Source organism: Lonchura striata, chromosome 4 (assembly GCF_046129695.1).
Source record: "Lonchura striata isolate bLonStr1 chromosome 4, bLonStr1.mat, whole genome shotgun sequence".
NCBI classification, from domain to species: domain Eukaryota; kingdom Metazoa; phylum Chordata; class Aves; order Passeriformes; family Estrildidae; genus Lonchura; species Lonchura striata.
The window spans coordinates 68,213,887-68,502,244 of NC_134606.1; the positions used below are offsets into that span (position 1 = coordinate 68,213,887).

The window sequence follows — 288,358 nt, forward strand, 5'->3', positions numbered from 1 at the left end:
AAAGAAATATAGCTACAACACTCCAATTAATTAATTTATTTTTAAATTAAAAACAAAATTAACCAATGAATTTTTACAGACAACTGAACCAAACCATGCCTGCCCAGTGTAAAATATAAAATACAAACTCATGTTTTAGCAAATTCATCTCTACACTTGCATGTATTATCTGTAGCAGATGTTGCCCGTGGGACTGACCACGCTGTTTGTATTTGGCTGGAGTGAACATTCACAAAAGTGTCTTTGTGCCACATCAGAAATGCCATACGTGCACAGAGAGTTGCAAGTTTCGAGCTCAAATTTTTGATTGTCAGAATAGACAATCAGGGTAGAAGGCAGAAAAATACCCAGCAGTAGTGACAAGGAGAATTAAAATGTGGTTCTCACTGTAGAGGCCTCCCAATCAAACATCTCAAATGTCATCAGATGATGGCTTAGAACTTGCATTGGGCTCTTGTTTGCCACCTTCCTTGGGCTGGTGGCTCATTCAGACCCCTGCCTCTTACAATGAGTGCATAACTCCTCTTCAAATGATGCCTCATTTAGTGACAACAGGCTGTGGGCTTGGTGAATAGCCAAGTGATAAGAAATCTCCTCAAAATAATGTCAGGTCAGAACTAAACTCTGGGTGATATCTGGACCAAATATCACTGACTTTGTAAAATAAAATAGCAGACAAGGAACAAAGTGTGTTGTTCTGAAGCGATGCAGTTTGCCTGTAAAATAGTTACAAGTTTTTCATTATCATGCAGTCATCATCAAAATATGTGCCTTGGCTTGGAAAAGCAGCCCACCAGCAAAATTAAAAAAAAAAAAAAAAAAAAAAAAAAAAAAAAAAAAAAGGGAAGAGAAGGGAAGAAAAAACCCCCTTTCCATTCCTCAAATTCAGTGTCTTTGTGGTTGTGTCCCTGGCTGTCAACACTTTCCTTCCCCATTGAAAGGCTATTAGGAAAACAGTGTTCTGCCAGTGCCAGTGGCCTCAAGAGCCTCATTATATCATAAGGATAACCCCAGGGTGAACAGGAAACCTAAACACAGAGTGGCCGTTGAGTCCTTCGTAGCCAGGGCATGCACACATGCTCCAGTCAAGCTTACCAGCAGATGAAGCTCATGTAGCAGCACACAGGCAGAATTAAGAAAAGAATAAGAAATTTGGCAGATTTAATCATTTTCTCTATGAAAACAAAGCCAAGCGCAGGCAGAAGAAAAGACCCAAATTCACTCCCTCTGTTCCCTTTTTCTTCTGGAGGGGGGAATCAAGACCCATGAGAGGTGAAAAAAGGGGATGAAGATGGACTCACTGGAAGCTTTCCTCATGAGATAATGAAAGGTATTGTGGTCATATCTTAACCCTGTCCCTTTGGAGAAAAAAAAGCTTAGAATGCTTTTATGGTTTTTTACTCTTGGACTAAAAGCCTGCAGCTGTTTTGAAGCTTGACATAGTTCTAGCATATAATTAATACCATTTCCATTTAACTCACCAGCTAAATCTTAAACAGAATGCACAAGCTGTGACATATTACTGAAAAGAAGCAATGCGTATTGGACAATTGACTTGGTGGTGGCCTTCAATGCTGTGCCCTGTTGGTGGGGTGTCTGTGGTTATCATTTTTCATTGGAGAAATGTCAAACAGTTCATGGGCCTGGTAAACATAACTATCACAGGCAGTCCTGCTCCTGCTGCCTTTCATCTTGCAGTTGCATTTCCTGGCAGAGTATCCATGGATTTATAGCCATACATGCAATTTACACTCTACATACATCCATATCTATTTTTTATAGAAATATACATTCGGGTATAGATCAGGTCTGGGATATGGCAGAATCATGGAATGGTTACGCTTGGAAGGGACCTTAAAGGGGATCCCATTCTCCCATTCCAACTCCTCTGCAGTAGACAGGGACATCTTCCCCTAGACCAGGTTGCTCAGAGCCCCATCCAACCTGGCCTTGGACACTTCCAGGGATTTGTAGTTTATCTCTACTAGACAGCCAAGGAAGAGGTAAATTAGTGTGCTCCAAAACCAGGTAGTTGTACCTGCCTTGGCTACCTGCATTGCAGGAAGTCACTCCTGTCACTGCAGCATTGCCACGTTCTACAAATGACAGAGTCATTCTGAGCACTGGTTCACAAATGTGCAACTTATGTCTTACATGAATCCATCTCTATTTGGCAAAATTGTTTCTGTGATCATTTCTGTCTCATGTTTTTTTTCCTTTATTAATGGCAAACAGTCATCAAAAGAAAAACACGCATAAGCAAAATGTTGAGTAAATAGTGCAACTTTTTGGGTTTGTTGTTTCCACAACTCCAGACAACCAAATTTACTGAAAATTGCCATATGTATTTGAATCACAGTTAAGGTTTCTCCAGTGAAAGCTGCTCCTTGCAGAATTCCTGGTTGGTGCAGATTAGAAATATCACTTAATGTCATTAATCAGTTCTCACTAACATCAACCAAACAGCTGGCACAGCCTGGTAGGCCAAATTTGTAACTCCTTTGCTGAAAGCAGCAGCAAACCAGAACCTCCCAGTCAAAATAAGAGGGATGAAAAATACATCAGCAATACCCTCCACCACAGGGAAGCATTAAGAAACGTACTGAAGAAAGTTTGTTGATTCCCACTGTTTCTTTTGGCACTTTTTATTGTGAGTGTACTGTTTGAGAGAACTTTTCCTCTCTCCAAACCTTTGATGGGGGTATGTCAGCGATTGGGCCTTGCCCAGAATGGAATCAGTGTGCAAGTACTGCTCTGAGCTATTGTAACCACATTATACTCCCCTTATGTTCTTTCCATCAGCCTGCTGTAATGGGGCTGCTTGCCTTTCAATTGGGATTATTGGTTTTGAAAGCCTTGAAGGTGTTGGGCCTGGCTGGGTTTTAGACACAGGGTAACACAATACCTGCTCTTTCAAGAATCTGCTATCACTTCTGAAATTGGCAGGTGATGGTATTTTTAACTGTGGGGGGCACTACAATCCCCCTAAAAGCTGATTTTACTTATTCCCTTCTTTTTAAAACCTACTTCTATGTCTTTTCTTTAATTTCCAAAGGTGTTCTCAGATTGACTACTGTTGGCTCTATATTATTACTCCCCTCTCCAGTAGTTTTTTATTATTTTTCTTACTGGATCTCATACACTGTTTTTCATGTTTCTGCCTGGAGAACCTGGCGTTATATTTTCCCTTTACTGTTTATAAGTTTATACAAATTTTGTTCTGTTGTACACTATCACAAAGACTGAGCAAATGTGGTATGATGAAAATAATGTTGGGATTAGGCAATTAGGGATTTTCCAATATTACCTTCTCTGTTGAGTTCAGTATAAATCTATATGTTATTTCATACATGAATTATTGAATTTATCCAAATATGAATCCATACGTATGGCTTGGGAATTGACCCTCTTTACCTCTGTGCTGCCACAGTCAGAAAATGCCTCCCTGAACAACCCAACCCACATAACTGCACTATTTAAAATGTTTATTGGTCTTTAGTGTGAGGCCACAAGTGAAACAATGACAAATGTCCTTCACACTGTTTATGCGTGCCTGTTGCACACAACAGAGCTGGCACTGCTGGCTTCATTTTTCAAGTGGTCTAACTCCTGAGCTCCAAATGGATGTTTTTGGTTGGTTCTGGGTACAAGCTGGAGTAGGATTTGAAACAAATGGTTTCCCACAAAGAAATGAAATGAGAAAGGCAGTGTTTGTCAAGGAAGCCCCAGCATCTGGGAAAATACACACTGGTTAGCTAGCTTTACTTGAAATGGGGAATATGCAGCTTTTGGGGCTCTTTTGCCTTTGGCAGAAGGCCCAATCACAATTTTTGTGTTGAGAAGTTTCTTATAACGTGATAAATTTTTAAATTCAGCACAAAATTAATGAATCGTAGTAATATTGCTTGGAAGGGACTTCTGGCCACCATCTACTCCAGCATTCTGTCCTAACCGGGATTAAAACCAACCTTAAGTTGTCAGTGGTGGCTTTGTCCAGAAAAGCCTTGTAAACCTCAGAGGAAGAGGTGTGTGGGAGCAGCTACAAGTGTCGACAGTAGATATCACACACACAAAAAAAACCCCAAAAAACCCAAAACCCAACTCAAAACCACCCAACAACTTATAGAACACTATAAGCAAATCAGCTCTTTGCTACAACATTGTCTTCTCCCTGCCCCAGCCTCTGGGAAATACTTTTTCTACTGAAAGCCACAGATTTTTTTCTTCTGGTGTGCCACCATTTTGCCACCAAGGAAAGAATGCAGCAGCAGCACAGAGTGGTTACTACTGTTTTATTAAATAGAGGTCTTCATAAATTCCAGCTGCTGACCATGTGCTCCATCTTTTTATGCCCAAACTCACATTCGTTTTAAGAAATTCTGAGCACTTATGTGAGTAAATGCTCTTGTAAGGCCCCAGGCTTTGTATCTGCATTGCACATAAACACTCAATGTGTGACTTTAGCCTGAAAGATCTCTTTAGATTTGTTGAATGTGCCCCTTCCACTTCATAATTGCTCTTCTTTTTTTCTCTAAAAATGAATCTGACTTTAGAAACTGATAAGATCATTAGACTATTTTACTTGAGCATTATCTAGCATAGATAATCTATGGAGATAAAATGAGGAGCTAGAGATTTACAGAGCCTGTAATCATAGCAATTTGAAGGGGAAAGGATTTTGCCCTGACATCTGTGGCAGTGCAGGATTGGAATTCAGAGGGAATGGTGGAGGGAAAGTAGGGCTTTGTTAAGAAAAGCCATCAAGCTTTTCACAGGGCTTGTGGAGTGATGGTTAAAACCCAGCAGGCATGGCATTAAACCTAATATCTAGCTAGTATTGCTTATGAATGCTAACAACTGTTATCCCTCAGGAGTCACAGAGGAATTTTTTTCCTAGTTAACTTCAGTGAAATTTGGAGGTGATATTTTGTAAGGGGATTTGATCCATTTCTTAGTTTAACATTTCTAAATCCACCTAAAGTCACAAAATCCTGTATTTGGATATTGCCTCCCTAATGAGAATAGGGGGGGAGAATTTTGGAAGTTGTGTTGTTTTGACTTCTGTATTAATATTAGGCTGTAGACAACTGTGATATCTTAAAGGCAACCTGGAGGAAGTGGCAATGAGATATAAGACCCTCCGTCTGAGGAGCTGGAGTGCAATTCACCAGAGCATCAACCACAGTCAGGGAAAGTGTTCATTGAATTCCTCCACCTATTGCTTGGAAAGGAGAGCCTGTTTCAACCTTATCCTCACACTCACTCAGTGAAGTCATGTGTGTTAGAGCACATCAAAGAAAGAAGGGAGACACTAAGACAGGGAATCGTCTGCAGGCCTCCATGTCTGGAGCAAACACAGCCACAGGCAGCTCCAGTGCCAAAATAAACTGTTGCTGTTACTACCCCAAAGAATATAGAGGGAATACGAGTGTATATAAGGAAGGGAAAACACACAGTGCAACACTTGTGTAATCCATTAAATTATTGCCTGCCAGCTTTCTAATACAGTATCAACCAACCCAGATGATCAGAACATGATTAACCAGACACTCAGTACTAGCAGGGCTTCTAAAAGGAAGGAGATAAAAGTAGACTTCTCCTGGGAGCAGACAAAAAACTGAGAAAGAAGGCTACATTCATTTAAGTGACAACCTGACAGAGAATTTGCTGTTTGTCTCATGAAAATTATTTAAAAGTAAGGGCCGTATTCTTCTTGCAAGTTTCAATACTGGCCTTGAGACAGTGTTGGTTAGTAAAATGCAGCAAATTTCTTCAGAAAGCTATTTAAAGATCTGTTTCTGTACTACTGATACCTTGTTTATATCCCAAAGACAGAGGCATTATGGTTAAATTGACCGCTACAAAATATATATTGAAATACTTCAGACTGCATAATTTTCAACAGGATTTATTTAGCATAAAGTGGAGTGTTGGTTCTTACAAGGAAAATATATTTCAAGAAGAAAAAAAGAGGCAGAGACACCCTTCTGATTAATACTGATAGAACTGAAGCTAGGCCAAAGTTCTGTCATTCTGTGATAGTAGCAGGGCTAGAGAGGATTGAAATACAATCTTTTCTGAGGAGAAAAACAAAGCATTTGTATAAATGGCTTGTTTTGGTTTTCAATCTTAGAGTGGGTTTCAAGCAAGGGCACTGTCATCCTTTGCAGCATGACCCTGTTGGGTGCTGGACCCCTAAGGGACAATGACAGTGTTGCAGGACCGAGGACATTCCTCATTTTTTGTGGAATGATGCATCCTCTAGCCCTTTTTTGACTCCTAACCGTGGTGGGACAAGGTCACAAGCACACAGGGAGTAGGAGAGCAGCACAAAAGCCTGAAGGGAGTGGGTTAGGGCACGTCCCAGCCACTCCGTGGGGACCAGCTACACTGGGGACTCACCAGTCCTGCTCAGTGTAGCCCAAAGTTCTAAGCAAACTTAGGTCTTAACACCTCTGGAGTGTTAATATTTTAATTACTATTTGAAGGAATGATACATTCCTTCTTTAATTAATTAATGTTCGAAGGAATAGGTAAGAGCCCACATACTGAGCAGTCTAGGTGATGGAAGCTTTGGATAAGGGGTAACAAAGCCCAGCCATTTAAAGCAGCTCCTTCTGCTCCATCCTGAATTATTGCTCTGCTCTGGAAAGGGAGGTGATTTTCTGGCTCTTCAGAGTGGCGAGGTCAGAAGTACACAGAGAAGAAATAATATCTAACTGCAGTGCAAACTTCTGGCATGTAAACCAGAACTGGAATAATTTAACACGGATGCGAGGCGAGGACTTTTCTTCTTCTCATTATTTGCCAGGGAGATTTGTAAAATACGTGACTCTCTGTCTGCCAGAACCATGTGCATCTGTGACAGAAATCACATTATGTTGTGTCTTTCTTTTCACATAGATTCACAAATCTAACCTTCCTCATTGCTTTTTCTATAGTAAAATATTTATGTTGGTCAGTATTTTTTAAATACCTGAGACAGCCCTGTATCTGTTTTCATATTTAAAAAAAATTGCAGACAGATTTTTTTTTTACAAATATATTTATTTATTTTTCACCAATTATGTGTGATTTTACTAATTAGCTCTTATTTTTAACAGAAGTGCAAAGGAAACCTCAGTAATTTCTACACCTTTGCTGACTTTTAGGCGTGGTTATTTCTGTCCTTTAATTTATAAGCTGAAGTAAATATTTCTGTTTAAAAAGAGGAGAATCTTAGACACTTTCCAAAATGTTAAGTGTCAATTTCCTAAAGAAATCTAGGTCTAAAAAACATGTAACTCAATGAAATAGTTATGTTTTTTTTAAAAAAACCAACCAAACAAAGAAACAAAACTACTTTGGAGGGATTCCCTTTTCTATATCTTCTCCTTTCAAATATGGTTGGACAACAAAACATTACTGTCCTACTTGGCTCATGTTAAACCAAACCAGAGTTCAGGCTTGTTATCTTTTGCTTTTATTTCTCTTAAAAACATGAAAGATTTCCACAACTTTCTTTTGAGACTGAAGTTTCCTTTGCATTTATTTTTCAATCTTGAATCCTGATCACCAGAATTGTCATTTGTTTGTCAGACTGAGCACATTTGTGCAAACTTATTTAGCCTTGAGATAGGACTGAGGAGTGCTAATTCCTTCTGCTTTCCTGATGTGCCCTGAAGAAGAGCCTGATTCATGAACAATTCTTTATGTCTCTAGAAGGGAAATCCCTCTAAAACAGGTCTTATCAGAAAACACAGTTAGAACTGCTGTTAACCCCCAGCAAATTCTCTGAGATTTGGCTGACATCCTCACATTCCAAAAATCTTTAAGAAATTTGTTCTCTCTTCCCCTGCAGGGTAATAACTTGTTTAGGAGACCCCTCATATGAACCAGATTAATAAAAACAATAGACAGATCTTTATTTATTGGAAAAACTGAAAAACACAGGAAGAGAGGTGCCAGTATAAAAGAAAGCTTAGAAAATATGAAAAAAAGTATTGAAAGAAATGTGCATCTTGTTAACCCTCCCTTGTCCTAGAATAACATTATTTCCCTTTTGTAGGAATTTTGCTGAGAAAGAAAAGGTTGTTATAGCACAACTGGGCATTGCATATGGATGTGAAGGCTCAGGACACAGGATTTTTTTAGCTGAACTTAACACAGGTAATTTCTAAGCAGTGATCAATAAATAATATTAATAAAAACATAGCTTGCATGTGTGTATTGCTACCAAGGCAGCTTCTAAAATTTTGGGGTTGTCACATATTCTGATTACTAAAGCCAACCCATTGAATCCATAGATCTTTTTGTAAGAAATGACATCTCTGTACAGGCGTGGTTTTTGATCAAAGCTGCACTTTTGTATTGCCATCAATAATGGTAGAATAGACTTCAGAGTTGCAGGAGACTTTGAAGTGAGGGTTTCTATCTTGCCTTAGAATGCAATTCTCACTCCAGTTACTGTGATTTGGTTTAAGGTTTTGAGAAGAATAGCTGGACATCCAAAAGATGCAGCAAAATTTGGCTTGACAAGAAAGAGTGAATGTGTATAAAAAAAAAATTTATACTGGGAGAGGAAATATTCCTGAAGTGCACATAAGTAATCTGATTGCATCTTCCAAACTTATTGCACTATGTTAATTTCCCAGATTCTAACTTGAAGAGACTGGGATCGGTATCATAATCTTTTGTTATTTATTACATCTTTAATTGGGAATCACTTCTCTGTTCCTTTTTAAAAATAATTTCATGCTCAAATGACAGCAGAGACTAAGTGCAGTCTTGAAGAGAAAAGTACTGACAATCAGTTGTTATTGGCATCTTTCTTCCTGCTGTACAGGAGTTTAACTAATGAATCCAGTTCTCCTGCTCTTGGAATAACAAATTCAACATGAGAAAATTGCTGGGGGAACTTAGGAGCCAGAGATACAACATACAAGGCAAAAGACTAAGAGGAATCTGAATGAAGATGGTAATCATTAAATGATCCCTTCTTTGAGGGTTTACATTGGAAAGCCTTAACTAGCTCAGATATTTGAGCCAAGCCCCTTCAGCATTAAACTCTCTGGTGGCTGTGAGGAAGCTGCTGTTTTACCCTGGAGTCCCTTGAGAGAAAGTAGAATGTAAAGGAAAGGGTTTTTTGGGTTTTTTTTTTTCAAATATTCCTGAAGTAAGTTTCATAACAGACCTGAAGAGGTAGCAAAGTTATTGTTCCCACTTGGCAGATTTGGAAACGAAACCACTAAGCAATGAGATCATCTCTGTGAGATCAGGCTGCAAGCAATAGCCTTTGCCATCTTACCGTGGAGCCCTAGCAAACAACTTCAACCCCACAATTATTCTTCAAGGCAAGATGATATCATCTTCTGCTTTATAGCCGGAGAGCTGATGCCCAAAAGACTTAACAGCTTGTTGGAGATAGTACAAAAGTTCTTTGACAGGTTTGGAAACTGAAACCAGATCTGCCAAGCCTCAGTCTGATACCTTAAACACCTGCCCATCCTGGTTCCTGTCCCTTTGTCTGTTATTTGGGCCAATTTTGCCTGATTTGACTTTAAAATATTGACATACAGAACATAGTTTGCTCCTTGCATTCATTTTAAAGTAAGGAGCAATAATGTGGCTGGTTGGATAGCAGCAGCAAAGGCTGTGACAGTCCAGGGCACAGCTGTGCATGAAGAAGCAGAATTTTGGAAGAGGCGTGTCCTGTACCATGAGACTCCACCAGAGCTTCACACTAAAGGTGGGTGCTGTATACAGGTTCTGTGATCAGACGGGCCTGGTTGCTGCTGGAAAAGTGAAAAGGACATTTGATGTCAAATCAAATCTCTGTAACACACCTTATTGATCCCATTCTACATGCAAACAAACACCAAAATCTAACAAACAAAAAGCCAGAAAGGGGTTCTTGGGTTTGGTTTGTGACTATCACAGTGAAACCAACATGCTGGAGGAAACAACCTCTTTTTCTTCCTCTGCCCGCCCTGTCCCACCCCAGTATCTCAAAGGCTTTTTGGGAACTTACCCTTATAGCCCATTCAACAAATGTAGAAAATCATCAAGATGTCTTAATTGATAAAAAAATAAATTACTCACATCCAGTCTGGGCTATCACAGTCCAAACAGCAAAGCAGTTCAGTTTATTTAGGGAAGACGGATTAGTGGAGAAAATTGTTATCAAACCACAAAATGACAAACTAGGGACATCCCTGCTAAGAGATTTACTTTCCTAAGACAATGGCCTGCATTGTTTGTTCTGGTCTTTATGCTCCCAGACCAGTGTGAGAGAGGGTGTGCAAAGTTAGGATAAGGCACTTAAATTCCTCTGGGATTCTGGTGCCAGTCAATTCATCCTTTGTGACTTGTTAGGGAGTCTCTGCATGTTCCCTGAGCCACTGCAGCACCCAGGCTGACCGAGGAGTTGGAATTCTCTAGGCATACTACCTTCTTTCCTGGTCACATTCCTGGTACTGAAACAGTGATGAAAAACATCTGCTGAGGTTGTTTCCCTAAGACCAGAAAAGACCCACTGAACCATGGCTGAGCTGGATGAATAAGCCCTGTTTGTGCAATTGTTTTATAAACTTTCAAAACTTTCAAAAGCAGAGAAGGAATTTTTTTGTCATCTTGCTTAAAAACTGGCAAAACCAAAAGAAAACAAACAAAAGGAACAAGAAGTGGGTACAACTGGTTGTAATCAGAAATCCCTCTGACTTTTTTGGTGTACACCTTCTCTTGCTTTCTGAGATCAGTGAATAGCTATTCTTCTGAAAAAAAAAGAATACAGTCCCTGGAGGGATGATTTTGGAACTCAGTTTATTCTTTTATGGTTTCTCATCTGAGATTTGGTGACCAGCATTTCTTACCAATAAATGAAATGCAACTAATCTTTTGAAATGCTGTGGAATTATCGTTTTTATTTACCGAATAGTGTCAGTAAAATACTATGAGTAACAAAATAAAATCTGGGGAAAATTATGTAATTTGAATAGAGCCTGTATTGCAATCTGTGGTAAATTCACATCAAGCTGTAATCTAACTTGCAGATTCACTACCAGTTCATCATGCAAAAATACCCCCAAACTCTACAAAGATGCACTGTCCTTTTACTGCACTTCACAAAATATGTGATGAAAAGCACAGGGTAAAAATATGTTTATGAAACTGCTCCACTTAATTCACATGAGCAACTAATACAAGTATCCATAAAAATGAAGGTCAGAAGAGAATTGTTTCCCAGAGTAATTTGTCTGGCATGAAATGATCCAGGACAACAGATGACTATTCAGTGTGCTGCTTCATGTAAAATTCAACTATTTCCCAAAACATAGGAGGAAAAAAAAACAAATAAAAACAATATGAGGAAGCAATTGATATTATCATTCTCCCATTGTTCTCTACCCTGCAAACCAAAATAACTCCAAGGACAGTATGAAATTCCCTGATAAAATATCAAGAAGACACAGACCTCCAAGAAGCATTTTGCTACAAAAAGATAAAAACTAGAAAACATCCAGAGTATCACACAGTTTATTTTCCCAGAGACAATTCTGGCACTTAGAATGTCTTTGGTGGCAAGCTTCATACATTGGCTGTATCAAAAATACACAGGCAAGAGGGAATTCTACTAAGCCCAGCTGGGCTCTGAACTTACATCAGGATGAGATTTGCCCACAAATATTTCTTCTTTGCCTGTGCCTTGCCTTCCCTGGGAAGGAAACCCAGGCATGCAGGAGGGAGGTGTGGGGCCTCCAGCATCAGGCAAGACCTTGAGCTATCAAGGGACAGGTACCCAGCACATGCTCCGAGTTTGGCACCAGCCTCTCAAAAACATTCACAGTTGACAAAAATAGAGGATTAGACCATCTTGCTGTAGCACCTCCTTTGGCCCCCCAGTTTACCCCTGGAGAAATGAACTTTTTGGTCTCTAAAGGGAAAATTAAACAGGTTCCAGGGCAGCTGGGGGAGAGCCAAACGTGAACCTTAAATAGGCACGTGTGATGCCCTCGGTGCAGTGAAGGGCGCGGATGCGCTACAGCCAAAACCACAGAGCCTGCATCCTGCCAGGGCAAGCAGGACTTCTGACAAGATTTATCATTTCTCTTGCTATGATCTAGTCCTGGAGGCATTTCATTTTAATACAAAGTAAGCACTTGTGATGATTAAGGGAAACGTAGAGTTGGATCGCTTTGTTGTTCGGTGGCCAGTCATAACACAAAATCTGCTGCTTAGTGCAGAAATTCGGTGTTCCAGGCTATGTGTGGTTACCGTCTGCTCCAGCATCTGGGCTGATGCAGGGAGCTCTTCCACACAGACCAGCAGAGCTGCTCTCTGCCTTCATCAGCTCCCTTCTTGCTGCTGCCACCAGCTCTGCACGTTTCTCTCACAGAAGGGGTTTATGTGCTTGAAAGGAACCCAGGAGTTTATTGAGAAAGTTCACATGGGTCACTCCTGTCTGTTCAGGGCACAAGCCCCTTCAGATGCTGTAGTGGGATTTCACAACCGAGCTCTCTCCAAAACCTGACCATAAAAATCCTTGCTCCTGCCCTTTTGAGGCTGGTATCCATACGTGAAGGGCTCTGTGCTGCTTGTTTACTCTTGCCCCTGGAGCCGAGGCAAGCTGCAGGACCTACAGTACAGACATCTGATTTAAATAAGTGTCCAGAAAGGAGGCTGGAAAACTGGCACAGCCATGCACTCAACAGCAAGCTCCTCCTAGGCAGGAGACAAGCAATGTCAGTGGGTTTCAGCCTCTGTGCTGCCTAATCAAAACCAGGGAACAGGGAATGTGAGCAAGAGCTGCTCTGCACATCCTCTGCTCCTTTCTGAGCTTGTTCCAATGGCATGCCCAAACCTACTTAGCCATTAACAATGCCCTAAGCAGTGACATCGCAGTGACTTTTCTCGAGAGCAAGGCACTTGGCAGATTTGTTTCACAGCCTCATAAGGACAAATAAATGGCTCCTGTAGCTATTTCCATTTGTGATGTAGCTGGCAAGAAAAGCTCAGCGCAGCACTTCAACGGGGAAGGAGATGATGAAAGGAAACATTTCCCTTTAGCAGTGTAATTAATAACTAATTGCATTCAGGGCTGTCATTTCCCTTTGAATAGATGCAAATAAATAAAAAAATAAATAAAGCAAGCTTGGGAGCATGTAGGTAGACAGAGGGGAAAAAGATTTGAGAGGTACTTAAAAAGTAACTTTTAACACTTCTGAAAATTCAAGCTGAAAAAACAATAAGAGGGATCCCTACAGCTCACAGTTGACAAATGGATTTTTTAGACTGAATTAATGCTCTGCTTTTCTATTCACTGTGTCTGCAGCCTCCAGGAAAAATACAAAAAGGACAGAACTCCAAATTCTGCTATGATAACCTCAACATGATTCTTCTGCTTTTCTCCTGCTTTCCCTTTTTTATTTTTTTAAGTGTTTTTTCATTGTTATTGCTCTGATCTTCCTGCTCTTGGTTTGGATCCCATTCCACAGTTCTTCCTCTTATTTCCCTTCCTGGCATTTTCAATGAAAACACACTCATTTCTCTGCTGCCACTTTGAAATCAGGAGAGCTGCATTGGGTTAGCCTGAAATACAGGTGCTTCAGTAAATAGAGAATGAATTCCCCCTGAGATGTTTCAGTCCTTTATTATGCTCCTACCTCTTGCTATCTTTTCCTCTCCAGGTATTCCTGGGTATGACAAAAAACTCATACAATACTTGGTAGGGATGTAATGCTAAAAGACAACTCATTCCTCGGCTGCCCTGTGTCTGGGTGAAGGTGTTAGGTGCTACCCATGTGTAATAAATGTGAAGTAGTTTGGATAGATCAAATATACACCATCTGATTTTCCTCTCTGTGGCCTGTGAAGTGATTTAAGCCTGATGTAACACCTTGTTTCATTGAAACAGGAGCTAACACTTTGAGATGGTGATAGATGATAACCTTATACATGTAAATGTACACTTAAAAGTAAAACCCCAAACTGTGTGTTTTTATACCACTTCCCCCATGGGAAGAGTTTTCTCTCAGTAAAGGCTTTTTTAATTGAAAGAAAAAAAATAAAAATTATATTTGGAAAGCGTTGGGTAAGTACTCATTTTTACTTTAGAACTACCTGGCCAGTGTAGGTGTTGATGATGCCCAGGAGTTAAGAAGTATGTGTTAATATCACTGAACTTTCAAGATCCTGCAAGTTACTTTTGTGAGTAGGAGAGGAGTTCAGATTTAGGAAGCCAGCCCCGTGTGGGCAGCACAGGAGGCATTTTGCTGAGATTCATGATGGCATGGCAGCACCTTTTTCCTTCCTAAGTGTGTCCAAATAAACTGTAGGGCTTTGGTTCTCATCTGGCACTGTTTGAGATAGATTTATTCCTTCTTCTCATTCTTGGAAGCCAGGCTAACACAGACAGGCTGAAGAGATTTCCAGGTTCACTAATGACCTCACAGGAATTGAATAATGAAATCATATCTGCCTCTTTACAGAAGAGAGACAGCCCAAGCGTACACAGATCTAATTATTGTATTTCTTGAAGATAAATTGCAGCCTTGAAGGCGTCTTGCAATCAGTTATCAGGCAGAGCTCCATGGGCACCAACTTTGATTTTTCTCCAGTAAAGTGATGTACTGCCAGTATTTAACAAGGGGCTCCCACTAAAATTTCCCTATTAATCTGTTCTATACCCTTGTGTCCCTGAGGCACACATTCTTGCAGGGAAAGAAAATAGTAATGAAGAAAATCTATTCATTTATTTTTACATTACTGTTTAAACATTTTCTGAGAGTCACAGCCAAGGAGGAAAATAAAACCACTTGGCAAACAAACCTCTATTATATGTACTTTTGCAGGAAATGTTTATACTTCACTTCATTCCTGTTTAAAAAAAAAAAAAAAAAAAGGAAAACAGGAAAAAAGAAAAAAAAGAAAAAAAAGCCGGAGATCTTATAAAGTGGTGTTTGACTTGTGATATCAGAATTGGTAGCAGGAAAGTTATGGAATTACCTTTCTGTGAAAAATTTGGGAACTCGGGAAAAGCACCCTTTTAAAAAGTCTGGAAAGCAACAAAACTGGTGTTCTCAAGTGTGGCAAGAACAGCAATTGGCTGGGTGGAGGGGAAAGGATTCTTCAGGCAGTGAAGTGCTCACCACCTGACTGTCCTGAGCAATTCCATCCATTCCAGTGGAGTGGAGCAACATGCAAGTAAGAAACAATGAAAGACTCTGGACAAGTCTGTATTTTTAAATGAAATAATTCTACTCTTGATTTCATACAAGGGCTGGTCACTAGATAATATAATTACAAGCGGATGAAGAGAAATAATGTGATTTAACAAGCACCTAAGGGGTGCCACAGCTCCAGTAGTGCTAGAAAACTGCCCCAATATTCCTTTCAGTTTGGCTGCAAAACCTTAACAAGGCTCTCCAGGAACACCAGGGATTTGCTCCAATGCTGTTCACTTTTCTCCTGTTTTGAACCAAATCTCACTGTGTTTTCAAATTGGCTAATCTTGTACTTGTATTTGCCTTAACAAGTGACTAGAGATAAGTTTTTAGGTTTTAATAGATTGATTCTAAATGTGAAAAAATTACTACTTTATTTTTATTGTTGATGTAGCTGGTAGAAGTGTTAATGTCCTTATACAGATTATAAAGGAAAAATAAATTTTAATTCTTTTATGATTTAAAAAAATACTTTTTTCTTACTCTGAAGTGAAAAAATACATATTTCACTTGAAAGTTCAGAGCTTGCATGAACTTTCTTGTTTTTGTTCATGTCTTACTTGACTTTTTCAAAGAACTGATGTGAAAAATATTGGGATGACATGATTACTCATCCCAATAATGAGCCCAGCTTCCCCACCCCAATAATTAACAAGTAGCCACCCGTTATTAAGCAGACTAAATACTTCAATAAAAGGTCCTGCTGAGTTTTGTCTGTTCTTGAAACAGATTTCACTTGAAAATTGAAATAATGAGGTTCCCAATAACTGATAAGCAGCCCAATCAAGCCCACTGCATTGGGTTCATAAATCTTAAGCAGAATTTAATTACGAGCAGAGTTTTCCTGACAGAGCCAATAATGGGGCCTTTTCCTCTCGCCTGCTGACTAGTTGTAGTTCCCATGTTTCCAGTAAATCTCTGTAGACCTGTCTGCAAGGAAAACAGTTTGAAGTTTAGACATCACTTGAAAGGGAATTTGAGGGAGCTGCGAAAACAATGCCCCGATGATGACGGCTGTTGAACATTGTGGACCGACAGCTGAAAACAAAACAACCAAGAAAGTAATTAGCAAGACCAAATCGCTTCCAATTAGGCATCTCAACACCAATTTTATGTGGTCTCAGAGGGCCATTCCCTTTGAAAGAAGAAGATCACCTCTAAAAATGTACCTTTCCCCTTACCCAGAAGAAGATTTGAGCAAGTGGAAGGATGTAGGAAGAGCAGATTGGGATAAGGCCTTTTCCAACCTTAACTATTCTATGATTTTGTGTTTCCCTGATCCCGTCTGGGGATACTAACAACAAGATTTAGTATGTGAGAGAAAAAGTCATGCTGAAATAAATGGGATTAGCCAGTATTTCTTCTTAGCAAAATCATAACTCTGACTGAGTTGGCACTTCTGTATGACTGCTCAAACACAGCAGTGTATTGGATTCAAAATTTTTGGACTGGAGATACTGGTAACTGAAGCACTTTGTGGATCAGAAAAAAGTCAGAAATCTAGAAATTCAAGTCAGAAACCACTCAATGCCGAGGTCTTTACCTTTGTCTTCTCTTTTAAGTTGGAAATAAAGTTGGATGTTGCTGAAATAAAGGTATCTAACTGAAAAATCCTACACACACCATCACAGTCAAATCATTAACTTGTCCCCATGCTCTTCAAAGGGAAAAAACCCAAAAATACAAGTTCTTCTAAAAGAATTCAGATCTAACAAGCCCTTTAAATACAATTTACAGTGAGATACAGCAGAGCTTTTGCTCTTTTCTGTACTATCACCATGGTTTTAGAGCTACCAGAGTCTGGAAAACAAAACTCAATGAAAGCAGTAGAAATACAGCTAAAGATATCTGAAGACTTTTGTAAGTTTTACTGTGTCTTAGGCTGAAGATTTAAGATTAATCTGTGCCTCTTACAAAAAAAAAATATGGCACATTCCATCTTAGCAGTCAGTGTTTTAGGTTTTAGCTGATTTATTGTTTTGCTGCACAGATTTGAGGGAAATCACTGTGCTGTGGTGTTTCACAGATCACGCAGGGCACAAGCCAAAATATTTGTTATGAAAGCAACTGCTTGCTAAATTTGCAAATCTTTATAGGCCCTTTGTTGGCAAAAAGCAAATTCAGTCCTACTGGAAGCATTCCTGCCGTACACCGAGGGGCTGGAACACAGAGGTACACATTCTAAATGATGAGTCTTGCACCACAGACCTTCAGCACTCAAAGCTGGTGCATGTCTGACACATACCAAACTCATTTAGGGAACTCATGTTTTACTGGGTGGGATTCCAGTGAGCTCAAATGAGCCATGAAAAAAAAAGCAAACATAATGGAAAAGCTTCCAGTTTCACTAGGAATGTAAATTGTTTACATCTTCCCTTTCAGATCTCCTGACTAACCTATTTGTTCAATAACCAAGTGCCCAAATTTCAGCCTCTGTTTGTAGTCTCAGAATATGAGTCTCTTTCTTCCTGAAAGTATTAGTATTATCTTGTCGATAATTTAAATATGAATGAGAACAGTGAGGATGCTGGAAAGAACTTCTCCATGTCATGTGTGTGCTGCTCGGTCTCCACTTTGTGAGTTTTACAAAGCATTTTAATTTCCACAAGCCTTTTCCAGGTTTTTGCTGACTATGAGGAAAAAGTTATTTTGTGTGTCCATTTCAGACTTTCAAAACGTCCCACGAGTGCTCACTTGAGTATGGTATGTGCTTGTGGAACCTTCCTACCTTTCATTTTCATTTTGAGAGGAATTCAAATTCCTAGAAAAATCCCCCCACCCAAAAAAAAAAAAAAAAAAATATATATATATATATATTTTCAAGATTTTTGTATGGAATAAACATGAAATATAGAAGACAGGGTTTGTCTTTATTGGTTCTTGACAGTTGGCTAAAGGGGAGGCATATGTTTAATCCATCCACTCATACACCATTCATCTCCAAAGAGCCAAACAGAAATTTTTCTAGCAACACCAAACCATATTAAGATTTCTCCAAACCTTTTGTCGATGACATAATTAAAAAAATTGGAGTTTACAGCAGTGGAAAAGTTCTGCTGTCTATGATTTCTGTGGTGGCTGTGAATCTGAAGGAATATCTTTGTGCTTCCTGAAGACTAAATCTGCCTTTGGTGTGAGGACTGTACTCAAGCCTGAAGCTCTCTGACTTTTGGTGAAAGATGAACATGTAAAGAAGTGGGACAGAACATGAAGGACCCAGCTTCTGATAGGAGGGTAAAAAAGGGTTGTGTTGGTCATGTGAAGAGAACACCCACAGTAAAACTCTCCCAACTTCATATTTAAATCCTCCTCTATGCACAGGAATGAAAGCATTAACCAATCTACCTTGCGCGATGTTTAACGTAAAAATGAACCGCAAAAAAGGACCCGAACTCATCTGAGATCACAAGCCAGAACATGAAGCAGCAGGGTCAAATTCCAGTACTCCAGAATGGCACCTCTGGCTCTGCCTTCCCCAGAAGAAGGCCACCACAGCTGCCTCAGTCTCCCCCTCTGACGGGGCCAGGGTTTGCACACACACACACTGCTGCCTCTCTGAGCCTAATGGCAGAAGACAGACTTAGCTGCTTAATGCCATCACATCATTTAGCTGCCTTCATTAGTTTGATGTGGTGTTCCAAGCTGTGAAAAGCTCATGACCACTCTCTACATCAGAAAGAAATGTATGAAGTAAAATTAATTTCAGCGCCTGAGCCAAGAAATCAAAATATTAAAACTCGGCACTAAGCTAAACTTTTTTTTCTCTTCCCCTAAACAAACGTATTTTTAGTGTAGCTGTAGGTATTACAAAAATAACTGAAAAGAACATTAAGTAATTCTGGTATGTCATTTTCCAGTTTCTTCTAGTTTTGACTGCACAATTAAAAAACTCCTCTGTCACTTGCCCCAGTACATTTGCATGATATCAGAGCCACCTTAAATCATATCTAACATCTGAATTTCCCATAAAGGATAACATATATATATGCAAAGGATTTCCTCATCTTTACTTAATTCTGGCCAGCTAGCCATGTTTTCTTCCAGGGTGAAAACGTTTAATCTGTCACAGAGTCATCCAGTTGAATTATAAATGTTTTCTTAAATGGCAGTTCTGTCTTTTTCTTGCTGCTTTGCAAACCACAAATATTTGTAATATGATTCAGAAGCTTTATTTTTTAGTCAGCTTCTGCTACAGTATTTAACTTTGCCATTTGCTTTTTAAACATTTTGCCATTATTAGCAGGTATTGGTATGTAAAGTCTCACTTTAGAGAATAAAGACTAGACAATCTGACTAATCCAGGCTAAATTTTGTGCAGATTGCAGGAAACAGTGGTGCAGTAGCTGGCACAAGTGGACATCAGTCTCAGAGGACAATCTCCCCCAGATGTGGTACACCATTTAACGAGAGGGAACCTGAGACTCAGAAGGCAGAGGAAAGCTTATACCAACATTTTCCTGACCCCTGAGCAGATGAAGGAAGACCTTGAGATGTTCACAGCACTGCTTGAGTTCACCTTATAAAGCAAACTCCTCAGGAACTGAGTCTGGAAATCGACACCCTCCTTCACAGGAGCTTTCCCAGAGCAGAGAAGAGTGGCAATAAATTAAAGATGTAACATTGTTTTAAAAGAGAGAGGGAGTTTTAGCTGACAAAGCACAGCATTTTGACCATACAGCTTTGCCTACAGTCACTTGGCATGCCACTTGAGTGGGGCAGCACAGCATTTAACTAAAAAAAAAAGGCAAGGAGAGAGAGCCACAACCACAATTCTCCATGCCTGGATGATACAAATTATTTATATGTTCTTCTGTGGAACCTGACATCCTCAGCCTGCAAAGAGAACACTCAACTGATTTGATTTGTTGAAACAGCGGAGTGTTAGTAGAGCATTACATAAATATCAAGTAAGTAGCTCTCCTAAACTTAGTGTATCTTGAAAGAGAGTATTAAACTGAGGATTGGCAATTCCCAGTTGAACTGCAAACCATTTCTCACTTCAGCTGATGAAGTTCAGTTCCATTCCTTACTGTTTCAACCCAGCAGGAAAGAAATGTAATTTCAGACAATAGGGATAAATTCACAGTTGAGGAAAATAAGTATGCAGCATCATGGATGCTCTGTTCTTCCTTTCTAAGTATCCATTAAGATTTGTAGCTTCATATACAGTGGGACAAATAAAAAGCCCTTCTTGCTTTCTGCCTTCTGAACAGTGGAAGGTCTGGCTTCCACATGTTCCTGTATCACAGTCAGCTGGGAAAAGTTGTAGGTTATTTTGTTTGTGGGACAAAAGCTGCACTCCAAAAAGAGTGTTTTAGAAACAGTTATAATCTGTCGCAAAAAAGGTCCAAAGGATGAAATAAAACTTCCACGAGGTGAGCAAGAACACTTTTTCCTTTATTGTTCTTGGCCAACTTCCAAGCCAGCTCTGTTTCCAGCAGAGCTGGTATTGCAGACCCTTCCTGAGCTGTGAGCCCTCCCAGTGAGTGTGTTCTCTGCAGCTCTCTGGAAAGGGGGAGTCCACGGAACCGAGAGGAAAAGGCTGTGCATGCTCAGCCTGGCATTTCACAGGACGTTTGCTGAGCATGTTGGAAGCAGCCCCACAGGGAGAACCCCATCCCCATTGTGCAGGTGTAATCCTTCTCATCCCCCCCTCCTCTGACTATACTTTTCCTGCCCTGTATCCCTTCTCCAACCCCAAGCCAATATTCATTACTAAAACCATTTCTCTGATCCTCAGCAAACTCTGTCGTTACCAAATCAATCTTCCTAATCCAAAATAGTTTTCCCAAGCTCATTTTGTGTATCCACAGAATGCTTCCTGATCTCTGCAAAAAGCTGATTTAAATAGTACAGAAAAAAAGCCATTTTTTAATGAGAAAATTTTGTCCATACTTCAAAACCCAACAAATTTGTTGCCTGACCTTAACCAATGCCCCCTTCCATGACTCACACAGGTATAGATTAGTTTAACAACACCCATGACTTTCTCTGTTAAGAGTATTTGATTTTGCCACAGCTGATCATAAGGAGGCCTTTGGTGCTCAGTATCATATCTTTTTGGGCTTTTGTAAGTCACCTCAGTCTTATTAAGAATTCTGAAGAAATCTGTCATCCCATACCTTTTTAGATAGCAATTTTCTTGGCCATGTTTCTTAATTTGCTTTTTTGCGCCCCTGATAACTTTATTTCAACTTCTGGACAATGATTTGAGCATTAGAACTCACCCCTAAATAAAATAAAAATGGAAATATACCAAGAAAGTAGTGCTGTACATGCTGTCTCCTAATAAAAAAAAAAAAAAAGTTTTACAAGAAATATTAATTCTTCAAATGAGATTTTGGAAGTCTTAAGATCATTTAAGAAGTGCAGGGTTCTTAACTGCAGGAAGAATAATTTCAGTTTTATCTCTCCATTCTTTCTAAAGAAAATTAAGTTGCTATTTAATTTTAGAGCCTGGGATGATGCCAAGCATTGGTGCCCATTCATTTTGCTGAACTTCCTTTTATGCAGTGTATTCTTTCAGTGGAGACTATGTCAACAGATTTCTGTTGTCCTTATTTTATCCTGCAGAACAGGAAATCCTTTTTTTCCCCTCTTTTGTGTTATATTCTGAAGGTTTCATTTTTTAAGCACAGTTTCAATATTCAGTGTGCTGAACCAGTATGACAGGAGAGATGTTAACATTTTAAATACTGCAGGTTGGGTACAGGAAGATAAAGAGGCCATCAGAGTTTGCAGTGCCTGGTGGACTGAGAATAGTGATTACAGCTACAAAAGATAAATTGGGTTCTGTCACAAATGGCCTTGAAATCTGGGGCTGTACACAACTGGTCAAAAGTAATTTCAGGGGGTTGGTGGTTTCAATGCATTAGCAGAATATTCAATGCTGGTTATTTTCTTTATAATATTTACTGTTGAGTACAGCTAATGCAAAACACTGCTAGAGTCACAGTGTGGGGATTTGGCAGCCAGAGAAACTTGGAGAGTCTAGCAATTACAGTTTAGGAATGTGACATGCACACAAAAAGAAAAAATGCTGTCCTGTATACATATACAGGAGCATGAACCCAATCAAGAATTACTATTCCATCAGCCCCATCTGCTCTGAGCCAGTGTGTTGGTTTTCTAGAGACAGCAGCACTTACTGGATAAATTGGATAGTCTGATAACATTTCCAGCTGATAACCAATACAAAACTGAACTCTACTCCCTAAACTTCCCAGGTGATTTCATTTTCCATACACCCACCTCTGCCATTCACACAGGCTTCATTTCCCATGTCAGTTGCAGACCATCCACATGTGGAGTTTGCTTGAGTAGCAGTACAAGTAATTCAGCAAAATTTTAGGAATTTACAAGCAAAGTCATGCTTGGCTAGCAAGGCTTGGGCGCAAGGTACTTCTGATATTTAGCATTTTTATGAGAAGTGCATGGAAGAAGAAGGTGCAAAATGAGAAAAACCCCACATGTTCTACTTATCGTTTGATGGGTATAAAATCAGAATGTTTGTCACAGTTTCTTTCAGGAACGGATACTTCACAAGGCGAAAAAGAACATGAATAAAATTCAAAAGGTCCTTTTCCCAGCAATGAGTGGAAGAACATAATCCAGGAAAGATATTGGCTGTTGAATATTGGCAATGACTGTGATGGTGAAATCCCTGGATATTGGTACCGGCCCAGAAAAGCATGTAGCACTCATAGCACATTTTGAAAAGAAAACAAAAGAGAAATAAATCCAGAAAGAAGTGCTGTGAAGGCATGGCCATTTGAAGGATTACCTGCTTACTATTAACTTCACAAGCTCAGTGAAACTCACAGATATGTTTTGGGAGTAGGCTCTGCTGCACTGTCCCACATTTCATCACATCAGTGATGAGAATTTGTTCCCTGGCAGCTCTGTGGTAACACCAAAAAAGATGTGAGCAATTCAGGATGACCAAGGACAGTGGTAACAGTTGGGTTGGCAAGACCTGGAGAGGTCATGACTCCCAAAGGTCCTGAGCTTTGACCTCTGGCCTTTTTTTATTTTGTATATCTATTCCATCTAGTTGGATGCAAGCACAGCTTGGAACTGCACAGACATATTTTTGGGAATTTTATATGCAGAAGTGGAGAAGCCAAAAAGAGGGAAAAGAGCCTAGAAGGCATTTTAACATTTACTAGCATCACACTTAAAAGAAAATGTCTGAGTCAATAAAATACATAGATAACCTACAGAAGGCAAATAGCTTCTCTGTGGAAGGGGACCTCATTGGCACGATCATTCACCTGTGAAAATGTACTAAGGAAAAAATAAGCTAAAATACAAAATCTCAGCTGGATTACATTAGGTGAAAGCATAATTTACAGTTTGCCAGCTGGTAACTGCATTCATGGTTTGAAGGTTGGTTTCTTATTTGGGAAGTCAGGGCTGCAGAGAATCCATATATTTATTCAATGCAGAGCCCTTCCCTTTACCTGAGCTGCAAGACATGAGACTGCTCAAAAGCAGTGCCCTTCCATCTTCCACAAAAAAACCAACCAAACAAACAAAAAAAAAAACTTCTATGAAGCAAAAATGAGAACCCGATTTCTTTTGGATATCATGTACCATTCATGTTTCCTGAGATTTACATTTGGAAATGCTCTCATACAAAAGTCACTCACCCTTGAGTGACTGCATGGTCCTGCATGGGGGTGATGCTGTAAACCCCATTCTGTGTCACAGGCAGAGGCCATACAGATAGGGGAAAGTGTTAAATAGGTGGAACACTTTGCCTAAATAGCCTGAAAAGTTTCTTTTCCCCTTTCTCATGCACAGCTTTGTCCCCAGTGCATAAGTGCTGATGATTCAATGGATTCTGCATAGTAACTTTGCCACACTCAGAGTTGTAAGCAGTAAGAAACACAAGATCAATTTTAATTCTTACTGGAAATTAACATTTCACACATTCATTGATTGAAGGGTCATTAGGTCTTACAAGGAAAAAAAAATACCAAAAACCAACTTCTGCTAGTTTTTGCTGTTTTTTGGGGGTTTTTATTGCATTCAGAAAGCCATACTTTGAGATTTCAGCTGTATCTTGAGTATTTTGGCCAAGTTTTGTGCCATTTAATCATACCTTTTACTACAGGAGTGAAGGTCTGTTGTATAATGCAATAAATAAATTGTCTATTCTCCTCAGGGAAATGGGGGATGAGCCTATTCTTGCTATTCATAAAGTAAGCACAAGATACAGATCTATCTATGAACAGCTGATTTGGCTGAGAAGGACAGAGAGGATCAAGTAATGTTTTAGACCACGCTTTCAGGCACTTTGAAAAGGTAACAGGAGGATTTATTCACTCTGAGAAATCTGTGCTTATTCAAGCAACTGAAAGCATTTAAGGCAGGAATGCCACACAAAAGAGGAACATTAATTAGGCTGATCATAGCACTGCAGATCTATTTTTACAAAGCCCAAACACATTTATACATAGCTGTTCCTTTGAAGCATTTGAAGGCACCATTCCTTTCTTCCTTATCAGTGTAATTGACGTCTTCATTCAACCCTAGCCAGCTGTTGTGCGAATTTTTAATCATTTGATTTCTTTCGGGGAAAGGCTTAGTCTTTTGAACTCTAGGAATAATTATTATTGCAAAGCAGTTTTCCCTTTCCAAAGGGACTGCTTTGGGGTCACCACTGCTTCCAGGCTCTCTGGGCAGGAGAACAATGAGGCTTTGTTGGTGCTGGAACGCTGTCCCTTCCAAGGGGGCTGGAGCTCTTTCTCTCTGTGCTCGCCTCCCCATGTTGAAGTGAATTGTGCCAAATCAAAAGGCTTCAAATTAGCACTTCATTGCTGGCAAGTGCCTGGAAGTTAATGCTAAATCCTAGGGGGCTAAGAACCTGTTCTCTACCCTTATGCCCAGGTATACCCTTCAGAGTGTAACGTGGCTTAGGAACCTGAACAACACACTTATGGTTATTTTCTCTCCTCATTAAACAAAATTTTTAAAGATAATAGTTTGCAACTTTCAGTTAATCACCAAAAAGAATATGTATTACTGCACTTTGTGACAGAAAAGCAGCTATATTTCGATTTCAGAAAAGGCTAATTTCCAGTGACAGGACTAATGATTATTATGGAAGAGGAATGGAAGCTGCAGAAAAAAAGGGAAGCACTGCTGCCTGTAGTAATATTACCAGTAAATGATCCTAGTGACTATCAGGCATGTCAATGGACTTAGCAAACCCAAACAATTATATAAGCCTGACAATTAGTATAAAAATTAGGTTTTTAATTTTGCATCTTCATTGCAGGTTCAAAAAGCATGGCATGTAATCTTGAGCTGTACAGAATCTCTCTTTATCCAATCTCTTAATAAAAATAATAATTAATTAAAACTTAGAGTTTAAAATATTCTTCTTGACTCAGTAAATAAGGAAATTTTGTTTTAAAAGTTAAAGGAATCATATCTTCATGACTTGTATTTTTGCATGACACATTTAAACAAAGCCAGGAAGAATCTGCTTGCAAGAGACCAGAGTTGAAACCTGCTTTGCTGTGCCCTTTTTGCTGTACATTGGAGAACAAACACAGATGAGTGCAGCCTTGAGGCTCATTGCTAATTTCTACCTTAGCTCTGGTGACCAGAACTGGCTCACCCAGGTGCAATAGGGCATTTCAGAGCTGAACTTCCAGGATGAGTGACCAGGATGATCTGCCAATGCCCAGATCAAAACCTGTCTCATAAGGGTCTGTGTGAAGAGTGAGTGCTGCTCACATCTCTGAAGATCTGAAGAGGTTTCCATGCCATGGACAGCTGTAGGCACACAGTTTGTGGTGATTGGGGTGGGGCTGTGGCTGAGCCTCATCCCTAGTGGGCACAGGTGTGAGAAGCAGGTGAGCAGCACTGACAGCAATGAGCCAGGGAGTGCCCAGGGGCACTGAGCAACCACCAAAGGGAGCAGAGGGCACACAGGGGCAGTGCATCAACATCAGGGGATAAAAGGTTGGGCTGAAGGACAAGTAGGGCAGATACTTGCAGCCTTCTGGAGTGGTGTGGTGTAACTCTGTGTGAGTTGAAGCTTTCTGAAACCGTGTGGTGATGCTCAGTGTATCATGGCTGTCTATACTGCAACACATGCTGCAACAGGCAGCACCAGCTAAGTCCTAGTCAGCAACACTGGAAAGGAGCCTTGTGGTTCCCTTACTGGTACAGAAGAAACAGAAGATCTTGTGAAACACATAAATCATGTTTGCATCCTAAGCTGTGCCTTTCAAGGATATGAACAATGCATGTGATAACACGATGGGGTGGAAGGAATGGCTGAGAGGCAGCATCAGAGAAAACACTGCAAGGAGCAACAAGAGGTCACAGAAACCACATGATTCCTTGTGCTCCACAGCTGTATGGAGAACACATAAGTAGGCTCCTAAAAACTAATTAAATTCAGAAGTGCAGTTGGAAGAACACTGTGCTGAGCCAGAGACGCTGCTCTCACTCATTAGCGCCCAGCACAGCCCGGTGAACATGACTTCCAGTGGGTTTATGGGCTGGGGGCTCTGCCATGTCCAGGCACAGATGTCTCTATTTTCCCCTTGGTCTGTTTACCTGACAATCACAGCTGGTGAAAGGAAGCCCAGTCAGATGCTAATTCCAGTCAGGCCCTGGGGAATATTAAGTTGGTGGGATTGCTGGATTGTTGGCTTCCCCACTCGTTTCTGCACAGAGGACAGTTATCATTCTCAGGATTCCTCTTCCATCTTGTAGCACTTTTATTTTGTTGTTTGTTTGTTTTCTGAAAAGCCTGACCCGGTCTTGTCCTCGACAGCTTCTTGGAGAATGTTATAAACCCCCAGTTACACATCTCCTCTGCACAGGAATGATAATAACTGCTGTTAAATTTTGCTACCCTGCTGCACAAAACATACCAGCCCTGATGAACTGCAGACATAAAACTAACTCTCACAATCCCAGAGCTGGACATAAGCAAAAGAACAAAATGGGGTTTCAAAGTGTGCAAGCACTCCCTTGCCTCAGGCTATGGATTTGTGGAAGGCAGAAGCCCAGGCAAAGCAGCAGAAGATGCTCTGCAATGCCTCAGCTGTAGGAGCACAACGTGTTCTTGCTTGTGTGCCTGATCAAGAATTTTGTGGCCAGGCTCCTAATTCATTAGATATTCCTAATTAAAAAACAATTTGATTCAAATAAGTATTTTCCAATGTCTGGTTTACCAAGACAAGAGGGTTAGGCTTAAAACACAAGGTAAATGCAGTTCAAAATCTTTTGAAATTTTTAGAGTATTCAAAGTTTAATGTTAGAATTAATATCTTTTTCCATTTTTTTTTAATGACAAGAATAAAGGGGAAAAATTGGGCTTTGAGCACTTTGGTCAAGTGGAAGGTGTGCCTGCACATGGCAGGAGAGTTGGAAAGAGATAATCTTTAAGGTTCCTTCCTTTAAACCATTCCATAATTCCATACCATTCCATAATTCCATACCATTCCTTTTTTTAAACCATTCAAATTTAAACCATCCCATAATTCTATGATAAAAAAGTTCAGACTACGAGTGAGATCTACTTAAAAAGAGAGACCCAAAACTTCTTCTATGTAAAAACAACAGCATATGGAGGAATATGGATTTCTCTGCACACAGGTTGAAAAGATTATATTAAACATCACAGTTATTTTGAGTCAAATAAGTCCAGGTTTGAGAGACACAAACCCAATATGACACTAGTTTATCCCTTAGGCAAGTCTCCCTGAGTGCTCTCCCTGTACTGCCAAGTCTTTCTAGCTCGGTTTCTAGGGATCTTCCCAGTAGGATGTTGGAATGGGAGCACCCAACTTTTCTTACCCATTCAGCAATGATAGGTACATGGCACAGTGTTGTGGTATTTGGTTGGTTTTGGGATGGTTTGAATCCTAGTGCAGGAGTCACTTCCCTCTCAACAAGGTTCTCAGTCTCCACCCTTGAAAGTGGGAACAGCCTGTACAATCCAAATTTTTGAGAAAAGTCCTAATTTTAAGTAGGTAGGTGAAAAGTGGAAAGGAAATGCTAAATGTCAGTGAAATCCAATACCCTGCAAACTATCTAGAGTAGCACTGATGTATATGTGACATGCTCTGAGGAAAAAAACAAAGGAGAGCAAAGAGGGTCACCCACTAAGGTTCATTTTTATAACCATTGTATAAGATTTCTGTTTGAGACTGAAAGTACATTAAACAGTCATGGTCTGTCAGTGACCTTATATTTAAGAGCAGAGAGGTAATATGGGATTATTGGTAACACATTATTTTACAGGGCATCAATAACCATGTGTAAGAAATTACCATAGAATTACAATGTTATTACACGGTTATTTGTGGCTTTGCCAAATGCAATGTTACTTGATCATCCTTGGATTAATGGGGTGTTGATCGGGTTTGGCCATTTACCTCCATCCTGGGTCATAAACCTGATGTTAGCTGAACTAAGCTCCCCATCCAGCAGTCATAGCATTTAACATTTCTTTCCCTCTGCAAAAAAAGAAGGTGCTGTTGGGAGGTCAAATCACAAAAGACTCTGGTTCTTAAATGCAGAGGCTTTCAAAAAGACTTCATCAAGGCCTTTTCAATAAATACATGTTATTTTATATTCCCCACAGTCTGTTAACAGATTCTCAAAGTTTGGAGATTCATGTTTTCCCAAACTGTTTGGATTTTTCCATCAAGAAAAAGGAGCTTGCCACCAACTTTCTCTGTGTTGTAAATGGCCTACAGACTCAGAATAGAATTGGAGAAGTTTGAAACAGCCCTGAAGATCATTGAGTCAAATGAACCCAGCACTGCCAAACCCACGACTAAAGTATGTCCCCAGCATGAGCACTTCCAGGGATGGCCACTCCACCATTTCTCTGTTCCACTGCCTGACTGCCCTTTCACTGAAGAATTTTTTTCATAATATCCAATCTAAACCTCCCCAGCACATCTTGTAGCTGTTTCCTCTCCTCCTGTCTCTTGTTACCTGAGAGCCCAACCTGGCTGCACCCTCTTTGCAGGTGGATGCAGAGAGTGAGGACATCCTCCTGAGACTCCTCTTCTCCAGGTTAAGCAGCCTCAGATCCCTCAGCTGCTCTTCAGACTTTTATTCCAGAGCCTTCATTTGCTGGTGGATGCTATAAGAAATTGGGGTGACCCAAAAATTTAGACCAGTGCACTGCCTTTGTCTGCTTAGAAGTTTTAAAAAGAAACAAGAAGCTGTGGATGTGAGGTTTTGGCAGAGAGGCTGGCTATAACCTCTGCACTTTAAACACTGACAGCCACTGACTTTTCCTCCACTACACTTTTGTTTTCCTAGTCTTCCTCCTAAGTTTAGGGCACATTGAACCCAGACCTGACACCACCTCTTTTCTTTATGTGCAGAGATTAGCTTCAGAGCCCTTTGCTGACCAAACCTGAGAGAAGACTAATAGTACCCTACAAGAGACTAGAAAGTTTACCACAGTGTGGGCTTTCTGTTCCTTATGAGTGAGAGTTTCAAGGAAATCTAAGTATTTTAGGGTAGAGGCAGAGCTAAAATTCCTATGTGCTTAGACTGGCTTTATTGGTATCTCTCACAGCAGCAATAAAAAAATAAAGCAATTTCTAAAAAAATGACTGCAATTCTAAAAGCTTGACCTTGTCTTCCACCTCTTTGAGTAATAAGAGAACATACAGTGGTCACAGTGCCTTATGCTCGGTTTGTAATCACTGCACAAAGTTGTAAATTGAATATATTGCACAGTCATGGTCATTCATAGCCCTTGTCTGCTGGTCAGCCAGGGTCACCCATGCCACACATGACCCTTACTGCAGTCTGACTTGTGAGAAAGTATTTTATTTTTAATCTGAGACATGCTGTGAAAGACTAAGAAAGGATAAGCAGCAAGGGTTCAGCAACATGGGCGCAGTCCTCAGGGCTCTGCCACTGATTCCCCTTGCCATCTTGAACAAACTAACTCCTGGGTATCTCAAACTTCCCCAAATCCCAAATGCAATAATAGTAATTCCTGTCTCCATAAGTGATGGAGGGAATTTGTTAATGTCTTCAAGCCACTTCAGCCTCTCAGCTGAAAAGTGCTATTCACACTCAGATTATTATATTTGGAGCTGGGGATAATGGGGATATTCAGCTGTATGGGCTATCTATAACTCAGGTGCCTTTTTATTCCTTGTTTGAAATGTAGAGCTCTGAGCTCACTGAACACCTCCCATCAAAGTGACTGTCACTTCTCTTATTGATGCAGCTGTAATTCATAATTATTTTCCATAATCCTATGAGGACACAGAGAGGGTAGAGGAATACCCAGAGCCTCTTTCCCTGCTTGCTGCTGTCTCCTCAGCCAGGAGGCTGCTGTGGAGGGCAGGAGCTCTGGTAGGACTGGCAGTGAAAGCTCTCATCACCAGCTTTTAATCAAGCCCACCAGCCCTCCTATAAAGGGGACTGTCTGTCAGCAGCTCTGGCAATTCTGTGCCGAAAGTGCTCCTTGCTCTGTAGCCTAATTCAGGAAACAGCTCTTCTTTAGGAGTGTTAATATTGGCATCCACTACCTCATTCCAGCTTAGACTTTAGCAAATAATTTCTCTTTCCTTTCACCAAATTCATCCACAGTGGAAATTAGAAATATATGTTGCCATACTCTTGAAAATTGCTGAATAAATCAAGGGCTGCATGATCTGAATTTATAACAGCACTATCCATCACTCCTTGAGCTGCACAACACTTATATATAAATGCCCTGTCTTTCTTCCGTCTGAAAGTAGCCTTGGGGATTAAGTACTACTGGATATAAAATCACCTCACCTTTCTTACCAAAACTATTCATAACATGACAATTTCACCTGCATAAATTTGTCATTCCAGATGCAGTGTATTTCTACCAATTATTTGCAATGTATAGATTTTGAGGCTGTAACACAAAAGAGCATATGCAGTTTCCATAACCTCTCACTCCTCCCAGAATTTCCTGTTTGATCATTTTGGTTTTGAAATTGCAAATCTCAAAATGTTAAGGCACTGATTACTGGAGTCACCTGAGTAAAAGGCACACAAATTGGAATGATTTAAACCCCAAATGCAGAAAGTGTTTGATTTTTTTATCCCAATTACAAAAACAGAAAAAAGAATTAAAGAAAGAAAATGCTAATTTTGTAGTAGACTTCTAGCTTGATAATTAACCATCAAATACAAGAATTAAAAAAGAAAGTTGCAAAAAAAGACAAAATGTCTAAAGGCTTTTTTTTTAAGATCAAATTAAAAAAAAAATTTAAAAGGTAAGTAGTAAGTTGTTAGAGCTTAACAAAGCTCCTTAAAAATAAATGTGTCCATAAACAACAAAAAAACCCTGTTATTGTCCCAGACCTCCTGTTAGGGAAGGACCACCTGCTTGTGCTCTTTGCCATGGTGTAAACTAAAATGGCCTCAAAATGGCTCAGCAGACCCTAATTTATATTTAATAATAGCCATGTATTGAGTGCAAAATTCACCAATATTAATGTCAGTAAAACTAAAACCAGAATTATATGCAGAATTAGGGCTCCAGCCTGAATGAAGTCTGTTGTAGTCTCTGCCTATGTTTTTTTCTGTTCTGGGGGAAAATATTTGTCTGGAAAAGGAATTAAAAACTGCATGTCTTGTAATGTAAAAATGGAATAAACATCAGAAGAAACAAGGAAATTGAGCAAGAGAAATGCATAGAACTTTGAGTAGTTTTTCATGGTAATTTCATATAACAACAATTATAATTAATAATTTTGTATAGTGATAAATAAATATTTTCCCCAGAAAAGGCAAATATTATTATTTCTTGAACTCTATGCAAAAGAAAGAGGGAAATATCTAAAATGAAAGCCAGACATATTTTATGTTGATTGCAGTAATAAAATCTCAACCTCTGCAACCATCGGAATCAATGTTACTGTAGGGGTCTGACCCAGAATTCACTGGAGTCTAGGGAGAGATTTGTCCTGACTTCAATGGGCTTTGGATTAGGTTCTGCAAGAACAGCCAAACCCTGCAAAAAATTTGTCCTGCCAAGTTCAAAACCAGATCTTTGAATACAAATAAAACTGAACCTCAATATCATCTCTTCTTGCAATAAATTCTTCTAAGTTCTTTGGGTAGAAGGAGCTGAGATTTCACAATACCTAAAAGCTCAGTTTCCCACATTCCAACAGAAATAAAGAAACCTGATGGGGCTTTACTGGTTCCATCTTTTCTGTCCTCCAGAGAATACTGAAGACAAGGCTCCTCACTTGTTGGTGGAACTTGCTCTCGGTTCCCACGTGAAAATGGGTAGGAACCTCTACCACAATTACAGTTCTCAGAGTAGGAGAGGGATGAAAAATGCATCCTTCTCTTATTGGTTTCCTTAGAGATTATGGATATAAATCCTATGCCCAGATGGAAGGGATGCCTTTTTTTTTTTTTTTTTTTTTTTTTTTTATCCTCTCCACAACTTCTTGGCTCCCATCTCTGACTTGGAAGTCAGTTTTATTTATTTGGGGGAAGGTGTAGGCTGGACACTTGCAGTCATATTTCATTACTTTAATTGCTCTGGGTTTTTTCCGCTCATCATTTCCCTACTGCATCCACTCGTCACTGCAAAGCTAATAAATCCTAAAATTAATCCCCTGGCTCTGTAGCATATTGAATATACTCAGAGTCCTCCAGGAGAGGACTGGCCAGCCATCACACCTCCCTGACTGCTTGCAGTCTGCTTCATGCCTTTCTGGCATCTGCAACCCTAGTGCTGTACTGACACAGCCACGGAGATGGGCTCTGGCATAGCTGTCAAGTCTTCAAAAGCAGGTTTATTTAAATATTACAGCCCTGATTAATAGTGTGGCCCAAGGGATTCCGTGGGGATGGCCCGTGTCTCTGTTGCTGCTGGTGCAAGGTTTAGGGCTGGGTTGGAAAAAGAGTTATTTTCAGCTTTTAATAGCTTTTTCATTAGTTGTAGAGTAATATATATCACTGCACCAGGTAGCTGCTTCTAAACAGTTCTTCCTGTGGTATTCCTCCACTGATAATACTTTAAATAACATCGTGAGAACTCTAATACCCAACTCACCATGATACACAAACAGTTTTATTTAACCAAAATAGGGACAATGACTTCTGTTCCATGTGCCACAGTTAACTCTGAGAATCATCTATTCTCTTATCACATATGAAAACCTCTGCAAAGTAGCAAACTGCAAGGAAACCTGCAAAATAACTTTCTGTATTCAGGAGAATGAATACTGACTTTTCTTCATCTATAACAAGACAAAGTTTTGGTTTTCTCTACAAATTTAAATATGTGAAGAAATTATGGAAAAGCACACTTGGTTTCTTTCCCCTCCTCATCATTCATTAGCCATAACTAAAACTCATAGCTCACGTTCATTCACAGTAAATTATTTTTTGGGAAAAAAAATGTGTGAGCAGGAGAAGATCTAGATAAGGTATGTGCATAATTTGGTAACAGAAATATGTCAGGAGTATGACAAGTCAGTTTTTGTGAGAAAACCCACTATTTAATAGTCATTAAATAATAATGACTATTATCTTAGTTGACTTCAGAAACATGAATTAAAAAAAATCCCACACAGGTTGTCTTAAATGTATGTATTACTGCAGGTCCATTAGCCAATATGATACTTGGATTTAGCAGCCATAATCCCTACATATTTTTCTACATAATATATGCATATAAATACATACACACACATAGTTTTGCTGTTATAAACACAGGCCATATTTAAGCTTCCTTTCTGTGTGTCAGGACAGATGGATTTAAGTCACAGCAACACTAAATATAATGTTTCTGTCTGGTTAACATGAACAAATCTCTCTGTGTGCAATGCTCATGAGTCGACTTCAATACACTCAGCAGAGCAGCTCAACAATTTTACCAGCTCTGATGTAACACAAATTTAAAATAGATGGCCACTTGCTAAAGAGCTACAGAACAGATGACTCCCCCAGCTAATGTATTCACTGTCAACTTCCTCCAGTTTAAATGCCAACTGGTTTCTCCTATCCATCAAAGATGTTTTCATTAAAAATGATTAGCTGCTGAAAACAGAGTGAAAAGGGACACCAATGATTTTTACTCTAAAATCGGCTGCTTTTTTTATTTCCACTTATGTGTCATGTGTGTGATTTCACTCACAGCTCTTGACTTCCATTTCATAAACAGTACCCAGCTATCATGTATAAGCCAAAAAAGGTGCAAATACTGGGAAAAGAAAACTGATTATGGGCATAGCTCCGTACTTTCCCAATACATCTGTAGCAAATTTCTGTTACAGCCAAATTGTAATTAAGAACTTTCTCTCCCAAGACCTACACATCTGTATTGCCAAGCATTAAACAGCACTGTAGACTTTTTATTTTTCTTTTTTTTCCTGGACAAATTACTCATGAGAAGCTATAACCAACTTTTCAGACAGTGCTCAGGACAACACAGAGGGCTGCTCCTTGCTAATGCTGCCAAAGTTCACAGCCTGAACCCCCACCTTGTTCTTCCCTCATTTACTTGCAAGTGATTCCTGCAATAGAAAGAAGATAATTCCTACAGGAAAAGCCATTTATTTGGTTAAATTATGCTGTTTGGGGGTGACTAAGAGGGAGGGAAATATTGTACTTTTCAGAAGCTCAAAACTTTTTTGTGCAAACAGCCAGAGAGGAGGATCCCCTTGACAGCAGCTTGCTGCTTCCCTGGCTGCATCAGGCTGGTGCAGAACTGGTGTGTCCTGGCTGCAGCTGCTGCTCAGCACTGGCTCTGACACATGGAAGTAGCTCCATGTAGTAATTTGCTCAGAATTAGAAAAGGGAAACTCAAAAAGGCACAGCAGACAGAGATGATGTCCAAATGTTTAGAGAAAGAGAGCTTCTTGTGGGGATTGAACTTTCTGTAGCTTGGTTTGCTGTGAAGATTGCTGATTCACTGACTTTTATTATTTTAATATGTCTCTGTAAAACTAACAATTTATTAGGAGCCAAATCCACAGCTGGAATAAATTGTCTGATTTATCAGCCTACCTTCATGATACCCTTTTTGCTCTGGTTTTAGTGTTAAATCCCACTTCAGTCTCACCAGTAAAAGCCTTTCCCAGGTTTAAGTGCTGGAGGTACAGAAAGGAAAAGCTTTTTCCTGTTGTTGCTGATACTGCTCAGAGGCTTAGCATGGATTTTTCAGGCTAAGGATTTAATTGCAATGTCTAATCTGGGTTGTCTTTAAGTCTTGGATGCTGTTCATTAGACAGATACTTTCTGCTTCTTGTTTTCCAAAACTTAAGCATCACAAAAACAAGACTGTATAAGACTGGAGCCTCGAAAACCCACTCTGGGCAGCTCAGAGGCACATGGCTGTTCCTAGAGGGGATCTTTAAAACCTGAAAACAGTGCTTCTAGGAGTCTTTGCCAAAGCAGTCTGGAACTTCTTTCTACAATTGTGACAAACAAAGGAGGACGTGACTGAAAGAGACTGAGAAACAAAAGGTTCAGGGCATGAGGTGCTTTTACCCCAAAAAGCCTGACCACTTAGCAAAGTATAAAACAGTTAAAACTGGATAAACAGTTTTGTCACTATTTCATTCATTTTTATACTTCAAATTCTTATAAAAAATGGGCCCAGTAATGCTTATAAAAAATGGGCTGCCGAACACATGAGAGGGCCAATTGCATCTTTCTTAGGGTGTATTGCGTTTTTATTAGGAATTTCCTCCATTTATTTTAATCATGATTTAATATAACAAAATGCAATAAAACATCTGTTTATTTTTTATTCTGTTTTTAATAACAAGCAAAAATTAACTTGATTAACTTATTTCTCTATCTGGACTGGGAAACTGAATATATTCAAGAATTATTTGGCAGCCAGTAAAATCATTTATTTTTCTAATTTGCTTCAGAAATCAAGTTCTTTTCATAGTTGCTTTATGCAACGGAACACATCACTAATTCCAGATGAGTCTCACAGGTATTTGGGGTATACTTTTAATCAATGGGTATGTACTGAGGTATTTGACATTTCAAATCATCCAAAACACAGGCTTTATTTCTTAACGCTTTTCCAACATAAAGCCCTACACATCTCATTTTTGGTGCTGTTTCCCTGAGATTTTTCCTGCTATTGTTTGATAACTTTTTAAAGATGGTGTGTCTCTCTGCATTTGAGAGAAAAAAAATTCTTGTGGATTTACTGTGGTATAAATGGTGGGAATATCAGGTTTAGAACATCACCATCTCTTCTCAAGCTACTATCCTTCATCCTCCCTAATACTTTGGAAATTATACTATTTTCTGTGGTTAAGTCTTATCCGTGTTCCAATTTGAGGCAGAAACAAACAAACCCCAGATATCTCTGGTGAAGCCTCACAAATTACAACCTTCCAGCCCAAAATGATAACTTAATCTTCCAGGAAACAGCACAGACAGACAGTATTTGAGCTTTGGGGGAAGAGTAGCTCGCTTGGCATGTGAAGCCAGACCTTCATCCCTTCACATGTCCTGGACCAAAAGATATGGGAAGGGATGCAGGGGCTGAATAATTTTGCTTCTGATTTTCATGCTGATTGGCACAGAGGGATCTTAATGCATCTGGCCTCAGATTTTCAGTCTTGATGATCTCTCTGCCATAAAGATGGGGTCATTTTTCCACTTCCAGTGCAATAAGGATGTCGGATTCTAGCACTGGTGAAGCAGGTGTTGGTACCAGCTCGAAGAGGCTGCAGTGGGGATCTCTTTGTCCCATAACTCAGCAGCTGCTCCTATGCTGTGGAGGAGCAGCTTTCTGTTCCTGCTACTCTGGCTGTTTAAAAATAATGCATCCCAGAACTGAGGGAGGGAAATGGCAGGCATTCAGCCGGCCCTTCCTGGCGCACAATGGCAGGAAGGCGCTGCTATGGTCACTCTGGGGCCTGCAGGACCTGATAGAATTCCGCCAAAGAAATACAGCGAGTGCACGAGGCAAATCCACGTACAACACACCAGCTCTGTGTTAAAGGACAGATAATGCTAGATACATTAGCAGCTGTGCTGTGGAAATGTCTCCTGGTACTAAGTGCTGATCAATCCTCGCCATCTTCATGCATGAAAGCCATTTACCTCTAGCAAATGACCATTAGTCTTAGGTATTCGTGGTTTTTTCTTCTATTGTGTGTCATCATACTGAACGACTCTGCCTGCTTCTGAGAGAGCACACACCATGGCTGGGAGAGCTGGGGGTGGTAATCCTGGGAGGAGAAGGCTCCAGGGAAACCTTAGAGTCCCTTCCAGTACGTGAAGGGCGACAGGAGTGCTAGAGAGGGACTCTTTCCAAGGGCCTGGAGTGTCAGGAGAAAGAGGAATGGCTTTAACCTGACAGACAGCAGGTTTAGATTGGATATTAGGAAGAAATTCTTCACAGTGACAGTGGTGAGGCACTGGCACAGGTTGCCCAGAAAAGATGCCCCATCCCTGGGAATATTCAAGGGCAGGTTAGATGGGGGTCTGAGCAACCTGCTCTAGTGGAAGGTGTCCCTGCCCATGGCAGGGGATTGGAATGAAACAATTCCTAATGTCCCTCCCAGCTCAAATCATCCCATGATTCTTGCTGTCCATTTGAGGACTCATAAGACTTCAGATAACAGGTGCAAGAGATTTTGGGGGGGGGTCAAAAAACATCACTGAAACACCCAGAACAAGACAAATTATTCAAAATCCTTTGAAGTCTCAGCCCCCTGCTCTTTCTGACACTCAGTGACAAATAGTATGTGGTCCTGTAATTAAAATTATTGCAGAGACAAATCAAACAAACCCCAGAGCAGATTAGAAACATCTCATCATGACAGAAAAATTGCACCACAGAAGCATGCTAAACAAAACACTTATTATGAATACCTTAAAAAACAATGACAAATGCAAGATTGCAAAGATCAACAATAAAAATGAAATGTAAAAAAAACCCTCAAAACAAATGTCTTCTAAATTAATGACAATATTTATAGAACAGATCTAAGCTCAGACCTAATATTTAGCTTTATTTAAAATTTGGCTCCCAAGAGATTTAAAAAACCAGCTGGTATTGTTGATCTAATAGCGCCATGTCGTCCCAAGCAGACGGTGTAAGGACTGTGTGAGGTTCAATGTCAACAAGCCATAGACTCTGAAAGATTGAGTTTACTATTTTATTTTATGTTAAAATGTTGTGCTGCAATGAGAGTGGAATTAGATGAAATTCTAGAGCAAATATACAGTTTGAACCCTAATTCATTTAGTCAGTTTAAAGAAAAGGGAGAAATAAATAGCAGCCCACACAGTGCAGCAGGCTGAACTACGCAGCTCAACATCCACAGAGAGCATCCGATGGCTGGGGAACCTTGTCCTTTGGAGTTCACTTTGGTTTTCAGGAGGGATCTGCAAATTGAAAGCAACACAAGAATCCTGATTCAGTTCTTCATTAGTCACCTACAGAGATGAAGCAGTTATTGTTTAATTTTTTGAAAACTGACAAAAATCAGGCTGTCTAGGTGTTTGTTTGTGGATTATAACATCTAACGTGTGGCAATGGAAATCTTTCTCTTCTAAATAAACATAATTCAAAGCATCAACAAAAAACAAACTCAGGAAGGCATTTTGACCTGCTGCTGTTAGCCAAAATGATGATTATCTCCAGGGTGACAGTGTGTTCTATGAAAGAGGCTGCTCAGCTACAGCTTTCCACTATCTTTGCTATACATTCATTCAGTGGTCCTGAAAAAATATCTGCCTTGTTCAGCATGAAAAGATCTGGGTGAGAGCAAACTGATCTAGCTGAAGATGTCCCTGCTCATTCCAGTGAGGCTGGACTAGATGATCTCCAGTGGTTCCTCCCAACCCAAACCATTCTGTGGTCAGTGTGAACAAATGAGGACTTTGCAATCGCCTGAGGCAGCTTCATGAACTGCCAAGATATACTTATATTTCTAAATTTACACACGTGCATGTATTAATAGATGCTGCTGACAAACTAAAACCTGTTTGTTGATGCCCAGGCTGATTCCATACTGCAGGTACAGAATTATACAAACCACTCACACGTCCAGGGGTTGTGGAATGCATAGGAAGGCAGGAGAGCAGCCAGCTCCTGCAGCCAGCCCAGCACACACATGAAGAACACCCAAGGGACTCTTTGATTTGCACATTACCCAGGCAACAAATATTGGATTAGGGTGACAAACGGGATGAGTGGGTCTGAGCTGTCCCCCCTGCTGCTCATGTTAAGAGAGCAAAGCAAAGAACAGGGAGGAAGCCTCTGCAATGCCCCAGATGCCTCCTGCCTGGAAGGATGTTTCTTCCCTCCAGCTTTTCCAGCCTGGCCCTTTTCCATCTTATGTGGAACAAATGTCAGAATAATCCTGACATGGAAATCTCTTAACCGTGCTTTAAAATCTGTCTGTACATGGGGGGAAAAGACCCAAATATCTGGTGCATGCATCAACATGGGTGTTCCCTAATTGACAGAAATCTGTGGATCAATGCTCTTCCCTGCCAGGAGTGCCTGCCCAGGTACATGCCCAACCCTTTGCTACTGATGGGACACTGCCTACTATCAAAATCTACCTAACATGCCTCTTTTTCCTCTTTATATTTATTCATGCTGAGAGCCCATAATCTTCCCCTAAGAAGAATTTTTGTAAGAAATAACAGAAAAGTGCTTCCTAAGCCCATTTTATAGGGAAACTTACTTTTTTGTTTCCAATCATTGCATATCTTTATCCCCTCTGGAATGATTTCTCGGTGATATATGGTGCTAGATGCTCTTTACCATCAGTTTCTTGGCATGGAATTGCACTCGCTTTAGTTCCTGACACATCCGGTTGAACAATAACGTTTTTGGAAAAATTTGAGCCCTGACACACAGGAGCTGTACATAAATTTCCTTTAAAGTTCCTAATGGCATCTTTTACATTCAGGAGACCATTTAATATCAACAGACTTTTTTTTTTATTTTATTTTCTCTTCTGCCTTCTCCTTTTTTAGACTGGGTCAGCAAGAGGAGCAGAAACCATGGAAAATCTCTGGGTTACATTTCCTATAAAACCCTTGAAAACTAAAAATTTAACATTTTTTGTTATGTGAATAGGGAAATGGCCTCTAAAATAGCTTAGAAACCTGGGTTTAGCCTTCCTCCTTCAGCTTAAATGTCATGTATTTAGTGCTATTTCAGGAACAGTTATGGATTCATATAACCTTGGGAATGACCTAAAATTTCACTCAAAGTCATTTTTTCAGGTCTGATAATAATTTCAGTGTACCTTTATCTAGAACCTGCCATATTTGCTGAAATATGCCAGAGAAATTAATTAAGGTAACCCTAATTCAGCCCAAGCACTTGACCTTAAAGCACAGGGCAAGCCTCTGAGCCAGATCCAGCTCCCACCTGGAAGATGTTCCCACATGGCATTTTGTTCTTTGGACAGCTGGCACCATGCCTGTCCCCTGCACACTGAATATTTTTAATATCGAAGGTCTCCTCCTCCTTGTGAGACGTTGCACCACGCAAGAGCCTACGCTTGCTACGCACACTTCTAATGCATAATTTCAAAAGGATAAGCTAGCTTGTTGCCCATGAGCTGTAATTAAATCAGTAATTCCTTGTGGAGTTCTCATTAACTAGTAACAGTAGGAACAGTTGTAGCCCGAGGTAGTCCTTCCTGCCTGAAGTTTTATTTTGTTTTTCTGCACATCTGCTTCCTATTGTGCCTTTTAGTACTAACACCTTGAGCATGAATGGTTCCCCTAGGCTTTCTGGCTGGCCACCTTGCAATTGTTTTTCTCTTTTAAAAAATAATAGTGAAAAAAAAATCCCCTGACCTAAATGATTCAGTTCTCCACAGAGCACTACTCTCTTCACTGAATCTCTTTGATAGGTCATATTTACATAGCTAATCCTTAATGATGGACTTCAGTGTTTCACTTGTGGGTATTGCTGCACATCATACAAGAAATACAACACGAGATTTTACTTTTTTTTATGTATAAACTATAAATTTTTTTGTTTAAGATCCTCAGTATGTGCAAAGGCAGGAAGGCCCAGCCATATAAGCTGATTTTCAGAGATCCAGGCTCAGTTCTCTGCCCCAGCACAGATTTTGCTGGGAGGCAGAATGGCAGATTTTGCCTTTTCATATGTTTAGGTGCGTATTCCCTGGAAAGGGCTAACCTGAGTTCTGGCACTGGTGACTCAGCAAAGAGAAGATGGAGAGTTGGGTACTTCCCAGGGCATGCACAGGATCCAGCCCTCAGAGCTGGCCAAAAAGGAGCTGATGAGCAAGGACATGCCTGAGCAGCTTCCAACACTGGTGACCGGACTGGACTGGACTGCAGGGAGATGTTCAATGTATTAAATCAATTTCTATCAGAGATTCCCAACCTACTTGATCATCCAAACTCTTCAGCAGTGGATATGATCATTCTGAATGCAGGTGGGTACATCTCAAGGCAAACCCCTCAGCAATTGCCCAGCATGGAGATCCTCTGGCTGTCCAAGCTCATATCAGGTGTCCAGATGTTTTTGCTAACACCAAGAAATCGACTGCTGGGCTTTCTTCACCTTACTATTGAGCAGTTTTGTACCCAGAAAAGAGAGTAAGACTTAATAGGGCCTCAAAGCACTAGAGAGACCAGAGTCATGAACAGTAGTTGTTACCCTGAGAAATGTTTACATTTTAACTGAGAATTTAATGGAAAAATACAATGCTGGGAAAAAATAAAGCGATGTCCTATCTTAATGTATGCCCTATCCCTTTTGCAGGCATTTCTGGCTTCCTTGTTAAGAAAAAAAAAATTAAAAGTATCTCAGGTCACTCCTCACATTTTTAACTTTGGCAGAGTCTGCACTACAGACAGACAACTTTCAGAATCTGCATATAGCATTTCTTATCAACAACCAAAGCCAAAAATGCTTTGGACTGTTCTGAAACCATTTCTATTTTACAGATATGGTTTTCACACTTACTACTTAATTACATTATAAAAGGATTCCTCTTCTGTCAGGGCTGGTTGAAAAGCAGGCAGCACCCAGATGTTCTGCTCTCTGCCAGAATGTGATGCTTATGTGAGTGAAGCAGAGAAGCACTTCACTTCCAGACAGGCACAAATTGCATCTGTCTTGTCTTTGTTTTTATGAGGCCTACTATATCAAACAGGATATGTCGGAGGCCCCAATTCAAGTACACAACTGACTTTATGCAAATGTTTATGAGCATGACTGAATAGGAATGGCTTTGCTATATTAGGAGCTAGGAAAAGGGGATAGTTCGAAAAGTATATGTCCAAAATAATGAAGATTTAACTACAGATGGCTCAGCAAAGTCTTGAAAGGAAAACAAAAGTCCAGATAGAAGCAACGTTGTTTATCGATAAAGTTCATGAACTCATTTGTCCCTTAAAGGGAGGCAAAAGGAAAAAAGAAAAGGGTCAAAATATATTTAAAAGGGGTATAAAGTCTTTTACTTTAAGATCACAGTTGTCAGATTATGTGAAGTTTAATAAACTATCCTCACAGAAAAATGTTTTTCATAAAAGGATGGAGTCTTTCTGACAAAGTGTCTCCCATAGTAGCTTGTTTCTTTTCCTGTTATAAATTCCTGGTAAATTTAAGCAGGCAAGATCTTACAGAGAGTGTGGCTGCCCAATACCAAGCCTTTCAAAATGATGCCAAACTTGCAAGGTTTTCAAGGTTCCATTTCCCCTTTGTTTGCCACTTCCTGCACCACTGTCCTCTTCCATCTCCATGAGGTGCCAGAACTTTGTGCATTCCATGCCAGCAATGGCTGTGAGGAGGTGGATAAAGCACAGACCCATGAAAGCAGCTCTCAGCTCTTTTATAACTTTTGTTTTTGTGAAATGTTACTTGGTCAAGAAAGAACTTTTCCTTGGCTAAACAGAGAAGGAAGACAGGCTATAAGACAGAATTAACAATACACTTCACTTTCTAAAAGAATATCTTCTGCTGGTCCCTCCCTCTGTCAAAGTAACAGAAAAAGTGCCAAGATTATGAAACCTTTGTTAAGAACACCTTGAGTCTGGCTGGTTTCCATTTGCAAATCACAGTAATAGAAACCTTGCAAAAAAGAAAGGGTCAAGAAGCTGAAAATTAGAGCTGGAATTTGCCAGGCAGTGAGTTCTGGTCCCAGTGGTTTGTGAGCACTGACTCAGTAGTTCTTCCTTTACTTTCTACTCCATTCCCAATTGCTTACTGCTTTCTCCTATTTTTTTAGTTTTGAAAACTAAACATCACCCATCATCTCTACCAATATAGCCCTCAACACTTTCTACCTAACATACCGTTCCTCAAATTCTCCATGCTTTTGCAAGTTCTCCAAAGTTCTTTATCTGACCAACTATTTCAGATTCTTACAAAATATCTTCCAAGAGATATTTGGCCTCTTAGATGCTGCCAAGTCTTGTTTATCGGAAGCTATTTTATTTAGTTTGATTTCCAATGCACGTTTTGAAAGCTTTTAGTTACAGAAACTTCAGAGCTTTTCCCATTATGTTTGGTATTCGAGCCCCTAGGCCTGCAAGTAAAACAATACATGAAGACATTTTCAGATTTTTCCAGACTTAAATTATTGTACAATTTCCTTCAGTTTAGAGCAAAAAATTATTTTAAATAGTTTTCTTCATTAATTTCTGGTATCAACAGCCTGGCTACTCTGTGTTTCCCAGCAGTCTAATTTGCTTCATCACTTAAACTTGGTGAGTTACTCATATAATTCCCTGTGAAATTAAGTAAAAGAAACTTACTCTGTAAATATGGCTCATAATGTGTACCTTGTTCTTCAGGAATCTCATAAGCATTAAATATTCTGCATCGACCATACCACACTGGAGAAATAACAACATTGTTCCAAGATTTTTTTTTCCCAAGGCTTTCTGATTTTTTTTGGCATCCAAAAAAAAATCATGTGACAGCTCTGAAGTCCTTCAAAGTCTCTCAAGAAGACACATCAAAAGAACTGTAAAAAGTGAGGCTTCAGAAAACATCTCATTCAATGTCTTTTCATTTCTCTCCTTATTCTTCAACTGGCCATGACATCCTTAAAGAATAAAAACTGAATAACAACCCCTTTTTCTTCCTCAGACTCTTTTCCAAAAACAGTGTTGTAGTGTAAGCAATTTGGGGATGTTGCACATGCTTTCCTTAAACTTTCTGCCAGAAAAGAAATTTAGAAGTTATAAATAGCACATGTGTATATGGAAGGGATTTTACCCTATAGGCCTAATGTTATGTACAATTTGAGTTGTTTTCTGTATTTTGTGTGTGGTAGAAAACAAGTTCCACACAGCTTATGGTTGATATTCTCAGTTCTGCTAATGTTTGAGGAAACGGCACTAAATAATTTTTATTTGCTGAAATATCAAAAGGGACATAACATAACGTGCCATAACATCAGGGAAGAAAAGCTGTGACTCTCAGCGAGCTGAAAGGTACCATTTTCATGGAAAGATGGCAGAGATGAGAAGCTCTTTGCCTCCCTCACACTGCTTTCATTTCCCTCCGCTGCCTGACAAGGCGCTTTTGTTCAGCTGGATGTGGACGGGGAAAACTCGCAGGCTTGCGGGCTTTCAGTAGGGCTCAAGCAGCAGCGAGTGCTCAGCAGCACACACGACTGGATGCTGACCTCAATCAAACTGCCTCTTCACAGGCAGCCCCCAGGATCTGGCAAGCCCCGCTTCCAGGCGCTAATTAAAAAGGAGCCGAGCCAAATGTGTTTGCACAAGTGTCACGGTCGCACTTCTGTCTTCGCGCGCGTTATGTGATCGGCATCGCAACGCCTCGTTAGACAGGCTTCTCGAAATGCTCCAGGAACCAACCCAGTTCTGGCAATTTGGGTGACAGCTTCTTCAGCTGCGTGAGCAATTAGGGGATGCACAAATGAGTAGGCGGCTGATTAATTTTCTCCATGCCTGTGAAGGCAACGTTAAGCAGGCACATAATGGATGCTGAAGGAAAGCGACACTCTCTGTTTATGTATTTCTGTCAGGATGACAGATAGCACTTCACAACTGCCATGGCAGGTCTTGTCTTGAAAATCAGGCCTTAATTATGTTCCTGATGCTACAAACAACCTCAGATTGAGGCAGAGGCAATCTGCTGTACAAGAAGAGATCTTCAAAGAAGTGTTGCTCGAACACCTACGCTGTGAAGACTTTGCAAGGGCTAAGGCCCAGCAGGAAGGGTCTTGGCTATGCTAGATATGCACACCAATAAGAGAAAATGACTCTGCATCTAGTTTAGTAGCAGAAGAGTGGAGTACCAGAAGTCTTCAGGTTGTAAGAAAGATTTCTTACGTCCTCCTGCCTGCCCCAGGTAATTTCACCTAACAGACACAGTGTGAAATAAATGCCTAAATGATAAAGGGCATTATGAAATATCACATTTTTCTAATTTTCAGAAGTGTTATGACTGGACTTGAATTTTAGTCACAGATATCATGACTTTCACTTACATTTCTTTACTAGTGTCTGCAACTGCTACCTCTTGTAGGGCATGTTGGGCAATTTCATTTGAAAAAAAGGTATTTCTGTGAATTACAAAAATCAAACTTTCATCTTTGTAGCCGGTTTGTAAAGAGCTGACATCATGCTGTGTAACAAGGCTTGAAAGAAGTTCATTTCTTGCCACTGAAAGATGAGGAAAGGTGGATTGGTCACTGGTTGTCCAGTCCCATCTGACACCTCTTACATTAAAGCATATTGCAAATAAAAACTGTCTTTGATACCAAGATTTAAAAGCTGGAGGTCAATGTGTTGTAATTTAACCTGTGAGAGATCAAGTCCCAGTTACACGCTATTTAGAGGAAGCTTGATATACAACCCAAAACTGGAAGAAATACTCATTTATGTTAGCATTAAAAAAAAAAAGAGAGAAAACTACATGAAAAATGCTTATTTTTGCTACACTAACAGTACAGACAGTTTCCTGATGGTCCTTTCAGAAGGGAAAATTCAACTTCTACAGCTCATCAATTCTAATTAAGAAATAATTAGGACACTGGCCACCAGACAGATTCAGGAAGAACACACACACCATCCATCCGTCCATCCATCCATCCATCCATGCATCCATCCATCCATCCATCCATCCATCCTTGCCTTTAGAACTGCTAATTATTACACCATTGGAGATGGACAACTCTAAAATTGGGAAATAATGGGAGAGCGTATAAGGATATGAATGATGAAAAGGCAAAACAGGTCAAGGTTTTGAATACCTTGCAGTGAATTTCGTGATTCTGTGGATCTCCTGGGCAAAAAAAAAAAATATCCTGTGATCTTTACCTGAAGCTCATACTTTTGAATAGCCAGATTTTTGAAAAGCTTTCCAGTAAGAGTTTCTGTTATCTCAAAATAACCTCGGAATGGATACTTTATGTGCCATGGAGAACAGCTTAAAAAAAAAACTTCTAGGTAGAATCTGTGAAGTTACCCTGAAGAGCAGACATCCACAAGGAGTTTGTACAAACTGGATAAAACAACTGCCAGTAAAACTGAAAGCAAATGAGATCACTGCCTTCTGTATATGGCACTTATTTTATAGAACCCTTATTTTGGATGTTCCTTAGAGACTCAAAATACATTTTATAGGCTCCTGCTCTCCATCCTTCTTTTGTGAAGTCCTGCACCACAAAACCATATGAACAGACTTCAAAAAAAAACACACAGAGCTGATGAGAACGAGCCTCCTTTCCAAGAAGTACTTAGTAATTAGGAGCACCACTGCATGGACCATTGGAACAATGGCTGAGATTGCAAAGGACAATCATGGAAAAACCCAAACTGTGTGGATGAGAACCAGGTCAGGATGTAACACATTCCTAGCACTGAAAGCAATGGCTTGTTGGATCCAAAACCTGTAATAAACCCAGCGCCAACTGTTGCAGCAGACTCCAATCTGGAGCAATACATTTATCTTAAATAAATACTTTGTGTGGGAGGGGGCAATTCATGTGTTTTGGTTATTTTTCCAAGGCAGCTGTTGTTAGACAGAGGCTCTCAGTGCCCTGAGAAGTATCCCGGTGCAAAAATATTTTGTAGGTGAGGAGGTCAAAAGTGGGTGCCCTTTAACAGAGGAGGACTCAGTTTATCAAGTGACCCTGCAATTTGTCATAGTGACATCACTACCCCACTACATCTGTTTTAAACCCTGAAGTACTGTATTTAACACACCTACATGCAGTGATTTTCCCCCCAGTATTTTGTACTGTATGTGCATGTTTATAAACTTAAAGACAGATTCACAAGGAGGACTCTGCTCTTTTCCTGTTTTATTTTCCAGAATCACTTACATCAAGCACACAACAGGCAACAGCAATGTTTGTGTATATATCCAGCTGGAACATCAAGAAATTAAGTAAATTGATTGCTATTTCACAGTATTGTTAGATTGCCTGACATCATGCATGTCTCTCCTGGTTTGTATTAGAGCATCTGTGTCCACAAGCATAACTGGAACTGAGATTCTCTGTTTGGCTCTTTGTTTCAGGCCTCCAGGACTGAGAAGCCAATTTTCTCCATAAAATATCTCAGATCATCACAGAATAACAGGATGCTCTGGGTTGAAAGGGACATTAAAGATCACCTAGCTCCAACCCCCTGCCATGGGCAGGGACACTTTCTGCTGGACCAAGCTGCTCAGAGCTCCATCCAGTTTGGCTTTAAACACTTCCAGGGATGTGTAGTTGTGGACTGATAATGTCAGCTTACCCCAGGAAATTCCAAGAGAGGGTACTTTGAAAGGAAAATGGGTGCTCCTCTTTCAGCTCTCAGTCATTTTGGTGACTTGCTGAATGTGCTTTTCCTTTACAAAGCAATTGGACAATAATGATAAAAAATTACCAGATGCCACCGAGATACATAAAACCCACTAACCTAAAGAAACATTGGAAGACATTATTTTCATTTCATCTAATTACAGGGTGAAATTCAAAATGTGATCTGCACAGAGAAAAATTTGTCACTACCCAGATGATCACAGAAAAGTGAGAATGCTTGCTTCAGAAATCTGAACCAAGCAGAGCTCTCTGAGAGGACATTTTGGCCTTTAAATAAATGCAATTTGTGGATTGATGATAACTAGGCACAGTACTGACATGAGCTCCCAGACACTGCTAGACAATAGGAAAGTGCAGGAAATCCATAAGTCGGCTCTTTCTCCTTGGGGGATACTTTGTCTGACCTGGAAACCACACACTCAGCCCTGTCCAAAAAGGAAAATATTAGTCACTGGTAGGTGGGCTCTCAACCCTACCTTCCAGGAGCCTGATGACAGGCTGTCAAGGATGGTCCTTGTCTAGAGGGACTTGGCTTCAAAACAAAATATTACAGCAAGAACATTACCATTTGATCTCCCTCATATTTTCTGTCTAAAAGCAAGACCACATACTCAGGCAGGATGCAGAATTGGCATCAGTGGAAGCAACATTCCCCCCTTTAACCATTAGTTTTTGACTGCAAGTTTGATGATCTTGAAGATCTATATCTCATCACATTCTCATTAACATTGAACCTGAGAAATCAGGAAATAATAACTGGCCACGAAATTACTGTGAATTCCTAAGTGCTATGTATTTGTAGTGTCTACTTTGTCTCTTCAAAGTTTCCTGTTAATGGAGAAGAAAAATCCATCAATACATTAACTGGTTTAGCACAGTCCCCAGATTTTTTCACTTTGACTGTGTTTGGTCAAACATCATTTGGAGTTAATAAAAATAGTTATTCAATGAATTTCTGGTTATCTCTGTATGGTGGGTACATAACACTGGCCTCAAAAACTTCCAGTATCATTGCTTCAGCTTCTCTGTATGAGGGAAGCACTCAAACTATTTTTAAGTGGTTTTTTTTTCATTACACAGGGCTTCTTTGCTCCTCACCTATATTTCCCAGCTATTCCCTCTGCTCATACACATTCTCCATCCCACAGCAGAGTAGTCCCAACTCTGCATAGCCAAGAAAACAAGCAATTTGGGTCAGAGTAATGAGCAAAAGAACAGAAAAGCTCCAGCACAAAGAAGCCCTGACAAGCAGTGCTGTCTCCTGTGACACCCCTCATTCTGAGGTCACTCACCCATGACCCAATGCCACCTGTGTGGCATCCAAAGTCACAGGATGTTAACAAAGTTAATTACTGGTCCATGTCCCGGTGCAAGTCGCTCCTTATCCAAAATTCTCTCATCGAGCAGGGTTAAGACAACTACTGAGACTTAGACACCTTAAAATGGCAACTTGGGTTTCTTCTCTGAGATGTTCATGGATTTTATAGCAGTTTTCAGCCACCACTTCTCCTTTACTGGAGCTTTCCTGTTTCTCACTTCTGGCTTTCACACTTTCTCCTGTGCTTTGGCCCATGAGCTCTTTTAAAGGGACTGAATAACATTTCCCACATGACAAATTGGCAGCACTGGATCATTATTATTCTTTAGGTTAAACAAACAGTTTGGGTAGGGAACAGGTCTAGGTTAACTGAGGTAACAAGAGGAAGGAGCAGAGCTGCTGCTGAGCCCAGACACTTGGTGGGTGGCATTTGCTTGATTCACTATTGCTGCTCCGAATTGCACAGAATTGGCAACCCAAGTATTTTGCAATCAGGAATCAGGACCAAAATTCTGTGCAGTTTTGGCACTGAGGCCACAAGTTAGAGGTTTTTTTTTTTTTTTTTTGTTTTTTTAATGACTTTCCTCCTTAGAGAGGAGATCTAGCAATTTATTGTTGCTTTCTACCTTTTTTTCTTAAGCAGATCTGCTTTTCCTAACGTTTGGCTTTGCAAATCAGGGCTTGGAATGAAACACCCAGTGCAGAAGACCTGTGATGCCACCAAATGTCTCAATCTGCTCTGAAGGGGACTTTCCCCTTGCAGCTTGGATAGATCTCCACGGAAAGATGAGGCATTGGCTTGTTTTCAGGACTTCTCTGATCTCACCATCTGCTTATTTGGGGGAATCTCACAGGATTTATCCCAGTTATTGCTTTGCACGGGGACAAGCTAATAAAAGGTACAGCTTTCATATTAAGCAAATCTTGGTGTGTGGTATGAGACCTGCTGCAGTGTCTGGACCAGAAGGCAAAATTTCACCTTAGTCAGGATTTTCTAAGAGACAGGTAAGTCCCTTGGTAACTGCAAGGAGGAATGGTTGAATTTCATTGTTTGTACAGAAGCCCATACCCATGCTTTCAAAGTAAACCAACCTAGATCCCCATAGGGTCTCTCAGACTGTTTACTTTTAAACTCCTGGAAAATTTGGGGTGGTAGTTTAATTGACTTCTTACCTTACTCTCCTGGCAGCTCCTTCAGTACCTTTGCTCACTATAGTGCTGTAAAAAATGAAAACAGGAAAGAAAAGGGGGAAAAAAAAAAGAAAAACTAAATCCCATAAAGATAACACAATACATGTTGCATCAGCAGTTTTCTGAAAGGATTTTGTTGTTATCAAAACTGGGCAGACATTAAACAGACAGTCTCAGAATAACTGATATGGGCAAGGGGGTAAGCATTTAGTCTCCCAGTAGGCCAGCCACCTGTGCAAACAGCACTTCCAACTTCTATTTCGGCTCCTGGCTCCTGAACAGTCAATTATTTAGGGCTTTCCAGAGATTTCAGTGGTAGAGAAAAAAAAATATCCAGGCCTGTGTTTGAAAGGTAGCTTTATCAGCATAGCTCAGTGGTGCAATTACAGCCTTTGTTCCTCTGTAGGTGACCGCAGGTCCCAGCCGCCTTTGTTTAACTTTTGGGGAGTAGTGATAGCACCATTCATAATGCTCCCATGTTCCTCCTGCCCTGCTTTTCTACCTGCAGGAGAACAGGATGGATTCAGTGAGACACAGAGTGTTTTACCCCTTCCTTTCCTACTGAGAAGAGATAAAACATTCCTGAATAACTTATGGGTGGTTTCAATAATGACTAAATACCACGGAAAATAAACTACTTGGAAAGACCTTTTCCTGTTGCTGTAGCTTTCCTGAGCCATCCTTCAACAATGCACAATTAAAGAGTGAAAAAAGATGAACAGGTTTATCTCACTCATCTGGATTAGATATTGGTGTACATGACAAATACTTTTAGGTAAGGCTAATAATAGCAAAAATAATAAGAAGAAACAGACTAAAAGGAGCTATATTCTCCTAGTTTGTGAAGAAGTAGAACCACTAACTGCTAAATTATACATTGGTTAACCTGGTAGATGATTTCCTAAGAGTCTGTTGTAAGGTTTCTTGTACACATGGTGAAGGAGCATATATGATTTCAGAAACCTTTGATGATCTACATCGTGCCTTGTTCTGCACTCCCATGGGGATTTCAGAAGAAACTGTGTTACTTTTATTTAATGAAATGAACCCTTTTACACAAACATAAAATAATTCATGTGGGAAAACACGTTGCTAAAGCGATGTATAAAATGTTTGGCTCTGATCTGCTCATTAACACCCAGGAACAAGGTTTAACAGTCAGTGCTGACAGCTCAGTTTTCAGTAGCGGTCAGGAGATGAAACATCAAATCATCGAATACGCTCATGCAGGCAAAAATTTTCCCTGTGTATTCTTCTCCTTCAAGGATTGTTTACAAGTCATGTATTTGTAATTCTACCTTCACTTTTTTATTTGGTGTCTCTCATAATGAACTGCTCCAAATTCTTCAAGCTGTTTAAACACTGATGCCCGGGACCCACCATTATTTGTTTCCTTCCCATTTTATTTGCCCAATAAGGTACATGCACAGCCCCTTTATGTCCTACAAAGTTAATATTTTCTTGCCAAGTTTTTGACTGCAATCCCAAGGTTGCCTTAATGAGTATTTTGGGATCAAAACTGATGCCAGTTTTGAGCAGCCAGTCTCCTATTACCTTTCCACTATATTCCTTAGCAGATTATTCACAGCTCACTTAACAAAACAGATCTATTATTTTGCCTTTCTGTTAGGCTCCATATCCTATTTCTTATTTCATCCTGATATTCCCAGTAATATTTCTGTCAAAGGGCTATGTGCCATGTTCTTCTGGCAATATGGCATTTACAAGTTTGGTCTTACAGCATCTCCAGTTTATCACCAATGAAAGAGATTGCACTGCATTATGCAAACACACAGTTTAAACAATAATGCATAGTTTAAAAACCTTTTAGCTGCCTGAAATTTGCTTGGTTTTCTTCATTGAAGTATTTTCCCCTTGAAACACTGAATCCCTCCCAGCCTAGGGATGGAAATGCACCCACAGCACCCTCGGTGCATTTCCCAGACTCCAGAACTTTGGCTCTACCCAAAGTTCTGCTGGGATGTTGTCCTCACTCCTGGAGATCTTACAGATTCCTTCTGCTCCACCTACAGAAACAGTGCACACAAACGCTGTGTGGCTCTCCAGCTTTCCAAGCTGTTCCCCTCAGCAGGGCTCTCAAGAGGTCTGTGCTTTCCAGGGTGGCTCTTCCAGGAGCCATCAGGCCCGAGTGAAGTGCGGATGGACACACAGCCACAGCTGTGGCCAGAGCTGTGAGACACCACCAGGGACTTCAGCTCTGACTTTCTGCTTAAACTCAGCACAGTTGTTTTCAATAAGCAAGGAGAGCATCAGCTGATATATCTGTTTTCTGCTAAAAGAGTAAACTAAGATAAAACCTTTCCAGCAAAACTAGCCATTATCCACAAAACTAAAGGGAGGCCAAAGTGCATCGGTTTTGTTTGCTTCATATGTCTTTTTTGGGGGGGAGGGTTGGAACATCAGGCAAATGCTAAAATATCCACAAAGCCCAGTGTTAATAGACATTTGGCATCCATCCTACATCAGCTGGACCTGTAATCACCAAAGAGATTTACATGGGCCAATCTGCCTTGCTTTGGTCATCATCAATCTTCAGACAGGGTGCTGGTTTCTACAAAGTGTCACTCATCCATAAAGTACACAGTTCTAGGGCAGACATGCAAGGAAAAATCACAGTAAGATGAAGATTGGAAATATAAGTTTTTTTTAAAATTACCACAGCAATGAAATTCAAGCTAATTTAGATTCTTCATCTCATCACTGTTATTGCCCCTTATAAAATGACAGATATTTTAATCACTTTATTGGTAACATTTCTGTGGTGCATTGGGTTTGTCTGGTGGGTAAACAAGTACTCCCCTATTCACTCTCTGATGTTTTTGTAAGGGCCTTTTTATGCATTGATGTATGTTGTAAACTTAACACAGCCTGGCCTCTTTTAAACTGTATAGTGAAAATACTGTGGGCTCATTTCAGAGGATACCAAATGGAAAGTACATTACAACAGATTTTATCTTATACTCCACCTTTTTTACTCCCTCTTAAATTTTTATCTTAATTTCTAGATTTTGTATCCCTTTATTAGAAGACATGGTGTGTCTTCACCTTCCTCTTACTGAAAACTCACTTTCATGAAGATCCAAAATAATGTTTGCCATCGTACAATTTTGTTTTCCTTTCTAGCACCAAAACAATTACAAAAGAAATTAAAACCTGATGAAACAGCTTTCCATCTGCATTGTCAATGGCAAAACTGAGAAATTCACATCAGTGATTCATGCAGCTTTCCAATTACTGGAAAATAAAATGGTCAAAAGCATGGGAAAGAAGGTTCATATATGGAAGGATTAATTTCTATATCTACCAAAGTGTTTGATTACACAAAATTGCAGATATGCTGCTCTGTATAATGTTGGCAGATGAGAAAAGCTTTGTGTTTGATGTAGTAAATGGGGCCTTCATCTCAGGTGTGCAAGACTTCCAGCCCTTTTTCCAAAAAATGGAATGGAGGACCTTAAAAGACCTTTCAGGATATTTGCTCTCAAGATTTTCATGTCTTATGTGAATGCTGACTGGGAGCTAATGTTCCAAATTCAATCAAAAAGTCCTCCTCAGAGGATTCCAAGTGCATGTGCAGAAGCCTTTGTGTCTCAAATAATTATACAGAGAGACCAGGCATTTAAATTAGACTCTGAGAATTAGGCTTCATGGAAATCCTTAGCTAGCTCCCAGATAAATGTCACAAAAGAAACAGATTTCTAGCCACCTCCCCCCACACCCCAGCTGCAAAATTTGTTAATTCATCTTCCTCCATTTATGAGGCAGGACTCACTCTTCCAGCCTTACACACATTCCTCTGCCACATCAAGAGAAAAAGACATTAGGAGCACCTTTGTCATGATTTCCTGTGAAAGATATTTTAATTGGATTTAATTGTCACTGTGTATTCCCTGTGTCCCCACTCTGAAATGGGGGGCTTAGCCCCTCCCCCAGGTAGCTAGAGTTAATAAAATAAGCAATCTTTTTCTGCATCCTTATCTGCCATCTGGGCATTGCTAGGGTCAGTAATTCCCTGTACCAGTGGAAGCACAGATGGATTTGTGGAATTAGGGCTTCACACAGATTGTGATGTAGATTCCCTCGAAATGGGAGCTTTTGTTTTTAAACAAATTAAGTGCCTCCTCCTCTGCTTGGTTACAAAGGCCCTTTTCCAATATCCAATCACATATCCCTGTAATCCTTTTGTTATTGCAGCCTCAGTAACTACCTCACAGGGAGAAATTAAAGCCAACCTCTGTCTAGAAATGGTGAGCAGCTCCACCAACTCACAGGCTGGAAGCCTTTTGTGCAGTGTCTGACTTGACATACGACTCCCAGAAGGACCACAGATGCAGTATTTGCACTATTTCTGCCTTTCTCCCATTATTTCCTTATCATTTACCCCACTTCCCTGAGATTCTGGAAAGTGCTTGAAGCTGGGAAGGGCTTTTGGAGCAAGATAACCACGACAGAAAATGAATCCTTTGCCAATCCTTCAGCTGGCAGCTGTTTGCCATCAGTCCTGCTTGGACACCAAACTAATTCCAGTGGGCTTTTCCTTCATGTCTCTTTACCACGGAGCTCCTGCATCCAGTGAAGGTCACAGGGCACTTTGTGTTTTTGAGGAGCTGACTTCAGCCAGTGTGTGATGTTTGCACAGTTTCCAGAAAACACATGGAACAGAAAATTAGCCATATTTATCCTGATGATTTAGAGTTGCTATTAAATTCTACTTCCATTGCTAATGAATGCTGAAAAAAAAATCAGCTTTTTTTTTATTTTTAATTGTTATTTATGACATCTATGGAACAGAAAGAAAGCCCACTAGACCAGAAACAATCTCATATTCTTCATTCAAGTTACAAGTTCAATAGCCAAAATGTATTAAAGTCATTAGAAAGTTCAGTAAACTGTTTTAACAGTAAGCTAAAAAAGGTTACAGTCCCCAAAGTTTGCCTTGTTTAAACTGCATTCATCACCAGTTTCGAGACAAACATGCATTTAGACACTTTGTCTGGCTGCAGAAGTATTTTCCAGCATCTATTATTTTCTGTCAGCTGACAGCACTGAATCTTCCAAGTATTGAATTTAATGCTGAAAGTAGAAACACTATTCCTGCTTTGCTTTTGCTGTCCCAGTGCAGCCTCCAGGCTCCAGCCTCGCTGCTAATCCTGGGCTGGCATTCCAGCTGGTGCCATGGGCACTGCTGGGGCCCCAGGGAAGGGAAGGTGGCCACCTCAGATGATTCCCTCCACCCTTGCTTTTCTAAATAACATTGGTCTCCTGCCCCAGCTGGTCCCTCCATTGGTGTAAAAGTAAATTTAATTTTCACCAGGCCACAGTGAGGCAGGGAAGTGAGCAAAGAGGTCATCTGTGATGTTCTGGCCTTGAACTCTGCTGACATTCAGATCAGGGTGAATATTATTATGGTGATCCAGTTGCAACTGATAAAGTTAAAGGCTGCAAATTATTTTACCCTACTGACTGATCTATTCCTAGAAATTTTGTTCAGTATTCTGGGAAGCAGGTTTTTTTTTTTTTTCCTTTTTTATGCTTTTCCATTACCTGCTGAGTAAGGGAAGGATTACAGTAATGTTAAATTCCCTGCATTCTTTCTATTGCAGGAGGCTGAGAAATAAAATTCACCATAGGTTTTTAAAAAAAAATCCTGAAGAATATCCCTAAAGCAGAACTCCAAGCTTCAGTAATGGGAGATGAAAATTTTTTTGTTGTTGCTGCTATACTTGAAATATTTTTGTATAACTAAAATCCCTTGATTGAAAATGCAAGGCTGAAATTCAGATTATCCTGGTAGAGGTGGGGAAGCATGCCTATACAGGCATTCCCAAAGAGGGCTGTTTAAGGCGGTGGTAAACTGGAAATTTCAAGGATGGTTCCCCTCTGCACATGTCTGTGCAAAAACTGTGACTGAATCTTGTTCATGAGAGTTCCCTACTGAGGCTGAGAATTATTTTTGCTCGAGGAATGAGCCTGTTTTTCCCTTCCTTCCCAGCATCATCAGCAGGAGACGAGGTGCTGGGCCTGGGGACAGGGTGCCCTGCCATCACAGAGGAATCCCCTCTCTCAGCTGAACATTCAGTGCCTCTTTCTCAGGACCCCACCTATTTGGGGACAGAAGAAACTTTCCCACCAGAGATGGGGAAAGATTTCTGGCTTTCAGGTTTCTCTAGAGCACAAGGGTGAAAGAAAACCCTGCAGAGGATCCCTGTAGCCATCCAGCCAGCCTCCCTGCAGGGTCTTTGCCTGCAGAGTCACGTTTTACACTTTGGGCACTAACACACAGGCTGACTGAAGTCTGTGGTCTTGACACAGAATATTTGACAGATGCATAATGGTGTGTTTTACAAGCCTGTGCAAGGTGATCTTTTGATATCTCCATGGCCTAAGGAGCAAATATTTAGGTATGAAAACCCACTGACTCCCAACCATCCCTCCTCCAGTGACCTACATGCTGTGAGCAGAAATACCCCAGGCACTTACCCTTTATGAGCCTTGGAGCAATTTGAAAACATCACCTACACAGTTTTTCCAATCTTTACAAAGAGTTTGAACCCAAAAAAAGAGGCAAGGGGATCGTTACTAAAAAATAGAACTGGCAGTGCTTTATGCAACCGCAAGGTATACGGCACCTCTGCTCTTCAGCTGCAGGGTAATTGCTGACTGCTCAGGCTCAGGAAAAATGCTTAAAGCCAACTTGCATGAACATCTCCTGTTTTTAAAAGGCACACATGCAGTACTTTCATTTGCTCTACAGCAACATGGGTGTTTTAGCCTGATCTCCTCTGCTCCGGTGGCAACCCCAGTGGAGAAGCGCTGCAGGTTTAAAAATAGTCTTAAATGTGGAAGGCAAATTCAGAATGAATCCATTTCAAACACTGAAATAAGATTTCCCTTACATTTATTTGTGTGTAAGGAGTTTTGATTTTAAGGGATTAGAGTGCAGCAAATATATTAATCAACTCAGCCATTTGATTGAGCTCCTCACATGATCACGAAGTGTGCTTTTTCTATGAAAAATAAGAGAAAATCACTTTTAAAGGGAGCAGTGTATCTAGTATAGACCTCAGGACATGAAGCCTGTTTCACCAGTTTTAACATGCAATGAATTTCCCTTTAATCTTTGGAAATTCTTTAATTATTTATCTTCCCCCTGTACCCCCCTCCCCCAAATTAACACTTGGTAACTTGATTTGAAAACTCCTAATATCCTCTCCTTTTTCACAAAGATGCCAAATTACAAATTACAGGACTTATTTCTACCAAATCAGTGCCCTCAAATGATTTCTGTTTGATTCCTGTGAGCAGTTTCAGCTGCAAGGTGTAGTGTGTAAATATCCACCCTTTCACTCAGAGCAAGGGGAAAACTGTGCAAGCAGAAACTATGTTTGAGGACTGTATGGTTTTCTCTATTACCTAAGGAGGAAATAGAAACAGGAACTGCAACATTTTGATGCCCATTAATTATCTAAATGCTCCAATATTTTGTTTCAGACGAGGTTCACAACATGCTGATGCAGCCTAACAATTAACTGGAAAAGGAAGGCATATTAATCATATGCCTTGTTTCAGCTTAAAACTACTAGATTTAATATGAAAAACCTACAGAGCCCCATGCTTTCAGAAACAGCATCTAATTTTAGATTTACATGGGTATAATTTAACAGATTTTAACCAGGAATTGTAGCATACAAATGCAGAGTCACAATTCAGTTACTCTATGCTCACACATGCTCTTTGTCTGCTACAAATATTCAATTTTTGACATAAGTGTACAGGCAGGATGGTGGTTAGTAGGTGAACTGATAATTTTTTCAGTCTTTTCACCCAGCTGTATCATTTCAAGATGATACAGATGACCTCTTCAGTGAACTGCAGGAAGTTTTTTTTCAGGTTAGGTTTCAGATACTGTGTGAAATGCTGGTCTGCAGCTCTTTTCTGTATCTGACATGGCTCAAGCCCATGTAGAAAGGTCAAGTAACTTGCCCTAAAGTGACAGAGTGACTGAGTGGCTCCTAGACCTCTGCTCCCGCTTCTAGACCTCCCATGCTCCTCAGCCACGTCACACAGAACTTGAACAGCCTCTACCTAAAGTGTTACTGTCAAGTCATGTCTTGCTGAAACAGTGTCTGGAGGGGGAAGGCAGTATCTAAAGGTGTAGAAAAGCATGACTTCTGCCCTCATCAACAAGCCTGCAAATGCCTGATTTCCCCCTCTTTTCCTGCTGTCCCACCTGGTCCAACATCCATCAGAGCATCTCCCCTGGCCAGCAGCCTGTCTCTGCATCAGCGCCCTTCCAAAGAGGGCAGATTGCAAACCATGCTTCTGCTGAGGGGCTTATTTATTTCTTCTCAGTCATAACCTCCTGGCTCATTTAATAGACTAAGTATCTGGGATGGAGCCCAAATCTTTTAGCTGGATTCTGTTTTCTGTCCCTTAGGGCAATTCAGTCCTCCAAGCAGTGTGAGCTTGAGACCCCTCTATAGTGTTCCCTGCTTGATCCAGGCAAGGACACTGAAAGTGAAAGAAAAAACCCAGTCTATTGAACCCCAGCTTGTGTTTCCACCAAAATATCACTGCTTTGTTTTTAAAAATGCTGTTAAAAAACCTGCACATGTAAAGTAAAGCAGTCAGCCATCCAGCCCCAGATTTGAAGTGTGTTACACACACAGGTTGGCCACAGGGCTCCCATTGACTTTAATGGGAGTTTTGATACAAGATCTATTTGCAGGGTATTGGTAATCTGAACATTCACTGCCACTAGAGAAAGCTTTAGAGAAGTAAAATGTCTTGGGGGGGTGCAAGCTAATGGAAAAGCTCTGTGATGTCACGACAGCACAACTCAGATCTTATTTTACTCTTGAGTGTCTGAGTGGATTGGTGATGCCATGATTCCAGAGCTCTGGTATGAGGTTTTACATGTTTTCTTATTTCCACATGTCTGAAGAGTCCTGAAGTTTTCCCTGCAGTATATCAAAGTCTTTGTACATATGAGGATACAAGAGAAAAGAAATCCTTTATTCTTTCTGAAGGTAAAATGCTATACTACTTTTTAAATTAAAGCTTTCTTTGAGGGGATTTTAACTTTTAATATTGGTTTTCCATGTATAGATAGAGGCTGTTATTTTTCTAACCCCTCTGAATATTTAGCATTCCACCAGAGGTATTTTTTTTATTGGCTTGTGCCATAAATCTCAGAGTCATGGCTCTTCTGTGCATACTAAAAAGTTAAAGAGGTTCACCAACTCAGCAAAACCATGCATAACTGCAAAGCTACAAAAACAGATTGTTTCTGAGATTTTAGGAAGAAAAATTAATGCCCAGAATTATGGCTTGATGGGATAAATCTGCAAGGAAACAACTGCCTTAGCAGTGAATATTTATAAGTGATTAGGTATGCCTCTTAGAATGATCCTTTGGAAGCCAAACAATATTGCAGTACATCTCTTTTTCTCTCAAAGGATTTATATCTTAATTTTGGACTTGACACTTCAGTGTGTGAATGGATCAGCTCAAAGAGCACATAATTTTCTCACTGAGAACATTTTAGCAGCACCGCTGCTCTTCCTAGTGGCCTCACTGCCTCTGATTTTGGAGATACTACAAAAGCAGAAAGTTTTTCTGCCAGTTCCCTTAAGAGAGAGGGGAATCAGTGAGTGAATTGAATTTAGAAATCATTTCAAGCAGTCTGTCACCCTCAGATGATTATGAAGAGGTTGCTGCACAAGGAAGGCAGGCAGCTATACCATCCCAGTCTAGATTGCATAAGAGACAACAGAGGCAGCTGAAATCTGATAGTGCGTGAAAAAAGAGCTGGTAGATGTATTCAAAATGTGGAGCAAAGTGGCTACACAAAAGTAGGGAGAATAATAGATAGTTCTTCAGGAAGGCTCAGAAAAGAGAAGGTCAGAAATATCAGAGTGGAGGATGCCCAGGACATAAATAGATTAAATGGAAAGAATATGGATTTTGCTGCTCTGTAGAAAAAGCAAAATGACAAAATGACAAAATATTCTATGTCATGCAGGAGGGGTGAACAAAAATAACAGATGTCAAATGGGATCGGCTGGGGAGAGCAGAGTCCATTCTAAACACTTGAGAGAAAATAAAAAAAATATATATGGTTTATATGTCCGTGTCTAAACAACTGATATAAGGAGCAGACTTCTCCAAGATTCTGTTCACTGATTATCTGGCCAAAATGTACTGCACCGAGGCTCCTTTTTGGCCAGTATTTCTGCACTTAGTTCCATGGAAAGTATGGAACGGACAGGTAGGAGGAAAAGACCTCAAGCGCACATCCCGATCCCACCGCAGCACAGATCTGGGATGTGTCCAGGACCTGCACTTGGAGCCAGGAGCCGGGAAGTGCTGCCAAATCCCCCAGTATTGGCATCGTCTTAGCAGAGCGCAGGAGGATCGTGAAACCATCAGTGTGATGCAGCTGTGAAAGAGGCAAAGTGCTCTCCTGGGATGGAGCAGGGGAGGGATTTCCAGCAGAGATAAGGAAGCATTAATGCCTTAGAAGGCCCTTGTGTGGCACAGTGTACTTAGTGTCCTCCACTTTGGAGAAAAACTGACTTGTGCAGGAAGATGTGGAATCAGGAGCTGCCTGGGGAAAGACTGACACTGAAAAAATCAGTGAAAGACAGAGCTGGGTGGTTTAGTTTCCCCATAAAGGAGAAGTAATCACTATATTTTGACACTTGGGGACATAAATGGCAGCTAATTCCCATCCACTTACTCCTCAGAGCTTTCCAGCCTTGCCTGCTTGGCCCATCTGGAGGGTGACAGCATCATCACCAGTGATGGCTGTGGCTTGCTGCTGCTTTCCCCTCCATGCCACAGCTGCTGCTAAGGTGGAGGAGAACTTTAAGATTTTCCCCAGGTGGAAGCATTTCTGTTTGTCCAACATAGCTGTGCTGTTCAGGCCCATATTGCTTGCTCTCTCCATAAATTCAGCTACTTGACCGTGGTTTTGGTTTTAATTTTTTTTCTGGCACATGGCATTTGGTCCCACAACACACCCAGTGGCTCAGGCCAAGAATGACACTTAATTTTCGAGCAGCCTTATTGATGGTATTATAGCTAATATAAATTATACTGGAATATTTAAAATAGCAGCAAGCTCATACTTTTGCCCCAAAATAGCATATGAAGGACTTTGTATTTTCTTTTAATCATTTTCATTCAACAGATAAACACTTTGCAAGCAATTGTTTCTAATGCAAAGCCAAGTCAGGTATTAGAGAGCAGGTGTTATTAAATATTTGAGTTTGGGAACACTGAAACACTAAGAAATGCTATGTTTTCGCTCAAAAAACCCCGAAGAGGCAACCTAGCCAAAACCACCCCTCTCTAATGAGCCTGACAAGAGGTAGATACGTTTTAGAAGGAGGCACATCTGGGGCAAGATCATCAACTTGGGCACCCAGCCCAGCGTCACTTGGGGGCCGCCAAATTTGCCCATCTGTTCATACGCTCTGTGAAGCATTTGCCCTGCACAGAGAGCCTTCAGCACAGAAACCACCATCCAAATTCCACTTAAATCCTCAAAACACAGCCCAAAAGCAGACTTAAGTGACACAGATCCATGTGTAAACCCTTTGTGGAGAAGTAAACTGGGTCAGTTTTCAAGCATTGACACCTGTGTGCACAGCTGATAGATTCTCACACCTGGCTAAACAGATGATTGGATTTGCACCTGGAAAAAATCCATTTTAGAAATGATTTTTGCATGTATAAACTAATGTTATAGTTGACAGCCTCCTTAGGAGTTTATGCTTAGAAAAGACCATGTACAAGGCTGGTAATGTGAGGTAAAAGTTGCCTCTCAATGCCGAGAACAAAAGAGGAAAAAAGGGGAATAGAAGAAGAATTCTTATCCTGTGCTCCTCAACTGTTATTACCAAAAAAAAAAAAAAAAAACCAAATAAAACCTGGAAGCATGTTTTCCCTCCTTAATTCCATCAATACTTGAAAACCACTTAAGGCTACAGCCTAGCACAGGAATGTATTAACCTCTCTGTCTTTTCCAGGCTTTGCCAAACTTTTTAAAGTCTTTGCACCCTACAGTTTTGTATCTCAGATTTCTCAGTCTGAGTGGAGCAGACAAAATTACAAGCACTCTGGTCCCTTGCATCCTTCCTCTGACTGAGCAGCCCCAATCCTTCCCCCCAGATCAATGAGCAAAAGTCAAATGGAGGGCTAGGCTGCAACCCTGAGGCCTGTCTTCCCTGCTGCTGCTGGCAGCAGAGGGCTGTGATGGGATACACAGGCACATCCCCAAAGTGGCTGAGCTGCTGGGATGGAAAATTAATCTCACAAACACCAATCCCAAATATTCTAACCTAATAATCATCATGATCCATATCCTGTGCCCATGGGCCACTGGTGAGGAGCCATGCCTACTGCAAACTTGGATCAGAGCAGACAGAACATCCTCCTCTTACTTTGGAGACATTCTTTTCCTCAACTTCACCATCGAATTGAATTTATATTTTCATCTGTCAACAATCCAGTGCAGATAATACCAGAGGCCTCAGAATTTGCACTGAATAACTTTGATCTTGAAAACACTACCCAAAAGCATGCTGCTGGCAGCAATGCCTGGAAACAGCCCATGCAGGAGGTCCAGATAAAGCTGGTGACATGTCAGAGGAAAGAATCGATGTGTTTCTGCCATGGCTGTTGCTGTAAGAACAGTAGGAATTAAACAGAAATGAAGCAGAGCAGTCAAAGGCTGTGGCAGACGAGGATTGCCTGGAAGGGCAGCGAGAAGCGCCGCCAAGAATAATTGGTGAGTGAGACTATGCCACACTGGAGAGCCATCACCATCCAGGACCTTGCTCAGCAAGCTAGGAAATGCCTGGGTGCAGGCATCACTTTGGAAATGCCGATGGAATTTTGCTCAAGCAAGACAAAACAGGACTGACCCGTTAGGTGTGAGAATTGGCAGCCCAGCCGCACGGAAAATGCGGAGCTGGTGGAGGCCGCGGATGAAACAGAAGTTTCTCCGCTGCGCCAATCAATCATTTCACACCTTTGTCACTTTTGCTGCCCGCAGAGCTTTGGTGGGATACTCAAGCTAAATATACATTTACAGGAAAATGTGATGCCACGTTCAGCGGTGTCTCACTCGGGTCTGAAGAGGTCCCTCATTTCTAAGCTCTTCCATCCAGCTACTTCCCAAAATATCTGTGATCATGACAAAGGATGAAAGAGTGGAGAAGCTGGAAGAAATGAAAGCACACAGAAGAAAAAGAAACATCCTTTGTCATTAGTTGGTTGCAACAACTGGATAGAGCTCCTTTGTCTACCTGTGAGCCTCCTGCCCAGATTCTAAGAGGCAGGAAGAAGTACAGTGGAAGACTTCAAGAAAGAGATGGAAAGGAGTTTGATTCCTTTCATTTCACTACATGAAATGATTGCACAGATCTGTGGTTTGAGGGAAAGCAGGAAAACAAAAGAACCACCATATCTAGACCTGATACAAAACCAAAATATATATTACTGTGAAAAATGACTGCAAATGGAGTGCCTTGGGAGTAAGCATTGCACTCAAAACTGCTCCTATCTGCCATTCATTACCGTGTCAAAATTGCTGATTTCTGGAGCAGTGCTTCCTGTCAGTCCTGAGATGCATCCAGAAATTTCAAAGTAAAGCCGAGTTTATTTTCTCTAGTGAGTGCAGCAGACTAAATTAAGTCTCCAGTGGATTTGCAGAAGAATAGCTTACTCAACATCTGTAAATAGCTTTACTGGTATTCAAAAGAATTAGAATCACCTCCTCTGCTTTTCAGCAAAATCCACAAGGCTATAGGGGAATAAATGTCACACCTCCCTCCCACAAAAGCCAACAGCTGCTTTTGAGCAAAACCCAGGACCAAATCTGCTGACAAAAATCTCAATAAAGCTCAGGATGTTTACATTTGTAACCAGATTTGTGACTGAAAACAGTAGTTACACTTCATTGAGGTGCACTCTCCATGCCCTGCCCACGGACACTGAGCCTTCCACACGAGATCTGCACCACATCTGCACCAACTCAGACCCTGACCCCCTCTGGGGCAGGGAAAATCATCAGAGTCTTGCCCAAAAAGCCCATCAAGCCTGAGTCCTCTGCAGCTCCACATCACTCAAGTCAGAAGGATTTTATGATTCCATAGCTTCAGTGCTTGCTTTATCTAAAGAGGGGAACAGCGCTGGCTTTGCCAATGACTCCAAGCAGAAGGCTGGGAATATTTTTCTCCCACCCCTTTTTCACCCTTCCCCCAAGCATCTCACTGGGTTTTGGCATCAGAGAATCAAGCTGCATCATCAGCTTATTACACCTGACCCTTTGATTTTTAAAAGTCCACAAACACAGAGGGCTGCTGAAGTTTTTCCAGCTTAGCATCTGTGCCCGTCAGCTCCTGTGTGTCTTTATAATAAAGTTATTAAAACTATGTGTTTTGGTTCTGTGGATTTATTAGTTGGATGCTTTTCAAAGCCTTAATCTTGGGTTTTTTTGAGACCTTAAAATGTTAGAGAGTTTGGGTTAATCTTTTTGCTTTTTATATTCTCGTCATTTTGGTGCACTAAAAACAATGTATAAATAACTGGCTTTACTCCTATCTGCTCTGCCTAAAGTTTTGATAGCTTAAATGCAGGCAAATTCTTTTTTGGAGCCAATTAAGCTAAAGACTTTTGTAAAGAACAGGACATGAAGTGGAAAAAAAATATCATATATAAAATAATGTAGGATTCCATTCCTTTTACCACAATAATACTCTAGAAGGGTTTGCTTTCACAAATAATTCAAATCCAGTGAAAGTGATATAAGTCAGCTGAAATCGGAGGAACAGCACTGAACTTTGATTCACTGTTTTGCTCAAGTAGTTTAAACTTTCAGCGACGTGTGATTTAATAAAGACAAAATGGAACTGTCTACCCTAGCTGCTACCAAGTAATTTAATACACCCTCTTCTCAGCTGTAGATAAACAGAAAATACCATGACAGGGCTACATCAACTATGGAAATATCCACTTGAGAGGGAGACGATCTTGGAAGTCCTTCTAAAATAAAGTGCATGAGCTCATCCTCAGCAGCTGCAGGGCCAGGAGGAGGTGTGGGATCAGCAGTGGGACCTGAGGGGGCTGCCAGGACACAGGGCTGTGTGACAGTGCTGACACGCCAGCCAGGAGTGTGCCATTAGTTCCATTGGAAGGGTCTATGGCTTAAGCATGCAGCTCAAAACACAGGAGGAGAATAAATAAAACAGTACAAGAACTGAAGGAGCCGAAATATTAATATTTAGATATTTCCAAATTATTGATATGCGGTTTATCCCTCTTTGTTTATTTGAAGCTCAGCAGACTGCTAAAGACCAAACTGACATGACTTATTCCCAGGTTTTATACCCAAGGCTGACTTACATGGGAATTGTGATGCCTCTCAGTCCTTCTGCTCAGTCAGTTCCAGGCTGGTGCAGAAAAACCTGGAATAAATACAATTTTCCTTCTTCAGTGCTGGTATGGTTTTTAAAGGTGAACAGCAATTATTTCTGTGCCTCTTCCATGGCTGCCACTTCAGAGTGTAACTGATGCAAACAAAGGGCTGGTTATAAGTTTATATTTTATATTCTAGGTATAAAACTCTGCCTTCTCGCATGCCCACTGTTAGAAATCAGACCTTAGGTGTTAATAATAAAAGAGCCAACACCTTGGGGCAAACCAGACATTAACAGGAATAAGACATGAACTTTCTAGGAATTTTCAATTTGAAAATGCCAGCAGTAACAGAGGGACTATTAAATACACCACACTTTCTCCCTTGCTGCTGCTTTTACTCAAAGAGAAATTCTAGAGGTATTAATTTGGAGAAATGAAATTTAGTTGTATGTTTTGAACATTAAATTTTCATGCTAGTTATAAGAATGTGCATACACAGGCATTTTGGTCAGCAACTCCAATAATCAGTCATTTCTTATTTCAATCAAAAGCAAACCTTTCATATCAGAAATATTAAAAGCAAGAAATAAATTATTCTTTTTATTCAGGACTCCATCAGTGAAATTAATTGATTGGTTTTGATGGACTTATGATTGGTACAGGAAACATCAGAATCACCCCTTAATTTTTTTTTTTTTCAGAATATACCTTTATTGAACATAACAGAATTTACCTTTATTGGCAAAACTGCATATCTGTAGTCATTTATTAAAAAAAATGTCAGAACTCATGAGGCAATTCCTAGGAAATGGCACAGGAGAGATAAGAGTTCTTCAAAGGGCAGCTAAAAATAACCATTAAGCAATCCCAACTGTGATAATAAAATTGTACAGAAGATTCTTCAAAGAGCAGTGTTATTAAAGGTTTCTCCTAAATGACCAGAAGCAAGACCTGGCCATTAAGATTATAGTTATTAGTGCTGAGATAATTAGCTCCTAGAAAGCTTCTTGGAGTATATGTAACTTCCTTTCTTCTAAGGAGAAATAACATTATTTCCTCTCAGAAATTAACTTCATTTGCCTTCTTTACATTAGGGCCAAAGTAAATATATAAGAAACCCTGTGGCCAAATAACATTTTATATTACAAAAGAATACAAAGGCAGAAAAGGACTCCTATACTTTAATGGGGTTTTTTTACATTTAAGACCATACCATTCATCATGTTCTTCTCATGGAGGAAGAGGTTCCAGCTAAACACAGGGGGTAGAAATTGCAGAACCATATTTTCTACTTCTTCTAGGAGACATATTCAAAGACATTCTTCAGCCCTGAAGTTAAAAGAAAACCTCCCTTTCATTAAAGGGCTGAGTCAGTAAGAAAGAAAATAAGTTTTACTTAGATATTAGGAGACTACCAGGGATAGAGAAATTGCTCCTCAGTATCAATCTCTATTTTAAGTTCAGTTTGTCCCTTTTACCCACTAAATGTGGAAGATATGTATGTACATATTTGCACACCCACTCAGGCACGATAATTTAAGGAAAAGTGGTATCAAATACTTGCAAGGTGAAATCAGAACAGGAGCTTCTAAAACCAAAGTACATCTGGATTGCAGAGATTTAAAAGACTGTTAAGCAGTCAAGTCTGCTTTTGGAAGGCTGGAATTTCAGGTTTGGCTACTAAGGCATGGTTTTATCTGGATGCACACATCTTCTGTCTACCTGGAAATGTTACTTCAGCACCTGGGTGTTAAGCTGGCACTCAAACCTGAAGAGAGCCATTTTATTTCAGAGTCCTTTATTTAATTTTCCTTGTCCTTGTGCGAGGATATTTCTGTATTTCAATCCCTCTAGGGGTGGTTCACCCAGGGTTATTTGCTCTCCAAACTGTCTGCCTGGTTGTCCAAGTCCCTGTCTCTGGCACATCCCACCTCAACCACCTCCCAGCAGTTCAGGAGGCTGAAATAAAGGAGAAAACTTTTACCTGACTGTCACCAGAGGACAAGTGAAAAATGATGTTGATGTCAAGAGGGAGGAAAGGCAAAAATACTGAAGGAAGAGAGGAGCTAAGTCAAACTGCAGGGAGGTGAGCAAGGCAATCAGCCTGGCCACTCAGCTTGTCCTATGGTGAGCCCCAGGTAGTGCTTGAAGTTCTTCAGAGCAAGAACAAGCCTCAGTTTGTTTCTCACCTCTCTCATATCCTTTAATAGCTATATTTATAATGTTTTTGTAAAGGGTGAGAGCAAGGAACAGGCAATCAATTGATCATTAATCTCCCATGTTAGTGTCAGGAAGGAAAATAGCCTTTCAACAGAGTTAATTTAATTATTTTTATGGGAGATTTAAATATTATTAAGAGCATTATTTAGTAACAGGAAATCCCCAGGAATGGAGGCACTGGAAGGCAAAACCAAGACTTTTTTACATGAGCATTCCTGACCCTCTCTGAACAGGATTTGCAGAGCCATTGCTGCTTCACTTCCAGGGACAAAAGCCACACCAGATGAAGAAAAAGAGAATGGAAAAGTGCTCGGAAATGAAGCGGCAGAAAGTGGATGTAATTTACCAGCCATGTTACAAGTTTGTCTGTCTGAAATTCAGTTAATTTACTTCAGCTGGATGAATCTATGGGCTCATTTGTGTGGGTCTTCCAGGTGCTACTCTTGTCTAAAAGCTGAGGTACGTGTTGAAGTCCAGTTATATGCAGAAGTCACAAAGAATCTGCAATTATGAGTTGCTGGGAGTCCTGGAAACACAGAAGTGATGATATCCTCTAATTTGTCCAGTCTGGACATCCATAGCTACATCCTCTGAACATTTGTGCTGTGAGGATGAAGAGTGTGGGGAAAGAACAAGGGCAGTGGGGAAGCACATCTGCATCCTGCGAGGATCTGGTGGCCAAGCACTGAGAAGCAGAGACATAAAACGAGGAGTAACGTGCATGAACAAACCTTCTGGAGGAACAAAGAAACCTCTGCCTGGAATCTGGCCCTTCTAACAAATCTTTAATCCATAATGCTTGCCTCAGCCCTGTTCCAGAGCTGGGTTTATTGACCTAAAATTCTAGGCACATGCGAGAGCGTTTAAGAGAGGCATGTGCTTCATGTCACACTTATCTTTCAGAACAGGAAAAGGAGGACAATTGGTTTTCCTCCATGTTTCAGTTTCAGCCAAAACCTGAAAGGAATAATAGGCTAGTATCGAGGTCTGCGCCTTTAGGCAGCTTTTATGCTAGATAAAATTCAAACCAGAAACTGTCCTACCATAAAAACAAATGCAGAAAGATAAAAACTTTGTAGCAGAAAATGGAAAATGAGGGTAATATACTGGATTTTCCTGTAGCTGTTTGAGTATTGGTAGGAAAGTCATGAAAAGCAAGAAATTGAGCTGTAACATTTGGACCAGGATTGACTGCACTGGAAGTTTTGATTTGGGCCTTAAAATTCTGGGTTGTTAATAAAGGATATTTTGAGACACAGAAAATCTCACACTGAAAGAATGCAAGATCAGAGCAGTGAGGGAACATTTCCTCACATGGCACAAAAGGTTGAATCTGGAGGCGTTAACCAGTTCAAACACAGAGCTGAAGTGGGGCTGCAGTTACACCAAAGCCAATCGTGTCCTCTTCAAAACCAGTTGCCCTGCTGAAGCTTTCTGTTCACTGTTTTAATATGAAGAAACTGAGCTGAAATCCAGAGCTATGATGTTTGGTTTATCAATTTACTCTGCTTTACTCGACCTCATATGTCAGGAATCTCAGAGCATCACCAGGAGTACAGATGTCAGCAGTTGGCAGCCAGTGATTTCTGGCTGCTCAGAGGTCATTTTTCTCTTGGATTCCCCCTGTGAAGGGTTTCAAATTCACCATTAAACAATATCACATTTCATGCCTGCTTGCTACTTCAGGTCCAGGAACTAAATTTCTTCTGAACAGCATAACAGTAAAAGCCAGAGAGGCTGTTCTCTTTTTGATGTTGGATGTTTCTAGGTATGACTGCAGTGCCATAAACTGTTTGTACCTGTGATCAGATCACACATTGTAAAATAGCCAACACACACTTCTATCCACAATTGCACCAGAAAAAGAAAAAAAAATGGAACAACATGGTTAATTTCTTATCAAAATAGGAGAAAATTAAAAAATATTTACTGATTTTAGATTTCATTTTACCACAGAGTTTTGTAGTGATTTTATTTTTGCTAGAAAACTCAGAGAGGATTGCTGGATATTCCCAATGAAATATTTTTCATCCCTGTATTATCACTTCATTGCATTTATGTACTTGGAGCTTAGCTTGATGGGCGGGATTGAACAGCATTGATGGTACTCTCTGCTCCACATCTCAACTTAACTATAAAGTTGGGACATTCTGCCTTTGAAGGGAGTGAATCTGGCTTATGAGGAAAAAAAAGGAAAGTTGGGACAAAAAATAGTTATTTTGCTATGACTCTGAATAATTTGCAAAAGATGAGCAGTTCATGTCACAGACATAGAGAAATCCCTCAGAAATCTGAAAGGTCTTGCTTGTGCTGCTTTACTAGCAAACAATGATCAGGCAAGAACATGCACAAAAAATTGTTAAACTTTATTTTACAAAGGAAAAGGAAAATTGTGCTGTTTCAGCAGAAGATCTACTGCCTTTCCTAAAATGCTGCTCCTGGAAAATCCAGCCTTTTGAGAAGATCACACTGCATGTCAGTACCACAAAGCCAAGAAATATAAAATAAAAATATATACATTAGGTATAATCAAGCATAAGATATAATTAGGTATAATTAAGATATATATTAGATAGATGTATGTGTCTAAATATCAAGAATGACCCTCAGCTCATGATTTAAAATTCTTTTCACTCTGAAAATCTGTTAACAAACATGCATTGTGTGTACCAGAGGTGATGTCTGTGATGTCACCCAGACAGAAACGTAGTAGACGCTTCTCATCTGTTCTGGAGGCATGTTGTAAAAGAACCGCAAAATAATATTTTTTTTTTCAAAAGGTGGGATAATCCACAGTCACTCTTCTGACTTTTAACCAATGAGCTCATCATGTAGCTGAACTTAATAGTATGGGGCTATGAGCTGATCATCTGAGTTATTATTGCTGATGAGCATAGCCTACAATCAACAGTAATTAATCAGTTTCATTAGGAGATTTAGCATACAGTTAGTTAGTATACAGTGGGTTTCACCTCCAATAAATCAAGCTGTATGAGAGCATAAACACGCAAGAGAATGTTTACAGATGGAAACTCTGACCCAAGGCTTTCAACAGGCTCAGACCACCGGAGTTTTGTCCTCTCAGGGTTCACGTGCCCGATGCAAAGAGTTGCCTGCATGGCACTTGGGACTCCTCAGAGCAAATCCCAGGCAAAGCCCCTTGTGTCAGGAATCTCTAGCAAGGAGGATGACATTCCACATGGCAATCATGTGCCTCGTGTCAGCGATGAGCAAAATTTTGGACTCCAAGGGGCATTGCTGCCCAGTAGGTGCCAGGGAAAAAGCGTTTGTTGGGTGGTTACGCAGACAATGCCCACAATTTCTCAGGAGCAGCACTTATTCCAGCAGATGTTTTAAACTGAAACAACAAAAACAACAAAAAAAGCAATGGGGCTTTTTTCCTACAGCTATCTTTTGGGCATTAGGGATGAATGCAAGAGGAAAATTAGGGTAAGGCCTGTAGCAATCAACTAAACTGAGCTGCTGAAGTCAGATTAGACATTATTAGGGGAAAGAGCTTCCATCCAAGCAACACAAAACCAGTTTGCAATTTAAATAACACAAAATGCACAAAAAACCAACAAAATGTGATGATTTACACTATTATTTGTTTTCTCAACTTCCTTTGCAGGGGGACAATTAATCCCCCTGATGAAGATGACAAGCTCAACATATTAGACCTTAAGAATTGCATTAGTGGGAAGAGAGGGGGAAGGAGAGGTGAGGCAAAACTGATGAGTCCATTTGCAACTTTACTTCAAAATGCCACCAATGCATTTTATAAAGTTATGTGTTTGCATTTCTCACTGGAGAATGGCTTATACAGCAAGTTTCAAGACACACTTCCATCAAAGCAAATCAAATATATAAATATATATAAGATAAAATATCAAATAAAATAAAATATTAAATAAAATAAAATGTTAAAATAAAACAAAATAAAATATTTAAGTATATTTATAATACTGTTATAAATAAAAGGAATGGAAATTCCACAGAAAACAGGCTATCTCAGTGCAAAATGAAAGTATTCTATATTCATTCATTCATTATGTAACGAGTGATCCTATATGATCTTGTGTTTTCTTAATGGGCCTTAAACATAATCTGTATTCTATAGTCTTTCTAATAATAATCTATATAATCATATACCCTAATAAGGTATGGGCTTTCTAATAATAATAATCACATGCATTATTAATTCATTGTAGAGCCATTCCATGATTCTATAATATGTTTTTTTCAATGGGCCTCTCAGCCTGTTAATGTAGATTTTCACATCAAGTGTCTCACCGCGCTGCCAAGTTCACAAAAACCATTCCCATCAATTTTGGCTTAGGGTGGAAGCTGACCCAGGCTTGTTGGATGAGCAGCACTCCAGGAGGGGATGGCTGCATCCAGGGGCTCTTGGAGCAGAGGGACACCAGCCATCATCTCCCTGCTGACAGCAGAGGCAGTGGGACAGGCACCTGCCCATGCACACCTGGCTGCAGTGCCAGAGGCAGTCCAAACCACCAGCTAATTTTTTCCCCATTGGCCCATTTATAGAAACATAGATAGGCGGTTACAGGGCCAGTAAAAGCTGTTTACATGGCTTTCATTACTTTGGTTTTTAATGGAAATGGTATATTCTGTCGTTTCGGACAAAAAAGCTCAAACATTTATTTTGGAATGATATCATGAAGAGCCAGAGCTGCCACTGAAATGCAACAAAGATAAACATAATTTTATGGCAATTAATTGATAAGGCAGATTTTAAAAGTTTAAAACAAAACAGAAAACAAGACTCTTGCAAGCCTGAGGTAATTTTTACTTATTTCTCTGCCATGAATTACCTCTTTCTCCTTCTCACAGAGAGAGAAAAAGTGGATTCTTTTTGGTCTCTGGCACAACACACATGTTATAAACACTACTTTTTTACAGTCTCTTTAGCTCATTAAGGTATCAAAAGTCTTCCTTCTGTGTAGGATGCTGGGTATTGTTGGACATGGGATGCTTGGCAGAGGCTTCAAGTGTTTTACTTGCCAAACCTCTAATGCCAAGTTTGCCTTTGAAGTCTTTGCCTGCTTGCCTGAGGACCACTCTGTCCCATGGTAATCCCATTTCCAACCAAAAAGCTTAACCATGAAAAGGCTCTTTGACCCATCTAAGTCTTGGAGGCAGAGTTTCGTAGCCATATGTCAAGGAAAAATAGTCCCCAACAAGTCTTTGATTAATCTGATACCTGTGTCAGGGAGTGGGTTGCTGCTCTTGCAGCAGCTGTGGAGAACAGTTCTCAGTGAGTCACTGACATTAATTCCTTTGTTCCTTCTGATCTGAAAAAGGAGAAAGGGAGAGAGCCAGGCTCAGAGCTACACCCTAGAAAAATCTAGCAAGACTTTCATCACAGGGAGGCACCTTTCTGCAGTCACGACAGCACTGAAAAGATGATCTTGGAATCATGCCCAATGGACAAATACAGATTACAATTTGGAATTTTTAACAAAATATTTTTCAAGGAAAATCTTTTCTGTTGATGACTAAGTTTCAAATATTTGTGGCCTTGAAATGAGTAGTGGTACTTCATGCTTTGCCAAAAGCTGAGAAAAGGCAGTTGCTCTTTGCATGCACTGCAAAGACATCCAGGAAGACAGGGTTTTTGGAAAGGTTTGTGCCTGAATCCCAACAAAAAACCCTTTGGTGATCTGTAGTAGGGACTAAAACACCATAATGTTGACTGAACAAAACTCACTCATGCCAGCTCATTTCAAGGAAATTCATGTCAGGTGTGTCCACTGACTTACTCTCCTTAAGAACAGTTGTTCTGTTGGATTGTGCTGGAGATCTGGGCCACTGCTCATGTCAGACCCAGGGAATTGCAGCCTAGGAAGAGTGGACTGCAGTTATGCAAGGAAAAAGAAAGAAATTGCTATCCTGTGGGACCATCTGAAAGCCCTTAAACAGCATAATTGAACTTTTAACTAAAAACTGTTAAATTTGATTTATGAACTGATTATTCCTTCTCTATTCTGGTTGGCCTTCCACAGAAATTTTACCTGTTTTCCTCTAATCATCTCTACTTATTTTTTCTGTTGACCCCCTTTCAGTTCCTTATAAAGCTATTTCATCCATTTTTTTTCCCCAATGCTTTAGATCCAATTCTTTCTGCAACATACAATCCTGATTTGATTTACTGAGTATGAATATTCACTTATTTTTATGCTTCTGGATAATCTCATGTTGAAGCTTACTGAAGATCCATCCTGTTGCTATGTGAGATTATTGCACCTATATTTATGATTTTTATTTTCACAGTATTTGAAGGACCTAGCAAAAAAATCACATTTGTAACAAATAGGAGTTATTCAGAATTACTGAACAATGGAGGATAAAGGCTCCACCGTTTTAAATCAGGAGATTTCCCTTGAATAAGCAAAAGATTTTGTGCTCTGCACCTTGAGAGAGTTTGCCATGATTTTTTTTTCCCCAGGTGTAGGTATGTAGCCTTTGGGTATTTGCTTTTTGAACATACTCTGCATATGAGGCCTCTAAAGAATTTCTTTAGAAATTCTTCTTTAGCTCCAGTTGTCCTGATCACTGTATTTCAGACCAGAGCAAGCATTAGCAAACTTCTCCTTGAAGTTTTTTGTCAGTGAAACCTGAAGAAATTGATTGAAATCATATTCATGGGAAAGACATATTACAAATGGAATTTCACCAAATTAAAGACCAAATGTTAATAAAAGTCACATGAAACTCGATGAAATGAGAACATTTTGCTCTCCCATTCAGAGATGGGATAATATAAATAATTTTTAAATAATAACAGAAAAAGAAAGATTAAAATTTTAAAAAAGTAAAATGTTTTGTTTGCTCCCAAGTTTGTGCATAGATTGATGCGCAAATTTATATGAAATCATGACTATATATACACATATCTATATATAGTGTCCTCAAAAGCTATGGGGGAACTACACTATAATAATTATGCTTCTCATGTAGCAGTTAACCTTTTTCTGTTTCACAGACAGTTAAACATGCAGTTACTTCTCAGTCATCACGTTAACATTACTGTTCCTTCAGAGCTTTTTCTCTGGCTCCATACACTTCATGCTCTAGATACTGCAGCTCCCAGTACTTACAAATGATTTACACAGATTACACACTGCCTCATTTATGTATAAAAATTATACAAATGCACTGGAGTATGAATTGGCAAAACAGAGTCAGCTTTATGCAGTACATTTTCCAGTTTCCATAGTATTTTCCTAATTCTGTCAAGTTAATTCATGTACTGCCAGACACTTGACTTTAAAACAGACTCTGATTGTTGCTTCAAGAGCATTATAATGAATGTTATTTGTTCCCCTTCATTATTATGCATTTGTAAATGCCAATTGTCATATTCCACCATGGGAAAATAGTTTCCTACCACAGGAGAACCCTGGTTCTTCCCCTCAAATCTGTGTGATTTCCTTCATGAAGGCAGGCCTCATAAAACTTAACCATAAGATGACAGCAAGACATACCATGGAATTTCTGACACTGATCCTGATGCTATTGCTGATACACATTTTTGTTCTCCAGTCATATCTTTTCTACCAATCCTTCCCTACTCTTCCATTTCACCTCCTACCAGACTGGGTTTTATATTGCTGCCAGATGGTATTTCAGTTTAAATCACTGAACTAACCAAAGATTTGACCATCCAGGTCATGCTGAAAAACACTGGAGGCTTTGGTTTGCTGGGATAAATAATCACTGTGAGCTGCACCCCAGAATGCAAAGCAACAACCAGCGAAGGTCTTGGCAGCTGCCAGCCCTGAAAAGAAAAGAAAATAAAAATTGGAAGCATATCCAAACTATTGTTAACAGAATATGAATATTTTCCAGATTTTCCTGAGCAATTATTATAAAACTGAATATTTTCCTGAGTAATTATTATAGAACTGACATGACCCTGGGTATTTCTACCCCCTCTTTCTCCTCTGGCACAGCCAGGAGCAGCAGAGTGCTCACCTGGCCACCAAAGCACCACACCTGAACAGCATCAGGACCAGAATATTCCTCTTTCTCCAAAGGTTTGGCATTTCCTGGCTGCTAAAGACCAGTGGAAGCTCAGGACTGGTGGTTTCAGCACAGCTTTTGCCCCAGCTTGTCATTAGCTCCCCCCTCCACTGGTCATTACTCCTTAACGATGTTCAGTGGTTCTGTCTGTGAAAAGCACCCTGGGAGCATTTTAAAGCATTATAGGAGTATTTAAATGAAAATATTAACAAGGACCTTTTTTTTCCCCCTCTCTAATGGGTGCTGTATGCTATTTGCACTTTTAGAGCAAAGGCTATTTCAACTTTTTTCCATTATATAATTCTCCCCCCAACCCCCTCCACCAATGGTTTATAACTGTGCAATAAAAATTCACTCAGTTTGAATCTTGGCAAACAAGGTTTTAAGTTGGAAAAAATGTCACTAAAGCCAAGTTGGAGTTTAAAGAGTGTAAAATATGAAGGGGACTGAATTTTCTTAAATAAATTTTTGTGCTTACACAAATGAAAAACAGATTAATTTTTTATATTTATTGAACTTTGATTGCCATATACAAAATAAGTTCACTGTTGAGGGTGTTTTTCTTGGTCCAAAAATACAGGCATGTTAGGTACATTATTTGTCAGGCTATGAAAAGGAGAAAGGTAGTACCTAAGAAAGAAAAATAATCATATGAATAATTAATTTAATTTTGAAATAAAGCTCATAATATGAGGGTTTCCCAAGATTGCTTAAGTAATGAGGCAAAGCATGCATTTAGATGAAATGCAAACTATGTACCAGTCTCAATAAGTCTGGGGCCCATTTTAACACACCATGGATGATGCATCATATTTTTTTATCTCATTTTTATTCATCACTAGGATGCCTTCAAGGAATCTACTGGAAGAAAATGCTCTGATACATCTCTTGGATACACTAGAAAGACTTTTGAGACTGGTGACACAGACTGAAAACATCTAACAGGTCTGGATGAGTGCAACAGAACAGTTAGAACATCACTGTAACTAAAAGGAAACCTGAAATACTACATGCTGCTCACAAAACCTTCCTTTGCTGTGACTAAACAAACCCCTTTTCAATGTCATGGTAGGCAGATTAATTATTTTATCATTTTGGTCTCAGTGAGGGAAGTTTTGTCTCTCTGTTCTTACCAGAAAAGCATCTCAGAGTGCCCAGAAGTTGTGTGAAACACGTGAATGATGTTTTCAAAGCCAAGTAGATAAAAAAAAAAGTCTCAGTTTGAGAAGGTGTTTCATTTGATGTCCTTACACAGTGTTCTATGGATTTTTCCTGTTTCAGCACAAGGAGCTATGAGCTCTGGAATAATACCTGAGAGGATTTTAGCAGCAATCATTGTAAAAAAGTGCCACACCAAGGCTTAATTAGAGATGAAAAAATTATAAAGCATTTAGCTCTATGAATAACCTTCATATATGAAAATAAAAGTGCCTGAGAAGGAAGATGAGGAGAAACAGGAGGAGAAAGCCAAGATCCAACAGTGACAGGTCCCATACTGAACAGAAGTATTTATCTTGTAAAAGATGCTCTGACCTCTCCTCTGAGTGCAACAAATTCTCCTCTGCCCAGTCAAATGCCAAAGACCTAATAATTTGCTTGTCTTTATCAACTAGTTATATATGTATCTGGTGATTATATGATTCTTTCAGTCAAAATACCTCAGACTTGGGAAGCTGAAAAATACTTCCTCAATGCAGTTTTATTATGTATTTCCTTCCCAAAACAGTGTCCTTGTAGAATTGAAAACTAGTGGTTAGAATAAAGGTCCAAGAGTCACAGTTTCTGATTTTTGTTGCTAATGATTCCACACTTGACAGCAAGTCATTTACTTAGTTTCTAGCATTACACTGATGTGAGATGTATAATAAATCCAATATATATTATGCAGCATATATTATACACTTTATAATAATAGAATAAGTAATCACACAAGGTAGACACTGTAAAGAATTCTGAAGACCTTCAGTAGAGGTGCATAAATGACATATTTAACAACTGTAATTTCAATAGCTCATACATGTATTTCAGTGCACTCTGTGCCATGGATAACAGAGAATCAAAGGAGTACAGTAAACTGTCTCAAGCGTTGTGATTTCATACAGAGATCTCATAGGTTTGGTTTAGTGTTGCATCAAGAACAAGCTGGTGGAATATAGTCTGTGCTTCTCTTCAGAGATTAGTATTCATGAGAAACTAAGAAATGTATTCCATTTTGTGCTGTTTCTCACAACAGTCTGACACAAAATATATTAGGAGAACTTTGGCAAGCGTCTGATATAATAAAATATTCGGTTTACAAAGCAGAAAGTGTGCCCTGCGCTCTTCCATAAATCTACTATAATAGGCACTTGTGGCAAAAAATACATTTCTGAACACATAGAAAACACAGATTACCGCATAATCATGATGTAATTGGTCGAAAGCCACCAGGGCTGTTTTCTGCTGCGAGCCATAGAAAAGCTTTCTGACTATTTTAAGTCCAGGGCGGAATGAAGTGAGAGGAAGCCTCCGCAGATTTGACTTTGCTGGAAGTCACATGAGCAGATGAAATGAGATCAACTTGTAAAGCAGAGGCAAGCTGTGGCTGGAAAGATTTCCTCATGGCTGCTGTGTTTGTAAGCTCAGAGGAGAGCTAAAGCCATGTAGACCACTGGTGTGGAATCAGTGAGCACATCATCCTTATTTTCTACCGTGCTGCACTCTTACCTCAAGTTAACAAGGTATGGATGGGGCTTCTTCACTCACCAGCACAGCAAAGGTAAGCCTGAAATGTCCAAAATGCACAAGTTCCCAACAAGCCCTGCACATCTGGCTCTTTCTCTGAGCAAACAAGGGGACTTTTTTCCAGGAAGAAGTATTGGAAATCACTCACAAATGTGCTGCATTGATCCAAAACATTTATAATAATTTGATTTTGGGCACATGATTCACATTTGCACTTACACACAGGCAGACAGATTCTCCCTGTCTCCCTCCCTCTCTCACACTTTCCTCTAAAAAGCAGTTGCTATTTCCTGACTGGCTTCCTTCCAAATTTGTGCACTAATTTAATTTGACACCTTTTAACTCATTCCATTATGCCCACCACAAACCTTGTCTAGGGAAAAAAAAAAAAAAAAAAAGAGAGAGAGAGAGAACCCCAAACGGCATGGTGTCAAAGAAACGAGGTGGACAGAGAAGAAAACTGAATGACCAGAGAGCCAAGAGTGTCAATGCTGGTGTATAAAACATATGGGACCACCAAAATTGGGCATCCTCTGTGCCACGTGCTTCTGCAGAGCCAAAGGTGAGCTAGGAATGATAGATGCTGCAAGTTTCCCAATCTGAGCCCAGTGTGGCACCCATGTGATACTACTGATTTAGAGCCCCTGTGGCAAGCACATTTCTCTCCCTCTCAGGACTGTCATAGAGGTGCACAGAGAGAAATGAAAGAGAAAACAATTTCTATTTCTGCTGCTTGTTTTTCCTATGTGGAAAGTGTTTGGAGAATTGTTTACCTGGAGTGAGTGCTTGATTGGATTCTGGTGAGGATTGTTTGAGGCTGATGGCCAACCCAACCCACCTGGGGCTGGACTTGAGAGAGAGGGTCACGAGTTGTGTTAGTCAGAGAAAGTAGTATGTAGTTTTAGCATCCTCCTTTTATAAAGTATATTGATGTATTTTAGCATGGTTAAAATAAAGAAATAATTCAGCCTTCTGAATTGAGTCAGACATGGTCATTTCTTCCCATTGGGTTCACCTGCATTTACAATAAGCCCCAAGTCAGCATCTGCACACAACATTCTTCAGAGCTGCCTCCAACTTCTCCAAGCACGGTAATCTGGGTGGATAAATCCCCCACAGGAGACTGTCACACTCCTGTGTAAATGGGTGGGAAATCCTGGGACTTTCCGGAGGTTTCCAGGTGCTGTGGGGAGGCAGAGGCAGCCACACCTCTCTGCCAGGTGACAGTGTCCCCCTGAGAGCAGAGAGGAAACCACGAGCAGAGTGTGACTGTCACAGCTGGGCTCGGTGTCAGCACAGCTGTGTGCTCCCCTCCCCAAGCCCAGCTGGGTGAGCGAGGTGCCCCAGCAGCACCATCAGGAAATGTGTGTGTGGCTGCACCAAACAGGCTTTGTGCTTCTTCCCCAGGAGCTCTCAGAGCAGTCCTTCAAAAGGCGTAAGACATTTGGTAACTGGTATGAACAGTACCGTTTTTTCTCCTGCTACCAGGAAGAAAAGAACTCAGCTTCTAAGTCTGGACTGCATGGAAACACCTCAGGAGAAAAATTCAAAATACCTAAATTAGATCAATCCAACTACATCCTCTCCAGCCAGTGAAGGGTCATGCAGCAGATGTGCAGTTTTTGTGGCACATCCACAGATCTATTAAACACCTCCAGGGCTGCTGACGCCAGCTCCTTCCCTGGGCAGCCTGTTCCAATGCTTGGCAATCCTTTCAGTGAAGAGATTTTTCCCAATACCCAGTCTCAACCTTCCTGGCACGGTTGGAGGCTGTTTCCTCTTGTCCTGTCACTTGCCACTTGGAAGAAGAGACTGATCCTGCCCTCCCAGAGAAGTCTGGGACCCAATTTAAAGGACAGTATTTGGTTTCTCAGAGCTACCACAGCTCTGCACTGAGTCTTCTGCACAGTTAATGATTTTGGGGTCAGGAGAGGTGTTCCTTCAGTGACAAATTCAGGATTTGCAGCTGAAGTGGCAAAAGTAACCCAGCAGAAAGTGAGGCTCACATGAAATTAATCACCAGGATGAGGCTGGGAAAGGTGTGCATGGCTGCAGAGGGGGTAGCAAGTGTTCTGGCGTCCTGCAACGAGATTATCTTGTATAAACACTCACTTGAGATTCATCTCTGCATGTTATCACTGTTAGTCTTGTCAGAAGCAGTGTCTGAACCACTGCAGTGATGTTATACAGGACTTGCACATTTTCACAGTTCCAAAAATCCCCCTCTCCCACAAGGACAACTCCCAAAGGAACTGAGATTGTTGTCACAGTAAACCAATATGAAACCTAAACAAAACTCCCCAAAGTGCCGCTGCCTTGTAACCAGAATTTCCCAGCATTGCCTATCAACATTGGGGATGGAAAAACATGATTTTTTTTTTCTTTTTCTTCTTCATATGGTGCTAAAGAAAGCTGGGAATGATCCCACCTCACCTGCTGAGCATACAGCCATCTCACCTCCCCTCTGCATCAGTCTGACAAGTGTGTTTATCCTTCTTAAAATGAGGTTCTTTTTCCATTTCTGTGAATTATTTTTATGAATTCAGACTAACAGAGTGGACAGGAAAAATGGCTCAGGAAAGACAATGCAGCCTCTCTGAGGCTTAGAATATTGGAGAGTTGGAGCATCTTGGTGACAGTAGGAGCACAGGAAAATGGTTTTCCACTCAGGAGAAAAAGAACACAGATGTCAGTCAAATACTGACACCACTATAACTGAAAGCAAAAGCTTTGCTAATTGTTGACTATATTTTTTCAAAATCTGGATTAAGCTTTATTTTCAGATCCTCATTGAATCCTAAGCCTGTGTAGGTTATCTAAGAAGGGAATTTCATACCCACTTGCAGGCAAACAAAAACAAGTGGAAATCTCATGATATCTGGACTGCCTTACTAACAATGATTTACAAATAACTTCTTTTTCATTGACTATCTGTAAATTTTAAACTCACTTAAAAGAGATCCTCTTTAGAGAGGAACTTCTAAATAATGTGTTGGTTTGAAAACCTTGGATAATTTTGCTAATTAACCTCACTAATACTTTTGTCAGAAGAGTTATCTCTTTCTTATGCTGACACCCCTCTGCTTTAGCAACACATCATACTTAAACTTGGAAAAGAAACCCCAACTCTAAAATTTCTCTTCAATAAAGCAAAACCCACATATGTCTTAGGCATCTTTTCCAGTCACCAGTTCACATTTGTCTGAGTCCACTGTAACCAACTCCTTCCATTAACCCAGTGGTCCTAGTTTAAATGTCATCATTAGGAAAAAATTGATTTTTATCCTTAGGAGGAAAATTTTAGAAACAAAATAATTACAAAAAAATATACTGTTAAAGTAATATGTTACTAGAGTGCTATCATCTAATAGTTTCAAATTATACATTGTACAACTGTGATATACAGAGGCACCTCCTGATAAATTTATTAGAGGTTATTAATAATCATAATTCAATGCCCATCTATACTTAAGTACACAAACCAGAAAACCTCCTCCTTTCCTTCCACTTGCCAATGCCTTTTCCATACCTTGTCACCTAAGGAAAGCCTCTCTACACAATATCTTCATATTGCTTTATAAGTAATAAGCCCTTTCTGCCAGTGTTCACATGTAAATAAATTTAAACTAGATTTCACACATGTATGTCTCTCCTTGAAATGAAAACTGAAATTTATTCCTCTCCACTTTATGTTGAAACTGGCTTATTTTTTTTTAATTTTTTTTACTGGGTCTAGAAACTATTCTGCTTGAAACATTGAAAGCACAAGGCTGTTTTCAATAGATTGACAGAAGCTTTGGGGGGAATTCTCTGCCTTTACTGAAGCCTAGTAGGGCTGGCAAAAGAAATTAGGAGCAGCTGCAAAAACTACTAATGCAAAAATAGACAATCCATCCTAAAATATGAAGTCCAATACCCTCTCAACTTGTTGAAGTTGGGAAGAGGCAGGAATTTACCCTCACCTCCTCCAGACCAGCTCTGAGAAAGGTGTGAGGGCATCACAGTCACACAGACCCAAGGGAGATGGGAGACAGGATGTCACAAAAGGGAATCATCACTTTTCTTTCTAGTCTGAGTACAGCCTCAAGGTGTTTGGTTACAGCAAAAAAACATGCCAAATCATCAGAGGGAACAGACTATGATGAAAGTCATAAATCTATTTAGATTAACTGAAATTTTCACCATTTGGCTTCAAGTAGAAGAGTTAAATATTTTTTCTTGCAACTAATCTGTTTTGACTCTATGAAAAACATTTTCATTGCAATGAAGTTATTAAAGTCTTAGCACTTACTGTTTTGTAGTTAATATAGGAACTTATTTCTACCTGCCTGCTAGTTTCTCTGCAATAAATTTCTTTGCACAGGTCAGCTCTTCACCCTCTTCTCTTATTACTTCATTTAAGAGAATGATTTATTTTAAACCCCAAACCAAACATAGGATCGAAGAGTAGAGGTTAAGAAATGAAATAAAAAGAAAACATACCTTCACCTTTCATTATGCTTGTCTTAAGTATCCGCTTTATTAAACTTACTCAGCGTTTAAGTCTGGTTTATTAAAAACCATCAATGTTTAGCTTATGCTATTTTTGAAGTAGTCTGCACTGCATAGTGTTTAATGGGCTCTCCAAAACCAGATTTTTTGCTGTTGTTGTTTGAAAAGCAAACATAGAATGCTCCAAGATACCATTTGCATAATGAGTTAGCAGTCACGAAAGTTTGACCACTGTCAAATCATTAATTCTATCAACCAAAACCTGAAGTGTGTTTATTACGTCTTGTAGGGCTACTCATTAAAGATATAATCTGGTTCCCTGTTGGAAATCTCAGCACAGACTGACACATCAGTGCTCTTTACCCATATGAAAATCTCTTTACACTCCCAAAAACGCACAAGGAATCACCTGTCAGCAGGAACCTGATTTTGTGTTCCACCCCTAAAATCTCAGCTGATGCATCAGGAATCACGTAGAATCAGCTGCACTTTACTATTTATAATATATATAAAATACAATTATATATATATATTGTGCCTGGTGCAATCAGTAGGAACTCTGTAAAGCATTTAGATGAGAGGAGGGTTGATGTACAGAGAATTTAGAAGCAGAATCAAGTTGCAGACACTACATTTAAAATTTTACCTCTGAGCCATTGCTCCCATGATGTCCACAGGGAATTCTGTCAAAATAAGGGATGAGATTTTGGTTATCAAGCATTATTAGCTCTGAGGTAGTGTAATTGTATCATCTTCACTGTATGGTCATTTTTAGAAACAGGGAATTTTGTATGAATCATGTGCATCTCTTTTCTGGTGGATTTTTTTCTCTATTTCTTTGTATGACACGGTTTGGAAAGCTACAGCAAGAAACATCTTCATCCCATTTTCTCTGGTCCTTTTAAAATGAGAAGACTGCTTAAAACATGATAAGAGCAGCTCTACATGGTACAAGGAGTGTCAGTCACAGCTGAAACCTGTATCCACGGAATCCAGACAGCTCCTCCTGCCCTGGACACAAGTCCCTCTTCTGCCACATGAGAGGGCCAAGAGTGTCACCAAGGACAGCATGGTCCATGTAGAGGCAGGCCATGCCCTGTCCTTTCCTGTAAAGAATGAAGCACAGCTCACTAAAAGGTCATTTCCAGCACCCTGTAAAAATATATTGGTGTTTTGCAAAAGCAAACAAAAAGCCCCAAACTTTGCTCTGTGTCAGAATGAAAAGTGGACATTTTTAAATTCCCAGTAGATAAGGCCATGTTTGAGCAAACCCAAATTGCTGGACCTCACAAGTTGCCACACAGCAGAGCTGTTGTTGCCCTTCAGTCAGCTCTAATTTTGAATTAATTGAATGAGTTTTTGCTTCAGACATTTCTGCAAACAACCTCAAACTACAGAGTCACAGCCAAACATCTTCATTTAAAAAGCTGTTCCCACCTCTAAACTCAGACATATTGCACACCCCTTTGGAATGCCCTGGAAAGCAGGTAAATAACTCAAAATTTGTGGCTCTCCAGCTTACCCCAAATCTAATGTCTAGCACATTATAGAAATAACAGTGAAGGGAAATAAATGCAAGAGAGAGAAAAGACATAAAACTAAACTCTAGGAGGTTCCCATGTAAGGTCACCAAAAGAGTTGAGGGGAATGTTTTTCTTCTCCCTAAGAGAGGAGCCTAAATTTAATTTCTCTTCTCACTTTCTACTTTGCTCCGCTCTTTTCCTCTCAATCTCCATCCCTACTCCTCCTCCTTTCTTCTCCTCCAGTCTGAAATTCCAATCCCAGCCATATGTTTCTCATTGTGATCCACCTTCCATTTTTGGTCATACAGCAGAATGTGGTTTGAAGATCCAAGAAAGTCAGAGCGTGTTGACACAAGGACGTTGGATTCTAGGTTTTGTCAACACTGAGCTGAAGAGCTTTGGGCCTTGAATCAATTTTAGCCTCCTTGACCAAGGAAACCCTGCAGAGAGTCAGACAAAGATCAACGAGAACAGAGTTCCAAGTGAACAGAGCCATATAAGTATATCTTGCATTACAGGGGAGTGGTTTTTATTTTCCCTATTATCTGCCCCTGCTCCAATATTAAATTCAAACACTACTCAATTTTGCTTGGCATGCAGCTTTTTGCAATGAGACCCTAAAGTTTTCTTGAAGGTGATATCCAGTAATGAGAGCCCAAAGACAAACTTGAATTTCAAACATCAGATGGATTTCTTCTAGAAATTGAGATAAATAATAAACCCAAAACTACTCCAAGGTCTCACTGTGATCTATTCCAAAAAACAAGTGATGGAGAGTCACAGGCTTTTCCCAGGTGACCTGGGGGATTTCCTGCTAAATTGTTGTGCTCCCAGACGTCTGGGCATGTGAAGTGGGTCCACCAGCTAAAAGTCCATTCCCGACCTTGGGCTTCAACTAAAAACACATGTATAAGGCTGGGTAATGGAAGAGAGCATAAGGGAAGGAGAATTAAACTGATGTTGACATTATTTGAAATGTGCTTTAATTCATGCTCTGCCAGATAGCTGAAGATTAATCTCAAACTGTTTATTTTAATGTATCATATTTCTGACTTGCAGCTAGCTATCAGCTGCTGTAATATAAGCTTTAATTTTGGCACCAAAGAGTCGTCATTGTGTTTACATTTTCACTCACACTTTCTTTGGTTTTATCATAAGCAATTTCATGATTTAATGGCACTTACTTTCATGAAAAAGAACTGGTGTGGCTAATTTTTGGTGATAGGAGAGAGACTTTTTATAAACCACCTATTTTCTTTGTGTAGTTGATTGTAACAACAAGGTCTTGAAAGATCCCTTAGTTACATGGCCATTTCTGAAGGAAAATGAAAATGAAACAGAGGAGACTCTGATTTTAAATTCTGGATTGAGAATCAGGCTGATCTGAATAAATTGCAAAAGTTTTAGTCATTTTTCTAGCTAACACTCCAAACTCCACATTGAAAATATCACTATTTAATTGAGCTCAAACAGAGCTATATTATAATCCAGGAATAACCAGGAAAACACTGGCAACTAGAAAAAACAACTAGGCATTTTGCTGAACAGAGTTACTTTAGTACAACCCAGTCTGGGAAAGTGCTTGGATTAATCTATTTGATACAAATATTTTTAACCATTTAAAAGTGTTTCTTCTTTAAATTAATGCAAGCTTGGACAGGAAGACACTTGCAGATCCTGATGGCCATGGACAGGAAGTGCTCACTGGATGTGTAGTCAAGAGCTGCATTCCTACCTCCCTTAGGATAGGACTGGGTTCTTGCTCCCTTTCTCCTGCCAAGGATGAGCCCAGCTCCATACTAAATTTGCAGCTGGTGCTCTGATTTTAGGATCTGTGGCAAGTTTCCAAGATGACATAGTGGGGTGCTCAGATGCCTCCAATGAGCGGCAGTGACAAGTCTGAGAGGAATTTTTATAAAACACATGGATATACAGCTCAGGGATTCATGTTTTACATGAGGCAGTGCAGCCTGAAGAGTCAGCCTTTATATCCAAGCAATGCCAAATAGTCCCAAGCTATGCTCCAAGTATTACAACTTGCAAAACACTGCAAGACCTCACAAGTGTGGAGACACACAAGCAGGAGGCAAAATACATTCATGACTTCTAGCCAGATTTCTTGGCTTGAGAAAATTTCCCAGCGACAGAAAGTTCCTCTGATTCTGGAGCACGCTAGAGAAATTTCAAACAGGAGCCATACATCTCAAAGATGCATAAAACTGTGAAAGCAAAGACAAGATTTTTGCATCTATATCTGCAGATTTTGTCCTCTTGGGATAGAATTTGCATATAGCCTCTCTGGGAGAAAATGAACTGTGGAGGGATAGAAAAAACAAAGAATGAGAAATTATAAAGAAGGCAATAAAAAGAAAAGAATAGGAGACGACTCCTAGACCTCACACAGCCTCTGTTAAACAATGGGGAGAAAATCTTCCAGGAATTCAGTAAGACCTGAGAAGAAATAGAGGGACTGCTGGAACAAATGGCTGCTGGCTCCAGTTCCACTGAATGACCTTGACTGTGCACATTAGAGCTAGTTGTTACATCAGGCACTGAAATAGAGAACAGACCATAAAAAACTCTGAACATTTCCTCCCATAAGATTCCTTTGTTATAGGACTCTTTTGTAGCATTTAGTAATAATTTCCTCTCTGACAAATGTTCTTGTGCAAATTATAATGCCATTATGTTCTGATGCGAGCTTTTCCCTTGTTTCTTAGTTAATTCATCTTTATGGAAGTCCTTCAGCTGCCAGCCAGTACTGGAAAGTTATTAATTCCAAGTGACTTTAATAATGCATGGGAGCTGAGGAGAAGTTTAGCAAACTCTCAAAATATTTCTTTACCAACATTTAACTGAATATTCTATTTTCCCTCCAATTTCTTCACCTGGATCTCTGCCATGATTCATGTTTTTTTCTGCTCTGACAAGGTGGGCTGCCAGTAGGAAGCACAGGAAAGATGGGGAGAAAATCATCTCTCTATTCCCCATTTATGGTAGGTTGATCATAGAGTTTCTGTAACACCTCACCTCTTTTCCTTTCTGCAAAAAATGTGAATTTTTTTGCACACAGAGCAGAGACAGGGAAGTCAGACAGAGCAAGTGAGAAACAGAGTTGCTCTGACTATTCCTTCCCAGACATCAAGGCAAAGGTGTTTCAAGACAGCATGGACTTATTCCTCAACCATTAATCCTCTTCTGATTGTCTACATTTTCTTCCTCTACACTCAGGTATGTCCAGAAGCTCTAGCACACCCTCTAAACTGCACTTTACTGGTGCCAAAACCTCCACAAATTATTATTCTCTCTGCTCCCCTAGGAACTTAGCTTCACTAACTTGTGTTCAGTCTGATTAAAAACTTGGCACAAGATGTAAAATGACTGATGCACCAGAAAGATTGACTTTGGGGATTCATCTAATGCTCACACAAAAAGGTGGTAAAAAGACACTTATAAAGCAATTTGTAGGAAACTCAGATTGCAGGAGGTTCCACATTTTTGCTTTTGTGACATTCAGTACCTGGCAGCCACTCAACTGAGCAAGAAGAAAGATACTTTCTTGTTCTGAACAACCTCAGAGGAACCTCACAAATGGGAGCTTACTCATCCTAAAGAATTTATTCTGGGGAAGAGAATATTTCACCCTTATGTAAGTTTCCAAAAGGATTCTTCTGACTGGCTGTGAAAATCAGCATGATCTCTCTTCTGTTTAGCTTTGTTCAAGTTTAACACAAACAGCTTAAATTCTGTGTGGTTACTGGAACAAAATATGCTGCCAAAGACTGAAACTATTAAATCTTTTCTTTTATCTGTTCCTCATGGATATCACATGCCCAGACAAATTAGATTGTTCATAACAGTCTGAGCTTAATAATATTTTCCCCATTAAAAGGGAAATCCTTGTGATAACATATGCAGAGATGAACCTCTCCACAGTGATTTTATAGGTTTTTTTCTCAATGAGGCTCATGAAACAGATTCATAAAGCTGAATACTTTCAGTGCTGCAAGACACAGGCATTTGCAGTGATGCTGTGTTTGGACACTTGCCCCGGGTCTTCAAATCATAAAATGATGTATCTTTTTTAAAAAAGCTAATTACACCATGGGACAGTTTTGGTAAAATTCAGGTGAAAGCACAGTATCTAAATGTCAGTTTTGATGAGGAAACCAGGAAAGGAGAGGGAGGAATTTGAAATGAGAAAGCTTGAAATAAAATAGGTGCAAGCCACTGAAAACTATTACGAGAAGTTCATATGGAATACCAAAAGCTCAAAGTTTGCCTCTCAGCTGAATTATAGCTCAGCCTGACTGACTAAAGACACCTCCTGCACACAATTACTCCGTGACTACTGTTTGTAAGACATTAGCACGATCTCAAAAACATAAAAGAAAAAGAATTGCCTTTAACATTTTCTCTATTAAACAAGCTAATTTTTCATGTTCTTTTTAACAGTCATCACTCCAGCCAGCCAACTTGTTTGGTTCTGCTGTGTTATTTGTGCAGACATGAAAGCCTTCATAGCCTCACAAAAAGCTATAGCCCTTGACCATCAGGCACACCACAGCTGATCTTCCCTTGCTCCAAACTGTGATAAGAAAGGACCATCTTGCTGTTTCTTGCTGTTTTTCTTTTTGTCCCAGAAAAAAATCCTGCCATCTAACCTGCTCTCTGCTGGCAACCCAAGAGTGGGACAGACATCTTCCTAGCAGGAGAGCTGTTGTTTTTAACAATGAATAATCAAAGTGTAAATCTGACTGCCCTGAACCCACAGCCCAACAGAAAGTCTGTTTATGGTATTTTCTGTGCTACGTAAGAGAATTCAGGCAAACCTCAAATGTGTTTGCAAGTACCCTGAAACCTTGTGTCACTCAAGGTTTGTCTGTCATAGTGATGCCAGCTCTTGTGCTTGGATTCCTCTGAATTTTATCATGCCATTGCAGTGCCAGAAAATCATTCCAGCATGCTGAGCTACCCCTCCATAAGGTCAGGGCAAAAAAAAAATAAAAATTGGGGTTTGGCCACCCAGAAGAGGGAGGGACGCAGAAAATCTGCTGATGAAGAAGAGATTAAACAGTCCCATCTTACCCCAAATCACACCAAGATCTGGAGCCCAGCCAGTGACCCTTGTGCTAAACAGGATATATTTTGAAAACCTGAGCTCTCCCTTTCAATGGTGAAGTTGCTGACTTGGATCATCTTAGGCTGAGCTTTAGGATATCTGGAGCAGAGAGAATACCTGCTGCCCTTGTTTCATCTTGTAGCATTTGGGTTTTTTGTATTAAAGTTTTAACTTTATAGAACTTAACATTTATAACTTGATATTTATAGGGTGTTTCTTTAGCGTTTCTTAAAGACCACCTAGATTTGCTTGCATACATTAGGATGAAATTAATTAGCCTTTACTAAAATGGTGAAAATAATCAGTTAAATGGCATCAAATAACAGTTAAGTTACTACCTATCCACAGAATTACACTTTCCTAATGAAAAGTGTGCTTACTAGAGTAAACTCTAATTACTTTTGAGAAAAACTAGTAAGAACAACAAAAGAGATTGATGTAAATATTTGAATAGTTGCAGTATTGTTGCAGCTGTAACAGTCTAAAGGCATAGGAATCACTAGTAAGAAGATGCAGTATTTTTTATTAAACTGACTGACACAGCTGTAAAACACTGGAGAATAATGGACAAAGCTGAGAAGAAAAGGAAAACCCAGAAATATAGTAAATCAAACATAGATGTCCCCATGCCTCATAAAGGACATCTTCAGACAGAGCTCCACAGAGGCTCCCAACACCGTAAGGTTTCACCCCTGCTGAGGTTCAGACATTGCACAGCTAAATACAGCTGTACCTGGGCATGCTTATCAGCTGAAAAGAAACATATTGATATGTCTCTTAGAGGAGGTTATACATCACCAGAGGCAGGACAATGAACTCCAGGGAACAGGCTAAGAGATGTCACTCAACATGATTTGTTCTCCTGGAATTTTATTTATGACTGCTGCATTTGAAAGCACACTGAAGTGCTGGCCAAAGTGAGACTTAAATTTAAATTTGGATTAACCCTGACTAAAGTTTATCCCGAAGAGGAAGAATTTGTATTTATATCCAAGGCTCAAGTAAACTGTTTTCTCTCTCATTCTCTTACAGCACTTGAGCCATGTGGAAAAAAAAAAATGCAGTTTACTCCTCTGCTAAGGAAGGGAAAAGATTTGCAATGATTTACAATCATGCAGTCCTGTTAACTTGTAATGAAATGTAGGTGCTTATTACTGACATAAAATTTAAAACCAGAAACTGACATAAAAAACAGTGATGGGCATATCCAACAGCTCAAGCAGTTTGTACATTAAATCAAGTTGGCATGCTACAAAACAGTGGCCAATGTCAGGATTCACTGTGGAAGAAAAATGTGATGAGGGATCCCTAGTCCATCAATTCTGTCTAACATTACGAGAAGTCTATCTTTGAGTTCAATTGGCCTTTCCTTCCTATGCATGACTCCAGCAGCTTCCAGCTCCCAGGAGTTTTCCAGTCAGTTTGACATATGTAAACCTAAACACGTATAGGATCAAATCAGATGAGTGTAAACATAAAATCCCCAACTTTCAGTCACATATTTAAAACAATCTGTTCATTTCACTGTCTCTACATATACACATAGAGTCAAAACCCCTGCCCCACTGAACAACATTATATGGGCACAGATTCATTGGTGCTTCTATATGCCTGCCTTTAATTCTGGTAAAGATGACAGAAGAAACAAAAGAAGATAAAAGAGTATTCTCCTTTCAAAGAGCCAAATGAAAGAAATGCCTCTGAATACCAGGATTAATTTAACCCTAATTGTTTGAAATGCTCTTCCCAAGCACCATGTTGTCCCCAAAGACACAAACAGAATTGGATGCTGCCCTGAAGCACATTGTTTCCCAGCTTACAAAACCAGAAGTTGTTGAATACAATTGAATGTGTAACTGGTCACTAGGAAGACAATGGAAACCTAAAACCAGGCTGGAAATGGGGAATTCAGCTGGGGAATTCTGCAGCCACCCATTTACATACAAGAACGGAGGCTTCAGAAAGGTTTTTGTTAAAATATAGGCTGGATTTGGTCTCAGTGTAAAGAATTATTTTAAAAACATATTCCTACACTTCTTGTTGAATCTGTGAAGACTGTTGAGTAAGAGCAGTGCCCAGGAGTTAACCACACCTCTTGGAATACCAAGTGCTATAATGTATTGAGATGAAGGCATCTTTTCAGACTACTTTACACCATGAGTGCTGAGAAATAGTAGAATAATATTAAATTTCTGGTTTGTTGTTGTTTTTTTTATATATAGTTTTGGTTTTGTTTGGGTTTTTTTTCAAAATGAAGAGAGAGAATAGAAAAATAAATATTGTTAGAGATGGAAATAAAACATTCCCCTCTGACTGAGAATATTCAAGCAGCAAATCAGACTTAAGCATTTAGATTCACACTTTTGTGTGTGTGTGTTACAGTGGCCACTCTGTGGAAGAAAATTGTGTTTTGTGTTTTGTCAGATCATCACAAGTTTTGAAGTTTTTCTCCAAAAGGAGTCTATCACAATAAGAAACTTTGTTCTTTTCTCTCCCTTGTCTTAACAAGTTTAAGTAAATCACAGAATTTCTTGTTTTATTATAGTCTCCTATACCAGGGGAGGGAAAACAACAGAGGATAAACAAAAAACATCTCATTTTTGTATGCACAGGTGGGTTTATGTTTCAGCTGTAATATACATTAATGTAGTTGCTCTGGAGCAACATATTAACAGAATTTTTCTAATAGTCTTTTCTGTCAAATAGCTACAGCTGTAGCAACTTCAGGTTTTATTGTTCATGGCTATGCAAAATTTGACTGACCATCCAATAAATCTTCCTTTCTAAACTTCTGAGTTACAAAAGAAATGGTTTAACTCTGTTACCTTCCTCTTTCCTACTGAATGTGTTGTAAAATGCTTAAAAATGAATTACTGTGTAAATTCTCAAGCTGAAGTTTTTATGTAAATAGTCCACACACAATTTATAGCATTCTTGTTTGTGTAACGTTCTAGCTTATTGGCATTTGTCCTATGAATATACTGTTTTGGAAATTAGGCACTAGGGTTATAAAACATTGTTTTCCCAATACACCATTTCAAGAAAAAAGAAATAGTAAAAATCAGCTTTGAAAGACTTGTCTGGTAAAATATTCTAAATTTAAAGATGAGGGTGAATATGTGCTTTCATGAGGTAAGGAAAGAGCAGCTCATTATTAGAATAATGACCTCTGCAATTGTTAATGTGGCTTTGGAACAGAAATGGATATTACTTATAACACAGAGACCTTGGAAGTGCTGACCAGCTCATACTGACAGCAAGAATAGCCATGGCCTGAATAAACAGATTCCAAGACAGGAAAAAATGGGTGGTATTGAAGGAACCATCCTCAGGGTGCTCTCTGTGAAAAGAAGAAAGCTTCTTCATTCATATAATGACAATCTTTTTTTTGTTTAATTCCTCAATCATTCTTTGTCTGTATTCCCTCAAGTGTATCCCAGGACCCAGAAAGATGAAAAATACCAGCAGACAGCCACACCTTACCTCAGGAGGAGAAAGGGCAAAAAAAGGAGAAGTCCTTACACTAACTCAGACCTGGACAAAGTGATAAGAATGAAATGATTCCATATACACAGAATAACAGGGACTCCTTTTTGTTCTGTACGGCTGAGATTTGGCCACAGACTCCAACTGGAGTAAGAAGAGGTAATGTTTTATCTTCCCAGTATATTAAAAACACATGTATCAGACTTAAAAGCACACAAATCAAGTCCAAAAAACAAGCTAAATAATGGATGAAAAAGAAGTAAATGAAGGAGAGCAGTAAAATAAAGGCTAAACTTTACAGTAATTATAAGGGTCATTGCTATATAAAAATAATTTGTCAAAATCATATCAATCTTGTGACTATTAATACAAAGTTTAAAAATACCAATGATGTGTTATCTATAATTCCCATTTGTTGGTTGTTTATTATCTTGCATTTGACTTCTGCTTTAAGTGCTCAGCAAGTTCTTGATCCTACAACAACAGCAGCAGCAGAATAAGCAGAGAGACTTTTTCACTCTCTTCTGGTTCACTCCCGTCTCTGCTCTGCACTGGAGATGGAAGATGTCTGTTTGGATAAGGTGTTTTCCCCCAGAGAATATAAATTTCACCATGACCCAGAGAACCCTAAAAAACAATGAAACCACTGAAACATGTCCTTCTCCAGATCCTCACTAATGCCATGTAACTTAAACAACTCGGGCAGAATCTGAGTGCTGCTACCAGTCACGTGCTGAGCAGAGGTTTCCTAAACCCCTTTGGCTCCAGTGACACTCCACCACCATCTGCACGAGGCTGGGAGAGGGAGCAGGATTTCATTAGGAGTGCAGCAGACATGGAGCTGGCATTACAAAAGCATCCAGGCCCCAGGCTCCCTTCAATCACCTTTTCCCCCCTCCAAATCTAAGCCTTATGTCTTGAACTCCCCAAGTACTGACACTGCATTTTCCATCTCCCCTAGCCTGCTCTGGTCTCTTCACACAATTGCTTACCTGAGGTTCATAAGGGAGAGCTGCCAACAGGATATTACATGAAAGAAACAGAATTCCATGAGCATGTAATGAATTAATGGATTATTACAATTATAATTGTAATCTACAGGTATAGGAAAGAGGGTGAGGTTTAGATCATTACCTCAGAACAATAATTTGTGTTTCCTCCCAGGTTTCATGCTACAGCTGAGAAAGAAAATCTTGATAACACCAACAGACTGCATGTAAACAAGTAAGACTTGGAAAATCAAGTAGATTCTCCTTTACAGAATAACAGAAGATCCCAACAGTGAGGGGAAAATGCTGCATCTTGTACCCCAAATCAGCATTTCTTTGGAATCAGGTCTGCAGTTTAGGTAAGAACCTTCAGTTTTAATCCCAGCCTAGCCTAGCCTGCTGCATCCACTTGCATTCACAATGGATGGTGCTTGGTGCTCTTAAACATGTTCTCAAACTTCTCCAGTTTCTATTGATCAACGATTTATTGCATCACTGCTGGCTGGGATTTTGCATCCATCTGATATTTTGAGTGGTGAAACATTAAGTCTACCCCTTGAGCAAACCAGAGCCATCAAAATGTCCCCAATTCTAAATTACTCTAGGGAGTCCATTTAAAGTATCACCATCAGACCCCTTTTTGCAGTCTACCATATCCATAAAACCTCATTCCTCCCAGGATCTCCTGGCTTTTCTCTACACTGTGACCATCACCTCCCACCACTTTCAGTGTGGCCCGTGCCTGTGGCGTGGAGCAATTGGCTCTCAGCTCTGGAAAGAAATCATCTCCTGCTCTGAGATAATCCTCACCTTGAGATAAGCCTGATCTACTGTGGCCTTTTTTTGTGCCTCCCTTCACCTTCCTGAGTAAAACACATTCTTCAGCTTGACAATACTTTTATAAATAGCAAGAAACACAGAATGGTTTGGGTTGGAAGGGACCTTAAAGGTAATCTCATTCCACATCATCCACCTTCCACTAGGCCAGGCTCCTCAGGGCCCCATCCAGCCTGGCCCTGGATACTCCCAGGGCTGGGGCATCCACAGCTTCTCCGGGCATTATTTCAAATGTGAATTTGGAAGGACTGGCTTTAAAACCCCTCCCCAGCAGGCTGGGGATGAGGCAGGCAGTCCGACAGCAGCACGGCGGGCATGGCGCAGCTCAGCCTTGCTCTGAGCAGCAGCCGTGTCACAGACATCTGCTCGAGGGCTCCTGCCTGAAAACAGAGCCACAGACTGGGCTCCTTCTCTCTTCCAAAGCCAGCTGCTCTTACTGAATCCAGACTTCATGGCCTTATGCTCTTTGTGAGTTTGCTGACTGATGTGACGAGGCAATGGGGCATCTTCTCTGTTCACGTCTCAGAGCTTAATGTCTGAATGAGCAAACTGAAAAATTCTACATTGTTCCCAGACATCAGACAAAAATGATATCACCTCCAGCCCACATATAAACAGATTTCTTCCATCTTTTCAGAAATTAATCAGCATCAGCAAACACTTAATTTCCTTCCTCTAGGAAAGCCCTCTATCTCAGACTATGCTATTTGCAGTAGGAAAGGCAGCCAAACATTTCCTTGGGTTTATTTTTTGTACTATTTTGCCTGCCCAAAGGGTATCTGGATGGTTAGCTCTCTCCCAGCTCAGGAACAGCAGCTCTGGCAAGCAGCACAGCCCTCAGCAGCAGATTAGGCACAGCCAGTGCTCCTGCTACAGCAGCACTTTGCTGCCTCCCTGGCCCAATTCCTCAGACAGCCTCCAAGGTGATGGCTTTGAGGAAAGTGTCTGATGTGCTTGTAAGCCCCTGACCCAGAGATTCAAGTGTATCTACTCATCAGCACCTTTTTTTGAGTTGATAAAGTCATACCTTGATTAAAAACAAGCCTAGCTTAAGTCAGGTGCCATAAAAGACTGCATTTATGCTCCCCTTCAAACACCTGTTTGTCCAAGTTACAGAGGTAAAAATCCTTTTATTTTGAGCTCTTATTTAAAAGAAAAGCAAAAACAAAACCAAAAGGAATTCTGGAAGAGAAGAAAGAAATAGAGAGAAAAACTTCTAGAGCTCAAGAAAATTCCTAGAGTAGAAATAAGCAAGAGATACATATATGTAAAGAAGAAATAATAATAATAACTTAATAATGATAATAAAAATAGTATTAAAAAGGCTTCGTTCTTTATAAAAGCTTAAGCATGAACCCTCCAAGGTCCTCCTGGCTCAGCTTCAGAATCTCCACTCTGAGATTCCATTCTGAGAGGTGCAGCTTTCTGACACTTCTCAGAAGAGCCACTGTCCTTCATCACCCCTCCCCTCCCCTCCCATGCTGATGGGCTGCAGGTGGCTCTTCTCCCTGCAACAGGGGAATTTTCCTGGGAAGCACTAATTTCTCAACCCTGCCCCTGCCAGATCCTTCTGTAAAGGAATGTGACCCACCACTTAGAAGCCATGCACAGCACTTAGAGGGGAGGCAGAAACTGAAGTCAAGTACCTTTCAGTGTTTGTGCTTCTCTCCTCAGTAGCAAGGCCACAAAATGACAAAAATTCCCGAAATAGGGCTTTTAACTGAAAGGGGGTGGGTTTAGATTAGATTAGGAAGAAACTCTTTATTGTGAGGTGGTGGAACAGTTTGTCCAGAGAAGCTGGGGATGCCTCATCCCTGGAAGTGTTCAAGGCCAAGGTTGGACAGGGTTGGAACAACATGGTCTGGTCCCTTGGGACACTCAGGGATGGCAGGGTCCAGCGGGCTGGAGGTGTCAGCAGGAGTTATCTCTGTCCACTCCTGACTTTATGGACTGGTTTTACATTTAGCCATACCACGTACCATCACTTGGGCATGTCTGACCAGGGCTCAGAACCCTTTATTCATTAAGATGCAAAGCTGTTTCCATCCTGTTACAACTCCTAGGTTTGGGCTGGCTCCTACAGGGGTGGATAAAGCCAAGGTATTTTTAATTTAGAGAAATACAGCAGCTGTGCCCACTTTCCCTTTCCTCAATTAACTGAGGAGCTCCCATCCAGCTTATGAAACACCTAGACAAATTAACTCTTCTCCTTTCCTGATTCTGGAAACAGCCTTTTTGGTAACACCCAGCACTTCAAACCTAGTTCCTCACAGTCAGCAGCAATGGTTCAATTGATGACAGTCAAGAGTCAGCTGAACATGTACATCACCAGGCATCTCAGTTTGTGCATCCCAATATTTTTCCCATCAATTCAGCAGCAAAAGCTTATCTGACAGCAGTGCTTTCACACTGAGCCTCTGGAAATCAGAATAGAACAAGACCCTTCTGCTTTACATGAAATTAATTATACCACTGGTGGATGGAGGGCAGCTCCATGAGGCAGGTGTCATGCCTGGAGGGCAATTTAATCCCTTAAACCAGTGATTTTAATTTTTTTTTAATAGCATTCAAAATTCATAGGGAGAGCTAGGCTGAAACAGCAGTTCCTGACTGGACATAAGAGAAAACCAGTGTGTATTATTAGGACTGGAGTGACTGACCATGCATCATTTCAAATATATTGGGAATTTAGGCCTGGAGTCTTGGCTAAATACAAATGCAATTTACAGTCTCTGAAAATCAAATGAAATTTTCAAAACCCTACTCAAGGTAGGTAAAAAAATCTACAGTGATTTTTTTTTTCTTTGTTAATAAAATATGTGTTTGCTTTTAAAGAACTGAGCTCTTGGCAATGGTATTTCTCTGCAGGTTTGGCATGTGTTTGGTCTGAAGCAATTTGGGGGACCATGCAGCCCACAGCAAAGTCCCTGCTACTTGTTTTCACCTTTGCTGTGCTGTACAAGTGCCCCAGGGTAAGTGCAGAAGGAGGCTCATTCATGAAAAACACTATTGCCTTGAGGGGCCTGCTCAGGCTGTGGCACTTGTTCCTAATAAAAACCCCAATGCCTTTGGAACTGCAGGGAATGGAACCAAACTCTGGGAACTTTGGCTAGAGCTGATTCCTCATGTAGGTTCCTTCCACTCTTGTCCAAATCAGGAGAGTGGAGAGTGGGAGAAATATCTGAAATATAAGCATAGAAATTTCCATATGGATTCAGAGTAGATAGTGATCCACTTTATCCTTTCTCTCAGAAGAGAGATCTCAAAAGGAAAATAAAAGTAGAAAAAAGGTCCCCATGGAAAATACTGTGAATAGTTGGTTTGTCTCACAAAGCATGAAGATCTCTTTTTCTCTTTTCATTCCCACAGTACAGTTTAATCCGGCACATTGCAGATGGGAATTATAATAAATTTCTCGGTTCCTGTTAGATCCTTTATGTCGGGTAATGACTTCTGAGAATGACATTCACACATTTCTTACAACCTGCCAATACACATAAGAGTGTGTTTGTGTGTGCATATTTTCTAAGTTTTTAAAGTGCTGTCATTGTGTTCTGTAGATTCTGTTAAGTAAGCCAAGAGAAACAGAAATAGCAGCAACCAGCTATTTAAGGACAGAATAGGAAAAAACACCATCAATATATAAATCTGGAAAACAAGGGGAAAGGATTCATAGTTTTATGCTGCTATTTGCAGAGCCATACACCTTGGAGTGAGTATAAATATTAATACAATTCTTTCAGCAGTAAAGTATCTCTCCCTTTATCATTCCTCTGGTGGCTGATTCGCCACCTCTTCTCCCTGCACTCTTTTAAAACTTGGCTACAGTGCACACAGAGCTACAGAAAATTACCTACATTTACTTTTCACCTCTCAAATTCTGAAGAAGAAAAGTAGGAATTTAGGTGGACTCTTTCTCAACACCTAGATCTCTAATTCTGAATAGATATCCCTGGCTGGAGAGAATTCCTGCCTGCTATTCCTGAGCAGTGGCTGAAGCCTGGAACATCAGCATATTATCAGTTTGAAAGTATTTCAAGGCCTACTTTCTCTAAGGCTTTTGGGGGATTGTGACTGAAAAATCTTTTGCCAGGTTAAATATTTGTGTTTGGCTTTGGGAGGCCAGAAACCCAATTTGCTAATGTTTCATACTGATCCAACTCCCATAATCAAACAGAGATTAGATTAGGACAGTCTTGCAGAAATATCACAATAATTTTCTGGTGTTCTGTTTTCTTCTGTTATCTTAGAGGATCACTTTTCCCACACAAATGAGAGCTACCAAAAAAAAAAAAAAAAAAAAAAAAGAAAAAAAAAAGAAAACCCAAAAAAATACACTTGAATTCGCTGTGCTTGAATAATTCCTACAGAATGAGCATCCATCAGAGAGCTCTGATGGGGCTGGCAACAGTCAGTGCTCTCCACCCACTGGGAAGTTAATGCCAGATGAAAACTTCTCTTTATCCAAAATTCAGATGTTCAGTTAAATCATTACATATGTACTTTATATTACCTATTACACACGACACAAAATATTCGCCTGATTTTAATTAGACCAATGTTATTTGACCATCAGGGGGAAAGCAGAATGAGATCAGAGGACAAAAAAAGACCAGGTAGCATTTAAGCAATATCAGAGTGTGACTGTGCTGTGGCTAAAGTGTCTGTCACAATGTAAAGGTCCACCTTTAATTCTAGTAATTTTTACATTAAATTTACTTGCTGTAAAGAAGCAACAGTTAAGAAAAAAACCTACTATACTGCTTTTAAAATGGAGCAGAACATGCTCAAGATAGATATGTTGATAACCCAACCTTATGACAACCCATCCCACAGTTTGAGGAGTCCCATAGCTTGGCTTTGCCAAAATCTATGGGCTTGCTAAATTCACAGCAGGGGAAAAATTTGCCACATACTTTTTCTAATTGCCAGGTGTTCAAACCATCTAGCAGGAACTTCGTTTCTGGAATCAGGCAGTGATTATTGAAATTTATTAATATATTTTTATGTTGTGAATTAATTACTTATTCAGTATCTTCCATGAGGAAAGTACCTTTCTTTTTGTTTGCACTGCTCCAGTGCCCTGTCTTCCAAATCAGGAGGACACTGCTAGGATGAATTTACTTAACAGTAAGTAATTTTCAGTGGAATCTCAGCCCATTCTGAAGTTGACAAGCACAGAGACTTTCATCCAAAGATTGCCAAATTTATCTCATGCAACAATTGCAAAATTGATTTTCAATTATCAGAAAAATATGTTCCCAGATCTTCCTGTGTACTTCAGTGATTCCTCCTAGATTGGATGTAGGATGTGCTTTCCTTTTCCCCTACAGGTCACAGGCAGGTTTATTCTGTTCAGAATTGAAGTGGTGACCAGCAATTAAGTGCTAAACAATAAAGGACTATTTTTATTAGGCTCCAGATCCACAGATATTTGTTTTACAACAATCTGTGGAAAGCCTTAATGGAAGATGAACCAACTGGGAAGGAAGTGCATTAGCATGAGGAGAATTTGGGCTGTTGACAGCTTTTGTCTCTTCTCTCCTCCTTTCTCACTCTTCTTCCACTTACTTTGAAGCTCCTTCTGCAGAAGATCAAAGCACCAGCAGCTGAACTGATGTTAATGGGTTAGGGCACAATTAAAAGAAACATTGAAAATTTACTTTGTTTGTTTGTTTGTTTCCTCTCAGAAGAGTGCCCAGCTGGAAATGTATTCAACACTATTAGCAGAAATTCCATCTGTCTTCCTAGCAAATCCACTTTAATATTTGTGAAATGGCTACCAAACACCTCATTACAGAATATCCTTGATCCTATTGCAAAGTAGGTACTCAAAAGCAGGGACTTTCCACAGGATTAAAGTAATATTGGAGACATAAGGAGTTGGCATCCAAATCCATCTGTAACCCTCCAGCACCAGAGCCCCTCTGCCAGGGACAACCAGACCAAACCCTAGCTCTGATTTCCTGCTTTTTTCTCATTCCTTTTTAGGCTAGAAGTCATCAGGTGATGTTTCTCATGCCTAATTTTGATGGACAAAGCCAAGGAAAAAGGCTTCTCTTTCTTCTTCTGGAGAGAGCGCGTCCAAGGAGCGGCTGGAGCGCACCCGCTACGGGCAGGCTGAGCGAGCTCATGCAGCTGAGCCGGGGGAAAGGCAGCTCTGAGGCTGCCCAAAATGCCACTGCAAACAAACCCTCTCCAGTCCCAGCTGGAGGTTGTGGTGGAAATACAAGGGAATACACTGAAATGAGTGACTTTGGTCATGCAGCATCTCTGAACTCCCCTTCCAGGGCAGAACAACCCGGCACTGCATGCAGATCTATTGCACACGCAGTGGGTAAACCTTCAAGTGATTTGTCAAAGGTTCAGGGTTTACATTTGTTTATAGAAATGGGTAAATGCTGGAAAGTTGGGAAATTCTTTCCAGTCTTATCTGAAACATCATAAACTTCCTTAAAAGGTAAGTTTGGGACTACACTTTCATGATGGATTCCTGTGACTTTGAAGACCTTATTCTGCTTGGAAAGGTCCAACAGCTTCAGGTCTTACTGAAACACAGCTTTTCTCACTGTATTTTCAAGTATTTTCCATAAGTTCAAGTAATTTCAAGTACCTTAAATAACTGCAAATAGTCAAGAAATAAACTTGTGCTTGTTAAGTGTGTGTATACATACAGGTAAATGTACAGTTATTTGTTTTTATAACATGTCTGCCTATTTAGCAAAAGCAGATTTTTTAAATAAAATAATAACTGTTGGTATTCTGGTTTTAAAACACTTATCAACTTCTTATTTCCTTCAAATTAGCTGTTTTCTTCTGACGACACTGAATGAGCACAAATTGAATGAGCAAAACAGCACAAATTTCACCTGTAGCACATCTAAAAGTTTTTGAATTACATTCATAGCTCCACTACTGTAACTCTATTTTTATTTCATTCTTAATTTTTAAATCAGATTCTGCTCCTGGCTACCTCTGAGCATGTCTGAGATAGCACAGCCTGAGACAGAAGTACAGAGGGACACATTTAAACCCAGCAAATTTCCACACTGTGGAAATTTGGCTGCCAGCTGAGAGATTTTGGAGATGTGATGGAGCTCCCTGGTTTGCTGTGACACACTGACTCTATCAGGTTTCAGTTCTTCTGCCTCCTCAGATTCTGCTCTCTTTCTCTCTGATTAAAATGCAACTGGTGTAACTGAGGTATCAGAAAAAAAAAAACAAGAAAAAAAAAAAAAAACAAACAAAGAAATAAGGAATGGCAAAACCTCAGTAGTGTTTAGCCATGTGTAACTGGTACTGACTGAAAGGAGTCAATGCATCTTTGCAGTGTAAATGCTGTAGTGAAAGAAACGTTGTAGGGAGAAACTGAGCCTCTGTCACTTCAAATGTAACTAATTATGAGCCTAAGCTTGGCTGCTGATTGAAGATGCCATTAGGAGGAACAGAGATTGCAGGAGAAGTTTGTGCATAGCAGATAGACTAAAACAAATACAAATAACCATGGCAAGTGCTGGTCTTCAGCACCTTCATCACAAACTACTTTTACTTCACCACAAACTGCTTTTAGCTGAACGAGCAGTTTTTCTGGTGGGTAGAAGACCTCTCAAAGCACAGATTAATTCTGCTGATGGACCTTCCTCACCTCTGTGGAAAAGGCATTATGTGCTTGATGGTGATGCCCAGGGGAGTTTGGGATGATGCAAAATGTGTGAGTGCTTCACATCTCTTTTGTGGGCAGGGTACTGTGGTGGTGCTGGACAGTGCTGCCAGGCAGCCCAGCAAATTATAGCATTTTCCAGCCTATTTCCACAGGATGTCACACAACTGTACACAAAAAAAAGGTTTCAATCTATCTTGCATCTGATTCTGAGCTCAGTTATCTGAGCTTCAGTCAGAAAGAACTCCCATGAAGCCAATGGAGTCCCACTAATTTAAAACTAATGAGAACAGAGACTCGAGCTGAGTTCTCCCTCTGCCTTATTTTCTGCCAATTACTGCCTTCTATTGGGGCATATTTTTCCTTATGAGGCTACAATCCTGAGGTGGATTTCATACACCAGCAGTGATGGCTTCTGTCTCTGTCACTGAGAGCACCAGTGTGGCTCTGCAGCCTTGGCCCCATCACTCCTGCCCACTGCACCAAGGTGCTCTCAGCCAGGGGACACCTGGAAACAGACACTATCAGCTAAGAAGCATCTAGAAATCAACACCATCTCACACCAACCAGATAACTTAGCCAAAGAAGAAAACCTGCAAACACATTTTCCAAAGCACTGAGGTCTGGGTAGGCAGTAGATTGTTCCCTTCACTTGGTGGCAATATCAGTTTGTATCTCTGAAAAGGATTTTTTCACTTCTGTTTGCATTTCAAGACTATAGCAATGCAAGGCACTTTGAGATTATTTTAGCTTGATTATCTCCCTTCCTCCTGAAAAATGCAGCCAAGTGTTCTGTGACCTGACATGAAGCCAACAGATGCAACATGGGTTTAAAAAAAAACCAAAAGGACACAGGAGAGGGGAAAATCACCAAAACAAAAAAGGGAAAGAAAGGGACCATCTGAACAAACTGCAGTTTGCTAGTTCCTCGAGAGACAAAAACAACTTCAGCAAATACTATTTTGGATGGATCAGCGCTGTTTTCTCTCACCAGCATTTTGTGGGATGACTCTGGCAGAGTTTTACTGGTCAGACTGTCAATATATACAATGCTAATACAATAATAAACATCCAGAGTCATGACTCCAGAGCCAGGCTGTTGATAGAGGAAAGCTTTGGAAACACAATGGTTTACTGAGGGTAGTCCCCCTTCCCCCCAGTCCCAGCAAGCTTATTTATTTTTTCAGGGTCTTCTTATCATGGAATATTAAAAACAACCCTTCCCCTCCAAATAAAAGAACCACCCAGCAACACAAAGAGGAGTGTTCTTGTAAAGACAATGTGCAGATAGCAAGAATAATATTGCTATTTTTTTTCTGCTTTAAGGTCGAGTGTTTGCTCCCACTTAATCCACAATAATCCTATCTTTATTTCAATGAACTCATTCACCGTATAAATGCCAGTAGACTCTTCCAACAGTATTTATGGAAATAAGCCACTTTGACAATGCTCTGCTATGCTTCCTGCTATTATGAAAGCAAACTAAAGTAATTAGGTCTTGATAACTCTGGAATCACTGGATGCTGAGTTAGGTTTTTTGATTTTATAGCATAAAGTTTATCCAGGAACGATATAAGCAGTAAGACATGGAAGGGCCCTGCTTTATGCACAAAGCTGTGGATGCCCCACCCCTGGAAGTGTCCAAGGACAGCTTGGACGGAGCTCTGAGCAGACTGGAGAGTGAAAGGTGTCCCTGCTCAAGGCAGGAGGCTGGAATGAGATGTTTATAAGTTCCTTCCAACCCAAACCATTCTGTGATTCTCTACAAGGTCCACGTGGACAGAGCATAGGGTTCATGTGGGGCTGCATTGAGAGGGTAACATTTTAGTTTGGCTGTCCCTCCATCAGCACTTTGGTAAGTGCTACATGCTCCCTGAAGTTTTTCCTAGTTTTACAGCTTCTGGCTATAATTGATCATCCATATATAGAACACATAAAATGCTCAAAGAAATGTGATATTAACATGGGGAAATGTCATCCCAGGCCAGGAAAGACTGAACACAAAAACATAGATGAATTACTATGCAGTTCTATGCAGACTGTGGAACTAGGAAATGGGCCTAAACGCTACCCACATATCAGTGCTTATATCCTTGATTTGAAGGATAAAGCTCTAATTTGAGGAGAAAGCAGAAGAATATCCCAAAAGGGCCCCATAGCCTGAGTTATTCTGGACAAAACGTGCTCTGGCAAAGGCTGCTACATCCTCCTGGTGCATTACTAAGGTGAGACTCAAGTGAGTAAGCTTTGGTAGTTTTTTAAGTGTCAGGAACTAGTGAATCCCTTTGCTTTGGGAAAGGAGTTTTCAGCAAGAATGTGGCACTTTTTAAGTAGGGAGAGGAGAGGAGGAGAGGAAAAACCACAGCTGGTGTCCTCAGAGAAAAAAAAAACAGAGAGTGGCAAGTCTGCAGTGGGAAACTCCTTAAGAGGGTCTTTCATGTGGTTCTGCATCAGACAAACTCATTTACTGAGCTATTTCAGCATTTTTGGTTAGTGGGTGACCAGGTCATTATGGTGTAAAACACAGCTTATATATATGTTTCTCTTTGTTCTTTATTCTTGACCCCAAATCCCCATGGGCCCTGGGGAAAGCTAATTAGATATATCGATGAAATTTACTGCTTTATTTTTGTGCAGAACTTGAAGAGGGGAAAGTTTCAGTGCTATATGCTGCATCCTACTGCTTAACCCAATATCACTTATGTGCTTCCACTCCAGCTTTTGAAATTTTATAGGTTCTCTTATCCCAGGGAGGATGTCTCAGCACTTATATTTCACCTCTAAACACTGTCATTGGGAATGCATCTCTGCTTACTGTGCCCAGGAGCCTGGGTTTGTGAAGGGGGTTAGAGCTGCTGCCCACTGCAAAGACCCCCAGCCACTGCAGCACACCCCAGACAGGCAGACCTTGGTAGAGCAGAGGCTGGTTAGTGGAATAATCCAAATTTCCATTAAGGTAAAAGACAATAGCTTCTGGATGTTTTAAGAAAACAAAATACAAGCTCTCCTCTGCCTGTTTCGCACATGCATGTTGTCTTCATGCACACAAACCTGGAGCACAGTGTTTGACTGAGCTCTTTTTATTGCAGCTGCTTATGGAGGAATAGCACAAATGAAAAGCGGCACTCAAAGACATCCATTAAAACCGGGATCAGCAACTGCCATAAACGTGCTCCTTAAAGCACCCCAGGACAAGCAGTGTGTTTGCTGTCACTCCCAATGCTGGAAGTCTATCCACAGACACCATTTTTGGGACAGCAGACAACTCATGACTTCAGGAACATCGTGTGGTATCTTGTAGAGAATGAGATGCCCCTGGAGTCTGAGTGTGTGTGCACCTCTGTGCCCATTAGGTAGTTTCAGTGCCTCATCATGCAGCACTGGGAGGAGCACAGGGAAGAGCCTCACCTCTGCTTCATTTCTGTCCTTGTTCTGCTCTGGTTTCACCCAGCAGCCATGTCCCTGCTGTGCTGTGGCTCTCCCACCCGCCTGGCATGCCTTACACCGCTCCGAGATCGGATATGGCTCTGGGCAGGCCGGGTCTGGGAAGGAGGAGCCCTGCTGGTTCTAGTCTGTGAGCTCCACTAAACACCCAGGGTTGTATAAGAAGCCAGGTTTGATTCTCCACTGCTTGATTTACTCCTGGGAAGCCAGCTGGGAAATGGGGATGCAGCCATGTAAATCGGCTCCAAGTGGGCTGCAAACACAAAAGTCCTGCAATGACTCCAAAGCACCACAGAGGCTCTGGATAGCCAGACTCAGGATGGCAGGGTAACCTTCCATGACTGCCTCATGGAAGTTCTAAACATTTGGGATCAACATAGTTTGGAAATGACCAGCTTTTATAAGAATGGGAGAACATCTTCAAAACACAGAACGGCCTTACCTGATCCTCAGCAGAAGGAGACCTCACAACTTGACTTGCACTTATTGTGCTATTATTATTACTTTTATTATTACTCCCATTAACTATATTACTATTACCTTTAATATCATTACCTTTAATTCTGTGGTGAGCAAGTAGGTTTGGACTGCTAGTTTAACATGGCCAGCTGAAGAGCTGCAAGGTGATCCTTGAGCCCCAGGAGCACCCTGTCACACTCTGAAGGGCCATTTCCTCACTATAAATACCAGAAATCAAGAATAAAGAGGAAGGAATTTGTCCTACCGCAGCCGCTCCCAGGGCAGCAATCCTCAGTGATGTACGGAGTGGAAAATATGTCAGAGCAGTTTAGCAGGAACGAAAAAAAAAAGTGATGAAGAGAAGAGCGGCTGAGTGACAAAAGAGTCATGAAACAAACATCCAACCACAAATAATTTGCTGGTTTCATTGGTTGCCATTCTCCTGCTGACACGGCATGTTTTCCCCTGCTGGCTGCGCTTGCTGTATCGGCACTGAGGCCTGGCAAACTTGGAGGCTGCTTGCTCCAGAACAAAAAGGATCATAATCCATAGGCAACTCCTTGTGTGCCACTCCTGTCTGCACCTGAGATCAGCATAACCAAGGAAAAGGGACCCCAAGGTGAAACAAAAAGATGAAACAGAAGGGATCTGTGTCACGGTTGGTTACCTTAGCAGCAAATTTGGCCTTGAAGAAAGGAAAACAACAGGAAAGGCTCATGCTGGAAGATGAACCATGGTGCTTTCTCAAGGGTGGACAAGGATTTCTCTCCTCCATGTGTGTTATGTCAGTACGGAAGGTCATCTGCAAGTCACGTGTGACCCTCCCAATCACTTCTTAATCCTCAAAAAGCAGAGGAAGGAGCCCACTAGAACCAAAAGAAAGTAAAGCACAACAGAGCAGTTAAGACCTTAAAGGGCCGCTTAGAAGGAACCTTAGAAGTTCTGTTCCATGGAACCCTTAAGAGTTTAGGATAATGTAAAGGACCCCTTGAAAACATTAGGTTGCCTGCTGCTTTTTGTTTAGGAATCTCCATCCAGCCGTCACAGGAAAGATACACAGGCTCTTGGACACTTCCCTAACAGTCTTCATTTTAGGTAATGTAAATAACATTTTTTACATTAACATCTTATTTATGTAAGATCTTCTGTCTCAGCAGATGTCCTACAGCTGTAGGTGTATAAAACACAAAGCAGGGCTGGGGGTGGCAGGGGAGGATTAATCTCTTCCTTGTACTCAGGCAGCTGAGGAGGCAATCCAGTGGTGCCATGGAAGTGTTATCAGCTAATATCACACGAGTTGGCTATCAGGCCATATCTGAGTAAAACTCAGTTTGTCTCATCCCTTGATGTCCCACATATAATCTTTTTAAGTCAAAGATGTAGAAGTGGTGTAATTATTTTTAGAGAAGCCATTTCTATTTTTAGGTAGAAGACAGTAGGTAGAATAGAATCACAGAATCACAGAACAGTTTGGGTTGGAAGGGGCCTTGAAGCCCATCTCATTCCAACCTCCCTGCCACGGGCAGGGACACCTTCTCCTATCCCAGTCTGCTCAGAGCCCCATCCAACCTGGCCTTGGACACTTCTAGGGATGGGGCGGCCACAGCTGCTCTGGGCAACTTGTGCCAGGGTCTCATTACCTTCACAGGGAACTATTTTTTTTTCTACTAATGCATATTTCCCGTAGTGCAACTACTCACAGATGTCTGTGGAGCTCTGCTGCTGTTCTTAACTAACCACAGAACCAGCTCTTCAGCTTCTGCAGACCAGCCAAGTCCCTGTTTCCAGCAAAAAGAGGCCAGTTTTGGACCAGGACTCAAAACCTCTTCAGAGCAAAAAACACCATGAGGTAGTTAGACCCAGGAATTTGCACCATTTAATCCTATTAAAACCATTTATCAAAGGCAGATTCTAGCTTCACAACCTGTTGTTTGTTGTTGAGGAATCCCACAGTTCTGCCCATTGCCTTTGTTTTCCAGGCACTATAAAGTCTGCAGATTTGTTTTCCACCAAGTTAATGTCTCCTGCCAAAGGGCAGGGAAGTGCTGATCAGACAAGTTGGAAAAGATTCTCTTAGTTGTCATACCAAAGCTTTTCTCCTGTCACTGACATTTTCCAGATTAAAAACTCTCAGAGCTCTACAAGATTCATTTATAAGTATAAAAAAAAAAAACCAACAACAAAAAAAAAAAAATTCAAAACTAGCTACAAAGAAACCCTATTAAAATTCCAGGACATGGTGTACTGCATGAGCAGAACACTTAGATATGTACGTGCCTGGCTATTTCATGGATGAAAAAAGAAAAATTGACCCAATTTTAGACCTGTCATACTCCACTTCTGTCTTCAGAGTATTGAATGTCACTTAAACCAAAGCAAACAGCCAAGCTCATTTCCCGTGACAAACATCCAGGGACATCTTAAAGTCAAAACAGAAGCAACCAAAATGAGAAGGCAGAGGAAACTTTGACAAAGCTTCAGAATCTCGTCAGATGCAATTATTCAGTGAGTGCACTCAATTCAATGAAGGAGAAGGGCCCCCTTTGCCACAGAAAGCATTGCAAAGTTTCAGGGGGATGTTATTTGCAGCCTTAGCTTCATAAAAAGCCACCCTTGGTTTTACTGCTAAGAGCAGGTGAATAAAACCAACCTTAAGAAAACCATGGGATACAGAACAACAAACAATAGAATTTCTGGTAACAGCAGGAAAAGGGTCAAAGTGAACAGAATTTAATATATAATATCCCTCATAATAAACTCCCACCTTATTGTAATTAAAAACTTCAATCAAAAATCAGTTCTGTTGAAGTAACAATATTTCTTACCTCTTCCACATGACTCAAGCTGCAAACCACTTTGGAGAAGAAAAAAATGGATCAAATCCCTAAACATAGCAGGATTAGAAAAGCTCCAAGTGACACCCATAGCTCGTGCATGATTTGCCCCAGCTGGAATGAATTTCCTAATAAACCTAAGGCTACAAGTTTCAAGCATCACTGGTACTTGCCAGGACTGACCTCCCTCAGGAGCAGTAGAGAGCAATTGTCATCCTCAGGGAGCTATTTGTTCCGTCAGGATCTCTCTCCTACTTGTGCTTTGAATGATTGGTTGGTGCTGTAAAAGCAGCCAGGGCACTGGAGACTCTGTGGGTAATTTTAATAGGAGTGTATTTGACATGGATAGAATAATCTGGTTATTTGGATTTTCTGTGGCATTTCTGGGAAGCCAGAGTTTAATGCAATTCCATAAAACAATTGTTGAAATGCTGGGGTGCTCCAGTAGATTAGAAACACTAATTTTTGGCTTTCAAAGGATTGCATTCTTACACATTGTTACCTTTGAGTGCTTTGAGCTTTGATTAAATCTCAAATAAGCCCCGTTAGTTTCCAGTCTATGTTGCCTATTTAGACTCTAATTCAAAACCAGAACAAGAACCAGATGAAACCATACAGGGGTGATATTGTGGATGTCCCAACCCTGGAAGCCAGGTTGGATGGGGCTATAAGCAACCTGGTCTACTCGAAAGTGTCCCTGCCCACGGCAGGGGGGTTGGAACTGGGTGATTTTTAAGGCACCTCCTCAACTAAAGCTTTTGCCTGTCCTTTTTCCTGGTGACAGTAACAGGCTCAGACTGAAATACCAATCGCTTTCTTCTCACAAAAGCATTTTCTCCCTTGTAAAAGCATTTAGGCAGAAATTCACGGGCAGTTAGGAATGTTGTCCTGGCAATATCAAAAGCCATGGCTGCCTTGGGACACCAGCGTGGTCCAAGCATTCCAAGGCTGAGGGTGGGTTTTCTTTATCAGAACTCGCTGCTCTTTCTCAAAACTAGCAGGCTGCCTCTGGCAGGAGCTCGGAATAACATATCATGTTGATTACAGCCCCTCCTGCAAAGCAGGGAGGTGCCACCATCACAGAAAAGGCATTCCCTGCCACATGGGGTTATGCAGCTCTACAAAGTCCAGCTGGTTCTGATGCTTGTGATAAATTCTACAGGTGCAAAAAAAAAAAAAAAAAAAATTAAACATGATTCATTTTCCTTTTTAATATACTTAACATCAGTTGTTCTAAGAGAGGCAAACCATTCCAGTTCTCACTTCGCTTTCTATGAACTACAAGGAATTCTTGTAAAATGATGCTGTCACATAGTTTCTTTGCCAAGGTTTAACAAATTGTTTTAATAAAGACTTGCATTATTGAACAAGAATTGTATTTTAAAGGAAATTACAATGCTTATTTGTAAGGATTCTAGATTATTGCACCAAAATGTGCTTTTTGAATGATTCATCAATATCCATTTCTTATCCCCTATGTTCTTCTATATTAATGTTTGTTTTCTATATTAATGCTTATCTCTTATTCCCTAATATGCTGTTCTAGTTAATTGCACAAGATATGCAAGGAGAAACACTAATTACTAAATCAGACTCTGGATTTTAAAAGGCTCAGGGGAAATAAACCAACAAATGGGAAGACAGGGACCTGTCTATTTTCCCTGCTCCTTGTCTGACAGGCTGCACGAAGAGTCGCGGAATCAGACAGAACAGTGTCTTGAGCTTCTGTGGCTGGGGGCAGGCAGGTTGCTGATCTCTTTTCCAAACCTGGAGTCCTGACAGGGAATTTGCAGGGCATTAATTGCCACGTGGAATGAACATCCATGGGTGTGTGTTGCCACGTATACGTGTCAGAGAATCATTCAGCCTTGCTAAAGACTTCCAAGATCACCCAGTCCAACCATTTACCCAGCACTGCCAAGTCCACCACTAAACCACCTTCCCAAGTGACACATCCTTGTTAGAACATTTCCAGGGATGATGATTCCACCACTTCCCTCGAAAGTCCGTTCCAATGTCTGCTCCACTTTTTTCTCCCGACTGATGACACAACATGTGAGTTATCCAAGACACCACACGTCATCCTCAGGGCTCACTCTAGAAAGACTGAAATGTTTTTAACCCCTTTGCTGTTGACTTGTCCTGACTAACACAAATTTTCTGATGTGGGGCTTTCATCCTTATATTCTTCCACCTGACACTGTTTGGTGGCTCCCTAAAAATGCTCCCTCTGAGAGGATGTGAATTAAAGTTAAATCAATGTAGTTTAGCATTCCTATTTCCCAGAGGTTAGAAGGAGCCACGTCTACTCATTCTTAATCTCTTGCCAGATGTGCTTTCCAGTTGTAAGGGAGGAAGGAAAATAACACCTTGCCGGATTCTCATTTTGCCCCACACTGGAAGCAGAGGAGCAGGAAGATTGTGGAAGATTGGGATGAAGCCAAGCTCCAAGTAGGCCAAGTGTGATCCCCACAGATGCCAATGGAATGCTGACATTTGACTGCCTCAGGGCACCATGCAGGGACTTCCCTTTGAGGGTTTCATCAGAAAATGGGCTTGGTGGAAGCCACTTCTGAAAGCTGCAAAAAACTGCTTAACATTTATGAAAATACTTCCTTGAAATGACAGGTGGAGAATCTTATTCTTCCCCACCAGTAAATGACAATTTAGAAGAATAGATATTGGTCATCCATGTGGAGAATTACTTTTTTTTTTGTATATGCCCATAAATTAAATACATGTGGCTCTAAAACTGAAGAGTGAATCTCTTGAGGATTTACTTAGCGAAGCCCAGAGATAAAGGTGCTTTTGAACTCAAAATGCAACTTAGAAAGACTCTATTCACTGCTGATCCTCTCAAAACAGGATGATGAAACCTGAAAGGCACTGGAAAAAGGCTGTAAAAGTTACTAAGAATCCAACCATATTTTATTGCTGTAAAAAGCTCTTGTAAGATGGCTGAATGGAAGGTGAACTTCATGCAAAATGTAGGAAAGCCCAGTTGAGTTTTGGGGCAAATATCTAAATTTTAAAAAAAGGTTGTTGTGTTGACAACCTAAACACAAGCTGTCAGTCATCCTCATTAAGTGCTCTTTATAGAAAATCAAAGTGAGCACATTGGGATGAACAAAACACTAATTTCACAGAACAAAGGAAAGAATGGTCACAGAAATGGATAAAAGGGTGAACAGTAAAATGCTAGGCAGATAAAGCAGAGAGATCAACATTTTCACTTTCTTCCCTCAATCCTACCTAATAAAATAGCAACTTTTTCTCTTAATCATCTTCTTCCCCTAATTGTCCTTCCCAGTTTCAAAGGATCCATAATTACAAGTCTTTTCTAGAATCTAGATAAGAAAATACCATTTACACATCCTAACACTGAAGAATAATACTATTACTTGAATTTTGTGCTTCAAAATCACAGTCTACAATAAAAACACAGAGTACTCTCAAAGATCTTCCACCACATCTCATTTACCTTATGAACACTGGGCAGCTCGAGTCCTTTGGCTGGCTCCATCTCCTGCTTTTGAAGACATCAGTGAGATCCTGCACCCCCTTCCAGCCCCAAGCCTTCTCATTCCCAGACTGGAGTAATGTGGCTCCAGCTGGATTTTGCACTGCTAACCGATACTCCCTGACACAGGTTGTGGTCTGCAGCATAGACTCACAGTCTGATCCTGGATGGGGGATGTTTTCACCAAAACGTGGGACTTTATATTACTTTTCAATGTAACCATTTTACTTTTAATTTTGTGGTTTTAAAGTTGCAAAACTTTGATGAAAAATACTGAAAAGTCTTGAATTGCTACGTCTAGATTTCTCTCCTTTTATTCACTTATTCATCTACCACAAATCACAGCATTCTTTTATTTTCCTTTTCATATTTTCCTTTTGATTCTCTAGAGAATGCCAAGTAAATCTGCCATTTCTCTGTCCATTTTCATCTAATAAGTAACATCATCAGGAGAAAACATCTCCACCTGAGTTGGCAAAGACATTTCAAGCATTCTACCAGCAGAAAGACAGGTTAGAGAAAAAATTGCTGACATGAGATGTGTTTGGAGGCTCCTGTGCACCGCAGTGAGAGGTGCAGACTGTTTTTCTTTCCACATATTTATGACTTATAATATGTCCCACATCTTGAAACAGGACTGTGTAGTTGTGATGATGAACCAGGGGAATTATGCAGCTCACTCCCTCACAACTGGTAACTTTGGATAATTGCTCTGCATGATTCACTTGGAACCCTTTGCTGATCCTCATCATGAAAGAATTATAAAAAAAGGGCAGGAATGGATCGTATGTTTAAGTGTCAAAAACATCTCTACGCCTTTCAGAAACAGGGAAACAAGGAAACCAGTAAAATATACATTTGTCTACCATAAAGTGTCAAAATTTAGGGGAACACATTACCCCTCGATAAATTATAAACTGTGCTAAAGTTATGACATGTATTTTATCTAAGTCCACACTGCATATTATTCCCCATAGCAAAACTTTTTGATAAATTCAGAATGCTTAACAAGCATAACACAGCCCTCAATATGTTTGGTGTTACGTTTAAAAGCTTTAATTTGCTGAAGTTTTCATGTGTTATTAAAAGCATTGCTTGGATGTGGTACAATTTGTATTAAAGGATAATATTCAAACTAAACATACAGCTTTTTAACAGATGTTTAATTACAGCAGCTCCTCAAACTCTGAAATCATTTGTGGAACTCATGTTATTTCAGATGAAACTACTTACATACCAATATGGGCTACTTTGGCCCATTATCTTTTTCACTTTTGTAGGCCATGATGAAGTTGCGAGCACTTTTAGCCAAAAAGATCTGGTTCCTAATTTGCAGTTTTGAGACTAAATAAACTCTAAACCAAACAAAATACACATAACCCCCCCTCCCCCCGAATTGTTGTCCTTTTTCTAAGTTCTTCACACTTCCCACTAATTCAAAGTGTAACCTCAGAACTCACCTCTTGCCTGCAGCCTTAAATTTGTCACTCTCTGCATTCTCCAAGAAGTTGTCCAAGTCTGATTTATCCTTTTTTAAGTATAAAGAATGCAGTTGTTTATTGTTCAACTGCTGCTTTATGATAGAAAGATCTTGTTCTCACACTCCTCACTGTCTGTGTACTGGAAAGCTCCAGCTTGGAGCAGAGGTAGAAATTGTGGTAAATAAATGTGAAAGCAGTTGCTGCTAATAAAACCCTACGGACTAAAATACAGCTTTTATTGTTTCATTAGAAATATCGAAGTAGATTTGGTATTTTTTGAACATTATCTTAAGCTCAACAACCTCATGATACTCTTCTCCATCTTCCTGAGATACAAACTTGCTTCTTAAAGCCTGTTTTCTGATTAAAAAGTTTATATAGCTCAAACACCTTATAACTTAAACCCCAAAAGTGAATATCAAGGAGTCAAAATTAGAGAGAAAAGACAAAAGATTTCCAATAACACACACTGAAGATTTTAAATAAATATTTTAATTCTATTATTGGCATTTACAGGTAGAAAGCATACAGTATGTTACAATTTTATCAAAATGTGAAAAATATGGATGTTACATAAGTAACAAATGTAAAAAAAGTATTTTTCTTACCTTCCCTGAAAGTAAGAAAACTATTCAGCATAGGAAAATATTGATATAAAAAACACAGCTTAGGTTAAAAAAAAAAAAATTGAAGTTTTTACACAGTACAACAGGTTTATCAGATCTGCATGAAGATGTAAGGACTTTGTGAGATTCTATTTCACCTACAACTTTAGGGCATTGGGGGCAACTGGTAAGCTACGTTAATGAATCTACAAGTAGTTTTCCCTCATATCTGCTTCAAAATGCTAGAGTGCAGTAATTTTTTATACAATAAATAATTCTTCAAAGTTTCCACCATAGAAAATCATAGAATGCAGAAAATGCCACTCCAAGGTCACAGAGGCTAGGCAGTGCTTTAATAATAATTATGATAATACTTATTATAGTGCTTTATAATGTGGAAGCACTTCAGACGAGTTAACTAATTAGCCCTCACAACACCCCTGTGAGGCAGGGAACTGAGTGTTTTTCCTACCTTTCCACGGTACAGATGGAAAAATGGAACCAGGGGAGAAGCACAGGCTGCAGCAGCAGCACAGCCAAGCTGGAGGCCAAGAGATGTGGGAATGGACAGGTTTGTCCCTTGCTGCTGTGAGCCAGAGGGCTGGGCTGGGCTGACAAATGACCATCAGGAGTCACTGAGGAGGGGCAGGAAGGGACCAGGATTAAGAAAGCATCCCCAAAAACATTACATAGAGATTCAGAAGCTCTCACACAGCTTTGTCAAAAAAAAAATAAAACCAAAAACTAAACCAACAAATAAAAACAAAACAAACAAAGCCAACAAAAAAACTTAAAAAAAAAAAAAAGAGAGAAAGGAACCTGAAACAAACAAATAAACAAACTGAAAAGGAAAAAAAAAAAAACTCCTAAAGTGCTGACTGGCTTGAGCTGCTTCTAGCACCTCTTGTATGGAATAAGACTTACAGCAAGCACTGTTGCCAGCAATTATTCAAGCTGATTTATTCCATAAAGTCACATGTGAGCAACTGCAGGATACGGTAACTACATTTTCTGAGACACCTCACTACTATAGTTCCTTCATTCACCATCTTACTTCCATGCACTTCTTAAGGAAAATGGAATCCTCAGTACTCTTGCATCACAAAACATGTTAGTAGCTGGAGACAATATGCACATCCTTTACAATTGAAACAAAAAATTAGTTCATTTCCAGAACAAAGCATTATTAATTTAAGAACCACGAACCAAACAATGGTAAATAGGAAAATCCTTTCCAAAGGCTGCATGCCGAATATCTGGTTTGCAAATACAATGCATGCAGGAGAAATAAATTCATCCAAGCATAATTAAATTAAAAATGTCTTAAGTCTCTTTCAGCAGCATAATGGTTATTATTTTTAAAGTCTCCTCCAACCAGACTGGCCTGGGGATCAGATGCTGACCTTGGCTTCTCTACAACCATATAATGGTTTGAGCAGTCCTCGTGGCTCTGCGCAGTGGCAATACCAGGAGACAAAGCCTATACATACTGTTCTGCTTCCCCCTCCTTGGAAACCGCCTTCGCTGCACCACCTTTGCTTTCCTCACTTGCTGCTGCTGCTGCTGCTGTTTTTTCAGGAAGTGATGCCAGATCTTTGAAAACATCCACGTAATGCCCAAAGCCCGGGCCCCAGTTCAAGAGGTTGTCCCAGTTGAAGCTTCCCGCTTGGTGCCCCAGCTTCCCGGGCAGGGAGCTGTCCCCGGCCGCGGTGCCCGCCGCCTGCGCCCCCACGGGCCCGCCCTCGCCGCGGCGCCCCGGGTACCGCCGGGGCTTCAGCCTGGAGCCGTAGTTGTCCTCGTCGTCCGCGTCCGACTCGTTGACCTGGGATAACTTGGGCATCCGGGACGTGTACGCCACGGGCTTATCCCGGTCGTACTCCATCTCGGAGCAGGTGAAGGACTCGTGTGAGTCGCTGTCGGAGGAGGACTCGGGCGCGGGAATGCCGTCGGCCGGGTTCCTCGTCCGGGACAGAGGCCTCCTGCAGTCCTCCTCCGAAGAGGAGCGGCCGTGGTCTGCGCTGCAGATGCTGGGGTTCCTGGGGCGAGGGGTGTTCAGTCTCTCCACCTCTTCGATGGACAGCCCCACCGGGGGAGACGTCTCCAGCGGGATCTGCCCGATGGGCTGCTTCAGGCGGCTTCCCGGGCGGGAGCTGTGGCTCGCCATGGTCTGTGGGCTCTTGCTTCTCCTCCCCAGCCGAGTGGCGTAGTTGAAGATGCCGGGCTGGCAGACATCGCTGTGCATCTCCAGCGGGCTCCCTTCCCTGATGGCGAGGTGCAGCTCCCTGGCCGGACTGTGCCTGTAGAATGTCGAGGATTTGGAGAAGGGTGCGGGGCTGTGCCGAGACAGGGGGTTGGGAGTAGGGCACGCCGAGTGGCTCAGGGATGTTGTCCTCAAGCCCTGCCCGTAGGCGGGCTGGTAGGTCAGGCTGCTGGCTCCCAAGGGCATGGGGGACTGCCGGGCGAAGCCCAGCGGGCTGTGCCTCTGGATGGAGAACTTGGGAGTGTGGCTCCGGAACTGCTTGTAGTGCTGGATGATGTCAGCGTCAGAGGGCGCGATGCTGCTGGCGTTGTCGATGTCGTAGTGTTCGATCTCGGGCTCGGGGGATGCCAGCGGGGCGCTGGGGATCGTCTCCGTGGCGTGTGGGATGTCCGTCTCGTCGTAGATGAGATAAGGGTTTTCCCTTTCGATGATGTCTGGTTTCGGGTTCCCTTCGGGCTGCTTCCTGACGGTCATGTCATCACCGTAGGGCGGGATGTTGTCAGGGTCATCAAACGCCACATTCTCGCTCCCTTTCTTCTTCTTCTTCTGCTTCGTTTTCTTCTCCTCTTTTGGCCCCTTCGACTTCTTCCCTCGGCACTGGTTGCAGAGGATGAGGCTGAGGACCAGCAGCGCCAGGAGCGTGGCGCAGCTACCCACGATGGCCGGCACGGCCCAGAGCGGCAAGGACAGCTCGGCGGCGTGCGCGGACGGCAGGCACACGTGGCCGCCGTCGACGCCCGCCCTACACTCGTGGCCGGGAGCACACAGGACCCCCAGGCAGGCCACCAGGGTCTCACACGTGCGTCCCGCGTACGCCTCGGGGCAGCTGCAGGTGAAGGCGGCGTGGGGCCCGGGCTCGCAGCTGCCCCCGTTGAGGCAGGGGTGAGAGGCGCAGGCGCCCGGGGGCACGCACTGGTAGGCGAACCAGCGGTTGATGCACATCAGCTCGCCCCAGCACGGATTGCTGGCGCACACGTCGGGGCCGCGGCAGCCCATCTTCACCGAGGGGTCTGTTCTGGACAGCGTGGCGAGGCTGTGCTTGCCGGAGAAGGGAAGGCTCTCCCCGCCGTACTTGATGTAGGAAATGCAGCCGCTGAAGCCTGAGAAAGGGAAAAAAAGGGACAGAGCTGTTGGGAGCTGAAGGCTGAGTATGCCCTGTCAACAGCACAGTACGGGCTCCACTGTTCACTAAATAAGCCAAGTTACCATCTATTCTAACAGCACTTAATGTCTTTAAATTGAGTTTGAATAAATATGATGTCTAATGACTTCATTCAATATACTGAAATGCTTTTGTCTCCCTGTTTTCCCATATTTCTAAAACTTATCATCATTTCCCATAGAGAATCCTAGGGCAGCTGGCTTGGCTGTGCTAGCACCAAACATTATTTGAATTTGCCTACCGCACTTCAGCTAAGCCTCCTGTCCCCTAAATTCACGGCAATGCTTTTGTTTCTCTGAATCTTGAGGGGCCTTCTCGCAAACTTCCCATACCTTGGTTGCGGGGCTATGCTACAACAAGTTTTAGTGCTGTGAGAGCCCAGGGAGATGGAATTATCCCCAGGCTGTGTGCAGTGGTTGAGTGAGGTCACAGGAAAATCCAGTATTCTGCCAGCCTAATAATCCTCTGTGTTCCCCTGACTAAATCCTTTCTGGAAGGGTTTTGAGGTAGTGCAACCTTACGGTGATCTCTGCTTGGAGCTGTGGCAAAATGGTACACAGAGATGGATAGCACTCTGTCATGAAACAGCAAATATACTTGAGTTGTACGAGATGCTATTAAAGGTTTAGAATTCTCAGGGTTGAAAATTTAGGTTCAGTTGGGAGCCCAAGCGAAGGTCACGATCACCTTGCTGCATACGTGGCGGCTCCTTGTAGTACTGATGTGATGTGATAAACTATTTGTCATATCTACCTGGATTTGGAAATTTTATTGGACACAGCAACTTCACGGCCCTGTCACCTCGTGTGTTTTCTGCCTTTAACAGCACTGCAGATATTTTTGACTCTGAGTTCATGCAGAGTTTTATACCAGAGCCTTGTAAATCCTTGGTATGTGGTACCCAATGTAATCCAATATTAAAATAAAATAAAATCATATGAATAAGGGATTTTGGACTGTGTGTGCTTAATGGAAGCCAGACATTCCTAATTTGTCTGCCACAGCACTGGGCAGTGGTGAGAGGTTACTGTCCTCAATTTTCCTTGTTCCAGCTTTCCTAAAGCCTCTGCTTTTTCCATGCACATGCTGCTCATAAAATATACATGTAAAAAGGATAAAGGTCAGCACAGCATCCACAAGTTTTTGTACCACATTTCATACATATTCACAATACACAAGTGCAAAGTGTAAATTTGCTCCACTCAAAAATATTTTATTTGGTCACAATTCATGAAGCCAGGAAGATTTTTCAATATAGAAATACGTGAAAAATACATCTGTATTGTCTGGAGAATCTCATGTTTTGCAGCTAAAAATCACTTCCATCTTTACCTAGCACTTGGGAAATTATATCAAATATGTGTTATCTACTTTTGCCAGGGTTTGAGACAGTTACTTTAACTCTTCAGGGAGACTGATTTGCTCCTTAACAGCTAGACATCAGTCAGAGGGTGCTTCCTTATTGTTCTTGCTTAGAAATAAATCCTATTCATCTTACAGCAGGATAAAGCAGCAGGACCTTTGAGTTGCAGAAAATATTTTAATCATATAAATAATAGGTTAAATCCTGCAGTACTTACCAAATCCCTACAAAGTTTTTGTTTAGCATTTTTGCCCAGATGAAAGATTTTCCTTGATTTTCCAGATCATGACTCAGGTAAAGAATAATTCCTTTCTTCTCCAAAGGGGTAACAAAAATACAGCAATTGATGTACAGACAACCAACCCCCCTGTCTCAAAAAAGCCCTGCAGATGGACTGCCTGCTTTTGGAAACAAGAAGTCTGCAGTGTGTACTAAAGGAACAAAGTCTGTAATCCTTACTCATTCAATTTACATTTTCTCTGGCAAAGGATGGGTGTACACCAATTACTGATAAAGAATTACAGTACTTGAGGGGGGAAAAAAAATACCTGCAGCTGTGCTCTTGAAAGGTTGGCTGGATGGAACTCCTCCCAGAGAAATGGTGAGGACGTTCAGGCCACCGAAGTCTTGGGTGGCATGGAGAATGTCCCGGCTGTGAGTCCTGTCCACCGACAGGATGGTGGCAGAGCCGTTCTTCTCCAGGAGGACCGAGTGCCACTGGCCATCTGCAACATACACCTCAGGGATGTTCCTTTCCACTTTCCCAGCAACTCCAGCATCGGATATGTAGTGCACCTTCCCACCTTTTACCTGGTCAGAAGAACACAACACATAATTTTCAAATGGTGTCACAAACCTCCTTACACACGCAATCAGTGTGATGCCTGCTCAGTACAGCTACAGTAACACATGGCTTTGGTGCAATAGAAAGCTGGGGTTTTCCCAAATAACCAAATATTTTTCCCCAGACAATTGCTTTGTACTAAAAAGGCCTTAATTATTTAGTATGAAAAATCTGGCCAGAACTAAATACGTCACATTGCAGAAACTTCAGCAGAAAATTTGCATCTTAGAGCTGCTACCCGTTCAATTCCTGGCTAATTGTACTGAGCAGCCAGCTATAGGTCATGCACATGACAACACATTTTAACCAGAGAAAGAATAATTCTTCCCCCTTCTTCGAGGCAAGTGTGGAAAATGCTTAGCAGAGTGAACAGATGTTATCTTCACCCAAGAAAATTGCATCCAGTTTTTATTACAACACAAGAGGAATGCATAAGGCATGGCAGGCCTTGAGCAAGAGCCCCATTTCATATCTGATTTTTCTGCTAATTGGAAGTTTGCAGAAAACTTTTGGTCTATTTCAGAAAACTTTCTGAAGAGTTGCAAAGTGCATGACTTTGTGAGAATTTTCAAATAGCACTTTCTTGAGTAAACTGCTTTAAAACTTGTGAACAGCTAGGGAAAAAAGGAAGAATATTTTGACTTTTTCTCTTAAGAATGACGTCATACAATTCTACTGAACATGAGATGCAGGATTTCAAACCTCTTGCTCTGATCCCAAAATGAGATCAGTGCAAATTCTGCTCTTAAGATGTAAGAGCTTAAAAAGAATCCCCAACATCCAACCCTGCCAGTTTCTCAAATATTGCATAAATTTGGGTATGCTGGCTGACCTCCTAAGGATGTAAAGAACTGCGTAAACTCATGGAGGACAGCTCTGAGACTTGCTGCAAGTTTCCTTTGGTACTCTGCATGTTTGGTCACACGTATTAAATGGAACAACTGCTCTCCATCCCACGTTCCCCACTGCGGCTCGGTCAGTCCGAGATCCGTACCCCAGGCGTGCGGGACGTGCGCAGGCAGAGTCCAGGGAAGGTCACAGCTCCAGGTTTGCTGGAAGCTCTCAAAGCCTTGTATCCTTTGTTCCAGGAAAAATAAGGTTCACCTGGGAAGAACTGTGAGGTGACACACTGGCTACAAGAATGCTGCTCTTGTTTCCAGCAACTGTTAAATGTTCTGGATTTGCTTCTCTGGTGATGCAAGCTGAGGACTTTGTTCAGACACTCCAGCTTTAATAAGGCTGTAAGACCACGCTCATGTCTTGGCAGCTGCCTAAATGAATGCATCTAGCACGTATTCCATTTGGATGGAGGACACAACAATGGTTAATATGTGCATCCACTTCATTTATGAAGGCAGTAATTCAGACTATTTGAAAATGTATTGCTTGATAAAGCTCGTCTTGCAGACAGGATGCTTTTGTTACTGATAAAACAAAAGTGGCATGTGTCTAAACCATCACACAGCCCAAGGAAAATCCCACATTTACAAACACAGCCCACAGACTATTAAAACATATTAAACACCATTTCCCACAATAACTTATAAAAAGATTGACTGAGCTGAATATATACATATATTTATGCCTGCAACCTGTAATTGGTTTGTTATGTCTTATTCTTTTATGCCCCATAAAAATACTGCCTTGTATTTTAATATTTATGTAAACAGAAAGGAATACACTATGCCAGACAATATGCTCCAAGCTTAAGGGAAGACTGAGCACAGAAACAAAATTTTCAATTTCATCTTAGAAAAGACCTGTAGAATTATTTACCTGTCAGCAACTGATACTTTCCACAGTAATTCATTATTCTTTAATCCTATTTTTATATCTTTAAAATAGCATGTGACTAATGCTAAAATACTTATAAATAACATACTAGGGGCATTTGGAAAAGAAAATTTCCAGAGACAAGACTGGTCCGTGACTGCTTCAATCAGGAAAAGATATGGAATGGTGCCTTGAAGCAGAACATGTTTCTAAATTTGAAACAAAGGCTGAAGTTGACAGTGTTGAGTAACACAAATTTCTGGGTTTTATTTAAATGGCTGAGCAACTGACAAGTAGAATATAATGACAAGAACAAACCACTAAAGCAAACATATTCCTAACTACAAGGCTGATTCAACTTTACTAATATTCAAAGTCAAATTTGCTGAACAAATTGGGTTTTATTTGTCTTAAAACTAGCCATTGAATGGGATGTCATTTAAAAGGGTTATGTTCTGATTAGTTCCTACAACATGATAAATGCATAGAACTATGGAATGGTTTGCACTGGAAGTGACCTTAAAGATCATTCAGCTCCAACCCCTCTGTCTTGGGCAGGGACACTGTTAGAGAAAAGGTTGCTCAGAGACCCATCCAATCTGGCCTTGAGCACTTCCAGGGGATGGGGCAGCCACAACTTCTTTGGGTAACCTGTGCCAGTGCCCAACCACCCCTCACACAGGAGCATGTTACCTAATATAGGTAAAAGGAAATCCACATCCTCTAGCTGTACAATTCAGAGATCTTAAGAGCTCCATTTATACTAACTTAATGTGACTGCAGATGAGATTTCTAGATAAGACATTTCTAGATAAGACAAGCAATTTCACCTTTAACCCGCTGCATTTATCCCATTACCTCTAACTGAATTACTTGCAACATGCACTTGTAGGAAAATTAGCTGTGACAAAGAGTTCTATCAATAAGGAACGCTCGAGCCTCTTTGTTGTAGTGGATTTTGGAAGAAGTGTTTTCCATCTGAACTTGACAATTATTTAATGTAATCTGCAAATATTTTCATCTTTCCTGGATTAAGGATCCCTTTATATGATAAAGTCCCCTCCCGGGTTCTTTGGAGGGAGTTTACAGCCATAATTTAGTGAATCAACTGCTCACAATCTCAGTGGGTCTGATTTATTACCACTTCCCTAGTTTTACCCCAATCCCAGCCACACCAAAACCAATTAGCTACAACAGGAAAAACGTGAAGGCATGGAAGTAGCCACAGGACTTGTAGTTTTCCCCTAGCATGGCTCAATATTAAAAACACATGTCAGATTTTCTCTGAATGCTAATACTTTGGATAACAGGCATATTAAAAGACACAAAAATCAAATTATAAAATTGTCTTTTGAAGACTGACAAGAATTGTAATGACAGGTAATTCTGTACCAGGAGTGGATGGAGATGACATGGAGACCTTTGCTGGGTTGGCTTCACTGGCATCTTGGGCCCCCACTGAGAGGAATACTCATGGTGATACCTACTCTGGGAATGAGGACTAGTGCAGAGGCCATAACTGCACTAGGTACAGTTAAATTACTGCAGTTTTACTAACTAGCATCACCTGGGAACTGCTTGGCAACCAGCAAGGCTCTCCTTCCTCAAACTTCTGCATCTGGTACTAGGCAAACCTCTGCTCTCTTCCCTTGCACAGCTGGGGCTGGGACTTGACACCCTCTGCTTGCTTGTATAACTTCACCAATATTAACAATAACAAGAGTGTTTGTATAAACACAGCACTATTTCTTTAGCCAGGAAAGGCAACTCTCTTTATTTTTCCAGTAACACTTGAAGAGCTCACCTAGCAAATTCTACTGGAGGGGAAGAAAAAGGTTTTTTCTCTCCAGAAGTCAAAAATAATGACATCTTATCTGTTAATATGAGCTTGGCAGAAACTTCCTATGAAATGATGTGGTAAAAGCATATGCCAGGGAAGTAGTGCAGACTTGCTTCTTTAATGCAGCCAGTGTATCAGGAAAGCTTTGCAAATGACCAGGCAGGTGGAGGATATCCATGGGGCTGAAGCTTAGAAAGTGTGAATTTCTGTATGAATTTCTCTAAAAGTCAGGGAAGAAAAAGTTGGAAAGCCTTGCAGCAGTCAAGGAAACTTGGAGCTTACACCAACCCAATAAAGGGGCTTGCCAACATCACTGCTGTACTCATTTAGAGTTATGAGTAAATGGACTGAGTCATCGCCAGGAATCGAACCATCACTTTCTCTTGAGAAAGGTAACTTCTGCAGCAATAAGCTCTTTGAGGAAACAAAAAACAACAAAAAGCCCCAAAACAGTGTGGCATTTGAAGCATTAATTCAGTTATGTATGCCAAAATAATTTGATATTGACATTGGTCTGTGAGTAACCTCATGAATTCAAGTTATCCCTCACTTCCTAGTTTGATAAGCTTGAGCCATGTTGGTAGGAATTAATGAAAACTTTTTGGCAATCGTTTGCTAGCTTAAGGAGGGTCTGGGTTCAAGGCTCAAAAAATCAGAAGATAAAAGGCCAATAACAAAGTGATTTGTTCTGTAAAGTGTAATGATGATAATAACCATGGCAATGAGCACCGTTCTCGTCACCTTAAAACAGTCACTATTTGGAGTCTAGACAAAACTGATTAGATATAAAACCATCAAGATCTTAAGATACCTTGGCAAATAGGAAGGGAATTGTTGAGAAGATGAATGATACTGGAACAGCGCCTAGTCCCAGTTAAAGACCTAATATTTCATAAAGGAAGCAGAAAGAGTAATGGAAAAACGTGATTTTGATCACTGCACACGAGGCAGTCCAATCAAATCCAACTCGGCCTTAGCTGCAATCCTACCTTCATGGTAGTGAAGTTGATCTTACCTTCATGGTGGTGAAGTTGCTGCTCTCTTGGACGTGGAGCAGAACGCCGCTCTCGCTCCTCGTCATGAACTTCACTTCCAAGCTCTCCACGCCCGGGTGGCCCACGGCACCCCGAGCCCCGAGTCTCATCAGGTAGTCCCGCTTCTTGCTGGGGCTCATGTGGTAGTCGAGGCGCCCCTTGCCTTCCAGCGACAAGGCCGTGTCAGCAGTAACATCTGGGACAAGCACAGGGAAGCGCTGAGCACACGGCTCCTCCCAGCTCCAGCCATCATCTGCCCCATCGCGACCGCTCTCGCTCGGAGATCAAGTTCAGAGCAGGTCAAGGGGAGGGGGAGCAGCAGTGAATGGCAATTGCAGCCCCTCTATTCTTTGGCCTCCACCAGAATGTGTGTTTGAGAGTGGGAGTGTGCGAGTAATTTACTGCTGCTATCAGTCAAGAGTAAATTAAAACTCGCTAGCGAACAAGTGAGGGAGTAGGGAAAAAAATTTGGCTCTCAGAACTGTAATTCCTTCCCAGGGATGTTACTGTTTCCATTACTGCATCGGGGTTTCATGATATATTGAACTCTTAAGCTCTTCAGGGCAGAGATAATGACTTTCTATTTGTTACGGCATAAAAAAAAAGTGAACAAAAAAGGCAGAGCATTGACTACCAAATGCTTTTAAAATTATGGTTAAATTCTTTTGTAAACCGGTGCAATAAAAGCATATAAATCAGCTAAACAATAATGGGACATGAAAAAAAAACAAAGCCCAGTCATTATACTACAACTACATGGAAATAAATCTCTTTGCTCTCCTGAACAATCCCATACTGATTTACAGAGCTACTCCTATGAGAGTTAATCACCCCCGAGCGTAAATGCCTTGTTTTCATTTACATTTACAACATTTTCTTGCATATAATCCACAGTCAATTTGATGAAAAGGACTTTAGTTTGTAGAAGCCATAAGCACATGAACCCAATGTTTATGTGAAGGGGTTTTCGCTTACCCTCTTACCTCCTCATAGCAGGCAAATCCCTCCTATGGGATACCTTTATTTTAGTTAGGGATTATATGTTATTGGGAAGCTGGACTTTAAATGATTGCAAGTTACCTGAAATGCGATCTACAGACCAGAAAACATTATGTATTCAAGTTCTTGCCATTTTTAGCTCACGAAAGGACAACAGTCCATTGTGGACGTTTAAGCTACTTAAGAGGCAACATGCTGCTTGTTTTCATTATTTTATAAAATTCATTATCCCATGGCCCTGAGAAGAAACTCTTAACAGCCTTTGGTTGAGCCACAGTGAGGTGTATGTTAAAGACAGTGAAACCTCCTTCTGCTCACATTTTTCACAGTGCCTCCCCGTCAGTCCATCCTTGCAGTGACACTGCTGCCACGACCACTGATCGACACAAGTGCCACCGTGCTGGCAGGGGCTGGTTGTGCAAGCACCTTCCAGTCTGGGACACCTGAAACAAATCAGAAAAGTAGATGCTGAAAAAAGTGCACATAAATAGGCAGAGAAAATGTGCTGGGACACTTCCTCTGTTTAAATGGTACTCCCTTTCTTCCCCTCAGAATTGCAAAAATGGCTCTTCACCACATCCCTGGAAGTGTCCAAGGCCAGGCTGGATGGAGATTGGAGCAACCTGGCCTAGTAGAAGCCCCATGGCAGGGGCGTTGGAACTGGATGACCTTTAAGGTCGCTTCCAACCCAAACCATTCTGTAATTCTAACAATCTCTGTAGACAGCTCAAGTTTCTAAGCAGATCCCAATTTTCAGCATCAATTTATAGCAGTCTTACAAAAGAGGAAGGAATTCAGAGACAGCCAAACTCCTGCTATCTGTTGTGCAAGAGAGAATAAACCTTTTTAGGCATTTTTTTATGCTGCAGACTGCCAGAGCCTTTGTATTACAATGATCAGTGCAAACATGGGGGTTGAGAGAGCAAGCGTGAATGAGGAAATCTGGATGGAAGACTGACATTATTGCTACAACCATGACTTCAAATACTGAGATGGAAAAAACAACAGAATCGGATAGTTCATCATTTCTGAAAGACCACTCAGAGGATATGAGGGAAATTCAGTGATACCTGAGAGGCAAAATGAGAGAACAGACGTGGTGGATTAAGAGGAAATAAAAGGGAGTAGAGAGCTAGCAAACAGTATGAGTACAGTCCAAACCAGGTGGAATTTATAAAGAAATGCAAGAGCAAGGGCTACTCAATTTCAGCCCACAAAGCAACTTGAATAATCACTGACAACAGAAATGTAATGATGCTGCTTTTGTTTTTAAGACTCTGTAATCTTTAGTGAACCTTTAATATAAATTCACTTTCTTCCTACATTTTCCACATTTTACAGTAGGTTCTACAGCCTTTTTTTTTTTTTTCTAACAAGAAATATCTGTTAGTGTCTGAATGGAATAGCATTCATGACAGCTTCCTTTATTGCAAACAGGTCCATTTGATCCCATATATAGCAGACGTACTGATCTAGGATTCCTTGGGCTGCCAAAGCCTGGCTGGGCTCCAGGGGACGTCCATTGACTGCAAACTCCATTATGCAGCCCACAAAATCATGGCTTTCCACCTGTCCTCTCCTCTGAAGGATGGGCTCCACAGACCTGATGCCACCGACAGTAACTCGATTTGGCTGTACATCGAGAGTCCTGTGAAGGAGAAACAGAACTAATCAGTACCAGACATCAGGATAGCGATGACAGCACAGGAACTGCAACCATCAGCTACAGCCTGTGGCTAAAATTCCTCTTCCCAAATTGGTATTTCGTATTTAGAAGGGGACACAGAGATCAACAGCACTTGAACTAACAGTTATAGTGGCTGTGACTCTAAATTCACACTCAGTTTGCATGTCAAAATTTCTGTTCACTTGACTGAGCAGTGTGCTTGAGATCACAACAAAAAAGGCTGTTTACCCAACTATAATTGAGATTGTAGATGAAACTTAAATAGCAGGAGGATGGACTTATTGTTTTACAAAGATGTAACACCTCTGCTAGCACGGAAACCCGGTGTGGCAGGAAACATGATTGTGATTATTTTAAGAAATTAGCCGAAGTGATTTGGATTAAAGTTATTGTAATCGCCAAAGATGTGACCCAAAGGCTACTGAGTTAGTTACAGTAAACACCAGAAATAAAGTTTGATTTCTTTACTGGACACTGTTTATGATCTGAAAACTGTAACAGAAAACACCTGAAAACAATGTCAAAGTAATTACTGTTAATATTACTTTAATGACAGCACTAATCAGGTGGTTTTATTTCCTACATCTTTATGAGCAATGAGAGGTGTAGTTTAAATAAACACATGATCCCAAATCATCAGGCAATAGATCTTAACCTCATTTATCTCACAGTGCAGACTACTCATGGCTGTGCATTTCCTGACTGCCACCAGAGCCTGGGGACAGAGATGGTATCAAGAGCTGGGGATTTCTGAGCAAACTCCTTGTTATGATCCAGTTCCATGCAGAAATGTAGCCTGACCTAGCAAGCAGCAGCACAAGCAGAAAATTTAATTTGCTTCTGCAAAGACGTAAGAAACTGACATTTCGGAGCCTTATCATTACTCCAACTTTCTCTGGCTTTACAGGGAGATTTCTTCTTAACTTATTCCAAAAAAATCCCACCCAAACCTCAAACTAACCCTACAAAATGAAGAAATATTTACCAATCAGTCGAAACAGCAACGCTGCTGACAGTGCAGTAGCCTGGCTCCTGGTCCTCGGAGCAGGAATCCACTGTCAGGGATGCTGCCTGCAAAAGGCATACACACAAATATGCTGAATATTAAAAAGCTTTAGTCTCAAACCACATGAATTACTTATGCATAAGTGCATTATATCAAGGACTTGGCTAGAAAGGAGCGCTTCTATGTCACAATGTCACTCGGGATTGCAGGGTGCTTCAGAGCCACTGCTCAACTCCACACTCTGCCAGCACAGCCTGGACACCACCAAAGTGTGGATACGAACACAGAGGAAGCCAACTGTCTGCTTCATAAAGAGATGGAGTTAAACACCAGTTTTTCACATTTGGGCAGGGTTTCTCTCATACTTGTTTGCTTTACTCCTGGACACTGGAGTTATTTTGGCTCCTACATCCTACTCCTGACATGGTTCTAAGCAAAAAGCTGCCCCTTCCAATCACAATGGGAGTTCCTTCAGGGGCTTTACCATGACATTAAACATATTGAACTTGATAAAAACCATGTTACAAAAGCTGGGAGTACATACATTGAGATTACCAGTTTAAAAAAATGACCCTGGGAGTAGAAACACTGAGATTACTAGTTAAAAATAATAACCAACCACTCAATAAAACTCAAAAAGTCACCAAATGGACCTGCTTAAGGTAACCCCTTGACTAAGAGGTCATGAGGGATCTCAACTTTGATAATGGAGAAGCATCTGGACACCTAAAGTGAGACCAAGCTGATGTTTAGGGAAGTGCCAGGCATTACCACTACTTACAGCAGTCTTACTCTTTATTTATTATTATTACTATTTTTATCCCCAAGCCATCAAGTCACAGACAACAAGGCTGCCTCAACCTGATTTAGTGGAAGGTATCTGTGTCCGTGACAGGGGGGTTGGAAGCAGAGGATCTTTAAGGTTCTTTCCAAACTAAAGTATTTTGTGATTCTGTGACTATCCATCCAACTTATTTACACTAAAGCTACTCATGGCACTTCTATTTGTAATCTATAAAAGTCTAACCAAAGCTGTCACTAAAATAATGAAATAACTCCTGCTGATTTGAAAAGGAGTTTTTATTTTATTCCTTATTTAGCAAAGAATTGTCCCCACAGTGATTTATTAATAACAGATGCGCTGAAAAAAAGAAATCCCAACCAACCCTGAAGGTTAGTTATTCCTTAAAACAAATTTTCAGAAAAATAAACATAATCTCCACATTGTACATCTCCTCATGTTTCAGCTAAATGTGTGGTACAGTTTTACAGCAAATTCAAATCAAATGCCACCTTTAACAATGCCTCAGTTTATATTTTGATTTAGATTGCTCTATGGGAGCTGAGCAAGCAGCACTGGCTATCAGTACATCATTACTCTGCAGAGGTTTTTTTCCACTGCCTGCAAATAAGTTTGGTAACAACAGCCTGTTGAAATCCTCACAGACTGGCCATGCTAGCTCCAGTGCATGCTGCAGGCTGATGCACAGTACTGACCAAATAAATTCAGAGCCCTTAGCCCTAAATCATGCCCTACAGTATGATTAAATTGTTCAATCTGCTATTTTTAATGGAAGCTTATCTTGAATTTCTTTCCATACAAATAAGCAAAGTGCTTCTCCCAAGAAATGTCAGGCTGCAGTTCCAAAGCAGATTATAGCCCTGCGTAAATGAAACAATTCAGAGAAAGAATAATAAGCTGGCTACTCTGTATGCCACCACATGCATACATATTTTTCCTTCAGAACATCAACAACAAAAACTGAAATGAGTTTTTTTGTTCTTAGCTCAATCAGCATAATCTCCCTAACTTACATTGCTATGTGCTCTGCAAGCCAAGCTCCAGCCCCAGCTGAAGGGCTGGATACTTGAGAGTGTATTTTACTTGGAACAGAGTTCATACAATTTATTTTCTAATGTTAGTCAAATGTTCCTGCTTGTTACTGAAGCATTACTCTACAGTTACCTTGCCACATTATGAGCCTTTCTGTCCTGTCACTTTGCAATAGCTCAGGACTGACAACTTAATGATTTTACCAGTTTCCGATAAAATCCCACTGTGTTGTAGGAAATGACAGATTTGGAATCCTAAAGGGGGCCTATTTTATCCAGTTTTGGACACCTGGGAGACATTTTTTCCGCAGCAGAAATATCTAAAACAAAGGCAATTCTCTTCACAACTGTTTGTAAACAGCTGATGTAACTGAATAGGTTTAAACATTAAAAACAAACAAACAAACAAACAAAAAATCATACAAAGGTATAGGTTATCTTAAATATTTGCTTTTAGCCTGAAGCATTCATAGCTGAAATTTCTATAAATAGCCCTTTTTATGTTCTCTCTTCTTCTATAGTCTTGGCACACTGACAAGTAAAACATTTTCTTTCTGTGTTTTTTTTCTTCAGTGTGCTTCATTTTATTTGCTGCAACTTTTACTCTGTGTCCCTATACTTAGCCATTTATGTCTTACTTATAGAAGTAACATTCTGCTTTCGTTACTAAAATGGGAACCTGGTGCATGTCAAGATTAAAGTGTACCTTCGGGCTTTACCATTAGGAAGCTGTGATGTAAATTATTAAATTTGGAAGATGCAAATTGAATATCTGATATTAAAGCACATCAAACCAAAGTTATTGCTCAACATCACAATTATCCTTCATTTTATTTGGATATGTAAGTCCTAAAAACACACACAAATTGGATTTGCAAATCCAGCTGAAGACCAGATTTCACAGAACCATAGAATTCCTAATGTTGGAAAAGATCTGCAAGAGTCCAACCACTAAGCCAGCACTGTCAAGGCCACCACTAAACCATGTCCCCAGGTGACACATCTACACATATTTTTAATATCTCCAGGGATGGTGACTCAACCACTTCCCTAGGCAGCCTGTTCCAGACATTGACAACCCTTATGGGGAAGAACTCTTTACTAATATTCAATCTAAAACTCCCCTGCTGCAAAACTTAAGGCCATTTCCTCTTGTCATGTCGCTTGTAACTCAGGAGAAGAGACCAACATCCAGAGTAAATGGAGATACCAGGTCTCACACAATGAACTTTAATGGAGTTCTGGGCTGAAGACTCTGCAAGGACTGGAAGGGAGCCACACTGGGTAGAAAAGTTTACTGCTTTTATTCCATCCATCACTTCTAGTTTGAAATATACAAACCAAAATGGGGAACCCCATTGTATTATTATTGCTCTATGACTTTAATTCCAAACATGAGTTCCATGTATGCTGGCCATTTCTGCCTGAGAATGGAATTGTTGGGCAATAGCTACTGACAATGGATGGTGAAAAGATTTGGTTTAATTTCTAACTCAAACACTGGAGTCAAAAAACTTGGCTTGGATTCAAAGAGCATTTGGTTTATGTTCTACTTTGGAAATATTATTAAAAAATGGGAGAGGAGGAATAGAAAACATTTACTGGAAAAAAAAAAAATGCAGGAGAGGGGTCAGAGTGCCAGGCATATGGCAATCAGTTGTCCTAGTTTTTGGCTGAGTTCTTCACCTCTGATGCATTCTGGGGGACAGAGAAGTAACTTCCCTCCTTCCCCTCAAAAAATTCTCTTAATGTAGCACCTTTTAACTTTTTATATGTGTGCTACAGAGGAAAACCAGGCTCCCAGTCTGATGAGATTGGAAAAATCTCTGAATTAGCTCATGGAGGTCACAGATGCCTAGAATTTCAAGTCTGTCCACTCCTATTTTCCAAATGTTAAGAAAAATTATTTTGAGGCTTTTGGCAATTACTGTGGTTAATTGGCATTCCCTGATAATCATCCCTGTAATCTACAGCAGTTAATTAGCCCCATGTATAATAATCTATGTCATTAATTATTCCTGGCTCTCATTTTTCACACTGAGAGTATGGGGGCATTTTGCACATGTTCTTTTCATTATACTTTATCATCATCATACTACTAAACAAACCACCACAGGGCTTTGAGTCAGTTGGAATAAGGCAGAAACGAAGGAGGTTTTTTCCCAAAGTTGGAGTTTCTGCTAGCAAACTCAACGTCACTAATTTCACGTTCCTCTGAGTTCGCCTGGAAGCCAAAGGGATTTGGCTGAACTCGCCTTGAAATCCTCATTTTGGCATTTCTTACCATTCCAGCCCGGCGGGCGATGGCGGTGTGGAACTGTCCATCAGACACCTTCTTAGCTGTGGTGAGCTTGTACGTGCCACCACCCAGGTTGTAGGAGAACCTCAGCCTCCCTTCCACTATCTCCAGTGCCAGGAATTCTGCCCTCTCCCCGGTCTGGTTGTCATAGTTATACAGCAGCAAGGCGTTACTCTTTATGGTGGCAAACTTTATGTAGATGTAATTATTGTTGGGATCCATACTGGGGAACTCCATGTAGGACAGCTCTTCAAATCCGTAACTGTTGAGCTCGCAGTGATTCCCAAAAACACCTGGAAAACGAGAAGCAAAGTCTGGAATTGGGCAGTTTTTTCCTCATCATGTCTTCTCCCAGGAGAGAAGTATGGATGTGTTCTCCACATGGCTGTGGAACTCCTAATGTACAATTTAAATCACAAAACCAACAGAAGATTGCTATTACCTACAGCTGGGTGCTGAGGTGCATTACGTATAAACTTAAAAATTGAAGTACAAAGGATAGATGCATCTATTGAAAAAGCACTTCTGTGGCTTCTTCAGAAAACACCAAACCAAACCAACTTGACAGCTCTGTCAAGACATGGTTGTGAATTATCATCGGGCATTTGTTAATCCAGCTATGGAAACAAATGTGCAAGATGAGTTTATTTTTCGCTCTGCGGCTGTTATCTGAAGTGTTTCTCACTGGGTGGTTCATTTTTTATACTTATGAAATAAGCATATATGTGATTAAAATGTTTTTTTACTAATACTCATATTTTGGTGCATTCTGCATACTTCTTTTCAGATCTCTGTCACATAATTTCCCCTGATTTTTCTTCTACTGTAGCAACAATGGGGAAAAAAACCTGATTTAATTTATGAGTATTATTTACATTTGGAAATTAATAAACCCTGAGGAAATGTACAATATAGGAAATAAAAGGGAATAGAGAAATTATTCCACATGTTAATAGAAAAACATATTCAGCATTAGTTACAAATGCATATTGAGAATTATACTTTTGTGAGAGGGTTTTCAGCAACCTTAAAGCACTGTAGATGATTTTTGGACATTTCTAGTTTTTTTATTAATTTGTTACATTTACTTTCATACTTTTCCATATGAACAATAGCAATTCTGGATTAATCTGCATTCAGAATCAATCTTGTGGCAATCGTGTCACGATGCCTTAAAATATCCATGTTGCTCTATGTTTTTATTGGGTTCACTCCACAAACCAAATCTGGGATAATTAAATTCGAAAAAATTATGGAACTATTTTGGCACTACTATATACTTCTCTGATGTAAAATACTGATGTTATTTTATAGTGGTCTTACTCTTACTCTAAAAGTGCCTGTTATCTATCAGGAGAGCTTTGTTATCATCATTATTCCTCCTTCAGACTGAACTTTGGATATACTTGGTGTGAAGGTACTTCAGCCCTGATCCAGCTGTAGTCAAGTTTCTTCTTTAGGAAGCCAAGGGTCTTGATTTAAGTATTTCAAGCATCCATTCTTACTTTTGGACAGCTATATCTATCTATCTATCTATCTATCTATCTATCTATCTATCTATCTATCTAATCAGAAACATTCTTTCTAATTTTTAGGCACTGAGTCGTTTGACTGGGACTTATGTTTTTTTCTGTGAGAGATAAAGGACCTGCTGCTAGGAATGACAAATATCTATTTGTTGTGATCACATCACTTTTTAATTTTCTTTTGAAGAAAAATTAGTTAATTGAACCTCTAAATACATGCAGTTTTTCCAGACCTTGAATCATTTTCAAACCAGAAATCATTTCTGCAGGTAAAAATAAATAGAAATATGAATAGAGAAAGGGAGGTGAAGAAGAGAGAAGGGCACTTACCGAAGGGACAGTGGCAGAAATACCCCTCCAGCCCACTTTGGCAGGACCCACCATTGAAACATGGGTTGCACTCACAGTAGTTGACAGTGGAGTCACATGTTTTCCCTGTGATGAGGGAACAAAAGCAATTTCCAGGTCAGACTACTCAGGGAAATAGAAAATCAGGCTGGTGGTGTAGGTAATGAGGTTATGAACAAATGGCCAGGAGAGCTGGTGCCATGGGCCAGCTCTGGGATGGAGAGAGGAATCACAGACAGGATGCCACAGGCATAATGTGTGGCACAGAGAAAATAACTCTACTGTTCAAGTGTCTCATTGTGATTATAGGTTCTGCTGGACTGTTGTTTTAATTTTATTATTTTATTAACTGGTGCCTATAAAAGAGATATCATGCAGTTAAAGGCAATGCTGAAATAAAGAACTGTAAAAATGTATCTTTTTTTTTTCCCTGTTGAGTGCAATATACTAATGAGTGCAAAGGAGATACAGACAGCCCTTGCTGGACCCTGCACAAGCAGGTCATGCTGAACAGAGGCTGCTATTGTACATTATATGATATTTCTTATTTTCCTCATCAATTACAACCTCCTTCCTGACTTGGAGAGACCACAGTCCTCTGAAACTAAAACAAACTACCCTGGATACAGTCCTTTTCTAAGCAGACATTGTCACATGTGGTAAATATTATTCCCCAGAGAACAAACTGAAAATCACATAATTCATTTCAGTAAGGAAGGGAACCAAGAGAAAAAGTGAAGATTTTAACAGAGACCAAGTACAGACACGCGTATTTTTTGTACAAAACTAAAATTTTCTTTGCATGGAAACATTAACTACAAAAATACTGGTCTTTATTTCTAAGGTTTTCATTGTTTGACTTTGATGAGTTTAGCAACATTTCCACTACATCCCACTCTTGGAACCTGTCTTCCTGTCGCCAGCAGTGCCAGACTTCACTGCCTGTGCTCAGCAAAAACTTCAAAGTGTTGTTATGTTTGTCCTCCCTGTTTCACTGCAAAAATTCACCAAAGCAGCCACAGTCTTCCAGACTCCTCCTGAACTTCATCTCAGCCAGGCAATATGCACAAAGCAAGGGCTAAGACTGTCTTAATGCTTCTTTCTGCATCGATAATTAATGGTTTTATTTCTTACACCATATGCATACGTTTAAGTTAAAAGTACAACATGAGCTTGCACAGAGGGTGTCCATTCTTGTATGTCACATATATCTTGTAATTTTACATCTCCCATGACAGGAATGCACCAGTCCTTAGAGGTTGCTGGTGCAACTTAAAACTGTAGCAAACCAGGACTGTGCTTTACAAACTCTGCTGCCTTTTTCAGAGTTTAACAACCTGAGTTACCTAATGAAGAAAACCTATTGTTTCTCCCCACTCTTCTGCTTTTTTGTTTAACCTACAGTTTGCAAGCAGCTCTTCCATGTGAGCAGCAGCTCTCCATGTGTGACTGCAAGCAGGGTGGAAATGGAGCGCTGGAGGATTCCTGCGGTTAATACGTCACTTGTAGATGCACCATAAATCCAGGAAACTTTTCCAGTGTCTGAATCTAATTATGCTTTGGGGGTATTTATTTATGTTTTATTCTCTAATGGGCATGACTGAAGGATGAGCTAACTTTTTATGTGAGATTTTGCTGTTTTCTTTGTTTTCAATTTATGGTCCGTAGTAGATGTCTTTGACTCATGAAGGAGAGCACATAGCAAAAGTGAGACAGATATGCTTAAAATAGCTCAGTGATGCTGCTCAGTTTTCACAAAAAAAATCAAGTGGAGCTAAACAGGCTTACTCAGATCTTTGCAGTTAATTCTAACTAAATACTCTTATTTTTCTCAGCTGACATTAAAGCTGGCACATTTGCTGAGTCAGCAAGAGAATATGGATATTTATTTCAGCTGCACTCTAACCAATGAATAACAGCATCTTCTTTATGCTTAACTGTTGTTTGAAGAACTCTTGAAACCAACATAAGTGTGTTTAGACTAACAGAATTATGGAATCATAGAATGGTTTGGGTTGGAAAGAGCCTAAAAGACCATCTTGTTCCACCCCGTACCATGGGCAGAGACATCTTCCACGAGACCAAGTTGCTCACAATCCCATCCAAATTGGCCTAGATGAAAACTGAAGTTAGCTGAGTTTATAGATCAATTCTTGGCTGAAATTCTGAAAGATGCAAGGTATTCATTTCTGCATCAGAAAGATCCTTTTATGAAGACTGTGAAAATTAGGAGAATGATGGGTAATTGGTAACAGACAGCATTCAACATTTATCATTCATCACCTCCAGCTGATGTTATCACAGGCAGGGGTTTATGCAAAAATCTAGGTTCCTCAGACTTTTTTTTTTTTTTTTTTTTTTTTTTTTGTTAATTGAAAAATGTAGCAGGAACAGATATGAGCTGAATGTTCTTCAACTAATATTTAAGCTGATTTGGGAGTTTTAGTTTTTGTGGTTCTCTGTGTCCATCTTTTAAAGTGGTTGTTCTAGCATTCTAATCTTGCATTTGAAACAACTTCACAAACGTACATTCCTTCATCTTAATGAATCTTGGAAAACAGGAAATGAAAGGTTCAAAGGAAGGGCAGACAACTACTGTAAATCACCAGCATATTCCCTCCAGAAAACGATTATTTTAAAAACAAAACCTGTTCATCATTAAGAGATATAATTATAACAGATTGTTCAAACCCTAATGTTGTTACTCTGAGGTAATCAGTCTTTATAATCCTATCCAGTGAAAAAAATGACATTACCTTTTGCAGTATGATGAAGTGAAATGCAGCTGACAAAACATAATAAATCAAGGAAAAGTAAGATTCTCAGTTTTCAGGTACACCATTATAAAGGTCTACAGCTCATGTAGTCTAATTTACAGTGAACAGAGAGTCTGTCCCAGAAAATTCTAATTTCTACTTCCATGCACTACCATGTAAATGTTATTTTTTTTACCAAGCATGCAAATTCAATTATGAGACTGTATTTTCATTCCAACAGAAGAAGCAAAATTATGTATATGGGGAACTGAATTAGAAATCCACTAGTTTGGATGCCACTTTTTTGTTGTGGTTGAGCACTCAAGGCTTATAGTCATGAAGAAACAGTTTGAGACTTTATTTTTACATCTACTGTGGCTATCTTTAATCACATATGAATGCAAATTAAGAGCCCAAGCAGCTGTGTTCTCTTTCTGTTGGCAGTATAATAATGACATAATAGCCTCTATGTCAAGCATTCTCAAACAATCAGTACACTGACATTTGTTTGCAGAACCTATTTAATATTTAATTTAAAGAATTTCAAATATGCTTTTGTAGACATAAAATATCTAAATATACTGTGTGATAATTGTGATCTTATCTAATAAGCTCTGTTGATATTAAACTCCAAAGATATTTTGTCTTTTAATTACACTGGTGCCATTTGTTTTCTGTCTTGATCAATTAATCTCAGGACACTTTAATAACTCTTGATTCTGCAGCGGCCAACTGATTAAACAACATCTGACTCTCAAATAGAAATGTCTGCCTCAGTGGCAATCTATTTTAAGGTTATTTGTGTTGACAAGGAGTTTAAGAAAGCTCCTATCAGATGCCACATTTAATTCATGGCATGAAAGAAATCCAACACTTCCAACTCTAAGAGTCTCTCATCACATTCTCTTAGTAAAAATACTCATCTTTTTTTTTTAAACTTGTCACATGCAGTGCTTGATTTTTAGCTGAGATAAGGGTTGAGCATTAATGTACAAATTTAATACCAGAAGAAATCAGCTGGATGCTTCATAAATGTTTCAAATTACAGTCTAGAGGAATACACTGTAGTTTGCCACTAGAGTTAATGAAGTGTTTTGCTTCACTGCAAGAGCAAACACACACCCATGTGCTGTCTGGTGCTAATGACCTCAAGAGTTACAGGCCATAGGTGTTCTAAAATTATTTTGCCATGCTCCTGGCAAAATAATTTGGTATGCTAATACAACATGAAGTAAAATCCTAGATTGGTAACCTAATTAGAACTGCTTGTCAATTAACAGCAATTGCTCCTGACCTGAGGCTTAGGATGCAGATGATCTCATCGGCATCCTTGATGCTGCACTGAATATGTATCCACTGCTGCAGCTGTGATTTAAATTAAGTAATTAAATCTTTACTTTGAAATTAACTTCCTCCTCCATTCTCTCCTGCGCAGACTAGCTTTAAGTAAAAAAACACAAAGGGACAGTTGTTCCCCTGATCCTTCCATGGGTTACAGGTGATTTGTGGTGGTGGCAATTCCCACACCAGAATGGACAGAGCTGTCCTGAGCTGGGCTGCCCTGTGGCTTCTTCAGTGCAGAAATACTCCTTAGAAAAGGCACTGAAAGCCTTACCTAATCTCCCCTGGTTAGATTTTTTTTTCTTGATTTCTAAGAAAAGTGCTATAAGCATTGGACAAAATTGTTAAGACCTTCCTTAAATATCCTACTCATGGTAGAAGCACAGACCAGCCTCCTTTTCTGGGTTACAATACTGCTGTGTTTGAATGTGTAACAAATATCAGAGAAAAAATACTCAGAAGGGGTAGGAATGCATTTCTGCACTTAATGAAAAAAAATAAATGACAAAGGGACAAAATACAGAACAGCGAGGTTTGACCAATTTGCCTGAATTCTGTTTTTTCCCATATCCTTCATCTGTTTTCTGTCCTGCAAGTAATTTGGGGCAGAGGCTGATTTTCTTGCTTGGCACACTTCTAGTAGACTTTAAATGCTCCCACAATATGCATAACAACAACATGTACAGAAAAATCATACTTAACCATTGGAGATGGTTTCCACACATTTAAAAAATTTGAATAGCTTTCGCAAAGATCTCCCTGTTCTAATGCAAATCAGGTAAGTGAGATTTGCCTTGGGAGAGAGCTAAAATAAAATAATATCGCAGGCACCTGGGTATTCTGAGTTTTCACACTATTAATACCTCATTTTGCATGACCTCTTCATCTTGGGCTAAGAAGGCACATCTCCACACTCTCGCCATCTTTTCTGGACTGTAAGGCATATAGAGGAGTAAAAGCATACCTGTGTACCCGGTTTTACAAACGCAGTTGAAGCTTCCTGGGAAATTCTGGCAGGCAGCGCCGTTTTTGCAGGGGCTGGAAAGGCACTCGTTGACGTCCCTCTCGCAAGCCATGCCGGTGAAGCCCTCAGGGCAGCTGCAGGAGAAGCCCCCCACCAGGTTGTGGCAGGTGCCGTCATTGTGGCAGGGCGACGGGAGGCACTCGTCGATGTCGGTCTCGCACAGGCTCCCGTCGTACCCCGGCAGACACCTGCACACGAAGGGCCGCAGTGGCTCGTTGGCCACGATGATGACGGGGACGCTCTCGTGTGTCCTCAGCGCGGGGCTCACCGCCAGCCTCCTCAGGCAGCTCCCTCCATTCTGGCAGGGGCTCTGCAGGCACCAGTCGTAGTCCACGGCCTCGACCCGCACCCCGCTCTGGCGGAAGAGGACATCCTTGATGCTCTCGAAGAAGGTGGCCACGCCGCTGGGGTTCACGTACTGGTTGTTGCCGCGCTTGACGGCCGCCATCAGGAAGGTGTGGTTGCTGTCCTCGTAGAGGCCGTAGAGGTGGATGGCCGTGCCCAGCCCCGTCAGCTGGGAGCTGGCGATGCGCAGGAAGTGCAGGTAGTGGTTGGTCAGGAAGTCCCGCACGCTGTGGGCGCTCAGGCGGAGGAGGACGCTGTTGTCGATGGTGGTGTTGCTGAAGCCCGCAAAGAAGATGCGGACGCTGCTGGTGACGGCTCCGTGTAGCCCGTCATTGCTGAGGACGGCCAGGTCAAACGTGCCGTCCGTGGACCTCGCCTGTGAGTGCAGCTCACAGGTGCCCCCGGGAATGCTGAAAAGGCTGGTGACTCCTGAGGTGAGGGAGCACTGGAAGCTGTCTAGCACGTCTGGATCCTGCGGCTTTACGTTGCCCAAAATTCCACCTGGGAAGAGGTTGCCATAATAATGAACAAAGATTTCTACTGTTCTGGGCTGAGACGGGTTGTCATTTTGGTCTATTACCTTGATCTGCACAGTTCCTGTGGAAGACATCTGAGGAACACCAGAGTCTCTCGTAATCACCGAGAGGTAAAAATCACTGATTTGCTCCCTGTCAATCTCCCTCGTCGTTGTCAGGACTCCAGCGGTGCTGAGGCTGAAGTAGCTGGTGGCAGGGCCAGTGCTGAGCAAGTAATACGTGAAAGGACCTTGGTTGGGAGGGAGATCGGGATCTGACGACTGAAGCGTCATCACCAGAGTTCCTGCACGGTTGTTCTCCAGGACTTCTCCTTGGCTGGTGGACAAGGTAGGGCCGTTGTCGTTGATGTCTTCCAAAGTTACCACTAGAGAGGCACTTCCTGTTGCAGATGGCGTTCCCGAATCGATGGCCAGCACAGAGAGGTTGTAGACAGGCAGCGTTTCTCGATCCAGCTCTGCAGTGACCGTCACCTGTCCTGTCTGTGGGTTGATGGAAAAGGCGCTGTTCTCATTGCCAGACCCAATGAAATAGGAAAACCTGCTCCAGCTGGGGACAGAATCTGAGTCAAAGGCACTGACGAACGTGACATGGGTGCCTGGAGGAACACCCTCGCTGATCCGTATATTGTAGGCTCCCAAGGTAAAAACAGGAGGATCGTTGGCATCCAGGACTGTGATATTAACTGTTACTTCATCTATATCTGCACCACGAATGCTCCCCAAATTTTTTGCAAGGACTTTTAAAGAGATTCGTTCCTCTTTTTCTCTGTCAAGAGGCCCCGAAACATAGATCTGGCCACTTTTCTCATCTATCTGGAAGCCCTTCTTTCTGCTGTTGCCAAAGATGAGGTAGTGGACTTCTCCATCAATGCCCATATCACGATCACTTGCAAAAACATCACCTACAACAGTACCTTTGGAGGCTGCCTCTGAAACCTCAAAATAATAAAGCTTGGACACAAAACGAGGCACATATTCATTTGTCCCTTCTAACTGGATGTTGACAGTAGCAAAGCTGCACCTCTCTTCATCTGGAACATTAAAAGCCTTTACAGTTAGATGGTAACTCTGCTTTGTTTCATAATCTAAAAATCCCTGGGTGGTGATGGTTCCTGTGTTGGGGTCAATGACAAAGAGGTCGCTGTCTGAGGACTGGATGGCATACGCAATCACAGCGTTAGATCCAGAGTCAGCATCAGTGGCGTTTAAACAAATAACAGTTGTCCCACTGGGCGCATTTTCTAGCACGGTGGGAAAGTACTCCTCAGGGCTGAATGCTGGGGAGTTATCATTGACATCAATGACATTAACGGTGACACTGCAGTAGCCTGTTCGGGACACCCATCCTCCATCCGTGGCAGTAACAACCAGCTCGTGCTTTTGGTCTAACTCAAAATCGAGCGGTTTGGCTAGTGTCAGTGTACCAGTGGTTGTATTAATAGCAAAGATTCCAGCTTCATTTCCAGAGGAAATATTGTATCTGATTAATCCATTCATAGCAGCATCTCTGTCTCGTGCTGAAACTGTCCTGACCACTGTTCCAACAGAGTAACTCTCCGGGATAGTAACGCTCATGCGGCTCTGGGAAAACTCGGGTGTATGGTAATTTTCTTCTGTCACTACGATTTCAACAGCTACTTCGGATGAGAGCGGGGGATTACCCTTGTCCTTGGCTTTCACTTTAAACAGGAAGTTTTTGTTCAAATCAGCCATTAGTGAAGATGACACAGAAATCCAGCCTGTATTCCTGTCCAATCTGAATTTATTAGTTTTGCTCTCATCAGCGATGAAGTACTCCACTTCAGAATTCAAGCCAAAGTCCTTGTCATCCACTGCAGTAACTTTAATCAAATTTGTGCCAACCTTCACGTTCTTAGTCACAGGAGTGAAATATTTAGGGGTGAGGAAGAGCGGTGCGTTGTCATTGCTGTCTACTACGTTTATGGTGACGGTGGTCTCACTCACTAACGGGGGACTGCCCCGGTCTGATGATGTCACGATGAAGCTGTGCCTGTTGATGTTGACATTGCTGGAACCACTGGAGTTTTGGTACCTTAAGTACTGCTTGTTGAAAATCTCTCCCGTGGTTGCATTAATGCGGAAGAACTCAGACTGGGATTTTATGAAGTAGAAGACTTGACCATTGGACCCTTCATCTGGATCAGTGGCTGAAACCTGGGTGACCTTTAGCCCAATCCCAGGAAGCTCGGGACACTCCAGGTAATAGGACGGTTTTGTAAATCGTGGGGCATTGTCATTGACATCTGAGACAAATATGGTGACGTCTGTGCTCACCGTCCACCCTGAGTCATGTGCAGAGACCCTGATTCTGTAGCGGTCGGTGTCCTCCCTGTTCAGTGGTCTGCTGATGGTGATGTCCCCAGTGCTGGGATTTATGGTAAACGGGAGACTCGTATCCCTTATGGAGTACCTGCTGACTGCGTTCACCCCAATGTCCTCATCTGATGTTGTGACTCGCGCTACTGTAAAACCCAGAGGAGCATTTTCAGGCACAGAAGCACTGAATATCTGTGAAAACCTCGGAGCATTGTCATTTTCATCTAAAACATTAACAATAACTTTGACAGTCGTGCTCTGGAGCGGACTGCCTTTATCTGAAGCTTTTATGGTTAGTGTGTACTGAGACAGTTTCTCCCTGTCCAAGGGCCGGATGCTTCTGATCTCACCAGTGGCTCGATTGATACTGAAACTGTTTTCAGTATTGCCCTCAATTATTTCATAGTTTAGCTGTCCATTCAGGCCACTGTCTCTGTCGACAGCAGCCACTGTCAGTATCTTCCGTGGGGACAGGTTCTCCGCTATTTCTGCAATGAATGGATCTTGCTCAAACTCCGGCATGTTATCGTTGACGTCAATCACCGATATTTCCAATTTTTTGTAGGAGGAAAAGGGGGGAAAACCCGTGTCTCTGGCCTCAATCCATACCACGTATTTCTGCACAGATTCGAAATCTAAAGCCCGCCCGACAGAAAGCTGTCCCGTCACCTGATCCACCAGGAAGGTGCTGCCCAGGTTACCACTGGCGATGTAATAGGACAAGGAGCCTCCTCTGGCTGAAGATCCAGAGACGGTGGTGACAAGCGTCCCAACTGCTTGGTTTTCAGGGAACGTGAAGGTCTCCTGCTCTGCCTGAACACGAGGAAATTCAGCTTTGTCCACAAACCTCACAGTGACAGTGGTAGAGTCTGTCTTGGGGTACCGGCCACCATCCCTCACATGAACAGATATGGTGACTTCAGACTCTCCCACCAGTGGTTTTGCAGCCAGGATTGCCCCCCTTGCTGGATCAATGTGGAATTTCTCTGAGTTCTTCCCCACAAGGGAATAATGGAGCTCAGCGTTGGAGCCGGCATCTGCGTCGGTGACAGTCACAGCAAACACAAATGAGCCTGAAATGTAGAACAAAGCTAGGTCAGTCCTTTAACGAATGTACTGACTGTGAGAAACATCATGCCAGCCTTTCACTCAGAAGTACATCCTGGAACAGCATGCTCTTCCTCACACTGCCCTGAAAATGAACTGCTTTTTAAACAAAAAAAGTGAGTTCAGCAAGGGGCAGGTAAGGATGTGAACCCACAAGACATGTACACAGCCGAAAAATGTAGAGCTGAAAAAGAGGACACTGCATTCAGAGAGATGGACATACAGATCTCATTAACTGGGAAACAGACCTGAAGCCTTTTGGAGGCCTAGCATCCTGCTTCTAGAACATTCACACAATGAAAACCATAAACCCAGTAAGATTGAATGCTATTTTGATTTTCAAAACTACTCTTAGTCTATTTATCAATGGAAAAAACTCTACCCTGGAATTCAAGGACTATTAAGGTTACATAAGTGAACAGGCAGTATCCACAGATATTTAACCTACATCACTGTCTCTTGCAATCCCTTCTCTTCCTATTTCCCAGGTGATGTTTCTTTCTCCCCACCAGCCCCTTACTTCTAATTTTCTAGGAGTATTCCAAGGACAATAACTAAGAGGACTGCATTTTTGAAAGCACATTGGTAAAACAGAAATACAAAACTATTGCACACTAGTACAATAACATGATTACACTCAGATTTTTCATGTCTTTTGAATTTATGCTTCACAATAAGCTTGACTGTATGTGCAGCATTTGTACTATCCTCTACATTTGCAGACTTCAAGGAGAACCCAGGGTGTTCTTCCTCACTAGACTTTACAGATCTAATGAGTACGTCTTTCAAATTTGACATTGTCCAACCAATTTGCAGAATACTGTTGATGTTTTACTGTCACTAAAATTTAGAAAATACCCAGTTTTGTATAAAAATAATGCTGTTTTCAACCTCTTAAGGGAAAATCATTTAGAGGCAGGAATGACTTTGACAGCATCCCTTAAAACTATACTTCATGTCACTATTAGTCATGTGCATGATTTGTACTCCAGGGGCAGGAATATTTAGACAAGACCAGTATTCAAACCCCTGTGAGAAATGGGACAGGAAGAAGTGAAGATTTTGTGCTTCAGTTATTCAAATTATAATATTAATATTATTACTAGTTCCTCTTTTTAAACTCAATTTAAAAATACCAAAAAGAAAATTAAGTTGTAAATAAGTAAAGTGGATACATCCCTAGGTTTTTGCTAAGTTAAAAACAGAGTAAACATAGCTTAGGTTTCTAGTTATAAGATATTTCATACAAAAAGCACCCAAAAAGATATTGCCAGAAAACATCAGGTCAACCTATGTGTACTCCTCGTGAAAATAATTTAAAGAAACACACCAAAAACAACCAGGCAAAGGCACCGGTAAGATTACACGAATGCAATAATAAAACAATTTCATAATGTTATTCTGGAAACAGAGAAGAACTGTAAACAAATTCATTCTTCCATAAAAAGAAGAAGTATTTACAATTGTTTAAAATTAAGAGACAAAATCCAAGACATGGAAATAATCTTTTTTTCTCCTAAAAGAAAATTTGTTTTGTAAACCATAGAATTCTCTCTGTAGGCATCACATATCCATGTATGTGTATGTATGTGAAAACACAGAACGTGAACAGAATCAGAAATTAACTCCTGTGTTGACTGAAGTAACTTTAATTTCGGTGTAGGCTCCACAAAAGGAAGATTGCTGCTTGATTATTTTATTTTACTTCACCACTTGGCTCAAGGAAAGGCAACATAATTAACATCTGAAATAGACACGGCATTTTTGGAAGAGACTGTCAAAATCCTGTTTAGGAATTGCTCAGAGGAGACTTTCAAAAATAATAACAGGCCATTATCTTCCTAACACCAGCAAAATAATAACTTTTTTGAGTGGGTGATCATTTACAGTATGTATACTTTATGTAAATACAGAAATATAATTGAATTTGGATGGGAGGAACCCAACAGAAAAAGCCTGCTAAACTGTGGATGCTAACTTGAGGTTTGCTATTCCTCATTCCCATGCAGCAAAGATAATACCAGGAAAAACAGCTGCAGAGAAACATCTCAGAAACATTTCTGGTGGCACAGCTTAGCATTTCATTAAGATGTTGCCCAGAGAAGCCATGAATGCCCATCCCTGGAAGTGTTCAAGGCCAGGCTGAGATGGGACTTTGAGCAACCTGATTTAGTGGAAGATGTCCCTGCCCATGGCAAGTACTTTGCTACTAGATGATCTTTAAGGTCCCCTCCAACCCAAACCATTCCACATTCTCTGTTTATGGAAGCGCCAGAAATCAGGCTACCTGAAGTGGTGGGCGACGGGACGTGGGTGACGTAGGGGTGGTGCTGGAATTTTGGCGGGTTGTCGTTCACATCGGCCACGGACACGAGCACGCTGGTGGAGCTGGAGAGAGCCCTGGGGAAGCCCCCGTCGCTGGCCACCACCACCAGGGTGTAGTTCTCCCTCGCCTCCCGGTCGAGGAGAGCGCTGGTGATGATCTGTCCCGTAGAAGGGTTGATGGTGAATTGTGAATTGCCGCCCGTAAGCCTGTAGCTGTTTGAGAGGAAAACCAAGGAATAAAAATTGGAAGTGGATTAGTGTTTCAAAAGGCAGCCTGCTGCCTTAAGATAATAACCATTTTATATACTCTTCAGACCACCATGCTGATGGGTATCAATACAGACGGATTTTCATCTGACTCTCCATCTGTCTTCACTGTTTGACTTTTTCAAATTTCAAGGCCTGTCATAAATGACATTTCTGGGGATTTCCAAGCATAGCTGTTTAACATAGATTTCCACTACATGAGCTGACTGAGCCTTTGGATATTTCAATATACCACTGGACATACTCTCAAAACTGCCTACTGGAGTGCTGATTTCCCTGGGCTAATGCATTAACTGTTAGTCCAAAAGGCTGATATGCTTCTTAACTGAACTTGCAGAATACAATTAGAGAAAGTACTGCTTTTTTAAAATAAAATGATGACAGCTTTACAAAATAAAATGAACATTTAATATCCGTACTGTTTCATGATACCTAGTTTTGCTATTCAAGATTTCAGTGTGAATTTATAGTAATTCATAGCAAATTAGTAGGAACAGAGCTCTGTTAACAGAGCAGAGTTCTAACTGGGAGCAGAGTTTGACCCTTGGTGGGTGTGTTTGTGTGTGCACACATCCCCGTGTGATCTGATAAAAACTGACTGTGTGCTCTCAAAAGTATGTCATAGGGGATACCTCTGACTTCCTATCACACTGAGTTTGTCCCTTCTCTTGGAATGCTCATCCAGCTTGCGTTCATACAGAATGAATCTCAAAGATGTATTCTCAAAGGTACTCGGTTAATATTACCTTTTTTAATAATTCAAATAAAGGATTTTTGAGAAAACAATGGAAACAAAAACTGTCTCAAATGAAGAATTCTCATATTCCATATCATTCCATATCATAACCCAACACAGCTGTGGTTAGCGTTGCTCCTCTGCTAGAGTACAGCAGCAGCTTTTCTGAGATATGATTCTATGAAAGACTGAGAACAAAGTGGCTTTAATGAAAGAGATTAATATTCCTATCTTCACCTCTTTAAGACCAGAACTGGTTATGACAGCAGTAATAACACAGCCCAGAAGCTGCACTGAGAGGGTTGAGAGCCAGCCTGTGTAATAATCTGTGGCAACATCTCCTGCTCAGTCATTAATCTCTACACAATGCCAAGAGCATGCTTTAATTGCTTAATTACGATATAATGTGATGGCCAGATGCAATTATTCTCCAGCCACAGCAGTGTGCACCTAGAATGAAAAGAATGTGCACAAAGCCTAAAGCACCACTTAAATCTCCCTAAACAGCAGCACCAGGCACATTTCATCTGTGATTTGCAGTGATTTAACCCTGAGTGGGGTATTGCAGAGACAGAAACTTTCTCTTCTGTGCTTCCACATATACGTAGCGGCTCAAATGTCAACACTGGAAAGATACCATGAATTTTTCTTTTTAAAGGAAATAATAAAGATATATTACATCCATCATAAGATATTTTGAACTGCATCTGCATATAAACCAGATGGGCAGTGTAGATGTGTCTCAACACAACCGCAAAAAATCCAAACTCAACCCATAAACAACTAAGCAAAACCAAAAAAACTCCTTGAAACTCTAATGGTGGCAAGTGGCATAAAAGGAATTTGATCTGAACACTTAAAATCTGGCCTTTTGACTCTTATGTCTACTGTCTTTAACAGGACTGCTCAAACTTGCATTGCTATTCACAACTCCATCACCCTTCTTTAATGACTTCACAGGTTATCACCAAAGATACAAGAGAACAAGAATTGGCATGTATGGACAGGTGACAGTTTTGCAGAAGCTGCAATGCTTCTTTCAAAGCACAGCACATTTTTTGACTTTACTTGAAAGTGTTAGCCAAGGATTTTAAATATCCCTACTGGAAACCAAAGGTTTAATTTTGAACAGACTAACAAGACAGAAAAGGAGTTCTGAGTGCTCAGCACCTCTGACAAGATGACTGTACATGTTCTGGTCCTTCTGGCTTTCACCAGTTTTGTAATACCAGCCATACTTTAAGATCTACTTTAAATGCTGAATCTGGACAAGTTCTGTCCAAGAAAAACAAAGTCTGTTCCTGAGCCTAAAGAGCGTAAAACAAAACCTGAAAACAATGTTTTAATAGCTACTTATGAAGGGAAAGAAATATTTTTATAAACTAATTCTATGATGCAGTACTGAGTGAATGACAAAGACTAATGGCAGAGATATTAAAGCAATTTAACCACACTAAAGAAATCCAAGAGCACTCTGATAATTTCTGATTACGGGACACAATCATTACAGTCATTCATGCTTTGCATGGAATTCTTTTTTTTTTATAAAGGAGCTTGCCAGAAATAGTTTCTAAAAGCTTGATTGTTTCACAATTTAATAAATGGTAATTTTTGGATGATTTTCAAATATCTAAAGATGTCTAAATGGCAAGCTTCTATTTTTGGCTTGTAGCTAGTTGGAAAGAAAATATTTCAGTATTTTATAGACAGTGTTTTGCCATAACATAGTTCTGTTTTATTTTACTTCCATTAGAAGAAGTGACACAGTGGTATTCTTATGCTCTTTGAAGAAGGAACTGAGGTGAGCTTAACAAAGGTAAATACAGAAGCTACTTTTATATCCTGCTTTGTGAGTTTGGAAACAGTGATGTTTTCAGTCACAATAGTTAAATGTGCTAAGATTAAAAACTAATACAAATTTGCTTTACATCCAATTCGCAATGTATCTGTCCTCAGTAGATAATCTTCAGCTTGTCACTGCCAGTCAGCATCTTCATTACTCTTTGTGGAACTGGGAATGGCCAGTGTTCAGCCCAGTGCCCAGTTAAGTTCCATCAATTGAGCCCTGGGCAAAACTGCCAAATTCCAGGTTTTTACTGATTTTCTGAATGGCATAAGCTTTATGATTTACCTTGGTAATTTTCATGCTAAACTGAAGACATTAACTGGCCAAAGCTTTACTCAAGGAGTACATTTGCTTCCACTGAAAATTGCTCATTACATGACAAGGTGTGAATGTAGCAGCAAGGCTGGTACTGGGTGCAGGTGCAAATTAAACTAGTTTGCTTTTCACTCAGTAAAAAAATTAAGTAACTCCACAATTCTATTTGTCCTCAATACAACTCTAAAAGCCTATAAACAACAAAAACACACATTTGTCCAAGTAATTTAGTTACACACGTAAAGTTGTTCTAGTTTTGTCTTACAGCTCTAGGGCACGCTGGTGATGGACACTGGGGAAAAAGAAATCTTCAGGCAAGATATGAGGCAGTATTACACAGAGCAACAGTAATCGACCTACCTAATAACAGCATTTGTAGAAGCATCAGCGTCCGAGGAGTTTACGAGCAAAATATCTGTCCCTGTGGGAGCATCCTCCGGAACAGTGGCAAAATACATGTTAAAGGCAAACCTGGGGACGTTGTCATTGACATCATCCACTGTGACAGCAATGGTTCCAGTGCCAGTGAGGGCAGGAGATCCTGCAGGAAAGGGGGGGATACAAAGTGCTAGAGGTTACAAACACCAGCATGCTAATCGGAGGTCTGCCAGCCCCGATTTAGAGCCGAGCGCTTGAGCATGTCACAGTTTGCAGAGCAAGAAAGCCAGCTCAACACAGAGGACAGGGTCAGGTTTGTTTCAAAGTCATCTTGACATAAAGTACAAGTTGTGAAAGACAAAAAAAAAAAGAAAAAATTTATTTTTCTTGCTCCATCTAATTCCAGAAATATTTTGTAATACAAGCTCAGTGGAAAAAGATGGTCTTGGAACTGCTCAGAAAGCCTTCCTGTAACAATTAGGACCAATTTGAAGATGTGGTTGACTTTCCTGTTTCTCTGCGAGAAGACCTTCAAAGGTGGCACGTTGACAGACGTGAAGACTGCAGCCCTCAATTTATTCACCCACAGAACAAATAGAGTGGAAAGAGTGGAAAAACCCAGCTTTCCACATGGCTTTTCCACTGCCGGTAGCACCCCTGACCTGGGGAGACCTTCTGGGAGGGGGTGAGAAGGTTGCAATGAGTCTCCAGCCCTGTTCAGACTCATTCTCTCCGTAGAAGCAACCATCTATATAGCAGCAAATAATGCTCGCTCCAATGGGATACTGGCTTACGGGAAATCAGAGTGAACTTATTTAACCCAGGGCTTTCATCCTCCTTGTTATTCTAAACTTAACTCTGATGAGCAGCAAGGAGCATGAAATAGCATGTTTATTCATGTGCAATCTCTCAGTATTTGTCCTCTTAAGCTTTTCCTTCAGCAAATCCGAAAAAAGACAATGAAGACTTTTACAAGTTCATGTTAGTTTTGTCAGTCCTTTCATTACACCTCTTTCCAGCCAAGAATCAGCAAGACATCTTCTGCTAACCAAATTCTTCCCCTGGAGAAAAGGAATAATTTCTTTCTGTGACTATATAGGAAGAAGAAGGAAAAAGTAGCATGAAAGACTTAAGTTATGGCTGCTTTTACTCAAAAGACAGATGATGACCATGCCTCTTTTACCCAAGATTGCGCTGCTTTCCCCTTCCATCTCAGATGCACCAATTCAGCATTTGCTGGACTGGGATAAAGCGAGGATAATGAAATGCTTTGGGCTGGAGAGTGGTGGAGACCTTGCTGCGAGGCAGGGATATTACACGGAGCTGTCACTTGATGGAACACAGGCCACCCCCTGTGACCGCCCCAGCCCCGCAGATGACTGGGTCGCTGCTATCCAAGGTTATTGCTGCAGCTCAACCTCGGGGCTGGGAAGGAGGCAAGCTCTGCTCTTGGGTCTCATCTGCTCCTGGCAAGGGCTCCAAACACAAAGTTCTTACACAAGGAGAAATTGCAACCCATTTTCCCGCACGTTAACCCTTGAAAGCTGAAGAAGCGAAGCAGGAAGAAGCTGGGAGCAGCCTCAGCACAGGAAGGAGGAATTTCCACCACAAAATGCTTTGCAGTAACGTGGTTTAAAGCCCAAATGGGCTGAATGACAGAGCTTCCAATTGAAAGGTGTTATAAATCTCGCAAGGCTGGGTTTGGAGGCTGCTGATCAGAGGGGAAGGATCACAACGCCGAGGAAAGAACGTGCAAGCCAAGGAGTATAGATTTCACATCACACAATAGAGGGCTTTCTCTGCTCTGGTCTGAGGTAATTCATTCTGCCAATTAATACGCTTTCAGCCAGGAAGGTTACATTAAGGCAATAAGTCTGACTCATTTTTTAGCCTTTTTTTTTTTTTTTTAACTCACAATCTTGTCATTTAGCCAAACACATATAGATAGAAAAGCCTGCAAAAGTGTTCTTGATTGCTGAAATATTGCCTGTGAAGTGTTTATTATTACTGCATTAAACGAAAGAGAGTCCTCAGCAGCATTTGCTGTGTGTGTCATCAAGCTCTGGCCTTCCAAGTGCATTTTATTGACATTCATCTCACAGCTAATGAAATGAAAGGTTGAAAGTTGTAAAGTTTCGCAGCTGATTAAACAATTTATATATAATTCAGAAATTAATCTTGGGTAAGTTACATTCAAAGAGCATCAGTAATGCACTTCAGCCTGGAAACGAAAGCTAACTCACAGCTAAAACCTGAAACTTGCTGTTTCAAATGTATTTGCTAAGAAAAGGCAAGGCCAAAAAATTCACAACGTGGGTTTAATCACAAAAATGAACAGAGGTGACACTGCCTTTAGATCCCAACCTTTGCCTCATGCCCCAATCCCTTATTGTCCAATTCCCCTTCCTCCCTGGAAGTGCCTACGAGGCACCATGCAGTGCAGTATGGGCTCATTTGTGTCAGCCTCAGGCAAGGGACTTTACCAGCCAAGACTGAGCACCACACCAACAAAATTAGCTGGGGTAACATAAGTAACCCAGACCTCATCAATGTTAGCTTGTGGCTGCAGAGTGCTCACAGAGACATCCCAGAAGTCCCATATTAGTTCAGCTGTTTGTAACATCCCAAGTCACTACTGCTCCTCGGCTCTAAAGCCCAAACCTTTCTCATCTTACTTGGATGGAAAAACTCACGTATTTACATTGGTTTCCTGTCTGTGTAGCTATCCAGATATGGTTTTTTTTCCCCTCTAAGTAAAATATCACGTCCACAAATTTACTCCTTTATTCTATTACACTGAAAGACAAAGTTGCAATTTCACATAGAGTCCTCAAAGCTTTTACTTAGTTGAAATTAAATGACTAGCTCACATTTCTGCAGTTACTGAGAAATATAAGAAGAGGAAATTACAAATGAAGTAATTTCATATGGAAAAGAAATAGCCTGGGGCCAAATTCTACCGTCCTCAGTGAACTTCCAGTGAAAGCTGTGCTTGCATAAGGACCACAGAATTTGGCCCTTGGTAATAAGCAGGTTTCATAAAATGCACATGTCATATTTGTGGTGAGAGAAGTAGTTTCCACGGTCAGGCTGAGTTCCCAGATTTCTTAGTTTTGCTTCAATAGCAAATCTTCCCCAAGTCAGTTAATTCTTATTATAGTAGAGCATCACCCCATTTTAATATTTTGCATAAATAACTGCAGTAAATTTAGTGTAAATTCTGCAATATTAGCCAAACACACAAGATGACCCCAAACCATTCTTAATAAACCAGACGTGTTACAACCTATCTAAAATTGCTGTAAACAGCCACACAAGCCTCTGAGTACTTTTAAAAACAGCCCTGAGGGCTAAAGCCACAAAGAAACATACACTTTTCCCTTAGTGAACTTGCATTAAAAATTTCTACGACTTTTCATGATAGCCTGAACTGTTTTTCAGCAGAAGCAGCAAGTATTTCTTTGTGAGACACTTCTCATTTAGAGAATTTCTCTAGTGTTATACAACTAGTAAGTTTTTTTTCCCAAATCCCAAAATACTGCATCTCACAGAGTCTTAAAACATGCAAGTCGGAAAAAAAGTTTTCTAGAAGGATGGAGGAGTGAAGGAACCAAATGATGAATAGTAAAAGAACATAAAATTGACTATGTGAACTAAATGCAAGAGATTGAATTGCCTGTTCCCGTTCAGTGAGTATCAAATCTTTAAAATTTATACGATGGTGCCATTCATACATTATTGTCATTATAATTGTTACGTTCCCATCTCTGTGTGCTGAGGTCTTTTTCTGTGAAGTGCACAGTTTATTTCCTAGGTGGCAGCTGTACATATACACTAAGCAGACAGTCCACACACGTCATTGTTGAAATAGAGATTAACCTGGGGTAGTGTCAAAATAGTAACGCTGAGTTCAGAGGGAAAATTGCTTCCCACGGATGTTCTTCCAAAAATTTCAGCCTTTTTGCTTACATCTGCAAGTAAACATGTGTCTGGGGATGAAGAGAAGGAGCAGACCTTGAGAGGCTGTGGTGGAGGATGAGTTACAGAGAGAGGTTATGAGAGGCCACCTTGGGCTGGGCCAGCACTGGGCTGTGACATGAAGAAACAGCCGTGGGGACAATGAGTCGGGCAGGCAGCAGCAGGGGACAGGATGTCTCTTGTCCCAGCAAGATGGGACTGGAACTGTCGAAGAGCTACGAGCAGGCTTTTGCTCCATTCACCCATGCTTGCTTGAGGCTGATCACCACACAAAAAAAATATTATGATATTTGTAATTTTTTACTTTAAAAATTGTAACACGCGCTCTCAATCTTTTCCTGTCCAGGAGAGGTGGGATGAAAAATATTGGCTCTGTGCAGTAATTCAAGTAGAAGCAAGGAAACGGAATGCAGGAAGGTGACAGTGGGGAGAAATACCATTTAACCTGACAATCTCTGCTTTTCAAATGCTGGATGACCAGCAAAGAGAGGTCAATACACCTTTCTGGATGAGCTCATCGTAAGCCACTCACTGCCCTCACTTCTGCTGATGCTTCAAAGACACAAAGTGTACAATGGATGCACCTAAAGATTGCTTTCACTTTTGTCTTGGTCTATCCATGCACGCTTGGAAGAAGGGAGCATCATGTGCTTGTCCCTTGCTCTGGGGAATGGGGAAGGGGAGCTGTTTGGGCTCCCAGGAATCCCCCAACACGTGGCAGCATCTGCTCTGGTACATGTTCAGCTCTCCACACCACATCTGGGTGGCTGGGGAATGATCAGAGCACTTAGTGCACTGGAGCAACAAGAAAAAACCATGAAAGGAAACTTTCAAATCCATTTACGTTCTTCAAGAAAGCTCAGGAAAAGATGATGCTATTGGAAATTATCTTGGTGCTATTTGGCTCACAGCAAAAATTAGAAATAGGAGAATGTGTCCAGCACACCATCCACATATTGTTTGAAGCCTTAATGGTTTCTAAGTCCTGTCTGCACCGTGCTTAGCACAGCAGATAGTAAAACCATCATTCCTTTCAGAAACCAGGAACTAAGAAGTTTTAGCCAGCATTAAAATATCAAAATCACGTGCTAGAAAACTAACAATAAACTTAAGCAAAAAACCCACAGATACATTTCACTAAAATGCAAAACCAAAGAAATAAAATTAAATAAAATGAATTTAAATGACTAATCAAGACTCCTCCTGCAAGCAGTTTACCATGTTTTGTGGTAAATTAAACACATCATTATCCTGAAAATTGGAAAGCGATTTAACAGAAATGGAATTTTTGCCTCAGTGAAATGTGTTGCTTTGCAACAAAGTGGATTTCACTTCTCCAGTCAAACACTCAGTGAATGAGTCCCAGGACTAAGAATTGTGTGTGTTATCACAGAGAATTAACTTTTTCACTGAAGTAAACAAGGCCTTTCTCACAATAAAGTGGCCAATCTTTCTAAATGCATTTCAATGCAGACAGAGTGTGCTGAGCCTCACTCAGCTGGTGAGTTTTAAAATAAATACAGAGCTAGATTAAGTGAAAATGCAACTAGCCTGCTTACACTTTGCATTTCTAGTGCACTCGAGGCTGGATTTGGATGACTTGGATGACTTTAACTAATTTTCCAAGAGCACAGAAGAAACTGCATCTGTGAAATGAGAAAAAGTAGTCCTTTCTACAAGATTGCACCACAAATATTTGTCCTGGCTGGGTATGTTGACTGTGCTTTGTTTTCTTCTTACTCAATTTTTCACCACAGTCTGTCATCCTAAGTCTTAAAAGAAACTAGTGAACCTAGATTATTTTGAGACAAAAGCTGAAATAAGTGGCTATTAAAAGATATTATAAAGTTAGAAGCAATCAGTACTCTCAATCAGTTCAGTGGGTGACTGAATGAGACATGCAAGAAACTCAGATTTTCAAAATTTCTGAGTGTATCAAATTTGAGTTTATCTCATAGTTAGGTACAAAACAGTAGTTGATCCCAAAGCTGATTTAACAGAACTTGAGCTTCAAAAACCAAGGGAATAGATTGATAGCTGGGACAGATCTGTACGTTTGCAAGGATTATCTAACAAGAAAAATACCCAGGGACTTTCTGTACTCCATCAGGTATTAGAAAAGTCAATATCAACCCCCATCTAGCAGCCTAAATAAGCTGGGAGTAAATAGAACTAAATCTGAGAACATAAAAAGTGAAAACAAAATAATAAATTATTAACTAGACCAGAGTCCAACCTTGTTCAAGCAACAACATGTCCAGCCACACTGAAGCTGGTGCATGTGCATGAACACAGATACTCACACTTGTTTTGAGAGTGCAGAAGAAAAATCTGTCCCAAAATAGTGATACACAATGGGATCTCTTATCTGGTTTTATCCACATGGGTTTTAAATTTGGATACCAAAATTCCTGACTGACTGCATCCTGTGAATACGTTAAGCTTTGGAGCTCAGGACAGGGACAACATCACATCACAACAGATGCAATATGCTGTTGAAGCAACAGGACTTGCAGGCACACAGGCAATTTTAATGCCTCTGGTATATACACACATTTCCCTATCCCTTTTTTTTCCTCTGATCAGGAGCAGTTTCCTGCAGCTGTTAAGCCAGAGAGGTAAAAAAAAACCAAAAACCAAAAAAACCCAAAAAAACCCAAAAAAAACCGGTAAGATAAAAAAAGTAAGGAGCACTCTTTCAGACCCACAGGAACACAGACACAGACTGAGAACAAAACCCGTGCAATAAAGAAAAATATAATATATATTTAGCACAGCTTCAAGATGTTCAACAATCTCACACGTACGTATTGCACGTTTCTTAGCAAGAAATGCATTTATTTCCAGAGCAAGAAGTTGCCTTCTACCAAATGTTTCAAAACAAGAACAATTAAGGAAAATGCTGAACTTAATGTTCATAAAAATCGTGGCACATGACGGGTTGTAAGGGTGCAAGGAAGAAATTGTTCCCTGTGAGGCTGGCAAGGCCCTGGCACAGGTTGCCCAGGGAAGTTGTGGCTGCCCCATCCCTGGCAGTGGCCCAAGCCAGTTTGGATGGGGCTCGGAGTGACCTGGTCTAATGGAAGGTGCCCCTGACTGTGAAAGCAGGTTGGAATCCAAAGAGACTTAAGATCCCTACAGTCCAAAATCATTTTATGATCTCCCTATGCCTGTAAAGAGCATGTGGTGCTGGAAGAGTGGGCACAGCCACGTGCCCCACCCAAGGCCTCTGGTGACAGAGGTGAGACTGAAAGAAAGTGGAACTCCAACTCGGAAGAAAGGAAGAGCCATTAAAAAAACCTTTCTTAAAACCACCAAATTACTCCTCCTTGTTTAAAGTTATTGCTATAAACAGAAAAAACAGAGAATCTGACTCCTGCAGGGACTGCTGACTAAGGCAGTTTTTGACAGCTTGTGACTCCTGAATATCCCACAACGATATTCCTGTAATGCACAATTTTGAATTATGCTTTAAAAACACCCTGTATAAATTGAGAAGATTAACCAGCAGGCTAAGTGTTCAGGCCATATGTGCATGTTTTACTTGTTTTATCCTTGCAATTAAGGCTTCCTGAAATTGTAGCTTTGTATTTGAAGACTGAGCTAGCAGATTTACAATTTATAAGGTGTAATGTTTAATTTAAAAAACAGTTTAAGATCAGCAAGCCTGGAAAAACCTTAGTATTTCTCAAAGGCTGATAAACTGCTTAACAACTACTCTAAGTATTGTTCTGCAAAACAGATTACATTCAGAGATCTCATTAGCAGATATGAAATAGAATTTCACAGGCAAGTGATGTAAGCAGAAGAGCAACTGAAAATTAAGTTTGATGCAGAAGTTCCAAATTAATAGAGCAAGATGTATGAATGAAGAGGTAAGGGAAGCAGTGTAACAGCTTGCAAACTGAAAAGCAGACAATTCTTTCTAACTTGAAAATTTTAAAATATTGAGTATTGTAGCTTGCTTTCCAGTTTAAATAAATGAACCTGATTTTTTTTAAGAGATACACCTGCTTTCTCCCCCCTGAAACTAGCTGAAGTTGGTTTGAAAATTAAGTGCTATGCATTATTTTAATCTGAGCAAAAATTTTTCATTGTTCTAAGAGATATTTCAGCTTGAGCTGGCCAGCCTGAGCCCATTGCCAGCCTGAATGTGAGTTTCTCCTGCATCCCATCCCAGAAGAATTTATATACTTGGATTTAGCCCAGAGACTCTTGCTGGACTATTTAGGAAACAGTGATCTAATAATGAAGTTTTAAGTCAAAAAAGATGACTAAATGCTTCAAGTGGCATTTGGGGGCTGTATTGTGAATTTAGTGGGGCTGTTCTCTGAGGGGATGGGCTGAAGCCCTCATCTCCTTTGGGGAGAAATCATGTCCCATCCCACAGACACTGACATGCTCTCTTCCCTGACAGTAACTCCTCGGGGGATATCAGCCTGACTCTGCCACAAACACTCTTCCTAAATAGCTTTTGGAGATTTTGTCTTCTCAAGGAGAATGTCAAAGTGCTAACAGTGTCTAGGCTCTGTGATAGGGCAAGACCCTGCTGTTAGATTGCCACAACCACAAAATGCCACTCTCAATTCTCTTGTCTCCTGATTTTAGATGATGGTAAGACAATATGAACACTATGAACTCATTGATGAGTGTCACCATCTCAGTTCTCCCGAGGTGCCATTTAGAAATAAATTAAAAAATCAGGTGGAACTACTGTATCAACAGTTTTAGTACCACTATTAAAAGAGCAAAAATAATAAAGTCAGTGAAATAGAAACCCACTAAAACTAGACTAGAGCAGACAGCATTGACACAAGGAAGAGCTTCCAAGAATACAAGGAAATAAATGGAGCTGGGACAGAACCCAAAATTCATTTTGAAACAGCTCTGCCATAAAACAAGACCACTGAAGAGAGCAATCCTTTTGTCAACTGCTACGCACCAAGGTGAGCAGGCATTTAGCTCACCAAAGCTTCAGCAATGGGTGTCTTTAGACATTGCACAGAAAACCTGACAGACAGGACACCTCTAGCTGAAATAAGCAAGTTGTTTATTTGTTTTCACAGCACCAAAATTTTAAAACAGCTAATTTGTTCTAAAAATAATATTTGTTCTTTTCAGACAACATCTTTTTCACTGCAGACTCCGTGTCAGGTAGAAATATAGTGTCTGCTAAGGAAACAGGATAAGTACAAATGTCTTTAAGCCTAGCCACTTAAATCTCACTCAGTGTTGCATCTTAAGACATTCTCAGCATTACTAGAAAATACAGCTATCCTTTTTTTTGTTGGGAAATATGTTGAAATGTGTTAAAAATCCAACCCAACTGCACTGTCATCTTTTATTTGATTTTAGGATTGAAGGGAACCAAAAGCCTAGCTCAGAAGAGAATTCCTGAGAAGGATATAACCTCTCTGCTTGGTCGCCCTCCTACATTCTTGAAGGAAAGAATGCATAAGTCAGGGACCAACATTTCCTAAAGAAAAAACATATGGTTGTTTTTCATCCAGGCCAGGGATGTATACAAAGAACAGCTAACTAAATATAATAACCAGTTCACTGATTCATTTCTTTCAGGACTATTTATCTAAATCAGTAAATAGGTTATTTAAGAAAAGAAAATAAAAGACCCCCCAAATGACAGGAACACAGCTTCTAATTAGAAACATCACAATTTGATTTTGGTTTTATTGTGGCAATGTGCCATTCTGACCAACCCAATCAAGAGATGATGGCTGCAGTTTATTTAAACAGTAGTCCTGGGCAGTGAGCAGGTTTCCAGATGTGCAACTCCACTTCCCTGCAATCAATAAATAAAAGGAGGAGGACTGTTGGAATGCTAACATTTGTCCAGAAAATTGCTCAAAGAGTTAAAGACATGGATGATAAAAGCAGCTGCACCAGTTCTTGTCATGCTGCCAGAGTTGAATGTTTACCTAGTGCCGCATCCCCACCAGATGGGGTGAAAAAAAAAAAAAAGCAGAAAGTCTCTTTTCCCGACCATTTTGCCATGAAGAAAGGTATAGCAAAGCAGAACAGATTTATGTGGTAGAAGCAGACCTGTGAAGACACATTTGAATAGCTGTGTGTAGGTTTCTTGGCGTTTATGTTAGCAGACATTCTGGGGCAGCATCTGCAATCTAAACACTGTCCTGTTATTCCACAGCCCATCACTTTGCCTGTCGCTGTATTTATAATTCATGCACTCTGGTCTTACAGCTTGCGCTGCAAGAGGATCTCTAAATTGGGATGGCTGAGCTTCAGGGTTGAATTATGTTTTCTTTCTCGACCAAAGCCACAGGTGTACAGCTCTGGAAGATGCTGAATGCTCCCAGTGATGGATGCTCTGCGTGTCCTCATAAATCCCCCCTGCCTAGAGTGGCGGCCGAGTATCCACAGCCCAGCCGCAGTGAGAGCATGGTGGAAGTGCAGAACTGAGGGAAGAGTGATGATAAACCAAGGTAGGAATCAAAACCCTTTGTGTGCAGCCTGCCTTGTGGAAACTGGGCATGAGGCAGGCTGCATGGACACAAATCACTGAGCCAAGTGCCAGAAGTTGTTTTGTCCGTCCTTTCCCTCCCCCAGCACGCAGGGAAGACTCTCCACTGACCCATGATCCACCCTGAGGACCGGGTGGAGGATTAGCAGCCAAGGCCAAGGAATAGTTGGGCCAGAGCCAGGACAATGCATCTATCATGACTGACTTCCCTGGGCCTGAGGGGAGCCCTTGCTTGGGAAAGCACTTCTTCAACGACTGCCCAGATTTCCATTGCTGGGGCACATGGTCCCACCAGCAGTCCCCCACCCGAGCTGTCCCCAGTGCTTATGAGCAGCTCAGCTCTTCATAAGTCACAAGTCTTCTCACGTGCCCAGGACTAAAATCTGGGCTCTGGGAGAGCATGACTGTGTGCAGTGAAAGAGCTCAGAGATCCCTGAGGGCACAGGCAATGTATCCTATGCAGCCCTGCTGGCTCCACACTTTACCACATCCTAATCCTTCCCCTGCTGTTATACTCAGTGTACCTGCTGCCAAAACATGCTGTAAATCTATAAAGGTGCATTGGATGCACACCTCGAGATAAAAATAATGAAAAATTATGTCAGCCTTCTTCCAGCAACTTCCCTTACACAGGCTAAGGTAACCCAGCAAGAATCCACAGTCACAACTTGATGAAGTGAAAATAAACGTAAGAAAAGCAAGAAATCCTTGATTATGGATAAGGAGACCAGGAAGACAGCCAAAACTAAGTTGGGAATCCATTAGTTCTTATGTCTAATGGTGCTTCTAAATATGTATTGTGTCTGCTTCCTGGAAAGAACAGGAAGAGTTGGCATAGACTTCTTTAGGAGCAGGATATCATCTCTGAATGTTTTAAACCAGTCAGCGCAGCCTATAAAAAATTGAGATGCAGACCCTAAGAAAAATGAGAAGAGGGCTGGACAGACAGTATTTTGCTCTTTGTGGACTTTTCCCGAGTTAACTGCACCTGGATGTGTACCATGATTTTTATCTGTAAAAAATCCCCCAAACCTTAAATCTGATGCGCCATATATGGCAAGACTGTTCTTTGGGCTGCTGTAGACTGCTTGTTATAGCTAATAAAAGCCAACCTCAAAGGATAATACCTTTTCCTTGATTTATTCTCAAATATAATATGGATGTGGACAATTTCAGACAAGTCTGCTTTTTTCAACACTTTGTGAGGCACAGCTTCCCTACCTGTTTTGCATGAGTATTTCTGGATGAATGGTCTGTATGCAAAATCCTTCTTACTAAGAATTATCAAACAAACACAACCTAAGAGACTCAGTAGAAATGGTTATGTTAGGCAGAGCTGCACATGCCTGTGAGAGTTTATTTTTATAAACATTTAGCAGCTGCTCAAGAACATAAATACTCCAAACGCTTTTACTATCCATTTAAAGACTGTGTCATTCCCATCTTTTTTGCTGGTATGGCAGGAAATACATCATGTAATGAAACAAGCACTGACTAGCAGCAGCCAGTGTGGTACCACCTGGATATCTACTATGCCTATGGTTCCCATCCCACTTGCATGAAATCAAGTAAAGTTTTGCCACTGACTTCTACTGAAGATGTCTACTTTCCTGTGATATTTTAGATAAATCATGACTAGCATACTTTTCAATGTATTCTTTGCTGGTGTGAATCCAGAACAAGTCTTCAGTGCAACCAGAAGATGATAGCTAGTGTTATTCACCAGCCTGGTTGAAAACTATCCCAAATCACACCAGCTGTGGATTAGTCAGGTCGTACTGGAGCACAGTGGAGCAGTTTCATTTAGCTTGAAGCTACTGCTGAGCAGCTGCTGCTGAACGCACTCACTAGTACATTTTAACACTGGCAGGAGGGCATGGGAACTTGTGAGTTAGCTTTACAAGAACATAGCAAATTTTAAAAGGAAGTTTCAAACAGTGTTTAATCAGTGCGATATCTACATGTTTAAACACAGGAACTCATAAAACATGCTGCTGTTCTTGTCAGCCACTTACGGCAAAGGTCCCATGCACACTTCATGCATTAACATCTCCCCGGGTACCTGAAACTCAGAGATCTCCCAACACAAGCAAATATTTTCATTTGGGACTGCTGGATTTAACTGTTGGTTAAATCTCCTGGATTGTGTGGGGTTTTTAGGAACCAAAGTCCAGGTAAAGCCTGCGCTCTGGTCAAACTCTTGGCTTATACACAGTGCTAGGCAAGGGGTACAGATGAGTTCTGCTCCCCTCCCTCTTCCAAGAAGGACAATAATTGTTGGCTGCATGATACCAATTTTATCAATTCAGTCTTTGGGTGTTTTGTTCTGTACAGCCCTCACTGACTTCTGCCAGCTCGGACTGAGGGACCAAAGAGACATCAAGACAAATCCAACCTTGGCTTCTGAAGGAACATGAGGACATTCAAGCCCAAGTGAGTCCAAGTTACAAGTGAGCAGTTTGAGGCTACAGAGTAATAGAAAGCCAGTGTATAAACCTTAAAGCACACAGTTATCTCTAGCCAAAGTACAAGACAAATGATACCTAAAGCCTTAAAATTGTGTTTTTCAACTTCGACTGTACTCAGACTGTAGAATACCTGAGCACTGCTGGAATAGGAAAATATAAACCATAGCTGTTGTCACTGGCACAAGATACTGCACACAGCATGGCAGAAAACAAAACTGTATTCACTTGTCAATAAGTCAGCTTTGCTTCTATTTTTACTGCTAGAAGCAGGAACAAGTTCTGCAGTAAATTAAATCCATCAAACCATGGGAGGCCAGAGATCAGTCCAAAGTGTGATGCAGGATGTCTTTGTTAATAATACTCACACCAAAATCTGAAAGCAAAATTTTGGGTTTGGATACCTCAAGTGAAAGTGTAATTAATCTTCATAACAACACTTCACATCCTGTTTTAAATGAAAGAATGTGGAATATATTTGGTGTTGTGGTGCAAAGATATGACTGGATGCTGAGCAAAGCAGAATGTTAAAATGTTGAAATGCAAATTTGTACTTCTATTCAGGGCTAAGATTTCAATAAGATTAACTGAGCAGTCCATAGTTGTTTTCTGGCCACTGATGGGACCTCTGCACATTTGTAATGCCAACATTATACAGGGTACTACTTCTGTTTAAATAGGTTTTTTGTAGTCATGCATGAAGTTCTTATTACTTAGGTAGGACCACTTATTACTGCAGGGTGAAAATCCACCTACCTAAATCTGTAGTGAGCACTACCAACAGCAGACAACTGGACATAGGAATAAGATCCTGATTTCCAGAAACCAAATGCCCTTTGACATCAGGCTCTCCCCGTGGAGATCTCTGTTCAACACAACTACTCAATCTCCATACACTAAAGTTTCAGACCACCACAAAAACACTTCTTTTCTGTCCAGAATGTGATGTTTCCCACATGAGCTCAGCAGAAGAGGTGTTCTGGTTGCCTCACCTGCGTCAGCAGCTGTGACCAGCAGCAGGTACTGCTCCTTGGCCTCCCGGTCCAGGCTCCGCACCAGGCGCAGCTCCCCGCTGCCCGAGAGGGTGAAGGCTCCCTCCTCATTGCCAGCCACCAGCACGTAGGTCAGCTTGCTGTTCAGCCCTTGGTCATCGTCCCTTGCTACAACCTACACAAGGAGTGCAAACAGAACAGATATCAAAGACTAAAAAATTATATCAGGATAGAGGAAGCATTCTCTATGATAACAATCCAAATTAACATGTTGAATTAATGCAAATGCTACAAGAAAAAATTAGCTGTGATTGGAAAAAAAAAAAACTTAACACAGTGGTGGTGGATTTAAAAAGCATAATTTGAAAATACTAAATAGTTGATTATTTATTTTTCTAAAGTGTAAATACAGTAAGACTGTGTTGGGGCTCAGTGAAAAACACAAATGACCTGGTATTGGCTAAGCTCTGTATGAGAGCCAGCACTGCACGTCCTGCTGTTGGATTCCATTTAGTTCTCTCTCAATATTTGGCACACAGCATCATCCCATGTAGGCAACAACCAGATTGAGAGATTTGTTGCATGGAAGTTGAGAATGAGATGAGAGGATAGAGCAGACTCCAAAAGTCCCAGTGGAGGAGTAAGGATAGGCAGGGAAAACACAAACAGAACTCCATAGTATTAACTTTTGGAAACAAAAAAAACCCCATCCATACAAACAAAAAGGAAAACAAGCCAACGAAGACTGCAAATTCAATTAAAGCCAAGAGGCGACTTTTCTACTGTTTTGACCCTTTTTAATTTTGGAGGAAGGACGCTGTGTATTAATACCATGTAGGCATGATACTAATTGTCACAGACATTTATTTATTGCTGAATGTACCCACCTGAAGAATAACTTTTGGGAGTGTCTCCAAATTCTCAGGGACATTCACAGAGTAGGGGGAAAGCTCAAATGTGGGAATGAAATCATTAACATCCTTCAGGACAATGCTGACTGTCGTGGTATCGGTCCTGGGGCTGCTCCCGCGGTCAGATGACTGAACAGTCAGTGTGTAGGATGGCTTCTTCTCTCTATCCAAAGGCTTGGCCACGGTTATCACCCCCGTCACAGAATCGATCCGAAACTCACTGCTGGCATCCCCGCTCACGATGGCGTAGCGCACCTGCCCATTTGTCCCTTCATCTCCATCAGCAGCCAACACCTGGATTAAATCCGTCCCCGTCAAAGTATTTTCCGCCACCTCCACTTCGTAAAGCTTTTGGGCAAAGAGCGGGTTGTTGTCATTAATGTCCAGGACTATGACCACCACATCCGTAGACGAAGAAAGGGACGGCTGGCCCTTGTCCGTGGCTACCAGGGTCAGGGTGTAGTTGGCCACGGCTTCTCTGTCGAGCTCCCCGGTGAGCCTCACTTCCCCATCGATGGTGCCGATGCTGAACTTGTTTCCCGGAGGCGGGAGCAGGCTGTACTCGATGTAGCTGTTGGGGCCGCTGTCGGGATCCGTGGCCTGCGCTTTGAACACGACCGTGTCTATGGGCGTGTTCTCCGGCACGTAGGTCAGCTTAGGCGAGATAAAGCTCGGGGGGCTGTCGTTCACGTCCAGCAGAATGATGGAAACCTGGGCCGTGCTGGTGTACCTGGAGGCTGGCAGGGGGGCCATGTCGTGGACTTGCACCACCAGGCTGTAGAAGGACTGGCTCTCCCGATCCAAGGGCTGCCGGATGCTCAGCACCCCACGGTTGTCAATGCCAAACTGCCCCGCGCTGTCCCCGGACGCGATGCTGAAGGACAGCTGAGAGTTGGGACCTGGTCGGGGAGGGAGAAGAAAGGTAGATAATGTGACTTCATCCCACTGAACTAGGTATCCATATTTCTGGCCTCGTTTCCACAGGAAATTTTCCTAAATTTTCCTACAGAAATGAGGACGGTACAACCACACTGAGTGTTCAGCCTCCTCACCACCATTTTTTGAATCCATCTGTTAATTTCAGCTACGTTTCACAGTGGAGCAGAAGCCTTTGAAATTATTTTCTGTCAAGATAGTATTCAGAAAGAGAGAGGGAGGATGTTAATTGGAGAGGCCACAGAGGGAACAATTGTCAGGGCTCATCTCTGCATTTCATTCAGCAGGAGCTCCACAGTGGCAAGACAAGTAATTTTTCCCCATCTACAAGGGTTAGGGATAAAGGATTTGAAGGGGTTTTCTTTCAGAAACCAAGATTCAGTAGTTCTGTGCTCACTGCACATCTGTTTTTCTCCATTCTTCCCAGTTCAACTGAGCAGTGTTATTATTAATGTAATTATTTCATGAATTTTTCCACTCAATTAAAAAAAGCCACAAGCAGAAATTCCCAAGCCTGGCTGGAGCAAGCCAAGGGTGAATACTGGGGAAAGGTATGCTTCCCATATATGGCATGGTGTTCCAAAATATCAAATGAACAGCCCTCACTCATCTCATGATCAAAACATAACTAGCAATTATGGTCAAGCGAAAGATTTATAATTCCAGTAAGAGAAATGCATCCTGAACCTGGACAGGGCTGTGAAATATCATTAAATATTCCTTGTAGGAAACAATGTGTCCACTGCGTCAATTGCACAGTTCACACTAAACAAAAAATTATTGGGAACATCCAAATGTAGAAAAAGTTCTCTCCTCCATCTATCTTACCCCTATTGTAATTAATTCCAAAAATTGTTCTTGTTTTGCATAGTCAAAACTGTATTTAGTATTAGCAAATTAACCAACCATTAGCTACTAATTTACCTTCAAACTAGCTTGTTTATGCAAAGAAAGCTGCCCACTTCACTGATTGCTGTGCATTTTGTCATTTTTACTCAGAAGCTCTTTTCTCTCTGAGTGAATTGATTTGATGATAAAATTATCCCTGCATTAGATTTATTAATCTCTGCTGTTTATTATGCTCAGACTTGAGAAATCTAGTATTATGCGTCTTTCCCCCAGTGGCTACTGTAATTGGCATCTTTCCCTCTCTCTTTTTCCTCCTGTAGGAGTCAAATTATAAAATGCATAGAACCAAACATGAAAGACAAAATATTTGAATGCAATTATAGAAATTAATACATTTATCTGACAGATACTAATGTTTCTCCATTACTTTGATCAAGTGAAGGACAGTGAAAATTTAATGCTACTCTGCTTTTTGTTCAGTTGTATTTTCAAATGACTAATTATATATATATGAAAATCTTGATTTCAGTAAAGTACTTTCTGGAAATTCAAGATTTTTGGAGATGGGTAGGATTTGGGTCCTGCAAAAGAAAATTACTTGTAAAAATACTCTATTTCCCCCCCTCCCCTCCAGTGTTTTCTATGGTGTTTATTCTTAAGAAAAAATTAGTTTGTTATTCCTTATCTCACCTCCATGAACATTTCATTCTTTGTCCTGTATTCTCATAGGTTTTTCATGCTGCTAATACTTATATAAATTAAACTATGAAACAGAAAAGTTGTCTAAATATCAGTGGAGCCAGGAAGGGCACTTAATGAGCTAATCTCTTTTTTAAACACAGCTTGCCAGCCAAGCTGGCATTGTGCACTTTGTCCATCCCCCCTTCCAAGGTTTGGAGCTGGGCTTTTCTTGGAGAGAATGTAGGGACATCCTCTTTGCTGAACCTTAGGTTTATTTAGTCTGAGGGTTCATCTGATAAAACATTGAAAGGACAGACATGGAGTCACCAATTTCAGGATCACACTCTTCTAAAGGGTTTTGTTTCTGTTTTTGTTTATTTACTAATAAGACTAAAAAAAAAACCCCAACAAAATTACTTCCCCACCACAATTCTATAAATATCTGTAGAATTCAGCTGGGAAATTACACCAGCTTTGCCTGGAGGAATACCTAACCAAAATTTTAACAAACTGACAAACATGTGTGTGCTATCCTCTGAGATATTTCCTGTTAATTCTTTGTTGAAAAAATAAAATCTGAATTTCAAAACTAATCAGTTTAAGGTAACTGAGTTCTTTAGTATATATTATTATATTATTAAATATCCAAGAGCTGTAGCTGATATTTGCTATGGACCTGTATATGAAACAGTCCAAGCTGAGATAAACAGCTGCTGCTTCCCAAGGAGTGTGCTGAACAAGAAAATGAAAACTGGAGCAGTTTCACTATCACCATGTTTCTGTCTTTTATCAGTGTTTATCCTAAAACAACAGCCATATCTCATTATGAAACAATGTCTTTTCAAAGCTCTTTTAAACTATAGGATCATGTAACATAAATAATCAAGGAAATCATATTTGTATGGAGTGCATTATCTGTGAGCACATGGAGAAGAGTATAATACTAGCATTAGCTATTTCTGTGCTCTAGATAAACATAAGACGACACAAGATAACATGTTTGGGCTTGAAACAGAAACAACAATAGATCATAACATTTGCTTAAGATACATTCTTATGGGAGAACTCAACCTGGTATGTTCTTGGAATGATATTTCTGCCCTATTAATTTTAAATCCAACCTCATAGAAAAGCAAGTGTGCCAGAAAATATAAAAGGCAAGATATCTGACTTCTCATTGCATTGCTCCTCAAGTTCTCATTTGCCTCCTTGATAACTGAGTGTGTGATGAATGTGAATTGATATGTCAGTGCTATCATAGAGTTCCCATCCACTGTGCACAGATGGAAATTAATGTATGAGGTGCAAGAGAAAAGGAAAACAGACTCATAATAGCAAAGTGAAATTGACTTCAAAAAGGTTTGAAAACAAGTGCTGTAGTCCTGACAGGAAACTAAGATATGAAAGAAGAGAGACACAAACCCATTTATCTGCAAGTGTGGAGGATGAATCCCTTCCTCGGCTATGCATGATACAAGTGCAAGCTCCTCCTCCAACTTACTTAGTTTACGTAAAATAAAAGCCTTAACAAGTGTGGTGAAAGAGAGATTCATGCATAAACAGCCAGTATCACAAAGTTATGACTTCTGATTTGTTGGCTTATCTTATGGAATCTCTTCTCCCTTCCTCAGCTTGATCTCAAAACCAGTTACACAATTTTTACCATGGAAAGTTCCATCCATCAGCACAAAATTTATCTCCCCACAAAAATGTTGGGACTCCAACAACTCAGCATTTCCTGACGAAAAACTGCTTTGCTGAGCAATCTTGATAAGTTCAGTCAATTTAGGTGCACAAAGAGGGATTCTTCAAAAAACGTAGGTGCTTTGTGCTTGAAGCACCTTTCAGTGTGACACATTTGCACGGGCTCTGCTGAGCCCCTGTCAAGTTAAGAGCAGACAAGGTTGCTCAACATGTCACAAAAATAACCTTCACCTGTAAAGTCACTCTGAGTGTTATGAAGAGTTTTGCATTATGGGTAATGTCTGTGGACACATCAGAAAATGCGGTACACAATTGAATGTTATTTATGTACTTTATGGCCATATTCTATTATTCTTGCTTGGGCACAAACTGTATGGCAAAGTGGTTAAGTAAGCTATAAAAATTGTACCTATTTCACTCAACACATTAACACCTTCTAGACAGCATAAATAATTCAGTATTAAAGTTTATTTCAATGGGAAGTTTTCCTAAAATCTCTTTCAATATGTTTTTTAACCTCCACTGTCAACAACTTGTAGATGACAACTGTCTTCATGATAGACTTAAAAGTTATACTGCATTTAAGATGACTGCAGATAACATCTGATATTCCCACAACCCCCTTCAGAATTTACAACAAACTTTCAGAAAAAAAAAAAAACTTGACAGACTTAGGTCTAATTTAAATATGAATTCAAGCATATGAAAGCAGCAACTTATGGGTAGCCCTAATTTTCACTTTTTTTAGTAAGTCTTCTAACACATTGCTAAGGCGAAGCACAGATTTACGACCACAGACACAGAAGGCGAGGGAACTCCTACCGTCATCGGCGTCGGTGACGCTGAAGTTGAGGATGGAGGATCCAGGGGGCAGGTTCTCCATCAAGGAAGTGCTGTAGGAGGCCATGCCGAACACGGGCGGGTTGTCGTTGACGTCCAGGATGTTGAAGTACACCCTGATGGCCGTGGACTGGCCTCCCCCATCCTCAGCACGGACGGTGAGGATGTAATACTGCTGTGCTTCGTAGTCCAGGGCCCGCGTCAGGTTGAAGACCCCGGTGACAGGATTCAGGAAGAAGATTCCCTCTTCATCATCCTCGCTTATGGTGTACGTGATCTCCCCATTGACGCCCGAGTCGTCGTCGGTGGCAAGAATGGCTGCCACCAAGGAACCTGCGTGGCACAACAGCAGAGCACCATCAGGCACATGCAACAGGCAAGAGCCAGCTCAGCATCAGGCAGATCCACGGATGAGAGATGCCCTCCAAGAGAAGCTTAAGCCTTAACACTGTCTGAATAATTATTGCAAAAGGTTTTTCAACGCTGAAAGGGACATCATATTCTTGCTTTTAATCAAATACCATAAGAAATGGCCAGGAATGGTTTTAATCTTTATTCAAATTAAAAATCAAAAATACCTTTTGTCCTGCTAGGCATTGTCTTCCTCTGACTCAAAGGACCCTCCCTTTGCCACAGACAATCACAAGTTCTGGAACCTTGTAGATATTTCTTTCCAACGGCAGAGCCCAATATGTGAGTACAAACCGCATAACCCAGCTCTGCTTTTTGAAACAGTGCCTTTGCAGGGTAACTGTGGTTAGAAAACTTGAAACATTATAGGGGTCTATTCTCCACTGTTTTCTGAAATTCAACGCCCTGTGAGTTTGTGCCAGTGTTTTCATTTCTGCATAGCTGCCCTCGCATGACTGACCTATCTGACTAGAGTTTGGAAATCAAGTGTCACTTTTTAGTATTTCGAACACTAATTATAATTAAGATCAGCTCATTTCCAAGAAAAGAAATGCTTAAGTTTCCTTTCCCTGGAACCAGATGAACTACGTGCAGCACAGTGAACTACTTTCAAGCAACAAGATAATGAAAACTGCTTGTATCATCAGAACAAAGAAGAGTGCTGAAATCCCCTTTAATCCAGCTGGATAGGCTGGAATTTTTCACACACATTTGATGATCTCAAGTTTTAATGTTTCTTTAACTGCAAGGGGAATGGGGATTACTGTCTGGGATAGAAAGTGGAACCTTGAAGGGGAAACCTCATGGTCCTTCCCCTCTGGGTGAGCCTGCCAGCTGCTCCTGGACTGCTGGAGAGCAGAGCAGGAGAAGATGCAGTACGTTAATAAAAAATCAGCCTATTTGTTCCTTCAGCACCCACCACTGCTGAGCTGGGTGTAAAGCACTAATGTACACCCTGTAAATGATTAACGAGAGAAGTCTCATTTTAATCAGGTGGGAATTAGGCTTGCCTTTTCCAGTGCTATTCCTGCTGAAACAGACTGACACCCAAGACTGAGAGAAAAGGGAATAGCTGGGGATCAGCAGCCAAAGCACTCTGGCTATACAGACATCTCAATTACTTCCAGATCAGATTCCTGAGGCACAGCTGATTGTACTGTAATTCTTTAATGCAAAACACCACCAAATTTTGCAACATAGACTGTGGGGCAGAATGCAAAAGTTGGAGGCACGGGGGTAACCTTAGTTCTCCCACATTGAGACTCCCATGCTTATGAAAATCCTAATAAGACCTTGAAAGCTATCACCACGTTGTTTGCATCTCCTTGGTTCATTCATGTTTTAGCATAAGTTTCTAAGATGCTACTGGCAGATACTGCTTTTGTACTAGCTATCTGTATTAAATATTGGAAGTAATATTCATTTCTCACCTGGAGACATGCAATAGAGCACAGTATTTGAAAACTTTTTTTGATCTAAACATTTTTTAGTTTACAACCCCCCTTACATGCATCAAAATACACTCCTGCATCCAAACCCAGCTTTAAACAAAGAAAACAACCACTCGAGAGGCCAGCGGTTGCATTTCCATGTCCTGTGTACCTGGAGTGGCATCTTCTGGGATGTCAAAGGAGTAGACTGGCTTGGAGAACTTGGGGATGTGGTCGTTGACGTCGCTGACAGTGATGTTTATCCGCACGTCCGAGGACTGCAGGCCGTCGTCGGCACGGACCAGCAGGGAGTACTTGGAGCGGCGCTCGCGGTCCAGGCGCTTGGTGGCTATCAGCTCCCCCGACTCGGGGTCAATGTGGAAGCTATCATCTGCTCCGCTGATGATGGTGTATGTCACCAGGGCATTGGCTCCCTAAGCCAGAACAGAAGTGGTCAAATCGCCTCCTTGGCCAGGAAAACCACATCATAACTTGCAGTAAGACAAGGATCATTCCAGTAACTGCGCTCAGAGATTATTTTTCAGAATCCGGTTTCCTTTAATAAACAGCCTTCCTTGCCCAGTCCCTGCTGCAGCCCCACATGCACACAGTTTTTATTTATGAGATGTGAAATTACGATGAGATTACCCAGATACTTTGTGCTCCACTCTTTGTAAAAGGATTTCATCCAATCAATACCAAAAAAACTCTGTTACCTGTTTTAGTTTCAAACCAGCATCACCGAGCAGTGCGACTTCTTAATAAGGATCAATGTTTATTCTTGTTTTATCTTTGAAGGTTAAATTAAATCCCTGCCAGTGGGATCAGCTCTGTCCTTCTTGCTCTCTGGAGATGAGAGGGAGGGAGCAGGAGAGGGAAGGAGGAAGGACCTGGGGCAGCCACATGGCAGCACTTCCAGCCACCACACAGGGCAAGGGCCACAGCTCGTGGTCAGGAGAAACTCAAAGAGGCTGTGCTTGCAGCAGCCCCTCAAAGGTCAGTTTCTGCATGGAAATATATTTACCCATGTAAATAAAAAAAACCCAAAGTGACAAATCACACATCATTAAAATCACAGTTCTGATCTCTTGGGTTGTGCTGCAAGTCAAAAATATTTGCTTTTGGGTCAAAAAATTTCATTTATTCTTGGGGGAAAAGAGAAGCATTCATGTGGACTTTGAGCATTTTGGTTGAAAGGAAAATTAAGGAAAAGTAATGTTACATAGCAAAATGTCATCTACTTCTTTTTCCAAGAGAGGCCTAGGGATACTGAAGGTTTGGTAGCCTCTAACATCAGATACTCTAAACCCTGTGTGCTGATGGTGCCCAGAAATGCAAGCAAATATTTACTGTGCCCTCCTCTGGTGTCAGAGCTCAGGTTTGACTGCTGAAACCTGCTGCTGACGTGCCAGTGGCACTGCTGCAATGACAGCAGATCAAAGAGATATTCTAGGGCTGTTTCAAATACTCCTGCCTACAAAAACAAATTAACAGAGATAAACGCCTGCTTGTATTTGTGAGACTAGAGAGAAGCATTAGTTACCTGACCTTACCAGAGTGCCCCGTGCCAAACTTTCTCTCTGGGGTGCTGTTTCAAAGAGTCAGACTGAGCTAACTGATGAAAGGAAATTTAGAAAGAAAACAGGCTTCTGCAGGTGCCCAGCCCTGCAGAGCTGCGTGCAGTGTTTCATCTGTGTGCTCAGGTGTGCCTAGGGGATGTCACACGCTTTCCTCCAATTGTGTGGCTTAGCCATCACATCTCATGAGAATTTTCAGAGGTGATCACATTCTTCACCCCATGTTTGACCAGACAGAGTCCTTCTAACAGAGTGCAGCTAAAACCACAGCCATGTGTGATACTGGTTTATACTTTGCCCTCAGCTTCAAAAAGTAAGGGGGAATAAAAAGGTATCTCAGCCCAAAGCTGCACATCACCAGGAAAACTTGGTCTCTTTGTAAAGAGTTGGAGTTATAAATGTTCTGGCAGGGAAATTGAAATCATTCCTTTTGATAAAAACACTGACTGATTTCTCTCTAAGGTAACAAATCACTTCCCACTGGATGGAGTGCTTCAGAAGAGGTAATAGATTAGGTGCAGTTCAGGAATGGTTAAGAAGAGGCTGGAGCATTATTGCTATAATCTTAGATATATTTGCCATACCACACCACAGAGTGGTAATTCAGTATTTACTGCTTCCTAAAAGAAAGCCAAGCAGCTAGAATTTTTGTTACAGAAGTGCACCTTTCTAAAATCCTGGGGTTTGTCTGCATATCAGGTTACTACTGGAAAATAAAGGGAAAACCAAAATATTTACAATCACATTCCCGTGGTTCCCTCTGTAATAGTAAGATTAAGCACACCAATTAACAATCACAGGAAGACTAACCAAGCTAACACAAAAAAGGCCAGGAATAAAATTCTCCTGAGGAGGTTGAATCACCCCTATTATTGAAAACAAGAACTGCTTGTTGTTGTCAAGTGTAACTCTGTGTTTTAATGACAACACAAACTTTTTGTATGGTCATATTGACTTTTTAGTAATTTTCCTCATGGAAAGAAACAGTTCAAGCAAACAAAGATAACATGATTAACATTTTATAAGTTTCTAAAATGAATGAATGCATCAATAGCATGGTAGTTTCTTCGTAGTACCTTAGCTGCAGCATTCTCATAATAATGACTCTCAGAGGGCAAAATTCATGTACAGAGCAAACATTTTCTCATTATTTCTTTCCCCCTCTTTTTGGTAAAATAAAACCTTCTTTTGGAAGGGATAATACTGATCTTTGCTGGGTCTAGTCAAAGGGAAAGCAGGCATTATCAGAGTTTTAATTGTTCTCCAAGGCTTGTCTCAGATTAATTTTACTGCACACATTGGAACTGGGCTCAACTACAATATCTTGGTTTCAAAGTCACTTTAGACCTCCACAACACTGGACAGAACTTTGTGAATGACTGCCATGATTCCTAAGGCTGAGCTCACACAAAGGGATGAAGAAAACATGTCCAGAATGGCACTTTTAGTACCAACATTCAAAACTGAAATCATGCTCCTACCTCATCAGCATCCATGGCTGTCAGTTGCAGTATTTTAGATCCATCCCCTATGTTCTCCTCTACAGTCAAGTCGAGCATGTCTGTGGGGAATACTGGTGGGTTGTCATTGATATCCTGAAGTGTTATTTCTACCTGTAAAAAGAAGGAATAGGAAAAAATTGGAGTGAGCGCTGGACATGGATTGGACCTGAATGTTACTAATAAAACAGTTCTGAAAGAAATCAGGTAAATTGCTCTTAATCATATGAATTAGCACATTTCCAAATCACACCAACAAAAGGAAAAGCCCATCCGGATATTAAAATTCCACATTGTTATAAAATACTCCTAGGAAAACCTCTAACACAAATAAAGTTAATTTGACCTGTTGATAGCAACTGATTTTAAATGGTCCTAGTCTAGTTTATTCTGGAAGAGATCCACTGATAGACTGTCACTGTAATCCTCAAAGTCAGCCCCTGGAGAATAACTGCCAAGTGCCGGGGCAGGAGATCGTTCAACCATTAAATGCTGCCTGACATAAAGATGAGGTGGTGTAAAATTCTCTCTGAAATGTTTATATATTGGCAACTCTCCGTTCCGAGAGGGGGAAAAGACACCCTTGCACTTAATATATTTTATAACAAATAATCTGCTTTTCTCTCTCTCTCAAAACTCCCCTCTAATTGCAAACATAAACATTACTTGAGCACCCACTAGCATCTACTCTCCTTGACTATTCAAAACTCGACAAATGTTCTTTTCACATGCCATATTTGTATGCTTTTCCAATTTAAGAATGATAGTTCCTGAAAGGTTGTTTTGTAATCTTTATGCCTAGTTTTTCATAAGCAAGATTGCTGCCCGGCTGATGGTAATTCAGAAAGATGCAGAGCTACGTTTTCTCTTGTTGCTGGGTATGGAACGTAATATTTCAAAAAGACACAGCTGTTTTATATTTATCATGGGGAAAAAAAAAAAAAGTATGGTTTTGGACCCAAAATACTGAACAGACACCAAACTCTGAAGACCCACTAAAGAGAAAATGAGTAGCTGAAAGAACCGCGGAACAGAGAAAGGTAAAGGCAAAGGTATGGATGGCTTAAATTGACAGACAAAATATTATTTATGCTACAGTATCTGCTATGCCCTTATCCACAAGGATTCTCCAGGCACTCAGTTGAAAATATATGGATTGGGCTGCTCAGGATATAACCAACACAGGCATTTCTGATGATCCAAAGTCTATGATTTCTGCTGTTTCTAGTCCCCTGTCATAACATTTTCTTCTCTGTTCTGTTTTCATAGGGACCACCAACTGCTAAACAGCTCTGAATTGATCATCAGGATAATCCCAAACACAGAGAAAATATTATGTTAATATTAGTGTAATATTAATTTAATAGCTATATGTGCTGGAAGTAGAGACAGAACAGGGGTCTTTTATAGAAGGTCATTATTTATTTATCTATCCCCTATTTAATCCCTTTGGCCACTCAAAAATGGCACACAAAACACTTCACAGCCTGAGACAGATCAACCCAGAGGGTTTTATCATTAAATTTATACCCCTGACAGCAGAAGGAGTGCTGAGCAAAGCATCACGAGCCATGATTGACAACCACCTCACCAGACGCAAACTTTCGGAGAAGAAAGCAGCCTAGGTTTGTTTTCAAGGAGACTGGGTGACAATTAATCACAGAAATGGGAGGGATGTGGCAGAAATGACAGATGAAGGGTTTTGCAGCCCTCCTTGCCCATGGAACTGGCACAGCACGCTCTTCCTGCTTTCCTCCCCGAAGTGCAGCGTTTCCCCAGACAGGGTTTCAAGGTGAAGCAGCTGCACAGCTCTGCAATTCATCCGCTCCTACCAACACGTGTCATTCATAGCTAATGTTTCAGCTGCAGGTGACATTTCACCACCAGAACCCATTTTCATGATGAGAGATTGCCCTTTGTACAAATCATATGAAAAATATGTGACAACTTCTGGGGGGTTTGGGGTAGGAGCTGTGCATCGCCTACAGCTTGAATAATGTGAAATAGTGAGGATCCAAGAACACAGATGGCTAAGGATTGGGGGACAAGTAAGTTAATTATAAAGTCATATTCCAGAGAAGAGAAAAAAAAAAAGAAGAATAAAAAGGCAATTTTATTCTGAAAAATCCATTCACAAGTAAACAAAGAAACTGTATTTTATACCAAAGACATGCTTTAGATGGTGGAAAAAGGATGAGAATTTTTTAGGAAAAAACCCAACATTTTAAAAGAGCATGATTTATTACTTATCCACAAGGCTTAGATAATGAGCATTGCTTCATTATTCACCATTGGCTAAGTCTAATTAGCATTTGTATCTAAAGCTATCTTTTTACTTCTGCTAGAATTTACGACTTCAGCTTACAAACAGAACTGCAGACCTAGGGAGTAAGATCCTTGGGTGCACTCATGTGCAGAAATTTCACTACAGTAATCATAGAATCACAGAATGGTGTGGCCTGGAAGGGACCTAAAAGATGATGTAGTTCCACCCACCCTGCCAGGGATGAGGATGTCACTCACTAGACTAGGCTCCTCAGGGCTCATCCAGCCTGGTCTGGGACAGCTATGAAAAAAGATTTGAGAAAAAACTTCACATCTTCCCCAAACAAGTCTGTCACATTTCATTTAAGAGAGGCTCTCGTACATCCTGAATGAGATCGGATGTAAACTGAATATCCAGGAGCTCATGAATTAATTCCACTTTGAAATTATTCCATAAATTCCAACATGAAGCAGAAGCCACAGGAGAACCACAACCACAAAGTCTTCCATTGCCACAGGGCACTGGAAGATTGCAGCATATCTTATCACATCTCTACTAGAGAAGAAAAAGAAAAGAGAAAATTCCACAAAGCTTTAAACAAAGATTTAAACTAAACCTTTTCCCAACCAACTGCTTCTATCCTTCTAAACCCACTTCACATTTGCATAAAGAAGTCAATGTGTGTCACTTTAGGAAATACATGGTTTGATTATTATCATTCACCACCAATTAAAAATTAAGTGTAATTCTGCCCTGGACTTAACGAAGGCAAGACAAGGTGCTCATGGTGGTGTCACCAGCTGTTTGCACCACAGGAGGCACATTCCAAAGGGCCTACAGACCATGTGCTGATCTCAGACACATCATTCTCCCAGCTCATACTGCTGGCAAAGCACCCACCAGTGACAGAAGCAAGTACAAGAAGAAATATCTAGGAAACCAAAGGCCTCGAAACCTCAAATACACCACGGGATGGAAAACAAGGGAGCTGAAGGGATTTATCCCAACCTTGGAAGGAAGGAACCATTACATACCAATGCCTGTAGAACTGCAGGAAGCACATGCCCAGGCTACATGGAAAGTGATAATTGCCACCCCCTTGCCCAATTCTATCCAAAAAGAGGAATATTCTTCCCTTACCTCAAACTCGTCATTCTGTGCAAATCTAGGATGCAAAGGCAGACACAAACCAAACACCTCACAGCACTCAAAGTACTGCACTATGCAACAACAATTTCTGCAACTTTCCATCTGTCACATCCTCAATTCTTATTTGTGTCAACAGCAACTTTTAATACAAGACCCAAAAGTTCTTACTGCCACTCACAGGACTTAAATATAATAAAACACAGAAAGAGCAAAGATAGTTAAGTGTCTTTGCACCTATTTTCTTCTCTAACTTGCCCTCTCCTGTGGTCCAGGCACCAACTTTGCTCCTCTCAAGAGCCCTTAATTTCTTCAGAAGCCATGAGAACACAAATAGTTACAGACTCTCCTGAATCTGTTAAGACTGATGGAAAACTAATTAATAGATTCAGAATTGTTACCTCGCTTTTGTTGTTCAAAGGAAAATGAAAAAACTTAAAAAGCTTTGGTCAATCCACATGCACACAGATCTCCACAAAATCACTCTACTTTTGTACAAATTCTAGTACAGTGCTTTTCCTTCACACATTTAATACAACTAGGAAAAAAAAACTGAAAATCAAAGCTTTCCCTCGGAGCTTATTCTTCAGACAAACAGACATTGTTTATTTACCAACCCTTGTAAAATAAACACAGTAATTTTACATATCAATTTCTATGCAAACCATCATCATGTAGGTTTTTTTAATTAGTTTTGTGTGCTTGTTTTATGTTTGACTCAAGTTAAGATGCAAAAACAGAGGCATACAATAAACCACAGAGATTGGCAATATAGAAAGTCACACAATACCACAAATTTCCCTGTGCATGAATCAAATTTCTCCTTCACAGGCTTAATAACACTCTCACAATAATGCCCTGCCCCTGCCACAGTTACAGATGGCCAGCCCATCCTCATCTGTGACAATCTGATTGCTGTAGTCTGTTGTCACAGACATTTTAAAAGCAGAGGAAGTATTAATTGCCTTGATCTTGTTACAATTCTTATTTGCTGCTCAAATTAGCCTCCTGTGTTGTTTTTTTTTTTCCTCCCTAAAGAAATTCAGAACAGATTGAGGCAGGGCAGCACTCACCTCAAACAGTTCTGCCACAATTTACTCTGAATGTAGTTGTTAGAAAAATAGTTCTTTCTCCATTCAGATAAATCTCAGCTGCTAACAGATATAGGAATCATATCAAGACCTCAAGTTTTAAAGCAAACAGATCTATCAAAGCATTTAGGACATAAACTATTCTTCAGCTTATTCAAAATAATTTGTTGAATTGAGCTGCTAAAAGATGAAGTTTCACTCCTCAGAGCAAAAACACCACTTCAATTCCACTTCAGAAATACAAGTACCCCAGGTAACTATTACTGAACAGGCTAGACAAGGTCCATGCTCAACATAAAACGCTTAAAATGAAAGTTTTATTCTGGGAAAAGAAATTATTTTAGTGGCTGAGTTTATGAGCTACAAAGGTATGTAAAATAAAACATCGCCCTGCAAGGCAGTGTGCCAAATTCTAACCAATCATAACACCTTCCATAAACCAATATGTTCACTGGGCCAGACCCTATCCTTCTGTTTTACTACAGTTATTAACATTTTGTTTTCTTTTATTCCAAAGTCAGGAGCGTTTACAGACAGAACAGCTTTCTGAAGTTCTTCCACCTATCAAATGACAATGAGGGGAGGAAAAAGGATGACACAGGAAACAGGAATGAGTTCACGTGGCAGCAGCAAGTTTCCCTGGGAGTCTGCAGAGAGTGATTCTTGCTTGAAGCCACGCTATCCATGGCACACAGTGGATCAGAGATCTACAGATAGAACATGATCTGAGGGAGGAACTCCCAGATGCCTCTCGCTTTTGATGCCTCTTCAAAAGCTGCAATCATTTGATTAAAGATCAGAGTGCAGAGGCAACAGCTTTTCTTTCCATTTATTTGGTGTTGAGTCATTCTTCTTCCCTTTGCTTGCTGCCCTGACCTTCACTGCCTCTCTCAGGAGACCCTCTAATAATCCACGAGCAGCATCACCACTAATCACCCTGGAGACTTTTGTTTATGCCTAAGTCATTAGATGATCCTTCATCTTAAAACAAAATTAAGGAGCTTTTTCTTTGTCGGAGACCACGGCAGCACATTATCAATTTGAACTGAATAAAAGTGAAAGGATTTTATCTCCCCCTCCCTTGGTAAATATTCTTAGTAATATAATTCATGATGATAAAAAGAAAGAATACAACTATTAATTCACCCCATCCATGTAATTGACTGAAGAAGCTGGCCAACACTAGTAATTTTTTTCTTCTTGTTGACCCAGTTTCCCACCTTGCTCTAAATCACTGGGAAACAGTAAGTTTGAGGGTAAAAAATAAACACTTATGCTTTGAAGTTACTTGAATACCCAATAATAGCAGAGCTCGGGAAGGTGAAAAACCTGAACTACTGATCACACGCATTTACAATTTCCACAACAAGATGGAAAGCCCATTTGTAAAGAAATTATCTTGGGAAAAGGCAATAGCTGAGGCTGAATGAGGCATCTGAATATCCCATTTTCCAGGAGGCAAACAATCCCAGTGCATGCTAGTACAATAAAAATCACATTAGTCTATTGTGCTGCAGGCCAGCAAACCTGTTAAATAGAAATGTCATGTTGTTAAGAATCCCACTATTAATGGGGGAAGATTGCAGCTGGGGAGAAAATGTGGGGGGAAAGTGCTAAAAAGACACTCTTTGGGAAAAAAAGAAATTTAAAAAGCCAGGTTTAAAAGACTTAATTCTGATGTCTGAGGTCAAGCTTAATGAATGACAGGATGTGAAAGCTGTCCAAGGCCCCACCACTGCCCACTTCAGTTGTCCCAAAGCAAATAAAACATCAACCTGGTATACAAGACAACAGTAATTTAGAATAGGGATTATAGAAATATTTCCTTTTACCTCACGGAATCAGGAATTACTACTGATTACCAGCCTTGAAATGGTTTAGAAACCTAGGGCTCAATGCACTTTGGAAACATGATTTGCTTTTTCCTTTAAACAAACATGCATGGATCCTTATAAATGTTATTATGATTAATATGTAGTGATGGAATTTCCCAAGTAATTTTAATCTGTGGGCTCCAACTCCAGCATTTTAACACTGAAGGACTCTCCTGAAGTTAATATCCTATTATGTAAAGTTTAGTAGGGTGACTTGATGTTTTTCAATCAAACTTTTATAAAGCATTGCTATAAAGTGCTGGGAGATCAGAGTGATCAAAGCCACTGGGATTTAATTGACATTATCAGAAAAATCCTAGAATCACAGAGTAATTTGGGTTAGAAAGGACCCCTCAAGACCATCCATTCCAAGCTCTCTGCAATGAGCAGGGACATCTTCACGTAGACCAGGTTGCTCAAAGCCCCATCCAGCCTGGCACTGAATATTCCCAGGGATGGAACATCCACCACCTGCCTAGGCAACCTGTGCCAGTGTTTCACCACCCTCATCACGGAAAATTTCTTCCTTATACCTAAATCAGGTGTAAATCTGCTTTTGCCATCATTTAAAATTAAAATTCAAAAAGAAGCTACTTCCTTCCGTTGTCCCTAAGAAATATTGATCCTAGAGCTGTAAAGAAAAGGTGCCATAATTGTTCCATTTTCTCTCCTTTTTTTTAGCCCTATCTGTTAAGGTGACCACTGGGAGTTGCACTGCCTGGAGTCTTGATTAAATGTTTCACTGCATCCAGAACACTTCATCATGCAGCATAGCCAAAATCTATTATGGCTTGCAAGTGACTCATACTTTAGCTATGCGAAAACCATAATAAAGAGCATTTTACATAAAAATGCCCAAAAAAGTTGGTAATTTAATCTTGATTCTAAGTAGTATGCAAGGTCTTTGTGTCCAGCCTGTGCAGACAATAAGGCATTGTCTGGAAATGTGTTACCTACTGTGGTTACATCTAACTTTTTCTGCCAAAATCCAGATGAAACGAAAAGAAACAATCTTGTCCCAGCAGAAGGCCACCAGCCAGGATGGGACACTAACTTTTCCAACACAGAAGAATTAAAAAAAATTTTTTCCTAAAGGCAAAGCAAGCAATGCTAAAATTCTTATTCTTTCTCGAATCAGTATTTTAAGGTAATTTAAGCACTACATCATTTTCTGCTCCCTCAGAAGAGACACGGTCTCACATGCAGCAGAGGGAATTAAAGCTGGATTAGGGAAAGCTCTACTCAAACCTTGGCTAATTTAACAAAGTAACAGCACGCTGACTTAAAACACACATCAAAACATACAGAATCACAAACATGGAAACCCAGTATGATCCAACTTCTCAGCAAATGAGAGATAAATATCAAATTGGTACAAGGGATGAACTGATAAGAAATGCCACAAGCAGTTATTTTCCCCCTTCCCTCACCACCAGAACCATAATGAAACACAGGTTATTTTGTCAGTACTGGTTAATGAATAACATGTATACTTCAGTCAATATTCATACAGTTTTTTAAAAAGACTGATTGCAGGAATGAGTGGCTTTGAACTCCATTTCAGCAGGACTAATTAGCACACCAGGACCTCTCCCAGGTCTGCCCAGAAACTGCAACCCAGTGGCACCAAGGACCACGAAAAACTTCTGCACCCTCCCCTCCTTTCCACAAACGCTGGATGTGCACACACACAGCCCTACAGAATTTCCCCAGGTAAAAGGGGTGACTTTCTCATAAAAACATTGCTTCTTCTGCATCTAGTACCACCTCTGGTCACAAACTAAATTCCAAATACCTGCCAAACCAACACAAACACTTGCTAGTGAGGTTTTTTTCTCTTTTTGGATTTTTTTGTCTTAAAGCAGTACACATTTGGGACCCATTTGGCTTATAACTTTGCATTTAATTAAATGAGGTCTACTGCCATGTAATAAGAAATGGATTGAATCAGTAAGAACATTTCAGTCTGTGCCAGAAAAAAAAAAAAAATAGGGATAAAGTCAGAAAATGCAAGCATTAGAAGTTCAAGAATGGGAATGTCACACCTCTAAATTAAATAAATCACCTAATTAAACTTACAGGTGTGACATTTAAGACACATGCAGTCATCAGGACAATGTGATAAATCCGTCCCATCACTGAAGGCTGCCCAAACAGCAAAAGAAAACCTCTTTACCCAGAGCCATGGCAGAAGAAGCCATGCTATAGACACTGAGACACTATGTTCCCTTGCACTTACACAAAACAATCTGATATTTAAGATTTATTTAAGATACAGGACTGAATGCTGACTGATGTTTTGCAGTTATGAGGGTTTCATATGTGGCACCTTCTTGAGACGAATCCCTCCAAGAATCTAAATAGACTTTAGCCAATAAAACACACAAGGCCAGCGTGTTATGTTACATTCCTCTTTCACATTTATAAGCACAAGGCCATTTTACAGAAATTACTAAAGGGTTTTTCCCCCCACAGCATCTGCTAGCAGGGAACTAACAGGGCTAAAAATTCCAAATATTTCTGTATCCTTCTACAAATTTCAGGGAAACGCCTTCCTCACCATATTCCTCTTTTGCAGACTAGAGGCTTGTGCAGCAGCTCCACATCTGGTGCCAGGGAGGGCCCCTTCCCTGTGGCCACAGGCCACTTGAGGCCAGAAAGGCTTTTCTTCTGTGGCCACAGATGGAGCTTTTGATGTGGCTGCCCTCAGCAGAGCCAGCTGGCAGTCGAGGCGACAGTGGCACGGTCAAGAACTTCAACCCACTGGGCACACCAGCCCTCCTTTATTCTGCTTCCCTCCCATAGGTCAGAATTTTCTATTTAGGCAGCTGGATTTTCAGCCGTATCTTTCTGGTCCACCATGGCTATGGAATCTTCAATAAAATTATTCAGAAAATCCCAAATGATAACAGTATGCTGATGCACTGTCTGTTGGACCAGCTCCTGTACCTAGACAAAAAAGGAAAGTTCTACGTGCCTCCAAAACTTAGTTTTTCTGCCCAACTAGAATCAACATGTCTACATTATCTCTTCTTGAAAAAAATTGCTGTTTCTGGTGATGAGGTTTTGCAATAAAGCCTTTCTTGAAGTTGAATAAAAAAACCTCTGTATTAGTCTTCTACCAAACCATGAAGATTCAAATTTGCATGTAACTACAAACTTTCATCTCAAAAAATATTCTAAATAACTGGATAACACATTTCTTTTGGCCAAGGAATGTGAAAAGTGGCTGAAACTCCACTTACAAAGTTTTTCATGTCAGCCAACAATTTTTGTTTCCTCACTTACTTTTTGAATTTTCTCATTCAGCTGTTGAACTTTGGATTTGACACAGCAAATTTAGAAAATCAAGCATCAACGACTAAGTAAAAGGTCTTTAAAAAGACCTTTTGCAACATGCAATTTCACCATACCTGTAAATACACACATGACCTTGTTCACTGAAGAAAAATTAAGCAAAAAACCCCAGACTATCACAGTAATAGCTGGACTAGCTGGAACAGTGTGCTTATGTGGGATTCTTACAGTTATCTTCCTTAATAAAGAATATGAAGTGTTTTATTTGAGCATAAATTCCGAGATTTGACTTTTATTGGTTCCTAAACATCCACTACATCTTCCCTAGATGCAGAACCTACATCAAACCATGAAGTTAAGCTCCATGGCTGCTACAATCAATAATGAGAACTTTTAATAGCCCAGATCCTGACATATTCTTATATTACATCTCTCTCCCCCAGCAACCTGACTTTGCACCACAGCCAATCTCTCATTGACTTTTTGTATTTATTTATTTGTTTTATTGTAGATAGTCCAAATCAAGTCCTGATTACTGGGTCAGAAATATCACCAGCAGCAGACAATTGTAACAAAACTAAACCTACCTTTAATCAAGCAAAAACTTTGAGTTCTGATAATCTTAGTAAACCTTTAAAGGGGAAAAAGAAGAGAGAAATACACTGGCACTTCTGCATATCTTAATTTCAGTGTGGCAGGAAGCAGATATACCACAAGAGAATGGTTCCCATGGTATTTCAAGCCTAGGAGAAACCAAAGAACCTTTTCATGCTCGGGTCCCTGTCTGATGCCCTGACTGAAGTGACTCAGCTATTCCTTGTACTATAGCACTTGGGTTTTTCAGTCATTGTGTTAATTGTGCCAGATCTTTGATCCTCTGGAAGTTCACCACCACTGGTCATTACTACAAGCCTCTGGATATTTAAAATGTATGGAAGGAATTTTAGAAGAGCTGAGAATCACCAGTTCTCTTCTGAGGAACACTGAAAAAAAACCAAAAAAACCCAACAAAACAAACCAAATCAGAATAAGTGTTCAAGTGTAACCATAAAAGATTCAGAAATTCTTAACAGAGTTCAAGAATCCCTAAATACACAACTAAAAGATATAATTCTGTCTTTTGAAGATTGAACCTAAGCTAAATTTCCTTGTGTTTTCCCCTTGTTTTACTTGCTTTGATTTGTGTCTTCACTAGGGTGTCTATGATGTGGCATGGTAATTTTTTTTTAAAAGTACATCTTTTCTAAAGATCTTGTAGGTTTCAAGAGTCTCAGTCTTTCTGGTTTTAACTGAATTAGAGGAGTGTTGTGTACTGAATGTACAAACTGGCCCAATATCCATGTGGAACAGATTAGAGGATGATCATTCATTGTATGCTCACAATTGAAGCATTTCAATAGTTTTATAGACAATTGAGAAAAAAGTATTTTGAGGACAAAATTTGAATGGCTTACAGTTAAGTGATTTCATTATACTAAAAGGCAGGAAAACAGAAACAGAGTAGACAAAAATATTTAAAAAAAACAAAGTCGCATGTTAACTCTTAGTAAGAAAATTACAGCAACAAACCTGGGCATCATGGAGAGGTCTAAAACACAATGCTGAGGGGTTTTGTTTCCTGTTTTTTTTGTACCATTCATGCCCCCGTCCCCACCAAGATTCCTGAATCTCAGCCTGGTTTGATCCTTACATAAGGTGTGACAACTTATTTTCCTAAGCATAATACAGAAAAATGGCAGATCAAAACTCTTCTGTAAAAAAAGTATTTTTTAGGTACAAATGTAATGAATCTGAAAGCTTTCTGAGAAAGTCATCAAGCAGCTGAAAGAAGGAAAATAAGGTAGTCAAAGACTTCTGAATAATTAAAATCATGGCAACAACTCAAATGCCTCCACTAGCTCATCACATTAATGGAGACAAAAATGTAATTACCAACATAATTTTATAATGAACAGCTGGTAATAGGGCAACAAGGACAACATCATGTCCCAAAGATACCATGGTGTGCTTTACATGGGATTTGTTTCTCTAATAAGTAATGGCACAGGAAATAGAGATGCAGATGTTTGTTTAAAACCATTCTGAAGCTGAAAATACTCACACCAATCTAGAAACATATTGCTTGAAATATCAGCATTTGTGAGAAATGAATAATGGCAATTTCTGCATTTATGAACAGCTACCTTCTACAAACTTCCAGCAGACTTTCTCCAATATGATGAAAGGCATCTTTGTAATAATAAAATATCATGGTATCGGTCTTCCAAAGGGGAAAAACAAGGGACAGAGGTATAAGGTGATGTGATTGGTACAGTGCATTCAGGGCAGATCTGGCTGCCACCCTGAGCCCTCATCACTCCTTAATTTCAGTCAGAATGTGACATTATCCAAAAGCTGTATGGTCACTAACAACAAAGGCAGGAACAAAACCTCCTGCAGGAAATCTCAGCCCCAAAAAACTGAAGTGTAAAGTCACTCCTTCGATCTTTGCTATGACCAAACTATAGTACAGAAAAGCAGGAGCTGTTATTTACCTGTCTTTTATGGTTTATGAATCACTGACACACTCGCTGCTCTGTGCCTCTGCTGACATGCCACATTTTGTCTCAAAAGAAGATACTGTTCAAAATGATGAACTGCTAGTGTATTTAACACATCTTCTGAAAACTGTTAATTGTGCATTTCCCCAAACGTATTTCTTACATCGGTATCACCAAACAACACCCAGCAGCTTTCTTACTTCTTGAAGCCCAGTAAGTGCCCTCCAACCAGGCCATGGCAATTCCCTGACATGAGATGGTATGCAAAATGCTGTACATATTTGCAATATGCTTCAGGGAAAAAGTTACAGGCTATGAGTACAGTAATTCAGGTTAAAATAACAACAGTAGAAAGAAATGAAGTGGGAATATTTGTAACAATGCTAACTGATGGCTGGATTCAAGTTTTGTTTCCAGTTACCCCAAAACAATCCTGAGAGATTCCAGCAAGGTTAATGCCTTTCTTTGCATGGACTGAGGTACTTGGCAAACACTGCTGAGTGAATTAAAACAAGCCTATGGTACAAAAAAGTTAGGAGGGTTAATTGAAACTTCTTTGTGCAGCCATGCAAACCCCTCAAATCTGTCAAAATTAATGAGAAAAGCCAGGAGAAACATTATGGTTCTGTCTAGACTGCCAGAACCTACCATCTGCCTTGTATTAATAAATGCTATAGAAAAGAAACTCTGCTCTGAGAGTGGTGAGGCCCTGGGTGCCCAGAGAAGCTGTGGATGCCCCATCCCTGGAAGTGTCCAAGGCCAGGTTGGATGGGGCTTGGGGAAGCTGGGATAGTGGAAGATGTCCCTGCTCATGATCTTTACTGTCCCTTCCAACCCAACCCACTCTGTGATTCACTTTATACCCAGCTCTGTCATCCTGGTGTGTGGGGCAACAAAAGCACGAAAGAGGAAAGCTTTCATTCCTCTGGGCTTGCTATCAGTGTTGTGCTCAGATGGCAGAACAGCTCCAAATGGCCTTGTTGTGACACTGCCCGAGTGCAGAGCCACCTCTTCTCCCCAGATCCATCCTGCCCACAAAGCCCTCACTGCAGACTGGGTCTGACCCACAGGGAACCAGGCTGAGCAAAGCCCCCTTTCATTTCCCCCCAAGCTATCGACTTCAGACAGTAACACAACCGAGGTCTTCGATCATTACACCCTATCGTGGCTCTACAGCTTCTCCCATCTCAGCCCTTAGAAAAAACTTACAAAGAAATACCTGACAAAGCAGAATAAGCTCCCCAACGTGACTTTGTAAGCCCAGAGCAACAGCACAGCTTGGAGGGGCAAAACCAAGCAGAATGTGCCAAAGGGGCCCAAATACTCTGGCATTCCTCCGGTGTTTTGGGGTCTTCAGGTCTCCTGGACATTTCCATACCCAGGACAAATGAGCACCTGTTGGCACCTCTGGTAAATCCCTACCTGCTGCCTCAATCCATTTCTTATTTTTCAGGCTGATGAATGTGTACCTAATAACCAGCAGAAATGCAAACAGGACTCCCAAAACAACTTTCTACTGACCTAAAGTAGTTTGACACTTATTAAGACATCCTTCTTGCATTTATGTCAGACAAAAGTATTTTCCTATGCTTCTAGCAGCCCCTTGTAAAGCACCACAGACATCAGAACAGCATTAAAAAGCAACTTACAAAGTACACTGTCACCACTTTCTTTGCACAGAAGGTCACTAAAAATATGCAAGTAGCTTCAAAATCATATTTATTCACTGCATTTCAGCATATGCACAACGAACATTAAACTTTTAGTTCTAAGGCTTAGTATATCTTGGTTTTTTATTAACTTTGTACTTTTCAGGTTTAGAAAGTGTGCTGCAAATCATGAACACCAGTATTTGTGGCTCTTTAATTTAATATACAGCTACAACATTATAAATACGTTGCTGAACTAATAAAATCATCACAAGACAACAAAGAACATCAAATTCTGCACTAATTTTTTATACTATACAGTCATTCAGCTCACCAGTACTTTCTAATCAAGCTTCCTGTGCCACACTTATATCATTGCAGTCCATCAAATTTTCTAATTTATGTACAAGGACAGCTCAGCTCCTCTGGTTTTTGGGTACATTCATGTATGCATGTTATTAAGACTAACTCGATTAACACCACATATTCAATAATCAGTTTGACAAACAACAGCATCAGACTACACGGAAACAGAGCACACTTTAATTTTATTTTTTTTTTAGTTCTTCTAAACTTGAGCTTATTTCCTGGTATTGAAATCATAATTAGCTTACATCAAAAATCCTGCTGCTGTAAATCCTACTGACTTCAGTAACTATGCCAGAAAGGGGTCCATTATGTGAGTCATCTGCTACAAAACAGAAAACAGCAACCATGCAACAGAATAATGCCAACTGAAAAGATTTATGTTGTTCTCACCACATGCCCCTTCGAGTTGTGTAACTCTGCACAATGGCTATGATACCATCTTTTTGCTCTCAAATGTGACTGAGGAAAGGTGACTAACCATCTCAATTGACGTGTTTTTCTTCCTGTGGGCCTAAAAATCTGCTTATTTGTACAACTCAGGCACCACAGCAATGAAAGTTGTGTGTCTCATTTGGCATAGGGCCAGGTAATGCTTGCCGAGTGCCAAATGCTCCAGTAACCTAGATAATTTACACAGAGATGACGCACAGGAGAAAAAAAAAAATCAGGTTATTACTGCATTTACTACCAGATACAGCCTTAAATTTCATTGTGTACAGGGCTGTGCTTTAGAGTGAGCCATCCTTAGCAAACACTTTTGGAAAATACACTCAGCATTTACAGAATGCAGTTTAAAAAGAGGGAGGGAAAAAAAAAAGGAAGAGGTAAATTTAGAAACAAGAATTAATGAGTACATCTGTAATTCTGTAATTACGGCATCTGCTCTTAAGCCTTTGCATCTGCTTGTGTACAGCTGCTCAGCACTGTCAACAATAACCTTAAACCCATGACCAGATATCATCTCACAACTTCAAGCCAAGCAAAAAAAAAAAAAAACAAAAACAAAACAAACAACCCCCAAACCATTAAATTCACATAGTGGATACGAACACACTGATGTGACCAAGCTAATGATCCACTGAACAAAGGCTCGGTTTTAAAACTGTGTGTGTAGGTTTTTATGGTTTCAAATACTAAAATGTTTGTGTGCAACTGAGGAGCTGCCTTCCAGGAATTAGCAAAAGGAATAATCTCCATGGGAGAGGCTTCATCATAAGAATTCATTGTCTAGCAATTGTGTTTTACAAACAAAGATTTTAATAAAAATGTTCTGTTAAATGTATTTTAGTAAAAAATCTCTCCAAAACAAAATGATCAGGACAAGCAAAGCACTACATTTTAAAACCAAGAGTGCTGTCAGCATCAACCCTCCCTGATATTTTAGGAAGAAGGTTTCTGAAGGTGTCACACTAATACTTAGTTCAGAGGGAGCCTTGACCAGTTCCCAGCTGATCTCAGGAGGAGGGATGGACAAGCGAGTAACTTCAGAGGGAATTCAAAATAGGACATACCTCAAAGCTACTGAATATCCTCAAAGCCTACAAAAAGTCTCAGAAAGATGATTTCAAATACAAGGTAAAAAAAAAATCAGTATTTAAGAGAGACCACCTCTTTATTCTCTGCTGCTAGCACTGTGCAGAGCTGCACCCTCTGGGAATGGCTGCTCCCTCTCCCAAGTGTCCACTGGGATTATCCTAGGCCTGGCAAACAAGGTTTTAATCTCAGTTCTGCCAAATACATGAGAACCGAGTGGAAGAGGTCCAGATATTTTTGTAAGTGTGCAATTTGGTCTATCTGAGCTTTACTGTTTTGCTGAAGCAGCAGTGACACACATTTTGGGGTGCAACTTCCAACAAGACCCCTTGTTGGGCATCTTCCATTGTTTGTAGCTGCACAGTTATAAATGGGTTGAGTTACCAGAATTATGGGTGCATTAACATAAAAGTATGAATTAAATATTAATAACTTATGAAGAGCTTAAAATTACTTTCCTTGGCAGAGTATTCACCCTAGTATTCACCCACAGTTCATCCCCTCCTGTACTCATTACTGGGGCAGTGGTGGTGCCACAGAGGTCCAAAACCCTGCCTATTTCCTTTCCTTAGCCTTGCCACTTTGATTCCCCTGCCAAGTATCTGTCTGTCTGTATCTAAGTAGGCAAACTAGGAAAGCATCTGTCTTCTAACCACTGAAAAATGAACTAACCACCCCAGGCTTTCCTCAGTGGCCTTACTCTCTACCTGCAGTCTTCTCACAGCTTTTATTGCTCTTGTGTGCATGCTTCAACATCCCTCCTGAGCAGGCAGGCAACACTGTGGGCGAGGCACAGTCAACATAATCTGATTTTTACAAGCAACTTTCCTGGCAGGGGAGATAAGAGCTGTTTAACACATCCCTTCTGGAGGGCAGTTATGTCCCAGCGTTGTGCTGCACGTCAGGATTGCCCCTCAAGGAGAAGTGAGGGAGGTAAAGAGGAAGGATTACCTGCTCATCCCATAGCCATCAGCAAAAGGTTTTGTGCACGCCTTTTTTCCTAGAGGAACACAAAAGATGAGAGATACCACCTAGACAGCCAAGGAAAGGGGTCACAGGCACCTAGGAGAAAACCAGGAGATAAAACGCAGCCAAATGTGTACAACAGACCTAATTTCCTACGGCGAGGGAGCAACAAACACTTGCCACAGGGGAAGAGTTGCAGATGTCACATCTTTCTTTGAGAGGGGGGTCTTCCCATGTGAACACAGGCCAGTGACATGCCCAGATGTAGCTCAGGTGAGCCAAACATATGGCATGGGGAAAAAGCCTTCTGTTCTGCTGCTCATGGGCTCACCTTAAGCTACAACCCCTGGATCAAATTCCGGTGCAGGAATCCAGTAGCTGAATGGAACTGACAGGGGAGGTACAAGTGACACCAAAGAAGGCTTCAAGCATCAGCGCTTTATTGTTCTTCAGCATTTTACACCCTGATGTTGATGCACTGCCCCTGTGTGCCCTCTGCTCCCTTTGGTGGTTGCTCAGTGCCCCTGGGCACTCCCTGGCTCATTGCTGTCAGTGCTGCTCACCTGCTGCTCACAGCTGTGCCCACTGGGGATGAGGCTCAGCCACAGCCCCACCCCAATCACCACCTGGATTGTGCCTACCTGGAACCAAGGGAAAACACTCAGAAAAGAGGAGCAATGATGACTACAGTCATTGAACATGACCCACAAACTGGTATTGAAAGAGAGCGATTCAGTCTCGAAAATGAAGATCGGGAGGTATTTTATTGTAACAGCCCTAAAGCACAAAAAAGAAAGGTAATAAACTGTCTAAAAACCAAAGGGCTTACACAGTAATAAAACCAACTTAGGTTAGCATCTAGGAAGAAATGCTGCAGCACTGGGAGGAAGGAGAGTCTAGGAAGAAGCAGAAGTCACTGCCAGAAACACTGAAGGCACACGAGGTCCTGCCTCTGTGTTGGAAAATGTGTGGATTCCTCCCAGTCTTCTCTCTGTTGATACCACAGCAGTTTAGGAAGCAGTTTATGTGAAGAGTGACTGCCAGTGGTTGGTAAGACCTGGCAGAGAGCTTAGTGAGAAAACAGGATAACCAAAGTGAAGCTTCAGACTGCAACTCAGCACCATCCATGACGTGCAGAACACTTCCCTGCAGTCCCTGTTAACTGATGCCCAGTGCAAGCCTTTTTTCAGGGATAGGAGAGCATCAACACCACCTTGAGCACTATCACCAATAAAAGTCAGGCCTTGATACAGAAACCATCTGCATTTGATTTGCTCTTCCTGCTGCTCTGCACATCAGCACCACAATTACAAACAGAAGTATTTGGCTCCCTGCCTTGCCCTTTTATTGCTTTACTATGCTTCACTGCCAATCCTTATGGCAACAGAACTTGCAAAGTCATGGACTCTTATAAAAATCTTATAATACTAAAACCCTGTACAGAGAGATTTTTCCTACTCTTGGACATCGTGGAGTTTCCAGGTATTGTTTTTGCTCTCATATAATTTTATATTTAATATAATAGCCAGAAATATGAGTCAACAATAGTAAGTTGAAGATTTTTTTTTTCCCCAATCTTAGGTATTTCCTTTCTGCTTTCCTCAGTGCACTCTGCTCTGATTTTATTTGTACTGCAAATCCTTGGGGCAGAGGCAGTCTGTGCAGTACATTCTAAATCTGAGTTTATAGAAGGTTTGTGATCCCTGCTAGCAAACACTGAATGTTTTCTCATCATTTCACCTGAGTGTTGTCCAGCAGGCTGAGCCCACTGGAGTAAATTGTGTTCCTACAACCACAGTCTGAAAATAAGACTACTGTATTTATCAAGAGGCAACAGAGTTTGCATTAGTTCCTGTTCCTGCAATTTTTCTTAAAATCTAAGAAACAACAGAGAATCAGCAAGATAGGAAATACATGGATTCAGCTTTTTCCTCTCAGGCCAACACGCCAATCATTACATTTGGTTTAGAATCTGAAAGTTAAAAGGTGCTCCCCCAGGTGTGTGCATTAGCAACACAGCAAAAGTTTGAACTCGTGTAAAACTAAATCTGCTGCTCCACAAGGTGGAGATCATCAAGGCAGCTCCACAAACTGACTGGCCACTGAGTTTACAGGGGTTGAGCACACAGGGATCAAGTGGATCTGTGCAGCACTGGGATGCTGTTTCTGATGGCTTATGACTATGGGATCCTGGCAGCAGGAAAGAGAGCTGGTAATTCTCAGTAAGTTTCCCACGAGATGACAGGTTTGGAGTGTTTCTCACAGCATTAGACACATCCCAGGAACTCACCTGCTCTCAAGCACAAGAGCTGCTGCCTGTGAGCTGCCTGCAATGGATTGCTCAGTGCAACGTGATGGGAGGAATGATAATAACAGTTCAAGAGATTGTAAGCACCTTCAGGATGGGGGGATAGACTAGGTCAAAACAAAAGAGCAATAAAGTTTGAAAATTTATCCTTAATTTTGCATTGGTGCTGCAAAATGAAAAAGGCTGCCTTGTGCTGCATTCAAATTCTGTGCCACGCAGTGTTTACTTTCCAAAAACTGTATCGTAATTGTTGAAAAGATGGATTTCATGGCAAGAGAGATTTTTTTTTTTTTTTTTTTTTTTTTGGAGGGGAAGAATCTAATCCTTATGCACAAAATTACTTAAAAGATTTAAATAAATAAGAAAAAATTTACATATAAGAGAGACATGTAAGAATTTATGCATTCCTCACATTTTTTATTCAAGTTAAACTTGAATAATGAGGAAGCAGCCATTTAATAAAAAGGGGCAAATATCAAATAGGCAAAAATAGTTTGGAGGGCTCTCGTAGAGATTTTTCACTGTGAAAAACAATGAAATTCAGATGGGATCCCAACAAACAGGAATACTGTTCCTGGGAAAGGAAAAGTCACCACTTCCAGTATGATGGTCCAGAGGCAGGATCCAAGAGCAGTTCTGCTCACCAACACCCAGAGCTGCCTTTTTCTGGCACAAACAGCCAACTTTCTTTTCTGAAAGACTACTTTTTAGAGCTCTGAGAACTGCTCATCCCCACCACCTGAAGGCTCTGAGGAGGAAAGCATGGTAGGTAAATGCTGCCATCTACACATGGCCAACTGAAGGCAGTTGTGCCAGGCTTGGGAGGGAAGATGCAGGGAAATACTGCTCTGCTGCCCTGCACAAGGCTTTGACCAGGCTCTGGCTAGAGCTGAAACCAGCACTGCAGGCAGGAGGCACCTCCTGGAAAACTTACGTGCCATCAGAAAAGCTAAATATGATCTAAGTCTGCAGGCAAGAAACACACAAAGTTTGGATTCATGACTACTGCCCATCAAAAAAAGCCCATCACTGAATTATCGCTTTCTTCTCCTGACCCACATGCACAGATTACATTCTGCAATATCTCAGCTGTCAATTAGACGTTTATATGACACTCACAATATATTTTAAAATAACATTTCATACAGCAGCTGTGTTTACAGAAGGAAATATTTTTATAGCACTCTTAATAACAAATGTCTCCCCTTTCTGCAAGGCTGTCCTTCATTCTAATTACCCCTTTCACTCTCTTGATGAAATCTGTCTCTGGTAGACATATTATCATCTGTAAAGTTCAGAGAACATTAATCATCTATTTTGGCATGCCACCTGTAAAGGACATTAGGATTTCAAGCTTCAGTTACATCACATGACAAAACATTCACAAAAATACAAATCATTACCTGAGACTGAAATTCTTAACCCTATTTAGGTGACAGAATGGAAGGCAGCTTCTTCAACTAATCAAAGAAACACACAAAAATAAAATTTAAACCAATAACTATTTTAAGTAATATCTCAGGTTTGGTTGGGCTTTTTCCTTTGTGGGGTTTAAATCTATTTGCTATCTTCCCCTAATATCTGTATACATACCTGAAGGTATTTTCAAAATACATGCTTTAAAAGCAATATTAACACTATGATCTACACACTAGTCTAAAATTCTTATACCAAAAAGACAACAAAAGATGAAAGCTCTTCCACCTTAGACTTCACAGATTTGATAAGAAACTTCACGCTACCTGAATAAAACCTATGGCTTACTCAGCCTTTACTTAACAACAATGGCTTCTGAATGTGCATTATTTATTTATTTAATCCCACTTTGACTTATTTGGGGGATGTGTCCTCCTCCCTAGTGTTACATGAATATTTTAATAACCCTTGGTGTCTTTTTACACTAAAAAAGATGCTCTGAGAAAGGCAGCCATCTAACCAGCTTCAGCTGAGGTTTTTGAAATGATGAATTTCTGTTGTGCCTCCCACAACGCTGTAAAAACCAACCTCTTCTACCCCTGCACAGATGCAGCAGTTGAAGAACTGTAAACTCAAATCAAAAATATTTTTGCAAAGCTTTCATTATGGCCAAAGAAAAAGATTCAGAAATGAACCCAGGGGTTGGAAAAACACTGCCCTTCTTGAGCCTGTGAAACACATCCTCTTGACTGAAAAAGGGATGCACATCAAGAAGCAGCAGTGGATAAGGAATGAACCTGAAACCTTAGCTCAGTATTGTTTTTGGCAGCCCTTGTTTGCCAGAACAATGCAGTGCCCTGGGCTGCACGTGCCTTAACCCAGGTAAGTATTTGCTAGAGAAGCACAAGTGGTTGGAAACAAGCCATTCCTCCTTTTTCAATCTACTGGAAAAGAGGGGGAAAAAACATCTTGTCTTTATTTGTTTTAAGCCTACCTAGAAGGTTTATAGGCCTCATAGTTATTAATAGGGAGAAAGGCAGCCCACTCCAAAAAAACCTACAATTGATAGCAATTCATTTGTAAACACCTTAATTGATTTTCCAGCTTAGAACACATGTTTGTTCCTATTTTAGGGCACTGCAGCTTGAATTGCAATTTATTAATTGTACCATACCATGGCTTGGCCTAAAATTTGAGTATGTCTGAGTTATTCAACCCTACTAGGATTAGCAGTCCTCAAAGCAATGCCAAGGCCTTCTGTCCTGCATTACAAACACAAAAGAAGTAAGACTGGAAAAATCTGGAAATCAGCTAGCTGGTTCCTCCCCATGCCCAAAGAGAGGATCAACTGTACCTGTGGTATCCCAGACAAGCACTTCTGTAAGCACTCTGAGAAAGATATATGCTAAGAATTGTTTTATAAATTCCCTGGACATGTCTTTACAAAGCATCAGTAGCTTTGTCATTAAAAAGTTGTCCAACTGACTAAGCAACCCCTCCCTTGATGCTCCAAGCCCAAAATAACATTTATTTTGCTGTCCAATAAAGAGGGGGAGCTGCAGAAGCCATTCTTTCATTGCTTTTATTGCTATGCAGCAGCATGAGAATGCTCATACTTAGTCAGACCAAAGGTTCACCTGCTCAGGCCTTCACCAGTGCAGTAAGAAGAGCCCAACTTCAATTCCATACAGCTATCATTTTGTGAAATATTTTATGGAAAACATGCATAGAAAAGAATTTTTAAGTAAAATATATCCTACTGCTGGGGTTTGGGTTTGTTTGGACATGGTACTGCTGGGTTAGTGGTTGGACTCTGTGATCTCAGCAGTCTCTTTCAACTGAGATGATTTTGTGATTCTATAATTCTGAGTGAAAAGGCAAGTGTAAAACCATGGAAATAAAAAATAGCACTGGGACATATATAAGAATAAATCCCCCCACACTTCCCAGCTCCCAGCCATTTTCAGCTCAAGGATTTCTTGAGCAGGATGCGGTTTCTATACATTGTCCAACGTTCCCTTGAACCCATCTTGACTTGCAGCACACAAAATGCTTTTTGGCGGGGAGCTCTAGCGTGCATCTCTATCAATTGTGCAGGAAACCACCTCCTTCCAGCTCTCCTGGAGACAAAAGGGGTTTCTAGCTTCTTAGATCACTTTTTTTGCTTTAAAATGACATGGCATGTGCTGTTTCAAGTCCTGCTCTGATAGATCAAGTAGTCCTACTCTCATCTTGATTTCCCTCAAGACCCAGCAAAATGGTTTTGGAATCAGGATCAATGCCTCAGCAGAATTTACGAACCGAACACCAGATTAGGGTCAGGTAAACTCTCCCTGGATCTAAGGAAATGAACAAATGGATCTGCCAGGTGCACAACTGTTCAGTTCCTTGCTGGTTCTGCCAAGGGTGCCCTGCATCCAGCCTGGACAGAGATGCCAACCTGCCAGCACTTAGCACCAGCACAGGAGGGACACTGCCAAACACTGCCCATGAGCCAAATCCTGCTCCTCAGGGCAGAAAAAAGAAATTACAAGTGACAAACCCAATTGTGGTTGCCTTGTTATTTACAGAGAAGCTTTTTGATTGCAAAAACGTCTGTGTAAATCCAATCCCAAAGCTCAGGTTTTTTAACATCTGCACAGGTCGGTATGCTCATATAATGCTTTTTGTGCTACCTTAAGTAACTTAAGTCACAAATTACAGTGGTTTTCTGTTGCAAATGTCCATTTTTCTCTCCCCACACAGGATATTGGTAACACAGAAGCACATATGAAGATAACTACCTTCACAGCTCACTCACACAAAACTGCCACAGATTAATCTCCAGCTTCTATATTAAACAAACAGGAAAGGTTAGAAGCAAAACCAGCCAGTGCTGGAAGTTTATAGATGATGCAAGAATCTTGCTCTTTGGGTGCTACTTCTCTCACTTCTGAGCTCTCCTGCTGGTGAAACAAGATCAGCTTTTCAATAAAAAACAGCTGGCTAATGCTAAACCAAGTCATGACAAATCACATTCATACAGCCAATATCATTTGAAAGGTGAAAAATAAAATCTACCTCTCCAATACCAGCATCTGGAGGGTTTCCTTAAAACTACTGTGTTTAAGAGTTTTATGGGTAAAGTACCAACACTGAATAAAATCACCTTTCTGCCAGTGGTTGGCAACAGCAAAGGCCATGATAATGTCAATTTGGGGCTTCTGATCTTTAGTTTCCTGCTTCTGAAAGAGAGTAATGTAAAAACACATACTATAACAGATCCCCATGTTTTGCAGCAGATATTCAATGCCAGAGGTCTTGCACTAGACTTTCCATGTTTTTATAAGTGGATTCTTCACACAAACTAGTCTGTAACTGGATCTCACCTTGTTCTAATCTATTATGAGATTGCCCATAAGGAAAAACAACTGAGATGAATAAAACCATGCAAGGTTTTCCTACTTGTGCTAGAGGTAAATAGCTAGTTAGAAAAGACCAGATATCCCGAGGACACATTTCAATAAGCAGAGGAGCCCTGTAGCCTGTGAAAGCCAGGGATCGGGCTGGATGTCACAGTGGTCTCTTTGGCATTTCAGCCTTATTCTATTCATTGACTAATCCCCTTCCTCATGGCAATGGGATATGGGCTCCTGACCAGCAGCAGTAGACCACAGAAAACCCTAGATAAATTCGGGAAGAACATCTGACATGCACAGAGCCCACTTGATTCTTGTGGAGATTCATAGGAGAACTATGAATGACATACACCAGGGAAGCTTGTCCAAAATCAAAAAATCAATACTTAGGAGAATGAACAGCTGCTTCTAGAAGATACGTAAAAGCAGCTATTGAGAAATCAACACATTAAAGACCTATGAAGCTGGTAATTCATTTGACAGGTAATGAATAGCATAAAGGCCACTGTCTGCATCCAGCTTCTGAGCACTGTGCAGCTGTGTGATGGACAAGTGCTCCTGGAAAACAATGCCCTTGCTGCCTGAGCTGCTCAGATAACCTGTGCACTCTTAGCAGCCCGTGGCCTCAGAAACAAAGCAGACTGCTGAATCAAACAGCAAGGTACAAAGGGTGAATTTGTCCAAACACACCACTGCTTTTATTTTATCTGCACAAAGAGAGTTTGTTCTCTGGGATCAAAAATGGCTCCCACCCCAGCAATTTTTGAGGTTACTGCTCTGGGTCACCAGCCATCTATCTGTGCAGTAACCATCTATCTGTTTCAGTAACCTTTACTTCTGCTGAATAATTCAACAAAGCAAAGATTTGCTATTGGCACTTTCTAATCTAAAGGAAAAAACTAAAGCTTACATTTGGTTTATTAAAACTCCCAGAGGGTAAAAAAAGAATAATATATCTCTCCTCTTTGACCTTATTTGGGACTTTGCTTTGGGAACTGGCAGGAGGAAATCCAATGCTGTCCAAAGTTTTGATTATGGGGAAAACAACTGACAAAATTGCATGCCTAAGGGTTAAGACAACAGTGACAAGTAAGGTTGGTGACATTGCTGATGACAATCCTCTCTGAAAGCCCTGGCAGGATGGCAAGGAGTGCATGGACAAAGAGAGCTCACACTGCCCAGGTTTGAGAGGACACAACGGACTTCAAGGAAAAGATATTTAATTTTTGTGCATGACTGTAAACTCAATGAGAATGGAGCTCTGCTTTAAATCCTGCCTGGAGGCCAGGCCAGGCTCCAGTGTGCTGAAAGAACCTGAGCAGCTCATGGTTCTGATCTCACCCACCAAAGACAACTCAGCCAGTTGTTTGCCATCATCATTTTCCTATTCAATACCTAAAATTATCAATCTGCTGCTTCAGGTCTACCAGGAGAGCACCACGATGGCACCACAGCCCTCCAAAACCACACAGCATCAATCTTCCATCAGCTGCAGCCTGGCATGAAACTGCACTGACATCATGCAACCTGGAGCTTCACAGAGAGCATAAAATCTAAACCAGAAGCTGTAATAGGATACACTTCCATTTGCTATCCCCCCACATTTAATATAGGGGATTTTATCCTCCTACCCTATGGCGAACTCGCTAGGCTGGGTTTTTTGGGTTTTTTTTTCATTCTTGATCTTCATCCATCGAACAAAATGCCATCAGTGATGACAGTAGAGCTCTTGGTAAAGGAATGATGTGTTAGCTTGTGCTCCCTCTGCTGCTCCTGCTGCAGCACAGCAAAGCACAGCTGGATCCCACCTAAAGATCCCTGGGGCTTCTGCTCACTGATTCAGTCCACTTCGCTATTTTTTCTGCACTTTTCTTTTTTCAAAGGGGAGATTTTAAAACAGAGTACTGAAGTACACAAACACGTAGGGTTTTAAACAAAGTGACCTCTGAGATGACAGATCCAGGTGGGATCCCGAAGTCCTCGTGGCCCTGCTGCACAGGCTGGAGGTGTCTCCTCTCAGGGGGATGCAGAGCCAGGTGAATGGTGTCTGGAACTCCTCATCCTCCCCAGGCTGCTGCCCTGCCAGGGTGGCACATTCCTAAGGTGGCAGTGACAGGCTGCCTGATTCCTGCCTTTGCCAAGGACATTATCTGTGCAGGGCCACTGCATCTTGGGGGCAGTGGGGAGAGAAGAGCGAGTATGAAACTTTAGACAAAGGGTGACCATAAAACTAACTGTGGCTGGCCACTAAAATACAAAGGGCTGGTAACAAAGTGTAAGAAGAGAAACATTTCTCCAGAATTACATCTCGCTCAACCCAGGTACAAACCAAGCCTTTGAGGAGACAGTCTGGTCCTCGATGGTTAAGCACGTCCTTGGTTTTTACAGCTTGAACACCACCAATTAAAACAAGTGGTACTAACTAATCACCACCAGCATCACTCAGACTCACAGGAAGACTAAGACCAGCAACATTTTTTTCCCCTTCACTCATAGTATTTTATCTAGAAGTACCCAATTGTGTCAACTGTCATAAAGAAACTAATTTTAGGAGGAACACTGAGAAGGAAACAGGAAGCATGTCCCTGATGCAGAAAGGCTGTGCAAGCGTACACACACAGGTTCATTGGCTTGAAAACTTACATCCTGACTGTCTTGGCAAGCTCAACAATATAAATAGCACAAGTCTAGTATTTCTATGCATGCATTTTTGCTTGGTGTGAGGAAAAAACTTCCCTCAGTACCTAGGATTTGAAGATTTCAGGTTGCATAACATGCATTTTTCCAGGTTTACTTGTATTTTTTTTTAATAACTCTTACTCACAATTCTGACTAATAACTCAAAATTCAAAAGGTGCTATCATGATGGATGAGGCAGGAGAAAACCTGATCATGCTGCAAAGGAGTAGAGAATGACAACCAATCCTACTGCCACTGTCACCATGAGCCTTATTCAAGTAGAAGCAGCCAAAAACTATAAAAGCACTCAAAGTTACAGAGCTAAACCAGCAAGGAGCATCTACTGCAATCAATGCACGTTAAAATAAGCAGGAAGAAACTGATATGCAAACTATCCACAATAAAATGTGAAATTCACTTTATCCATCTTCCCTTCCTGGAGAGAAATTGTGATGACAGGAAAGCCTGAAGGTTGTGCCTGAAGTTTCCCAATCTCCCACTTTAAATTGGATGGTAAGGCCTTGCACTGACCCAGTGATGCTTTATATTTTTTCAATAGAAGTGCATATAAATAATTTCGTTAAAAAACTATCTGGCAGACAAAAACAAGGGAAGGAAGCCTATCATTTACTGACCACAACTTTAAAAAAGAGAGGGTGTGTGAATGTATGCTTCTTAGATAAATCTTCCTCCCAAGTATACACCCATATCAGCATTTCCTCCTCCTGCCGATTTCAGTACAAAAATGTGCAGTCTAAGTGAACTTCTATTTTATGCCACAAAAAAACCCCATCATTCAGTGGTTAACAAAGACCACTCGGAATTTGTTTTCCTAAGAAACAGCTAACAAATCCCTGTAATTCAAAAAGACTTTTTCTCATCAAAGCACCACAGGAACACTGAGGAAACATTTCAGAGCTCAGCATCCAAGATGTGGGCATTATGTGCGACACAAAAGTATTCTGGAAGACTCAAGGCTCTGGTATGACACTGTATGATTCAACTTCTTGGCACACTCCCCTTCCACCATCATCTGAAAACCATCTGAGATAACCTCTAAAGAAGAGCTGGGCAACGGTCTCCCCTTCCTTTCTCCCAACAGAGAGCTGTAATCTGCTCTTTGATTTCTTTTATAAAACAGGACTACAAAGGAACAGCAAGGGAAAAAAAGCCTGTTTGAAAACAAGGCAGCCAGACATCCAGCGAGAGCTTCTCATCCAAGCTTGAGGGAATCTCACAGCTGGCTGCTGCCTCATCTCCCTGCGGATGGCTGTGGCTTCCCTCTGCTTTTGCCATCACCTCCCTCTTCTGGCTTAGACAACAGCAACAGGTGCAACAACACCAACAGGACAGCCCACGGAATGCACATGCTTTCTGCTGCAGGGGCTGAAGCGACAGCACAGAAGGAAGTGCTTGATGGATATGGCAGTCCGAAGCCACAGGATGACCTGCAACCTCCTCCCCACACAACAATCCATACGGCTTTTTGACCATGAGATTTCGTAAATGCAGCCAAAATATCACACTCGGGGCCTGACATTAAACACAGGAAAAATATCTGGGGTGTAGGACCAGGCTGTTGCAGGGTGCCAGACACAAACACAGTCTTCAGCTGTTCTCCTGTTTTCCCACTTCAGGGAAACTACCCACCTCTGAGTAAAATGTCACCTGTTGTCCCCACTCTCCCCCACAGAAGCATTTCTGACAGAAAGACCAGACAGAAGAGCAGCTGGGGAGGAGCCCACAACCTTTCACCTTTAGATACCTGGAGACACCAAACAGGTATCAGATCACTGGAAACCAGCCCCTCTGACACATGGAGACAGAGGTCAGCCACAGCACACCAGTCCTTAAATTCTAGGAGGCATTACAGCTTAAAAGGATCTCTTTTATACTTGGGAGAGCAGCAGAAGACAATGTGTGCTTGCATATTTTCTATAATTCAATTGGCTAGTGTCTGTAGGTCGTTTGTTGCCTCTTTCCATCATCCCTGATGTGGACACAGCAGGAACATCTGCAATCCAGGCGGTGAGGGCTGAGAGTCGAGAGAAGGGCTGGAAACACAAATATGAACTCATGCTTTGCAATTAAAAAGATAGATGATACCAGCTTCACTCCTGCATGAAAAAGACTAGTTATTACTAAAACTTTTTTCCTGTCAATCTGAATTTATTACTTCATATTTACTTTTGAACTATCATATTTCCAAAGGATATCTCAGAAAAAAACCTTGCCAAATATTTTCTGTCTTGAATTCTTGAAAGAACACATTTCTGTGCTTTCCAGACTACAATCCCCCCTTAAAAACAGTGGCACAGGCAGAAGGAGCACAAGTGCCAAAAGCACACAGTGACCCACAGAGAGGAGAGGTGGTATTGTCCTTAAAAATGAAGACATGTGATCCAAGGCTCTGAGATCTAGAGGGGTAGAGGACTGGCATAACCATGAAAAGGACAGTAATTTATCATATTTTGATAACAGAGCCCCAAATGGAATAACGACGCAGGGGCCTGACCTCTCATTCCAAGCATACGTCCTAACTTGGCAAGAGGAATTGTGTCCGGTTGTATTGTCCTGCTGATGAAGCTCAGCTTTACATTGGAGCTCTCTGCATTTTTGGCAGCCTCTAGCAAGCCATCCTGATTTTTCATTTTCGTAAGTGTGCTGTCAGGAAACAAAAATAAGCCATAAGCCCAAGTGTCAGATTCTGTGGAGCAACAAATGGGAAGCTGGGGAGCCGGCTCTGGTCAGACCACCACACCTCACTCTGCCTAAAATAACTTTTCTCAATTTGGGGGCGGGGGGGGGCAAAGATGAAATTACTTCAAAAGAAACTAATAGTGGCAGATGAAAGGAAATAATCTTATGGATAGGTGAAGGAGCTAGCTGTTTCTTTGATTACTGAAGGGAAGGAGGTCCCTAGCTCCATCACTTCATTAACAGCTGAGATTTAACAGTGTCCAAAGGCCTATTCACACCCATCCCACAACAAACTCAGTGGTAAATGACAACCCTCTCTAAGAGGAAGATACATGCCTTTCAAAACCCAAGATGCAAACAATATCCACAGGCTACAAACCCTCTATCTTCTACCATTTATATTTTATTTATCATGCTTCCAAATCTCAGCTGCAAAGCTGAAGAGAGAGAAATGTGGGTTCTCACTAGCAAAAGCAGTAAAACCTGCAAGAAAGAGTTGTAAAATAATGTCCTATATACATGAGTGGAAAACCCCTGGGATACCACATAAACTAGGATTGGCTGGTATTTTTCATTTAGCTAAATATGAATATGAGTTTTCCTGATCTATCTCAGTTGTACCCTTTTGTTTCACCATCCCAAATTCATTCCCGCCTCCAAATTCTTTCCCCCTGGGGAAAGGTTATAAACTTAATCCTGGAGTTTGCTTCACACATCATTTGCAGCTTGTCAATGGGCTTTTGAATGTCGATGTGTGCAGGATAACATTAGCTGGGGGAAGGGTCTAGAGTTTATTTTGTTAATGGAAAGAAGAATGATAGGACTGAAAATAAGTTTTGTGGTTTTTTTTTTTTTTTTTTAATCAAGCTAATAAACTCTTTAGTATTTTTTTCCCTGCAATATAAGTGAGTATAAAATTTTTTTTTGGCTTACTCTTAAGTCAATTTTTCTGTTACTACTTTCAACCTGTCGGACAGAATGAAAAGCCATTTGTTGAATTCTAGCTTTTCTCCATTTCTGACTCAGTTACACAGTGGGTTTTTCTTCAGAACAAACTACCTCATGGCTCCGTTCAAAACTGATACATTAGCAATGTGGTCGATATACATACATGCAGTCTGCAGACTCTATGTGGTCTCTGCAATCTGCCATGCTAGGAAAAAAAACCTGGAAGCAGTTCCCTGATATCCCAGGCTACAAGCAAATTAGTATCTGGAAGTACTGGGATCAAGAAACAAATTCTTGCCTTAATTGTCTGCTAGCTACATGATTTGTTTCTTTGGGGTTTTTTTTGTTGTTTTTTTTTTTTTTAATTTAATTTGCCATTACTTGGGAGCATTAGCAGTTTGTACTATTGAGAAACCTCCTCAAGAGCAAACTGTTCTCCACAAACACTGACTGCTTAAAGCTGTAATTTCTCCTAACATCACACACACTTCCTATCAAACAATTGGGAATTTTTCTGGCACTCTCTCAGGAAACACCTTCCTTTTGGGGGAGTTAAAATAAAAAAAATGGAAGCTATCTTAATGCCCTTACTCCATGTAATTTAAGGAAGTGCACATCACATCACACAGACCAAAACCAGAGCGAGTGGCATTCAATAAAGCTTGAGGGGCTGGATTACAGTGACTTGTTAAGCATCAGGCTTGCTTGGGCCTTCAGGCTGACTCCTGCTCTCGGGACCACAAGGAGCTGCTCAATTTACAGGAATTCCTCAGTGGGATTTGCCCAATCGCCTGTGGTCAGTTGCTCCTCTCTGCCTTCAGTGCTCCCAGGCTGGGTACCAGCCTGAGGGATGCAGGGACACTACTGGTGGCCACCTCCAGGGCTGATGGGCAGGGGGAGCAGGACATCCCTCACCCCCAGACAGCCCTGCCCACAGAAGGAGGTGTATGCCACGCAAAGAATGCAAGCGTGATCTCAAATCCCATTAAAATGGATCCTCTAGCTATCCTCATTCCCTCCCCCAAAGCTGTGGCATTGCTGAAGATTACACATACAAGTCCTTGTCTTTTATTCCCTCAAGCAAGGCCAAATTATTCAGTAATTGGCATTTTCAGTTCATTGCTGGGTAAAACACACAGGAAAGATCTGAGTTATGGAGAGGAGAGGGTACGGAAGCAACCCTACTGTGCACGTTGGCACCGCCACGGTACCACCTCATCTCCCAGATAGCTCACAGACACTGATGAGGAGGATTTTTATCTGCTTGCACCACCAAGGAGAGTGTGTGGGGCACGGCACAGACCACAAACACTGCACAGTGCAAGCAGCCAGGCTGCTCCTCTCCGGAAGCCACCGCATCAATCCCAGGAAGCAGCTGCGACACAGGCGGCTCTTTGACAAAGCAGCCCGGCTCTGCCTGCTCGCCCGTGCCAAGTTTAGACTGGTTTACCTTCACGGGAATAATGAGACATGAGAATTGTGCTGGGCGAGACCTAAAAGCTTCTTTGATTTGTAAGGAAAGCCGCAGTGGGCCATCGCTCACGGAGAACAGCCGAGCCAGCCATCCCCAGCACCTTTGGCGCTGCCACGGCCAGACCTGCAGCATCCACCCAAAGCACACAACATTTCCGACTGCTCCGCACTGCTGTGCGCCTTCTCAAAGGCAATTCACACTCCCAAGCCTTTCTGCAAAGGAAATTGGAGCAGGACACGGTTTGTTAGCTTTCCCTTGTCCACTTTTGAGAAAACGTATTTCCCATGGAACGAGTGTGTGTGTGTGTGGTTAAAGACAAGCTCTGCAACCACTGCATTAGGGCCAAACACGGAATTATGCCACAAGCCCGACAGTGATTCCTTTTAGTCCTGAAAATTAAAAGTATGCAATTAGAGCAACACTGTACAACTGTGAGGTGGCTTTTGCAGCTAGAACAGAAATTCCCCTGTCCATCCTGGACCTCATTCCCCTGGTGAGCAAGCACTGTCAGTAGGAATTTAAAATGATACAAACCTAAGCGATGGCACTGGAGTGAGACTCAGAAGACTCACTTTGCTGTGCCTGTGTCTTCCTGTGCTGCTGCTCATCTTGTGAATGAAAAGGATTTCTGGATTGTAGCCTGTACTGTTTTTCATAGGTGGAAAGATCCATCCCCACTGCCAGTTTTCTTCTCAAAGATTGCAACAAAGCCCAGCCACTCACACAAACAGGCCGTCCCATGCCAACACTGCCAGAGAGAGTTTGTCTCTTCTTCTTGAAGAGATAACACTAACAACTTAATCCAATTAACACAGCACAAAGCAAGAGTCTGTAATTCCAGGGTGGATGTGCTCTAATGCCTCCTATGGCTTTAGCAAAAGGAAAGTTTGCACTAGATTAAAGAAAATACTCAACATTCATTTTTGCTTATCATGGAGCAAAGCAGCGTATAGGAATGCATGAGGCCAAAAGCAGGGATGATGTCTATCCCTCGTGCATAACATCTTTGCCTGCTTTGAAAGAATGTTATGTTTCTCAATGATATCACTAAATTACTGGCTTGTTTTCCATTTGAAAGATACTGCGGAGCTGTGGTCCTTAAGCAATCACTCTGACCAGCTGCCAAGCCACTTAATCACTTACATGCACTGGAAATAAAAGCTGTCTAACTTACAAGAACTGCATCAGCTCAGTTGCCTATCCCAAATTGCAAGGAGCAATGTGTGCCTTTATTCTAATGATGCACAGAGGAAAAAAGTTGAGAAACTACACAGGGAGAATCGGCTTGTTCATCACGATCATGAAATCCTAATTGCAACCAACAGCAATGGGATTTTTACTGACTTCAGAAAAATTACAGTTCTGCAATATCCAACCACACAACCACTAAAAAAAAAGTGCCAGGAAACTTGGGAAAACTATTAGCAATAAAAGCTGAAGATAGAGAATAGATCTACTTGAGACCTAGCATAATACAAACAATGGGAGTGATAAATCAGAGATTCCACCCTTTCAGTGTGCAAGAGGCTAGAAAAGGGTAAGAAATACAAAATACCCAGGACTTCCAAAAAGTCAGAAAGCACTGGGTGGAGAAAGGCCAGCAGTGATGTCTGGAGCCTGGGGGGTGGCAATGGAAATACTCTCACTTTTTGTAGTAGGACAGAAATAAAGGTGTAACAAATAATCAGAAATCATGTTAACTAGGAATGTCTAAGAATTACTTTCCACCCTAACTGTCCTGTTGGAATAATTTCACTAAATATACACAATGGGTTGGATCAGAAACTTTTCATTCCACTTCAGACAAAAGGGCTACAACTTAAGAAATACTCTGAGTAACAGCCACAATGTTATGAAAAAGCTTGTTATGAAAATGGCAGTTGCCTGCAGAAATACAAAATTTTTACGAATTAGTTTTTCACTTTTTGTGCCTTCAGTTCCTTTCAGCTATTACTGTATTTTATGCAGCATCACTGCACCACATTTGCCTGTCTACGGCATGGAGCACCACATTTGTCATCTTAATACATTAGCTCTGAATATAAGAAAAGCAGATTTTCTTTTTTTTTTTTTTTTGCATGAATGAGCACCAATAATACACAGCTTTCTCTGAACACTCAAACATCATCTTCTCCTGACCTGATGTTCCTTTTCCAGTCAATTCTTCTCATGAGTTTAGAGGCAGTGAACTGCCAGAAAGGAAGGAGGCAGCTATAGGAACTCTGCAACAGAGGGAGTGACCCGAGAGCATGGGCATGGCTGCTGGCCCACAAATCAGCTAAAAATGGATAATCTGCTGGACGAGGTGATGAAGATTACAGATCAGACCAATTACAGTTGGAAGCTGCTTCCCAGGACTAATTGATTAAGGCACCTTAGGTCTAAGCTGGGGACAGCATTTGATCAGTGAGTGCTGTTGAGAGCCCATGGAATTCACAGAGCTTTCCTCATGGGACCCAGGTTTGCTCACGGATCTTCCAGCTGGAAAACAACCCAGTAAGGGGTTCTTCCATCAGGCAGAAGGCACTTGCTGCCAGAATCCTGTTCCTGTGGTGCCCACACAGTTGCCTGGAGCTTTCAGTGCACCAAGACCTCCTGATACCTGATCCTTCTCCTTCCTTTGAATCCTTTCACCACCACCACATCCCAAGCACAGAGACCCCTGCTCCCACCCAGATTGAGGAGCTGACAAGGTACAGCAATGTTCCAACACTCACAGCTGCCACTTTGTGAAACACAGAACATTCATTCAAGCTCAGGGACCCACATCTCTGTTTGATTTTTATGATGCCATTTTCACCTATTAAATTATCCATAAAAGGCTTTAATTTAGCCAAAACAACTCCCTACGCTCTGCTGTTTGCCTTTCCTTTTTTGTTGTTGTTCTTTGTTTGTTTTTTTTTTTTTAAACCACCATTAAAACAAAGACAATCTGAAATAAATGTTTTTCCACAGCACCATCCTCAAAGCAATTATTCTGCTGCAGAGATGCAGTCAGGAAGAATAACCTCCCCGTGGTCTCTTTGGGATGGCAGGAACTGAGCGAAGTCCTCAGAAAGCCAATCTTTCAGCTCCCATTCTTCCCACACACATCTCAAATCATCTACTGCATTTCTTCTGCTCATTTGACTTCTAAAGCTCAAGCAAAGCAGGGATTCAGATAAAAGACAACGCTAGAAAAGAAAAAAAGAAACAACTCAGCCACTTCCTACAGTGATCTTTGTGCAGCACTAACCCCAGGGTTTTTTGGATGCTGGGTACTGTGGGTCGGTTTGCTTTCAGCCAGCATCAAAAACCACGGACTTTGCCTTGGATTGCTGTGCTGTGCCTTTGCAGAGAACAGCTTCAATTCAGAGCAACTCTGTAAATTAAGGGCTGCATGTCTGAAAGGGACCCCAGCTCTCTAAAAAGGGAAATTCAGCTGATGGGCTTCACAAGAGTTTTTTAAAAACAAATTAAAAATTAAATAATATTTTCACAAGACCAGCTAAGCAATTAATGGCAATTAAAAAAAAATAAGCCAAAAATAAACAGTAAGAAGTATTGCTTATTAAAGAAGGTAGCACTTCTCAGAGGAACATCACATACACATCTAAATAAAACAAACATCTTTCATATATTTGCATATCTTGATACATATTCACAAGCCCACTACAGGCAATTCAAAAGAATTAAGGAAAATTTACCTGTAAGATCAGGCTATGAAGATGTACTTAATGTACTGTCATCTGTGAAGTCATACTCAGTGAAACCATGCTAAATTGTCTCAAAAATACAGAGAAATATTTTTAAAAACCCAGTTATTTGTTTGTGAGTCAGAAAAAAGCTACTAGCAGATAGCTCCTATCTCCTTACCTTTCCTTTGGCCTCAGAGACTGGAAGGAAAAACCCTGTCACCCTGCTCTCCAGGAGCACACAGCTAGCAGATCTCATTTCCTCACAGTTTCTTCATTAATTTTGGGTAAGGAAATTATTATTTCTCAGGTCTTTTCCAGCTTCCCATCAGTTACCCAGCTCTAAATGACCTGAATTAACTGAATGAAGAAAACTTCTGACACGGCTTTTGCTGGCAAAACTTGGTTAAGTGGTGAAAACAAAAACAAAAAACAAAACAACAAAAAACATAAACAACCAACCCCCCCCAAAAAAAAAAAAAAAAAAAAAGAAACAGTTCTGAGATTTTAGGTGGTGGTTTTTCAGCATGCAGTGGTGAAACCTTCACAACTGGGTAACACAACCAGGTGTGGGACCCTGAGCAAGAAGGGTTTGTTTACCTGCTCCAAAGGGTATCAACATTTTGGAGCCTAAAATAAAGTCTGGGTGCCAAGGTAAGAGCCTAAAGGAGTAAAGAGAGTCCTGTTTTAGGAAGCATTTAAGGGCCAAACTTGTTTGTTTTGGCTCTTTCCATGCTTCCTTTACCTGCAAAACCACAGACAAATTTAATTTGCCTTGAAGTTATTGTAATAGTTTATGGGATTAGGCTTTAATGAATTGCAACTTCACTTGAAATGTGGGCTTCTTAAGGGAAAAAAAAAAAAAACCAAAAACACATTTACTTTGAATAACAATCTCATATGCCACATGTGATGCTCAAAAAGGACCAAAACCTTCCTGAGGAAGGAATTGGAAAAACCACTGCAACTTGGCTGGGGATTGAGCTGCTGGCACCCAGTGAGGGTGGGAAAGAATGGCAGAGGTAGAGGGAGGGACAAGAAAGACACAGGATTAACGGGATAAAAGGAGACAAATGACGACTCAAGGTCTTGCAGGCTGTGACCGTTTTGGGAATGAGCACACAGAGCGAAGGGAGGAGGAGGAGGGAAAAGTCTGGGGTGCGCTGGCAGAGGCAGGAGGGTCACAGCCAGCAGAGGATGGGGCGTGCATTTTTGCCTCTGAGGAGAGGGGGTGACAAGACTGGATGAATATCCATGTGTCCACATCCAGGACCCAGGAAGGGGGAATAGATGGATTGGTGTATTTACATGAGCACACCTCAGCATCCAGATTATTTCTAATCACAGAGCACAAGCAAAGCAGGTGTCAGACAAAGGAAGCATTGAAAATACTAATTTAAAAACCACTTTTAGTTATTGTTCTTAGCTTGCAGAACTTAACTAGGAAATCTTGGCAAAACACACCTGGCTTCCCAGATTTCCGTGGCATGAGCTGCTCCTCAGCAGTGAGAAGATCTGAAAGGGCTGACTGAGCACCCTCTCTGCCCTTCCACAGCATGGAGGGCCACGGCACAACTTCCCCAGCTCCTTTTACAGCAGCCTATTCCTCACTTAAGGGAGCCCCTTTCATTATACTGATATTTCTCCACCACAGCTCAGCGAGTCCAAGCACAACACACATCCAGCACCAAGGAGCAGCGGCCCCTCAGCCCGGGACACTGCAGCTACTGTTCCCTCTGGGCTTTGTCTGCCATCCTCCCTTGTTTTTCCCCAACAAGCCACGGTGCAATCCCTGCTCCCGCTGCCCCCCTCCCCAAAGCCCAGCTGTCAATATCCCCTCGCTCCGCTCCTGGAGATGCGAGCGCTCCGGAGTCAATCTTCCCATGAAAATCAAAAGTCAATGACCTGCCCTTCCTTGGTCCTTAAGAACCAAAAAAAAAAAAAAAAAAAGAAAAGGCCATAATTTTTCTTCCTCTCAGTTCTCACGTGTTGTTAATGTTCACTCGAGTTGTTAGGCAATACAAAATGCATTAATTCCTCCAAAGTGAGTTCCCCATGAAAGATTTAATTGTTGCTGATTAGGCATAGTTTTCTCCTTCGCCACCCCCCCTTCTTTTGGAGTTGGTGAAAAAAGAAGAGCAGAATGCAAAGATATTTTTCACTCAAAGCCTACGTTAGCCTTATTATCTAATCAAGTGGAAAGGCCTTCGTCTGTCTTGGCCCTGCCAAAAAACAAGTGAGGCAATAAAAACCTTTAAGATTTTTCTCTATCCTTTGTTATCCCAAAAGACCCAAGTTTAGTCAATTGCTGTCACATCACTAGAAAGAAAGAGAGGAGGAAAACAGTAAAGAAAGAGAAAAGACACTGCTGTAGCTGTTTTAAAAATAGGAGGGCTTTCTGTAACCCATGAAGAAGCCTGGTACACAAAATTGCACAGTAACTTTCAAAAGATTTGCATTTAAAAGATTGAATACAGGTCGCTTCCCTGTGACCATAGAAACATTAGAAAAGGTGGAAAATTCAGTCTACTGAACTTCAAACGACTTTATTAAAGTGTCACTAATCAGAACCCAAGGACACAAGGTTTTAGTGTTTGGGTTAACAATGTGAATAACCCTCAAAAGTCAAATGACCTTCTAAGAGTACTACATTTTAAAAAAAGCCACTTCTCAACAGCAAGTTAAGTAAGAAAACCTTAAGAAATTATATGCAGCTCACAAGAACACAACTGAACTATGTCTCTAAAATCAGGCTCTAAAATATAAGACAAAAATCTCCAAAGCTTTAAAAAATTTTACTATGTGGACAACCAAGCATTTACTTTCATTTGGGACAGTTCAAGACAAACTTTAAATTAAATACATGAAGTTAATATACCCATGTGATGAAACAGGGATGAGAAAAAATACCTTACAAGGTTCATTAGCAAATGGTGTTTATCCATATCAGCAGTGCCAAAATACAGGTAGCCACTGAAAAAAACCACTGAAAATAAGTTACATCCACATGCTTCTGTCATTAATCAGAAGGCTGCCTGAGTCACAGCTCAGTTAACATATTTGTTCACCCAAGGCACCATCACTTCTATCTGACAGGCATCACCTCCAGTTTGTTCCTGTCTATCTAGAGTCAGACCAGGTGTTCCGTGCCTAAAACTTGTTGCTCCTCCCAGTACAACCCCCTGTAGCTCTGGGCAGCTCTCCTGGTTCATGCAGCACGGATTCCTCTCATAGGCATCATCCTTTTGAATCTTAATTCCTGCATCTTCATTCGTTTTTTGCTTATTCCAGTATTTGCTGGGCCTTTTATACCAGTTCAAAAATCCTTTGGGTGCAGGAACCACCTGCTAGAAACAACCACTAGTAGTAGGAAAGTACCCTGTAATATGGGCTGAGCAGTTCTAGAAGTTAACATTATGCTTCAGAGCCAAGCAAGTAGCTTTCAGAACTGAGTAAGATCATCTAGAAGGCAGTAAAAATTTAGTTTGCTTACTCTAGTGTCTTCATAATGCTTCAAAACAGCGCAGTACAATCACTACCCACACAGATGATTCTTTTTCTGTAGCAAGGTTATACTCCTCTTATGTGGGCTCTTTAGCTACACCAAGCAGCAAACCAGCACAGTATTTAACTGATAGAGTCTCAATCTTTAGCAATCCTTCTGTTAAAAGCAGTATTTCAAAGTCAAATGGACAGAAAACTCCCTTTAGGGATACCATGGGCAGCAGACACTGGGGCTCTCTAATCTTTAGGGACCAGGTCCCAGCAAACAGGGCAGACACAGGGGTTTCACTTCCCTACAGGGTGTGCTGCTAGGTGACTCTCAAACTACAGGGAAAAAATTGGCAGCACCTATTTCAAACCTGCCAAACACAAGCACGTAAAGCTCTTTAATCTGAACTAACAGGTGACTAATATTGCTGACAAATTATGGGTGAGCTGTCACGGCACAGACCCAGTAATCCCCTTAGCGTGACAGAGCCCGCCTTGGGACTCAAGCCCAGCATTGCAGACCTTGACCAGAAGTTTATCCTTCCCTACAGTGGCCTTTCTCTGCTTCCCTGTTAATTTTCCTGGGCTATGACACAAAGCTGTGAGGAGTACATCATAAGGAACATTCCAGAGTAATCCATATGTTACCCTTAGGAAGATACACCATCTTTTTCGGGGCACAGCAGCAACACAAACTCCAGTGCCAGCCATAAAAATACTTCAAAGGTGATGGTATAATGATGATACCCATTTCTACCCTTGCCTGCCATCTTCCACACTTGATCCAAACTCCATTTGGATGGGGATGTTTATCCAAAAAAAAAAAAAAAGATATCTCAAAAAGTAACCTGTCAACATGAAATTTTCATTGATACCTGTAAAGAGAGGTAAAATTCCTTCTCCTCCACACATTTTTTTAGCTGACACAGGGACACACATACATCACAGACACAAACGCAACACAATAAAGGTTCAGCTCTCACGAATGCATGAAACAATTTTTTAGTTTCTTCTTCCATCCAGCATGCATGTTCTTATCCTGGCAGGAATGCCCATCAGACCCTCATGAAGGGAGCAGTTTAATTAAAAAAAAAAACCAAACAAAAAAACCACCAAAACTTTTAATGCAATAATCCAAATGCAGACAAATCCATGCACTCTATCTTGCATTATACTTGAGTGGCTGAATTCAGTGTCTGCCCAGGTCTCATAGAGCTCCACTGCTTTGCAGGCAAAACTTGGTAGGTGTACAAACTTTTAATAAGCTATTATGCCATATTAATAAAGGGAATTGAGGCGGTTTTATTACTACTAACAATTGGCATAGCGATTCTTTTAAACTTTCACTGTCAGCAATCCTCTACCCTAGCAATTAAGGAAATCTTAAATATCAAATTAGCTATCATACATAACTTCTCCATAATTAATCCTCTGTAATGCAGACAAAACAATTGGTAGTTAAACAAGTATTAAATAATTACAACATAACATGTAGCTCCAAGCTACTTACTTCTTAAATGTCAGTGAACAAAGGTGAATGTTTTTCAACTGACTCATGCAAGTAATCTCACTGAAGATGAAAGCTCTTTAAACATAATTTTTTTATTAGATCACTTCTTTTATGGGTTTACTTAATGAACAGCCTTAATTTGAAATATTTGGTAATTAGCCTGGTCAAGGACAGTGCTGCATTCTTTACTACCCCTTACTCAACAAGAGCCATTTTTTATATAAAAAGCTTAGATTAAAATAAATAAATACATACATACATAAATGTTTGTTCTGAAAGGGTAGTGTTTATCCTGTAAAAAGTAGAATAAATAGATATTACACCAGTTTAATAATACAAGTGCTATTTCTAAATTCAGACAAAAGTAGAATGTCTGTTATGGGATTAAATGACAAGAATGAAACAATAAAAACACAACATTATCACAGGAATAACAATGTACTTGTTATTGCAACTCAAATGTGCCTTTGATTAATGTAGAGAAGCTCTGCAGTTCCAAACCCTTGATTTTGTAAGATTTACAGCATAGGAACAAACCCTTATTTGTGCCACTCAAAGATCAGGCAGAACTTCCAGGAGCAACAGATTATTTCCCTGCTTGCAGCAGAGGCCAGATGTGACACCAAAGGTGGGAGATGTCTGCCTGAGACCACAAAATGTCCAAGGGAAAAAAAAAAAATGCTGAACTGATTTGGATTTGGTTCAGGGGCTCTGAGCACCCTGGTCTAGCAGAAGATGCCCTTGTGGGAGTTGAACTAGATGATCTTTAGGGTCCCTTGGCCCCAAACCATTCTATGATTCAAATCCATAAAAACCCTTGGTTAATGCCTCGTCTTTGCAGCAGCCAAACGCTCAGCTCTTTTATTTTTTGCCTTTGGTGTTTCCGTGTCAGCAGGACAGTCCCACCGTGGTCACTGCAGCCCCGAGCAGCAGAGCTCTGAATGCAGCACACAAAGGGATCCCAGCTAAAGCACATAATCCCTGCGGAACAGGGCGCCCAGGAAAGGAGACCTTGCTGCTCCGCCTGTAAGGAACCGCAGGGATGCCCCGCGCCGCTCGCCTACCAAAGAGATGCCAGGCAAGTCTCTCGAAGAAAAGAACCCTGGTTCTTAAAAAAAATTGCACTGCTTCAGCAGTAAACTCACAATGAAAAGAGAATTCTCATTTGCATCAGCTTTAAACGTCCATGTTCTGGCGCTACAAAGCCCATGGCTGATAAAGTACTCTTTCTCCTTAGCAATAATTGTAGTGAGAATGCAAAGATCTGGCAAGGTATTTGCTTCTGAAATACTTCTCTATTACCATGGAGAATTTGGAATATCCACCACTGCACTGGAACAAAATGAAGATAAAGGAGTTTGAATGCTACTATTATTGTTAGGATTTCTTTCTTCTTTTTTTTTTTTAAAGGATCCGTGGATTTTAAAGGGGCAAGAATTAATCACAAAAATAAATCAAATACCGCTGCCAGTAACGGAGCAGGAAGAAGTGTTAAACAAAAACAACAAATACAAATGATTACTCACTCAAACACACACACAGATAATTAACACTTGGAAGTTAACAGTGGAGTGTAAGTCCCATGGGCGCCACCAATGACAGAGAGAACTTTCAAGAAAAAAAGAATAGTACCTGTCTTCTACAGTAAAGGTACTTAAATGGATCAGAGGCTCTATCTCTTTCCCTAGGGAAGGTGACACATCCCATTTCCTTGCCCTGACCTCGTCTCCCCAGCTCTCCTACAGGAGGGTCTCTACACTCTGCAAGAGGACAATTACACAACACAAGGGTGTTTATCTGCTCTGCTGCAGGGCTCTCAGCCTCCATGCCTGGGGAAAATCCCTTTGTAATCAGCCAAGTGCTCATCCTCAATGACCACTGGGGCTGTGGACAATCCTGACTCATCCCAGAGCCCTGTGATGCAGATGCAATTCCCTCATTCCACTCATTCCTGAAACCCAGTATCCTCCCAGGATGAGGGAGCTGTTGCACTACTAATTAAATCTTTAGATAAATTTCTTCTTTTTTTGGCAGGTTTGTTGCAAGACACAGCTAAAACCCAAGCACTGCAACATTTCTGCCTTCAAAAGCGTAGCTGCTAAACACAGAAGTTATGTTGTTAAAAATTAAAAGCATGAGTTTCTGTTTGATTAAAGAGAAACGTTAAGTTTAACTATGAAAGAAGATATAAGGACAGAGAACAGAATTTTATAGACAAAACAAGAATAGATGAAGGCTCAGTATAGAGAAAATTCTAAAGAAAATGGGTTATTCTGTGGCTCCAGTTATCCCAAGGATACTGTATGGTGGCCTTTCCCATTGAGGGCAAGGTCCAGCCTTACAGAGGAATCCCTTCCCACTCCAAAACAGCCACACAAGAAAGAACCAAGTCCCAGGATACTGTCCAGATGCTCCAAACCTGTTTAATGTTTTTATACCAATGTCCAGTGCTGGCCACTTTCAGAAAATACTGTCATCATTAAAAATTAATGCAAAGCAGCCTGGAGCAGAATTTACATTCCTCAACAGACAGTAAATCCTCAAGACAAGAGACCACCAGGCCATCCCATCAGCGTGTCACCATCCCACCAATGTTTTCAAAATCCAGGGGAGCCAGACAAAACCTATCAGCCTGTAACACAAACAATCCCTCAGGAGTATATGTTAGGCTCGGATTGAAGCCGTAAATCTTTCTGACGAGATTTTCACACACTCTAAGAGACCCAATGCCATCCTCTGTCGTGATAAAACAGAATTTCAAATGCTTAGGCGTGCACAAGCTGGCAACTGGGAAACTACCACTGGCTGAGTTTAGTATCTTAGAGGGAAAATGACTTTTAGGGGACTTATTAGATGAGAACGATGAGCTGGAAGCTGCTGATGGGCATTGGCTGTGTAAGCCTACAATGGCATATTTATAAAGTAGTTCAACATAGGATATATTTTTCAAAACATTTAAATTAAAGCCTGGTGTAACTTTCACCTCAATCTATACATAGCATCTGTTAAATGGTTTCAAGACTGCCACTAGATTACATAAACTTTTGTACTTGTAAAGTGGTGATGAATCACACAGCTATATCCTACTTTTCTCCTTCACATGACTAGGGGGAAAAGAAAGAAAGAAAGAAATCACTTCAATTTACAAAGTGCTATCAGCTAACATAAGGACAATTCTTCCCCAACGGAGCGGAGTTTTCAAAAAATAACTTCTCTTGAGACTCCTGGTTTAAAAGCAGAGAATTGCAAATGTTGTTATTGAACAGGAGCAAGAATTGTGGTGTCCCACACATGTCGGTATCTCCAAAACCCTGAATATTGTGTAGGATTCATTCACGAGCTACATAATTACACTTTTCAGCAAGATGCAATCATTGCAACAACACTGGAATTACTAGTGGAATATGATATACATTGTCAACTGTGTTGGACAAGGTTACCATTCCCTTACTTACAGGATGTAGTTCTCATCTCCTCAGATGACAAAAAAATCTCATGCTGGAAAGGGCACATCTCAAGCCTTGTTACTTTTCACCAAGCACTTAGAAATGTCAAGCTGGAGCAATGTAATTTGGCTTAGAATTGGTAAAAATTTATCAAATCCCTGGTTTGCAATTCCAGCAGAGCAAAACACAAAAAGAAGAGTCGCTAAATTGCTCAAGGTAGGCGTTACTTAACTTAAAATCCACAGATTGTGACAGCTTTTCTCTCCCAAAACCATCAAATGACCTGGAGCACGCATGATTTTATTAAGATCTTGATAGCTATCACATGGAAATTAATGTTTCTGGCTACATTTAGTATATTGTGAAATATTTGCCTGTGTGTTTATTGTGCACAACAACAACAACTCCAACTGTGCCTCTTCTACATTCTTTTATAACCATTTTATATGCTCAGTGGGGGGATAGAAAAAGAATTTAGTTAATCATTAAGCTTTTTCTTTCTAAAAGCAAGCCATGCTGACTGTCCCAATTAATCAATGTCTCTGGAAGTTGCAAAGGAAATTTAATGGACTGTTTCTGTTTCAGAATCCTTTATTCTAAACACCAGCCTTCTGGTTTTCAAATGAAGAAATACACACACAGCTGAAGAAATGAAGAAATACAAATATAGATACTTGCTATAATCATAATAAAATAGATTTTGGAGTGGTGGTGAAAGTTGTATTTCAGCCCACTAAAAGCAATTCTTTCATTCCAATACAACTTTATGAAATGAAAATGTTTAAAAACTATGACTAAACTGAATTTCTTATCAGGAGGTTGCCACCTAAACATGATTAAGTATTTATGCACCACTGAATTTCACGCAGTCTATTTCATACCCCTCCATCTGCAGGTGAAGCTGGAGCCTCAGAAAGGTGGACCTGTCAACACCAACCAGCTCTCTAACATTCCAGTAGGATTTGCTGGTTGCTATTCCCAGTATAAACAGAAACCTGCATCTACTACAGGATCTACTACTGAAATTTAGCCAAATCCCAAATATAGTGGCTTTTTTTAAGCAAGGCACGCAGGTCCCTTTGTGGACATCAAGTAGCTACTCCAATATAAGTCAGACAAAACAGCCAAGTTTTTGTCTTTTTAAAACTATGCCACAACAGAAAGCCTCTAAATTAATACTCAATTATTTGTAACTACATGAGCAGGGAGCAATGTGTTTGTTTACAAATTGCGTTCTGGAATTTGACTTCTCAACCCAGGCTCCCACAAAACTGCTCCCCATTAAGCTGTCCTGTAGATCACCTCACAGAAAAATTTATCCCCAGTTCTTTTCCTTGGAGTACTGTGCTAACACCTTCTGTCATCTTCTATTCCTTTTTACAGAGCTCCAGCCATGCAAAGTGCCTGACTACAGACTGCAGAATGAGTTGATTTCCTTATTTCCTTGGCAAGGGCCAAGCTTTTTATAAAATGTTTAGTGTTTACCCCGTGTCACTTTCAATATGGATTTTAATTTACACAACAGTCCTTCTCATGTACTCAGAGCCTTATTTTCTGCTTGGTTATACCAATGTAAATTAAGAGCAATTTAACTAAATAAAATAGAGTTACAGTGAAGGGAAATTAGCATAACTCAAAGGAAAGCCAGTCCACTGTTTAGTAATAATTTCTTTCATATACTCCAGATTCTCATGCTCATACATCCATTAGAGAGCCAAAGCTGTAATAACAATGTCATATTTTCACAGGAAAAAAAAGTAGCATTTTCTGACTCACACAAAGGGGCTTTTTTTTTTTTTTTAAGAAAAGGGACTGTAGCTGGACTGCATTTATTTTTCTATTTGTATAGTGGTATACAGAATTAAGGATCATAGTATTATGGTGTATTTTTGGAAGAGACTGTTTGCACATGTGAGACCTCATGGCATCAGAAAAGCACATTCATTTTTATGGCACTAAATCTCAGAAGGAAAGACTGTCTCCCTCCAACAGTTTAGGGAAGCTTTACTGTTGTAAATTGTACTTCCATGGCTGTTTTAAAAACAGATACATGTAGGATGATCAAGGAAGGATGAAAAGAGTAGCTAGAAGACAAGAGACCAAAGTAGCCCTGATTTTGATGAAGCTAAATTACACCATTAGGAGTATGACTTTGCAATTAGGTTTTTAATATCTTAACTTCTATGAAAAATAGCGATAGTATTTCAACTTAATGACTGCAAATTGAAATAAAAAGATATTCAAAATTAAATTTATTCGCCTTAGTACGAAGTCTCAAGTAGCATTTTTCTTCCATGCTCAGTGGGAAGAACACCTTGCAGATTTCCAGCTACACTGCTGCCATCATTTACAAGACAATAATCTTAGGGCACTCTAAAGAATTGCTTTAAATAGATGGAAGGAAAAAAGGCCTTGCTTCCACTCCCTTCTCCTCAGCCTTGCCCTGATGGATGGTGTTGCTCATGGGTGGAACAGCTCTGACAGACTTGGAACAGCCACCATGTCTGGTGGCAGTGATTTATTTCTGCAAGCAGCTTTCAAGTTCAGACATGACATTTCCAGATAGCGGTGACCAGTTAATTTCTAGAACAATAAATAACAAATACTAAGAAGAATGGGGCTTTGCCCAGATTAAGAGTCTGTGGGACTTGCTATTCCTTAACACATTCCTGTCCTGCGGTGGCCTGGCTTCCTCCTCCAAGCAAACTGGAGGCAGAGCTGGGCACCACCTTCTTGGAGGTCAGGACATTATTTGTACATCTGTGTCTTCTGTATATTCACATATGCACCTGATGTTTACACACAGATATCATAAAGCATGGCAATAAATAAATAATCATAGTGACAAATCACCTGGGGTCCAGAGACACGAAGGGGCCATGTAAGAGGAGAGCTGGTTATGAGCAGAGGCAGCCACGTGCTTCCACAGCGTCTCAGTCCAATTTTTAGAGGCTACTTTAGGCAGTGGATGGAGATTTTTCTATTAGCAGATAAGAACTGAAGGTTGGACAGCATGACATAAATCCCTGAAGCTCCATTATTGTTCATTTGTTACAGAAACCTAAAAGGAGGGCTCAGCTCCAGCCTTTGGCATCCTACCGAGAAGGAGCATTGAATTTACACGAGCCCTTTCCTACGCTGTAAAATGTATCAAAATAAACTTATTGTACAATGCAGTTGTCTTCCTCCCCTCTTACCCGTTCCTCACACACAAACTCAAAACAGTGCTGAGGAGAAAGGAAAAAAAAACACCCAACACAATAAGAGACACCTTTATCAGCCTCAGCCATCTGTGCTCCTTTAGTCTGATCCAAGTATTTTGGCAGGCATGTGTGCAGCTTGCTCCTACCCCATATCATCCTGCCCTGCAAGAAAAAGTTCCCTCCCTCTTCCTCCCCTCTCTGCTGGAGCAGGTCAGGCAGCGTTCTGTGCCTGTTAATTCCAGGACTAGAAATAACAAGGTATTGGTGCATGTGTTTAATTAATTACGATCTCAACGCAATCACTTCACCTCGTTCTGAGGAACTGCAACCCCACTTGGAAGCTTGGCCCAAAAAACAAAGAGATGCCAAAAAACCCACTTTCAAAAAACAACTTTCAGTGCTGACCATAGGAATTATCATGAGTTTAAAAATGTATAGGTAAAAATAAAATAAAACAGGCTAATTCCTCAAAAGTTTAAAATGCAGGAGCTAAGAGCACTGCTAAAGAAATAAAACAGTGATAAGAAAATTACCACCACCATAAATTAGTTTCCAGACAATCTGACATGACCCTACTGGGGTTAAAAATCTGGATTTTCATTCATTTGTTCACTGAAATCATAAAGGTTCAAATTCTTTCCTCAAAACAAGCAGGCATAAAAACATTTATAAGGCAACTTTCAAAGGGAATAGAATCATGCTCAGGAAAAAAAAAAAAGTAATTTAAATACACTCAGAAATGTAGGTCTCAAAAGAATAGGAGTACAATCAACTCCTGAGTTTGCCTTCTGTTTCTAAACAACCTTGTAATAGCAACATGTCTTTAATATTTCAGGAATCATGACACTTTGATAGATTAAAAAGAAATGCTGTATTGAAAGGCATAAAGAAAGAAAATGGAGAAAACACAAGGAACCCTGAAGTGTAATACTATAGAATAAAACCCCTATGGAAAAGTCAAGATTTAAACACATACTACAGATGTGCAGCACAGCTCTGGCATCTTATTTATTCCTCTGAACTGTTTCAGGAGAATTCTCTTAATTTATCCAAAAATGATGCAGAAAGGAGTTGACATGAAAAGCACTCAGCTCAGTTCTCCAAGGAACAATTTATCTCCTCATACACTCCGAGGGAAATAGAACCACGTATTTCCCCAAACACAGTGCCCATGGCAAACACATCCCTCCAGCTTAAAGTAGTGTTTTTTCTGTCCTAATACACATATATGCCCTGTGATGCAAACTTGGGTTTTTTCTTTCCCAAATGCTTCAGGATGCTGCACATCAAGTTCTTGTTTTGAAAGGCAATTAGCATGGCTCTGTGTAATTCAGCGCTATCTAGTGTTGGATGCTACTTAAATTAATTTGATACGAGTAGGATATAAATTCTGTTAATAGCCCATAAGGAGGACTACACATCTGGGTAGGTGAAAATTATATACATGTTCTTAGAACTAATAGTCTTCTCCAGGATTGCATTGCAGCTACCAAAAATAAAATGTTTGCCTTACAACCCAAAGAGGACTAGGTACGAAGCACTTGTTTGAAACCTTAAATAAATGCTCGTCTCATTTATATTTTAGACAAAGAAACATCTTAAAAAGGCTTCAGCAGCATTAAAATTCAAACAGATTATCTCAAAAAAAATCATTGAGGAAAAAAACTTAAAATCATTTTATAACCAGAACTAACACTCATTAGCATAACTCCTTGGGTTGAAAGTTGTCTTTTGCTATTTTTTGCTTCAACAGCAGATGATAAACTTACCACTGCATCAGCAGCAGTATCAGAGCAGAGTTATGACCCAGCCCAGAGCAGCTCCACATGTGACACCTGGCAGAAGGCCCTGGCAGGATTGCAGAGCAGCTCCCAAAGGCACGTGGGTGCTGCTGGTCCAGCCCTGCTCTCCAGGAGGGAGCACAGGAATGAGTTGTGAGGCTCCATCTGGTGATGGAGACTCCAAAAGCAGCTGCTGTCCTAACCCAGCTCATAAATCCCTTCTTGGTTCCCATCAGCAACAGAGTGAGTCACGCTCTGTACTCTTAGGATGCCCCATAAAAGAGAGAGCCAATAACAGCCTGGAAAGGAGTCAGAAGTAACTTGTAGAACACAAAGTCTCCAACTCATCAGTTTATCAGTGTCATTCATACACAACTTAGTAAGAAGTAGATGACATGAGGGCTGGAGCACCTCTTCTGTCAGGACAGGCTGTTCAGCCTGCAGAAGAGTCCAGGGAGATTTCAGAGCACTTTCCAATGTCTAAAGGGGCTACAAGAGAGCTGGAGAGGGACTATTTACAAGGCTCAATACATGGCACATCACAAACCTATTCCCATTCGTTTCACTTAAAGATCTGTGAAAAAAAACCCCTGTCTTTGTGTTTCAGCTCTATTAGAGAACCCAAATCAGCTTCAAAGGAGTCATATTATCCTCACATGGCCACTGCAGGGAGCCCAGACTTGCCCATGGGATGATGCCACCTTTGGGACAGAGTGTAGGGTGCGGGGGAAGGTGATCAACTGCAAGAAGATGCTCTTGTCTAAAAGGAGCCCCCAAAGCTCCTTCCATCTGCCTGAGCCTCAGAGCTGCTGGATGTCTGTCTGTAGGTCTGGATGGCTGCATTAATTGCAGCAGAACCCTTGCACACTTATTTAAGATCAAGATCACTTATTAAGACTGTGCCAATACAAGCCACAGCCTACCTACTATCAGCATGCATGTGTGATGGCTACAGGGCATGAAATGCTGAGGCAAACTCTTGTTTCCATTACTTTCTGCATAGCTGTTGGCACATAAATTACCACTTCATAACAGGCCCTTTGAAATTCTTTTGCATTAACTAATGCAGCTCAGTGTATTTTTACAGTGTGATCATGGCTATCAGTTTCCATCTGTTCTACTATCCTTTTGGAATGTTTTCGCTGCGAGGAAGTAAACAAAAATAGAACACTGTAAAAACAAACCTGCCTGACAGTCTAGACTGAGGGTCTAATTAAAAATAAGATTTATTAGAATAGAGAGAAACGTCACAGTAAAACAAAGACACAGTTTCTCCAACGTCTCTGGTATTATTCTTGGCAAAGCCCACTCAGGCTCTAAATTCACTGAAACAAATCAGTATGGCACCGATGCACCACTCTGATCTAGCATTGCTTTTCCAGATTTGGGGAACATGTGAGGAAAAGTCTTAGTTTCACTTCAATTTTAGTCATCATAAATTCCTTTTTTTAATTGGAACACAAGTGTGTTAGGGCTTGACTCCAGAACAAGGTCTTGCACAGACTTAAGAAACCAAACTGAGTTAACAGTAATGCTGCTCCCTAGTCTAGACACAGCTAAAACAAACTGTACCAGCAGAACTGTGGCATGCCAAGGGCTTGCTTTGATATAAATTAAATGGACACCTTGCTCCTGGAGGGGTGGGAAGTGGCAATTCAAACTTGAAAAGCACATGGAAACTTCTGCCAGTCAAAAGGGAATGAGCATCCTTTGGTGAGGTGCAGTCACAGAGAAACTGCACAGGAACAAGAGCAAAGATCTCAGACACCACCACCAACACAGTCCTGCCCCAGTAAAGATACAGCTGAGGGCTGGGGACACCAAGAGGGCAAAGCAGGCTTTGGTGACCAACTCCTGGAGCAAATGGGCAGCCACTCCTTGCTTCACCTAACGCACGGAAAGAACCCTGCACTCCCTCAGCCCTGGGAATATCACTTTACATGGAAAAGAACTCACTCACCAACATTGATAGGACCCAAGAAGATTTGGAGATTTGCATGAAGAATTTAACACTTAGCAAAAATAAGCACATGAAAATCTTGCCCTGCTTTTTTGGCTATTATTTCTAATGTTTGCACTGGAGACGCATGAAAAATAATATTTTCCGTAATAAAGAATGTTGTTCTTAGAAGTCTAGTGATTTTTAACATAAAAATTATTAGGTGACCTCACATGCAAAAATGCCCAAAGGCTGCTAAAATAGCAAAGAAATGAGAAATTCTAGCTATTAAGAACATTTAGCGAGTCGGATTCATTAAAAAAATTAGAGAGGATGAAAAAAGGGCCAACTTTGAATCAAAGCATACAAATTGGTTTTGAACAGTTTTCCACACAAGGAACATTCATCTCCCACTCTAGTTCAAGGACAACTTAGAGATCCTTTTTCAGATCATGCAAATGACAGCAGTAACTTAAATAATTACACGTTTCTTAGAATCAGCAGTATCAGTTTTAGGAAGGGGGAAAATAAAGTGTCTTTGGAGCTGGGACAAGGCAGCAGATTTTCATTGTTTACTCCAAAGTTTCATAAGCAGTTTCCTTTTTCAGGCAACAACTGATGTGCCATGTATCATTAAAGAATGAACCTATTTATAAATAGCATGAATACAAGGAGAACCCCATTGTTCTTATGTGCACTGGTAAATAGGAGACATGCCAGATAAGACTTCTGTGAAGTGGGTTTCTAATTCCTTTACTAAATTTAAAGCCTTACATTAGCCAGCTTGGCTGGAAAAGCAGCACCTTCAGTGTCTGGCTCCAGCAGGCCACCCCTATTCCTCTCTCAAGGGGAACACCACACCCCTGAAGCAGTACCCAGCACAAGGGATGCAGCACAAGGGATGCAGGAGTGACACAGCTAGCTCAGCTACAGGACACAGCCTGGGCTGCAACAAAATGCTCCACATCAGCTATTTACACCATGCAACCCTAGGTTTATGGCAATGGCTGCAGTTCCTACTGAGTCAAGGCAAAACCTCCTGTGATTTCCAGGAGGCCAGGACCATCCATTCTGCCTTTCTCCACTAATGTCCAGATCTTTACCAAGCATTGTCTGAAATCTTCACATCTTACCTGAATAAGGAACAAACACTTCTCCAGCTTGGAAGTCCAAGATTCCCAACAGTGTTAATCTGTCACAGTTGAGACAGCCACAACACACAGCATTGCTGTCAGTGCTGCTCACCTGCTCCTCATAGCTGTGCCCACTGGGGATGAGATCCAGCCACAGCCCCACCCCAATCACAACAAACTGTGTGCCTACAGCAACCATGAAGCACTCACAAGATGAAGCTACAAATGCAGTGCAGAAGAAAACCCAGCATCTCATTTCATCCTGTCTGCAAATGAAGACAATCCCCCTCTTTTGAGAAGATATTAACATTCCCAGGTAAAAAGCACTAACAGAACCACTGATCTGCCTCTCCATGTATTTCCATTTTCAAATCAATACCACCACAAAATCTTTCATTTGAAGTTTATACACCTTCCTCATTTACACTCTTCCCTTCCTTGGAACCTATGAACCTATTTGAAGTATATGGAAGATGTTGAACTGAACAAGGAGCTCACCTCCCCAAGTGTTACCCCCTCTCAGTTGGCATAGATGATTTATAAATCGCTCTAAATGACAGACATAAAGACTACTGGTTCCTAGGAAACCCACAGCTCCCTTCAAGGAAGCTATGCACTGAAGGGTTAAACACACAAACTGGAGAGCCTGTCTAATTCCTCTTAATCCCTGGTTACACAGCACAGAAGATGAGGTATTGTCCCTGGGCTCCTATTATTGCTGCCAGACACAAACCAGGGGACAACACGCGGCCACCCAAAATATCCAGTGCATGCAGTCCCTGTTTGAGAAGGCAGGGCTGATGGGAGCCATGAGGTGTGCAGGTGATGCCAGTAGGCATTAGTTACTCTATATTAAATATCAAATCATGGTGGTGAAACCCTCAGCCCTGCCCAAAAGGTTAAAAGAGGATTTATGTTGGAAAGCCAAGAAAAAGGAGTTTAGCAGTTGCTGAGGGGTTTTGCCCCCAGCAGAAGCATTAAAAAGGTATGGAATGGCAAAGTGAAGGGACCCCTTTAGGACACATACATTATCCCTTTTTACATGACATCAAAAGTGATGATTGTATTAACCTAATGATTAATACAACGGGGGAAAAGCTGAGACTGATCACCAAACACACTCACACAACATCAAATCTGTCACTGTAGATTACAAATAGGATAAAAATCCAAAATAAAATTAAAAAGCAAGCTTTCAGATTCAATAACTACCATCCAAAATTACCATCTAGCTGTAAAAAAACACTGAAACAAGCACTTGCATTTTCTTTACAAATTCAAATATTTGGTATTTGAAGAAAGTCTCACCTCACTGCTTGCACTTTCCTGATACACACCCCACCACCACCACCACCACTTTTCTTTCCATTTAGTAACAACAAACACAGGAACATACCCAAGATAAAAAGCTAGTGATGAAAAAAATAAACCACGAATTGTAAACAAACATTTTTGTTTCCTAAACTTTTGTTGTTCCTTTACTGAAAATAACAGAACCCTTCAGTTTCAAGGCATGTCAGCTGCTCTGGGTTCAGCAAGGATTCCCCACAATCCTACCACTGCAAAGTTCTGCCCTTGGACACTGTTCACAAAGCACCTGCATACAACCCTGGGAGCTGTGCAGTCAGTGGGTCTTCAGTCTGATCCCTTAGGGCAAACCCCAGGCATGGATGAGAAATATTGAAAAGATACTTTCTTCTTCAGTTAGGGCACTAGGTGGATCTTTTCCAGATACTTGATATTATTTTAGAAGGTAAATAAAATAAATTAGTGACAGAATTTGGGGGGTGGGGCGGGCGGAAATCACACCACTTCCCAAGGACAAGGATTAATTCACTTCTAGAGCAAGCGGTTTCACGCAAGCCTGCTCCTCTTTTATACTGCCTGCTGGCAAGACAAAGACGAGTCACTGTTTCAAAACTGTAAATATCTCTATTTCACACCAGGTATCTGTCACCCAAACCCATTGCTGCAGTCTGCATTGGACAAAAGATCTATTAACTTCCTTACTCCCGCTGCTCTCCTTGCCAACCTCAGCACGTTTAGCACTGGGCAGCTCCCCATGCTCAGTGGTTTGCTCACATGTCACAGTGCAATTAAGATGATTTCTGGCATCAGGGCAGAGAGCATAGCATTATTCTTCATTGCCTATGAAGAATAATCACGTAGACATTGTTAAGAATATGCTATTACCAAACCAAAATCAAATGGAAAAAAATATTAATATGTGAAAAAAAAGCTGTGTTGCTTATTCAGCACCCCCTGACAGTCATCTTGCACACAGACTGTCACTGTAGCAGTTCTTGTGCTGGACAGCAAAAGCCTTCCAGAGAAATCCCATCAGTTAAGAGGAACACTGCATATGGTTGTGTTTTTGGAAGTTGAAAGCTGATTATAATTTATAATACATTTATAAAGAAGCACAGTAAGCTAATTACATTTGGAAGAAGACACATTTTAGAGGCTATAAAGATACAACCATTAATAGGAAATTCTAACTCCCAATTATGCCTCTCAATGTTCTTTACAGAATAAAACATTTGCTTGTGATTTCTGAAGTGATTTGCATTCAACAATATAAAAGTTGTTTGAAGTTTCAATGGTTGTTCTCTTCCCTGCTCAGCATATACTGATGTTAAATGCTTTTAAAACATGTAAGAATATTGCAGCCATAGGGTTGGGTTTCCTATGAGGCCTTTCCTAATATAGAAACTCTTTGCTCAAACTCAGAGTTGAAGGATCATGATCCAAATGCCCAACAACAAGGCCTGACCCTCAAAACAACTGCCTATCAAGACAAAATATGACACAAGAGTAAGGAAAAAATCATAAAAGGTATATCTTTTACAAATTACTAGCAGGGGTACAAAGACCTGCACAGCAGAAATATGCTCATAAAAATAGCATTAATTACTTAAACCAGCAGCACTGCTGAAACAGGTCTTTTTCCAACACACTACTGTTGGTCAAAACATGACCATCAGCAGCACGTTGCACACACAGCAGGATGGGATCACACCCTCTGAGATGGAACAGTGCTCAAATTCCCTGACAAACACTTCAGAGAGGATCTGTCACTGCCAGAAAAGGAGAGCAACATTACACACAGATCATCCTTAACCTGCAGAAGAAACAACAAAAGTAACTATGAAGAGAAAAAAATCCACAGCTGTCAAGTAAGAGTTGGAAATACCACTTTTGCTAAAATCAAACAAAAAAAGACCCCAAACCTGCAAACCACCACAGTACCAAAATTAACACTTAATTCCCAGGAGGAAGTATGGCTGGGGATCTGTAGGACTGTGCAGTGCTGAGGGAGTATGTTCAGCTGGAGAGGGAAATGGATGAACCACTACACACTACCACCATCCTCTCCTTGCCCACTCAGCAGTGCCAGCCCCACATTTTCAGGAAGGGCAAGTCAAAAGCTGGTAGTGAAGTGCAGCAGGCAGCTCCAGGTATATGCTGCAACTTAAAGCAAGGACAAGACTCCTTTTCACACTCAGCTCCCCAGTATTACTGCAGAAGACAGCAGGAACAGTGTGAATGATCAGCTCTGTGACTGAAAACAGCAAATAAAACACTTGGACTTTGCAGATGACATTCCAAACCTGGTTTCCACCCATTGCTTTTCAAGCTAGCCAGGAGAAAACATTTAAAGACCCTTCAGTCAAGGTAAATGGCTTTGTGATAAGGGAAGTTTCCAAATAAAATGTTATGCTTTTACCATCTGTCACATACAGGAAAAGAAAATAAACCATTTTCATACTCATCAGTCAGTTAGGTAGAAAAGTAACCAAAACTGGAGGTATGTGAGGAGACCTGTCATCCTAGGGACTTAGCCAGGCAGGGATGGCAAGAACTTCCATGACTGGAGACAAACACTGCATGAGCTGTTCAGAGCCTATTCTCATGCCTCCAACACCGACACCACAACTTCCGTGAAAAACCAATCATAATCCTGGACTTGCACAGGAGTAAAAAGACAAATAAATAATTACTGAATAAACCTTTACCTCTGCTCGTTGCGTGCGGGGCAAAACAGACGACTTCTCAATGGCATAAACATCCACCAGGTAGAGTCGTGCTCCTTGCTCCCTGTCCAGAATAGCAGCGGTCTGGATGACCCCGGAGTGGCGGCCGATGGTGAAGAGACGCCCGAGGCTCTTGTCCTCGCACCGAACGGACACGATGTAATATTCCACCTGTGCCTCGGAGCCCCGCGGGCTCGCCGCTTCCAGGGATATCACGTTCGTCCCGATGGGCTCGCCCTCTTTCAGGATGGTGATGTATTTAGGCTGAGTGAAAACAGGCCCGTCAACCCCTTGCAGAATTATAGTCATCTCGGTGGTGGATTTCCTCCTTTCCGGGCCCAGGTCGGTGGCAGAAACGATGAGATTGTAGATGAGCTGAGAAGGCACCAAGGCTGAAGCTACTCTTAGATCTCCGCTGTAGCGATCCACAATGAAGGTTTCGGTATCTCCATTGACTATCTCATACTCCACCTCCCCATTGGCACCCTCATCAGGATCCGCAGCGATAATGGTGGTTAGGATTGAACCGATCACAACCGAGGGGTCGGCTGCGAGGGCGTTCTGCGACACGAACACAGGCACATTGTCATTTTGATCCGTCACCAGAATGGTCACGTTCTTGAGGGCAAATCGCCTGGACTCCACAGGAACGGCCTGATCGGTGGCTTTGACTGTTAACTCAAAGAGATTGGCAAACTCCCGATCGATTTCAGCACTGGTAAATATTGTCCCTCTCACCTCATCAATACGGAAGTGATTCCCCCTCGGCATCTGCTGGATGATTGCATAGGTTAGCTGCCCATTAATATCCGCGTCTGGATCATGAGCAGTCACAGAAATGACAGAGCTACCCACGGGAACGTTCTCAACAATTGACTTAAAGATGTCTCCCGGAGGAAAATGAGGAGGGTTATCATTGAAATCCCTAACGTGTATGACCACTGACATGGTAGAGGATCGTGGGGGCCTTCCTTGGTCTTTTGCCGTTATATTTAGCTTATACAGAGATTGTGTCTCAAAGTCCAGTTTCTTGGCAAGAAAAATACTCCCGGTGTTGGGACTGATGCTAAAGGTCCCGTGATTGTTTGTCCCTGTAATGCTATAGTGGAGGTCAGCATTGTCACCTGAATCAGAATCAGTGGCTGTGACAGATGACACAAGTTCACCAACCCTCATATTTTCTAAGACATCCACTAACAAGGTTGATTTAGGGAAAGAAGGGCTGTTGTCATTTTCATCCAATACATCAATGCTCAACATGCAAGTTGAACTTAGGGAAACAGCTCCAGAGTCTACTGCTTGGATGACAAGGGAATACGATGCAGTAGCCTCATAATCTAGTCTGCCTACTAAGGTCACTTGGCCTGTGCTGGCGTCTATTACAAACTGATTTTCTTCATTTCCCTTGATTACAGAATACTGAATCAACCCATTAACCCCTTCATCAACATCTGAGGCAGAAACTCGTAGCACCTGTGTCAGATTTGCTGCCAGTTCTGATATAGTAGCTTGGTAAAGATCTTTCAAAAATTTGGGGGCGTTATCATTGATGTCTTTCATGTAGATCTGTACAGTTGCCTGATCTTTCAGAGGCTTTGGCAACCCCTGATCTGTGGCTATTACTGTAAGGCTAAATACTGCAGCTCCCCTCTGTCTCATGAGAGCTTCTCTGTCAAACTGATGAGTGCTTCTGATTTCCCCAGTTACTGTGTTCAGCTCAAAATCTGGCTGCATATGCTCAAAAGAATACCTGACCTCACCATTTGGCCCAAAGTCTTTATCTACAGCATTTATTTTACCCACATACGACCCACCTCTCTGTTCCTCTTCAAAATAAAACACATAGTTGGTACTGTTGAACAGGGGCCTGTTATCATTTACATCCTCCAGAATCACGGTAACATTCACAGTAGCATTGAGTGGTTCTACTGCCCTGTCAGAGGCAACGACCAGTAAAACATATCTTTCCTGAAGCTCACGGTCCAGTTCACTTTTTATATACAGCTGGCCATCTGGGAATATGCCAAAGGCATCCCCAGCATTTCCTTCAATTATACTGTAAGCTATTTCACCGTTCACTCCCGAGTCTTTGTCAGAAGCCTGGACCTTAAAGAACCTGGAATTCACAGGCTCCGACTCCAAAATAGTAATTTCATAGGAAAGCTGGTCAAATACAGGCGGGTTATCATTTACATCATGGACAGAGACAGTCAGGATAAAAGCGGAGGACAGCTGAGGCACCCCCATATCCGAGGCCAGGATTTCAACCTGGTAAGACCCAGCATTTATGTCAAGCGGCCCCGTTAAGCTTATAGCACCAGTTTGCTCATTGATCGAGAACAAGCCCTTTGGGTTTTGCTTAAGGCTGTAAAGGACCATGCCATTAACACCTTCATCAGGATCAAGAGCTTTGGCCTGGAATATGGTATGCCCAGCTTTCCAGTTCTCAACGACATTTACACTTTCCACCACTTGAATGAAGTGTGGGGAATTGTCATTTAAATCTTTGACAGTTATATTGACCACAGCATCGCCAGTTATCGCCCCACCTCTAGCAACCACCTTCAGCTGGTAAAACGCTTGCTCCTCCCTGTCTATAATACTGGCTGTGGTGATCTGCCCCGTCACCCTGTTGATGGCAAACACGCCCCTCTGGTCACCCGTCGTAATGAGGTAACTGATGTTGGTGTTGAGGTCCATGGTGGAAGCAAAAACAGTACCTACGTGGTAACCCAGGGCAACGTTTTCAAAGACAACAAAACTGTACGTGCCCTGGCTGAAAACAGGGGGGTTGTCCTGTGTGTCCAGGACGGTGATGGTGACAATGGCTTGGTTCTGCGACTGAAGATGGCCACCGTCAGTGGCCACAATCTGCAGCTGGTAAGCAGTTTTCTCCTCCCTGTCCAGGGCTATTTTTGTTGTGATGACCCCTGTCTGCCCATGGACCTGAAACCTGGAGGTATCTCCAGCTGAAATGCTGTACTTGACTGTCCCATTGGGTCCCAGATCAGGGTCAGTGGCAGACAAGGTGGTCACATAGGTGCCGGCTGGCTCATTCTCTTGGATATGGGCAAAATACTGAACGGGGTAAAAGACAGGGCTATTGTCATTCACATCCAGGATGGTCACGTTAACTCGGGCTACCGAAGAAAGGGGAGGAGAGCCCAGATCAGTGGCCAAGACCTGCAAGGAGAAGTGAGACTGCTCCTCCCGGTCCAGCTGCGAGATGGTGCTGAGCTTGCCTGAAACCGGGTCCAAGCGAAACATCTGGCGAGGGGTCACAGAGGAGGGGCCAACTGCTACCAGCGCTGGCTCGGCTTCCTGCAGGGAGAAGCGGACGGTCCCATTGTCCCCCAGGTCCCCATCAGTGGCACTTAGGACAAGCAGCTCAGTTCCTGATGGGGAATTTTCAGCCAAGGACACCTGGTAACCCTCAGGCTGACTGAAGCGAGGCTTGTTGTCATTGACATCCAGGATGGTCACCACCAGCTGTGCGTAGGAGAATTTGGGCTGCACTCCCTGGTCACGGGCACTCACGTTGAGCACCACCTGAGAAGCAGTCTCCCGGTCCAGCCTGCTGGAGCTGGATGTGCCCACGGCATGGCTGGCAGTGCCACCCTCGGGAACAGCCGTGGTGACCAGCCCGCTGTGCTCGCTGATGCGGAACCAGCCCAGCTCGTTGCCCGAGACAATGCTGTACTTGAGGTTGGCGTTGAGGCCCGAGTCTCGGTCCGTGGCACTGAGGCCCCGCACGTAACTGCCCGGGGGCACGTCCTCGCTGATGTTCACCCTGTACACTGACTGCCCGAAGACAGGCGGGTGGTCATTGATGTCGTTCACAAAGATCACGAGGCTGGCTACCGAGGAGCGGCTCACGGGAGCTGCCACGGCTCCATCGGGGGAAAAGACGGAAGTGGGGGAGCCTGGAGGTGGCGGTGGGGCCCCGTAGTTATCTGCCACAGCCACGGTAAGGTTATAAGCTGGGATGCGTTCCCGGTCCAGCGCAGCCGCTACCTTGATGAGGCTGAGGTTGGGCACCTTACTGCTGTGCACCTCAAAGTGCCGCTGCTCGTTTCCTGCCAGGATCGACACGGAGATGTTCCCGTTGGCGGCCGGAGAGTCGGCATCGCTCACCGTCAGCAGGGCCACCACTGTGCCAGGGGCTGCGTTCTCATCCACAGAGGCAAACCGGGAGGTGGCCGGGAAGTAGCGGAACTTCACCCGGGGCTCGTTGTCGTTGACGTCGAGCAGGCGGATGAGGGCCTCGGCCCGGCCGCTCAGCGCCGGCACCCCGCGGTCCATGGCCTGGACGGTCAGCGAGTACTGCTGCCGCACCTCGTAGTCCAAGCGCTCACGGATGCGGATCACCCCGCTCTCGGGGTCCACCTCGAAGGGGAGGCTGCCAGCCCCGTCCCCAGCACCGCTGCCATCGCCTCCTTCCAGGCGGTAGCGGATGTCGGCGTTGGTGCCCTCGTCGGCATCAGCCGCAGTCACCTGGAGAACGCTGGCCCCGACAGGCGCATCCTCAGGCACTCGTGCCTGGTAAAGTGTCTGGCTGAAGATGGGGGGGTTATCATTGATATCCTGGATGGTGACGTTGACCTGCAGGTACCCTCGCCGACGGGGCTCGCCCTTGTCCTCCACCTGCACCAACAGCTGGTAGGTGGGGGTGGCCTCCCGGTCCAGCCCTCCACGGGACACCAGGTGCAGGAAAGCCCCCTCGCCGCTGGGGTTGAGGGTGATGTTGAGGCGGAAGCGGCCCTCCTCGTTGCCGGCCACAATCCGATAGGAGCCGTGGTCTACGCCGTTGGTGCCGCTGTCGGCGTCGGTGGCAGTGTCCAGGATGAGCTGGCGCCCGCTGCCCGTGTCCTCCTTGAAAGTCACCACGATGGAGGGGTCGGGGAAGACGGGCGCGTTGTCGTTGAGGTCGAGCACCAGGACGCGCACCTCGCTGGGGTAGGTGGGCTGGCTGGAGAGCACCACCAGGTCCACCACGTCGCTGGCCAGGCTCTCGCGGTCGATGGTGGCGCGGGTGTGCAGGGCGCCCGAGGTGGCGTTGATGGCGAAGAGCTCGTGGTGCTCGCTCAGTCGGTAGGTGAAGCCGGGCCGGGTGGCGATGGTGCCCACCCAAGTGCCGGGCGGCTGCTCCTCCAGCACCCGGAACACCTGGCGCGGCTCGGCGGCGGCGCTCCCCAGCGGCGGCAGCAGCGGCAGCAGCAGCGACAGCAGCAGCGGCGGCCCGCGGGCGGCGGCGGGGCGGCCCATGGCGACCCGGGGGCGCAGCGCCCCGAGGGGGCGGCCCGGCGCCGCCGCTCGCCCCGCTCCCGCTGCCCTGCCCGCCGCCTCTCTCGGCACCCGCGGACGCTGCGCTGCGGACGGGAGAGGACCCGGCGGCGCGCCGCGCTCACGGGACGCTCCGGCTCCGGCTCCGGCTCTGCCTCCGCTCCTCCCGCCGCCGCTCCGGGGCTGGGGGGCGGCCGGGGGCGCCGCGCCGCATCGCCGCTCAGCAGCCGCCGCCGCTACCGCCGGGGCCCGCCGCTCCCGCGCGGTGCCCGCCGCCCCGCCGGCATGCCCGGGCGCACGGCGGCCGAGCCGGTCCGTGATCCGCGCCCGCCCGGACCCAACTTTGCCCGGCGCTCATGGATCCCGGCCCTCTTGACGCCCGGGCCGGCTCCCCCCACGGCCGCCCATTGGCCGCCGAGCCGCGCCGCCCCGCCCCGGCCCGCCCCCCGCACCTGGAGGGCCGCCCCGGCGGGACCGGGACGGGCGGGCAGCGAGGGGAGCCCCCCGGCCGCGCCGGGAGCGGGGCCCCCGGGACGCTCCGCCTGGAGCGGGGAGCGAGCCGGAAGCCTGGCGGGCTGGGCGCAGTGGGTCGAGCTGCCCGCCGCAGCGGGGCACGGGGCTGCGGCGGGCGCCGCTTTCTTGGGAGCAGCTCCGAAGGGAACTTGCGGACCCGTTATCCCGGGAAGATGCGGCGCTGGCCGCGCCTCCCGCGGGCCGGCAGCGCCCTCTGCCGTCACCGCCCGGCCGGCTCCCGGCGGCGGGAGCGTCGCCGCAGCATCCCACGGGAACCTCGGTCCCCACCGAAAAGCCCCCTCCTTCCTCCATCCCAAAAAGCCTGCAAAAAATCCAGGAAGCTCCTTTTCAGCAAAAGTTTTAATTTTGTATGAGTTCGTCTTTAAATACAAGCAGCGGTCGTGAACACAATTCTATACATAACAATTAAAGTCCCAAAGGTAAATCTAGCAATCAAAGTGACAAGGTAAATCCAGCATAGCCGCATAAGGGATCAGCAAATTACAGAGTTTTTATCTTTGTGAGTTTAAGAACCTGGTAGTGTATTTTCCAGCATGGAAAAGTGAGAAAAGAAGTGGAACAAAAAGTAGGAGCGTAGAAGGATGTGGTGTCAAAGGTAGCTTGTTCCGCGCTAGTACCCTGGATGTGACTAAAGAAAGGGAGGTCAAATGACCATTAGCAGCAATTCTGACTAGAAGCAGTAAGGAAGAAGACGTGGTTCCTGCTCCGTATTGTCATCTAACACAAAGAGATACTTCGGGCCAGTAATTCCTGCAAATCCCTCTGGGGATGGATCCTCACACCCGCGATCAGCCCCGACCCCGCGGACGCTGCGGCGAGCTGAGCTGGAAGCCTGGTGCCCAGCATGGCAGTGCTGTGCCGCAGGTAATGCTTCCTCTGGCACACCGCCGCCCTCACCTCTATTCAGTTTTTCATTTCCCAGCGTTTGCTACCGACCTGGAGAAGAGCTTTTGTGTCTTTGCCTTTCCTAGCTGCGCTAGTTCAGTAGGAGCTAAGTCATCCACGAGCTATTCTTGGTGCAAACACCTCCTCCTCTCTTGCGAGGAGCTGGGCGATGCATCCATGGGACAGCTGAAGAAGGGATCATCCCGCCTGGATGCACGGCGCTGCCGCGCTCTGCGCCCGTTCTTTGATATTTAACTCCACCTACAGGCGTGCATCGAGCCTTGCCTGCAGCCAGCGATTCGCTGGGTGTGCTCGAAAGGTGCTTTCTTTACTTTTATTACAAAAATGCTCGCGTCTTATATGAGCCAGCAAAACCCAACAGTGATTCACGAAGAAATAAGATTATATGGGTTGGAGGGGGAGGATTACCAACATAAGGTAACATCAGCCTTCACTAGAACAGGTCTTCGAGCTTAATCACTGGAGTTTTTTCCTCGCTACATGAGATTTTTCACAGGTAAATTTGACCCCCAAGTCCAAAACGCAGCACAGAGAAACATTCTGCCCCTGAAAGGGACTTTCCCTAGTTATTATTAGAAATAGAATGAAGCACTAACCAGCTATATGTCATGTGGAGCAGGCATAATCTTGTTCTGACATTGTTCAAGCTCTTCTGTGCCCATAGTTTGTGCTTTTTAAATACTGTACATCAGCAGCAAGCAAAATGGCTAAAATCCTGGGCAAGAAAGAATATCCAGAAAACAGGAGAATATTGAGAAAATAGGTTTTAAAGCACCATTTTTTTTGCTACTCTAGAAACTCATCAGTAATGTCTGCCAATATTAGATCCCAGAATTATCATTTGTGCACCTTGCATTATATTAAAGGAAAACGATGCATTACAAAATTTTGCAACACATGAGAATGACTCAAACAAAATCTATTGCCAGTTTACAGACCATGTCATTAAATATTTGCAATTATATAAATGATCTGATATGATAAATGTAAATATCTCAGAATTTTTTAAAAACATAATTTGCTTAAGCCTTTTGTACCTGTAGATGTAAAACTTTTCCTAGATGAATCATTCACAAAAGAAAAAAGAACACCCTTTAAATTCCTGAAGTGTTCCATTATATCAAAATTCCATTCCTTAGGATTCAGAAAGTTACTTTTTTAAATCCAAATGTTTATGAAAAGTTCTCCAAAACTTTACAGACAATTTTCAGTTACAAAAAATAATTGCAGGCAATTTTTAAAAAACAATTTTCTCATTTTAACTGCATTTTTTTTCTTACTGTGAGCTGTCTCAAACGTAGTCAAACTTAGAAGATGTTTTAAAACCAACTGTACTTTTTTAAAAGTTATTTTAATGGCCAAGAAAAAGCCCATTAAAATTGAAGCAGCTTTGGTCGATATTAAGCAATACCTTTATTATAAAGTTTGTGTAAGTCAGTGGAATTACTCTGGTGGTTAATCAGCCTAAGTGTGGGTTGAGTTTTGGCCCCTTTTGGATTGACACAAATACATTTAGACAGAGTTAAGACTGTGCTAAGAAGCACTCCACCACTCTTAACTTGCAGGAATGGAAATAAAGCGAAGAATAGGTCATTTTTGCACTTTTTGTCTTGCCTCCAGCTCTGTTGATAACACCTCCCAACACTTCATCAGGCTTTCACCTCCAGATACGGGAGAAGCAATCTAATCCCAGCACTGTCCAGCTCATGCTCCACTGCAAAGCCTTAATAACGACCTCAGTGTCCATTGTCAACAGATCAACACATCTGGCTGTCACATCCAATGTGCCTCCAGAGCTGTTTCTGCCTCAAGTGGGCCACGATGCTGCTGAAATGTTGTGCTGGAAGGCACAGGCAGTACAGAAGCAGTGGGGCTGATGAATGAAGTGAAAAGCGTTACAAGGAAGAAAAAATTTCGAAGCAATTTTTTTTTTCCTTGGGTAAGTCTAATGAAAATTGAATTATCTGTTGTTATACCTATTATCTCACACAGCCCTTGGAGGTCTCAGGGTTGCAATTGGATATGACAACAGGGAGAGAAATTTATTCTGCAGCCAGAACAGGAACTGGTTATGAATTGAGCAGACCTGGCAGGTAGGTTTCTGTGTTTTATACTTGATGAGCTGAAGGTAAGAGCATGAAGGCTCTGTTTGATGCACTGTACTCCTGAGTGATGCAAGACTGGGCACTGGGCATTCTCATTATTCCTTGAAGGCAGCTGGAATCCTGCCCACACTTGCATCATTACAGTTTAGTCAATGATCTTAAAGGTCTTTTCCAACCTAAATGATTCTATGATCATCTACAGACCCCAACTTCATTGAAGTCTTAATTGGTGTGAGACATTTCTTTTTTTAAGACGGTGCAGCATGTGTTTGATGAATGAGTAAATCTATTTTTCTTTGGTTCTCTTACTGAACTTTTCCTGTTGGTTCCTTTTACTAACTGCATTTGAATTTTTAACACCACCTCATTGTTTAGTTAGGGACAGAGTGGAAAACACCTTTGCTCCACCACTTTCTCCTTTGATGCTCCAGGAATAAAAATATTACTATAGTGTTTTCCTCAGGATGCAGCTCGGCAGTCATTGAGGAAGAATAATGTTGATTTAAATCAGTGGATATTGAACCCTACCTTTTCATTATGAGATAGGTAATACACCATGAGTCCTGCTGTTGCTGTGAGAACTGAACATGGCACATCATTCAGGTTTCACTTGCTCTGGCACTAAACAATTTAGATGGAAGTAGTCATAATGTGTCACTGAGAATCACATCCTCCCAGACAGGGACAGCAGCATCTGACCTTTAGAGCCTGATTCAGGTCTCGGTTCCCATCCCAGTCACACTAATGAGAGCTGAATTAGCCTTTTGATATTTATTACTTAATAGACTCGCCCTGCTTGGAAAAAGAACATGAAAGTGTTTTTCCAGCCATGTTTTATAGCCTAGAAATGTACTGGTCTGAACTCAGTAGTTTAATTTTTCAACACCTGCTCTGCAACACCATGTTTTCTTTTTCCTTTAACAGCTAGAGCACCCCACAGTGTTCTTAACTGCATATTGTGGCTGTGGCTTTTTTTTTTTTTTTTTTTAATTAAGGTTTGGGGTTTTTTTAATAGCTCATGGCCTGGCTGCTGGCAAAACCCTGCTGAAGTCAGCAGCTACCACATTTTAAAAGGTTTTGAAAAATATCCTCTACAATTCAAGTGTTAAATTCAGCATTATTTGACTCAGATTCCCATCAAATGAATGAATGAATCAGATCACTCCTGAACAGAAAAAGAAAGTAAAAAGTTCCAGTTAAAAAATCCCTACCACATAAAAAATCCTGCAGTTCAAAGCTGAAACTGTACTGGTCTTTGGCACTTAAGGATAACTTTAATGACCAGGAGAAAGAAAGAGAATTTCAAAGCAAGTGTTTGTTTTTGGTTCACTTTTAAGTGGTCTGATTTCCTTGTCACAAGATACAAAACTCTAAATTGCAACAAAGGGGTTGTATAATTCTCTTTCCTATTGGCACAGTAAAATTTCCATGGATCAAATTGAGAGCTTGCAAAGTAACTGGGAAATAATGAAATGTGTGGAATGCACACATATTATTATGTCTTGGAAAGCTGTAAATTGAAAGAGCAAATTAAAAAAAAAAAAAAAAAAATCTTTAATAGTATTTTGTCCATAACATACTACTTAGTCATTAAAACAAACAAACAAACAAAAAAAGCAGCGCTGTCAGCTATTTTAGCTGGTTTATTTAAATGATTTTAAGTCTGCAACTGTAATTTCCTGGGAACCCACAAGATGGTAGAGTTCAGCTGAGAAGAGAAACTATCTTGTGCCTGGACCATGAGCACACAGTTAACAACTAGTTAAAAGTGCTAATTTACTATGTCCCAGAAACTCAAACAATTTTGACCTTTTTCTTTTTTTTTTTTTTAATAATCTGTTTAAACATTTGGAAAGCTTTTCTTTTCTGTCTTAGTCTTTGTTTTCTATTTGAAGGAATGCATCCTCATTACTCCTTCAAGCATCTGTATTCCATGCTCTTGATGGAGTTTAGTAATGGGAAGTAATTACTGACAGCAAGTCACTGGAAAAATAAACTATTTGTCTGGAATCCAGAAAATCTGAAACACATCATCATGTACACAGTCACTGTGAAGCTGCTAGGCACTTACTCAGTCTTCATTAAACCAAGCAACCTAAAATCTCTAAAACCTAAATCTCTTAAAGTCTCTAAATCAGAAATAGCACCAATTATCCAGTAAAACAGCTCAGCAAATCTACAAATCTGGAAGTTAAATCTGTTCATTGGAGCCCAACAGCTTTACTGGTAGTCATCCTGATGTTAGGTGGGGCTTTACTGACTCTCTTCTCATGATGCCAGTTGCTCAAGGAAGAGAAATAAAGTCCCTGTAACATGTCAAATGCAGTTTTTGAAGAAGTAAGGTAATGAATGTCCAAATCACTTGGTGCTCAGAAGAATAACATCTTGGTATGAAGATGGTTACAACAGCAGCTTACTTCAGCGTGGATAGATTAGAGGACAAAGCAAGAAAACCTGGGGAAAAGTGTACTTAGAAAGAATTTAAGTAAGAGACAGTATCTGTATAATACTCAGAAACGTGTACTCTCTATAGGAAAAAAAAAACTCAGCAATCTCCCTCAAATTTTTTGAAACATTAAGAAATATTATGAAGCATTGAAGGGCAAACAGCACACAGGCTCTGTACTGAGCAGTGTGAGATGTAAGTAGGCCTTATACTAAATAACTTTAAAGTAAATTATTATATTTCATTATTGATCAAAAAAATCTCATCTTTAAATCAGTCTCAGAATACCACAGAATAAGTTTATTATGTCTTTACTTTTAGTAGCATATGGTGATTTATTAGGAAGACTTTTTGATATGCCAAGGAAAAACCGTGAAGTCTTTAGGCTCTGCAGAAGGTGAAATACATCATGTTTTATGTTAATTAAACTTCTAGTCTTTCACTGATTAAGGAACTAAGGTAGAACTTCATTTTTACAAAAATTGCCAGTAATGTTAAAATTCCAACACATTATGAAGGGACCTCAAAGGTAAATCAGAGTCACTTTATGTCACTATTTAATGTCATCCTGAAAAGTACTTGCATTACTCTAAGGTGAAATATAGCACAGTAAGTACTGAATGGGAATTGCCAGTGAAAGCTGGGACTCGCATCAGGTGACAATAAATGAGGAATGATTACTTGAAATGAGGAATAATTGTGGCTGGAGAAGCAGCATGCAGGGGAGGCTAAGTCCTGAGCAGAGGAATTTGAAAATACCAAAATGACAGGTTAAGCCAGAGATGGGCCAAATAAGAACTTTCCCTTGAAATTTATTCAAAATGTTCATCACGGTGGTGGTTAGAAGGCTGGAGCAACCTGGGTCAAATACAGCAAGAGTCAAACCCTCCCCATAACAGAGAGCAAAGTCCCTTCAAGGTTTTTTGATGTTCCAGGTTTCAGGTTGTTGGAAACGTGAATAATAAACCTCTTTGGTAAGTGTAATTTCACATAGATATTTATGTGTGTGTGTGTGTCTGTCTGGGAATGAAATAGCAATAGGAAGAGAGAAGGAAAGGGAGAATGAACCCAGCAGGTGTTTCTTTTACACCTCTTCAATATTTGAAATGGTCTTTGGCTGGGAATCACTAACATTTCTGCCATGATTTGCCTTAGAGAATGCCTCATTTACAGAAGAAAGCAGTGTATGCTCTGCATTATTTCAGAACAGAATCCTGGAATATGCTGAGTTGGAAGGGTCCATCAGGATCATTGGGGCCAATAAATTCTGTCTGGAGGTTTTTGCTGTAGTACACAATCACTTATATTAGCAAGGGGCAGGGGGGGGGGGGGTATTTATTTATTTTTATGCAAGCTTCATTTTCTTGAGGCATCATTATTCATATGGAAAAGCCACTGTCCATTCCATTTGACCCATTCCTCTGTTTTACAGCTGACTGCTTCCATTTAATATTGAGGTAGAGAGGATTTACCATTCTCCCTTCCTACTTAAAATGTTTCTGTCAATGTTTCTGGTTTTGTGACCCTAATGAAAAGCTGAAAGCTGTTCCCTAGTCACGATTGCAGGACATGGCAGGAAAGAGGGACAGCAGGTTTCAGCCCCTTCATGGTAATAAACATAACCAATGTAAGTCTGCAAACGACCATCACTTAGTCCTTCACACAAAATGCACTGAATGCAGAGGACCCCAGAGTAGGAGAGCAACTGCTTGGCCATGGGGAGGCACTACAGGTTTCTAAAACTGATTATTTCTTCTTTGGAAGGAGGGTTCTTTCACCTTGAGAGCATTTACTAGACGAAGTCTCCTAATTATCTGTTCTATAAATCCTGTTACGAAGATAATCCAGTGTGCAACCTTAACTAAACAATTATTTGCTCTTAAAATTCTTGTCTTTATAATCCAAGCCACATTTTGAAACAAATATTTAAAAAGACACTAAATATTAGGAAGCCTCGTGTTTTCACACTGAAATAAACATTTCCATCGCTCCAGTTTTGGTGTCTTCTGAAACCATCATGTTTATATCACACTGTTATTGTGAACCAGATTGGTTTGAAGGTTTATGTTTAAATAAGAAGCATAATTATGCTTTCAGAAAGGCAGGTTTATCTGTGTGTTTATAACCAAACCTTTCTTCCTATCTGGACCTTTCTGCTGGGGATGCTCCTGCCAGCCCAGCTCAGGTTTGCAGACAAGGTTGGTACCCGAGGTGACAGCACAGGTGACATGGGGGACACACCCAAACATTAATTGCCTTCTCTTCTACCTACAATTTTCCTTTATAATTTCCCTGACAGGGCACTGACCTTAAAAGGGGAGGCAAAGGCTGGAAGGGATGCAGAAGACCTGTGAAGGCAGAGAAGTTTTTGGTTTAGCACAGCTTCCTTGCCCTTGCCAAGGAGGAGACCAGCATTCTGTGGACCTGGCACAGTCCAGCTTCTTCCCCCACACTTCTCTACCATGGAAATGTGGCTCTTGGGGAGAGGGATGGAAGTCTGCTGGGGCAGAGAAGCAGGAGCAGAGCCATGGTAATAATTCCCTTCCTTGCCCTTCAGTTTCTCAGCATTGAACTCTTCCTGCTGCAGGTCACGTTTCCTTAAAATTCACTAAAACTACCTTGACTTTTCCTAATCTCTGTCCTTTTCCATACTCCATCGGGAGTGTGCAGCAGTAATTGGTGTCAGAGAGAGCTGCTGTGTTTGTGTTTAGGGTGTGTCAGGGTAAATGGGTTTGGCACATCACTGCTCACAGGAGAGCTGTTCTTGGGTGCAGTCTGTGCTCACAGAGTTTCTCAGGCTGTTGCAAACCTGGACTTGTATTTAGAGAGTTGTACTGGGCTTGGACAGTTTAGAAATGTTGTAAATAATTTCCTAATATTGTGCTTTTTTGTTGCTTTTTTTAAAGTGTATGCCAAGGGGTTACATCCTGGCAGGTCAGATTTTCTCTGTGGCAGGAAGTGTCACAGCCCAGCATCTCAAATTGAAGGTGGCACATCTTTCCCACAGCACGCCTTTTTCTTAGTGTTGCCTCTACTCATCACAGCACTGCCAAAATCCCTGTGTGAAAAGCTCCCACCTGTTCTCTGGTACTCCCTCCTGCAGCACAAGGGAGGGCACAGGCAGGCAGGATGGATGCAGGGGAGGAGCACCACAGCTAACTTGTCTGTTTGCCTGGAAACCTGAAATTGTTGGTAGGCACTTCCCAGGGAAAAAAAAAAGTAATTCAATAGATGTATGGATGTCTGTTCCTGTGGAATGACGGGTGCACTAGGAAGCACATACAGCAATTAGCACTAAGAGCTATTAGTACACAGCCCTGGGTCAGAATAATTTCAACAGATGGATGATTTTTTTTTTTTCACCAGAAAGTTCTCATAAAAAGGTGTCTGCAGTTGAATATTTTTAATTCATTTTCCTTTATCTTTCCTCTCTCAGTGTTTACCTTGTTCATTGAGATTTTAAGCCAAAAAGAGCAGGGATTTAACTCACTCCACATTTGAACCACCCATACCACAGTGGCATCCTTCCATGCTGGAAGTCCTTTTCTTAAGTAAAATCCCAGGTAAAAAAAAAATTAATTAGTTAAAAAAGCTTGCAAAAATGTTCTGCCCCACTTGCCCAACTCTAACTAAACAAAAGGAAAAAAAAGAAGAATTGCCCAACTCTAACTAAACAAAAGGAAAAAAAGAAGAAACCAGAAAGCTGTATAATGAGCTCTTTGGGTCATATCCTTGTGAATCAAGTTTTATAAATAATTTCCTGTGGAATCTGAAGAATAAAACCCAAGGACTTACTTAGCTTCTTATTCTGTTGTCTTAGATCTGGCTTCCTACCAAAAGAGGTTTACAACAAAGATGTTAGTACTGTATTTCAGATCCAAGTGCCAATATCAGTATTTTTCAGAAAATAAAACTTCATTGTTAACCAAATTTATTTAAAAACAAATCAGCAGGACCTCTTTGTAATTATGTATGTGCCTAGCTATTTGCAAAATCTTTTCTTTATCTGTAATCCTTCAGAGGATGTTGTAGAAAAGGGCCAGTTCCTCTGAGTTTCCCCCCTGCTCAGAGTCTCAAAGGGTTTAATTGTCTGCACAGATGTTGGTCTCAGCAGGGTACAGTAGCTCTCTGTTATTTTTTTAAAAGGGGGAAGAAAAAAAGTTAAAGAATTTGCGAAAACTAATACTCTAAGTATTTTCTTGGAGCATCTACATATATCCCTTTTGGCTGTCTCTGAGCATATGAAAAGATGGACTATATTTCCAAGCAGCTCTGGACACAAAGCCAACTTTCTGTGTCCCCTGTGTCCCCCCATCCTGCCTGCCCTGCCCAGCCCCACCCCGGCGGCTGCCCTGACCCCCAGCCCCAGCAAACAGCTCAGGGATCTTTGCCTTTGTGCAGGTGTAGTCTTCCTTCTCTAAAAGGAGGCTGCAGTAGGTGGATTTGCATGATATTTGCATATCTTTCCTAAGAGAAGTTGTGGCTGCCCCATCCCTGGAAGTGTCCAAGGCCAGGCTGGATGGGGCTTTGAGCAACCTGGTCTGGTGGGAGGTGTCCCTGCCCAAAGGGTTTGCAGCTAGAAGGTCTTTTAGGCACCTTCAAAACCAAACTGTTTCATGACTCTGATCATTTTTTAAAAGTGCAAATTGTACTGTAAGGAAGTACCTTATTTCTGTTACACATGTATGAAGGTACATTCTCACTTGAACAAAGTGAGAATGACCACCTCTCAAATGAGTAAGAATGAAAACTGCTAATGAAATGATTCCATGGATTTGTCCTACTTAACACTTTTTTTCAAATTTAATTTTCAACACTTTATAAACATAATTTTGCTTTCATGTTTTCTCTTAAATTTAACACAAATTGTGATTGGAAGTCGTCTGCTATTATGTTTTGATCGTATCAAAAATGAACACACTTGTTAGTTCTACCACAGTTATCTGAACCTCATTTACCACAATCTCCTTGTTTTTCAAAATAATTGCATCCCAAGAAAGCTATTAATTGCATTTAAAAGCACTACCATTAACCAAGGCCTTAATTATGCAAACATATTCAGTGTCCCCATGACACTTGGATAATCAAGGTGGCACCGTCTAAACAGCAGCCATGTGCTTAGGTCTTTCTGCCCTTGGCTGAATCATCTTCCCTGCACCTGTTGTGCACCACAAAAATAATGGGATGTCTTATGAAATAATTAAAAAAAAAAAAAAAACCTAAATGATTGCTCTGACTCCAGTTCACTCCCTGAAATAATATTCCATCTTTTTCCATCAGCAAAGGACATGATCCGAGATACAGGTCGATTATTAGTAGGCTTTTTAACAGCAGAATTTTGAACGATGAAAGCTCTCCTTTCCTAGTCTTTTTTCTTTCAAATGCCTGTTTTATAGATCAATTATTAAAAAAAAAAAGAAAGAAAAAGGTCCTCCAGTTATATGGATCAATATCCAACAAATCATTGACAGAAGGGAATCCCCATAAGGCACAATTAAATTCTGCAGCAGGCAAATTCCACACAGACCAGCTTTCTGACCACTGTCAGATGGGATATTCTGGAGGATATGCTGATTAAATCTAGGAAAATAATAATTCATAACTGATTCCTAGAACAATAGCTACAATCCTTGATTAAGATCCTCCCATTATCTTTGGATTATAGCAGTTTGCTGTAGAGCAAAGTGACTCCTTTTCCATGATGAATTGTTGCCTTATTCCACATGCACTGCATCATCCCCAAACAAATTTGTGGCATAAACATGAAATGCTGCAAATGGAGCTGGTATATTGCTCTGGGATGCTTGCTGCAGGTGGATTTGTGTGCATGAGGTGGACAAGACACCCCCTGCACTGAAGCATGTGCTCATATTTTTGGGAATGCTGCCGAGGCTTATCCTGCCCTGCTCTCACTGCTGGGATCCCATGCTGCCTGGCTGGTCCTGCATCCCTTTGTTCCTGGACAAAGGAGCCTCGAGGTAAAAGCAGCACAGATCCTTCCTCTGTTATCAGCATTGATTACAAAATCAGTTCATGCTACTGAGCAAATGCTCTATAAATTTCTTTCACTGTGCTGAATTTCACTGCCTCCTGTTTATCGTCCACCTGCGCTGTTCACTCATTTCCTACAGAGTTTGTGCTCAGCACCCTCAATACATCTTGATTTCTTTCAGTTTCCAGGCTGGTGTGTTTCCTTAGAGCCTTGCTGATGCCACCTGATAAGCCTGCTCTTTAAAAATCAGACATCAGTGACCGCTCCATGCCCTGTAGATGGTGTTGGATCTGCAGAGCAGCACCCTGCTCATGTGCCCCATCCTCCCCGACTCCACTTCAGTGCCAGCAGTGCAGCCACACTTCCATCCTTTTACAGAGCTCTCTTCTCTCTGTTTCTGCTAACTAGACATCAATGCATTGCTTTCACATTCAAGGTTAACCCCACTGAGCCAAATTTCACCTTGGATTCTGTAAGTCTTTGGAATTCTGCAGCACAGAAATGAAACATCCTGTTCTAGTCACTGCTAGGTTGATGTTACCCAGTGTTCTGGAGCAGAACTTTGTCATCATTCCTCCTAGAGCCTAAAATGATGTCTGAAAGCTTGCTGTATGTCTACTCCAGACAACACTTTGCTCATCATAGCCTGAAGAGCGCCTCTCTATCCTTGCTCAGTAGATACCTGCCAAAACTGGATTTCTTTCTATCCTCTAAAGAGCATAATCTTTTGCCTTCCTATTACAAAATGTGCGATTCAGATGATGAGGGAAAGATCTCACCATTGTTTATACTGACAGTGTTTTCTCCCTCCCTGGGCAAACCTGAGTTTCCTAATTAACAAGATGTTGTCAGTGCTGCATGGAAACATGGGAACCTGTGAAAAAAATTATAGAATTGGCTCTTACACACTTAGGAATATCAAGTGCTTTTCAAGATAATAGCATCTGGTACCAGAACCTGGAACACAAATTATACTTGGTAATAGAGGAGGTAAGGATAAAATAAAATCAATGTCTGTACTGTGAACAAAGAGGAATCTGAGCATTCAATTTTTAAAAATTTAGTAGAATACCAGAGATTGAGCATGAATTTCACTGGTATAAAATCTGATAATCTTATGCAAATTCATCTGTTTCCAAGCATTTCCTTGTATCCAGTTATTGTCAATTAGGAAAAAAAAAATAGATAGATAGGATTAATCAAGGCAGGAGCTTACCATAAAATGCTGTATATGTTCATATGTGAAATATGTTTCAAGAGTTTCAAAATACTGAAAGATGCCTAAGGAGATAAAATTTTCACCTCACTTCTACTGGATCACTTCTATTGGAAGTCAATCTTGGCTTGATTTAAATTATTGAAAAAATTCCCAGGATTTCACCTTGTAAGTGTTTCCAGGTTCTTGTAATGGCCAAAACATATATGTAAGCCAATAAATCAGCTAGTATTAAATTTCCATGCTAATTGATCAGCAAGAAGGATGCTTTACCCTATTTCATGCAAACATTGGACAAAATTTGCAGTGTTTTAGTTCATATGCCATAGGTAGAAATGAGATGTAGCCTGGAGTGTGTCTTGCTCCACCTCTCAGCAGGGGCACTGAGGGCCAGAACTATCTTTGGATGGGATCAAGCACTTGTAATCAGAGTTGCCCTGATCTTTTGAGCTGTTCCATATAATCTAAAACCTTCAGCAGTGTTCATTCTGTGATGATTTTCACACTGTCCATGACGAGTTAGTGAGAGATAATGATAAAATTAAGCCAGTTTTATCAGTCTTGCAGAGACTGAGGCATTACATTTATTTATGGCCAGTGAAGACGGGCAAAAGTCTGTTATTAAAGATCACAGAATCATAGAACCATTAAGGTTGGGAAAGACCGCTAAGAGCTTTGAGTTCAAACATTAGCCCAGCACCATCATGTCCACCACTAAATCATGTCCCCAAGTGTCACATCCACACTCCTTTTGAACAATTCTAGAGATGGTGATTTCATCATCTCCTTGGACAGCCTGTTCCAATGCCTCACCACTCTTTCAGGGAAGAAATTGCTCCTGTTATCTAATCTAAACCTCCCCTGGCACAGCTGGAGGCCATCTGGGAAGGCCTGGGCCTGACAAAAGCCTCTCATCTTCAGAGTGCATTCTCTGTGTCCATAGCAGGGATGGTGGAGGCACATTTTGGATGCGGGCAGGAGCTGGAAGTGGAAATGGAAGGAGTTGGCTGCTGTCACTGTAGTTTCAGCTGGGCGATGTCTCTCCTACAGCCAGAGACTGCAGTAGCATGTGTTTGCCCAGAGAGCTCTTCAATAATGTATGGTCGGCTGAGGAGCACATCATAATTCTGTCAGGATGGAAAGAGCAGCAGAGAGGGGCTGCTTTAACATCCAAATTGGCTCAGGAACCTCTGCTGTAAGGGCTTCCCAGAGTGGCATTACTGTCGCAGCAATCCTTCCATTTTGTACCCATTAACACTCCTCAAGAAGGAAAAAAAGATGATGAAAGCTGAATTTTCATTAAAAAAGGAGCACAATTCATTTGCAGCAGTTCATAAGACTCCATAATAATAGAATGGAAGCTGCAAGAATGAAAAAAATATGTTTTTTGCCAGAGATAGCTGTAGCTATCCCTGGCTGCAGTTTGGCTGCTCTGGCTGGTTTGGCAAGGCAGGGACAGAGCTCTGTCACTGCAGAGGGAGATGTCCACCCTGGTGGACAGGCATTGCCACTCACCAACCAGGAACTGCAGAGTTCCATCTCAGGTACAAACTTCTTTAAATAATGTATCCTGTGTCCCGGGGATCGGATTAAAAGTAAAGGATGCGATTAAAGGATTTCCTCTCTCTTTTCTCTTTTTGCTGTTTCTCAATGCAGAAACTGCCATTGAAAAAATCCCTCAGGGACAGAGAGGAAAGAAATGTCTAAATGTTACAATACCTGTTCTCTCTGACTTATTTTTTTGGTCATAAAACCATAGCAACATATAACTCATTTCTCTCTCTGTTTTTCAAGCGTCAAGTGTATTTGAGATACTGAGGCACAATTGGTGGCTAGCAAGGATTTTTTTCCCAGCCATATATCTATTAATTTATTTATTTATGACAAGGAAACATATGCATGCCTGCAAATTTTATAAGTTTAAAGCTGAAAATTACACTGGTTCCACAGAGGCAATGAATTGTTTTAATTCTGCGGTTTGAAACTGGAAGAAGCTTCCTGTGACTTTTTTGAGTTGCATTTAATTGTCTTCTCATTTTTGGCCATAATGTGTGTCCATGGGTGCATGTTACAGAGAGAGCTCTTGATGGCAGGGGACAGAAAGAGGAGGGAAAAGGAGTTAGAACAAATACGGACATAACACTGGATATTCAGCAAGTGCAGGATATGGCCCAAAGAATGTGGATGTGGTCTCCCCTGTAGCACTTAATAATTATTGATAAAACTGAAATATATGAGGTATTTTGGCTTGACTTGCAGGTCTTTCGGACTCTGCTTTTAAAATTCAAAATAAGGAGCTCTTTTGAATCTTTAATATTCAAAATAAAGAGGGTAGAGACTGACTATGTGTGTGTCTGTAGTTTGGAAGCACTTGTCTGTACAACACTTAATTCAGTTGTAGATTGATTTGTTTTTTTAAATGGCTTTATTTTGTGCTGGTAAATTTTAAAGTACTTGGGAGGTACAGGTTGATTAGGAGATTTCAGAGGAATGTTTGCATTTAAGCCTAAATATAAATATTTTAAAGTGAAAGTGCACCACAGTATTCTGCATTACAGTCGTTGCTGAAAAATATTCGTATGGCTCTGCTCCCATGAGTGCTGATATTTGCCAAGATAGCCTGATCACACATCTACCAGAGGAGAGGAGATACCTCAAAGGGAATCTCTGGCCCTCATATTAACACCTTCAGAAACATAACCCTGTTCTACCTACAGAGGCAGGGAGAATTGCTGAATCTGTTGACTTCTTTTGGAGCAGAAGGATACCAGATTCCTGATTGTTTTTTTTTTCTTCCCTTAGACTGTAACAGTGAGTTAAATAGATATTTGTTTGCAGATGCCAATGACTTCCAAACAATGCCACCATTGTGAAGGCCTGCCCACCACGCTGCAGTGCCTGGAGTGGCTTTCCTTTCGAGGAAACCGCTCCCAATTATCTGTCCCCCTAATGAGCATTCCTTGTTTCTGAGAAGCTGTAACCTAGAGGCTGAGGTTGTATTGTTATGACAGCACAACCGTGTATTGATGTCAAGCTTGTAGGTCCCTTATCAGTTGTCTGCCCCAGTGCATTCAGTCCAGGACAAACATCGTCGAGGCGGCTCCATTTACAAGAAGTCCCTGCAGTGCTCAGAAATCCCAGATGCTATCGGGGAGTCTGGGCAGGCAGGGGTATAACGTGACAAAGTGAAACCTCAGAGCCCCGTGCGCCTCTGTGAGGCCATGGCTGCGAGCGTTGTGCCAAAGCCTTTATCTGTGGAAAAGCTTCCCCAGCATTCCCAAACTAAATCAATCTCTCCTCTTGGGAGATGAATTTCCAGCTCTAAATTGCACTTGGCGACCATGGTAAAGATGGGTTTGATGCTTCAGGTTTTAGCTTTTCTATTTTTCAGACTCTGTGCTGCTTTAGTGTGTAACTCTGCTCCTCACATGAGGGGATGCTCAGCTCTCTTCACAGAGCAGGGAGACAAAAGAATTCCTTCTCCAGCTGGGGACCAAGGACAAATAATCCAGATCCCAGGCCCAAGAGCATAAACAACATGGACTGAAGACAGAAAAACAAGAAGGATGGGACTTCATAACCTAAAGCTATAGCTGGGTAATTAACTCCAATAGGCAAATGAATTTATAAAAGTAAGAGACCCTGTGACTGATCATCCATTTTTGTGACCATTTTGGGTTCACTGGGGTGTGGCCCTGGCTGGGCTCTTGTGCTGCCCAAGGTGGATCCATTGAGGCCTCCTGATAAATCCCTACTTTATTCTTCAGCTCTGTCTACTCCCTGTTCTAGGTCAGCCTTCACAAAGCATCAGGTTCTTTGCAGTCTTTAAAGCCCCTTCCAACCCCAAACCCCTGTGATGCTGTGGCCAAGGCCCATTCACCCAGGCCTCCCTGGTAACCATCCTGTACCCAGCATGCAGATGCAACTCTACAAATACGGCTGTGTTGAATGCCAGGCTGAAAGTATACTTTTGCATCTCCCCGGAATATTGTCTCATCAGCGGGAAAAACAGGTTAAAGCTCCCAGGCATTTTGTGAAATAATGTTGCAAAATTTTATTTGTTCGGTCCCCTTTTTTAAAAAAATTTGACTTAAAGGGGTTTATTGTATAAATCCCTTTAAATATAACATAAAAGTACATTTCAAAATGAAAAGTGACTTTGAGAGAGATTTTCAGAATCATCTGAAGCCATCTGAAAAAAATGATTTGTGACATCTTGAAAAGAAGGTATTTCTACTTCTTTATTCTAAATATAGGAGTGTTGTAGCTAATAGTGTCAGGTAGGAAAAAGCCTTGTTTCTGAATGACATCGAGGTATCCTCTGTTCCTGACAGAGGACTAGAATATTTATTCCTCACTGCCTTTAGGTGCATGAATTTACATACATCATATGCTGCACTACGCTGGGTTTTTAAAGCTGATAAAAATGATGTATGAGGGTCACATTACATTTTGAAAAGGCTGCGGGTGGGGGGAAAAAAAGCACACAGAAGGAGAAGGAGACAAAAAGGAAGTCATTATCTGTGAATACAGGCCCAGATTTGGCAAACAAAGCTCAGCCCAGAAAAAACATGTACTGCTGCCTATACAGAAGCATGTGGCTTAATGGGGCTCATGTGGGCATTAGGCTGGCTTGGCAAGGAACGCCGCCAGAAGATTGAAACTGGAGCAAAACAGGAGGCAGATATAAATCAACTTCAGAAGTGGAGTTGAAAGAAGTACTAAAGAAAGAAGTGTTTGTTACATACAGAATTAAAACCTAGTGCCAGAGAAGTGGTGCCTTTTATCGCTGGTACATGTCACTCTACACTCACAAGTGTTTCAGAGGGCTCGAAAAACCCCAGATTTGCACGTAAAAGTCAAATATTCCATCCCAAGTGAGGAACAAAAAAGAGATGAATCGCTACCAGACACTCATTCAGTTATTACACAGCTTTTCCTCACGATCACTGCTGGCGTGTGCCAGCTGGACTACCTGAACTCACACCCAGTGGGGATGTCCATCCATCCCCAGCCCTCCGAGCGCTCCCCATGGGTTCCCCAAGGGCCAGCCTGGAGCCAGGGGCTCTCTTTGGGAGCTCCCTGCAGGAGCCTGGCGCTGACTGCTCGCATCTGTGCCTGCGTGGGTGTGAGACGGGACACGCGGGCTTCCCGACGCCTGGCCAGCGCTCCCCTGACGATTTCTGGGCTGGAACAATAGTGCTTTATGCCATCAGGGGCTGACACAGGACACGGGGAGAGGCAGCCAGGAGAGCAGCTGCAGCTCCTGCTGTCCAGCCCAATTCCACCACCCTCTCTGCTCTGCAGGCCTGTGCACACGCATGGAGCTCCCAGGCCACCCCTAGAGCTGGGTGGGCTTTGCCTGTGCCCCTGGCCAACAGGCTGCTGTGCTCCAGGTATTGGCATTTGCTGCATTCCATCTTCTCCCTGGCACCTTGTGCTGTTGGGATGGCAGCAGAGGGAGGTGATTTGCAAGCACAGGAGGCTCCTGCAGGTTTTTAGTGTTGTGCCCTCTTGCCTCTGCTTTGCTGGCTATAACCATGACAGCTGCATTGAAATGTAAATCAATAGGGCTTTTCTTTAAGATCGTCACAGCTGGCAGGTTTTCCTCCTCTAGGCTTTTTCTGGCATTTAAAAAAAAAAAAAAAAAAAAAAGTGCCACTACCTGAGAACTAATGAGTGTCTGCAGTTCTGTCTTTCTAGGAGGAAGAGGACATGTTAAAGGGACGCATCCCGGCAAAACCCTCTCAAAGGATCTCATTTTCCTTCCAGACACACAACTCCAGTGGAACGTCATGCTAAACATGAAGATTCAACTTCTCTTGTTCTTTTATATAATTTGTGTGTTTTGGCTGCTCTGGAAACCCTAGGAACCGCAATCAAAGGTGTTGCAAGTCTGCCTCAATGGAAGCATGCAAGAAGGAACATGACTGCCTGCCCCATGGCTGCAGCGCTGCCTGGCAGGTGGAGACTTGTGGCCTCACCTCCATCTCCTGGGCTCTTGTGTGGCTCAGGCTCCAGACTGAGGCGTTTCTCCTCTTCTGAGAAGAGTAACAGCTACCACAGAAGCTGGGGAAAGAGGCTTTTGTGGAAAGATGCTGATGACTCATTTTTTGGGAGTATTACCTAGCAGCCTGCCTAACCCTGAACATCTCTGGAATTGACTCTTCTGGCTGTGCTTCCCAAAAGTCCCTCTGAGGCTGCTCTGGATGGACTCAGGTGGGGCATGGCTGAACCTGTCTCTCTGGTTTGAAACAAGGGATGACAGGGCAAGGTATAGGTAACGCAGCAAGCTCAGGCATAGATGGCAAAGAATAAATAATCAGGGAGGTGTGAAATCTGTCTCAGTCTGAAAAAAAAATCCCCTCATAAATACGGTGGTGGTAAACCCACATGTACTCAGGTGTCACTTAACTGTCACCATGTCACTCCTTTCTACACAAAATCCTCCTCCTTTCCTTCTTCCCCCTATCTATATGGAGCATATCAGCAGCTCTCAGCTGCAATTCCCTGAAATCAGTGTGGGCTGCAGGAGACAGGTCTGGGGATGGAGGGAATTGAGCACCACTGATTCAATTAGCCTCCTGTGACTCATGGCTCACACAAGTGCCAGGAACTGATGGGCTTGGGAAAGTACTTATTTTTTTTCTAATCAGGAAGGAGCAAATCCCAGGAAGTCCAGCAGAGCATATGAACATCAAAGAATCCAAGAGAGCCAGGCCAGCCAAATCTCAGTACTGTGGAGGCGAGCCCAAGCTGCCTAGCAGGACACAGTGGAACCAAGAAAACCTCATGTTATTTTCAACATCTGCATAATCCAGTAAGACAATAAATTATTTGTCATCTAGTTGCAGAGAGATGATTTGAAGGTTTAGGTCTGCAAAGTTGTTGGCAAGCTTACAGCTTTCCAATTTGCTGTTCTTTTTTTAAGAATGTGGCTTCAAATATGGAAGTAACATGTGAAAAACAAAAACATCTGAATAAATACAGCTCTTATTTTTTCTTATTTTAATACAGCTGTTCTATTCTGCAAGTCATAGACAAAGCATCAATTATTTGTCTGTTGTCAGTATAATGTTTAGTTGAATTGCCCTAGATTTTATTATTTCCAGACTAAGGATATTCTTTTCTTTGCCTATCAACAAACACCTCTCTAATTGCAACAGAAGCTATGGTTCTTGCACTCATGCTGCAGAAGACAAGATAATGAAGAAGTCATTATCAGAAACTATAATTTTGTAGCTACAGCTATTCTCTCATAATTAGGTTCACCATTTTCTGTAGTTCCTCCTGAGAAGGAAAATCAACTGCTGTAGCCCTGGGAAAGAAGGAAGGGGGAAAAAAAAATCACAGTAAGGCTGATTTATAAAGATGAGTAGCATAGAAAAATAAATACTTCCAATGTATATTACAGAGCCAGAAGTTTTGATGTGGTGGTGATGATGAATTTCTTCCTTCCTAAGTATTTTAGCTGAGGTCAAAGGTAAGAAAGAAGATATTAAGTCAGCACAAAAAAGTGATCTCTGCCCCACTCTTTGGCTTCATTGTGTGCATTAGTCGGTTTAGAAGGTGACAGATGGAGAGAAGTCAAAATCTATGACTATAGTAATAGTCAAAATAGTAAAGACACCACCAGCAACAATTTCACCAGAAGCACTGTCATTTCAGAGCATCCCCTTTCCCCAGGTATTCTGACAACTTGTTTTGACATCATTAAGAGGTAAAGCTGAGGTTATCTGTGGTAATGAATGAATCTGAGGAAAAAAGTAAATACAATAAACCTAACAGACTGGAACAGCAAAGCTGTCTCACTGAAAAATAGGGCAGCAGCTGTGAAGGTAAAAAGTGTTCATTTCTCTTTATTTTTTTTTTTTTTCCTGTTAAGAAGTAGAATATGATCCTGGTTTTCTGTGTCTTTATGAGGATCCTATAATAATTAGGACTGTGCAAAGGAGATCTGTCACTCTTGAGATAATTTCTATTTCAAATAACAACAGTATGAAATTGCCGAGCATAAAAAACAGTGAGCACAACCCAGAATGGAGGCAAGAGCAATTCGGTCCAGTTTGGTGCTCTTCAATAGCACTGGTGTAAAAATGACACCCAGGGTGAGCCAGGCAGATACTTCCTCCTCATCTTCCCCTCTCCACCAGATCCAGAAACATCCAGCTGCATTCCTGCTTTTACAACTGCTATTTCCCCAATAGACACACTCCTTGTCCCTGCTGTTGACAGACCTCACTTGTGGGCATTTTCATTAACATCAGGCCAAACATGGGTCACATATCTGTCAGTCCAAAAGCAGCTTTAAGGCTGGTTTTTGTTGAGGCAGTTGCATCTATTCAATTATTCGTATGCAATTCCCAAAGATTAGCAGTACATCTTAGTGTCTGCAGCTGTATTTTTAGCCGTGAAGACCAGCAGGTTTATGAATGGAAAACATTAATAAATCAGGTTAGGCTGACCTCACTCAGAAGCCAGAATGGGACCTTGCCATCTCTGCTGCTTGATTTGTTGCATGCTCAGTCATAAGCTCGAGTCAGAGTCCTTGGATGACTCCGAATGCAGTGGCTCACATTTGACAAATTCGGATGTATCTAATGTGACACAAGTAAATGACACAATGAGACAGCTGTGGCTGCACAGATGGAAAACCATGGTGGTGATCACACTGAAGGGCACAGGAGGGATCAGGGCACAGTAGGTTTTGCTCCACGTGCACCTCAGGGCTGCCATGGCCATGCCAAAAAGGGGACACACAGCTTTGATGGGCTGCCAGCAGCTGAGTGGGGCATCTTCCTGCAGACATGGGAGCTGGCATCTCACATCAGCCTGGTGCCACACCAGGCTCTGACTACTGGCATGCTACTGCTTAACCCTACTATGGGACAAACAGAAGCCAGGAGTGTAAATCGAGAGAGTGGCATAAGGATGAGATGTGAGTGGAAGCAAATATTCTTCAAAAGGTTCTTAGACATTGCTAGATTTATTAACTTACTCCTTAAGTTCTCCTGTCAGAATAATATTTGGCTGAGAAGGATTGTCCTTTAAGTCAGTGAGTGAACGCAGCATGGCAATATCAGTTTGGAAAAGACTTCTGAAGAGCAGCCCACTACTTTTTCAGTTGTGCTGCCAGGGTTTATTTTCTGTCACCAGGCTGCACTTTATCTGCTTGGTTTGTGTCATTCAAATCTACACCATAATAATTAACATTGCTTGCTAACAAAATACATTATTAGGAGGAAGTGGGATCAAAAGGATGATATGAAATTAGAAGCCTGGAGAACAGCATCATCTTCCTTGCAGAGCCCCATCACATCCCCTCTATTGACCACTGTGCCCAAATCTGATTCTTCTGCTTAGCTTTTCACTGAAGACACCTCAGAGAGCCAGCAATGCCTGAAATGGGCCCCAGCTTCAGCTGGAGTGTTCTGGATGTCTCTACTCTTTATGCAACCCTGAGAGCATCCTTGTCCCAGTTTAAATGTGAACAGCAGAGTCACAGCTCAGAAGTCACACAAAGGCAGGACTAAAAGTTCTGCAGTACAAAGAATAATAAATCAAATTATATGACTGCTTGGCCCAGAAGCTGTTAATTAAGAAAAGGCTATGCAGACTATTTAGCAAATTTAGGTATGTGGGAAATAAATCAAATGGAACAAGATGATTAAGGCTGAGGGAGCTCAGCAATCTGGAAGAGCAGAGGAAATAATCAGACCTGTACTGAAGGTATGTGCTCTTGAAGGTAAAAGGCTTTTCTGGTGATCCTTAAAGAATGTTTTCAAGATTTCAATTAAACAAGCAAAAAAAAAAAAAAGTAAAAAAGAGCCACAAACAACAAGAAAAGCCATTGTAGCCTTAAAATGAGGAAAGCCCATAGAATTGCTGGAATTTGAGTTAAAGTGCAGTGACAGGAGCCTTAAATTCTCCAGAAAACACTAAAATTCTTTCAGTATGATCTAGCAAGGAGAAAATTTCCTTTACAAGTGGAACAAAGATTCATTTCCTGAAGGAAGGAGACCTTATAACACACAAAGAGAATTAGAGTGGCTTCAAGGAAGAGAAATCATGCATTTCTGCTTGTGATAACAAAGTTGAGTAGAATACTGAGTAGTAGCCAATGCTTTTCATGAGGTTAAAACATTTTTGCAATGTCATTCAGTCTGAGAAGTAATTTGAAAGCAACACATTATTTGTGCTATTGTTCAATTATTCAAAGTATTATTAAAATTGTGAAAAAAATGGTCATGTGTTAGATATATATCTTTGAACAAAAGAATGAGATGTTAAGAAAGATAACATTTTAACTTGTGCCAAGTACTGCCAGCAAAAATAGAGGATCCTTGAGACACTAATTATTCTTCTAAATTCCAAATCATTTTGATACAGATGCAGAATGGTGAATGACTTGTGAAGCTACATTTTAAAAGAAAGTCTAACAAAAATAAACCAGCAGAGCCAGCTAAACCTCAAATTACCTGAAGGAGTACTGGGGGTTGCAAAACTTAACCTGCCCAGGCTGGCAGCTGTAGGTTGGATCTTCTCCAGAGCCTGTGGAGGCTGTAGTCAGAGTTTCACACATGGCAGTGCACCATGGACATTCATGGTGTGATTTTATGACTGAAAACATGGATTTTTCAGCCTTTACTCAGATGCTATTATCTTCTTTTGGCTTTACAGAAAGCACTTAATAGCACAAATTTAATGCCTGAATTTTTATTTTTGTAAAATAATACATAATTAGGTGGAGTGCTCAGGTTTTCCTTCCAATCTCCTTTTAGCCCCTCTTTTACCATCCACTGACTAGTTTAATGTATATAATAGGAGTTAGCAGATTTTTGACTGATGTTTTCCAACTAAATTCAGCCTTTCACAGCAGGAAGAGTGTTGGTACTTTTGGAACAGGCACAGGACAGCAGGTAAGGTGCAGGGACTGCCAGCAGAAGGGTTTTCTGCCAGACAGAGCAGAGAACAGGAGGGAAATGAAGAGAACCATATTTGCTAGCAATGATCTTTCTATTTCCAACAGTGGATAAACTGGGCCAGTGTCTTCAAACCTTCAGTGCCAGGGGTCAGCAGGGTGGCCAAGAGACTGATCTCTTCACCCTCATCCCACCCTGTATCTGTTTTCCTTGGCATCTGCAAACAGGGAATAATTAAGGCCTGAAAAGCCCTCTCAGACCATCCAGCCTAGATGTTTGCCCACAAATTCTGCAGCAGCAGGATCCAAGAGCTTGGAGCTCTCCCCGTTTGCTACACTACCCATGGATGACATGGGCTAGTTTTTCAACTCCTTTGATAAAACACAATGAAATATTATTCACTTTGAAGAGATCATTTGGGGCTACAGCAAACTCTGACACTTGCAGGGTGACTGGTTTGCTTCCCTCCTGGAGACTGCTGCTTCACCCAAGGTCACTGCAGCTCCCTCAAAACATCTCCTCTGCCTACTTCATTATACCTTTTTTACCCTCTTTTCAGAAAGGAGTTGCTTCATTGTGGCTCTTTTGGCTTCACAGGGAAGTGACACTTCAATAATGGATGAGTCCCAAGACAAAAAGCACTGAGAGTTTTTATTTCTGGTCATAACTTCAGGCAGATTGGCAAATCTCAGCTCAATAAAACATTTAGCATTTTTCAATGGTTCTGGCAGAAGAATTCTTCAGATTTCTGTTATGACTTTCCTTAATAGAAAGCTGTAGCAGTGGGCTATTCTAACCTCTACATATACATATCTATTTATTTAGGCTTAACTCTAAATAGAGAAGCTGCAAATTAGGAACAAACTCATATGATACCAACTCATACATGCACTACCTGACTGAATGAAGACAAATATTTAATTTGAAAAGGATTCCTTCTTAAAATTGATGCATTGGTTGGAAATTCCAACACCCTGCCTTGCTGTCTAGAATTCTGGTTGGGTAATGAGCACCAAAGTGTCTTCACTGACAGCCTTCCTGAAAAGTTTTACGCTGTTAGAGTATTGTGATACTTTTCCAGATTTCTCCAGAAACCTAATGGCATATAAAAAACAAAGCCAGCAGGTAAAAGAAAGCCACTTGAGGTATCGTGAAGTTTGTGTGATGTTCCTTCAGAAAGTAACTATTTCTGCAAACAAAGGTAGTAAAATAAACATGCAACTTCCAGGCAGTTGGGATTGCTTTGTGGAGCCTAAAAAAACTTGCTTGAGGGAAGCACCTTCTGCTGCAGACAAAAGAACTAATTCATCAAAGCTATGGGAAGAACTCAGTCTCCCACAAAGAAAAGATCTAATGACCCCTATAAAGGGAGCCATATTGTGATGCTGTAACCTGATTAGAGGGAAAGGAGGTCTTTGTGTCTTTTAGTCTCACAGGAAAGCAAGGTGTTCTGCAATAAATAGGAAACCTTTTTTTCTAAAGCTTTATGGTCTTCTGTGCTATGCCACAAAGTACCCTATATACTACTCACCTCAAAAAATCCACCATTCAAGTGAAGTGATTCTCCTCTTTTCAGAAGTCAGGCTGGCTGGGAGAGCAGGGCTGGCAAGGAAAAAGCCAAAAGGCTGCTGCTTTGAAGCAAGCAAATGTGATACTCTCATTTCAGAATAACTGCTGTAATTTTGGGGCACTAGGAGATGGGAATGTGCCTTGCAGCAGGATGAGTGCCTTCAGGTCAGCCCACAAAAACACCTTTTGTGAGCACACGGGGGCAGGGATGACTGCTCTGAGTGACTGAGTACCTTACTTTATGGAGGAGATGACAAAGTAAACATGCAACAAAGCAGAATAAAGAAAGAAATAAAGGAGTGGAGCTAGGCTTGCCATTCTTACAAACACAAAAATAATCATAGAATGGTTTGGGTTGGAAAGATGCTTGAAGATCATTCACTTCCAACCCCTCTGCCCTGGTCAGGGACACCTTCACCAAACCAAATTTACTAGAGCTCCATCCAACCTGGCCTTGAACACTTCCAGGGATAGGGCAGCCCAAATTACTCCAGGCAATCTGTGCCAGGCCCTCACAGTAAAGAATTCTCCCCTAGTATCTAATCTAAACCTACTCACTTTCAGAAAAGGCAGGGGCCATTCAGTGGACAGGAGGTTTCTGCTTGTTATGTTTTAAGGAAAACACATGTTCACTTAGTGAATGGTGGAAGTTGCCCTGAGACTTTGTGAAAAGTTTAGCATGACTTGAAAAATAGCAATTTTTAAATCAAACTTAAAATCAAAACTTTAAGAAAAAAAAAACCTACCTAAGAAAATAGGTACAAAAGGGAGCTGTTGCAATTAAGAGTGCATACCTAGGGAAAAAGAATTGTCCTTTGGGAGAGCAGTTCAAGCAAACAGCCTCAGTAATGCATGATTCTTAACTTCCTCCTCTAATGCAGTTCCTACCAGCCACTTTTAAAGAAAATTAGAGCTGATGGACTATTATGTTTAGTCTGTATGACTCCTGAGAGCCAATTTGTGTTATACTATCCAAGCTCCTTTACAATTACAGACAGCATCAATGCTCTACCTGGTGGCTGTCTGTTGTTTAAATGGAGGCAGGCGAGATCTGTTAGAAATCTGATTTGATTTCTTAAAGAGCTGGTATATCTGCCCAAAACAAAAGAATTCCCTATATTGCACCTTTTTCAATTGCTTTAAGGTTAAAGGGGAAATTAAGAGGTCATAAGGAAAGAGCTGAAAATCTGGGACAAGGCTCAGCTAAGCTGTGATTTGCAGGGATTTACACAGCAGCAGTGCTGAGTTTCCCTATGGAGAACCTTCCTATGTGAGCATTTGAACACCAATGCTGGGCTGAACAGGTGACTCGAGAGGGTGGGGACAGAAAGAGCAAGAGCCAGGGCCAGGTGTTGGAAGAACCTTGATGCTTTTCCTTTGTAGGTGACTTAAGAGTGAGAAACCTTGGAGGACACCTTGAGCTGGTGGGTGGAGCTCTTAAACATACCTGTTATCCCCATGTAAACACTGTGAATCCCAGCTCTGTGCACGGAGGCAGATCAAGGACCCCTGGGATGAGAAAAGCACACAATTCCTTGTGGAGGTTTCCTTTTGGGAACTCGCTTTGAGTTTGGCAGAAGAAGGTCCTTTAGGTCAATTTGTCTTAATTTCCCTTAGTGATGAACGAAGCAGGAATGCACTAAGTTCCTTTTCTGGTGACATTTCTAGCAGCAAGGTGGCCCTTCAGAGGGCTGGCTTGTCCAGTGGTACGACAGGATGACCCTGCCTGCATTTGCAGAGGTGGATGTTTTTCTACCACCTAGATATCTAAGCCAGCAATCCACCTATTTCCAGCTGGTGAGAGGGAAGTGGAAAGAATAAGGTTTGGGAGATGGGGAGGTTCTGCTGGTTTTTGAAATGATGTAATAACTGTGTGACTCATGGGGGTGATTAAAGGGGTTCACTGGAAGGAGATGCCTGCCATGAATATTTGTCTCCAATAATCCTTTCTAACAGACCCCATTAAGCCTCTGGATATGACTACAAACACAAATACTAAAATTATGTATTATCTACTTACTCTGCATGAGATTTCTCAAGTATTTCAGCATGTTCATACACATGCTATAAATAAATAATATTTTTTAAAGCCCTCAGACTCACACCATCCTCATTCCATCCCTCCAAAGCATGTTCAGGGAAAGCAGATAGCAAGCAATAAGGGAATTTGGGATAATACCAGAAGGGAATATCTTCAAGAAAATTAGGTCATTGAACAGTACCTAGCAAAATGGATGTTGATTGTTTTGTGAATGTTCTCCACAGATAATGAACAAAGAAATTTTGACACTATGTTAATTACAAAAAACAGGACTGTGCTCTAATGGCTAATTGCTACCCATGTAGGCTGGCAAATGGCAAAGCCTCCCAGTTTCACTATTAATAAGTGGCATCCAAGATCCTGAATTATGATAGCAGCTTGAGAGTGAAGCACATGTAAATACCTTATCACTTTGAGAAACCCTCTCTGCACCCAGATTTAGCTGTTCATTTTGCCCTTGTGCCTAATCTACCCACTCATCCCTACCTCAACAGGCAGCTCATTAATCACATCTCCTGCTTTATTTTCTTCTGCTTTGATATCACAGCAGGGCATTTTTCTCAGCAAAATAATCTGAGTAAACAAGGATATTTCCTGCGCTGGAAATCTCTGCCCTATCAAGCATGTCAGATGTAAAGCAAACCCAAAAAAAGGGGGGTGGGAATGGATGAGCATGGCACCTCCTGCTCATGTGCAAGTGCCCTTGCTTGGGAATGCAGGAGCTGCAAAATGCTCACCATAAACACCCATAAATATTTATTCCAGAGCTAAGGGAAGGATCACCTTCCCAAAATATATTGTTGGGCGTGGGAATGTAAAACCAATAAAGCAGTTGCTCTCAAGGAAAGATAATGTTTGCTATTTTAGTCTCTGCATCCCTTCTCAGCAGTCAAAGGGGTAGGAAGATCAGCTGGCCTTATTGTTGTGTTGCCTTAAGAAACCCTTGATAATATTACAAATGCATGACCTATAGCAAAAGGCACAAATTGCTGCCAGTGCCATCAGGACTATCTCTTTTCCTCTGTGAATATTGTTTCTTATTTGCTCTCTCATCTGTTCCTTCTGCTACCAGCCCCAATCAGCAAATAAACCCTGTCCATAGTGAAACTGAGGGGATGAAACACAAGGCATAAACCCACTCATATTGATCCATCCTGCTTCAGCCACACAAGAGCCTCAACCAAAAAGCAAAATTCCACCCCAGCTGGTTCACTGAAGGTCACTGCCACATCCCTCAAGGGCTGGGACTGGTGTATCAGCCGCTTGAGACCTCTGGAACCTGTCAGCAGGCAAAAAGGGCAGGTCCTATCAGGCACCTCTGATTGCAGCAGCAATCCTAATCTAACAGCTCATGGCAGCATTTTGGATTAAATCATTAGAAACGTTTCTTTCCCTGCTCTGCTCAGGCAATACAGGTGTTGTAACTGGCCTTTAAAGCTCTGCAAATGGGCATCACAGCAATTCTCAGTGGTAGAAACCAGCATGCTCCTCCCCAGGTTATGAATTCTCTGTGGCCAGTATAGTTTTTAGACCAAGAGATTTTTTTTTTTCTTTTTTACTCTGAGCAGCATTAGCTGCTTTAAATCCCACTTTTGCTCTGGTTTGCAAAAACTTTATTTTGTTAAATAGGAGGGAAATGCTGGGCAATGAAAGGAGGAGAAAGAGAAAGACTGCACTAATAATTTCTGGGTAATTAAACTGGCATGGTGGAGAACTGAAGCACAAGCAGGTGAGGGATAATTCTAACTCTGAACCATTACCAAAACCTATTTTCCACAGCAGCAGGAAGTCAATGATGTAAGTGGAATTTCCTACAGCCTAAGAAACAGGATAATGTAGGTTGGCATGTGAATATCTGGAATTGCCTCAACAGCAAACAGGAACTTTCTTAGGTTTAGCCATGGATTTATAAGTAGGATTCCCATCCTTTAAAAAAAAAAAAGTTTTTCCTATAATAAGTCGAGCTATTACGTTATCTTGGAAGCAATAAAGTTTTTTATGTCACATTTTGGTTTACAATAAGTATTAATGTTGCTATTTGATCTGGTTGGAACTCAGCATGCTGATTTTCTAAAGCCTTTTGTGAACTAAGAGACTAAAGCAGCAAGGCAAAAAGAAGCCATAGAATTTCTAGTTATTAAGTACAACACATTCCATGTCTCTTTTAACATCTAAAAGTGGCCTGTCCAGCTTCCACCAGGTTAGTCTGACAGCCTGAAATCTTTACCCTGCATTTCCCTCTTGCACTGCATACACACAAATCAAAATACCAGAGTTTTGTATTGTGACTGAGGGCATTAAGCCCCAGGATATTCAGAATAGGTACCACAGCCCAAGTGTTTTATGAATTGGCTTTAATACTATCAGACATCTCTCCTTGGGAAATGGCTGTGACATATGGAGGCAAATTAATTTTGGAAGAAGCAGTAAAACATTCAGAATGGATGTTAAAAACAGGAGGATGGGCTTTTTCAAACACCACAATTTAAAACCTCTTCTCCAGTCACATTAAGAAAAAAGAACACAAACAAAAAAAGAAGTCACAAGCTTAATTGCCATGGCTCCATTTTGCACAGACTGCATTTATATATAACTGTTGTCATTGCTGCCTGGTGATGAATTAGGCTTTGCTAAAGCTCTGCTTCTCTTTTTTTTTTTTTTTTTATTCTTTTAAACCTTACAGCTGCCTCTGCAAGTTCTCACGCTGACCTGCATTGCTCTGTGCCTGTAGCCCATCAGCCAGCAGAACCCTGATGCTGGGTCAAGCCTCTGCAAAAGGAAGCAAACAAATCCCCTGTCCCAGGGCAGTTTTATACCGTAAGGTTTTTGTCACTAGAGTGTTCTGGACTTGCACCCCAGGGGAAACAATGACTTCCAAGGGCTGGAATTGAAATGGCCATTTGTATTTAGAGGGAGAGGAACTCCCTCCAACTCCAAAAACATCCCCTGAACCCCAAGAGCCAAGAAGAAAAATGAGTTTTGTGAGATGTAGCCATCTGGGAAGTGGTGCAGCTGATCTTCATCAGAGAGGTGCTGATGGAGCACAGGGACTTCACTGGACAGTGTGTGTAGTCCAGCAGGAGATAGTCTGTCAAACTCAGCGTGCATCTGCTGAAGCAGAACTCTGCAAACATGACCCTATTTGGGCTTCATGTACCAGAAGGAAATAAGTGTGAAATTGGTGTTTACCTGACTTTGACATTTTGTGTTTTTCAGTAATCCAGCTGCTCTTTCAAATGGGGAAAACAATATTTGGCTTGTAATTGCCTCTATTTCTCTTGCTGCCAGTTTTCCTCTACCACAACCAACTAGGACCTCTTGCTGTTCCCCACATTTATATCTCAGTGATAGCACCAACACAAGTTATTAGACTCCTCATGCCAGTGACTTTTCCTCAGCTTTTTTTTATCTGTCCCTGCATACTCATAGTGTGCTAGGATGCATTCCCAGAAAGAGCCATCAGATGCATCTTTCAAGACCATTTAAATGGATCAAATCAAAATAAGAACTTGCACAAAGTGCCACTTATCTGAGCTCAGGAGCATGGTTTGAATATGCATACAAAAATACCTCAAAAAATGATAGAAGAACCAGGATTTGAAGTTTGAACTTGTTATATAAAGGGTTTGCAAGAACATACCAATTTGTATTCTGCAAATTATTTTTCTGGATGTTCCCTGTTTCATTAAGGATCACTAAGAAGCAGTGGTCATAGCACACATTTACTATGCCTGACCTATCATAGGAATATAATGCTGCACTGATGCATTTCAAAGACCTTACAACTTCTAAGACAAATTATTGCAGAAATTTAACTGTCCCAGTTAATTGTTCTCCTCTGTTTTCAAGGAACAAACCTCCCTATAGTATATCTTAGAATGACAGAAAACAAAGATATGAGCCAACAGATGACCATTTTTCCTTTCCTCAGAAACATGACACCTATAAAGCATAATTCTCCTTAGCACCATGCTGGGGCATTGGCTGGAGATGACTACAGAAATGGAAGCTCCACCTCTTAAATCACCAATTTTAGCACTTAGTTAACTTTTCTTTGGAAGCTCCCCAAAGGCAGACCAGCCCCAAAAGCCTCATTCCTTTAAAATGTGGCAAGAGCACAGCCTGAGACACCATAGCTGCAAGTCTGTGACACTCCTTTGGTGACACACACACACACCATAAAAGTGAGAGTGCAGAGGGCCATTCTCTGAATCCTTTTGGTTCAGCCAGGTTTAAAACAAAAGCCGATTTTTGGCTGCAGATTCTTTCTCCAATGTGAATGCCATCAACTTCCAGGTTGTCTCCTATGATGTTTTTTGCACAGGGCTAAGGTAGGAAACACTGCACCAACTATTGTTAAAGCAAGGGGAGCTGCAAGGAATGAAACTTTCAAGTTCTGGTCAAACTGATATCTTAACAGGGTTAATGCTCTGTGCTTGACCAGCCTTTAAGGGACTTTTAAATTAAATTGAGCAAAGAAACCAAAGTTCCACATGAAAGAGAGGAAACCAGAAAGGGCAGTGTAAATGGAGAAGTTTGTGCTCAGAGCAGAACAAGCTAGGATGAGTTTTTTCTGTGGGATAAAGTACAGACATGCCAGCAGTGTCACCATAATGCAAAACAAAGCTCTGGAAGTTTATTGCACTGAAAACAAACAAACCAGCAAACAATGTGCTTTATTTCATAATCTGTTATCCTCCTCCTCCTCCAGGGATCAAATCCACATCTGGTGTAAGATATCATTTGATTATCACAACTGAGCTACACTAATTTATTGAAATTTTGCATCTGTCTTTTTATGCTCAGGAATGTTTTCAGGGTGCATGCTACTCAAGATCTGATGCAATCCTCACTGGCACCCACACCTGGATCACGACAGGTTGTCTGAATTCAGAGCTATGCAGCAAACAACAAAACCATTTTCTCTTCCAATGCTTGGCCTTCTTAAGAGACTTTCATAGCACAACTCCTCTATTTGGGGTCTGGCAGGAAAACAGCTCTGGGCAGGTGTAAAGGAAGCTTGGACTGGGTCAGGAGAAATATGGCCAAGAAAGGAAATGAGTTCAGTCTGGAAAAGAAATTAGGACAAGGACATAGGGATCAGTAAGCCCAGAAGTGGGGCTGAAGCTGAAAACAAATGGAAGGGGAAGCCCAGAAAGGATGCAGCAGAGATGATCAGGGGGTGAAGAGGAAACACACATGTACAGGGAATAATTAGGTGACTGTGGTAATGAAAAGGAAACAAAAGAATCCAAAACAACATGAGAAAGATGTAACACTTTTTTTTCCCTCAGGCATAAGCTGAAAGCTCTTTTTTTCCAAAGAAAAGGAATAAACGGCATCTGAGCCAGACTATCTGAAACTTCCTGTGTGCATGAAATTTTTATAGAATTGTCCTCATTTGCTGCCTCTGGTCTGAGGCATTTCATATTCAGTGGCACAAATATGAAAATCATTCAAATCACAGATCACTTAAAACATAGAATATTCTGAACTGGAAGGGACCTACCAGGATCATCAAGTCCAGCTCTTAAGGGAATGGCCCATAGGGGTTCAAACCCAAAACCTTGGTGCTGTCAGCACCATGCCCCAACCTGCTGAGCTCATCACACAGGATTTAGACTTATAATCTATTGCTAATAAATACCTCTAAAACACAAGTTAGATGCTTTTCTCCTGGTTGTAGGACTGAAACACTGCTCCCCAAGCACCTAGGGAAAGACTTGCTTTTAATTTGAAAATAAGCTTCTTCACTGGAATGTTCTTCGTGCTTCTGAGTGGTACATCTGACAGTGAAATATCTTCCTGCAAGAACTATTAGAACATATTAAAAATGATCACCTCGCAAGCTTTTGTTCATAAAAATGAAGAGGGACTAGGGGGAAAAGAAATGACAACTTAAAGAAAAGACTAGAATTTAAATTCAGTTCATAGTTTTATAAAGCAACTCTGAGTTTCTCAAGAGCAAAGATTGTCTCAAGTTTCCAATTGCAACTCAAAATGAACATCAAAATGAAGTTAATCCAGTCATCCTCCTGCTTCTGATCAATTGCACCCTGGATCTGATGGGAGACAGAGGTGTTGGAAAATCTAAAACAAGCAATTACAAAATGCCTTCAAGGCAGCCTCTGGTTTAGAGGGATTTCCTGAAGCAAAATACTTGTTGCATTGAAACTCTGCTTTTTTATATATATATTTTTTAATCTTTATTATTGTTCCACTGTTAATAATCTGCATAGGGAAGAAGGGAGCTGAAAGCATTATCTGAAAAGGAGAAAGTCATGTTTGAAGCTGTGCCTTACAGCAAGAAGTTATTTCCAATTTATGATTCTTACATGTCATATTTCCTGGTGTCTCTTTGTCCAGAAGAGGATGAAACAGGAAAAGAGAAACTAAATGGAAATGAAGTAATACCATTTGTAAGACAAAAGCATACCATGGCAGGAACTGCTTTACCAAGATCATTCCCTTCCCAAATATAAATATAAATCCCTCAAAATTAGAAGAGTTAGGGAAAAAAAAAAAAAAAAAACACACACAAAAAAAAACACACAACCAAAAAAAAAACCACCAAAAAAACCCCAAAACCAAACAAATACAATAATCCAACAATATAATAATATTAAGAGGATCACCAGAATTATTTAATTAGGAAAAATACTCTATTTTCTCTTGTTCAGAATTAATAAACTGTTTCTGGAATAAGCAGTAAATAAACCCACCACAAAGCTGATTTCTAACAAGGAAAACTTCAGCTTGTTATTTATGTTTGGTATTTGTAGAAGTGAAAACCACAAGCACAGAGGCTCTTGGCAAGTGCAAGAAGAGTTGGTCCAGCCACCAGCCATCATTTTCTGCCTTGCCTGGAGCTGCCTCTCAAGACACATTTTCTAATTACATCAGTCTCACTGCTTTAGAGGGGACTGCACTGGGGACCTGGGGCTACACCCACTTTTACATATAGTAGATGGATGTGCATTTAATTTCAGTGATATTGGGATGTAGCTATTTATTTGGGAGGAGTTCTGCAGCAAAAGCTACAGCTGATTTCTGATGCAGGTTGTTCTATCAGAATATCTTCTTGATGATTACCTGCCTCAAAATGTGCTGTTTTATCCAGGTCTTTTCCCTGAACAAGGCTGCCTTTATTCCCAGAGAGCACTCATAGGAAGTCTGCAGATGATTATCTTGTACATAGCAGTATTCTGACATTTTATCAGATTAACTGGATATGTCTACTTGAGGTTTGTTGGGTTTTTTTTAATTAGGGCTCTGAGACATAACCATAAATAGGGTAACCTGAGCACTGGTGGCTCATTCCAGGGTACGGGGGCTGCAATTTTAAAACAACCTCCCTCAACTCAGTCCAGTGACAAACTCTGATAAATAAACCCATTACACAGATGTATAAATAATTATTTTGTAGTTATCCAGCACCATCCTCCCTGAAGAGCAGTACCAGCAGCAAAGTACCTGAGAAGGGCAATGCTCAACTTCTTGTCCCAGTGAGGTGGCTGATCTGAGCACTGCACAGCACCTTTAGGAACAGCAGGAACATACTTAGGCATCCCATTTTTTGCATTTTTGATGAGAGTAGAAGGTCCCCAGGGATCCCTGGCAAAGCTGATGCAAGCAGCAAGCTGGGAATAGAGATACAAGCAAAGAGCATCACCTGGAAAAAGCACCTGGTGACCTGACAGCACCAAGGCACTGACCCCAGCACAACCCAGGCTTCTCCTGGGACAAGCTGCACGTTTCAAGAGAAAACTGCAGTCTCTTAAAAAAAAAACTTGATGCCAACTATCTCAGAAAGTAGGCCCTTGCACTGGGCAGATTAAATCCTAGTTGAGTTTTCTATGTGCTTAAGGACTTTGATGCATCTTCATCGTGCATAAATATACAAAAGGCATAAATAGAAGGCTTGGTTAGTGATGGTGCTCAAGCAGAAATAGAAAACAGTCTTTGGAAAAACCAGCCTTTTGGGTGGAGCTATATCCACAGATATTTCTGAGCCCAGGGACTGCGAAGCTGCCCACAGCAGAGCTGACTGCAAGGGTTCACCCAGAGGTGGGCAGATGCTTTGAGGAAGGCATGGCAGACAGACCAAAATCGACATGTTAGGTGGCACACACAGACCTAGCTAAGAACAAACCACGTTGCTGAAGCTGGCAGAGTCACACACACACACAGGAACATGCAAGAAAAGGTGTCAGGGCCGAGCTGCCTGACTGAACAAACCCCACGCGAGGTGATGGGGCTGCAAAAGCCAGCGTGCAGCAGGGCAGAAAAGGCCCCCACAGAAAGCCCTGAAGGGCAGCAAGGTGGGCATCTTGGCAGGATTTTGGAGGCTGCCTTGGAGGGCAAAACCCCTTTGTGTTAGTTCAGGACAAAGGGGAAGGCTGGCTGGGGAGGCAGGAGGTGACAGCTGCTGTGGCAGCCCCGGGCTGGAGGCACAGACACCAAGGCTGCAGCCCTGCAGCTCAACCCAGGGCTCTCTAGGAGGGTTTTGTCCCCTCAGTGCCTTGCACAGAACGCTGACACAAAGCCAGTTATTAGGTGGGGTCTTTTGTCAGTTTTCCTGTATGCTTTCAGGGAAAGAAAGGCAAGGAAAAAAAGAGCCAATTGTTAAAACTCTCCCATTTTCTGCAGCTTTACTTAGCGCAGACCGAATGGTTTTGTTTCCGCTTCCCTTGTGTGGCTTCTCTTGTTAGAGAAACCAATTGGAAATCATTAGTGGAAATAAAAGCTAATGGGTTTAGTCATTCATATGCATCAGTCACTGGCTATTTCATAACCTGCTACCTGGAGCACTGTTAGTGTAATTTCCAATTCTCTGATGCTGTCAGCCCCTTCGGATTTGAACAGCAGCACTGGCTGGTGAGGGCTGAGCCTCCAGCTCTGCCCTCCTGTCCCACTGAACCCTGCCAGAGAGAGGATAGGGAAAATCACACTGAGGGGAGGTGCAAGGCTCACTTTGGGCACACTGGTGTCTAACACCACTTCCAAAGCAATTCAGGACTGATCAGTGCCAGCAGTGTGCAGACCAGCAGGCTCAAGGCCAGAGCTTTCTCCAGCAGCACTTGGAGACCCACTGGAGCAGCATCCTCCCCACGAGGTTTGGGCACATTGTCACAATTTTCACTGCTAACTTGAGTCATTCTGGGATGAAAAGGATGCCTGGGCAGGAGAGCAAAGTCTGTGCTGGAATCAGTGCCAGGGATGCAAGCCCAGAGGGGTTTGCTCCCCTTTCCTTATAGAAGGCTGCTGAGGAACAGCAGCCTGGCTGTGCATACAGATGTTCAGAGGAAGCCTGTCACTGGCTGTGCATACAGATGTTCAGAGGAGACCTGTCATTGGCTGTGCATACAGATGTTCAGAGGAAGCCTGTCACAACACCAGAGTGCTGCAACCTTTCCTAACATGTTTCCTTAATCCCATGATTAATCTAATCAGATGGGATAAAAGCCAGAAGGACTTCAAATATGTGCACTCATTGCCCCATCACTGTTCATCAGGGCTGGGGAGGAGCAGCTATGGAGGCAGTTTGTTTCATTACAATCCCCTGGAAATTACACCTGGATCTTGCCTTCAGTGAGAGAGTCACATGAGAAGAAACAGCTTTGCCAGAAATAAAAATAGACAAACGTTTCTCCTGGATATATTTTCAGGGAATTTAAAGATTAATCCCGAGCAATTAACTCCTGAGAATTTTAATTCCCCTCCATGACACACCAACCCATAAAATGCCTGGTTCCTTCTGACACCAGGAAGGGATAATTTCTCCAAAATTATAGTGACTGGTCTGCTTTCATGCATATTATTTAATTCATTGCTTTAAATCTTGAGATTTAAAGTGCAGGTTTTTTGCTATGAAATACAAGATCTATGATGCAGATGTAATTTTCTTTCTTTGTGCGATGCTTTAAAATGCCACTTGCATGTAAAGAAAATGTATTTTTCTCTACCTCACTAGACTTCCACTCCAGCATGAATTGACTGCACAATTAAAATTAATTTATAAGAGCCACAATTTTTTTCAGCAAAACAAATGTATATGAGGCATGCTTTTCAAAGAACACTTTTCCTGTTTCATCCTGTGTACTCTGTACATAATCTGTATTCAAGATGTAGGATATTTTTCTGTGCCTCAGGATGCATTTGAAGTATTTTTAAAGTAATTATGCATTATTATGGGATAGGAAATGGCAGTTTCCTCTCTCAGAGCTGTCTGGAGTTCAGGATTGAAACACTACAGTATCTTTAAGTCACTGCTAGTCTGATCTGAAAGATCATCTGTTTCCCCTCAACAGTACAGGCTCAAATACTACCCCAACAATGTGCTTTTTATTTTCCAAACTCATCACCACTGGCATTTTTTTCCTCCAAGTCATCTTCACCGATTTAAGATGGTAGATCACTGCCTGCAGCAGCTTATCACTGGTATGTTACAGGCAGAATTCATCCACTGATGCACAAGCTATTGAAGGATGTCACTGCTGCCTGATGGCAAAAACTTTGGAGTGGAGCCCTGTACAGCAGGCTGTAGGTTGAGCAAACAGCCAGCCCTTCTCACAGCGAGTCCCACACTCCATGGTGTCAGAATCCGTGGTATTGATGATTCTGAGATTGTAGAAATTCTCTGTCTTTCAGCCCCATTGCCAAAGCAGAAGCCATAATTGGTCTGTGCTGGTTCCAAGGTTGTTTATTCTGTTTATCTCTCACATGTTCTGCTGCCCTGCCCAGCTCTGTCCTGCAGGGCAGCGTGTGGGGCTCTGCCCTCAGTGGGATGTTACAAACATTAAATACCAGAAACTCCCTGGGCTGGATTTACAATAATGTGCCAATATCTGTCACCTACGTTGGACAGTGTGTCCCCAGCCTGAACCAACAGAAAAATGCCAACACCACAGTGAGACATGGAGGGCATGAAGAAGGAGGAAAAGGACAAGACACACCCAATTTCCTCCATCTTGTCCCCTTTGGACCCCTAATCTAGAATCCTAAAATTTTACTTTTGCACCTGTGCCACACTTAATTATTACTCATATCAAACACTCAGAGCTTGTAATTCATCCTGTAAGATTGCAAACTCTTTTCCATGGCCAGAGATCACAGACAGTGTCTCTGGGGGCTCTGTCCAGGGGGGTTCCTGATTCCCTGCCAGGGTCCCAGGCATTCCAGGGCAGCCAGAGGGAAGCCCTGGATTCCCACAATGGGCAGAACTGGAGGTGTTGGAGTCCCAGACAGGCGAGAGCCAGCCAGCTCCCCCTTAGCCATGCAGTTCAGGGCAGGTGAGGAAATAAAGGAACACATTTGCAGCATCATTTTGGGACTGCGACCTGCAGAGTCTCTATGTGACAGGGCAGACAGGAAGGTTGCTTTGCTGTCTGAGCACTTAAAATCCAGACTGTTATCCCAATTACATGCATTTTTAAAAGTCCATAGGCCTCTCACAGGCAATTTCATGGAGAGGGGAAATAAAAGGGGGAAAAAACAGCCTAATAAAATACATTAATTGTGACTCTTTTACCAAGCATCACTAATTAATCCACTCAACAGCCCCATGGGATAGATCACTGTAATACCCCATGGGTAATTTGTCAGTACATCTCTGCTTTTCTCCAGTTGTCTGCCCAATCCACAGAAATAATTGGACTTGAGCTTGGACATCTTGCCTCCCCAAAGTGATTATTGATAAATCACCCATAGTCATAGCATGATAATGGCATAAGGGATTAAAGAGTTCCAGTTCAGGAACATCTCTATTCCTTCAAGTTCACAGCCCCAAAACGTTTCCCTAATTACCCTCAGGAGAAAAATGACCTTGGAATTCTGTATTTGAAAGATGCTTTTCAGTTAAAAGCACAGGAAGACAGAGGTCTTGTGGCATAAGAAATACAAGAACAAAATCAGACCTTAAAAATACCTTGTTCCATTAAGACAACCCAGACCTCACCAAGATTTCTCTCATGATCAGGAGCTTGCAGGAGTAAGGTCAAAGTAAGCCTGAGCTGCAATTCAGACTCTGCTGACCAGGGCTCCTGCAGCAGATCTGCCCTGTGTATTCCAAGCCATGCAGGGCATCAAAGAAAAGAACTGCAGCTCATTCAAACAGCTGCACCAAGCTTGGCAAGTCAGCCAGTTCTGCCACGGACCAGCAATGTGGGATTTTACCCAGTTCCTTCAATGCAGACTTCTCCTGAATAAAACTATACATTATTTGGCAGACACTGATAACAGAGCCCCAAATAATTAGCTTAAGCAAATGAGCTACAGCTATCTTGATCAAATATGATTAAAAGAGCATACACTTTTTGTGTAAGGTTCTGAACACTAAGTAAGCTTTCTAATTTACCATTTATTGGTTCAAAACCAATATGCTCACTCTGATCTGGGTGAGACTGAAGAGCAGAGTGATATTCAGCATTGGGCTGCCTGTCAGCACTGAGCCCAGTTTGCATCTCCCAGGCTCAGGGCACCTGTCTCCAGCAGGAACTTGATTTTGCAAAAGCCATTATTCATTGTGGTACCTCTAGCTCAAGTCCCAGGAGATGTCAGCATGCATATTGAAGCTTCATTGAAATAGACTTATAATTCATATTTGGAGGGTTACTTTGAAGCCCCAAGGATGACAAAAGAGAGACTGGGCTATTCATCAGCATCTCTTGGTACTGCTCTCTCCAGCAGAGGCATAAGTAATGAATGAGTAGGAGCTCTGTAAGAGGAGAGGAATGAGAGGGGAAAACCACTGCACCACAGCCTTGTTCTGGAGCAGGATCAATGCTGGAACTGGAAAGCAGTTTACATTCAAGTATGACCTTCCAACCTTTTGCTGCACTGGCTACATCAAAGAAAGATGCCCTATCTATGATGATTTACACAAATAATCAAATCCCTAAATTTACTGGGGTTTTTCTCCCTTTCATGTGCTGCCTTTGATGTTGCAGCCTCCCTATGCAGGTGCAATAACAGCCTTGGTCAAAAGCTTGCTGCCAGAGTTCTGCATTGCAGCTGAATGTCCCAGCTCTGACTGGCCTCTGCAGGAAGGCATGACAGCAAGAGACACCTGGAAACCCACCCAGGGCATGGGAAATACTTTAGACCCATGCAGGAGACCAGGTAGTAACAATATTCAGCTCCTTGCTATTCTTTGGAGTGCCATGGGACAGCTGACAAACACAAGCTCAGGGCTGCAGCACAGCTCATAGGAACATCCCTTGCCAATTCTCTTCCCCTGACATCCAGTTTTACTTTTAGCCAACTGCTAATAACTTTCATTGCACAATGCTAAATATTGCACATAAAACCAGTTACTCTATTCCAAAACCATCACAATCAAGTAAGGCTTCTTTAGCTCAGAAAACTATCATGAGGCAAGTCCTGAACAATAGGAAGCAGCACAGCAGGCGCAGGTCTGATTCAGACACCCCAATGAAATCTCCAAGTGCTAAGTTATTAAGACATTTATATATATTTTATGTTAAATTTCTAGCTACCAGAAGTCCTCTGGGAGCTTGTCTTTGTTCTAGGGGTTCCAGAGACTAGCTGGAATATGCATTATTTATTAGACATGCATATCATGCATGATAATCTTAATGAGTTAAGTATAATTGTTCCAGACAAACAAAACATTTGTTTAAAAACTGGTCTAATATAGCCACATTTCACCCTGAAGAAAGACATTAAGTTTTCTTATTCTTTATGTAAAATGGAAGGAAGGGTTTAGAACAGCCAGTTCAGTGGTTTGGTGGGGGACTTTTTCAATGATCTTAAGAATAGTAAAGTACCCTGTAACCTATGTTTAAGAATTAATAAAAATGCAAATCTAGGTTTGATACAGCAAAAGAAATGTCAATGAGTATTACTCGTACTCCTAGTCCTAGAAGATGATATTTATTCAATCAAATTAGGGTCATTTAGGTGTAAGGAAATCATCACTTAGAAATATTTCTAAATGCATCAGAAACACCACATACAGTTAATAAAAACACCTACCAGGAGCACACTTGTCTACAGGAAGTAGAAAGCAATCAATAATTTTTACATTCCTTTTAGCCACTTACATTTGACTGCATAACACATTTTAAAAAAGATCTTTACCTAGAATTTTCAATACAACTGCATTTTGACTTTTTTTTTTTTTTTGTAGGGCACAAGTGGTGGTTTTGTTTTACAGAAGCAGCCTCTCCTTAGCATGAGGAGCTCCACAACTCTGACCACAGCTGATCACAGTCCTCAGCTAATACAGACAACCGGAATCCCCTCAGAGCTGCTAATTATCAGTAGTGTCCTGCCAAAACTAGAATAGAAAAGACTCTCCATCAATGGATTTTATAAACCCACAGAATTTATGGCATATTTCTTCCTCTAGTGGGATTCTACTCTTGATTGATTTTTCCCCGTGTACTCCAAAATTTACTGGAAGTTGGCTAGTGTTTCATTAATTTCAATTCAAAACCTATGTAAAAATAAATCCTGCAGAAGATGCAGTCTCTGTAGCTTGGAGACTCAGTCACCTCAAACTGCTGGGCACAGCTCTGAGGTTACATTTCTGGATTTAGCCATACTCCCCTGTGGCATTAATGCATAATATATAAGGGTACCTGAGGCAGCATCAATTCTGCACCAGCTCCCAATGGTGGCTGGTTGTTTTCTCTGTTCTTTAAATTAATCCCCTTTGTTTATCATTTTACATAACACTCATATGTAAAATATGTTGTCTGAAGCCCTCTCCATTCTTGCCTTTTTCCTTGTAAAAGCTTTCATCTTTCTCAAAACCAGCTGAAAAAAAAACCCTGAAAATAAACAAACAAACATTGAAAACCAGTTGTCCTTGCTCCTTCCTCCCTACTTTTAATTATTCCCCTTTTTTAAGTCTGCAAGAGCATGAGGTGGTAAATGCAGCCCTAAATGTACTCAGATTTTCAGGTATTAGCACTAAAGTAGAGAAGTAGTTCATGGCACAGTCCAGGAAAACACCAACTCACCACAATACACAAAAGCTTTGGTCTCTATACTTCAGTCAGCAAAGCAGCAAAATTTTCCCATGGTTGTTTTTAAACAGAAAATGCTGGAGAGAGAAATTGCATGGAGCCAGCCTACAAAGCACCAGCTCAGTTTGCACTTCTGATTCAACAGGATGCCCAACCAAATAGCCCAGTCTCCTTAAATGACTTCTCAGAATATTTAAGCCATTCCCCGCAGCTTTCTACTCATTCCCTTCAGAGAGTGCTCCCATTTAATTTCTCCTTGTCACAGCTGAGATGGCCACAACAGATAGAGCATCACTGCACAGTTTCAGAGAGCTTTAAGCATTCTCCCAGAGTCACATCATACCTCATTGGAAGGCTTCAGGCATCTGCCCACACAGAGTAACACCACTCCAGAAGGCTGAAAGCACCTGCCCTTCCTGTCCTTCAGCCCAACCTTTTATCCCCTGATGTTGATGCACTGCCCCTGTGTGCCCTCTGCTCCCTTTGGTGGTTGCTCAGTGCCCCTGGGCACTCCCTGGCTCATTGCTGTCAGTGCTGCTCACCTGCTGCTCACAGCTGTGCCCACCCCAGTTACCACAAACTGTGCCTACATCCTCCCTCTCTCCCAGAGCCCCCAATGGCCCTGTTGCTTGCCTGCCCTCCACACCATCCTCCTGGAACGAGCCTGAGATCCTGCTGGAAGCCACCAGCTGTGGGAATTGTAGCAGGACCCAATGGGAGCCAGAGGCTCCCATAGAGCACTGCCTGGTGCCATGCTGCTGGAACCCCATCCCATTCCCATCCCATCCCTGCTCCCAGACAGAGCTGGGGAGGAAAACGTGCTAATGTGCATTTAATAGGTTTCACACTCAGGTCTTACAGCTCGTTAGTGACAACTGCAGGGCAGCAGGTCCTCGGTGCCACCTGCTCCCTTGCAGGAGTGTTTAATGCAGGTGTGGAAGGGTTGGGGAACCTTGGGCTCATTCACAGCTCCTCCAGGCCAGCAGGCAGGCAGCAGGAGGAGGGGGTGTCTGCAGCACACACACCACAGCCTCCAGACATCCACTCACTGTCCCACTGCTCTTCAGTCTTGGAGCCGGGAGCAACAAAAGCATTCCTGGCTGTTGCTTTTAATCAACAATTACATCAAACCAAGCAAGCGTTTTTTGGTAACTGAAAAATGCCTCTTGGCTTACCAGCTCAGCTCTTTTCCTGGTGTGTTTCTCATGGGTTTTTTTTTGAGTTTTCTCTCAAGGTCAAAAAAACGCCACCAGCAATATTAGAGATAACCCCATGTCTCCAGCAGGGTTCTAAACCAAGTTCAGCTGCTACCCTTTCATATATTTGGTATTACCATTAGCACAGTGCAGCAAGAACTTGTCCTGTAAGCTCATTTCTATTCCTTTTACTTTGACTAAGACCTTGAAGAAAGCATACACAAGAAAAAAAACATATTAAGTTCAGCTTTTGCAAAGTCTTGGAAGCAATTATGGAGGCATGGAAGTGTAACACTAGTAAGTTACACAAGGCCAAGGGGAATGCTCCACTAATAACAAATGTTGAAGGGACTGGAAAATAGGCAGAGCTTCAGTAGATTTTATTTGACTACACAATACAAAACTCATCATCAATATTCCCTGTGTAGCACTACCATTCACACTGCAGTGCAGATGGTTCACATATTTTAAATTGTAATTTAATTACACTCTTCATGATCATACTGTATTTGAACTCAACAGAATTGCTGTCATGTTTCTGCAAGCACTTTATTGCAGAAATATGACTTTAACCACCCTTCCCATAATTATCTTTTATTTTTATACATCTTTTGCATCATTAGAAAAATACAAATTAAGTACAGAACATAGGCCTTGGAAATTTATATTTGCAATAAGGCTCTGTTGCATTTTTTTAATTCTATAGGATGGTTTACTAAAACTGTTTCATGGCTTAACATCATTAAGTCAAGAGACCTTGTAATCAGTAGTTACAAAACAAAGCAGCAGTACACCTTTCCTTTGTCAGTTAAATCCTGGATTTAATCTTTCCACATTTTATCTGCAACCTTAAAAATTATCACCCAGGATAATTTTGGAATTAGGAAGAACCATTGTGGTGGGTTAAGAGACACTGAAGGGGTCTGCACCTCCCACACCTCTGAATGAAACCTTGGGGAGTTACATAAATTCTCTCTTGCCCTTCTTCTACCATCACTATGCCTTTGTCTTCTTTCTTTTTCCTCATATGCAGTCACAGCATAGAAACCAGCCTTCAGTCTCACTAAACACTCATTGCTATATTGAATCAAGAAATATAAAATCCCTCTTCTTCTATGACTACAACTCACTCCTACAAGAAAAAATAGTTTACAATAAATAACTTCACATATTCCCTATTTTTACTTGCTTTCTAACTAAATGAAAATAGTCTCACCTTCTCCCTTCTGACCACTCTGACAAGCATCACTAGATATTGGCTCTTCCCTGCTAAGAGCTCACCCCTGACATAAAAGCTGCCTTTTTAACTCTTTGTCCAAGGTTTATATTGATATAAATTTATTCATCACTGCTCCAATGCCTTGCCTGCAGAACCTACGTCCTTCACCTGGGATAGTGGGTGGAGCCCAGGGGAGTTAAAATCCATAAAAGGAGCATCCAAGGCTTTTAGAAAAGGCTTTTGGTTTGGGCTTGTGGTTGGTTTGGGGGGTTTTTGGGGAGTGTGGTGTGGGTGGATTTATTTGTGGTTTTGGTGTTTGGGTTTTTTTCTTCTAAATGACTATGGGGGAATCTTTCACATAGTGGGGTTATACTGATTCTTAGCATTTGACAATCTTGTTTCTGAGAAAATTAATCTCTCTTAGTTGCTTATGCTTAATAATTTTCCAGATACTTGAAAACAAGAACAGAAAACAAGAACAGACAAAATCAAAACACGGCTGTTGTAGAGGACTTTTCTTGGGCTTTGTGGCTGCAGAACATCATTTTATGTTTCAGCTACAGCTGAGCTCTGGAGCAGAGTGTACTTGCAGGGAAGGAAAGTGGGGACCTGGAGCATCCCCTGGTACCTGCAGGCAGTCAGTTGGATGCTGTGATTCGAGCTTCTTTCACCAGAAACATGGGTGTGTTCTAGTCCCTCTCCAAATTTTCTCTAGACTTTTAGGCTGATGTAACAAAGCAGGACATAGGGAGAAAGCTTGAAAAAACTTCAGAGGAGTGCTAGTCCTCTTGTCAAAGCAGCTGTCATAAAAGGAACACCCTAATAGCAGCAGCAACCCCTTCTCTCACTCTATTACCAGGACATCAGGAAAGGAAACAAATAGGAAAATGGTTTTGTATGTTAGTATCTAGGTCCCAGCCCTCAAAGGGGATAATCTGTTCTTCATAGGATTTTTCACTCACATTGCAAGAAATCACTAAATAAAACATCTGAAGTCTTGTGGGAGATGGTCTGGGATCCTCATTTTCAAACTGATAAGAGAATGTCCTGTCATAAGCTATGGTTGTGCTGCTTCTGTTGCAACAGATAGCTGAAAGGAACACTTATTTTCTAGGTGCCAGTAAGCTCATTGACCTAACCTAAAACCTTTCCAGGATTTTAATTCAGGCCTCTATTATTTACCTCTAAACCCCTAGTTCAGGTTTACTTTAAAAGAATATTTCTTATCAGAGCACATCAGGTTTTAAAGTTTTCCTGAGTAAAGTAGTCTTTTAAAAACAATTTTGCCCATAATTGTTATGTTGCTGGCTTAAAGGGAGGTCAAAACATAAAATAATGTGTTTAATTGATTTGTTTTGGTTTGCCTTTCCTATGTCCTCATTAATGCTGTTGTTTTAACACCACCTTCAGACAGGGGAGTTCTCTCACCTCTGAAGTGGGTTCACTCCTTTGCAGTGTTGACTTCTCCATCTCCGCAGACTTATTTTGTTCATTTCTGCTTTCTGAATATCCTTCCCACTGTTTACACTTTCAAAAGCTGGTGATGACTCAGGTCTCAAGGAGTTGAAGTTCTGTTTCCTCTTTCCTGTAGCAGTGCACACCAAAGGGTTCCAGGACTATTGCATACGAGTGGCCATGGAGCTGGTATTTATTCTCTGACAGTTACATGGGAAATAGGAAACTGAAGGTGAAAAGTTAATTTGGGAGTCATAAAGGAGTTGGTTATACTTCTGGCTGTTCTGGTGTATGAGACACACACTGAAACTCTGAACAGAATTACAGATCACCACAGGGAAAAATAAATACATGAACAGAGCAACTGCATTTGCTATTGATGGGGAAACAATGGAACATTTATTGTACAAAAGGGCTGTATGCATTAGAGATGTGTAAATACTTCCACCATAATACTCTGTTCTTAATGGAATATAATGTGCCATTATGCAGGCGGAACAATGAACATGTCCCAAAGATAAATGTGCTTGTCTTGGATGCTGAGTCACTTGGATTTCATTTCTGTGCTCACAGTGCCCCTGAGACATATCATGCCTACCTCCACAAAAACACACTGCTTTGTTTACCCTAATTTCTCCTGTTTGCGCATTACTGAATGTTTTAATGTGGACTCCACAATGCTGTTTTCTGCTTCAAGCTTCCATCTTCCCTACTTGGAAGTCGTGGAGAACTCTTTTGCCATCAAGAGCTCCTGTTGATTTAAATAGCTCATGACCGTGAGTTTCTAGGGAGCTCTGGGACATGCTGGTTATGAATGGCATTAACTAAAACCATCTGAAATTATTTATTTTTATAAATAGTCCATGGAAAACCAGTATAACTGAAAGCCGTCTTTATTTCCATAAGTGGATTGAAGCCCCTTGCCAAAATAGCAGATGCTTATCCAAAGGGCAATTGGTTACCCTATGCCCACTGATTTCAGCAGGACAGGGGATATATCCTATTACTGGGACTCACTGATGTGACTGCTTTGCCTCCTTGGTTTATTTTCTATCAAAATGCACACCTCACTGTCCTTCTGAGGCTAAGCAAAATCCCCATCCAGTTTGGCATTCCCGAAACTTTTTCTTGTGAATTAAGATTTCTCCCAAGGAGCTGATCCTGCCTATCCCCACTGTTGGGTCATCTTAAAGGTTGAAACATTGGGCAACAAAATTGGTGAAGGGTCTGAAGCAGAAATCCCCAGAGGAGTGGCTGAGGGAGCTGGAGTGTTTAGCCTGGAGAAAAGGAGGCTCAAGGGAAACCTCAGCACTCTCTACAACCACCTAAAAGGAGGCTGTAGCCAAGTGGGGGTCAGCCTCTTCTCCCAGGCAACCAGCGACAGGTTGAGGAAACGGCCTCAAGTTGTGCCAGAGGAGGTTCAGATTGAGTATTAGAAAAAACTTCTTCACCAAAAGCCTTATTAAGTGCTGGAACAGGCTGCCCAGTGAAGTGGTTCAGCCACCATCCCTGCAGACATTTAAAAGACATGTAGGTGTGGCTTTTAGGGACATGGTTTAGTGGTGGCCTTGGCACTGTTGGGTTAATGTTGGGCTCAATGATCTTTGAGGTCTTTCCCAATTAAATGATTTTATGATTTTATCTATAGAAACTACTGGGAGCTGGGAAAGTGGCGGGGTTTGAGGAACAGTCATCCATCCCCAACAGGGGGGAACCTTTACTAGCACAGCACAGATCCCTCCAGAAGGATTTCTCAGGCTGTTCCTGAAATCTTCATCTTCAGTTTCCAGAGTCCAGCACACAGCCCTGACTCACTACACACATCATCACCATCAACAATTTCTGCATGCCTCCCGTTTCATTTGCACACTTGTCTCACATTTTCATCTGTGACTTGTGACAAATTCTTCCATTTTCTCATGTAGTTCACTTTTGCATTGCCTGATTACTCAGTACTAGGTTTTGAGGCTGGCTTATCTGGAAGGTGGCAGCTTTCAGATTGCAAATCCAATGTAGGAGGGCAGAGGCAATTACCAGGCAAGCTACACTCTTGCTGAACTGAAGCTGAGCTCATGATCCCTATTTTTTCTTGTCATATCAAATACATCTGTGGCCTCTCCCATTTTTATTTTTTCCTCTCTCATGTTACATATTTATTTTGCTGCACTTTTTGTCCTCTGGGGACAGAAGCCAAGAGATTTTTGTGGGCGGCACAGGAGTAAACCAGAGGAAGTAAACAAAACACAATCCAAATAAACAGTTCAAATACACACAGCACCAAGGGCTGCCTAAAAACAGACAGCTTGATGGCAGGCAGGTGTTTCTGAGGGTTTTCAAATACTCAGAATCTATGAACTGTCTCTCCTGAGCAAACTTACTCAGCAAAGCTACTTTGTGCACAATGATTGGCTCAGTTAACTCTTTGTGTTCCTTCTCTTCCCTGTTTTTGCTGCGATGTTTGGATCCAATTCCAAGCCTGCACATATGTGTGTCTGACTTTATTAATGCAAAAACAGCAAAGCCACCTACTCCTGTTTTCCTTGTGGGTTTCTTTCCTTTGCTCCCATCCATTGCATCCCACATCAACCTGCTACCTTTGATGTCTGCATCTGATTAAGGCTGGCAAAGACAGTGGTGGGTACAGAATAAAGGACATCCACAGTGAGGAAGAGGTGCCACTTGAAAGCCTAATGCAATGATTCTTTGCACTGCAGCATTGTTTTTAGAATGTTTTCTTTCCTTATCTGGTAAATATACTGACACATTCCTCACCCCCTTTCCCAGTTTCCTGCTATTTTCCTGTGTTTTCCAAAGATGCACTGTCTCTTTTGCAAGGAGCCTGGGAGTGCTAATTGCTCTTCTCCACTGCTTGGGCTAATTAACTTTTCCTTACTGTTTCATTGCTATGAAAAAAGTCATGGAATTCAAATAAAATTAAAAATATAAACACAGATTATGCAAAACTTCAAATGAATTTATTTCCAGGAAGCCATAACTGTAGCCACAGTTTGACAGAGGAGCACAATCATGGATTTTGGTAGTGCTGATATTCAGACATTTGCTTTGTAACCGAATATGGCTGCTCTAGATTTTATTTGGGGTTTTTTGCAGCTGGGAGAAGGGAAGAATGCCATTTTCTCAGTTTACACTGTTTAGGATTTTTTTTTTGGCAGTGGATTATATATTCTATAACCTCAGTAAAGATCATCCAAGCTAAGACTAAAGATACCCAGTTGAGTTTTAAGGAGTTTCTGTGTATACAACATTCCTGTGTACCAATTTTACTGCACTTTCTTCCATTCAGGCCTTTTTGAATTATGGTTTACAGAACAAAAAAGTTAATTAATGAGAAATAAAACACAGGAAAAAAAATTAAATTTTCATTTTCATACAGTTTTCCTAATTGAATGTCAAATGAATGATTTAGCCAGCTTGTATTCTAATACATAGGTCTGGTTTCTTGTTACTCATGAGCCCTATTTAGCTATTCTAATATCTTCTCTATTTTTTTTCCCCATTAAAAAAAAGTCTTCTGGAAACAAAAGAGCTATCACTTGGCACTCAATCATGTAAGCAACATGGAAAATTTCTTTGACAAGTAACACCTTATAAATTAAAATTTGTGACAGTAGATTTGTTTGAATCAGTTAGTCATTGGTGGAGCTACATTTTAATTAAGGAGAAATTATCAAAAAGTATGCTAGTGCACAAGCCAAACCAATCTTCATCAAACCCACAGGCTGTGCCCAGTTCCTCTGGGATATAACAGGTGTTTTAAATTCCCAGTGAAAACATAACATTAAGGTTGCCTTTACTGATTGCACATTTGTGTAGGGCAGTATAGAGGTGTCTGAGAATTGCTCATCTCTCCCCAGAGGGCACTCCAAAATGTCATTTGCTACCCTCAGCTAATCAGTATTTCATTCCTATTATCTTTGCACCTCAAGTCAGGACCTCAGAGTCGCTGTAGCAGAGCTCAGCACGATCACTGAACGCTTTTTGAGTGTTATTTCATCTTCTGGCTGCCAAACCAGCCTGCGGGCTGGGAGAAGGGAATATTGACTTTTTTGGCTTCAGCCATGCAGCTTGGAGGGTAAACAGAGACCACAACAGTGATTCATCTGGTCTCGGGGAAGGTGTCCCTGCCCATGGTGGGGGGATTGGAACCAGATGATCTCCAAGGTCCCTTCCAACCCAAACCATTCTGTGATTCTGTGGTTTTTGTCCCAGAGAAGGAAAGCAGACACTAGGTTACCTCATAGCACTTCTCTTCCTGCCCCAGACATTATGTCCCACATCTTTGGGATAACTAAGTATTTCCACACTGTATCCTAGATGCCAAAAGTAAATCCTCACTTGTGAAATTATCAATATCACTGTGTGTTACCACTGACAACTTCAGTTTGCTCTGATAGACTCCTCTCTGCCACGCACAATTAAGTCCATCTTTAATACAAGGCAAAATAACTGCAGAGACACACAATTGTCTTCTGCACAAACCTTACAAGGGAATTATGTGGGATTACTTCCACACCAAAAAGTTGCTCCCCTCTTTATCCAGTGTGGAGTTTGTGCTGGATTTCAACCTCATTGTACTCTTGGTACTGTATTTCCCTGCTGTGTGCATTATAGAATTCTCTTAATTTCATGCATGGATGGCTGTAGAAATAAGAGATAAAGTTTCAAGTCTCTTTGTTTAACCCATACGAAATAATTAAAACACATTTTTCATCTTAGCATTCCCCTTAGGGCTTAACATATTGTGAGAAACACATCCTCATGTGAAATGAGCTTCAAGACAAATGGTCCTGCCTTTAGTTTGAAAGTCACCTCTGGAAAGAATGCATTTGTTTCCTTATTCATGCCACTCATTTCTTTTTAACTTCTGACACATTAAGATAAAATAGTCACAAAAAAGCACTGCTCTATAAATACAAAGCTGTACATTTTTCTACAGGTATAAAAACCCTTCAGGGCTGGTTTGCTTTAGGTTTTGGCAGCTGTTGAAGGCTCCCTTCATCCAACTTGCTGGCAGAGTTGCAGTCCTCCAGGGCAAGGACAAATTCTTCTCCCCAGCTCCATGCCCCTCTCTTGGCACACAGCTGATGGTGAACACAGAGCTCTTATGGTCTCACCCAGCTCTCCCAGGAGTCACAGCCAGGTTGGGATTG

The 288,358-nt window shown here is 41.3% G+C and overlaps 1 protein-coding gene across 1 annotated transcript; it reads right to left on the reverse strand.

Annotated features, from left to right (window-relative positions):
• Positions 1-116,145: 116,145 nt before the first annotated feature.
• Positions 116,146-236,575, reverse strand: FAT4 (FAT atypical cadherin 4). Its single transcript, XM_031504679.2, has 17 exons — positions 231,293-236,575; positions 175,427-175,558; positions 172,541-172,802; positions 170,510-170,860; positions 165,494-166,416; positions 164,607-164,781; positions 150,655-150,835; positions 147,093-147,343; positions 140,422-144,771; positions 135,343-135,447; positions 133,472-133,779; positions 129,334-129,419; positions 128,130-128,309; positions 126,980-127,104; positions 125,644-125,858; positions 120,720-120,981; positions 116,146-118,746 (listed from the first exon to the last, which is right to left on the reverse strand). The coding sequence occupies exons 1-17, from the start codon at positions 236,573-236,575 to the stop codon at positions 116,867-116,869; spliced, it is 15,069 nt and encodes a 5,022-aa protein (XP_031360539.2). The 3' UTR covers positions 116,146-116,866.
• Positions 236,576-288,358: the final 51,783 nt, after the last annotated feature.

Coding starts and splice junctions, on each gene's coding strand:
- FAT4 (XM_031504679.2), bottom strand. CDS start 236,575: ATGGGCCGCCCCGCCGCCGCCCGCGGGCCGCCGCTGCTGCTGTCGCTG. Junction 166,417..170,509: donor CGTCACCGACGCCGATGACG/GTAGGAGTTCCC, acceptor CTCCCCGACCAG/GTCCCAACTCTCAGCTGTCC. Junction 127,105..128,129: donor GCCCAAGGAATCCTAGATCA/GTACGTCTGCTA, acceptor GATTTGTTTCAG/GTGTCCCAGACTGGAAGGTG.